The sequence below is a fragment of the Podarcis liolepis genome (assembly GCF_965112155.1).
Source record: "Podarcis liolepis genome assembly, chromosome: 11".
In the NCBI taxonomy this organism is placed as follows: domain Eukaryota; kingdom Metazoa; phylum Chordata; class Lepidosauria; order Squamata; family Lacertidae; genus Podarcis; species Podarcis liolepis.
Window position 1 is genome coordinate 3,275,062 of NC_139565.1, and position 288,358 is coordinate 3,563,419.

General features: G+C 41.9%; 3 protein-coding genes and 1 long non-coding RNA gene across 9 annotated transcripts in view; 2 read left to right on the forward strand and 2 right to left on the reverse strand.

The window, feature by feature from the left end:
- Positions 1–42,830: 42,830 nt before the first annotated feature.
- On the reverse strand, positions 42,831–49,781 carry LOC310688519. Its single transcript, XR_014517000.1, has 3 exons — positions 49,700–49,781; positions 43,302–44,057; positions 42,831–43,136 (listed from the first exon to the last, which is right to left on the reverse strand). It is a non-coding gene; the product is annotated as an uncharacterized lncRNA (long non-coding RNA).
- A 6,651-nt stretch (positions 49,782–56,432) lies between these two features.
- Positions 56,433–219,890, forward strand: PCSK5 (proprotein convertase subtilisin/kexin type 5). 6 transcript variants are annotated; one of them, XM_083464824.1, is made up of 21 exons: positions 56,433–57,440; positions 77,906–78,010; positions 100,837–100,950; positions 114,713–114,856; positions 116,522–116,598; positions 146,312–146,400; positions 152,591–152,763; positions 167,283–167,495; positions 176,608–176,708; positions 191,494–191,597; positions 199,091–199,208; positions 201,264–201,473; positions 207,739–207,875; positions 208,943–209,086; positions 209,427–209,529; positions 211,475–211,668; positions 213,102–213,186; positions 213,919–214,016; positions 214,319–214,448; positions 215,251–215,366; positions 219,503–219,890. In XM_083464824.1, exons 1-21 carry the CDS (start codon positions 57,240–57,242, stop codon positions 219,616–219,618), a joined length of 2,772 nt encoding a protein of 923 aa, XP_083320950.1. In that variant the 5' UTR covers positions 56,433–57,239; the 3' UTR covers positions 219,619–219,890. The 6 variants fall into 6 exon arrangements, with proteins under 6 accessions (XP_083320950.1, XP_083320954.1, XP_083320951.1 ...); XM_083464828.1 differs by having other exon boundaries at positions 56,712–57,440; positions 77,906–77,958; XM_083464825.1 differs by lacking the exon at positions 56,433–57,440 and adding an exon at positions 57,836–57,953.
- An 8,185-nt stretch (positions 219,891–228,075) lies between these two features.
- LOC310688211 (proprotein convertase subtilisin/kexin type 5-like) lies at positions 228,076–279,479 on the forward strand (the record flags this gene model as incomplete). The annotated part of the gene is made up of 19 exons (XM_083464336.1): positions 228,076–228,109; positions 231,474–231,570; positions 236,364–236,500; positions 242,142–242,345; positions 246,669–246,737; positions 256,767–256,809; positions 257,648–257,790; positions 259,857–260,057; positions 261,286–261,519; positions 268,737–268,820; positions 269,118–269,262; positions 270,269–270,486; positions 271,095–271,328; positions 271,876–272,106; positions 272,599–272,776; positions 273,301–273,518; positions 275,081–275,181; positions 276,542–276,728; positions 277,381–279,479. 19 exons carry the CDS (start codon positions 228,076–228,078, stop codon positions 277,791–277,793), a joined length of 3,171 nt encoding a protein of 1,056 aa, XP_083320462.1. The 3' UTR covers positions 277,794–279,479.
- A 5,613-nt stretch (positions 279,480–285,092) lies between these two features.
- Positions 285,093–288,358, reverse strand: part of RFK (riboflavin kinase) — a 7,347-nt gene continuing 4,081 nt past the window's right edge. The window contains exon 4 of the mRNA XM_083465093.1: positions 285,093–287,721. Within this exon, the coding sequence (XP_083321219.1) occupies positions 287,588–287,721 (134 nt within the window). The 3' untranslated portion in view covers positions 285,093–287,587. The remainder of the gene's footprint in view (positions 287,722–288,358) is intronic.

Below are 288,358 nucleotides of genomic sequence, written 5' to 3' on the forward strand. Positions count from 1 at the left end.
GAGGAGGGGCTTCCTGGAGAAAATCAGAACCATAGGCCATTGAGCAGGGGCGGAGGAAGGGGGGTGCAGTGCCTGTGGTCCACCCCGGGTGTCTTCACTGAGGGGGGGTGACATTTGGCGCGCCACCCACCCACAACTCCCAAGCCTACCCCGAGCCGTCGGGGGAAGAGGGGAGCTGTGCCGCTTTGCCGGAGGCATTCCCCCTTCCCTCTTTGTTTTGACAGCTGGGGGAGGCTTGGGAGTCATGGGCGAGTGGCACGCCGAATGTCTGCCATGGGCGACTCACTCCACCCTGGCTGCAGGGTATGAGCACTGCTCCATGCACCTGAGCGGCTATCCTGCGCCTGGGAGGGCACCCTCCGCTCCTTGTCCCCCTTGGGAGTGTGCCCGTCCTGGGCAGCGTGGGCATATGCTCTGCCACTGCCATTGAGGAAACATGCTCCTGCCTTCTGCATAAGGAGACTGTCAAATGTCAGCCCTCGACAGAGGCAGAACTGCTCACTGAGCCAACAGTCCTGAGTCAACAGCCGGCTTCAACAACCGGTTCAGGTAATGCGTGTACCCCAGGGATACACTGCAACATTTTGTTGAAGGGCTTTACTTGTTAAGAGTATTTCCTTTGAAGTTAGACTTCGCGTAAGATTCACTTAAGATTCTTCAGCTGTGGTTCCTTATAAGATTAAAGAGTCTAGACTTGCAGAGTTTCTCACTTCAAAGGTACCAATAGACTATTTATATAAAGGAAAGATAATGTCTTAGTCAGGTATGCTCATTTTGCAATTGACTAGTATCTCAAACAACTTTTCAAATGACATTTGGCATTAACTTTGAAATACATATTATTTCTTCTGTCTGGATTTTTTATTGTCTTAGTTGCTCATCATAGCCTCCGTAGACTGGAGGTCTGAATTTATATAGAAAGAGACAGACAGACAGACAGACAGACAGACAGGGGCTTTTCTGGCACAGGATCTCTCTGCAATTAACCCAGTTTTATTGGACTAGGCATTGCAATTCCTGCTGGTGCAGCAACATTTTAAGATAGAAATGCTTTTTCACTAACTTTTAAGACAAAGGAATTCTCAGGCATTACTTTGGTTAGAAGGTTAAAGAGGCCAATGGCCAGCATGAAAGGTTTATCAGCACAGACAAGCACATATTTGACTCTCCTGAGAATGTTGTGACATTTACTTTTGGAAAGATTGTGTGTGTGTGTAAGTTTCTTCCTCAGGATAGAAAGAATGTGTAGGTCATTGTTCCAGGACAAGTATATTCACCAAGAAACTGTCAGGTAGATAGCGTGTTGCATTGCAATGCGTGTAATTGCTCCAAATAAAACAATGTGCTGAACAACCATAAAGCTATGGTGCATCTCTCTGTCATAAACCCCCCACTAGAAACTGACAGACCAAAATGCTAGAGCTTCACACAAAAATTTTATCAGACATACTGAAAGTTCTTTGGAAATGAAAATATTCAGACAGTGTGAGGCATTAATTATTGCATGAGTACAGCCTAAAGATTATCAAAAGTAACAACCAGTAATAGTAAACTGGTTTGTAGTCCCTGGAATGTTCAGATGAACACTGTTAAGATGAGTCAGTAAGTATGCTGAATGTTTTCAATTAGCTTGTTGAAGAAGCCTCTTCTGAAAATGTTCTGTTACGGCATTATGAATATTTTGTGCAGGTGATGGAGGGAAATGGCACTTTGCTCTAGGGGTAGGCAGGCAGATCTGGCACCAGGTTGATACAGAATGAAAATACTTTGTAGGTCTTTTCTAATAAAGCTGTCTAGTGAGATTTTACTTTTTGGCTGTGACCAAACAAACCCCAAATTTGTATGTTAGAGGGATTGTTCTGGTCCGAGAAAGCTAAATGAGGCTGCAGGTGTTCACTTACCATACTGAGCGCTGCAGTTAAATGTTGATCTGCGTGGAAATCCACAAACCCACAGGTAAAGTGTCTGCATACACATTTTCAATTTTACTTTGCAGTAAGTCTACTGAAGGAAAAATACCTACTTTGAGTGCACAAGGCTGCAACTTTCAATAAATACTGTATATAAATAGATTTGTTTGCTTTATGATGCTCCACATGAAATCATGGGCTTGTGGATCCACTTGTTTCTCTTATGTGGGGGGAACCCCATTAATTTCAGCAGGGGCAGACCTTGGTAATACAGCACCTGGTGAAGGCTAAAGCTAGGTAAGAGAGGTGCAGGGCTTTGTGAAGGAGGCACAAGGGTTCTGGCAGGTTCCTAGAGCCCTCCCATCTCCTTCCCAAAGTTGGGCAAGTGCTTACTTTGTATGCTGTATAGGCCATGCTGTTCCTTTAAGTATATCGTTATTGGAAACACCTGTGGCTTACCTCATATGTCCTATTCAATTGTGTTGCAAGTATCAGCAGCTGCACTATCTAGTGAGCACTAATCCTTAGCAGGAATCTTACTTACATATTCTGTTGAAAAATATCAGGTATGTGCTGTGGGTTAAACAACTGTGCCGCTTGGGCTTGCCAATCGAAAGGTTGGCGGTTCTAATCCCCGTGACGGGGTGAGCTCCCGTTGTTTGGTCCCAGCTCCTGCCAACCTAGCAGTTTAAAAGCACACAGTGCAAGTAGATGAATAGGTACTACTCCAGCGGGGAGGTAAACGGCGTTTCCGTGTGTTGCTTTGGTTTTACCAGAGGTGGCTTAGTTATGCTGGCCACATGACCTGGAAAAACGGTCTGCAGAAGCGGAAAATGCCGGCTCCCTCAGCCTGTAAAGCGAGATGAGTGCCGCAACCCCAGAGTTGTTCGTGACTGGACTTAATTGTCAGGAATCGCTTTACCTTTACCCTTTTTTATAAATTCTGTTTTGTATATTCTGCTTTATTATACAATGTGTATGCAGGTAGCTCAGTTTCGTTATCATTCATCAGTTGTATACCTTGTATCGTATTTCCAGCTGATGAAGACTATTACAAAACAGTAGTATCATTCCAGAGACACTGTCCTTTTGAGGCTTTTGAGATGTCTTCCGTTGAAACTTTTGAAAGACTATTGGGAGACTGTCCTTAGATATCTGTTTTGAACACACGGCTTGATGGTCCTCGCTACCACTCTGTTATATTGTACATATGAACTTTGATTGGCTTAATCCTACAATGTAAATAATATCATTATTCTATTATATATTCTCTACTAACTATTAGCCTTCCGAAAGCAAGCACTTACTAGGCTTTGGGAAGGTGCCTCCTTGTCTCGGCACCCTGTGGGGGGGGGGGGAACCAGTCACCCCACCCTAAACCTGCCTCCTCAGTGCATGAATGATTCAGCTTGTTTCCTCAGAATGACTATGGAAACATCTGTGAATGCATAAGTTCCGAGTGCACTTTGGCGTTCCCTATCTGGATCATACAGAACCGCATCAAAGTGAAAGTCAATCTAGTTTTGCTTCGTCAGCGTATAGGGGCTTAAATCTTCCCTTTATAATACAAAATCTTAATTTCTGATGAGACCTAGGAAATTTAGGCTTAAATTTAGGCTATAAAAGCACTTCACACAGCAGACTTTGTGAAAAAAAGGGGGGACTTGTAGTTTAACTATTCTTTTTTAAAAACACCCTTCTCACTACACATGCTTTGCAGTGTCAGCATAGATAGCATCCACAGAGCACTGGCTCTTTTCAAGAAGCCTCTTTGAAATGGGGAAGTGCCTGTATGAGGCCAAATGCAGTGCTTGAAAGATCATGCACTCATTTCATTCACTCTTGAGGCTGGAAAAAACTAATTGGACCAGACAAAATCATAAAACTGGTTTTCATCTCTTAAAAATTGAGGAGCAAAATGCTTGCACTCTCTCTGTCCTCTACAGCAACTATCAACCACAACACACCTGGCCTTCTTTGCACTTAAGCTGTTGCTTTTAGAAAGCAACAAATATTGTATTATTTTGCTGTTATTGGCAGTGCTTTTTTTCTAAAAAAAATGTTTAGGGGTACTCTCATTTTGACTCAAGAAAATCACCATTTTATAGTTCAAATCAGGAAAAATAAATACAGTAAATGGACAAAAGTACAAAGATTCACAAAATGTTTAGGGGTATGCGTCCCCCTGCATCCACCCAGAAAAAAACACTGGTTATTGGTATTGTTTTATGGATAACAAATAAGTCATACTCAGAGCAGATGCACTGGAATCAAGATTATTTAAGTTTGCTTACCTCCTTTGTTTTAAATGGGTATGTCAAACATTGGCTACCTACCTAAGTGTTCAGCCTGCTGTACATATCTTGTCTACAACTTCTTTACCCATTGCTGTGACAAATAATATGATATTAATAGTGGGATGAGCTCAACAGCAAAATAAGAGTATTCGTTATTTGAAGAAGCCATCACATCCAGAAATCTTCCCCATAATACCATATAATACTATAAAATAAAACTACTAAATAAATAATACTGTGAAAAGTTAAAGTCCATGTCACTGACTGAAAAATGGGGGGAAATGTCTGCAATCAATTTGAAATTTATTACATACACACACAGGGAGAGAGAGAGAGAAAGAGAGAGAGAAGTTCAACATTGAATAAAACTCCCGTAAATCTCTGACTCATAATTAGCATTCTATCAAAAGCAGCAGTTATTTATATTATCAAGCAAGCTATTTTGTCAGGCATACTCAACATGTTTAGTCTTAGTCTAGTGTGTTGTAAAAAGGAAACCAGCCCTGCAAAACAAACAGACCAGGTTCGTTACATGGAAAGAATATGGAGAACACCAGTGGAGCGGGATTAAAAGTGATCTGAGAGATGTAGACAGAATGGACCAATTCTGTGGTGTTGAGATATTATATGAAGTAGAACGAGAGGATTCATGTCACGAATCAGGTTGGCAAATGCAATCAAGTTCTTGCTGAATGAGTTCGATATTATGAATTGAACTGACTTGAAATAAATCTAAAATATTTTGTAGGAGTTACTGCTGCTAACAATTGGCCTAGGGGAGTAAAATCTTTGGATAACTGCTAGCTAGAATACATTGGAATGTAGATGAATATGGGCTCAATGAGAGCCACAGAATGTTATTTTGCCTGTATGTACCTGCCCTGTTCCTAGACACAGCTTGCATTGGCAGAGCCAAAAGTTTTACGTATGCAGTAAGCAACTCTGTCATTCAGTCTGTGCCAAGTGATAAAGCTGGTTCTTCCATTCTGTTGGCTCTAATCATTTGCATGGCAGCTGTCAGAGGGGTGCTGGTCCCATTATTTAGTAACTAGTCACTCCATTAACTAGTGTTTTAAAGAAAGAACAGTTCAGGAAAGGCACAAGAGGGCTTGTGGATTTCATAAAGGTTCCCTCTACTTTTTCTCATATAATTCAAGCATTGCCACTTATGTCTTGTTGGAATGTACATATGAACTGTTATGTTCCTTGACCCGGGACCAATTCATGCCAGAAGGTTTCTGCATCCATATACATGTGAATCAGTGTAGAATGTGAGTGTCAGCATCTGAACTCTTTTCAGGGGCTGGAGGGTTATTTTCAATAACCGTTAATATTTATACAGATGTAGAACACATTTCCATTCCAAAATGACTTGCAAGTGACCAATTTAGAGATGGTGGGTTTGTCGGGTTGTCCAAGACATCTTGTACAATAGTTATATTTTAATACCGCCAGGCTTATCTTTTACCCCTGTCCATTATATTCATAAATTGTGTCCTCCTCCCAGAGAGCATGGTGTTGCGGTGAGATCCTCAAGAGTGACCTCACTGCTGTTGTGGGTGGGAGCGATTGGATAGCCACAACAACCCGATTGGTAGTCCCTCAGTTTCTGGGGTAATTCTGGCCAATGGGATCGTTTCATGCATTAAGCGAGGGACCTATATGTACCACTGTACGTTGCGTTAAGCTTCCTCTTTTTGCCCCGTGCATCGGATCACCCGCCCACCCTCCCTATATTTAGGATTCATTATGACCTTGCTATGCCGGCGTGGGTCGTCTGTTTTTGGGACAGGGGTCCGGTAGGAATTTTCCCGTTTGGCTGATTGGCTGGTGCCACTTGGGTTTCACCTGCAGCTTAGCAAATCGTCACAACTTTGTAAGGTTTGGCGGTTAGTCATTGGTTCAATGTGGAGGGGAGGGGAGGTTGTCACACCTGCCTCTACAATGCGCGAAAGGGTATTCCATTAAAGGAATCTGGGGGTTAGGGCCACGCCAGAGCCCCTGGGAGCATTTGGGGTGAGCTTGAGTCTGAGCCTTGTCCAACGCTCCCCCAGGATGTTTTCCCTTACTGACCTCTGCCGGAGTCCAGTCATCAGTTCTGCCCTGCTAAGGTCAGGTGAAGCTAGTCGGGAACCAATACCTAAGCAAACCACTCACGATCTGTAATCAATAAATTTGTGGCCAAAATTATGCCAATAACCTTAAACTAAATTCCTTGTCAATTGTGTCTTTATTTATCGGAGGAGGTCTTGGGATCTTAACACGCAATTCCAATTGCTGTATTCACTATACTTCCTTGATGTTGACAGCAGATTATTACACCTTTGAGAGTGTCAGGCAGTCATTTCTTAATATCTACATTACTATGCAATCCGATAAACTACATGGATTACTGATTATGCATGGTCCATGCATGGTTCTCTGAACTGGTCCTGTCTGATAACATCAGCGTCAATCAGTGGGTGTTTGGTGTCAAATGGGCAAAAGAATATCAATTTATTTTCAACAGTACTAAACCCCCAAAATGTATCTCTAGTCTGCTATCAGAAATTAATTCTGATTTGATTTTCAACATAAAACTTTGTTTTTCACTGTCCCAGAGATAAGCTATCCATTTCTAAGGCCCTAGAGATAAATGAGAAATGATCCTCCTTAAAAATATTATTTAAAATTTTAGATAGATGATAGATGATAGATGATATAGATAGATAGATAGATAGATAGATAGATAGATAGATAGATAGATAGATGCATTAAGCACACAGTTAGTGGCAACTATTAAGTACGTCCGCCTTCTGGAACATCCATCACAATATTTTTGTTTTTTGTCCATCACAATATTTTTGTTTTTTGTAATTATGACATAAAACCTAAACACAGTCAAACTTCAAAGTAAGCTAGCTGCATTGTACAAATAATATGGAACAGGAAACAGCTAAGGTGACAGACTGTTCATAAGAGCATAGATAGTTCAGATTTCATGGGCTCTGTCCATAATACATAAGCCAGACATTGTGGTTAAAAACCTGTCCATATTTTCTGGGAATATGGAATCATTTCTCTGAACAAACGTCAATGAATACTACCTTCTGTTTCCAAACCCTGATGTCCTTGAGGCAGAAGGGGAAAACATGCGGAAGGAAGGAAGGAAGGAAGGAAGGAAGGAAGGAAGGAAGGAAGGAAGGAAGGAAGGAAGGAAAGAAAGAAAGAAAGAAAGAAAGAAAGAAAGAAAGAAAGAAAGAAAGAAAATAAATGCACAGTGCTTTGTTTTTTGTTTTGACATCATTATCCTGAAAACTGAACTTTGTTGTGTGGGATAATTAACCTTATTGCTTGTCATGTTAGCAGATTCAATGAGCAATGGATAGACTACTAGACAGGGATGCTATACCGCTGGTATCTAACACCATCAAAATTGGCAAAAATGTACAGAACCAGGTCAAGCATTTGTTGAAGATTTAGAGAGGCAGAGAGTACGATGATGTGGTGGAACTGTAGGAAAATAAAGGAATTTTGGTACTTAATATATAATGAGCTCAAAAAGATGTTTAAAATCTCTTTGGGGAAAAACCTGAAGCCTTTCTACTGGGTATAACAGGTACTGATATTCCCCAAAATATGAGGAAGATCATCCTACATGCAACAGAGATTCTAACCCGACCAAAGTGGACTGGCAGACAAAATTATTAGAATTTACAGAATTAGTAAAGTAAACAGGAAGAATTAGAGATAATACAGATAACACAGAGAGTGGGATATTGACAGAAAATATCTTAAAGAGCATTGTAAAAATGTTAAATCTCTGGCAGGCTTAGAAGGACCCCTGTAGAAACATAGAAAACCTTATAAAATTAATGATATGGGATAAGATTGGAGTGATAACAAAAAGTGTATTATATAAAAGTAACCCAGGACCCTCGGTGGTGTGACTGGAAGTCATAATAGAAGTTGTGTTGTAAGAAATCTACTTACTTTCTGTAATTTGTATTATCTTTTGGTTTTTCGTTTGTGGGCTGTTTTATCTTTTTAAAAAACCAATAAAGCAATAAAAAAGGATCAACCAGCGGTCAGTGATTGCTGGTTCTATATAGCCAAAACATCTCTCCTATTCTCCAAAACATATTTTCTCAACATCTGCAAAGTATTAAAACATTTAGTTGCTATGAAGACCAACTTGGGGCATTGCACCCAAAACTAAGCTCTTACCTCACTTCATTGTGTTTACTAAAGATGGAGTAAAAATCCTCTGTCTAATTCTTGTTTGAGGGGCACAAAAGGCTTTGGGTTAGACCATGCTAACTCAGCTGAGAGATTCAGATTTTCTTCTGAGAAGGGAATACTGTTCTAGTCAAAACAAGGTAGTACGTCTGGCCCGTCTGGCCTAGTTTACAGACAGATGCTTCTGGCAACCACAAGGCTTAATGTTTTACTATGTTTTTATATATCCTGGAAGCCACCCAGAGTGGCTGGGGTGGCCCATTCAGATGGGTGGGGTACAAATAATAAAATATTATTATTATATAGTGGTTGCAGTGCACATCTGGAGCAGGCAGAGGTTCAAGACACAAATTCCCAGTCAATTGTGTTAATAGGTTTGTAGTCTAGTAATTAGCTGAAGAATCTGTGATCTTGTTCTCCGCTTGACACATCTCCCCAGTGGAGGACTGGATAGTAAGCCAGATAGGCAGTTTAAAAGCCCTTCCCTCTGACCCACTGATGAGACATCAGGAGCTTACAGAGGCTTGTCTCCCAAAAGGGCAGGCCATGAATCTCAACAGTATGCTAGCTATTTCCAGGCCTTGCAAAGCAATGCTAGAAGGGGGAGGGCTTGAGTACAGAATGAACCATTCATGGAATGTGACTTGGACAACTTAATGGACTCTGGCCTTTCACCTCTGGCCAGGCATTTGTTTATTTGTATTGCAGGTACAAGGCAAACAGCTGTGAAAATCTTCATAAAACACATTTACTAAATCAAGTGGTGTGTGAGATTCTTTCTTTCTTTTGTTTAGCATCGTTTAAACAAAGACAGAGACTTCTGTGAAATGTAACTCAATTATTCCAGAAAGTGGAAACACAAAGTAATATGAACTCCCTTGTACAAAAAATATTCCTCTCATGATGGTAACATAGGGAAATAAATGGGCAGGAAAATAGACCCCTAAGGCAGGACAAACTCCTTTTAGAATATTTTTCTTCTGCTGCTCCCTGGCGAGAAAGGGCATCGTATATACTTCTGGAGTACTGTGGTAGTAAACATTGTTCAGTAGTAAATACTACTAAGCAGCTTTAGGTGTATGACTTTGTCTATATGCAATTACTTAAAAGTAATGGCAGGAAGTTTCGGTCATTCAGTCATGATGCAGCGTCCATAAATATCTGCTTCCTACAAGTTACACTGAAGTGCTTCCTTTTATTCCTGCTTGGCCTAATTGATCGTAGTGGGACTGCAGTTCTCCCCTATAGCAGAGCCTTATGTATCATAGGGTTGCCATTTCCTGGACCTTACCGGAATTTGGCCATTGGAAATAGTACAGTGTCCGGGTGGAAATCTGACGTATGGCAACCCATGTCAGAAGTGGGTCAAAGCTCAACAACTTTGACCAAAAAGGCTCACACTTTTCACAAGCACATCCTTCCCACATTGTTCCAGATTTCGGAAGTCTCCTGTGTTTACCGAACAAAGAATACCAAGGATCACCCAGACCTACACCCGTAGTCCTGAATGCCAGAGCAGAGGTACAATTAAGAGAATAAAGAACTGTCAACAGTAAAACATTATACAAAAATACACATTTTTTATGATGGCCTTACAAATCTTCAGTTTATGTAAGTGCTGTACAACACCCATTCTGAGCCTTTAACCACATCCCTAGTAACAATGTAGTCTCAAATTGAAATGTGTGCATTATCAAGCAGCCAGCATTGTATTATTGGCAACTTACTGTATTTGTGCACATTGCCATCTCCAGGGCACGGCCTGTGATATGTGTGAGAAGTGCATACCTCTCCACCTCTTTCATTACATGTGCTCATGTGATTGGCCATATACACATTGCTAAACAGGAAGAAGAAGAGTTTGGATTTGATATCCGCTTTATCACTACTCGAAGGAGTCTCAAAGCGGCTAACATTCTCCTTTCGCTTCCTCCCACACAACAAACGCTTTGTGAGGTGAGTGGGGCTGAGAGACTTCAGAGAAGTGTGACTGGCCCAAGGTCACCCAGCAGCTGCATGGGGAGGAGCGGAGAATCAAACCCGGTTCCCCAGATTGCAAGACTACCGCTCTTAACCACTACACCACACTGGCTCTTGGTGCGCTCAGTACTCATGGCAGTGTACACTAAAGGCTTGAAGTACATTTTCAAAATGCTAGAACCTCTAACTATGAGCTGCAGGAAGATACTGAAAAACTTTCAGGACATTAATATTAATTTCAAGTTTTGACTACCTATATTATTGTTGCTAATTAATATTACAGTGAGACTCGCTGTTCTTTTAAAGTACTTTGGGAATTGGAAAGCAAGATAACTGACATAGCTTGGTTTTCATAATGCATTATGGGTAGGATAAAGTCAAACCCTAGCAGTAGAACAAAAACTTTTAGAACAGTTGAAGACTATAGAGGAAAATATTTCTTGCTGACAGACATACACAGATTAGGTGCATTAAAAAAGAATAATACATATCTCAATCCACAGGATATTGAATTGAGGTTTATTTTAGTGATGTAAAACATCAGCAAATGAGTTTGCTGTTGCTGAGCTCTTTATTTTCTTGAGGTGTTGGAGAACAATAAAAGTATGGTAATAAATGTGATGAATGTGTATTCTGAATTAGTTTCCTGTTGTGGTGCAGCTCACCTCAGGTCATTATTGCAGGATGCCTTTAAGTTTATTTTTTATAATATTCAACATCTCACCACAAAGCCGATTGACAAGATAGCACTTCCAATAATGTTGTGTCCCTCTAAGCAATGTCCAGTTGGTGTAAATAACTGGAGCTGAGGTTATGTACAACAACAATTTATGGCAAGACTAGAAAGTTACTCACACCTATTTAGAATAGTCAGGAGATCACCCCCCTGGCTTAGGGTACTTTTAGATTGTCAGAAGCGATTAGAAGAAGTCAAGTGGACTCTCCATAGCTATTCATCTACCTACTCATTGGTCTTTTCTAGGAATAGGATTATGAATTAAACTTGTTTCCCAATCCTTGGCCAAGCAGTGATGGTCTGGTAGTGGGAGGGGGGGGCGATAAACTGAGGCTGAATCCTGATCAAGGTGGAGATGCTGTGAGTAGGCAGTCCCCATGTCTGAGAATTGGGTGGAAAAGCTATTCTGGGAAACATGGCTCTCCCTCTGAAGGAACAGATTCATAGTCTGGAAGTGTGCCTGGCTTTTAACCTGTTGCTTTAGTCTCACATGGCCATAATTGTACCCTCCAGAAGTTCTGGACTCCAACTCTTGTTATCTCTGACCATTGGCCATGTTAGCTGTGGCTGATGAACGTTGTAACCTAAAACATCTGGAGAACTCCGTAGTAGCTCCACACTTGTGGGTTTGTGGGTGCCCTGACCCCCTCTAGATTCCTGGGTGCCAGGGTTTGATCAGTGCTTTGAGAATCAAGATGAACTGATAAACATTGAATTCAGTAGTGTAAAAATGCCAGGGTATCGGTGAGAGATAAGCTGTCAAGAGGAATGAAGGCTGATGGGGGCCTTTCATCAACATATTGGGAAAGTCATCAGTAGGGCTAAGCTTGTGAGAAGCAGGGAGCAGTGGGGCTTCTCCTCCAGCTGTGTGTGTTAGTGGGCATCGAAGAAAAGGGCTTAGGGTTTCAGCTTAGATAACATAGGCTGAAGGAAAATTGTGGTGTTTTGCAAGAAGTTTGAAAAGTGGGAGAGAAGCTGGCAGCTGAACTCTTGATAGGCTCTTGGAGAAGGCTGTACTAAAGGGACAGGCAGCATGGCTGGTTCCTCCGTAGACCTAAAGAGAGGAGAGGAGGAAATAACCATCTTGAGATGTGACTGCTCTGAATCCTCTCTCCATTGTAGGCTCAGGATGCAAATAAGTGTAAATAAACCGTATAATAAAGACACTGCAGTCTTCACTGTGCCTAATTTCCAAAGGAAACACAAAGGAATCTGTGCCTAATTTCCAAAGGAAACACCCCTGGAATCCTGGGGTGGCTTGTAACAATAATGTTACAATCTTAAAAGATTCATACTCAAGCGCAGGAATTTAGAGCAGAAAGGAAGTGTGCTAGGATAAAATGCTTCATGACCTGACCAGAGAGCCAGTGTAGTGGTTAGAGTATCAGACTAGGACCTGGAAGACCCTGGTTCACCTCCCCACTCAGCCATGAAGCTCACTGGGCGACCTTGAGCCACTCACTGCCTCTCAGCCTAAACTACCCCACAGAACTGCTGTGGGAATTAACTGAGAAGGGGAGAATGCCATCTTGAGCTCCTTGGAGAAAAAAGTGGGATAAAAATGCTGCAAACAAATGTTTAGCTATGGGGTGGGGGATCAAGTGTTATCTGAAAACAAAAGAGACAGAGACGTTCAAGAGAATTTCTCCATCCTTTGGTGATGGTCTTGCATTTCTCCTAGTTCTCTCTGTCCTCTCAAATAAAAGCCTTTTTTTCACCCTGAGAAAGCCATTTTTCTTCAATGTCCATTTAAGCCTATTTCACTCTAGGTATGTTTTTTCATAGTAGTATTATTTGCAATAGCATAATACAGAATGTACAAATCTGTAGCATAAGAACAGCAGGGCTGAATAGTGTACATAGAATGACTGAATGCAACTTCCCTTTACCACACACACACACACACACACACACACACACTGTTTTTTCAGCCTGACACCTTTCACAGCATGTTTGCCTTCAGGGATGTGAGACATGTGCCTAAAATGCCAACTAAAACAACCTATTTCTGTGTCAGTTGTTTAAGAGCAGTTCCTGGAAGTAAAGCATGAAAACAACAACATTCTTTTCTTACCAAGAAAATGACTAGCTTTGCAATTATTAGCACTCCACATAGAACAAGATACTTGCAAACAACTGCACTGCACTTGTGCATAATTTTGTAAGAAATGTCTAAAACAGGATGTTGTGCAAGTCATCATCCAGCTCTTTTCAAACCAAGTATGTAAAAGGAACATCTTAGTCTTCCTTAAAAGTGCTTACTATCCTGTGCAAATGGCATTTTGTTAAATTAGGACTCTAATTTAAAGAATCTAAAGAAACGGGAGTGCCTGATCACCTCATCTGTCTCCTGAGAAATCTCTATGTGGGACAAGAAGCTATAGTTAGAACTGGATATGGAACAACTGATTGGTTCAAAATTCGGAAAGGAGTATGACAAGGCTGTATATTGTCTCCCTGCTTATTTAACTTATATGCAGAATTCATCATGCGAAAGGCTGGGCTGGATGAATCCCTAGCCAGAATTAAGATTGCCGGAAGAAATATCAACAACCTCAGATATGCAGATGACACAACCTTGATGGCAGAAAGTGAGGAGGAATTAAAGAACCTTTTAATGAGGGTGAAAGAGGAGAGCGCAAAATATGGCCTGAAGCTCAACATCAAAAAAACTAAGATCATGGCCACTGGTCCCATCACCTCCTGGCAAATAGAAGGGGAAGAAATGGAGGCAGTGAGAGATTTTACTTTCTTGGGCTCCATGATCACTGCAGATGGTGACAGCAGCCACGAAATTAAAAGATGCCTGCTTCTTGGGAGAAAAGCAATAACAAACCTAGACAGCATCTTAAAAAGCAGAGACATCACCTTGCCAACAAAGGTCCGTATAGTTTAAGCCATGGTTTTCCCAGTAGTGATGTATGGAAGTGAGAGTTGGACCATAAAGAAGGCTGTTTGCCGAAGAATTGATGCTTTTGCATTATGGTGCTGGAGGACACTCTTGAGAGTCCCATGGACTGCAAGAAGATCAAACCTCTCCATTCTTAAGGAAATCAGCCCGGAGTGCGCACTGGAAGGACAGATCGTGAAGCTGAGGCTCCAATACTTTGGCCACCTCATGAGAAGAGAAGACTCCCTGGAAAAGACCCTGATGTTGGGAAAGATTGAGGGCACAAGGAGAAGGGGATGACAGAGGATGAGATGGTTGGACAGTGTTCTCGAAGCTACCAGCATGAGTCTGACCAAACTGCGGGAGGCAGTGGAAGACAGGAGCGCCTGGCGTGCTCTGGGGTCACGAAGAGTTGGACACGACTAAATGACTAAACAACAACAACAAATGCACAGTCTCGTGTTTGACCCCTTCACAGGTCAAAGAAATAAATAAATTATCTGATACATAGTGAACTCATTGGCCAAGATATTTTGCCAGTTCTCAATAAATGTTTTGAATACCTGTATTTGCAGTTGTAATTTAGAGGTTTGATTTCATTAGTGGTAAATGAGATCTCAAGCACCTCAATGTGAGGAGGAACACTGGTCACCCTCCAGCATTTCTTCATTGCCCTACCTAGCTCTGTAATTTTGTGCCTTCCAGTTTGTCTTGGGTGCCACTCCTCACTTTTCACTAAGTTCACAATCCATCAGGAAACATTTCTGTGCACATCCAGCTAAAAAGAATGGGGGTTTCTTTTATACAATCTCCATCTCTTTCAATAGGAAATGGGAATTTCTTCTGGAATAGGGAATAGAGAGAAGCTGGTGCATTGGTGGTGTGTCTGCTAGTACTTGTTTGAACACAAAGGGCAGGTGTGTTAGAGAGACAGAGAAAGAAAGCAATCATTACCATCGATCAAGGAATATTGGCCTCTATTCCCTATCTGTAAATTGTGTAGATGTTCTAGGCATACTTAATTCTTTACAACTAACTTCAAGCATATAGATTACACAATCTGTTCTTTGGCTCAATTCCTCAAGTTATCTGTTCTGAGATCTCTGTCTGCTCACTTGGCGCAGAGCCTATGACAACCATTTCTAGCTTGCTACCCTTCACAAGCAGCACAAACAGGTGGGAGGGAGCAATCTGGCTCCTTGGTTGGTTGGTGCTGCCACCACACTAGTCTCTGCCCAGACCTGGGAGCCAATCAAAGGCCTCAGTTGGCTCCCAAGGGCAGTGTCTGGGTGCTGCCATTTAGGAGACTTGCTCCTTCTGGTCCACACTTCTGGTCTGTAAATTCTGTCCAGTCCATGGCTTTGGCATTGACATTGCCAGCCTCCCACCCACTCTCCCTCAGTGTGTCAATAGATGCTTTCCATATTTTTCCAAATGGATCCTTTATCTTTTGTCCCCGGTTGTCTTGGTTTCAGTGAAATGTGTATAATGCTTATGTACCTTGGGTCTAAAATATTTGTTATTTCTCCCATCTCTGTTATTTAGAAGGCCTGCTTATTTAATATTTCTCCTGATCTGTTTGCACTGAGATTAAATGATGTTGACTGTTTAATGAGCATTCATTCTGATTTGTTGCAGGGGTACACGATGTGGCCTCAAATCAAGTGTTATCCCACACTTTCCGGTTCATTTTCCTTTCACTGTCCTTATTGCGATCATTCCAGTCTTCCGGGGAAGTAGATGTGTTGCACAAGACCACCCAGTCAACTATAACTCTGCAACCTGAATTTCCCAGCATGTCACTGAAACTTACCCCAAAATATTGACAGGCTGGAAGTGCCCATAACAGGTAAAGAATTTGGACCCTCATGAGTTGTGTAGTTATAATTCTTCCCTGTCCTTTCTTTTCCCCACCCCACCCCTTTAAATAAATCAATATGACTCAATTCTGAGTAAATACACTTTAGAATTGATGTGTAAGAAAAAAATAGTTTTGAAAAATGATGAAGTTTTTCCCCTGCTACTACTGTTGTAATGAAATATAACTGCACTTCGGGAAAGGGGAAAAGTGGACAGAGCCATGTAGGTTTGTCACCTGTGTAACCCTGGAGGTCCATCTCTTGGGAAAGAGTGCTTGAGTAAGACTGCTTGAGCCCAGGGTTTTCTCTCAGGCCATCGCTCATCACGAGGCGTCTGTTAAACTCATTGACTCCATCCTGGCTGTCATTAGTGCCTGTGCTGACAAAACATTGGAAAAGATCACAATGCTTTGAACCTCCTAATAGAACAGGAGAGAGAAGACGCTAAATGCATAACCCCTTGTGGTCTTTCTCCAGGGTCTGTGCTGTCAAACAATGGCACCCAGGGCCCCGTGGACAAAAATGTTTCAATGTCTGAACTGCACACTTTGTTTTTGTCCTTGTTTCACAATGCATGTCAAAAATATGTAGTGATGCTTTGCAAAAAAAAAAAAAAATGCAACAAGCTCAAGTTTAATAACAAGTTGGTTATTAAATTATTTAATTCCAGGTGTTGCCACTTCTGTCAATTTCAGCAAGTGTCTACAAGTGATCTGTTCTAGAAGAGCCAGAGATCATACTTTGCATGTATGCAACCACCCCCCCGAGTGCAAAATTCTTAAGAGGTATTTGTGGGCTAATGAATCACATTTTACACGTGATCAATGCTTTTAATTTTTGTAGACTGACACGAAAGTTGGGGTAGAAATGGATTATATAGGCTCAGACAGTAAGGCGATTCAGAAATTCAGTTTATTTCAGTGGGAATAAGTTATATCTACATTTAGGGCACAACCCAGCAAAAGTTAGCCTCCACCAACTCCTATTGAAGTCAAAAGGTAGTCAAAACATTCTGCTTTGGGTAGAGCTTATGCTTTGCTCATAAGTTTAATTATTCGGAAATAAATCCCATTGATATTAATTGGAATTTTAAAATTATTTTACTCTGTTCCTCAGCCAGAAATACTCCCATAGCAGCTTAAATATTACAAAGAAGGCAAAATATGGAAATATGAAAGAAGAGGGAAGGGAGGGGAACACAAACTTTGGCACCAGCATTTATTACTCACATTTTTGCCCTTGATACTTCATGGTAGTATGTTCACATTTTTATTTTTAACAGATTTGTATTCAAGCTTCTCTACCCAATATGTCATGCTATTTAGAATGGGTACTTTTTAATTGATCTACTTGGCACAATCACAATTATTTGGAAAATGTCTTGGTAATTAAAACTTTGCTCCTCAAAGTTTGCTAACAGGAGCCCAATGAGAAAACTGAAGGGGAAATATAGATTCCAAGAGACTTGTGGGAAATGAATTGATGTATCTCATGTGCTTATATTTGAGGTTGTACCACTAGAGGGGGCTAATATTTAAATCAGACCCAAGTCATCATAACATTAAACCTCCCAATAGGAAGGAAGTCAGGAAGAGAGACACAAATTATTATTTTCTGGTATGTGATAAATCAAGGTGGAAAATATGTTGCTGCTCTTTCAATTCCACATATAGAATTGAAAAGTTTGTTTAAAAGGAATAATCCTTGTCATCTAAAATGACATTTCTGCTCAATGTACTCAAGACTTGACTGATATTCTGCCACCACAGGAAGACGGTGAATTCATCCCAAGAGGAAAAACTGAAAAAGGAGAGTTTGCTACATGAAGGAGTGTTGATTCAAAAGTTATTTTAAGTTGCTGCAGGAAATATGATTGATACAGACAATAACTGGTAAATTAAGCTAGGCTGAGACCAATGTCTGAGAGCCTTTTAAAAATACCTCTAGGATAACACTCCACTTTTGCCAATTGCATTGGTATGAGCTGATTGTATCAAGGGGTAGAGCAGTGGTGGCGAACCTATGGCAAACGTGCCAGAGAGGGCACTCAGAGCCCTCACTATGGGCACATGCGCCTTCGCCCCAGCAGGGCCATAGCTTCCGTGCTGGGGGGGGGGGCTAGCCTGCGCCGTCCAAAGCCTGGTGAACGAGTGAGGGGCTGAGCAGGCATTGACTGTTGATGCGCCAGGGCCTCCCGTCAGTCTCTTTTTCCTACTCGGGAGTAAGCCGCCTTGAGTTCAGCAGGGCTTAACTCCCAGGTCAGTAAGCATATAAAGATGCCAACTTAAGAAGGGGCTGCTAGGTTCACATGTTCGCTGAGCTTTCCCGCAGAAGCCAATAGAGAAATTCATTCTGTGGAGGCTGCAATCAAACAGCAGCCAAAGAAACAGCAAAATACAACAACAACAACAACAACAACAACAACAACAACAACAACAACAACAACAACTTATTATTATTATTATTATTATTATTATTATTATTATTATTATTACCCCATCCATCTGGCTGGGTTTATTTATTTATTTATATTTATATGTATGTGTGCACACAATCGTTATTATCTCATATTAAAAACTGGGAGAGGGTGACTCTTAGTACAGCTCTATAGTGTACACTAGTGGCCAGAATTGTGGAACTTTCTGGAAAAAAAATGTATTTCTGAGGTTTGATGACTCATAACACCACTTTGTTTTGGAGTAATACCAGTGCTTTTTTCTGTGGGGATGCAGACCCTTAAACATTTTGTGAATTTAACGGGAGAAGAAATTCACTGTATTTATTTTTCCCAATTTGAACTGTATTTATTTTCTCCCGGTGGTGATTTTCTTGAGTCAAAATGGGAGTACCTCTAAACATTTTTTAAGGAAAAAAAAGCACTGAGTTATACCATAAAAATATATATCAATGGAAAGATGATTTAATGAAAAATGTAATGCAATAACTTTTATGAAGCTTAATTGAAGGCGGGAGGTTCTGGCTAGGCTGCTACCTCCGTCGCCATTTTTCCTTCAAACAATTTCAACAAGCAAAAGAGCCACAGATCAGTCCCTGGACCCAGATGCTAGAATCCACATACCACCCAAAAAGAACTCACGCAAAAGAAAACCGGAACCCAAGACGAAGAAAACTAAAAACAAAAAATTTAAGCCGTGTAGGAAAACTCAACACATCAGTAAAAAACAGTGGCAGAAACTCTTCAACTTATTATCATCACCTCCTATATCCAAATAAAAAATAAAAAAATAAAAATCAAAGTTCAAGGCACCAAAGAGATCGACCAGGGAGACTCGCCAAAGACCAAACCCCTTCCCATATGTGAAAATAATTCACCAAGTACATTCAAAGAAATAAGCCCCCCCACGGCTGTTCTCCCCCTGTGTTCGCCCAGCCTGACAAAAGCAACCAAACTACAGCTGGATGCTCCTGTCTTGAATCCACCTTGGACCCCTGTAGCAACCGCAAACAGAAGTAAGTCGGGGATCTCCAATATAGACAGGAACCCGCGGGAACTCCAAGCCCCCAGTAGAAAGAGAGAATGGATCCTGGTCCTAAGCCCGGAAAAGGTGGTATTCACGAACTATCCAAAACCACTGGGTCCTCGCACAGGGACAGACCGCGTGAGGCACCTGCTGACTATTATAAACAACATTCTACCTGGGGCAGTTAAAGCAACCGACATAGACAGTATAGACTACCTATATCAAGATGGACAGTCAGTCCGAGCCCTGATCACTTTCACAGATCATAATCTGGTCAACTTCATCTTTAGAACAAGAAATCTATTTTTAAAGAAAGGAATAGCTTTATTAAGAATCTTTGAAAACAGAGCCCCGCTAACCTCCCTACTGGCGGCCAAGGGGGAAGGGAGACCAGGAACAGAGGTACAAAACGATAGAGTGCACATGCAACAAAACCAGCAAAACCAGAGCCTAGTGCACCAGCAGGAAAACATAGCTCCTACTGAGACTCAACTTCATTTGAACGACAGAGAGGACTCTTTCTCCATAGAAGAACATGCCCTAATAAATCGGTTCTGGTCACTGCAGATGCCAGCCCAAAAGGAAATCTTGGTTAGACTGGACACCCTGAGAAGCAGATTGACCAAAAAGGAGGCCCATGTTGAGACTACGGAAGGCTCACACACACAGCCTATATCCCCCAAGTGCCTAGTGGACAAGAGGACGGTGGGAGGCACCTTTAAATGTGTAGATTCGGAAGACCAATCGCAGCCCCCACTGGTGTATGGTAAGGCAAAACTAAAACAGACTGTCACATCTCCGAGTACCTGGTTCAACTATCTAAAACTCTCCCCAAATGAAATAGCTACTCCCCCAAATCCAAACCACCCCCTTAAGTCCCCAAGAGCTATGGATAATCATTCCCTTATGCAGCAGATGCCTATTGACAAACTTAATGGGAGTGTTTTTTTAGATGTAAAGGGGTCACTGGACACCGTGGACCCAACAAATCTACACCATGGAGGGACAGAGAATTAAAGCTGCTGTCCTGGAACATTGCAGGATGGCGCGCTAAGAAAAACAACCAACAACTTGCAATGTTTCTTAAGCGATTCGATATCATCCTCCTGCAGGAGACCTGGCACAGCGACCCCATTCTGTTCAATGGGTATTCTTGTCACTCCCTATTTGCTACTCCATCTGTGAGGGGAGGTAGGCCTAGTGGAGGTTTAGCTAGCCTTATCTCCACAGAGCTTGAACATTCCTTAAAAGCCCTCCCAAACTGCAATTCACTAGCCACGGCAGTCCTACTCAAATTTAAGAGAGATGCACTGGTAGTGGTCAATGTCTATCTGCCCCCCTGCCAAAAGAAAATCTATAGTGAAAGCTAACTGGGCAGAGTTAGAGGCATTTCTAGAGTCCATAGAATCTTCCCACCCTTCTACACCGATAATAATCGGGGGGGATTTCAACACCCGTATGGGAATTGATGATAACAATCTTTACAGCCAGTATAATCAGATTCAGGACCCTGAAAGTCCATCCGAAGCAGGCGTTCCACGACTTTCTAAAGATAATAAATGCAACTTCTCGGGGCTATGCCTAGCCCAGGTCGCAAAAAGAAGGGAGCTGATGATATTAAACAGTAGAAAGGAAGAGGATCGCCCAGGGGAATATACCCATTTTTCAAAGATGGGAGGAAGTGTGATAGACTATATTCTGATATCAAGATTCGCCTATAACTCTGTGTCGGAGTTTCAAGTGGGACATAACACTGAAAGCGACCACCTCCCACTAATTTTAGTGCTCAATGGCCCATCGTTTAATAATCCCACGGCTAACCTTTACTACACCCCCATCGTTAATCTGGGATCACTGGCCCCCAGAAGAATTAAATGGACCCCCATGCTCCATACAGAGCTAACTCATCTCCTCCATTCGGAAGACGTGAAGACCATCTATTCAGCCATTGTATCAGCTAATACCGGGGAAAAGGCCATGGACTCGTTCAATGAGTTATTAGCAAGACTAAAGACCTTCCTAACACCTGAGATACTTAATTCTGTTACAAAGTGGGCAAAGGATCAAGAGAGATGGTTTGATTCGGAGTGTAGACAAGCAAGGAAACGTCTGAGATCAACCTATTGGAATTACAGAAACACCGGAGCACCCTCACTATTTATGGCTTACATCTATTTAAGGCGAAACTACAAACAGCTATTAAAGGTAAAAAAACAAAAAGCTGAGAGATTGGCCTGGTGTAATTTAGTGAAGGCCTCGAATGAGAAAGACTCAACCTCCTTCTGGCGTCCCATTATGGGCCTCCTGGGCCAGGAGCGGATTGGTCCCACATGTACTGTAGAACCCCAGGAGTGGATGAAATATTTCCAAACCCTCTTCTTCGACGACAAAGCTCAGCACAATGATCCAAGTGCCTACTCCGAGAACTTACCATATTGGCCTCCTGTCTCCATAGAGGAGGTGGGGAAACTAATTGCCCAACTGAAAAACAACAAAGCCCCGGGCATAGACCACATTCCAGCAGAGCTCATGAAGAACAATATCAGTTGGTGGGCTCTTTTAATGGCGTCAATATTTACATACATCGATTCAACAGGCATAATCCCTGGTTGCTGGACAGAGGCAGTAATCATCCCCATCTATAAAAAGGGTCCTATGGCAGATCCAGCGAGCTATAGACCCATTAGCCTCCTTACTATCCCCAGCAAATTGTATGCCAAACACCTCCACATCAAACTAATTGACTGGATGGAAACGGAGGCAGTTCTGGCAGAGGAGCAAGCCAGCTTCAGACAGGGCAGAACAACAATAGACCATTGCTTCGTATTAGCACACCTCATTGACAAATACGTCAATAAAACACGTGGGATTCTATACGCAGCATTTATTGACCTGAAGGCGGCCTTTGACTAGATCTCACGAGTCAAACTTTGGGATAAACTCAATGATACCAACATTGACAAAAGATTACTATTCTTGATAAAAAGCCTATATAAAGACTCCAAGTTATATGTAAGAACCTCAGTAAATGGGCAACTAATTGGCCCTGTACCAGCCACCAAAGGAGTCAAGCAGGGCTGTATTTTAGCCCCGGCCTTATTCAACTTTTATGAAGGATTATTGATTACAGCAATCATAAAGAAGAAAGGTGAAACACAGAGAAAAAATGAGATATACAGGTTAAATTGCCGTGTTGGCACTTTGTGATAAATAAGTGGGTTTTGGGTTGCAGTTTGGGCACTCGGTCTCTAAAAGGTTCACCCTCACTGTGTTAGAGAGTAACGGCGTTGGCCAAAGAAACACTGAAGTTGACCATTAGCTCCACAGTACACATGTATAAAGTATGATTGACACTCAGATACATAGGGCTGGGAGCACCGATTATGCTCAGATGAGGGGGGAAATGTATTTTTAAGGATATGTCATTATGTACCTGTGTGGGCAAAAAATGTATTTTTCAGGATGTGTGATTCTTATCTTTTGCATGTCTGTTGCAGGAAGGACTAGTTTTATACTAGCGAATTTGTAGGAAAAAAATGTAAGTGACACATAAAACCTGGAGCTGCTCGAAGTCTGAAAACAGGGTGACCAGGCAAATTAATGTTTAGAACCAAATACATGACTGTTGCTTGGGGGCAGCAATACAAGCAGTGGTGGTGGTTAGATCAGCATTTTGAGCTTGACATGGTCAAGAATTTCACCAGCAGAGTGGGTCAGAACTATTTCACCTGAATCATTGAAAAAAAGTATAATAGAAGCTGTGTATAAGATGGTTAGACAAAATGGAGGAATTAAACATAGGGCTAAGGAGATTCTTTCATCTGCACAAGCATCTTTGCTTGCCTGATGGAATCACCTCCCTTCTCCTCCCATTCCCAACCTGCACTGATGGGGGGGGGCAGGGGCAAAGCAAGGCGGGTGCGGTGGGTGCAGTCCACCCCGGGTGTCACCTCCGAGGGGCGTGACAGAATGCTGTGCGGCACTCAACATCTGTGAGCTTTTGCATGCGCAGGCTTCCTGCTGCCAAAATGGTCTGCCTGCTGGCTCCCACTTAGCCCTGTAGGGCGGCAAGCTGACTCCTCATCGCAAGGCACACAATTTCTGCAAAAACAGCTCATCTGGGTCCCCCCCAAAATATGGAATAAAGTCAAACCATTTTTGCCGGCAAAAAATAAAATAAAAATATTTCAACGTGTCGGGCTGACAAGAAATTTCCCGCCCTGGGTACCACCTGACCTTGCTACACCACTGGGGGGGGGGGTCACATATGCTTGTGCATTCACAAACTGTGTGGAGGAGGAGGGGTAGAAAGTCCCACTGTATTAGCAGAGGTCACTGAGCAGGCATCTGCTAGCTGGCTGGTGAGTTTAATCTGGCCCCATTTGTGTGTAATAAAGCTGATAAAACTGGCAATGATTTACTTACATAGCAACCCCTCTAAAAGAACAAAACACCTTTCTAGCCAACTACAGTGGTACCTCTGGTTACGTACTTAATTCGTTCCGGAGGTCTGTTCTTAACCTGAAACTGTTCTTAACTTGAAGCACCACTTTGCTATTGCGTTGTAATATTTTCCCTGTTTTCCCAGTTTTGAGGATGGAATGAGTCTGGTAATCATTTACATATGAGTACCTCAAAACCCCTTTTGGTTTCGTCCGCATCCCTGAAATATTATAATAAGCAGTTTCAATGGCATGACAACTGAGGCTCCTTCAGAGGGGGGGAGATATCTAAAAGTGGCAACAGTGATTTTCTCTAGTGGTTTACTAGAGCTAACGAGTCCCACATCCCCATATAGAAGGGGCAAAGCTAATGAAAAGCTTGTGCATTCACAAACTGTATGCAGTGGGGCACCATATCTGAATAAAACAACAATAATCACCTGAAATACGCTTTCAAGGGTTATGGTAATCTAAGATGGCAGAGTGAATTGTGGTCCTTCACACAGGTGCCACAGGCCACAGGTCCCACAATGCTCATATAGCTACTTTCACCACAATGCATCATAGAATCTTAGAGTTGGAAGGGACCCCCTGGGTCATCTAGTCCAACCCCCTGCAATGTGGGAATCTCAGCTAAAGCATCCATGACAGATGGCCATCCAACCTCTGCTTAAAAACCTCCAAGGAAGGGAGCCCATTCCATTGTCGAACAGCTCATACTGTCAGAAAATTCTTCCTGACGTTTAGTCAGAATCTCCTTTCTTGTAACTTGAATCCATTGGTTAAGGGCCTAGGCTCCAGAGCAGGAGAAAACAAGCTTGCTCCATCTTCCATGTGACGGCCCTTGAGATACTGGAAAATAGCTACTGTATCATATTGCCGCTCAGTCTCCTCTTTTCAAAGAGTTGGAAGGGACCCCAAGGGTCATCTAGTCCAACCCCCTGCAATGCAGTTTTCTCAACACTCCGTCTCCCATCCAGTGTGAAACCACATCCTGCTTAGTTTTGCAAATGTGCTAGCAGTTTTATTGCTGCACCACTAGGAGGTCACTAGTGGCTATGGCTGGATCAGTTGCTGTGATTTGCTGGTTTTGCTGTTGGTCATCTATCTCAGCAATGCCTCCTAATGTGAACAAATACTATCTCCATGTTTCTGCCATGCACCCATTGTAACTGAAGTATTCAGAGAGTTCTGGTAGGCAGCATACTGCCCTAATCGTATGGGCCTGTAACTGTGTCACTGCAGTCTCTGCATCATTTCAGCTAAGAATATCGAGATAAGGCAGCATGTTTAAATAAAATTATATTACACTGACTTTAAAAAAAAATGTTTGCAGGTAAAAGTATTCATCATTATCCATCATTTAAATGGCTGCACGTTTTTGCCTGATATACAGAACTAACCATGTTAATTGGAATATATTACCTCAATTTTACTACAGTGGTGCCTCGCAAGACGAAAATAATTCGTTCCGCGAGTCTTTTCGTCTTGCGATGTTTTTCGTCTTGCAAAGCACGGTCCGTCGGAACTGCGCCTCTTCAAGCAGCTTTTTAAAAAAAGCGCAAGACGTTTTCGTCTTGTGAAGCAAGCCCATAGGGAAATTTGTCTAGTGAAGCAACGCAAAACCGAAAAACCCTTTCGTCTAGCAAGTTTTTCGTCTTGCGAGGCATTCGTCTTGCGGGGCACCACTGTATAGAGTATCAATTATTGTACAAAGTTGGTACAAAGCTATCCAGAAAATGACAAAACTGCTGCTTGCATTAATAAGCTTGCCTCCAGCCAGATCCATTAGACGCTTTTAAAAAAGCCTGCCAACCACCTAAGCCTGTGCGAAGGGGGGATCCACATTCGAAAGATCACAAGATAAATTACTAGGGAGATAGATGCCTTTCAACTCAGAACCTTGAAAGAGTGATCTCTTGCTGGCATTCTAGAAAGTGACCATGTGATCATGCTGAGAAACAATTCGGCACTCGGGGCTAATGCTGGCACTGAAGGATGAAGGCGGTTTGCAGGCAGGAAGATGTTGAAAGACTGACATCAATCAGTATTAACTGTGGTGTCTTTGCTGCTCCTGCGTCCCCTTGGGGGCTGCCAAAACATCTCCACAGCAAAGGATGACGAGGCTGTGATAATGGCTGGTGTCACAAAGCCCTGCAGCTTTTGGGTAGCTGGAAGATTCCTTGGATTTGTTTCAGCCTCCTCCCTTCCCCCTCTGCTGAGAAGATAACAAAACTATTAGAAAGTGCAGATACATTTAAAGAGTACACTCAACATTTAAAAGAAGTGTGTGATTGACTGGGAAGGTGAAAAAAATATTCCATAGTGACCAATTTGCCCAGATTATCAGAATAAATGACACTTGCCCTTATTCAATATAAGTCTTCCTCCAAAATGGAAGGAAGTGAGCCCCGTACTCTAGGCCAGGGAAGGGAAACCTTTGGCCCGTGAGGCGTCAGCATCCAGTCTGTTGCCCCCTCTTACAATGCTGCCATTTGTCTTGGAGAAAAATACTCTAATTCGAACAATTCAAGCAGCACAGGGGCAGCGGCATAGCTAGCCGCTCAGGAGCCAAGTTTGGGTCACGCGTCCTGCTGCCCATGGGGCTGGAGTGCGCTGCATCCGCCGCCTCCTCCTCAGCTGTAGGGCGGCTGAGGGAGAGGCAGTGGGCAGACGCAAGCCCCACGCTGCCGTTTCAGGGAGCGCGGAGCCTGCAGGTCCCCAAGCCACCATGTCACTCCCAGGAGAGACACGTGCCTCAGGCACGCTGCAGGCCCCACGTAAGTGCCAGCCCCCACAGTGTGGTGCCCAGTGCCAGCCGTGTTTTGTTTGTTGACTGAATAAAAAGTTTCATGAGCCCAATTTTTAATTTAAAAAAAAACCTCTTATTTTTGTCATTTTGTCTCGTCCCCCCAGTGATGACACCTGGGGCAGCCTGCACCCCCTTCCTCTGTCACTGCACAGGGGGCATTTTGGGGGGATAACCATCCCTGCCTGCTGCTACTTGGGGTGGGGGGTGAGAGTTGTGGGTGTGAGTGATAGGGGTATGGGGTGAAACAATGTGAGGTGGCCCTGCCCTCTACCAGCGCTCACCATTCCAATTTTGGCCACCCCCATTCTCATTTGGGGCCACCCACCACTGGTATGTAGTCCCACGGAAAGTTGGCCACCTGTCATGAATGCTTTAGTTGAGATTCCTTCAGTGAAGGGGGTTGGTCTAGATGACCCTCAGGGTCCCTGCCAAGTCTGCAATTCTGTGGATTGTATGATTCTATGAAGTCATGAAATGTTCACATAATAAATGCAAGTGTGCGACAAAAACGTGGTGCAAATCCATCATAAAGAGCATTTGGGAACTGCCTTTCACCTGTTAATTCTGTTCTTGCTGTTACATCTCACAACTGGGCTTAAGTGCCGTACAGCTGTCCTGCTAAGCTACCTGTCAGCTGCAGCCTATGATAAAATAAAACAACCAAATATTTGTACCAATAGGCCTTTAGGCATGTGTCAGTAGAGGTGACACCATAACTTCATTTATTTAAAGCATTTATAGACTGCTTCATATTTCAAAAATCAAATAAACCTCTAAGCTGCATGCAGCATAAAAAATGAACAATATTATTAAAACAAAATACAATATAAAACCAGGAAAACAGTACAATACTATTATAGTATATAAAAACTGGAATTCAGGGAAATGCCTGGGAAATTCTGGGCAAAAAGGTATGACTTTACAAGAGATCTGAAGCAGCTGGTAGTTGCTCCTTCTCTTGTGGGCTGGGGAAGGGCACTCCATGCAGAGGTAACAGCAGAAAATGCCCGTTAGGGGGTCACCACCCTGTGATATTTTATAGGGTGTGGTACCACAAACGGAAACTACAACAGAGTGCTGCAGAGTGTGAAGTGCTGCTGTTCGGGATTCTAGATGGTCCATTCCATCCCGCCGCCCCCCCATCACCACAGCCATCCTGCATCCAATAGTCTGTTAGAATTTCATAACCAATGAGAACATTCCACCCTCACTGGAATGTTTTGGGATCCCCCGTCCCTTAGGGGTCCTTCTGCTTTCATGAAAGGAAGGGCAGAGCAAGATGATGATGATAATAATAAATGATATAAATTGTGCGTACTTCTGCAAACTTTGAACTTCCCCCAAGCCTGCTGAGAAATCCTTATACGGCTGATGCTACTTTGGCTACATTAGCAATGGCACTCACAGAACTGAAATCACTAATACTCAATATGATGAGCTTATGCCCCATCCTGAGTGCTGTGAATGTGATAGTGCAGGCCCTAAATTGGGGATCAGCCATTTGCTCGTGTTCAAAACATTTGCTTGCTGTAGCAATGTCTCCTAGGAACTTAGGAAGCTGCCTTATACTAAAGCCAGTGTTGTCCACTCTGACCAGCAGCCGATTTTCAGGTGTCTTTCCCAGTCCTAGCTGGAGGCTTGAACCCAAGACCTTCAGCATGTCCAGTAAGGCTCTACCACTGAGCCATCGTCCTTTCCGCGTTGGGTTGTCTGAACAGGCTGCAGTGTGGTTGACAGAAGAAAGTTTGCTTGCTTTGCATTTCTTGCATTTCTCAGGGCTTTAATTGACTGCATGTAGAAAGAAGTTATTAGGAGAGCAGTTAGAATAATCCCTCATTAGTTTCTCTCGAGGCACCTCTTCAGAGCTCTATAATGGATATTTGTGCTGTAATTATCCTTCTTCTATTCCTACACAGAAAGTCTTGCATTGGCAACAGCATATCTGAACTACACTATTCAGCGAGAGCCCATCGTTCCTTAGCTCTTCAGTACAGGAGACTAAACTCCATGGCAACGCTAAATAAAAAGTGGATTTTATTAAATAATGCAATCAGCTATAGTTTACCCTTTGCTACTTAATCTAATGGTAAGCCCACTTGGCTCTTTAAGCTTCTTTCAGTGCACTACAGAATTTGATATTAGAACTGCATAACTGTATTATAGAATTTGGATTATAGAATTTGTTGCGGAATGTCCTGCAGGTGGCGGACGGGAGGGAGGGGAGGAGGGAAATGGAAAGAGCTCTTGAAAGGTTGGCACAGCTCTAGATTGAAAGTTGACTGGCAACTAATGGATAGAGATAAGATTGAATGGCACAGACATTTCACCAGATAAAATGGGGATGAAAGAAGCAATCCAGCAAGAAATAGACTCAAATGGAGAAAGCATCAAGAGTCTGAAATGCAGGCTGTCCCTTTGCTCATGCACCAGGGGAGGACAATTATTTATTTACTGAAAAATATATATATATATATATATATATATATATATATATATATATATATACACTGACTCAGCAACTGGAACAAGGGAGACAGAGATAACTGCAATGCTATTGTGGCAAGATGTCATTCATATGTCTTACAAGGACAGCCCAGGTCCTTTACATGGTGAGTGTGCAAGTACTGGGGCTGGAGAGGTCTTGTCACAAGCAAGAGGTTTTGCTACATATTCCTCTAACGAAATATAGCTAACTGGTCAATTGATCTGGACTTGTTAGGAGCTGATATACTGTATATGCTCCCAGGCAACTTGAGCTTCCTTCATATAATGAAACCTCAAATATGTGTAATAACAATCTTGGCATAATAGACTCGGCATAACAGAGACAGAAGACTCGTCTACTCTTACCTTTTGCCCTGTCATTACTAGGCACAGGTCCACACTTTTGCAGTCCGCAGTCAAGTGATGTTTTTGGTTTTGTTTTGTTTTTTGCCACTTTCCCCAGGAAAACCTGCTCTTCAACACTGAATTGCTGTTTGCTCCACTTTAGCCGCCAAGAATGGGTTTTCACAGGGGAAGTGCCAGGGCAAAAAGAAGAGTGTTCAGACATGGACCTGAAAAGCCCAGACCTATGCTTAGAAATGTGGAACAAAGTTAAGTGTGGTTGGCCCTGAAATTTTCTTTCTGTGGAAATTTCTATGTGACCTCTGTCTCATGTCTAAACAAACAGCAGAGGGAATCTTTAGCAGAATTGACACGTTGGAAGTTTCTGGTTTGAATGCCATAATTGATGCACTGGCTGGGTTAGTGGAGACAGGAATTCTGACTGTAGCGCTGCAGGTGAGAACTACCCACAAAGAAACTAAAGCTAGTGATGGTTTGAAGGTACATCAAGATGGAGATAGGTCTAGGTTAGCCAAGTACCCATCAAATTCAATAACCAAACAATTAGGTAAAAGGTAAAGGACCCCTGGAGGGTTAAGTCCAGGAAAATTTGATTTTGGTGTGCGATGCTCATCTCCGCTTTCAGGCCGAGGGAGCCAGCGTTTGTCCACAGTCAGCTTTCCGGGTCATGTGGCCAGCATAACTAAACTGCTTCTTGCACAACAGAACACCATGATGGAAACCAGAGTGCACAGAAACACCATTTACCTTCCCACCGCAGCAGTATCTATTTATCTACTTGTGCTGGTGTGCTTTTGAAGTGCTAGGTTGGCAGAAATTGGGACAGAGCAACAGGAGCTCACCCTGTTGCATGGATTCAAACTGCCGACCTTATGATTGGTAAGCCCAAGAGGCTCGGTGGTTTAGATCACAGTGCCACCCGTGTCCCACCAAACGTTTAAAGGCCATCTATCAAGATTGGAACTTGAACTCAGAAACCTGCTTTTACACCAATATGAATGCTCAAGTGATGGACCTGGAGGAATCATTTTCCATTCTTAACTTAACCACTTCATATCCAAGGCTACTGGATAGTGGAGGAGGATGCTGATAGCCCGTGATCTCAGCCTATCACCTAACTGGATTTGTTCAAGCCCCGAACTAGTGTCTCTTGATGGAACTTTGGGGGCTTCAGGTTGGCCCTCCCTGTTTCCTGCCCTACAGTGCAGATGGGAGGGAAATGTAGTGAATGGTGAATTAAAATAAACATACTTTGAAAGACAGGGAATGAGAGGGGAAATCCAAATTCAAATCTAGAAAGATCTCTCCAGATGTTCCACAGGTGGTCATTCATAACTGGCTAGTGAAGAAATCCAATGGAAAAATGAAAATAGAATCTGAACTGCAAGCAGGAATTCAATGTAAACCATTTCCTAAATCCAGGGAAGCCCCTACAATGGCTTGAATTCCTGCATCGTATGCAAATTACAGTATCTTTAGCTCTCCTTTAAGTTATGTAACTGACTAGAAAACATCCAGAAAAGTCTTAACATTCTTTCCTGGAACCTGGTGGGTTGGGCTATTTGATATAATATATTTGCAAGAGACTTGGCTTCACGAACTTAAACCTCCCCCACACTGACAGAGTTATAACTCTTTTAGCCAGCCAGCTGTTAAAAGCTGTTTACATCACTTGATTTGGCAGGAGAAGTTTGGATAGCAGATTTTTGAATTCAAAATAATTATCTTTTGCTGGTACAAATTGAAACTGAAGTAGGAACCTTTCTTTTCTGTATGAACATCTACCTTCCCCCTACTAATAGTCTGTCACTGACCACCAAGCTATAGTCAGATCTAACATCCCAACTGGAGCACCTCAGTCATAAATTTCCTGCAGCATTTATACTTCTTTTTGGGAATTTTAATGCCCAAATTGGAGCAACTGCAAAGGGTCTCTTGCTACCTTTAGGCTTAGGCTTGGAAGATATTTTCACAGAACTTGAGCCCTATTTGATAGCTTCTACAATTAATAACTACACACAATCAACACACCTTGACTGGTTGACAGCCAATGCAAAGCGGCTAATAAAGTTATGACTAAGGCAATTAGGAGTTAACGTAAGAATCCATTAGAGGAATCCATGGAAAATTTGATCAAACATAGATTGGAATACAGCAGTCTGATCAAAAACAATAAAGCTGATTATATCAAAACCCAGCGGCAGGAATTGGAACTAGCAGGAATGGAGCAGAAGGAAGACAAATTCTGGGAACTGATGTCTTGGGGTTTAAATGAAGTGATATCATCACAGGAAGCCTCGGTTCCTGTCTCTTGATTGGGTTAAATATTTCTCCAACATATTTGGTGGTCATTCTGGGCAATCACATGTACCAGCACTGTAAAAGTATTTCACAAAGCTACCTGAATGGCAACCAGTCTCCTGTAATGAGATAAAGGCTTTTATTTCCTGCCTGAAATCAAATAAAGCTGCTGGAGAATATATGCTTCCACCTGAGCTCTATTTACCACCATAAACAACACGGGCCAAATGCCCTCTGGGTGGAGAGTGAGTATTGGAAGGATCTACAAAACTACTGGCTAGAGATCTTCTCAAAGCTGTACACACAGTATCTTCTTCAAAAATTACATACTGGTTGCAAAATAACAACATTATTCATGAAGAATAAGTGGGATTCAGAGTACTATTCAGAGTACTAAGAACATATACTAAGAACATTAAGAACAATCTTCATTTATCTTTCTGCTGTATTTGACTGTATAAACAGACTCTGGGGAAAATTTCAAATTCCTAGCGTTGACTGCAGACTTGTGCTAGTGAAGAACTATACAGCAATATGGAAATGAAAGTCAGAGTAGGTTTAAATAGTGGGATGACTGATACTTTTAAAATGTCACAAGAAGTGAAGCAAGGTTCCATTCTGGTTCCCACTCTTTTTAATGTTTATATCAATGATTTGGTACCATATTTAGCCAATGCAAACTATCTCTCTTCTGAGGAATACCCCTCCCCACCCTCTCACTATATATAAGGGATTGGTGACTTCTGTTTCAGTGTATCTGAAGAAGTGTGCATGCACATGAAAGCTCATAGCAATAACAAACTTAGTTGGTCTCTAAGGTGCTACTGGGAGGAATTTTTGTGTGTGTCCCTTTCTGCAGTAATTAGGAACAGAAAGATTTCAGTCTTGATGTATGCAGGTGATTTAGTGCTCCTATCTCATTCACAATTGGGCCTCAAAAATCTCTTGGAATTGTTCATCACAACTGTAAATAGGGAAGCCTATCTATAAATTACTCTAAAACCAAGATTATGATTTTCAGGAAACCCAATCCTAGGTATAAATGGTGCTTAGATCAGTAAGCTATAGTGCAAACTTACTCGTTTATATACTCGGGGTATACCCTTTAGTGAAACTCTCTCTTGGAAGTGTCATACAGAGACAGTGAAAGTCAAAGCACAGAAAGCCATAGGGGCATTGATGAAGCACTGATGAAGTTCTGTTACAATAAGGGAAAGCTGCTGATTGAAACTGCCATCAAGATATTTGGTAGCAAAGTGCTTACTCAAATGTTCTGTGGTGTTGAAATCTGGGACTCGGATTTGAACATTAAAGTTTCGGAAACTGTGCAGAATATATCCCCCCCTCCCAGAAGCCATACTCTTAACCATCAGAAATATCAGCAGCTCTTCTTCATACAGAATCTGTGTGGCTAACAGGACAAGAGTGAACTGTGTTCAGTTAAAGTATATTTTAAAAATTGCTACTATGCCTATTGATAATTTTTCTGCACTGTGCTATGCAGAATTGGGTGATAACCAACTCTGGAAAGCAGCTTGTCAAGATGGTTTAGACCATTATTATTTCCCAGAACTAAGCTCTACTTTGTGCTTGAATAAGTGTCAGCTAAGGGATTGGCTCTTCTGGACAGAACCCAGAAAGAACCTGCAACTAATCAGAATCACCAAATTTTCATCTTGGCATCCACTATTGAGAACAGAGCGTTTTAGAGCTGACCAAACTCTCACCAGTTTCCTTAAGAAATTACTTTATTGAGCTGCATTTCCGACTGGTGCCCAATGCAGTCTTGTATGGCAACGACAAGGTCCATACACAGGCACTTTGTATTTGTGGTCAACTTCAGGTGGAAGACATCACTCACTATTTGTTAGCCTGCCCCCAAGAGATTGGTTTCTGAAACCTTTGTTCACACAAGCAAGCAAGCAGGTATACCTTGGCAGAAATGGTCTGGTTTCTTTTGAGTGACAATAATAGCTTCATAACTCACACAGTGGCCCTCTATGCACTGGCTGCAAAAGAAATGAAAAGAAAAACAGGAAAAAGCTGTTAGATAAATCTGCTATAAATTGTTGTGGTGATTCCGAGGTATAATTTGAAATCAAACCGGATTTGACTTTCTTGGTGTCTCTGGCAACTTATTATCTTACATCATGAATGGTGGCTTATATTATGGATGAATGCTCTGCATTAGTTTATTAATACTATTGCTACAAGTTTGTCATGACCTTTGGCTAAAACAACAAACTTATGAAATGTTGTGAAATAAGAAGTGTTGGCATCCTTAGAGAAAAGTGCCACAATGGGACTGGGAGAAGGGGCACAAAAAAGGAGAACATAGGGGAAGATTTGTTCTCCGGATTTTCTCATTCTATTAGAAATTTCACAAAAATGAATGAACCTGGAGGCAGAGCTGAAGAGAATACCAAGTTTGAAAACCCCTCTTACAAATGCTACCCTGACATTTATATTACCTTGCACTCTGTGCACAGTTGTTATCCAAAGGGTATTATCCCTATTCTGACTTCCAAGACTGGCACTACTCTTATGCTATTATCAAAGTTAAAATCCTTCAGTTTCCCTCTTGAGCCAAGAGCTTATACTAGTTATCCCCTCCCCACCTTTTTTTAATGGAAAGAAGAAGGAATTCTTATTTTAGTTAAAAAAGCTTTCCTGGGTGCAATAAAAGTAGTCAGAAGCTCTCAGGTTTGTCTCCCAGATGTGTATGTATTGTTTACCAGTAGAAATATTTTCGACTCCTTATCAGCCCGAATCTGAGCAAGGAAATAATCTGTTCTTGACACATCCACAGAGTCCACATGCTTGGAGAGGACTGCCCATTGTCAAATTTCAGCATCAATCTAATTTAAAACAAAAATGCATGAAAATATGCACTTTTCCAGTTTTTACAATACAAAAATACATGTATTTAATGCACAATCTGTATGCTTCTTTGAGAACTGTATTGTAAAATTTGGAAATGTGTGAAAACTGAAGGATAAATGCATTCTGAGCTGCTTATTGGTCCAGGAACTGCAAATTAGATCAGTTCACTGAAAAATGCAGACTGAATAAAATTGCCAAGCATCTTTAGTTTTGCATCTTGGTAGAAAGCTCCCATCACTGCCAAATCTCAAATCCCAGAAACAAAGTTCCCAACCTATAATAAGGACACTGGGCACTCACCCCATTGATGAGTGGACCAATTATTATTGTATATGCCCACTCTTGTGAAAAGCCAATCCAGGTTGAGTAAGACATAAATGAGTTTCTTCTCAAGAACAGGATTAACAGTTCCAGGAGAACAGGTGTGTGATCTAGTGGACAGATTGTTTAAAAACACAAAAGCTCCTCCTGGCAGAGCCTAGTGGGGTAAAAGGTTTGGCACTCAAGCTGCTGTATGAGGCAGCCAGGAATGCACAAAGATACAACACATCATTTCAAGTGATTACAACCAGCTGCTTCAGCAGCTTTGGACTATCTCAAATTTGGAATTTGGGCTTGTGGGGGGAGGAGAAGGTGGCCTGGTTAAGTTTGTCAAACAGTAGAAAGCAGGCCCAAACGGGCCGTATTAATCAAACTTAGGGAATTTGTGTAGAATTACTTGGGGCACGTGTGTGTGTGCCAAGAGTAGACCTTTGAAATTATTTGAGCTAAATTAGTCTTGTTCATTAAGTTCTATAGATCTACTCTGAGTAGGACTCGGATTGGCTACAACCCAGTGGGTTTATATTTTTGATTTAAAAAGTATGTTGTGGAATCATCAACATATTAAATACAAACAGAGGTTTTGCACTGGGGGAGCAGGTTCCCTTTTTTTCACGCTCATGCCATCAAGCTTTGAGGCTCATAATTCCAAATCATGTCTCCCCCTCCTCAGTTTAAACTATTTAAGTTGTGTCATACTTTGGTAGAATGTTAATGGCACATTTTTCTTCTCAGTAAGCAAATTGGCAAGAGACTTTTCTTTAGACTTCTTAAAAATGAAACAAAACAAAACAGCCCACCAGATGATCCAGAGGCCCACGGAAAGATTTTATCAACTAACTCATTCTTAGGCATTTAGCTCTGTCATATTTTCAAACATAGTCAAACGTATTTTCAGACATATTTAGGTGGATGAATAAAAGGCTGTGCATAAAGTCTACAGACCACAACTCCATCACTGCCTGAATATAAAATATGGAGGTCAAATGGGGGGGGGGGGTTTGCCTTTGGATCAGAGGTCCAGTACGAGCTGCACCACTGCTCCAGACAGACGCTGTCAATCAGGTGGAAAGTATTACCCATGAGAAGGGCAGAGAGTGTGTTATTGAAATGCAGAACAAACAAGAGCTCATGAACTCAGACCTTGCAATGTCTAACCTCAGATCATAGTTGCCCAGAATGCTGAAATTCCCCTGCTGTTGTTTGGCTACACATTCTCATCCTATAAAATCATGAAGAATATTAAGTTCATTTTGCTATTTCACATTCTCGTCATTTATTTGAAACATTTCTTTTATATTCCTCAATAGCTAAAGTACATAGAGAGAAAATGAGTGGGTGAGAATGAAAGTCCTAGTATAAACCAAACTCAGATTAAAGGCGTGAATGAGAGCAGGACCTCATTTGGGATTGGGCTTTGTTTATGTCTTTCAAGAAAATTTATGGATGAGATGAAGCAGTTGTTTATATTGATTGTAAAATGAAATGCTTCTTTCCTTTCAGGCATCGCTAGTAGCAACAAACCGCAGAGGCATTGGTTGAAGTCTACATGGCATTTCTCCGCATTGTTTGTGAACTGGGCTGTATATGTGGAGTACACATAACCTTAAAAGGAAGAGGACGGCAGTGGAAAGTGGCTCAGTAAGGGTTTGGGAGACATAGCTTAAGTGGGAGCATGGAAGCAAATGTTAGAACTAACATTTTCAAGGCAAAGCTTCTGGCTGCAAAGGGGTATTTAGAAGCTATTGTTGCTTTCCATGCATCTTTGAAAACTGAACTAGACAGTTAATTAGGAAACCAATGAGATATCAAATACAGTGGTACATCAGGTTACATATGCTTCAGGTTACAGACTCCGCTAACCCAGAAACAGTGCTTCAGGTTAAGAACTTTGCTTCAGGATGAGAACACAAATCGTGCTCCAGCGGCACGGTGGCAGCAGGAGGCCCCATTAGCTAAAGTGGTGCTTCAGGTTAAGAACAGTTTCAGGTTAAGTACGGACCTCCAGAACGAATTAAGTACTTAACCTGAGGTACCACTGTACCATCCATTAATAAGAACATATAATGAGCTGCAACAATGATGGCAAACATGAATAAATACAGCATTAACCAGCTGTTCAGACTCCGTTTTTGTTAAGTGTGTTCCTAATGGCCAAAGATGATTAAATATTAATAAGTGGTTATCTTGTTAGACATAAAATTTGGTCTACAGAGCTGTAGTTTTATGGAGTGGCGTTTAGAAATTGAAGTCCCAAGTATAGCTTGGCAAATGCATTTCAGCTGCTCCTAAAGACAAAGCCCAGGGAAGGAACAGGAAACGTGCCTTTGAGAACCTCACTTATTGGTAAGGGGATTGAACAGTGGAGTGGAAGTATTGCCAGAAATCAAGGATTTAGCATTCAAGCACCCATTAGAATCTCAGCTGTTCAAAGAGATTTCTAGGCCTTATACTTCTGGAGATTGACTGTTGAGAAATATAAGCTAAGGGATCTGAAGCTACAGGGATAAGAAAGGAGAGTTTGTTTCACTTTTCACAGATTCCTGTCCCCACAGCTGGTCATACCATTAGGCAGAGTGAGGCAACTGCCTCAGGCGGCAGATGCAGGAAAGTCATGGTGCTCCTCAGCTCTTGCTGCTGAGCTTCCTGACTATACCCTTTGGTTGGAGGCTAGCAGTGTGTCCCAGGCAGCTGGCCCTCCACCGCTATCTGTCTACCTACTGATCTCTCTCAGGGGCAAGGCTGTGTCCCATTGCTAGTACTGAAGTAGGATTCACTACTATAGGTGGATTGGGTGCATGTGGGTGCCATTTTGTCCTTTGCCTCAGGCAGCAAAATGTCTTGGGCGGCCCTTATTATATGCTCTGCCCTCTTCCTAACAGTCTGGGAGCAGCTTCTATGTGACGCAGTTTCACACTGCAAGGGTTCCCATATGAATAATGCAACAACATGGGGTGATCATGGAAGTCTTTTCCAGGAAGAACTGGTTAGCACTCCTGGTGGAATGCGAGAAAGACCACAAATATCCCAGCCCAAAGGGTTGTGTTAGTCATACATATAGCTCTGTGGTACAGGAAACAATGTCTTAAATGACTGTGAGAACACATGGAAGTGGCCATTTCGGCCATCTCTCTTGATTTGTATCTCACATCAAATTGCTCTTGATTGACACATCTCACGGAATAATAATTGACATTTGCAAAATGTGTGGATTTTGCATAATATTTTTTGGGGGAAGTTTGTAGAACAAGACATTCCATTTTTACAAAATGCTAGGTTCTTAAAAATCTGAATTAATGGTCCTGCTTATAAGACAAGCAAATGTACACATTCTGAACCAATTAAGGGTTGGTGTTGCACCAGATTAGTGACATTTTGCTTGTGTATCAATATGGGCCAGGAACTTGGATGCTCTACCTGGAGTTAATAAACCATCTTATATCCCTACTTAGCTATGAAGCTCATTGGGTGGGCTTGGGCAATTTGCTCTCTCTTAGCCTATGAGAGGATGTTTGTGAAAGCTGGGTTTTTGCGGAGCTGCCATGACACTCAGCAACAGCTTGCTGGGTGCTGTGGAGTGCTTCTGCCAGGAAGAGACTCAGAACCTTCTTTCAGCCAGTTAAGCACATAAGCACACATTTGCTTGGCTTTCCCTCTACCTCTGCCCAGTTCTGTGCTGGATAACCACTTTGTGTGATGCCAATCTTGTGAAGGTGACTGTTCCATATTTGAGGACATTGGCTTTGTTGTTTTGATCCAGTGTGTGCTAGATTTGTTTGGAACATTGGCACACAATGGATAAAGCTGCAGTCATCAAATCACTTTTTTAAAAATGAAAGTGTCTCTAAAACAGTATCCTCCAAGCAGTGCTATATAACCCAGTGGGAGAGCATCTGCTTTGCATGCAGAAGGTTCTAGGTTCGATCCCTGGCAACTCCAGGTACAGCTGGGAGAGACTCCTGCCTGAAATCCACAGCTGTATCACGGTACGTTGCATGTCCTGCACAAGGTGATAACATGAGGTTCTTCAGCCATCCTTTTGCATAGCTTGGCATCTTCTGTGCACTCTGGGAGTGGTGGCAGCAAGCAAATAATTGGTGAGGAGAAGCAGAATGTCTCATGGGTTGCAATCTGTGTTCCCATGTTAGTTTTTACATCTGGTGTGCCTCTGCTGTTTTGAATAGAACCATGTGGCTACATTCCTGGCAACCTTAGCTGTGATTATATCTAATTATTTTCAAATGTTTTAAAAACAATTTTGTATTGTTCTGCTGTTCTGCTATTCAAATTAGTATGTCTTTTTCCTTATTAGCTTACCATGGAAGAAAACGAATTTTCAAGACACCTTGTGTATTAAAAGCCAAGGTGATGGCAATTGGTAACCATAAAACAAGGCAAAATTTTAAGCATATTAATAGATACTAGCTCCATGAGATCAGAGAGGATCAAAAGTGAGCATATTCCTAAACTAAAGATATGAAGATATCCCTGTTATTTGCACTCACTTTCCCCCCCTTGGGATACAGTTGTTAAAAATATAATAATAATAATAATAATAATAATAATAATAATAATAATAATAATATCTTTATTGTCATTGCCCCCTCTCGGGGACAACGAAATCTGTCCAGATTCAGAGACAGCTTCTGAAACAGCCTCACAATACAAATCATTTCACAAATTAACAGATTCACTGCAACTCCCCACCCCTCACTAAAAACCAGAAGCTGAATCAGGTTTGAGATGCTTCTCATGAGGAGATGAGGATCTTCAACTGGGTGTCAAGGGAAAAAGAAGGTTAACAATAGTTCAGAGACACTCGGCCAGGTTATGTTATGTTTTCTATACTAGGAATGTCAGGGTGAAATTCGGGATTGGATTTTGCTCCATATTCTTCTCACTGTCATTTAAGGGTTATGACACACCATCAGCATAGTGTCAACAATGGAAGAAATCTTCTCCAGCCACTCAGTCATGGCTTTGTTGTGATAGCAGCATCACAAAAACAGAGCTTAGCAAATAAATGTCCATGACCCACAAAGCGTTATATTATTCCCCTCTGCTAAAAAAAAAAAAGAACTTAGCTTTGAAAAGGCACTGGAGAAGAAACCAGCCCACAGTCAGTATTCTTGTTTTCTTATATAAAACAGCCCATAGTTTCTAACAGAGAGCAACGTATATAGGGAGGGACGTAAAAATATGTGTATACTCTTTACCCTTATGTATAAGAAAGAAGTTCACACACCAGTGAAATACAGAAAGTTTGGTTTATTTCCCGGAAATAAATGAGACAGAATATATTGATGCTGTGTCAGACATCAAGGTTACACATTTGTAGGCAGGAAATCAAACAGTGCATACACACCTTAATTATAAGAGAGAGTCCCTAACTTCCCAAACCTGAAGAGTAAACATGAAAATCTGTCACAGTACCCACACTAAAAAGAGAAGAAAATAAGGAAGGTTAGAGGTATACCTGTTTTAAAAGCAAGTGGAGCACAAAGGGAACTCTGCCACCCATGAGAATTAAGCACTCCTGTTCAGAATCCTATGCCAGCAAGGCAATGGCATCTCTCACCTGTTTCTTGGTCCGTGGCCCAGCAAAGTCCAGGTGTGATCCTTGAGATTGCAAAGGGGGCTTGTTAGAGGTGTGAGCTACCTGGCTGTTGAACGTCTGGGGTTTGAACACAATTTTGAGCCAACTAAACTCTATGGAGATCGGAGGAGGGCTTCTTGAGTGACTGAATAAGGTGGCATCTGAAGCCTTTGAAGCATTGTTTATTTCCTACAAGTTTACCATTTCGCTTACTAAGATACGTTTGAAGCTGCGGGAACTTGACCTTAGTTTGGAGTAACCAAATGGTTCTTCATCATCATCAATTTCTTGTATCCTACACATCTGACTGGGTTGTGCCAGCCACTCTGGGCCGATTCCAACAAAAATACAGGGAGGGAAAACCACCAACATTAAATATTAAAAACTTCCCAAAACAGAGCTGCCTTCAGATGTTTACAAAAAATTTCTAGTTGCTTAATTGTTTGACATCTGCTAAGAGGGCATTCCATTGAGTGGGTGCAACTACTGAAAAAGCCTTCTGCCTCTTTCCCTGTAATTTTATTTCTCACAGCGAGGGAACTGCCAGAAGGCCCTCGGAGCTGGACTTCAGTGTTCAGGCTGAGTGGTAGGGGTGGAGACGCTCCTTCAGGTATACAGGGCCGAGGTTGTTTAGGGCTTTAAGGGTTCGCAACAACACTGAACTGTCTTCAGAATGTACTGGGAGCCAATGCAGAGCTTTTAGGACCAGCGTTACGTGGTTATGCCACTCCCAGTCACCAGTCTGGCAGCCACATTCTGGATTAATTGCAGTTGCCTAGTAGTCCCACAGAGTGCCTGGTGTGCTCTGGTCCATGGGGTCACAAAGAGTCAGACACAACTAAACGACTAAACAACAAAAGTAGCCCCACATAGAGCACATTGCAGTAATCCAAGTGGGAAATGACCAGAGCATGTACCACTCCGGCAAAGAAGGTAGGGTCTCAGCCAGTGTACCAGATGGACCCGCACCTCCCTGGAGAGCTGTGAGTCTATAATGACCTCCAGTCTATCCACCTGGTAATATGTAGCAAAGTTACCCCATTCAGGACCAGGGAATCCCCACACCTTCCTGTCCCCCAGGGATTCTGTCTTGTTCGGATTCAACCTTGATCCATTAACCACCCTCCAACCACTTCCAGACACTCACACAGGACATTCACTGTCATCACTGGTTCCAATTTAAATGAGAGGTAGAGGTGAGTGCCATTCGCATACTGATGAACACTCAGCCCAAACCCCATGAAAGGGGCGGGTCTACTATGAAACTAATGAAGCTTCACCTTCAGGGCCCTTAATCCTGGAGGGCTCCAGAAGTGATTTTAGTCCACATGGCTTCACAATCTTTGGTCTAGTGGACCCAATTTGCATTGCACAACTCCAATTGATTATTTTTGTTGCTGTATATAGCTCAACAATTCACAAGTTTGAGAGTCAGTAGCACAACATTTGAAGGTCAGTGGAATATCACGGTAACTTGAAAACTATGAATTTGACATGTGAAATATTCCAGTGCAGTAATTTTAATCAAAATCTGAGATGTGGTAGTTTTTTTGTTTTTTTTACTGATCTGCCATGGAACAACCCCACAGAAGACAATAACAGTGGTTACCCAGACCTCATTGCTGGTTGTGAAGGTGCCCCCAGATCTGTTCAAGCTTCAGGGTCTCAAAAACGTAGGTCCGCCACTGCCTGAGGATCTCTCCCAGCACCTTCATATAGATGTTAAAAAGCATGTGGGAGAGGGCAAAGCCCTGAGGCTCCCTGCAAGTGATTCATCCCCCAACACCACTTTCTGGACATGGCCCAGGAGGAAGGAGCTGTATAGCAGTGCGTATAGCGTGGGGGGTGCAGGGGGGGGCGGCCGCACCGGGCGCAACATCTGGGGGGGGGCGCTCGCTCGCACTTGAGTGCTAAAATCCACGGGTTAGGGGGTGCAAATTACTTGCCTTGCCCCGGGTGCTGACAACCCACGCTACGCCACTGCCCCCAGCTCCAAACTCCTGTAGACGGTCCAGAAGGATGCCGTGGTCAATGGTATCAAAAGCCGCTGAGAGATCCAGCAGAACCAGTAAACAGTTTTCACCTCTGTCCCTAGCCCACCAGAGATCATCGAACAGTGTGACCAAGGCAGTTTTGGTCCTATGATGGGGCCTGAATCCTGATTGGAAGGGGTCCAAATGGTCCACATCCTCCAGGTATGCCTGTATTTGTTCAGCGACCACCCACACAATCACTTACATTTCCCGGATAATAAAGTTACTTTTGAAAGAAGATTTAATTGTGAAGTCTAAGCATAACATAGCTTGAGAGACTGCCTTCTCCCTATCCCTCATGTTATCATACACACAGTAATGGTCACATTGTTCTGCAGGAAACCTTTCTCCACATCAGAAGCCCACTCCACAGTAAGTCTAAGCAGCATATGATAGAGTTATGACAGGCACCCTCTAGCTGCACTTTCCAGAAACAACAGAAGATATTTCTTTTTTTAACAAGCACTTCCAGCTGCATGAAAATGTGTTCATTTTGTGGTGATGATGATGATGGTAATTTCACAAGTCTCTGTTAGGATAACAATAAAAAGTAGTGTCAGAATAGTTGCAAACTTTTGCTTGGTACCCTCAGAATTCTTCACTCCCTCCTGCCCAACCAGGCTCTCACAATCACATTCAAACCATCCTTTCCCTTCCCTTCCCTTCCCTCCCTCCCTCCATTCCATCTACTTACCTGGCTGCAGACATCAGTGGCAGAAGTGGGAGTTCTCTCCTGGCTTTGTGTCCAGCACACGTCTGTGTAACTGCCAGGCACAAGCAGACCTGAGAAATTAAGTTTTCCAAAGAGCCAGTGCAGCCAAGGGCTAAGAGACCTCTCACTGCTCCCACGGCTGTTGGAGCTGGCAGCTAAATGGAGGTTGGCTGGAAGACTCAACTAAGGGCTTACCTGCACTTGGAGGAAGGGTCGCACTAATGACATAATCAGGGGCATGATGGGGTCCAGTTTGGCCGAAAATTGGTGTCAGAATAAACAGAGAATGTGACAAGTTTGGGGGAAACTGTTCTGTTTTCTAAAATTGCCCAAGTCATTGAAGCTAGATCAGCCCTGGGCTAATCTAGAAACACATTATTCCCATTCAGTGAACCAATGCCCAGAGTTAGTCCTCTAGATTTTTGCCTGTACCTGTCTAGGTGTGTTTTAAGGGCTGTCCCATAACATTTATGTTTAGGATTTTTACAACATGGACAAATGTAATGCTGCATTTGAGGAATGATGTTCTTTAGTTGGACAATTACTCAGTTCTTCAGAGAGAAAGTATATCAATCAGTAGAGAACTAGAACTACCTTGCTTCATCTCACTTTTGCTTAACAATGCCTAGGGAGCGTCAGGAAGTAGATGGATCACAAAGGAGATGGTTGGGTCCCTCTTTTGTCATTCTTCTTTTCTTGGCTATATGAGTCTTTTCCCCTTGCTGGTAGTCAGTGAACCTAAGGATCAAAAAGTGCTTGCTTTTTAGTGTTCCTCAGATTATCAACAAAAGCTATCAAAGCAAAGCATAAGATCTCAGGCTCCCAGAGACTTCTGAAGGTGAAAAACAGCATCTAAAATGAAAATAATGTCCTTGAAGATTTATTTTAATCAAACATTTTCAGCTCTGACTGGGAGGTTTAGAGGCTGATCCTGCCGATTGCCTAGTGCTCTTATCTCTTAGAGAATGAGAATCTGTCAGAGCTCAGGGACTTCTAGAATTGAGTCTTTTACCCTCCATTGATTTATACACATATACATGCATGTACACACACATGCACACACACAGTTTTCAGATACATTGGAAACAGGCTAAATTTGTCCACAGCTTTTATTCACCTTTTTGTATAGCATTGTCATCTACTTTATTTAAGATAATCAGTTTGTAAAGCAGTTTAGGAGAACACTTCCTTCGTAATGAACTCCAGCAAATGAATCAATGAAATTGCTAATATCATAATGCTGTTTTACAAATATATGGTGCAATTGCATTTGGAATTCTGTCTGGTCTGGCCACTGCATCTAACAAAAGGATATTTTAGTGCCGCAAACTGTGTAGAAAAGCACAGCCAAAATGATCAGAAGGCTGGAACAACTCTCATGTGAGGAAAAAGATGAGTAAGGAAAGACAAAGATACATAAAATTATTCACAGTGTGAAGAAAGATGATGGAGAGAGTTTCTTTTCCCTCTCTCATCAGACTAGAACCTCAGGTCATCCAATGAAGCTGAACGGTGGGAATTTTGAGACAAACAAAACTAAGTACTTGTCCACAAAGTGCATGGAATTTGTTGCCACATGATGTAATGATAACCACCAACGTGAATAGTTTTAAAAGGGAATTACACAAATTTATGAAGAATGTGACTGTCAATGGCTGCTACTTATGATGGCTCTATATTACCTCCAGCATCAGAGCCTGGTTTCTAAAGAACATGAATGGGAGAGTGTGATTGTGCTCATATGCTGCTTGTGGGGTTCCAAGAGGCTAGCTACTGCGGCAACAGGGTGCTGGATTACATTTAGACAGGCCTTTGGACTGATCCAGCAGGTCTCTTCTTGGATTCTTATGACTCCCTTGTTTCAAAGCAGAAGTGTCAGCTTTGCAGATATGAAGCTGCAAAAGAGAAAAATGGAGGAAAACTCATGTTGAATCCAGATGTGCAGCCACCTTCTTATATTTAGGGTCTGTGTATGACTGGGGTACCAAGTTGCATGGGTGGCCCAACTGCACAGACACATGGCTCACTGGCAGAATTCTTCTGCAGACAGCAATGCACAGCAATAGTGGTGGAGGGACTTAAAGCATGGTTCCACTCCACTGTCAACATGGATATGTCCTACATGTGAATAATGAGTGGAAAAGACCAATATTAAAGCAGATATGAACTCCACACATAAAGAGGGACTACTGCTCAAGGTTTGCATGTAGAAAATTCTGGGTTCAATCCCTAGCATCAACAGCTTTAAAAAATTGTAGGGCTAAAAAGAAACCTTGTTTCAGGCTCTAGAATACTTCTGCCAGTTGTGGTGGGCAATAGTGGACTAAATGGACAAATGGTTTAACTACATATAAGACAACTATATCAATTCAGTTCTTTGGCTAGGAGCACCAGAATTCAGAGAAAAATCTGTCTCCTAGTTCAAATTCTGATTTGTACTGATTGCAGATCACTTCATTCAGTATTCAGATCGCTTCATTCAATACTATCAAATGTTCACTTGCATATATTTGCATATCTGTATTTTATTTCAGTTGCATAACATCATGGCATTTGTAGTCTGAGGGCTGTTAGTCTTATGCATGGATGTTTTGCAAAACTGCCATCTCTAAAAGGTTAAAGCTATTGTGTGGAAATAATGATAGTAATGGATAGATAGCAAAGAGGTCTTAATAGTGAAAATACAGATGATTTGGCAAGGAAAAGTTGAAGCAGGTTTGTTGAAATCATGATGGATTTCAGAATGGTTGCCAGATTTGGGGGAGCCAATACCAGGTATTCCTGCTCCCCAACTTGGTTTTACCAAATCATTTTACAGATACAGCAGCACATTTACTGGGGAAGAAACCCCACTGAACTGACTGGTGCTTTCTTCCAATTAGACATGCATAGGATTGCATTCCTCCACATGAAAACTTTGCCATGGTTGTCTCTTAAACCTTTGGGTTTAAGAATTAAGCATCTTTGGCTTATTTATTTTGCTATTTCTCAAAATAACTGACAAATCAAAACAACCCATTTCAATATGAAATTTCTTCAGAATCATTGTTTTTATCTAGCCAGCCCTAGTCCGAGAATATGCAACCTCCTGGTGTAGAAAGTGTCAGGGGACTGCCATCGGAAGAGGGGAGAGAGGCAGGGGAATACAGAGAGCCTATGAGGCTTCTGAGGAGCAGCTCCTCCTCCAGCGGTGGGGAAAGCCACACCTCCAGTGGAGCAGAGAGGGAAGGGGCCAGCCAAGCGAGGAGAGGGCTCGAAGATGCTGCTGAGAGCCCAAGCGCCTCACCCAGCCCAGCTGGCCAGGAGGCACAGACGCCACTTCCATCACTCAGCCTGCACAGAGGGGTGAAACGCAAGGAGGGGAGGAGGAGATTTGGGGTGTCTAAGTTCTTATGTTGGGGGAGAAGCCGGAAGGGGCCACTCCCAGATTCTATCAGTGACTAAGACGGACAGGAACTTTGGAGATCTGCCCTGTAAATAGTTTGCACAATAAAACCTGTAAAAGACAGGTTTGGAGTCCTGCCTGGTTACTCGTGAGCAACCACCAGCAGCACCTGACAGAAAGGTTTTACTCAGCGGCTTAATAGTTATAGGCTCCTCTTTTGCATATGAGTTGGGAAATAGGCCAAAATGCCTTGTTCTAAAACATGACAGGGCCACAGACAAGATTCTGTGAAAAATAAAACAAAGTGTGAAGTCATTAATTTTTCAAATAAGTGAACCGATATCTCAGGCTAATTCAATGACATTAATGTGGTAGCTCTAAGATTTATTCATTAGTCATATTGCTCATAATGTGACAGCCTTCTGAGTGAATTAAGAGAGCAGAATTATTATTGGATATAGGTATTGGTGTGTGTGTGTGTGTGTGTGTGTGTGTGTTGGGGTGGGGAGAAATAATTATTCTAACACAGCCACACAGTTATAACCTACACATGGCAGCTCCACCCCATTAGTTTGTAAGCTAAGCACATGCACCAGAAGCTGAACCTGTGGTTCCGCACGTACTGAGTTTGGGATTATGAATGAAGCCTCTAGATCAGATTCCCCACCCCTAAAATGTAAACATACATGTTCTCGCAATAGCAGTCCTTGCTCAGTATGAAAGGAATCACATTTGCTGTATGTGTTGCAGTTAAACTGAGTTTAGCATATGCTTAGGTGGTAGAACTTGGCTTTTCTTACTGTTCTATTGCTCATTCCTGTCTTTATGCCTGTAATTTATCCAGGCCATTGATTTTTTTCAATTGAAACTGCTATAACTGCCTATGGAAACAGATGTGCATGTGTGCGCGCACACTCTCAACACATGTAAATCAATACTCTGGTGCCATGGTGCAAAGCTCCCCGTTTCCCAGAGTTGTCAACTTTTTTTTCGGGAGGACGGTGCTGCCGGCGGGGCTAGAGGAGGTGGGCAGCGTCCAGCCTCCGTCTCTTCCCTGATGCCCCCCAGAACTTGGCGCCCTGGCGCCCTGCACCGCTAGCCTCTATGGGTAAGATGCCCCTGTATAAGATAATATTCTAAGCTGAACTAAAAAGTGTTTGCAGTTTCAGGCAAGCAGAGGGGAGGTAACATAATGTATAAGTTCCAGGCCTAGTGCCAGTACCTGGCACCTTCATGAAGTTCTCTGATATAACAACTGTCAATCTGAGCCTTTAAAATATGCTAACTACCAAGATATGTATATAGAGGTTCCGGCTTCCATTCTTCTGAAGTAGTGGGTGAATAACTTAATTTGTCTTCATAATTTAAATTCATTTAAAATACTCTCCATGAAGAGATGGTTTCTTCCCCCTCCCATGCTCAGTAACAGATTTTCATATTTTTTAAAGAAGAAAATACAATAATAATGATTGGGATCATAAGAGGTTTCCTCCCTTTTATGTTATACTAAAAAGGCTGTGATATTGCCCCAAAGTTGTTGGTCTGTTTGACAGCAGAACTATTCTGGGTACAGCTGCCTGCAATTAAAACAATTATGCAGATCCCATGTCTTTCTAGTTAAATTCGTGCTGGGCTTGTTTTTTCCAGGAGGGCCTCTGTTAGTCTGGGCAGATAATGAAAGGAATTAAGAAGCGCAGGAGATATATGGAACCCCTCCTGAACAGGTCCTACCCATAGCAGAAAGGTAGGTGAAGATCTGTAGCTCAGTGGTAAAACCCATGTTTTGCATGCAGAAGGTCCTCAAGTAACACTAGGGAAGACATCGGCCTGAACTCCTGGAGTACCACTGCCAGTCAGTGTAAGAAATACAGAGCTTGATGGACGAATGATCTGATTCCATCTAAGGCAACCTCCTATGTTCCTAGCATCACTGTAGTGTTCCTACGACCTTCTTCACAGTTCCCATGGCCTTTTTCACTTCAGCATATCCTCTAACATTTCCCCGATGAAAATAGGAATTTCACATTCCATAATGATAATTTTACTATTTATACCCCACACATGTTACTGGGTTGCCCCAGCCACTCTGGGTAACTTCCAACATATATAAAAATATAATAAAACATTAAACATTTTTTTAAAAAAACCTTTCCTATACAAGGCTACCTTCAGACTGCTTGGGGATCAGATAACTCCATACCCTCCAACATTTCTCCAATGAAAATAGGGACATCCTAAGGAAAAGTGGGACATTCTGGGATAAATCAGAAACCGGGATGGCTTCCCTAAATTGGGGACATCCCTGGAAAATAGGGACATTTGGAGGGTAATCACTTTATAGCTAGGCAACAAGCTCCTTGGGTCTCAGCCTGCTCCCTGGGGACTATCTGAGATACTGGAGCAAAGTGCTTATACCGTTGGACTAGGACTGAACCAAACATACTCACTGTTGTTGTTTCATATTAAAATTGCATTCTCTAAATCAACGTGTTTATTAGTTATTAGCCATGAAACACTGGCTGTCTTTTTAAAAGATGTTTTCTCTTTCATTTACTTAGTACTAGAATCATAGAGTTGGAAGAGACCACAAGGGCCATCGAGTCCAACCCCCTGCCAAGCATTTAATTTAATTTAATTTAATTAATTTCATTTAATATGCACCCCACCTTTCAGTTTATACCAGATCCAAAAGGTGTGTTAGACCTACAGTGGAGAGGCAAAGATTCACATGCTGGGTCAGCCATGAAATGTAATGTATCTTTGCCACTGTCCCCCAACTTAACTTCACTTACTGGACAGCTGCTGATAAGGCAAAAGTGAGAAGAACTGCCCTGCACTTTGTATAATGGAAAAACTAGGACACATTCAGGCAAAGTTAAGCACTTGTGACATCTTAGGATAGTACCTCCTCAGACACACACCAGGGTTCCTGTCATTCCATGAGCTACTGGTCTCTTGTCAACAATCGTATTTGCCATAGGCCCATTTTCTTTGCCTTGCTAGCCAGGTGCAGGAGCACTTGTGCCTCAGATCCTGACCGCAAGCAACCAGCTGGACTTGTCGTTTCCTCTTGCTCTTGCTTGTTTGGCCCTCTCATTGCCTCCCTCACGCTCTCTGTCCTTTCTTCATCCACTGCTGTTCCTGAGCAGCAGAAACTGTGCATCAGGGAAACACATGGAAGGGAAATTATTTTCTGTCTGCTTCTGCCACAGACATTTAGCCTTATGACAGACAGCTCTAGCAGAAAAGCCAGCGTGGCTGGGCATCGAACAGGACTATAGAGTTGGAAAGGGGGGGCCCTAATCTAGCTCCTTCTGTGAGACAGGGCACTTCATTCCCTTCTACTTTCCCTCAGCCTTATCAGATCACCCAACTGAAGGGCCACTTTTCCTAACACCAAATCCTTTTTGCTTTACAGCCGTTGTGATAGGTTACGATTATATTAAGCTATAGATATTACTTCATTTATTTCTCAAGATGAGAGGAGTTAGGTTTTCATTGGGCAATGTTTAAGGTTTCATTTGGCAATGTTTAAGGGAGGCGGGTGGCGCTGTGGGTTAAACCACAGAGCCTAGGGCTTGCCGATCAGAAGGTTGGCGGTTTGAACCCCCGCGACGGGGTGAGCTCCTGTTGCTCGGTCCCTGCTCCTGCCAACCTAGAAGTTCGAAAGCATGTCAAAGTGCAAATAGATAAATAGGTACTGCTACGGTGGGAAGGTAAACAGCGTTTCCATGCGTTGCTCTGGTTCGCCAGAAGCAGCTTAGTCATTAGGTCCAGTCGTGGCCGACTCTGGGGTTGCGGTGCTCATCTTGCTTTATTGGCCGAGGGAGCCGGCGTACAGCTTCCATGTCATGTGGCCAGCATGACTAAGCTGCTTCTGGTGAACCAGAGCAGCACACGGAAACGCCGTTTACCTTCCCGCTGGAGTGGTACCTATTTATCTACTTGAACTTTGACATGCTTTGGAACTGCTAGGTTGGCAGGAGCAGGGACCGAGCAACGGGAGCTCACCCCGTCGTGGGGATTCGAACCGCCAACCTTCTGATCGGCAAGTCCTTGGCTCTGTGGTTTAACCCACAGCGCCACCCTTGTCCCAAAGCAGAGACATCCTAAGAACATCCTAAAAACAATTCCAACACAGATGCAGACTATGTGACAGGAACAACAGGAAGTAGTGGAAGAAAACGTAAAGCAAAGTGTGTGTGGGGGTGTGTGATTTGCACCTTGCCTACTTCAGGGTTTATAGATTTCAGTGAAGGTTTACTTAAGTTTAAATAGTTTCAGGATTGCGTCCTTGGTTTTCTCCCAGAATAACTGAAACATTTTTGTGATTAATCTGATTTCCACATGAACTGTAGCAGTTTAATTTCCCAGCAGTGGAATAGGTGGCGGCCTCAATATAAAGAAATATAGGGAAAAATGCACCTTCACTTCAAAAACTAGTTAACGTTCCTCCAAGACTTTATACATGAAATCTCATCTCATACAAACCAAACACACTTAAAATAAATACACAATAAAATGCTTGGGACCAAAACGGACGTGACACAATCAAGATTGTTCTTTCCCCCAGAAGCTGCTATTAATCCCACTGGAAAAACAAGAGCAGCAGAATACAACACAATGCTTGCCTTTTCCACCTCTCTCTCCAGCAGGGCTAGAGGGAGGGCTGCTTCAGGGGCAATTTCAGTCTGGAAAAAAGGAAGGGGGGAAGCTAAAGAATAACTCCCCCCAAAACCACTTCTCCAGTCAGCAATGGATTCCATTTACCCACCCTGTGGCTTTTTGAAAGGATGCTGGTGTAACCTTGAAAAACAGTGGCTACAGAGGTCACACTATTAATCGGCTGTTCCTTTTGGAAGAGTGGAGTTGCTTCCAGTCAATGACAGCACCCTTGCCCTTACAGCTCTAATGAATATCTCTTGAACAGCCTTGACGAATGATGATGTTGCTTCAAAAGGTCTAAAGGCACATCAAATACTCAAACATAGTGTGCTTTATCATAATTTATGAAGTAAATAACTTGTAACTCCAGCATTTATAAACATAGCTCTGTTATTACAGATATAGTGACCTGAAAAATTTACAGGATCTTCCATACCCACTTCAAAGAGGGTGCATTGCATACAGAAAATCCCATTAAAGAGGAATACCCAAGATAACAGAAGTCAACAGCAAACCTGTATCTGCCTCCTTTCCTTCCCTATCAGCATGGTGTGGCTTTTCTAGTTGAGATTGGAGAACTTCGATTCATTTACTTAGTTCCCTAGACCTGCAATCAAAATGGGAACAGTCTCAGTCAAAAAGCCACAAGCTGTCTTCATTCTATAGACTTCTTGCTAATGAGTGAGGATTTGCCCCCTGGAAGGGAATGAGATGAAAGGCAGCTTCAGCAACACACACGACCTCCTTACTCCCTAGTAAAGGTAAAGGTACCCCTGCCCGTACGGGCCAGTCGTGTCCGACTCTAGGGTTGTGCGCTCATCTCACTTAAGAGGCCAGGGGCCAGCGCTGTCCGAAGACACTTCCGGGTCACGTGGCCAGTGTGACAAAGCTGCTCTGGCGAGCCGGCACCAGCGCAGCGCACGGAAACGCCGTTTACTCCCTAGTACAGACTAACAAAATTCATCACCCACAACTGTTAAAGAAACACTAACAGTAATTTTGAAAACCCCAACATTGCCAACATTTTAAGGTTTATAATAAAATATAAGCCCCTTGTTTCTTGCTGACAGACTTTGCCCCTCCAAATGTTGCACCCATGCTTATGAGGTAAGGTAAAAGGTAAGGACCCCTGGACGGTTAAGTCCAGCCAAAGGGAACTTTGAGATGGACTTATGAGATGGGGCGCCTTCAATGACTGACTCGAACATAGTTTTGGTGGTAGTGTGGTGATATTAGAAATGGGAAAGCACCCACCCATTTTTTTTAGTCACTCAAGCATGTGTGTGAAATAGAATCAGGGCTAAGCTAACAGGATCAAGATGACACTTGCACATTCTGAGGTGCCCTCAATACTTAGGGAGACTGGAGGCCCCTTCCCTTGTACAGGAGTGGATGGCGAGAGCGTGCGAATGAGATGCCAGGCTCAAAGCAGTTCCCTTTCCCTGTTGTAAATACACATCATACATATAAAGTACATTTAAAGCGGATGACTCCCCTCTTGCCAAAGAATAATTGGAATTGTAGTTAGAGGTGCTGTGAAGGGAAAACTACAGTTCCTGGGATTATTGGGGGGTGGGGAGTCATGTGTTTTAAATAATGCACTTTAAATATATGGCAAATATTGTAAGATTGTGGAAATAAATAAATAAGGAAACTGTGTGCAAACCAAAAGCCAGCAAGGTTATCACAATTTTATGTGAGGCAAAATATACCTACGTACGTATATACCCAGCTTTAAAACACAAGAAATTTATTCTCAGCTTCTGCTTTAAGTCTTGGTGTCTTGAGATAGATATATATATATATATAGCTCAAAAGTCACTCAAATGTACTTCCATTTCTCAACTCAAGTAGAATATATTTCCAATAAGAAGTAAAAAGAAATATAGAGTCACAATATTTTTTATGAACTGATGTTTCACATAGCCATACAAGCAATGAAAATAGCTGATGCGAAGTTGGAAGTTATAGTCCTGTCAATGGGGAAACTCATAATGGCATGGAGTGCACTCTGTAGAATTCTTAGACCCAATAAATCAATAATATGTCAAAGCCAGCATTTATGAATGAACTCATTTGAAAATTCATCTTTATTTTATCTCTTCTTCTGATGGGAATACAGAACAGAAACAAAAGATTTTTTCACAGAAGTCATTATCCTTAATTTGCTTATGCCAGCTCAAACCTACTGACCTGGACAGGACTCCCTGAGAGAGGGGGAGCTGTAAATTGAAGGGGATGGCTATGTAAAATAACTTCCCCTCATTCTTAAGCACAGCCAGAGGAAGTAAACTGCATACATATTCACATTCTTGACACAAGTTCCAGTTCTCCAAGCTGAAGGGGGGAAATCAAGGATAATTCATGATTTTGTTTATAAGGAATAAATTGGAAAATATATTAATATCTAGTGATTAATTAGGATTAATCACATTAATCCCAATTAATTAGGATTATGTCACATTGACTGCTCAAATATTGCCGTTCAAATGTACCTTTCCCTCCTGACACTCATCTCCTTTAACAACATGCCCTTCCATCATAGAGCCATAGAACAATATCCAGTTACCTCAGGAGCAGCCAATGTACGGTCAATGATGATGGGAGTTGTAGTCCCACAACATCTGAGGGGGGGGCACCACATGGCTGCCCCCAGTAACCTGGTCCTCAGCGTTCTTTGCTTAGGTCTCTCTGTATGCTGGCCAGTTGCTGCGCATATCAAAAACAGCTGCAGTTGCAGTTCAAAACAAAACAACTGGAGGGCAACACATTGGTGAATGCTGCTTTTTTAAGCTTCATACTGTGGTCGAAATCATCCTGTTATTAACCCATCAGTGAACACTTCTCTATATGAGGTTAATTCTACTACATACCATAGTTACATTAGAGACAAATAAAACCTAGGAGTACCAAGAAGGGAGGAAGTGGATATGGGAGAGAAAGTCACTGTCTTGATAATGCTGTTGTATATTTGAAGTAGAACATGAAGAGTCGTAACTGTTTTCTCAAGAGAGTGCTTTCGTCAAACTCTCAGAAAGTCTTTCTTAGAACCCGTGCACATCTTGATTACTTGAAATATATCTGCACTGGAGTACTGGAAGAACATTACAAGCAGACAGTTAATACCCAAAAGGAATTGGGGTGGGTGGGTGCTTGTGTTGGAGGTCATGGAACAAACTTCTTAGTTGGTGATAAGACTAAAACTGCCCAGATGGTTTACAATAATAGTTCTAAATATATATCAGTCGCATCAGGGCTTCATGAGCAGATCTATACATAACAGCATAAACTTATGGCACAACTTTTTGACATACCTGTACATATAAGATAGTAACTCATGTTATGACGGGATTCAGTTTTCTGCATAAAATGACCAACTTGAGTCTTATCAAAATGTTGCACTTGCACAAATCATGGGCTGCATCTTCAAGGCCCTTCATTGCCAGTGTTGAAGTACAGTTGGATCAGCTTCTGTGCATGGAATGGAGGACACCAGGCTCTCTCCATCGGGCAGCAAAATATCTTGGACCTGTCCTGCCCTCAAAAAAGGAATGAGATGCTTCCTTGTTGTGTGGGAGGCTGGGTGAGAAGGAAGGACGACCCAAGTGCTGGGGTACGGATATGTATATATGAAGCAGAAGGGGCAGGTGTGCAGCCCTGGACACTCCATTTCCTCTCCCTCAGTTTGTTCACCCCTTTCACTTCTCCATTCATCTGCACTCACATTCCCAGGGCCATTCTGGATTTCCATTATCCATTTCCTTTCTTCTCTTCTTCCTCCAGTTTTCTATGCCACAGCTTCATGCTCAAGTGGCCTCAACCCTGTCGAAGCACTGCATATGTAGAGAGCTGTTGCTGGCAGTAGCCCATCCAAAAGGCTAAGGTGTGGCTGGGGCAGGGGTGCAGTATTGAAGCCCACCTGACCTACAACCTGAGAAACGCTGGTTTCAAGCAACCAGGAATGAAGAGGAGGGGAGAGTGCAAGAGCCTGAGGGTCTTACCAGCTTGTCCTCATAACAACTAATCATGGTCCTTTCCTTTTGAACTGCATTGCTTTTGGATTGCTTCTGATCTGGTGACACTGTTGATGAACCTTGGGTATGATGAAACTGGTGTACAAAAACCAAAGATGTTAATGATTCTGTCTAATCATTAACTTTCTTAACTAACTAAAACCTTTGGTGATTGCTTTGAAGTAACCTTAAATCTTCTGCCATGCCATTTCCCATGTTTGCTCAGCTGAAACACAGAAGTTTATAAAGCTTCTATAAAATTCACAATTCAACACAAATTCATGTTTTAAAACTATCATTAATGTGCCAATCTAATCACCAAATTAACAAATAACTGGTTTTACCTCTACTATTATGCACTGGTATTCAGTGGCTTGTGTACTCCAGTTAGTGCTAGAAACAGATCCAACAAACGGCTGGCTTTTATATTTCCAAGGGCCTTCCCCTATCACAAGAGCTCTGTAGTGGGCCACGGGCATAGCCAAGGGGGAGGCAGCTGCCCCCCAAATCAACGCAAATGAGGTTCTCCCCCCCCCAACAAAAACCCTGGCTATGCCCATATAGTGGGCATAAGAAACTCCCAGATGGGCGCTTCACTGTAATTGGGTCATTGAGATATAGCAAATGGATATCTGGCAATAATTTAGTGTGTTGCTTTTAAACTTGTTTGTATGAGGAACACCAGTCCCACAATAAACATGTGTTTGGAAGCACTACTCAGCCTGACGGTGCAAAAAGCTTCCGGAAAGAAACATCATCATTTGAAGACTATGCCTTACTGCAGACTCAGCTCTTCACCCTGCCTAGGAACATTTTGCTTTTGTTTTAACTACATTTCTCCCCCTCCCCACCTGTTGTTTTTTTAAACCAGGCTCCAGGAAGAGTACTGTGAAACTGAAGCACACGCTCCCTGCTTGGGACTTTCAGGGGGTCTTTCCGTGAGTTCTGTTGCTGCTCCGTGGATTCTCGCTCTCGCTCGGCCCAGCGCAGCTGCCCGCATTTTAAAATACTAGTAAACTGTATTTCTTGTACGTTCCTCTCTGTCTGTCCAAAAACGCACCCCGGGCTGTACTCTTTTTTAAAAAGCGACTCCCCTCCCTCCCCGCCTGGCTCACGTCTTCCCAGTCGAGTCAGAATCGGGCAGCGCTAGGACCAGGCGGGCGCCCGGAGGAGAGCGAGGGAGACGGAGAGACGGCGGGCATCGGACGGGAGGGGAATCGAGCAGCTCTTCTATGCGGAGAAGGCGGCTGCTGCCATTTCCACTCGCTCTCCGCGTTCCCCTTCCAGAACCGGGAGGGCGGCGAGGAGGAGGAGGAGGAGGAGGAGGAAAGAGGGAGGCGACCGAGCCTGACTGAGCTGGGGCGCTGGGCTGCCAAGACTCACACACTGCCGCCGCCTGCTGCTGCGGCTTCGACTCTGCACAAGTGAGGAGGAGACGGGGAAGGGAAGCGAGACGCACCGAGCGCGGAGAGGAAAGCCCCCGAGAAAGAGGCAGCCCCCTCCCGCCCGCCCTCCCTCTCTTCTCCCCCGAGACTCTCGTGGCGCAAGGAAAAGGACGCGAGCGGCAGAAAGTGGGGCGGGAGGCTCGGGGTTTTCTGGAGAAACAAACAAACTTTCGGCGCCTCGAGGAGCATTGGGCAACGTGGAGGCGCTGGGCCACTGAAGCCCCTCGGAGCGCCCATGCGCTGAGTCCAAGTTCTGGCCGGCTTCCTTCGCGAGGTCCCTCTCGGTTCCCGCGGCGGGCGAAGGTGAGCGGGGAAGCCTGCCAAGAGCCGAGGAAGGAGCGGAGCGAAGTTTCTTTCGGAAGAGCAACGCGCCCCCGGGGAGGTCTTCTCGCGCGCCCGCGTCGCCGCCGAGATGGGCTGGAAGAGCGGCTGGGGCTGGTGCGGAGTCCGGAGCGGGGCGGACCTGCTGTGCCTGCTGACCCTCTGGCTGGGCTTCTTGCTCCCCGCCTGCAGGACTCGCCTCTACACCAACCACTGGGCGGTGCGGATAACCGGCGGGAGCCAAGAAGCCAACAGGATAGCTAGCAAGTACGGCTACATCAATATAGGACAGGTAACGCTCCGGCCGAAGGGCCCCCGCGCTCGCCCCACGGCTTCGCGTCCCGCCGGGCGGGGAGGGGGAGGCGGCGGCCAGGCAGGCGCACATCTGCCGGCGGGGAGAGGGCAGGAAGCGGACGCCCCTCCGCGCTCATCTCCGGCGGGCGGGCGGGCGGCGCAAAGGGCAGGTAGAGGTCTGGCCAGGTCTTCCCTCCTCCTCGTGCGCGCGCCCCAGAGCTCTGGAGGAGCAACTCGCCGTCTCTGAGGGAACTGTTTCGGTGGCTGCGGAGTTGAGACCGGGGGGAAGCAGGGCAGGCCGGTTGGGGAAGGGGAGAGGCGGGCTGGAGGGGGGGGAGCGGGGCGGCTGCGGAGGGAGGGAGGGAGGGAGGGCGGCGGGGCCAAAGCTCCCTCCGACGGGGGCATCTTCCTTCGCCCCGGGGCTGCAATGGGGCGCTGCTCGGCAGCTTCTGAAAACGGGGAAAGAGCAAAGCCGCCGAGCAGCCGTTCCCAAACTTCCTGTGTTGAAGAGGTAAAGGGGGGGGGCAACGACTCTCCCTCTCTTCTCTTCTCCGCTGCCGCCGAGGCTCGCGCCCTGCCCTGAAGACAAGCCCGTGGATTTGCTCACTCTTGGGCTTCGGCTCCAGAGTTAAGCCGCTCCAGAACTCATAGCTCCGCCGCCCGGAACACGCAGCTCGCGGGTCGGAGCTTCGCCAGGCTCTGCCTGTGTTTGAACGCCTCACACCTTTCCGGTGGGGCTTTGCCTCCAAAGACATGCTAATAGGGCTGGGCGTTAATCGGAAGGAATGGCTCCCGGCTTTAAATCTCCGAGGAGGGGGAAGTGGAGGGCTGAGGAAAGGAGGAGGAGGCGGCGGCGGCGGCGGCGGCGGCGGCGGCGCCGGTTTGGTTGGTGTCCCTTCGTCGATCGTAAAAAGGCGACAATCGCGCCGAAAGCTGGGACGAAAACCAAGGGAGCCGCGCGCTGCGCTGCCGACCAGGTGGACTTCTCGGTTCCCCTGGAATCCTCCCCGCGCCCCGAAGGGCTGGAGCTGGTGGGGCTCCGGCGCCTGAGTCAGAAAGCAGGAATTTGATGCATCTGCCCGGATGCTTGCTCGGCTTCTCTCCGGGTTTTCATTCTGCTGCTGCTGGGGGGGCAGCTCTCTCTCCCCCCCCCCTCAGCAGCTAGTAGTCGGAGCTCTCGCAGTTTACAGCCTGGCCCTTCCCCGTGTCCTGAGCTCTCCCTTGCTCTTTCTGCAGTGGACTTTGAGCACAGCAAATGGAAATCAACATTTTAACAAGCAGATGGTGTGTGTCCCTCCTCATAGAGGGGCCAAGACTTCGCCTCGGCTTCAGCCAGCATAACAGAGAAGGCGGCGGGAGACAGGATCACATTTGTACCATTAGGCATCAGCCCTGGAACTTTTCACTACTATGGATCCCCCACACCCGCATTTGGGAAGTATAATTAGGAATACCTTTGAACACAGATGGAGTAAGCGAACCCTACTCCATCAAGTCCACTCTCCAATTAGGACACAGGCTTCCGAATCTGATGCTGAAACTTCAATTGTGCTAGAACCTCAAGCCCCCCCCCTTAATTAAACAAATTTCTGGTAGTGGGTAAAGACTTAATCATGTTGATTTTTTTTTTAAGCTGAATGATGGGGAAAGTTACAGAGGCTTTGCTACTGCATGATGCCTTGTGCTGACCACTGACCTTTGTTGAGGGGACATAGGAAAATGAATGACAAGAATACACACTGAAAACAGTGGAGGCTGTCTGAAGGCCCACTGAGGGAGTCGCCATGGTTGCACATATCCCTACAAAAAGCTTTCCCTGGTCCCTCCCTCCACTTGAAATTAGGCTTGAAATTAAAATTCTGTTGTATCCAATATAATATGTTGCGATGTGTGCTTGGTTGTGTTTCTGCTGCTCGCAGCAAGTTTCTCTGGTTTGCATATGTGTCCATGAGCCCAAAAAGGTTGGTGACCCCATGACCATTGGAAATAATGGGAACAATGAATGCCAATTGACATGACATGCTCAACTAATTGACTGTCAGGAGCATCTAGAGAGTGGCTAAAAATTCAGCTGTCCTGCTAAAATCCAGGGAGTGTTGAAACCATTATACAAGAGGAGGTGTAGGTGTTCAGCTTTGTAGAAGAAATGTTCAAGTCTTCAAGAAACGTTTTGAGGAATACTATGTAACTTTCAAAGTGCTTTAGAAAAGTACTTAAGCTTCAGTGGTATTTCTACTGACTTTTCATTCCATATATGCGGTTGGCAGGTTCTTTAATGCAGATGTTTGGGAGATGTCTAATGTTTGAATTAAAGGGGGCTTGCACTTATCTGACTTGATTTAAATTTACTCGTATAGGAAACACCTGGAATTTGCAGAATCCACAGATGTTTGGTTAACAAACACCTGGAACTAGCTACATCCCCCTGCCAAAAAAGAAAAAGGCAATGAGAAAATACTTGGACCCAGACAAATGCAGTCACTCAGTAAGGAAACACCTGCTGCATGCAGTAACACTTAGAAAATACCCTGCTGCTAAACTGTCATACTAGACAAGATGGAAAAATAGATTCTCATTACTGACAAAGTCTCTGTGATAACACATCACACATTTTATGGCACTTAGCCAGCTAAGGTGTGAAGCATGCAACCCAGAGCATAAGCCATGGATGGCATGGTTATAATAACACACAATAGAGTTTTGCACTTATTCTTTATGACCCCAGTACGGGATAGTGTTTCCTTCTGGTTAACATATTTATTACACAAATGCAGAAGTCTAGGGCACCAGTTTTAACCTATACAATACAGATCTTTATTTTATGCTGCAAGAACCCATAAAATTGACCTGAGCTATCATACTATCAACCTCTCCCCTACCAACTAGCTCAGATCAAAGGACAGTAACACTTGTTCACTTTTGTTGTGTCATAAAATCAGTTCACACATACTGTATGATTACAGTGAAAGTTTCAAAAAGTAGTTTTTTATGGCCCTTAATTTGAAGAGCTTTCTCTCATCTTCTATGAAAATAAAGTGTTACTGCACAGGCAGTGTAGAAATCTTTGCATAATAAAAGTTGATGTCAGCTGCTGAAGTTGTATACACTAAAATACAGTCAAAAGGGACTGATCTACAGTCTATCTGTTTGTGCTCAGTCAGATAATGTTAGATCAATGAGCACAATAATGCAAATACTGAAGTGTCATTCTATGCTGATCTTGACTAGAAGCAGCATTTTGTGTAATAACATCGACAATTCTAAACTCTTCCTGTATTTTGGTATTGGTTATTCTTACTTCTGTTTCTATAGTTGAATCATAGCAATATGATAGATAGATAGATAGATAGATAGATAGATAACAGAATACCCCTTTGATTAGATTTTTTTTAAATCCCAGATTATTATTTTCTCATGTTCCATGGCTCAATAAGACTTATATAGGCATGAATTATATATTACATGTACATATAGTACTATTGTTAGGTTACTCAAGCAATACAGTGAATAGGTGTCATGAGATTGCTTATATGTAATAATGCCACACACCGGTAGTATTAATAAAATACTAGTTAAGCTTCAACTTGGGGAGGATAAATATTGGACAAGTCTACAAGAAGAACAGATTCCTCAGATTCAGAAAGAGATAGTCTCCACTACTGGAGAGTTCCAGAGCTCTGTCTAGTCAGGTTATGTGAGATCAATTTCAACCTTTTATTTCCGAGGTTGTGGACAGGCTGCTTCGACGAGTGAAAGCAACCGTCTGTCTCCTTGATCCTTACCAATCATGACTCATAAAAGGGAGCCAGGCGGGTTGGGCAATGGGGTGGTGAATGTTTCCCTCTGTGAGGGTATCTTCCCTGAGCACCTTAAAGAGCCACTTAAAAAAACAAAACACCAACCAATGTGACCAATTATTGCCTGGTCTCAAATCTTCCATTCCTGGGCAATGGATAGGGAGAAGGCCGTCTCTCAAGCTACGTTATGCTTAGTCAAACCATTTCCCCATCTCTAATTGGTAGAAGCTCTCTGAGGTCTCTGACAGAGAGTGTTTCTTTCCTAGCTATGTTACTTGTGAATTTTTCAAGTGGAGATGAACCTTGGCTCTCCTGCATGCAAAACATATTCCCAACCATTACAGTATTGGAATGATGTGCTAGTGTGGATTTTTACATTGTTGATTAGTACAGATCATGGCATTGGCCCAGCTAGCATTGCTTTACTATAAGATATACCCATCAATATGTGACCCTCGCAGGTACAAACAAACATTCTGACCTTTTTGTTTTAATTATCACCTTTCTATAAGAAAGAAATAGACTTCCCAACTTCTTTCAAAAGTAACTTTATTATCTGGGAAATATAAGTGATTGTGTGGGTGGTCGCTGAACAAATCCAGGCATACCTGGAGGATGTGGACCATTTGGACCCCTTCCAATCAGGATTCAGGCCCCATCATAGGACCAAAACTGCCTTGGTCACACTGTTCGATGATCTCTGGCGGGCTAGGGACAGAGGTGAAAACAGTTTCCTGGTTCTGCTGGATCTCTCAGCGGCTTTTGATACCAATGACCATGACATCCTTCTGGACCGTCTACAGGAGTTTGGAGCTGGGGGCACTGCTGTACAGCTTCTTCCTCCTGGGCCGTGTCCAGAAAGTGGTGTTGGGGATGAGTGTTCAGACCCCTGGGCAATCACTTGTAGGGAGCCTCAGGGCTCTGCCTTCTCCCACATGCTTTTTAACATCTATGTGAAGGTGCTGGGAGAGATCCTCAGGCAGTGGCGGACCTACATTTTTGGGACCTTGAAGCTTGAACAGATCTGGGGGCCACTTCGCAACCAGCAATGAGGTCTGGGTAACCACTGTTATTTTCTCCTGTGGGGTTGTTCCATGGCAGATCACTTAAAACAAAACGAAAAACGAAAAAAACCCAACCCTCCTACATCTCAGATTTTGATTAATATTGCTGTACTGAATTATCTCTAATGTCAAAGTCTTTTATATGACAAGCTGCCATTCAATTATGCAAGCAATTTAATTTGGAACACTTCATTAGACAGAATGGTCATATACTAGTATAATAAACAAAATTGGTATTAAAATGGTATTAATATTATTAACTTGACAGAGGTGAAAGATGACTAAGTACTGCTCTAATCTATAGTTCAATGGATGCAGGGTTACATATATCTGCCATTACCTAAGAATCCAAGGTCTCTGTTTTTTTGCTGTCCTTTGTATTCCAAAAAATGGCAAATACTCCCAGGGAGATTGTTTAATTGGTTTACTTTTAGGACAATAATTAAGAGGTCAGAAAGGCAGTGATTATATTGTCAGCAATTCTTAACAGGTATCAAACTAGTTTACCTTAGCAGGTTTACTTTTAGGACATGAGGTAAGAGGTCAGAAAGGCAGCAGTAGCCCTGTCAGGAATTCTTAAGAGGTAACAAACTATTCTTGTTCATATTCACTTTTCTATGTGAATTTGTAAAAGAAATTGTGTATAATTTTATTCATATATTCATCTTATTCCGTTTACCACATTTTCTGACTAGTTCTTTGATCCCCCCCCCCAAGCAGACACCTTACAACAGGGGTCCTCAAACTATGGCTCACGGGCCACATCCAGCCCCCGGGGTCCTAAATCCAGCCTGCCTGGCCATTTCAGAACCCGCTGCAAAGTCCGAGGTTGAAAGGCCACACCGGGTTTGCCTCAGCCTCAGGCTCTGCCTCAAGCTCATTCCCCAACTCCCTCATTCAGTCCCTTTGTCGCCTCTGCCCGGTCGTGCGCTGCCTCGCCGCCGCCTCTCGGCACACACGGATTTCACACGGCGCACGTGTCCCGCTTGAAGTCACTGGCAAACCCCTCTCTCGCTTTCCATGGGGTGGCGCGAGGGGGCCACAAGTCAGGCCCGCCTTTTTGTTTTTTTCCCCACCCAAGAAACTGACCAGCCAAGGTGGGGGCTGCAGTTTGTTTCTTTTTGGTTGCTCTCCTCTCAGTTCCCACCCGGGAGGCAGAAAGGCTCCATCGCCCAGGCCTTGTCTCGTTTCCCAAGAGATCTCTGATATCGGGATTTTTAAAAAGAGGCTTCCCCTTGATGAAGGGCGGCTCCTTGGTTAGGGAACTGCCGTAGTACAAACAGGTCCAAGTTGCAACCCACAATTCCCCAGCCTCTTGAGCTGCTCCTTCTCTTTTGAATAGGGTTACTCGTGAGAAAACGGCTCCTGTCTCTGGAATGGAAGAGGGCATGCTCAGGGCTTCAGAACTGGGTCCTTAGCTGTGTGCCTTTGGGAGTAAATTCAACCCAGAAGGAATGGGCTGCGCGGTTCCCAGTCTCTGCATTAACTTCACACTTCTTCCCTAAGCTCATTTAGGGAGACGTTCTTTGAGTGAAATTCTTAGTAAATTTTAAAAGGGTGGAGTGGGGCAGAACCAGGGTGGCATCAAAATCTAAAGCCTATTTATTATTGTGGATTTTTAATAATGTTGCAGTATATATATATGTTTGAGCACTGACCATTCATATTTTTTTCATATTTTTTGTCCCTCAGTGTCTGAGGGACAGTGAACCGACCCCCTGTTTAAAAAGTTTGAGGACCCTGCCTTACAACCATCATATTTGAAGGGGGCAGGAAATAAATCCGGAACAATTTTTTTCTGTCTCTAAATTTTCTTGCAGTTCTGCCTAATTAAGGTTACTGTTTAACTTGAAAGTTTTCATACTTCTACAGTTATTCAATGGGGCTTACTCTTAGATAAGTGTGCATAGAATTGGGGCCTCATTTGAGGATTAGCAAAGGCAAACATTAACCTTGAACTTTTGAAAGTCAATGGAAAGCTTAAAATGTTGTTTTTAATATGATGAAGTTTTGGGCCAAAAGGCCCAAAGGAATAGAAAACTTTAGACTTCAGTGAATGAGGAAATTCTTCAGAACTTATGAGTAACAGGAAATATTTTTAAAAAGAGAAGACAAGGGTCAGATCTTACAAACCAGTTCTTAAGAAAACTGTTAATATTGATACTAAATTAATTTTGAGAGAAGTAGTAGTTGACTATTTCACTAATCGAAAATATTTAGTCAGTTAACCTGTCAAATACTGTTAAAATATGGTCAAATGTTGAAAAATACTACTCCAACATTTAAGGTTATGCTTAACTGAAATAGGCACACTGCAGAAACTTTTTTCCTCTCCCTGAAAACTACCTCACTCTTCAGCAAATTTCAGGACTGTAAAACATTTTCAGATATGAAACTGTTTGCTTCCTGGCCCTTCTTCAGAGCGAAGGCAGTGCTTTCTGCCTTCACTCTGAATTGCCTCCATTGACATGACATAGCCAAATCTACTGAGCTACATAGCACTATGTTGTTGTTTAGTGGTGCCCGCCTCTTCGTGACCCCCTGGACCAGAGCACGCCAGGCACTCCTGTCTTCCACTGCCTCCTGCAGCTTGGGCAGACTCATGTTTGTAGCTTCGAGAACACTGTCCCACCATCTCGTCCTCTGCCGTCCCCTTCTCCTTGTGCCCTCCATCTTTCCCAACATCAGGGTCTTTTCCAGGGAGTCTTCTCTTCTCATGAGGTGGCCAAAGTAATGGAGCCTCAGCTCCACATAGCACTATAAACAGTGTTTTTTTCTGGGGGTACGCATATGCCTAAACATTTTGTGAATCTTTGTACTTTTGTCCATTTACTGTATTTATTTTTTCCAATTTGAACTATAAAATGGTGATTTTATTGAGTCAAAATGAGAGTACCCCTAAATATATATATATTTTAAAAGAAAAAAAGCACTGACTATATATATCCGTATATATCACATTTACTATAAGACCCCAGTTTGACTGGAGTCCCAGGACAAGAAGAGGAAGTTTGTGAGAGGGAATTGTGCAGGAGCAACAAACAAGACACACTGTGAATACCAGTGAACAGTCACAAAAAAATAAAATAAAAAACCAAGTAGTGGATGTTCAGGAATACTGTGGCCCCCTCACTTCACATCAAAAAATCTTGTGAACTGCCCAGAGACCTGTGGGTATAGGGCGGTATACAAATTTAATTAATTAATTAATAATATCCCCTAGTTACAATCAGTGCAGCAGTAATTAAAAGCATTAATTTAGTGGAACTCTCAGAAGTAGACTTCTGCTAATAATATTAGAAAACCCAAGTTAACTTTTTGTGAAACAATGCATTCTGATAAATTGAAACAATCATTTTTACAAATCAGAAAGTTATGCAAATATAAACTATATAAGTGTATGAAAGAGACTTAACAGTTCTTGCTGGTTTTTATCTTGGAATTGCAAAGTCCAGGCATAATTAAAAGAGTAAACAAAAAAACCACTACCTACTTTTTTGAAGAGGGGGCAGTGATGGAGGTATAGCAATAAGATTGAGAGCATGCTCTCTTTTTTTTAAAAAAATAATTTTTATTAACAGGCCAATCACATCACATTAATTCCAAATCACATTAGTTCCAAATTACACAGCCAAATTTTTAAATTTTTATTGGGGGTACCCATACTTCGTGCTCCGAAAGGGATCCAAACATCTCTCTTGCTGCTGCTTTAATGTACCTTCTCTTTATTGTTTTCCTCATCTTCTTGTTGTTATAATATATTCCTTTCTTTGTGATCTATGATAGTCTCCACAAGCGGGTTGAAAACAAACGTTGTTATATCCTGTGTGGATTTTACACTCCTCCAAGAGCCATGTAAAAAAAAAACACAAAAACGCCATTTTCGCACCTCCGTACAAAACATTCCCACAGTCTGTCCGTTGATTTCCCCAGGCCTGCCAGGCTCTCATCAAATTTCTCAGGGGGCCCTGCCAGGTCCAACTCACATTCCGATATAGTAACAAGCCATGGTCCTCCTCCCCTTCATCCTCCTGTAGGCAGGCCTGCCGTAACAAATCTCTTTTTTTTGCTGCGTCACACAGAACTTTCATTCCTTCCTGATCTTCCCACCAGCCATGTCTTTGATTAGTAATTTATTTCCACACATTTCTTAATCCTCCTGCTTGTGATCAGTAATTGCAACGATTCTTTTCTTGGGGGGGGGGTTATTAGGTACTCACATAAGACAAAAAAAGAAAAGTTTCCCTGCCTCCCCTTTTCAGTTCTGCTACATACCAATCCTTTGATGACTCTTCTTGATTGATGACTCTTCTTGATTTATTGTTAAATTCAGCCCGTCACTTCACAGAGATCCCTTTAATTAGCAGTCTTTACTCCCAATCTTCACTTGAAGTATGTGCATTTGCTTCTCTCTCTAATTGTTTATTTTGAGCTGATGCAGCTAGTGCGCGATCAGAGACAGCGTCCGGGAGAGCCGGACCCACACAAGGGCTTTGTGCCTAGTGCCCTCACCCCCTTCTTTCGAATCCGGGGGTGATTCATGGCCACAGCAGGCAAGGTAGCGTTCCCCATTTCCTTGGGGCAACAAGGGAGGCTGCATACTCCCATATCAGCCTCTTAATTACCTCGTGTGAGCCGGAGAGATGGTATTGTCGGCCATCTTCCAATGCACTCCTAGTGGCCCCCCGATGGAGAGCATGCTCTCATTAGGGTTAATGGCCAGGCATCTTACGCAATGTGTAAGCTACTTATGGCTTGCCAAGACTTGGTGCAGATCAAATTTATTTGGTTCTTTTTACAATTTGTGGTATTTGGAGAGTTGTGACCAGCCATAACAAAAGAGCTCATATAGAAAACACAGTGAGACGTAAATTTAGGCATGTATAGGACAGTAACACCCAGTGAACTTCATGGCTGAGTGGGGATTTGAATTGTGGTCTCCCAGGTCCTAGTCCTACAGACAGCAGAGAACCTCCCTAACCCCCCCAAAAAATAAAAAAATTAGCAAAGTCACAGATACGTGGAGCTGCCAGTGAGAGATATTTTTTCATTCTGTACATTCATGTCAACATAACATGATTATTTTCAAAGTTCTAATGTTTTTATTTCTGTAAAGAAAAGCACTTACCTGAAAACGATTCAGGAACTCTCATGCAAACCTTTACAAAAGTAGGGTGATGATCCACCATTTCTAAAAGAAATCCCAGCATTATGCTATCCTTTAAGAGACGTGGTGACCAGAATTACTCACAGTATTCCAAGCGCAGCTGCACCATTGTCTTGTATAAGGCCATGATGGTATTTCCAGTTTCTGTTTTCAATCGTTTTCCTAATGGTCACTACACTATAATTCACCAATTTTACTGCTGCCACAACCTGGCACACAACATCTTAACCACAACATCCTAACTGAGCTTTCCGCTATGACCCTAAGATCTTGGTTCTTGGCCAGCCACCGCCAGCTCAGACCTCAACAGCGTATATGCAATCTAACATTTTGTCCCAGCATATATCACTTTACACTTGTTAACACTGAATCAGATTTATCATTTTAAGGCTCATTTACCCAGTTTGGAGAGAGCTTTTTGGAGCGCTTTGCAGTCTCTTTTTGATAAAAACTACCCTGAACAACTTGGTGTCATCAGCAGACTTTGCTAACTCATCTCCAGGAAGGGCTAGAAAGACTCTGTCTCATGCTGCAGATTTGGGTTCAAAAAGCAGGCAACACATAACCAGTAAATCTCACCCACTGTCACAAATGCACAGGACCATAACCAAGAACTACAGCAGAATGGTTTTCTTATATATTTTAAGATATAAGAATATTTATTCTACTTACACTCCTCCCTCCATACCAAAGACACCATCAGATACACAAAATCAAATGGGCAGGGACACAGGAAGGGGGACACCCCTCCCAAAAATATCCTCCTTTCTCTCATAATTTATGGTCTGCTCTCCCCATCCTCATGCTCAACCTGTATTCCTAGAAAAAAAGATGCAGCAGAATTCAAATAAAGGGGGAAAACCTTTACTCTTCATGCTTGGGCATGGAGCTTAGTTATTCAATTATTTTATGTTACACACACACACACACACACACACACACACATATATATATATATATATATATATATATATATATATATATATATATCTGTCCTGCCCTCTTAATGCCCATGCGCCATTCCCCGCTGTCCCAGATTTGACAAGATTAATGTTAAATTGTGTCACTGTTGCAGATTATTGTGGGAAATTTACAATGTTCTGCAAAATATAAATGTGCTTATTTAGATGTGTGCTCTTGTATTATGCATGAAGAGCTGTCAGATGTTACTTCTGACAACATTGGTTGAAAGGGATGGAAATACTTTCCCTTTAACTAATAATACAATTGTGTTCTGTTCAGGTATCCTTCAAAGTCTCTCAGTTAGGATTATTAGTATTTTTGTCTCTAGGATCCGCCATGGCCAGCAGCTGAGGCATTTAACTACGCAGATGTAGTGGAGGGTAAAATAGGAGTGTGGAAAAGCTTGCAGCAGTGACTTTTAAAGTTAAAAATGTTGTTGAAAAGCTGAGCCCAGCTCCTGCCACCATTTCCTTACGATGATATCTGGATAGTTAGGAAAAGAAGCTATCATGTCGTGTTGGCACTCAGTTGGTACAGTAGGTAGATACTCAGTCACAGGGTCCTGAGTTCCAAGTCCCGTGTTGAGCAAAAAGATTCCTGCATTGCAGGAGGTTGAACTAGATAATCCTTGTGGTCCCTTCCAACTCTACAATTTTGTGACCCATCTCACTCAACATTGTCTGCATTGGCTGGCAATGATTCTCCAAAGTTTCAGGCAGGGTCAACCCTCTCTGGAGATGCCAGGCTTTGACCTGCAAACTTCCACAGCTGGTTCTTTCCACCATGGAACAATGACCTTCCCCTTTCTTTGCTTACAACCCTAATGTCTTCTCACTCAGGACTACAGGTAACTGCAGGGGTTGGTGTGGGACTGAAGCTCTAGCTCCTGCTTCTCTTGTATGAAATGCTCTCTCTACCAGAGGTATGTACTTGTTTAGACTTGACACTAGACAGCATTCCTAAAGATGTGATCTGAACATAGTTTGTTAATGCATTTCTCACTAGCTATCTTCTTTGACTTTTTTTGAATTTGAACTATAAAATGGTGATTTTCTTGAGTCAAAATGAGAGTACCCCTAAACATATATTTTTTAAGAAAAAAAGCACTGGGAGGAAGTATATCCTAAAAATGCAATCTCCTGAAGAGAGTTCAAATAAATGCTGCAACAGCAACAATACCATGGTACTGTTTGTGGGGGGAGGGGGAAGCAAGAGATTTGAATGCAGCCATGAAAATTACAGTATAATGATGTATCATCTTAAGTCCTGTGGCTTCCCCCATTTCCTGTAAACACAGCTTTGTGCCAGAAATACATTTGTGCTTTTATACTAAAACATTCCTGATAAGTTGCATACGGGAGAACAGCTTTGTCAAGGACCACAGCCCTGATGCCCACTGTGGCCCTGAACAAATCAGAGTTGATCAGGATTCAGCACATTTGCTTCTTCCAAAGTCAGATTATCTCCAAGGCTAATGTTTAAAATGTAGAACAGTACAGTGTTTATGTCCATTTTTAGGCATGCATTTTCATAGGGGCTAACCAGTTTGTATGTTTCTGTTAACAGTTTAACACAGGGAACAGAGTACCATTAAGTGCTTGCGGAGGCCCCTACTCTCACCAACACTCCCATCTGCTTCACAGCAGTACTGGCTGCAGAATTTGAAGGCCTTCGTGCAGTGAACCCTTAGTGGGCCGAATCAGCCTATGATAGTTTAGCTGTGTGCCAGTCACGCTTCTCCAGTCCTCCCTCTCTCCCCAGCAACTTGCACACTCCTCCACTTTCTCAAGTCCACAGCATGAAACTAAAAGGGGAAGGGTGCTCTTATTTTGTTACCCCCTCCAACACAGCAAGACCCAGAGAACTTGAGGGAGAGGCAGAATGTAGGTCTTTTCTTTCACTTCCCTGCAGGCTTTGGAGAAAAACAATGGAACTAATGGAACTTACTCCCTAGTAAGTATGTTTAGGATTACAGCCAAACTATTTTTGAGTGACGGTAGACTCAGCTATACAACTGCAAATAAAAGGTTTTAAATGTGTTGTAAAGTGCAATACACAAATGTGACACTAGATGGCAAAAGAGAGCTATGCCCAATTCAATGTGGTATTTTAAAAAAAATTAAAAAAGCATTTTTAGTGTTTTTTTATATGTGTGTAGATTCCACCAGTGTTGTAAACAATATTTAAATAAAATTCACTTGATATTAGTTCCTGGATGAGACTATAGGCCTCCCTAAACAATTTCTGCAGAATTGATGGTTGAAGAAACAAGGCTGGATATTTCATTCCCTCAGTGGTTGGCATCCGACTGTCTCAAGAGACAATGGAGGGCACCTCTGGGAGTGAAGTCAAATGCTGCGTTAGCAGCGCTAAAGTGCCCGCCCTGAGGAGCATGCCTGGCCAGTGCGTATGGAGGTCCTGCGCTGCTCAGGCGACAGGACCCCGCTCTCGGCCTTGTTGACACTGACGTACTTCTGGAAGCTGGCATCAGAAGTGTGCTTCCAGAAGTACACAGCCAGATTCTGGAGGTGCGGCTGCCGTGACGGCCTGCCAGGCCTCGCTGCAGTGGCAGGAGGCGGCGACAGAAGCAGCAGCGGCCTGCCAGGTCTTGTGGGAGGCGACAGAAAAAGTGGCAGTGGCCTTGCAGGCCTCGAAGGCCTCTTGGCAGCCTTGGATAGGCGGGGGAGGCAGAGAGAGAGAGAGAGAGCCAGCAAAGGTCAGGCAGAGGGATTGGGGCAGAAAATGTTGGCTTGCCTGCCTTTGGCACCAGGCTGGGTTCAGGAGTTGCTGGAAGGAGGCTTGCAAGGCTCCATCCAACTCTCTTAGGGACTCCACTCAGGATTTATTGCTCCGCCTTTTCTTCTCCCTTTATAAATGGTTCTTGGATTGTTGAAATAAATGCCACGTATATTGTTACTGATATATCAAACTGTAGAATGGTGTTTACCATTTCCCATGCTTTGTTAAACTTTTTTTTACAGAGAGGCACATGGGGCAGACTTTGATTCAGTAGAAAGTCTAACAAGGCTGTTAAAGTTTTACTGCTGTGACAGTTGATGCTGATAGAATAAATGGAGGAGATGGTGTGATGGATATTTACTACCTCAACAGATCACTTAGTGAATGAAACTCACCCCCAATAATACCCAGGGGTTGGAGCGTTATTATTTCACAGTAAACTGTACTGGAGTTGATGATAGGGAATTACTTAATCAACCTTGATGCTGCAGTCAGTAAAATGAAAACATTGCAATTATCCTGACCAGTCATTTCTGCCTTTTGATTTGTAAGGCGAAGTACAATGTTAAAAGGCTTATTGGTTGTTGTGTTATTAAGTGTACTATGGAAACAATATAACAACAACAACGACAACGACAACAACAACAACAACAATTTATTTATACCCCGCCCATCTGGCTGGGCCTCCCCAGCCACTCTGGGCGGCTTCCAAAAGAATATTAAAATACTATAATACATCAAACATTAAAAGCTTCCCGAAACAGGGCTGCCTTCAGATGTCTTCTAAAAGCCTGGTAGTTGTTCTCTTTGACATCTGGTGGGAGGGTGTTCCACAGGGAGGGCGCCACCACCGAGAAGGCCCTCTGCCTGGTTCCCTGTAACTTGGCTTCTCGCAGTGAGGGAACCGCCAGAAGGCCCTCGGAGCTGGACCTCAGTGTCCGGGTAGAACGATGGGGGTGGAGACGCTGTTGTAAGTACTGTATGAATTGCTTTGAACACTGTACTGTATGCTCTTTTGACATAAATGCAAATCTGTAGTTTACACTAAACAGACACACCTTCTTCCAAAACTCATCAATATCTCAAATTATTTATTTTCTCTAAGGCTGATTCCTTTGCATTGACTTTACATCTGGTTCACATGAGATTAGATCAGAGTAGATACAGCAATTGCTTAACTGATAAACTAATAACCAGTGTGAAGAAGACTGAGCAATTTACATAGCTTACTCTGAATAGGGAATCAATTTTGTATTATTTGGTAGCTCAAGGAGGTTAGGGTGAACAAAAATAAGGGAAGCCAAAAAGTGCAAGTAGATTAATAGGTACCATCCAGCGGGAAGGCAAACAGCATTTCCGTGTGCTGCTCTGGTTTTGGTGTTCCGTTGTGTCAGAAGCGGCTTAGTCATGCTGGACACATGACCTGGAAAAACTGTCTGCGGACTAACGCCCGCTCCCTCGGCCAGTAAAACGACGTGAGCGCTGCAACCCCAGAGTCCTCTGCGACTGGACTTAACTGTCAGGCAGTGGCGGAGCTTCATGCTCCGGCAAGGGGGGGGTGTGGCGGAGAGCAGACGGGGGTGGGGCTGGCACGCGTTCTGCGGGTGTGGCATGCCACTTGCAGGGGCATGGTGCCCAGCGTGGGCCGGGGGGCAGCTGTGATGACACCCTACCAGGATCGCACTGCTGGGGGTGGTGCGCTCCCCCCGCACTCCTCTTCCTCCGCCAGTGCTGTCAGGGGTCGTTTACCTTTTTAAAGGAAGTTCTGGGAAGGCAAACCAGTATCTGGTCCAAATGCAGTATGATGGCAGCTTTTCCATGTACTTAAATGTGTAGAAAATGGGGGATCTAGTCTAGTTGTGACATGTCATCTTATGATGAGTTAGAGGAGGACTTTGTAGACAAACGTCCCTTGCAGATATGATGGGCTGATCTGGTGTTAGTGTTCTACCAGCTAGTAAATACTTACCTGTTCACATAGGCATAACTAGGCACTGATCCTTAGTACTGATTCTACAGAATTCTGGATTCCAGTTTGCATATTTTATTGTATATGCTTTATTTTGTAAACTACCTTGTTGTTGTTATTATTTTTTTTGTAATGAAAGGTTGGTATGTAAATAATTCTCAGTAAATAATAAAATAAACTAGCAGAAAAGCACCTGGAGGAGAGAGAACTGGGGAGATCTAAGCTGTAGATAAGGGACACGGGTGGCGCTGTGGTCTAAACCACTGAGCCTCTTGGGCTTGCTGATCAGAAGGTCAGCGGTTCGAATCCCCACGACAGGGTGAGCTCCCGTTGCTCGGTCCCAGCTCCTGCCAACCTAGCAGTTCAAAAGCACATCAAAGTGCAAGTAGATAAATAGGTACCGCTCCAGCAGGAAGGTAAATGGTGTTTCCGTGCGCTGCTCTGGTTCGCCAGAAGCGGCTTAGTCATGCTGGCCACATGACCTGGAAGCTGTACACAGCTCCCTTGGCCAATAAAGTGAGATGAGCGCCGCAACCCCAGAGTTGTCCACGACTGGACCTAACGTTCAGGAGTCACTTTACCTTTTAAACTGTAGATAAGGAAATATTTTATTCCCCTCGCCCTTGGCTTTTAAAATTTGATACAAACTCCTTTTCTACCCAAATGGTGCAAGTCTATGTTTATATATACAGAATGGTCAGTCCATCTAGGTCAGTCCTTAGCTTCCTCTATGAAAAATTATAATCCTTAATTATATGAATCCAACTCCTTATTATTATATGTATCCAACTCCTTCTTCAAGGGCACAGTGGCATACAAAGGAGTATTATCCACATAACTGCTCTGTGTGGTAAATTAAGGCCGAGAGAATGTGAGTGACCCAAAGACATCCGATATGACCAGGGATTTAAAATGGATTTCTTCATCCATTCCAATATTTCTCCACCTCACCATGCTGGATCTCCATTGTCCTTGGAATCTCAAGACTGAAAGCCGATGAGAGGCTAATCTGACTTTTTATTTATAAAGAACACATTTTTTTTTAGTGTGCTGTTAATATTGGTTGACTTCCAGCACCTGAGTTGTTCTGAGCTGTTGCTCAGCAAAAGCTTGAACCTTCTGAGGTGCACAAAGGCTTTTGCAGAGGGTTGAACAAATCATTTTTCCATTAAATGAAGGAAGAGGTTTATGTATGAGTTACTCCTGAAAATCTACAGAATAATTGCCCCTTCACTTTTTATTAACTCACAATGCAAATAAAATATTTTATATTGACATATCAATAGATGAAATATAAAGGCTATTCAGAAATTGTAAATAATTTCTCACTATATTTGCACAGTGTATTGATAAATAACATTGCATAAAGATTGCCAACTTTAAAAGAAAAAAAGAGAAAGAAATAACAGTGGACATGTCTTGTAGTTACTAAATGTATATATCAACAGATCTCTTCTTGCCATTTCAAAATGTACCAGGGAGAAGGCTGGAATCATTATTGAAGCATATGAATTCTAGGCATGACAGTTATGCCAGATTGCTCTCTGGCAATTTTTAATCTGCTCTTTGAAGGAGTGTCATTTCTCAGTGACATTGCATTTGATGTTTAACTTTATGTGCAGATTCAGCATCTTCAAAGAGGAAATGGAAGGGGGCAAAAGATACTGATGTAGCCAACTGAAAATCATATTTAGAAGCTTACTAAGCAGTATGTCCTTGTTTTAGACCAATTGCTTTGATTCAAAGAGATAGTGTTTCAAACACAGAGCTCCACTGCAGGACATGAAGAAATCCTAGAATTTGCCATATGTTCATTAAGATGAGAGGTGAATATTTATTTCATAGTTGCTTGAAATAATCTTATTTTATGCATCTGCAGTAGAAAGGAGTAATGTAAACGTTGCAGTGAAATTGTGTGAGCTCACAGATGTAGAAAGGCACAAACTCATCATTGGAGGAATTGTAAACAAATGGTCTAATTTTTACCATACCTCCTTTGTATTTAAGAAGGACTAAGATTACAGAACTATCAATATTTTATCTTGGTAAATATTATGTTCTGTTTTTCCTCACATACATTCTAAATATAGCAATCCAAAACAAGGGCAGTACCCAGAGAGAGAGAGAGAGAAAGAGAGAGAGAAATTGGAATAATCAGATGATCAGAAGCACAGAGGAAGTTTTTAGAGATGACGTTAAAGTGAGAATAATCCATTCTTAAAAACGTCTCTATAGAAATATCATCAAATTGTATGTTGCCCAAGGAAAACAGGTTTTTAAAAAACCTGTTTAACTGTAAGCACCACTTTCAGTCACTCAGAGGTTTAGTCAGCTTCTGAGTATATTTTCCTAGTCGTATATGCAGTGTGTTTTGGTTGTTGAGCTTCTCAGGGTAACTAAGGTTTTTTAAAATATAAAAATTCAGTAAGGTAGATAAAGCTGTCAGTGTTGTTATATTTAAAATCGATACTGTACTTGACTAAGGGAGGTGGCTGGCTGATCTGCGATAAAGTCACAGCAGAATGGAGTAGGTAGAAGAATCTCTAACTGTCTCTGACTGAGCTGCTGCTCAGAGTTTAGATGAGAGATAGGTAAGGCAGACTAAGAGATAATACAGTGTATGTGAAACTGCCTTTGAAGACTTCTTAGAAACTTATGTTCATACCGAACACTGCTGCTAGGTTACTACCTGGAGCTGACCAAAGGGAAAACAACCCCATCAGTTCCATGCAACTAAATTGGTTGCCAGTTCTTCCCTGAGCACAATTCAAAGTGCTGGTCCTTACCTTTAAAGTTTTGGGATTCAGATATCAAAAACAGCACTTGAGGTTGCTGCCAGAGGCGCTTCTCTGAATTCCCCTGCCTTCTGAAGTGAGGTGAGGGTGGTGGTGACAAGAGAAGGCCCTTGCAGCTGTGATGCTCTCTGTATGGAATGCCCCCAGGTGTATTTTCAGTGTGGCTTTAATGTGAAAAGGTCGGGGGGGGGCCTGCTGCCTTTTATTCCTTGCTTGGGGTTTATTGTTCTACTGTGTTAATCCATATGCTTTTATTTTATTTTATTTCTATGACTTGTGCCCTGCCCTGCCCTGTCCTGAGAGTTTTGTTAAATTTAAGGAGAGAATTAAAAAAATCAATACACAGGAAGAAGAGAAGTGAAAAAAGGAAGAGGTTCACAAGAGAGAGAGAGAGAGAGAGAGATCAGCAAGGAGGACTTGGACCAGGGCCTGAGGTTGTGTACATGGCCAGCTTAAAATGCAGCTAAGTTGCTCTTTTTCTCAATTCAGATCAAAGTTGGCTTGAGGGAAAATGCAGTATTTTGTATATTTAAAAATGACAAGAGAGATACAAAATAGATATGGATTGTGACTTCCCAAACCATCCGTGGAAGTGCACTTGATGGAAGTGTGTACATAGCTTTAGGAAAGCATGGGGTCCATAGTAATAAGAAGGTAAAGAGCTGGAGAAGAGAGAAGGACAGAGAAGAGAGGTGTGCATGGCCAAGAGCAGCCAAGCTGCAGAATGCTGAAATTCTTCTAATATTTGGATGCAGGCTTCAAGTACCCAAGTAGTAGTTTGCAAATTGAGTTTAAACAGTTACAACGGTCTATCAACATAATCATTAATTAGCTACGCAAATATTCAGACAAAGATAAGAGATGCAGGGAACATATGGCCCATCTAGCCTTTTGAGCAAATTACTCAAGGAATATGTAGCAGTTAAGGCTGCAATCATAAATTTAAGTTCAATATTACCATTCTTTTTGTTAAGAATATTGCACCCAGCAGCAGCCAGTAAAGGGGCATGAGTGGGGCACCCTTGCTCTCCTGGCCTCCAAACACAGTGGGTCTCTGATGTTTACCAAGAGGAAAATGGGAGGGGTAAGGGGGCAGGTAAGGGGTGGGGAACTTAGCCTGGTACAGCGCAAAGAGACAGAGTCACCCTGCCTCTGCCCCTGCCACATGCTGCACATGCTTATTTTTTAAATTATATCTAAAGTGAATCTATAATTTAAAAAAAGGTCATTTAAAAAGATAGTTGTGTGCTGGTTTTCTAATTTTTAATAAAAGGAATAATCTAAAGTTCTAATAGAATTTATTCCTTGTGATACTTCAGATGGATTTTGTTTTGTGAACTAATGATATAAAAAGCTGAATATAGTACCTTTTACAATAAATTTCCTTGAGCGCACTGGATAGCAATACGGCATAATGATTGGAGTGTTGTACTATGACCTGGGAGACTGGGGCTTGATCCCTACTCAGCCATGCAGCTCATTGGGTGACCCTGCTAAGAGATTTCTTACCACCTCCCCATTTCTTAGCCTAGCCCATCTCCCAGGGTTGTTGTGAAGATGAACTGGGGAGGAGGAGAATCATGCACACCACCTTGAGCTTCTTGGAAGAGAAGAGTGTGTGTGAGAGAGAGACTGATTATTTTTATGCTTTTTTGTGAAAATAGTTGGGTGGTAATTTGGACAAAATTACTTAAAATGCTGCATATAAATTAGACATTAAAAAAGATAGAGACAGACAGAATAAGCAGCTCAGTTATAATATATGGTTATGCAGCTATGCCTTGAGGACAGTCCATCCATTTCATATCATATGTCCTTTTGAAAGATGAGCGCTGAGGATCAAGTAAAACAGCAGGAAATTGCATAATTTATAGTGCTGGTTTTCTTAAAACAAAAAACCCAGACAAACTGTTTCTAATAAGTTAAATCTCCCTCTTTTCTCCCTCTCCACTTTTCCCCTTCTCTACAGATTGGAGCACTGAAGGATTACTACCACTTCTACCATAGTAAAACGATTAAAAGGTCAGTTCTCTCAAGTAGAGGTACTCACAGCTTCATTTCAATGGAACCAAAGGTAAGATAACACAGCTAGCCAGTCATATAAGATGCAAGCACTTACATTTTTAATTTGAAATTTTACACTAGGCGACATTTACCTGGATGGCATCTAAGATTTCAAGAGCTGACATATTATCTGTTCATTGAGCTTCTGCTTCACATTAGGATATAATGAAGACAATATTGTATTATTAACAGATGTGCTGTCCTAAGATGTACAACCTAGTTCATAAGGGACTGGCGTATGTATCTGGTGATCTGTAGATCAACCTTCACTAATTTAAGCAGCCCCAAATTAGTATAATAGTTTCTTGGTATTCTCTTTGCAAGTAGTAGCCCCGTCTTAGAATGAAGAAATATACCTTGTGACAGTAGATGATACTGCTATGCAATCTCAGGAAACTGCATGTTGTACAGCAGTTGTTCTGGCTGGGTTGCAGCCTTTGGCACAGTGTAGCAGATGTAGGTGCATTGCACCTGTGTTCACTCAGAGGCTGCAGTCCTGAAACCATTTCCTTACTTTGGAGTAGTCCAGCTGTTTGGTGAAGCGCTTTGAAATGTAAATGACTTGAGGGGTATTGCATACCAGCCACAAGTAGTTTGTGGGTAAGGTTGCTAGATGTCTTCTGTTTTTTCCTAACAAGAGCCTTCTTTAACTGCTTCACAACAGGCAGAAATGCAACACACCAACTTTTCCTAGAATGCAGAAGATGGAAAAGTTGTGCCTCTTTAATTTCTTACTGTTATGCAACTTTACAATGTATGGATCTTCCATGGGGAAAAGAAAGATGGTACTTATTTGACAAGTTTTTTTTAATGTATCAGGAACAATTTCAATTTTTACACTTCTGTTTTTTAATAGCATATTCTGACTTCTGTTGAATTTGTAGATATCTTTTTCCTTTGTAACAGACTTCTTATGATACTTTTCCATTATTATAGCTATGCCAAACTTTGGCCCTCAGTTTTTCTTTTTCTTTTAGGCGGAAATGATAGACTTTCATGTGTGGGGGGAGGGAAGGTGTGGTAAACCTCTTCCAAGCATGCCATTTCCCTAAGGTTGTTCATGGCTGGTAACATCCACTGCGTTTCCCCTCTCAGCTACCGGTTGGCTGCCATTTCCATCACAGCCAATTAAGGAACTTGTACATTTCAGTATGTGTCTTGATTCTAAGACTTGATATGCCAGTTGCTTGATGTCTTGAAGTACAACATATACAGATAGCTAACACATCACAAGGGTTATGCTCCTGGGCATAATCACTTAAAGCAATTGGGGGCGGGGGTTGATTGCTGGGCTTTGGGAAGTAGGCAGGAGAACTCTGACAGGGTCCCAAAGTCCTCCCACTCGCTTCTCAGAGCCCAGCAAGCAGCCCTCCTGCTTTGGAAAGGTACATGCTACCTGCCAGATAGCTTGCAGTAGTAATGTGGCATCGTCTTTGTCACAAGTACAAATCCTAGAGTATATGCATGTTAGTAGACCATGGAAGTGGAGGAAACCCACACCAAGAACTGTTATAAGACAGTCTCATTTCTTTGGCAAGAGTTAAGCAATTGTTGGTCATTTGTTGCATGTGATCTAGTTTATTTGCATTTCACAGAATATCTTAATGTTTAACCACATGGCTAATTTGGTAGCAATGTATGGAAAATTAGCACATTGTAAACTCTTCTTTCTATTATTATTTTTTGTTTGTATTTCTATTAATTGTTATGTTTTCATTCTGTTCATTAAACAAGCTAGAATTTCATATTAGAATTGCCATTTGAAAAACTTGGTTTTACTAACAACATAGGATTACTGATGGAAATGAACATAAATGTTCACTGGCGAACTGAGATCTTAACTTGTTATAAAAGCCATGTTTGACTTCTTGCATTTATGGCTCGCCTTCTTCATAATTATCCTGACTGTCAGCAGATGGCTCAAAAGGCTCAGCCTTCATATTCTTAATTGTGCATGCATTTGTTTAAATGGCATATCAGAAAATTTTCTCTCCCTCGCTCTTTCCTAAGCCCTTTGTGAGGTTCCATTAGTCTGACAATCTCATTGTAGATTGCTGAACAAGAAAGATTCATCTAAAACTTTACAATGATTCACTTCTTAATCAGTGTAACAAATAGATTAGGATGTGAAATGTAGTCAATAAGATTGCACTCATTCCTTTCCTTTTACTTAAACTGCTCATTAGACTGGCTGTAAGGATGGACTATCACTTTGAGATTGCGTAGATACACTGTGCTGAAGCAAGTTGTGGAAAAAAGTAGTAATATCCATTGTCCACTTTATCCTGTTATCAGAAACCTAAGCTCCAAAAAACAGGCAGGTGTCATGTTCCAACAAGTTGCAGTGTTGATAGCACTTGTCTTGAAGGCAGATTAAGGTCTTTGGATTTTTACGTTGAAGGAAAGCTGGTTATTGTTCCATTAACTTGCAACCTGATGAAATCTAAACATTTAATAGCATTGATCTTGCAGAGGACATAGGGGTGTGTGTGTGTGTGTGTGTATGAGGTTTATTGTGATATATTTGGTTCCACTATGCCTTATTAACTAGAGTCCTTAACTAAGTCCTTAACTAGAAGTATTCCATGTATCCCACATGACTCAGCCCATGCATATGCTGCAAACCAGCAAAACTGCTGATTGAGTCATGCATACAGGGCAGCATACAGGCTATCAGCCTTTATATTCTATGCCAGACATATGGATCACCAATATGAAGAACTGCATTTTTGTTAAACATGGCCTCAGCCTGTCTCAGGTCCTCCCAGGGGAGGCTGGGGTGAAGCCAGGGCACATGTAATTAGAAGAGAGAGATGTTGCATCTCAAAGAGCAAGGATGGGACAAGACAAGTCTGATGGTCCAGTCAAGTTCTGGTGGTAAGTCATATCCAGAGGGCAGAGACTTGAAGTGCTTTCTGTGGCCTCCGAATCTGCCTCTGAACCTCATGAAGCATCAGGGCCAGAGAACGTGACACTACCATAATTTCAAGTGGGAAAATGATGCATATAAAGGCAGATATTTTGAAGCTAAACTAGCACTGTCACTCCATATCATCCTGAAGATAATATTGAATCCCAGCTGACCTCAAGCTGCAGACAGGGGCGTATAAGGGGGGACGGGGGGGGGGGCGGTCCACCCTGGGTGCCATCATGAGGTGGGGTGACATGCTGGCTGAATCCAAACCCCCTTTTGCACAAATAAACGCTGGTGCGACCCATAGAATCCCATTTGCCCTTTTAAGTGTTGCCGTTTTAAGGAGGCTCTGCCCCCAGAGGCCTCTCCGAGGAGCGATGTGAACCATTCCCAAGCCTCACCTTGCCAACTCCCAAGCAGCGGCTTTGGAGGGCAGCGATTCCTCCATCCAGCCTTGTGCACCTGTGCACCAAAGCAAGTGAGCTGCTGCTGCGTTCCTTTGCCTCCCCTGTTCATTGGTGCTTGGTGCTTTACTTTATATTCACTTGCTAAGTACAGTGGTACCTCGGGTTACATACGCTTCAGGTTACAGACTCTGCTAACCCAGAAATAGTACCTCAGGTTAAGAACTTTGCTTCAGGATGAGAACAGAAATCATGCAGCGGCGGCGGGAGGCCCCATTAGCTAAAGTGGTGCTTCAGGTTAAGAACAGTTTCAGGTCTCCAGATCGAATTAAGTTCTTAACCCGAGGTACCACTATACTGAAGATCAATGAAGACAAGGTGCAGCTGCTGTATAGGGTGACATTAACTAGCACAAGGTGGTTCTATCATTAGGCGAGGCATAGGCAAATTTGGCCGTCCAGACGTTTTGGGACTACAGTTCCCACCATCCCTGACCGCTGGTCCTGTTAGCTAGGGATTATGGGAGTTGTAGTTCCAAAACATCTGGAGGGCTGAGTTTGCCTATGCCTGCATTAGGCAGATAGGCTTGAAGCTGCTCTATCTCCTTGCAGAGGAAGCAGTCCTAGGTTAGAAGTGAGTAGTTGCAAAGTAGCTTTCTGACATTTTTGAGTAAGACCTGTTTGTATAACTCCTGCTATTTCCATAGATGATATTTTCATTAGAGGCTTATGTGAATTGCTGAAACAGGTACATAGCCTAAAAGGTAAATACAAATATATGTATATATTGCCATTTTAGGGCAATTTCCTGTTTGCTTTGAGCCTTAATTCAAATCTCTGAATAGTTATTCTAAAATTCAGTTTACACTGCTAGGCAGCATGTGAGAGGAGTTTTTCAAAACAAAAATTAATCAAGAGTTATCTTAGGTCCACTATGAGTCAAGCTCGGCTCTCTGGCTTGGCCATCTTTTCAATTGAAAACAAAGTAGCGAAAGGAATTGATTTTGATGATGTGATTTCAAAATTTGCAGAGAACAAAGTTAGGAAAAAAATGTTTTAAGTGCTTATGCTCACAATGTTAAGTAAATAAACCAGAAAATAACACTTGCAACTGTAAGTACACTATCTTATTTTTCCTTCTTTTAATAATTTCAATGTGTGTGGGGGGGTGACAAGAAATTTCCTGCTCTGGGTATCACCTGACCTTGCTACACCACTGGCTGCAGATAATTCTGTAAAGGGCTGACAAGAGGGAGGGAGCCTCAGCAAAACCTACACAGGAGAGTGTAACTGCTCCCTAAAGCAACCATTCTTTCACTTAGAGAAAGTAAAGAGATTGCAGATTACTATTCTGAATTAGAAGACCCTGACATGAGCAGTTAATGAAATGAAGAAGGGACAGAGTGAAATGATAACAAGAGAGAAGAAAAGGAAACAAGTTGTGCCTGCCCATCTTAGCAACTCTTCTTTTCATTAAAGCAAGGAAATCAATTCTCCTGTCATTGCCCTTCTCTTACCATGTATAACACTGCTTCTCTTGAATTTCACATATTGGTAAAAATGCTGGATTATATTGAGTAGGCCCTAGAGGGGAAGGTGGGGTGAAAGACTCATCTGAATGAGTCATGGGATAATGCAGCAGGACTCTAGAGAAGCACAGACACAGCCATAGTTTCATAAACCCATTTATGCTGTATCGTGTAGCCCTTTGTAATTAATTTATATGCATTCAACTGCTTCCTTTGGTCAAACACTGCTGTTTCCTTTTTTGCCCAGAATGTTTGGTGTGAAGCAAATAGCAGGTGTTCATGATGTGCATTCGCAATTGTACATAATCTGTATGTGAGCAGCTAGAAGAATCCCAGACAGGAAATGGAAAAGTGGATAAAGGGGGGCACACAAGCTCACGATGGGGACAATTTAAAGTCATCTTAAAATCAGAGCATTTGAGATGAGAGTTATGCATTTCAGTATAAAACATTTACTTATAAATGTAAAGTGCATGGAAATTATTTTATTATTTTTCATCTTTTCTTGGTATATATGTAGAATAATGTGGTGAAATTATTTGAAAAACAGCAGTTGAAGGCTTTCATATTTCACATTTCAATATGAGACAGAATATTACAGAGACTCAGAATTACTCAAGGCATATTTAGAGAGTTCAACAGGACCAGGTCCTAATTGCTGTCAGCTGCACTCTGGGAGATGTTAGGAGACTTTATTCAGTTTATGTTGCCAGCAAAGGAAAGACGGCAAGTGGCTAATCTGGCTGACAGGCTGGTGTGTTTCAGGTTGATCTAGAAAAGGAATAAATGGAGAAATAGTTGATTTGTATCATAAGGGGCAATAATTTGGGGGAAAAGAAAAGCTAATTTACAGAGCTGGCTGCCATAGGATCCTATAGCAGAGGTGAGAGAGCAAGGGAACATGTTGGAAAGAAATTATGCAGAATGCACTAGGAGTGTGAAAAGAGCAAAGGGCTAGTTTTATAGGGGTCCAATAAAATATTAATACATTTTTGAATACAAAAGCTCAAAATCTTGCTATTTCAGAATCTGAACCCCCAAAGTAATTGAAAAGGGCAGATTATTAATACTACACCTCCGAAATACCTTTGATTCTTCATCAGATACTTTGTATTTCTAAAATGATGTTTGCTTGATAACATATATTAGATAAAATTATGGGGCTTTGCTTTAGTTTAATAAAAAGTTAATATGAACTTTACAGTGCAATGGGAGGTTCATGGATCAAACATCAAATGTGCAATTAATCAAATGATGTGATCATAAAACAGGAAAATAATGGAATATTTTCAGATTCCCCCTCATTCCTTTTTAATTCTTTAGCAATGCAGAGCTTTTCACTGGAACTAGGGGAACGCCATGGCTTTGCAGATAAGGAAGAGGCAGGCTGTGCTGGACAACTAAGCAAAATCAGCTTTACTCCATCCCACAGTCAGCCACCTCTCTGGATCTCTGGTCATCCATATTCCTCTTAGAGAACTACTGAGAGAGGGGGGCAGTGTAAAAAGAGACCCAGTGCCATTTTTGAGGCCCTTATTAGGGCCATGTTAAGTATCGTGATTTAGTTTACTGAAATTGAGAGTCCTTAAATGCATTACTGCACAGCTTTCCAAACTTGTGTGGCGACACGTTAGTGTGTCAATGCTGTGTGTAGGTGTGTCACACGAACGCTCCCTGCACTCCTCCCAGGACTGGAAAGGGATTTGTTTAACCTCTGAATTGCTAGTAAAACTGAATTACTGTGTGACAAAATGATGCATGTCTGAAAAGCATGTCACCATCATGAAAAGTTTGGAAAGCTATGCATTACTGTGTTTAATTCTGGAATGTTCCCCAGTAATTCTTGTGTGATTGGTTAACTCTGGTCATATGGGAGGTTTCTTATTACAGTGTCCATTTTGTTGTGTGAGTTGTTGTTGTTTAGTTGTGTCCGACTCTTTGTGACCCCATGGACCAGAGCACACCAGGCACTCCTGTCTTCCACTGCCTCCTGGAGTTTCATCAAATTCATGTTGGTCACTTCTATAACACGGTCCAACCATCTCATCCTCTGTCATCCCCTTCTCCTTGTGCCCTCAATCTTTCCCAACACCAGAGGGGTTTTTTTCCAGAGAGTCTTCTCTTCTCATGAGATGGCCAAAGTATTTGAGCCTCAGCTTCAGGATCCGTCCTTCCAGTGAGCACTCGGGGTTGATTTCCTTCAGAATGGATAGGTTTGATCTTTTTGCAGTCCATGAGACTCTCAAGAGTCTCTTCCAGCAGCACTTGTGTGAGTACTTGACTGTAATGGCTGCATTTCAAAGAACACTGAAGAAGAGACAGTGTTAGATAACTCTGTCTCTAAACACAATGCAGGAGGAGTGTTAATGTTTCTGTGTGAATGCATGTGACAGAAAGAAGTATAGAAGATGTTCTCCCAAAGAAGCAGTAAGGAGAAGTCTGCTGGAAGGAGAAAGTGGAAACCTCTCAGAAGCAGCTGCATGGCCAAGCTGGGTCATGTCCAGAAGGTTGAGAGCAAGTACTGGAAAGAGAGAAAGACACATTTAGTTTGAATGTTAAGGAAGAACCTGTAATCTTCAACTAAGAAAAAACTGAGCCCATGCTTGGATAAGCATATGAATATAAATACTTTGCATATATTCTGACCTAGCTATATGTTCTGCAAGTAAAATCTTTTGAATATTTTAGCAAGTGTTTGGACATAGTTTTAATTTCAAGAAAAGAGTCAGTATTGCACGTGGTTTGGCTTCCTGGCTGCAGTTTAGCTACTCTGCCAACAGGCCAGCCAACCCACAAGGCCAGGTGAGGTGGCTGCTTCAGGCAGCAGAATTCACAGGGGTAGCAGATCCTGATGTAGATCTTTATCCCACCCCCTTGTTCCTGATGTAGATCTTCACTCACCCTTTCTTCTCTGGCTGGGGGAGACACCATTTTGTGGTTCACCCCAAGTGTTAATATGTCTTGGGCCAGCCCCGGGTTCTCTCACACACAAAATACAGAACTTGATAAATGTGCTTCTTCCTTTGCTGCATGCTGCCCAACAAGGCAGTTAAACCTTTCCCCTATAGCAACTCTTGCTGCTTTGCTTATGACAAGGTGAACTATGCTGACTACTTGCCAATTTACTATCACCAGGTGACAGTCTTCCTGTGGAATACCCTGAGGTATGTCAGAACTTTATGAATTGACAGTTCTTAGTTCAGCTGTCTGGCAGCAGAGCTTTTGAACAAATTCCTGTTGGCCAAACCATTGATTTAAGACTAAACAAAGACACACAGATATCAAAGTTCAGCCGAAGTACAGCAATATCCAGCCTAAAATTGGATGCTGTGAAGAGATACTACATCACAGGACAACACAGGAGTGGTTTCCATAGTCAAATAAGAAAAATAGGGCAGAATAATTTATCAGATCTAACCTATGCCCTTCTTCTTCTTCATGAAATCTACAAGATTATTAGCAATAACTTCAGCTGGTTTTTCTCTTTTTGAGCCGTTCTCCAGAGTGAAGCGGCGGAGATACTTGGCTCACAGTATTCTGCACACAGAATACTGCTGTTCTGTGATGATACTGGGGAACTGCTGAACTGAGTTGTCTGCTTTCAGCCACAGTCAATTTCACCCTTCTGACAAAGATAATCCAATTCCTGGTCCAGGGATTTCATAAATTTTTCTTGAGCCCTCTTGACTTTATTGTGATCAACTACCAGTCTCTTCTTCAGTGATCAAGTCAGCATCCATAAAGGTGGCAGTGGTGATGGCAGCTGTGGCAAGCAGGCCAACACCCTATCTGATGCTCTGCGTAGCAACTTTATCTACTTCTACTGTATTGTACTCTATTTTTCTTAGAAGTGGAAGGCTCACTTGGTTTTCCTAATGTCAGTTCATAACTTCCATCTTGGTCATCAGCTATTTGTGGGGGTTTTTTTATCATCAGCAGAGAAAACAATTGCATTTGATGCAACCTGCTTACTTCTCTGCTTATATTCAGCAAGCCTTCTCCTCTTGCCACTTCCGCGTTTTGGCTTATTTGTTATGCTCAATAACAAATATAATTACAATATAACTAAAAGTACTTGACAATAATTTTTAATGATTTTTCTGCAATTTTACACACATTTTTTCACACTTTTTAAAAATAAGACAAGTTTAAAATTATTGAGAATTCCACAAAAATGCAAAATAGCCAATATTTTTATGTGGTTATTTACCAAGTAACACTAAATTACATTAAGTCATGTTACAACTTTTTAACACCCCTAATTTTTGAAATTTGAAAAATCCAACACACCCTAATCCCTTAATGTTGCTACCGTGAAGGGGGGGACTCTTAATGCTTTTTTCTACAAATTTTCCCTTTCATTTTGTTTTCCCCCCCATCTTTCCTTCAATATAAGCACAGCTGTCATCCCTTTTTTCTTCGCAGGATTACTATGTTTGCACACAGAGTGTTTATCTTTTAATGCTCCTTCCTCATGTTAAGTTTCCTTTTCTAACTTGAAACAATTCTGGTCTTTGAATTTCTCTAAGCAGAGAAACCTTATCCATAGTTTTCTAACTGTCTGTGTATCATTTCCTTATTTATTTAGTGCTTTAATCTTTATACATTTTACAAATTTGTTCATCATTCTTCTCCTTCCGTCTCTCTCTCTCTCTCTCTCTCTCCTTTGCAGGTTTCTGTTCTTCATTATATTTCCTACCATATTTACTCTGCTATACAGTGGTGCCTCGCAAGACGAAATTAATCCGTTCTGAGAGTCTCTTCGTCTTGTGGTTTTTTCGTCTTGCGAAGCACGGCGCTTAGCAGCTATTAACGGCTTAGCGGCTATTAACGGCTTAGCGGCTTTAAGAAAAAGGAAACAAACTCGCAAGAACTCGCAAGACGTTTCGTCTTGTGAAGCAAGCCCATAGGGAAATTCGTCTTGCGGAACGACTCAAAAAACGGAACACTCTTTCGTCTTGCGCGTTTTTCGTCTTGCGAGGCATTCGTCTTGCGAGGTACCACTGTAATTTCTCCCTCAGTCTGTGGCTCAGTCTGTAACTCCACATAAGAACATGAGGAGAGCCTGCAGGATCTGTCCAATGGCCCGTTCTGTTCAGCATCCTGTTCTCACAGTGACCAACTAGATGACTTTTCAAAGCCCTCTCCCTCCTGTGGTTTCCAGCCACTGGTATTCAGAAACTTTATTGCCTCTAGCTGTAAAGGCACTGAGCTTAGCATCAAGGCTAGCAGCTATGATAACCTTAGCCTCCATGAATTTGTCTAAGCCTCTTTTAAAGCCAATATTGTACAGAATCTACATTGCTTAGGGACAATTACCTGCAGTTGTTCACACTATTTTTTTCAGTAGTCAGTGACTGTCTCCAATTAACACTCTCCTCACTCGTCTCTCTGCCCATGAAATACCTTAAGGATGAGTAGAATTCTCACTTCTTTTGCATTAAATTCTGTTTTTCTCTTTTCCCCAACCTGTTTTTTTTAATTAATCTCTTCTTTGATTGATTGATTTCTTCTTTAATTGCTTTCTTTCTTCTTTGCTTATTTTATCAACACACAGATCTTTCTTCTTCAGACATTCACAGTTTTGCTTCCTACTTCCAAGGTATTCAACAGGTATTTATTTTTGTCTTATATTTGGCCTCCCCACACAGTAAACACTTTACTAGCTGGTGGAATAATGTTTTGGAAAAATATACTTGAACATGTGTATTCTGGATTTTTGTTTGTTTGTGTTTAGTGCTTTTCTTTTTGTCCCTGGATTTTGCTAGCCATACATAATTGCCTTAAACAATGGAAGCATTCCATAGAAAACAGAAGGAACCCCCCCCAAAAATGCTATCAACATGTATACATCAAGTCATAGTGGGGACGGATCCTTGCCTAGAATAGGTGATTCCAAACACTCCCAACTGCCTGGCTATAAACAAAATAGTGTGGGGTTTCTTTGGGTTAAATCTCATTGCCAGAGGTCACTTCCAGATCTTATTTGTGTATGTGGTCATCAGGTGCACCAGGTTCTGCCCAACATGGGGGTGCAGTGTGCATGTGATGTCACACAGTGGGAGGAGGCCCAGTGGGGCCTAGTGGCAGCCTGGGAGGTGCTTGACGAGACCCACCTAGCTGCAGAATATTGAGGGGGCCTCGTCCTCCATGGCCCTGCATAGGTGGCACACCTAGTGGTCATTAGATGATGCTATGCCAAGTAGGGCTGGATTTCATGGAACTTTGAAGTGTCAGGCATAGCCCTACTGGCTTTAGCCCAAACGTAGCAGAGTTTTCCTGCACAGCGAAGAAGCTAGTTGCGGCAGTAATGACTAGTCAGCTAGACTCAGAATAACTATTTACAGGATTTATTAAAAGGAAAAATAAAACCAGCAGAGTTTCTGCATACAAATAAAAGCAAAATAAATCCTCTCTTTCTCTCTCAAAACCATACACAGCACTTCTAACTCCTAACACACCTAACATCAAACTGTGCTAGCAATCCTAGATAACAGAGTTGAGTGCTGGTCGTTAACCAATCAGAGTGAGTAGTTTCTAGGTCAAGCAGACCTGGGCTTTCTGCCAAGAGTAAATTGACACCAGCTTGAGTTAATTGGTGAAGCTAGAATCTGCAAGTTTCCCACGAGAACCAATTAACAGAAACTGAACACCCCCTCACAGATTCTGCTGAACAATTAACTCCAAATACACCTATGTAGGAGATTATTTTTCCAGCAAACCTAAACCCTTGCACATTCGCTTGTTCTTTATCTTTGCCAATGGTTTAGTTAACACATCTGCTACATTTTCTTCACTTGATACATAAGTACAGGTGATTACATTGTCTTGTACACAGCAACGTACATTTTGGTATTTTACAGAGATATGTTTGGAACGCGATTTGAAACCCTCTGTTTTACTTAAGGTTATACAAGCTTGATTATCAATGTAAACTTGTACTGGTTCTCCACAATTTACATTTAAATCTGCCAACAAATGCTTGAAATAAATCACCTCGTTGCACAATTCACTCAATGCGGCATACTCTGATTCCGTTGATGACACACTTACAACGTCTTGCTTGCGTGACCGCCAGCCGATTAAAGCTCCACCGACCATTATAACTAGTCCTGTGACAGATTTTCTATCTGGCAAATTTCCCCAGTCACTATCACAGTAGCAACTCAACATTTCGTCCTCTGAAGAATTTAATTGTAACATATAGCCAATTGTCTGTTTAAGGTATCTTAGAACTTGTTTTACCCCTTTCCAGGCATTTAGTGTGGGTTTTGAGACCAATCTACTTAATATGCCTACTGCGTAGCTAATATCAGGTCTGGACCACTGTGCTAGATACAATAAACTTCCAATTACAGAGTGATATACATCAGGATGTTCAAATTCAGGACTCTCATCTATGTGAAGTGTTTTTATGAAACCTGGATCCATAGGCACCGCTGCCCCTTTGCAATCCTGCATCCTGTATGTAGTCAGTAGTTGTTTAACTTTGTTCTGCTGACTAATTAGGCAGCTGCCATCTTGGGCCCAGCACACTTCCAACCCTAGATATGTCCTAACCGGGCCTAAGTCTTTCACTTTGAACTTACTGGACAATTGCTTGGCAAACCTTTTAGTTTGTTTATCTGTTTTACAGGCATACAATACATCATCTACACAAATCAGACAAAACTCTTGATCACTGCCTGTACCACGTACATAAACACAATTGTCAGCTGTACTCTGCTTAAAACCAAATGACACTAAAGCCTCATGGAAACATTTGTTCCAAGATCTTGCAGCCTGTTTGAGACCATATAGAGCTTTGTTTAATTTCAACACTCTATTGGAACCTGTCTCATAACCAGGCGGTTCGGCTAGATACAGGTCTTCTGATATTGATGCATGTAAATATGCAGTCTGAATATCAAAATGGTTCAACAGGAGTTTTCTCTTTGCTCCAAGCGTTAAAATCAGCCTTACACTGTCCCCCTTAGCAGTTGGGGAAAAAGTCTCGTCATAATCTTTTCCAGGCCTCTGAGAATATCCTTGAGCCACTAAACGAGCTTTGTATTTGTACTCTCCTGTCACCAGAGGTTTAAGTTTGTACACCCACCTGCAGCCTACAATCTTTGCCCCCTCAGGCGCTGCTACTGGTGTAAAGACCTTGTGCTCATTCAGAGAGGACATCTCTTCCTCCATTGCCTGTTTCCAGAGCTCTGCCTCCTCTTTTGGTAACTTTAACACCTCCTGAAAACTCTTGGGCTCTGCAATTACACTAAACACATTTGCAGTATCAGGAGAAAAACGCACCGGAGGCACTCCTTTGTTTTGTCTTTTAGATCTTCTGGGAGAAAATTTTTTTTCTGACCCACTTTCCTCCTCAGAACTACGACCTCTCTTTTGTTGCATAGCAACTGGTCTCTGGCTAACTCCACTTTCTTGAGAACTCTTATCTGAACTTTCCTCCCCCTCAGACTCTGATTCTCTATGTCTACCTTCAGAGTCATGGAGCTCCTGGGAAGGTTCAAACCAAACCTCAGTATTGGCATGTAGTCTCTCCCAGCCACTATGTTCACAAAAACTGGCATTCCTGGAGATCACAATGCCATTTGTCCCTTCAGCAAAACGGAAACCTTTTCCCAGCTCCTGGTAACCCACAAACACTAACTGTTTGGTCTTAGGATCTCCCTTCTTTCTCATTTGTTTCGGAATTAATACCCAGGCTTTTGATCCAAACACATGCAAATGGTCAATTTTAGGTTTTTTCTGAAACAATTTAAAGTATGGGGTTGTACCTATTGTTTGATGAAAGAGCCTATTTTGGAGATAACATGCGGTGAGCATGCTCTCCCCCCAATAAGACACGGGCAAATCAGCATCATCAAGCATGGCAAACATCATATTTTGTAAAGATCTGTTTTTTCGTTCTGCAATGCCATTCTCCTCTGGGGAAAAAACGTTCGTTTTTCTATGCCCAATGCCACGCTTTTGTAACCAATCTTTAAAGGCATTTGACATAAATTCGCCACCTCTGTCCGTCTGAATCCTTTTGAGTTTAATGGACAGAAATCTTTCCACAGATGCCACCCAGCCTTTAAACTTAGTGAACACGTCACCCTTATTTTTCATGGGAAAAACCCAAGAATAACGCGTGGCGTCATCCACAATTGTTAGTGAAAAGCGCGATCCACCCCTGCTTACAGCAAATGGACCAATTACGTCCATGTGAACCAGCTGTAGCAGTGACTCACTAACTCTGTCACTTCTGGGGTAAGAGACTCTGTGGGTTTTAACCTTTTTACAAACATTACAATCAAGGTACTTGTTACAACTCTTTAAATTACCCCCATCAGCCAATTCAGACATTTTTAGTACACTTTTCCAGCAAGCATGCCCCATTTTCCTATGCAATAAGTGCACATAGTTGTCATGTATAGCTTTGTTATTCACTGCAGGCTGAGATTTACTGACTACTGCTGCAACTTGAGATCCTGCTTTAAGCCAAAACAAGCCTCCCTCTGACTTAGCAGTGCCTAAAATCTCACCAGCCTTCTTAATAATGCAACTGTCTCCTTCAAAATACACTTTAAACCCAGCTTTTAGCAAACAATCTACAGACATCAGATTGCTCCTTAATGACGGCACACAAAGTACATTTTGCAGGCATTCACGAAGACAAGGAACAAAAACTGCACCCCCCGAAATCACTTCGGAAGTACTTCCGTCTGCTAGAGCCACCTGGCTGCGCTGTGCTGAGTTCTTGGAAACAAACAATTCATCTGAATTTACGATGTGGCGAGATGCTCCCGAATCGACCACCCAGACCGCTTGTTTCTCATCAGCAATCTTGACCTCGGCGGTCACCAGCTGAGCCGACTGTTTCTGTTTGAAGAATTTCTTTTTACGCTGCTGCTGCTGCTGCTGACGTCTCTGCTCCTGCACCGGCAACTGAGACTTGACCAACTCCGGACATTGTCGTTTTAGATGCGCTGAAGACCCACATCGGAAACAACGCCTAACAGCAAACGCTGACTCCTCAACAGTACGCTGCTTTTGCTTCACCTCTGGCACGGCATGAGAACTCTTTCCAAACCGCCCACCTGTAGAAGCCTCTGCAGCCACCGACCTTTCTTGTCTCTTCTGCCATTCTTCAATCAAACGCCCAGTAACGTAACTGACTGATAAATCATGCTCCTGTATGCCTTCTAGAGACAAAACTAAATTATCCCAGCTTTCCGGGAGAGAACTCAAAATAATAGCCACCTTCTCCTGCTGGTCTAACGCACAGTCTCTTTCCTGTAGCGCAGCAAACTTTAACTGTAAACTGTGTAGGTGTTCCTGCATTGTAACCCCAGGCTGTAACATTGCCTTGTACAATGCCTTGCGAATGAACAGCTTGGAAACCGCTGTCTCACGCACATGGAGTTCTTTAAGTGCTTGCCACACACCTCTAGCTGTCTTGATTCCCCTCACATATGGCAACTGGGAATCTTCCAGCCCCAAGACAATTGTGGCACTTGCTCTTTGGTCATTATCGAGGTCTTCATCATCAGGCTTCATAGGAAACTTACTCACCACTTGCCAGAGACGATCCCTCTGCAGCACTGCCTGCATGCGTTCCGACCACAGCAAGTAATTGGAGTCATTCAGACGCTCAAAAGCCATCTGAACTGGTTGTGAGGCCATCTTGAGAGCGATGTCCCTGGAACCCGGAACCAGCTACTCACGACCACCGAGAGAGAAAACAGGAACCACAGCACCCAGCACTCACACGCTGCAGCTGTTGTCCTTGTGTCCACTGTGTCACCAGCTCACCACAGTCAGGAACCAGCCAGTGTCCATCTGCTGCACCAACAGGAACAACAACTTCTGGAACTACTGGAACCAACGCCGTTGATGCTGACACCACCACAACTCAGGCTGGCAGCACAATGCCCATAACCTCATGGAACTTTGAAGTGTCAGGCATAGCCCTACTGGCTTTAGCCCAAACGTAGCAGAGTTTTCCTGCACAGCGAAGAAGCTAGTTGCGGCAGTAATGACTAGTCAGCTAGACTCAGAATAACTATTTACAGGATTTATTAAAAGGAAAAATAAAACCAGCAGAGTTTCTGCATACAAATAAAAGCAAAATAAATCCTCTCTTTCTCTCTCAAAACCATACACAGCACTTCTAACTCCTAACACACCTAACATCAAACTGTGCTAGCAATCCTAGATAACAGAGTTGAGTGCTGGTCGTTAACCAATCAGAGTGAGTAGTTTCTAGGTCAAGCAGACCTGGGCTTTCTGCCAAGAGTAAATTGACACCAGCTTGAGTTAATTGGTGAAGCTAGAATCTGCAAGTTTCCCACGAGAACCAATTAACAGAAACTGAACATATATTGGAATATATGTTCCATTGGATATATTGGAAAATTGTCTGAAACCAGTATGGCGTTCAGATCGCAATACCTATTTCAGACATTTTGTATTCCTAGCTCAAATTGCTTGCAGACAGGTGCAAAGGTGCAGGCAGGCAGACGGAGCCCGAGAAGGTGCTTGGCTGGAACCTTTTGAGGCTCCACCTGCTTGCCTGCCTCCACCTGAGCGGTCAGGGAAGGAAAAGGGAGCCCACCCAGGTGGAAGCAGGCAGGTGTACAGAGCCTGAGAAGGTTCCTGCCGTGCACCTTCTTGGGCTCCGTCTGCCTGCCTGCCTGCACTTTTGAGGAAGCTCCTGTGCCCCTCTGACTTATGTGAGCCGGAGCAGTATGGGGGGCTTGCTTCCCACTCCCCAGCTGAGCAGTTTAAGGAAGCCCCACCTCTCCCTCTTGTGTGAGCTGGAGCCGTATGGAGGCTTGCTCAGTTGTAGGTCTGAGTAATGTTTTGAAGGGGGAAGGAATGGGTTTCTGTGCAGTCAGTCTGAAACAGGACCCAAAATCCTCATTTTTCGGATTTTTTTAGTTTCTCAGCTGCTTTTTCGTCCTCTAAGGTGGGGAGAAAGAAGCAGCTGAGATACATTCCAGACATTGTGGTATATTAGGATATTGTGATATTTAGCTGCTAATATATCACAATGTTGAAAACCAGATATCGCCCACTTTCCAATGCATTCATTCACTTCACTTATTTACTAAAATAAATAAGTAACTCCAAGCTTTTGGGGAAGCAGGTTTGTTGTGTGAGAGTTCCAAATCAACTTAAATATGTGGCCTGAACTTGCCAATATGTAATTTAATATGACTTCAAAATAGCAAAAGAGAGCACGTGTTGCGGTGGGGGATACAAGCCACCCCAGTGTTGCTGGGCGGATTTGCGGAGTGACCCAGGCAGTGAATTGGTTAATTGGGTCGCTGGGGAGAATTGCTTGTTGCCAATTTTGAAGGAGGGGTCAGAGGTTTTAAATATTGGTTGCCCAACTTTGGGCGTCCTCTTGGCTGCTTGCACCGGATCACCCACCCTCCCTGTATTGGGGGGGGGGGGTTGTTCACTTGACCTTGCTATGCCTGTCATGGGGTTGTCTGCTTTGAGGCAGGGGCCTGGTAGGAATTTTGTCCATTTGGCTGATTGGCTGGTGCCATTTGGTTTTGCCTACTGCGTAGCAAATCGTCACAACTTGTAAGGTTGGCAGTTAGGCATTGGTTCAAATTGGTTGGTGGAGGGGTAAGTGCCTACCCCTCCAATGGTGGTGCGGAAAGGGAATTCCATTAAAGGAATCCAGGGGCTTGCCATTCTTTTCGTCCTTGTCCCTGGCATTGGACTTGGGCCGTGCAAGCCACCAGGAGCATGAGGGTGAGAAGTGAGGGACTGAGGCCCAGCTTCATTTTCTCCCCAAAATTGTTTCCCTCACTGGCTTCCGCTGGAATCTGGAAGTCAGTTCTGTCCCTGGGCAAGGACAGATAGTCGGAACCAATGCCTAAGCAACCACTCACTTGTGTGTATTTAAATAAAGTTGTGGCCAAAATCGTGCCAAAAACCCAAACCAAAATTGATGTGTTGAAGGAGGTGAGGAACAGTGTGATGTGTGAATAATTGGGTGGCTTGGGGACCTCGACACGCAACAGCCTGAAAGTGATGTGTTTCTCTTGTAGGACTTAAAAGGCCACCTCACTGTGGTTTTCAAAGCAGCAACCACGTCAGTGGTTGGTGAGTTGAGGCAAGAATGCTACATTGCTACACTACATTGCTAGTGCAACAAAGAGATCAGGATTTGGTCCATTGCTGAATCATGTGATGGCAGCAGTGCTGGTTCAGGATCAAACAGATCCTTTGCCAGGCAAACACTGAGATGCTGTGGCGGAGGCTGGCAGAACAAGGCTTGTTAGATGGACACCTTTGCCTCAACCGAACCTTTCCACTCTGGTGGATTGGGGTTTTGGATTGCAGCCTTGGCATATTGTAAGCCTTTATTTCCTAAGAGCAAGTTGATGACTCAAGGGGACTGCTTTGCTTTAGGAAAGATTGCATCTTATTCTGTTTCTCTTTCTTTTTTATTTTAATGTCCCTTTTAATGTTAACTTGGGACAATTCTTATCCACTAGAAGAGCGTTTATAAAATACTGCATTGAATACAAAAGCGATCTCTGAGATGACAAGACTGGAAATAATGTATTTTAAACAATTATTTAGATTTCAGTCTGGCTTGGCTTTGATTTCTAGACATTCAGGAAATAGAAATATAGAACTTTTGGAATTGAACTGAATGAGAAAATGTGCACAATTACTCCTACAGCTAAGTGTGACATTATGAAATGTTTAAATGTGAAGAAGCCTTGTTTTTGCAGCCTCTCATTTTCTCCAGAAATGAAAATCTGTATAATCAATTACTCCATATATTTTCTTCTTCTTCAGGGCGTATGAGCGTCAAACTATTGATATTTCAAAAATGAAAACACTTTAATAAAACCACTTAAAAATATCGGCTATTAGAGAAATGTGTCCATACATCCATACAATATTCATAGGAAACTACTGACATTTCTAGAAAATAGCTGCTAAGACTAAAACCCACAGACACTTATTATATTCAACTTAGTTACTCTGTGGACTCAGTGCAAATTAAGACACATTTTATAAATTGAAGACAGTGATTCTCTGCTTTAGCTCCATCTATATAATCAGTGCAATTACAAAAAAGAATTTTAAAACTATGGTAACCCAGCACACAGGGAAACTCACTTAAAAATCCAAAAGAAGCAGTTCCCCAACACTAATCCCATATGACTTTGAACACATACAGTTGGCTAAATTTTTTGCAACTTTCTTTACTAATTTATACCCAGCTGGGAATAAATTTATTTTGATTATCAGCATTGCTCCAAATATTAGGAATTGTAGAAAATAAGACAAGATAACATACAGGCCAACAAATGCCAAAACAGACTGGTTTTGGCTACCTTTAAGTACTGTGGAGCAGTATGTAGGTTTTAAATTTTTGGCTAGTATGTTATTACCCGGGGCTGCACCATTGCCCACTTTGCTCCCCATGCCCCCATTATTCCCCCTACATTTACCCCCTAGAGCAGGGCGGTCTAACATCTCAGACCAAGTGGGCCATAAAAGTACTTCGATACAAAACCTGTGAGCTGTGCACTGAATTAAACTGAATTAATGTAAATTAAAGAGTTCACAATATAGTTGATATTATTTAAAACACACAATTAATATATTTAATTGAAAATATAATTAAACTAATTATATTTAAAATATTTATTTAAAAAAATAATACACAAACATATGTATGCACTTTTGTTAACAACATAGACATTGAATCCCTGTCAGGATAAAAAGGAGGGGTTTTAAGAATTGTAATAGTGACATCATTATTATCATCATTATTATTTTAGAAGGCTTCTAGTAAAAATGATTCGCGCCTCCTGTGAAGCCAGTAAATAAATGCAGCCCAAGAAGAAGAGTGCACAGAGGGAAGGAGAGTGGCTCCCGCAGCCCACGCCTGGCCTTAGCAGGTGGCAGAAGGTCCCAGTGGACTGAGAGCTCGTAGGGCAAAGTGATGGGCTGGTTCAGCAGGGAGAGGCGGCTAGCTGCGTTGGGGTGGGAAGAGAGGAGGAGGAGGAGGAGGCACTACCCTAGCAGCAGCAGCAGTGAAGGAGGAGGAGGAGGGCAGACTACATGGCTGCTGAGGCAGGTGGTGCTCAGCTCCACTCTGCCAGGTGAGCAAGTGAGCTGCTGTTGTGAGTGGCACACGGGAGGCAGCTCCAGAGCAGCCGTACCTCCACTGCCACCACTGGGGGATCAAAGCAGTGCAGCACGGACTCCCTTCCTTGGAGTCGGCCATGGAGGATCTCCACAAGGACACTGCAGGACAGCACAGCCTGCAGGCCCCCCTTCCCTTGTGCACCAGGGGCTGCCAAAAAGGGCCTCCCCACCCCACGCAACTTCTAAACTCACTTTTCACTTTCCCAACCACATTTCTGAAGCCACTTTTCTTTTCTGCATCCTTGCTTTGTGACCCTGTTTTCACCTTCAGCCCCATGTCTATAGCTGACCCCCTCATTTTGTGCAACCTCCCTTGCACATAGACCACACCCATTGTAACCTCCCGCATCTCCCACACCCACCAAGCGTTCTTTCCATCTTCCACCCGACTTTGAAGCCATCATCCCCTCCTAGTCTTCAGATCATTTCACCCTCCTGCTTTCATCTTTAACCCCATTCCCAAGCATGCTATTCCCTTCTCTTTTTGCAACCCCCTTTGCTCTCCCATTTTCACCTTTATTTCCTTTCCCCGCCTCCTTACTTTTCACAACTCTTCATTGCACACAGACCACACACCCCGTTCCCACCTCTCTCCTCTTCTGCAGCCTTCTTTGCACTCACAACTGATGCTAATATATATGATACTGTATCTTTAAGATGAATAGGATTTTAAGAGCAAGGCTGTTAGTTTATTAAGTTAGAGAATGTTAGTTTAAGTTGATGGATGTTGTACACATATGGGTGTTTGCTTGTTAATAAAATATCTTTTCTAAGTTACTGCACTGAATTTGGAACTTCATGCTGAAGATAACGCATGGTGCCAGGAGTGAAATTCAGGATTATGGGAAGGTGCTATAGAATATTTGAGGGCTCTTTATCTCTCTCACATAAGGAAGCTAAGGAATGGAAGAGTTTCCCACTTCTCCCTCTACTCAAACAATGGTAGAAGTTTGAGAAAAGCAAGGGTGGAGGGACACAGATGAAAAAAAAAATGTTTCTTAAAAAATGGCACACAGTTGAGTGAAGCAGGGATGGAGGAATACTGAGGACTTGTTCAAACTGGTTTGTTTTTTTTAAAAAAAACACAAGTAGAAATAGCAGAGATGGGTATAACACAGAAGCGAACACCAAAAAGCTCAACGCAACAGCCTTTCCTAATTCAGTTCTTGCAATCGTCAGTCTACTCAAATCTCTATGGCACGAGGGAGAATTTATGGGAGCTGAAGGGACGTGTGCATGTAGGAGCCACTTCCAGTTGTGCACGGTGGCCTCTGTATTCTAAGTGATGCTGCAGGCAGTTGACATACTTGACAGAACGCCACTCATGTTCAGATTACACAGGACACATAAGGAATCAGTAGTGTTTATTATTTTGTAGGAAACACTGGAAAAATCAAATGTGCATTTGTCCTTTGCTGCTGTGTGTTGGTTTTCTCAACCCTGGATGAACTCTGCTTGCAGCTTCTATTGCTGACCTTAAAAAGTCACCCTGCACAAGGGTTGCAAAATCCTGGAAATCCAAACTGGGATATTTACAGGAAAGGTCAATAGGTTTGCAGAATAAAGTGCAGTAAATTTCCTGTAAATATACCGTATGTCAGCTACTCTGTAAGCTTCAGAACTTCCTTTGACAGAAGTTTAAAAACCCCCACCATGAAACATTTGTATTGCAATGTGATTCAGAGATGCATTTCTTAGATATAATGTGAAAAGAACAGGTTAGCAACTGTTCTGTGCTACACTTTATAGAAAATAATCTATAGTGGTTTTGATGTGCTGTATGTGGGTGGTGATTATATTTCTTTTTTAAAATGAGAGACTATTGTTATTTTGATTATATGTTCTGTTTTGTTTTCTCTGCTCTCATCAATATCTAATCTTGTAACATAGACCAAAAAGGTTTCATTGTGGCTATGGTAATATTCCATTCGAAAGAGAACAAAAAATAGGTAGCAATTCACTTCAGAAGTGATTGTTTATCAAACTTCATGCACAGCTGAATGTTCAGAAGCATTTTAAAAATAAAACATTTTCCAGGAAAGTAAAGAGCTGAACAATGAGCAGCAGGTTAAATTACAACAGGTAACTTAAAAGGGATGCCAAACAGAAGATGATCAAGGTTCCAGGTCATGTTTTCAAACTAAGTTACTTATTGTCAGAAACTTATTGAAGATTCTGAATTCCACAGAAAGGACTTGCAGATCTGAATAGGCTATGTATAATTGGGCTACAATAAATACATAGAATATTTCACAAAATCATTATTTTTAAACAGACATTTATGTATCATTTGCTATGTAGTTGACTCTCAACTTAAATGGGATTTACGTTCTGGGGATAGCATGTAAAACCAAAACTGCATATAGTCAAAACACTCACTCTCTGCACCGCTGAATGCTCTTCCAAGGTGAGTGTACTGGTGGCTGGGATTGTCTATGGTTCCCCACCCCCACTGGAAGCCTGCCCCCTTTGATTGATTGATTGATTGATAAGCAAATTAAGTACATAAGTTGCGAGTAGACTGCATTCATTCCTTCTCTGTCATGATCTTCTGCGTGTAATAATAGAAAAACCACCCTGCGTTCTTAACAACTGTATAGCTTGAAAGCCTGTTTTAAGAGTATATAAGGCACTGTGCTCTCTCTCTCCCCCCACACACTTACTTTTAAGAAAAGTAGTACATCAACCTGAATTTTGCACCAAGAAATGTATTCAGCTCCTTTTTTGGAACAAACAACTGCAGGTTTTATATATTTATTTAGGATAACCATGGTGTTGTTTTGGTATTTACCACATGTTTTCCTTATTGACAGGTGGAATGGATAGAACAGCAGGTTGTAAAAATAAGGACAAAGAGGGATTACAAACCTGGTGCCATCCAGCCCGTGTATTTTAATGATCCCAAATGGCAAAGTATGTGGTACATGGTAAGTTCATAGAGGCTATTTCTTGACTAAAGTATTTCATGGTAAACAAAATAGAATGCCATAACTTTGTTTTATGTGAAGCAATAAAGGTTATGAAACTTGATCATATGAGCTGTTACCAATTCAGGATCTGTGTTTAGAATTCCAATACGTTAGGTTTTATCATGGTAGAGGGAGAAGGGAACCTGTGTTAGCAGAGAGAAATTCTTTTCTTGAAGGATGCTGCATTTATCTTTAATTAAAGCTATAATTTCTTGAGAAGAAGCATAGATCCCAGAGTGATGATATGGTGCTTTTGTGGGTTTCTGACCAACATTAGTGCAAGCTTCTTCCTTTCTCCCCAAATTGGATTACTGCATGCAGTTTATATGGAGCAAACAAAGTCTGAAAATTTCTGTAGGTGCAAAAAGCAGCCCACAAGGGTTTGGTCTGGAGTCAGCAGGTCACATAACATTATGCCAATCCTTGGTCAATATGACTAGTTGTGAGGGTTTTCTGTGCTCATTTCAGGGTTCTGGTTTTTACTCTTAAAATCCTAAAGGTCAAAGTATTTCAGGAATCACTCCCTTGGTTATAAACTTGCCCAAGAAGATGATTCTGCTTTTAAGGCTGTTTTCTCTGTCCCCACCCAATCAGAAGTTCCACAAAGGTGGAATTTGATACCAAGACATGGAATGCTGGCCTCCCAAAGGATATATTATCTTTCTCCATCAATGCTCACTTTAAGAAGGACACAAAGAACAGTGTAGTTTTATTAGGGATTCTTAAGGTAACACTTCTGAATGAGCCTTATCAAAGCTCTTTTTACTGTTGCTATAACCTTTCTCATTTTTCAAAAATTTTAATTTGCTGTTTTATTTGTTTAAAATATTTTTTTCCATATAAAATTCTCTGCTATCTTTTGTTATACTTATTCTCAAGGCTCCCAAGCCCTATTCAGGCATTATTAAAGTCAAAGTGTGTTGGATATTCTGGGGGCTGTGCGTGCCAACCCTGCCCCTTTCACCTATTAAATCAGTTGGCTTGCTTTCAAGGCTCGCTGTGATCAGGAATGCTGGTCATGCAGGGTGACTTGTAAGCTTTTCAAGCAAACATTCAGACCTTGCTGTTTAACATGGCAAGATCAAGGGGGAGGGGGCAATGCCGAGCCCAGCCCAGCCCATCCAACATATTTTTATTTCGAGGAACTCATTGTGACTGGATTGAGGAGGCACTTTGCTGGTAAAACAGTTGGTCTGATATTTCAACAAGTAGCTTCAGGTGATAAGTTTAAAAGAATCCTTCCAGATATTGTGTTGTTGTTTTATGAATGTAAATATCATTGCAGATGAAATTATTTTCCATTTTTTTGAGCAAATGGTGCAGAAACAAACAACTTAGAAAGTTTTATTAATAACTAGTGTTTGCATTGGTGGCTATAACAGCATTATGTTTAAAATAGTAATATACCACTATGCAATTGTTCAGATCTTGATTAACAAATAGCCTAGCAATGAGAAGAGCTGACCTAAGTTTATTGTTCCAACTTCTTCATCAAAGACCTTTCATTCATATTTCTCAAATGATCTTTATTATAATTCTGTTGACTCCTACTATCTAAGAGACATAGCTCAGCATGCTTTGCATGCTGCTATCTTATATGCTACTCATAAACATAGTTACTTGGAATAAAACTATTAGTCTAAATTAATTTAGGGTCACATCTGAAAAGAATTTCATCTTTAGAACTGATTCTGAGTAGAATTGCTATAGGGAAAGCAGAGTTTGGAGTGTAAGACTCTGGAGATGCTGCATTCAAATGTACTTAGTATTTTGGAGTTTTGGCATACATAGCATCATCTTTAGGGACGTGGGTGGTGCTGTGGGTTAAACCACAGAGCCTAGGACTTGCTGATCAGAAGGTTGGTGGTTCGAATCCCCGCGACGAGTTGACCTCCCGTTGCTCGGTCCCTGCTCCTGCTAACCTAGCAGTTCGAAAGCACATCAAAGTGCAAGTAGATAAATAGGTACCGCTCAGGCGGGAAGGTAAACAGCGTTTCCGTGTGCTGCTCTGGTTTGCCAGAAGCGGCTTAGTCATGCTGGCCACATGACCCGGAAGCTGTATGCCAATGAAGCGAGATGAGCGCCGCAACCCCAGAGTCAGCCACGACTGGACCTAATGGTCAGGGATCCCTTTACCTTTACAGCATCATCTTTATGCAGTGAAGTGGGGTGGGAGCTGGCACTCAAGCCTAAATTAGATTCAAATACAGGTTCTGGTGTACACAAATCTGACATTCAGATGTGTGGGTGGGATGGGATGGAAAGACCAGATAGATCTTATGAAGACTCTCTAACCATGCTTTGGTAAGTCTACCTAAGAGAAGAACTAAACAAACAACAGATTAAGTGGCAGATCAGAGTATTCACATCAACTTTCTTCATCTCAAACACCATTTTAAATTGAGGCCACACGTTTATCTTTAAATAATGGGAATGATGTGTATACATTTGTACTTTTTAATGAGCAGCAGTAAATAATTTTCTAGTAAAGTGTCCCTAGAACCAATATTCATTAAACTAGCATTTTTCACAAAAAATTGTAGAAATACGACATTTAATCTTGACTAGGGATGAATGAGCCCATTACAGTGATAATTTGTTCCAGTTTTACATGGGGACAAAACCAGTGCTATTTTTTTAGAAAAGACCAATGCTATTTTTCTAGAGGTGTGAGAACTCACCACGAACTCACTTTTGTTCTTTTATAATAGCAATGGTGCCCACCTGAAAGGTGCTGGAACTGAGTTCATGCTGAAAATAAGCTTTGGACGGAACTAAGTCTGTGCTGTCCTGTTTCTGTGTGGGTTTTAAAGAGAAAACCCGTTGAAACCTGCAACGAAATATACATTTAAAATGTGGGGGAAATTACTTAAATGGTGGTCCAGTGGTAACATTAAGCTTAGTACCTATCAGGTGATATTTTTCTCCTTGCTGAAAATGAGATGGTTTCACTTTAAATTTTTTATTGGTCTATAGTGTGTCAGACACCGGAGGAAACAATCCCCAGGAGCGGACAAGACAAGGAAAAGTCCTTGCCATCTGCTTTTTATTCAATATTTACAGAGAAAGGCTTGGAACACAGCCTCTTGGAATAATGACGTTGTCCCGAGTGACTCTCCACTCCCCTTTTCTCCCACTTCCTCCTTCGTCATTGTCATCATCTCCCCTACAGGTGGCGCTGAGGGCCCTTTGCTTCTGAGCTCTCTGCTCTACTACAGTCATACCTCATGTTGAATGTGCTTCAGGATGAGCATGTTCGAGTTGCGCTCTGCAGCAACCCGGAAGTAACAGAGTGCATTACTTCCGGGTTTCGCCGCTTGCACAGACGCTCAAAATGACGTCACACGCATGCGCAGAAGCAGTGAAAAGCAACGGGCGCATGCACAGACGTGCCATCGCTGGTTACGTTTGCTTCTAGATGCAAACGGGGCTCTGAAACAGATCCCGTTCGCATCTAGATTTACCATTGTACAGTAGTGCCTCGCAAGACGAAAATAATCCGTTCCGCTTGTCTCTTCGTCTAGCGGTTTTTTCGTCTTGCGAAGCAACCCTATTAGCGGATTAGCGCTATTAGCGGTTTAGCGGCTATTAAAGGCTTAGCGGCTTAGAAAAAGGGGGGGAGCGAAAAAAATCGCAAGACTCGCAAGACGTTTTCGTCTTGCGAAGCAAGCCCATAGGGAAATTTGTCTTGCGAAGCGCATCGAAAAACAGAAAACTCTTTCGTCTAGCGGGTTTTTCGTCTTGCGAGGCATTCGTCTTGCGGGGCACCACTGTACTTTAAAGGCTCGCCAGGTTCTGGGAATGGGGTCTGCAATGCTTTCTAAAAACCCTCTGTTGCCCTCCTGGTGCTTCCTCTTCCTCCTCCTCCTCCCATTATTTCCCAGCTTTCCCCCTCATCTGCCTCTGAGCTGTGATCTCCCTCAAACCCCTGTTGTAATTCTGAACTGTCTTCTTCTTCTCTGGAGGGGTTAGGCTGGGAGGCAGTCTCCACCATTCCTGCTCTGTCCAGTCCCTGACATGGTGTGGACTTTCAGTAATTGTTGGACACTTCACTTATGACTATTGATTTTACTTTCAGAGAAAATAATCCAACCCACTGCCCACAAATGTTTGGCAGCCCCTGACTTAGCATGTTGTATGAGTCAGGTCAATGTGTGCAAAGCGTGTGTAGCAACGTAACATGTTTACACACGCTAGCTCTTGTGTCCTGGCATTGCAGATTAAAGCATGTTCTTGGTAAACTTTGGTGAGCCCTAGCTCTGGCTGAAATAAAACTTTATCGTCCCAGCTATTGGTTCACTTAGAAAAAGCAGCTTACGAGAGGTCTCCCAAGCTCAATTTGTTTTATGATGAACATTTTCACATGTATTTCAGGAGTATGAACGGACACGTTTCTTAAAAGAATTCTTCTTGTTGTTTTTTTTAAAAAATGCATGTGAACTGAATTCCTGGAGGGAGCTGCCAAAAGTTCTATTTACTGGCTTCTGAACCTGCTGAATAAAATGCCACAAGCATCTTAAACTCTGCAAGGGAGAAAGAAATGTCAAGGGTGATGGATCTTTAGCTTATCGTAGCATCAGTTTACACTGTTGATATGCCTGTGAATTCTACTGGCACTGTGTATGGCTTTTAAATGAAAAATACTGGTCCAGATTCACAGAGCTTTTTAGGCTTTCAGAAGAGAGGTGTCACAAGTTGCTTCTGAAACTCCCCTCTGTTTGCTGTGAAGTATTGTTGGGGAGCTACTGTTTGAGAAAAATAACTCTAAAGCTCCCATTGGCCCATAGAACTAGTTTTACAGTTCTTTGACCCTTGGCCAGTATATTCCTTTTTCATGTTTGCTTGAGGCATTGCAAATCATGATGGCAGAGTGTGTAATAAACTGAGCTCATAGACTTATTTGCTGACTTTATTGATGTTTAGCTCCTGATCAGTATGCATTCTCAGTAACCACATCTTAAGAGTTGTTAGTATGAATATCATAAGTATTTCAAAGTACAGCAGCTCATTATATACTCATTGCTGCTGCAGCAGAGAAAAATTAATAGAGTGGTACATGAGTATTTAACCAATACACCTTAATGGCTCCAAAGTCCTAATAAACAGAAATTGTTGATAAATACAGACATAATTTATGTGAGGCTCTTAATTATTTCATTCCCATAAATTGCATGTATCCTTTTTCTAGAATGACAATACCATTTTGTTCATTATCGTTCAAATGACGTATCTATTATAGGCAGCATTTCTGTGAGGTTTAACTATTCAAACAGATCATGAGAAAGTGACAAAGTATTCTTTATACACACAGCTACTTTACTCCATATTTCACTAACACAATCAAACAAACTTTTTGTATTTAGCCAGTTTTAAAAATAAGAGAGTATTTTTTTAACCAGTCTTATTTTAGAGACATATCACTGTTTCCAGTGGCAACATATTTCTTCGGGGCCACATGAGTGATTGCCTGCTTACCTGAGCCACAGTATGTGGCCCAAACAAATAATTATTTCAAAGTACATGAGAAGCTGCGTGGTTTTGCACAAGGTACAATTTGTGGAGGGAATTTCACCCAACTGATAAAAGTAGGTTCTATTCCATGGGATACAATATGTATTTGTCAATTAATTACATCCTCATCTCTAACTCACTGAGATACAAAATACATATATAGGTACCGTGCTCATTTTGGATCATGCAGCCATTACTGTAGAGGCCAAGTGGGGAAACATATTGTCTTACAATCCAGTTTGGCAATTGGATGCTTCAGTATTGTCAAAGCAAGAAAAATTGTCAACCAAGTTAAAGGAATGCCTTTATTTGAATAGTACTCTGGATGTTAACCTTGTATGGGATGTGGGATATGGGATGCCATGAAATCAGTTATTAGGGAAGTATATTTAAGATAAACATAACATTTTTGGAGGCACAGAGAGGCAGATAAAGATTATTTGCTTATGGGGATAGCAAAGTTAAAAGTCAAATGCAGACACACTGGGAGTTCTAAAATTTACAAGAAATTACTAGTGAAAGGTGTGCTCTAAACATTTATATGATACAATCATACACAGTATGTGGTCCATGAAGAGATTATAATAGTTATTGATTGCTGCTTGACTGGAGATCGTGCACTTTTGAAAATCCAAGAAAGGCTTTTCACTCAGTAGACGATATACCAACCCATGAAATATGGCACATAGCACTAACTGAGAAAATAACATCAGTGCAGTTTAGCCCAAGGTGAAATCCAGCAGGATAAGTCAGATGAGATCGGAGTCCCTTTTTTCACATAGGAAAATTGTCACATGAGAGATTTGCAGCCCTCATTTTCTCAACACTCATTCTGGAAAGCTACACTTATGCAGTGCAAGGTATTACAAGCTGTGAATGCATTGTTACGGTTTTTTGGATGCTGGCGATCCTTCTTTGTAATAATTTCAGACTCAAAACTTACTTTTGCTATGATTATTACAACATTTAATTAAAATTTTCAATAAAATAAAAATAAAAAGATTTAAGTCCAGGCTTGCCTCCGCTCTGGTCGGTTCGATGACTAAGTGTTCCAGAGCACAATGATTTAGGATACTGAGAAGTTTTTTTCCAGATGAGACAGCTTCCAGCCTAAGCCAGCAACAAACAATTGCCTCTGCTGGGATGTTGTTGCCGGAAGACTGGAACAGCTAAAGAGCTCAGGGGAATAGCTGAGGTGCTTGAGAAAGAACCTCATTCTGCTTGATGAAATCAGGTAGAGCATCTGTTCTCAGTAGGGTTGTTCTTCCCCTGAAAGAGCAGGTACATTGTCTGGAGGTACTCTTTGATCCAGAATGGTCACTAGAGATACAGATGGCCTTCATGTCTTGGAGTGCCTTTTTCAAACTTCAGCTCTTCCAGAATAGAGATTACTGACCACGGTTGGCCATACTCTAGTGTTGTCATGTTTGTAGTATTGCAATGTGTTCTACATGGAGCTTTGTCCTTAAATCACCTGGAAGTTATAATTGGTACGGAATACAGTTGTCAGAGTACTGCCATATGACACCAATCCTGAAAGAGGTTCTTTGGATACATATACAGTCGTACCTTGGAAGTCGAATGGAATCCGTTCTGGAAGTCTGTACGACCTCCAAAACATTCAAAAACCAAATCACGGCTTCTGATTGACTGCAGGAAGCTGTGGAAGCCCTGTCGGACAGTCGGGTTCCAAAAGAACATTCGAAAACCGGAACACTCACTTCCTGGTTTGCGGCGTTCGGGAGCTAAAACGTTGGGAGTTCCAGGACGTTCAGAATCCAGGGTACGACCGTACACTTCTTGCTAGAATTTAAGATGCTGATGTTGACCCATGAAGACCTAAATGACTTGGGACCCAAATATCAAAGGAAGTGCATCTGCCTGTATTACCCTGCCATGTCTCTTTGATCTGAGAGAAAGACACTTCTCATGGTCCCACAGCAGGAGATGATATGAGAGAGGGTCTTCTCTGTGGTCCTCTAGTTATAGAATGCTGTGCCTGGTGCAAACTTTGCTGACATTTCAGTACCAGATTAAGACCTCACTGTTTGCCTTTTGCTTCAATGTTTTTATTACTTATCTTCAGTTGTTTCTAGGTAGGTATTATCAGCTCTTTTAGGTTGTTTGTATTTGAATTGATTTGTAATCTGTTCTGAGATCAAAAGACAAAGGGCACACTAAATCAATAAAATAACGGCAAGGTGTCTACACGCAGCATACAGCAACGCAGCAGCATGCCTAACATGGAAGGGGAATTCTTATAATGCATTTTGTGAGAATCCCCACTACACACTAAGTCTCATGGGCAAAAGAACCTAGATCAGGCCTAGCATTTTTAGTGCCACAAGATTCACAAGCCCCTTAATTTACATCAGTAGAGATAAATTCTCTGGTTTTCTGTAGCTTGATTTCATTGCTCTGTGGCCGAGAGAAACTTTGTAAGTTAAAATGAACAACTCTTTAATATTGATTCCTTGCTTCCCTGTTCAGCTGAATTGTTATATTATTATTTGTATACCTCAGTTGGCATATAAAGCATGTTCAACTCATTTGCCTTAATAATAAGTAATAATTAAAGGTTACATTAATTCCATGTATGCCACATGAACTGCAACAGTTTTGACCTTGGGAAAGTTTGAGATATATATTTCAGTGTTTATTTTTTAAATATTTCACTAGACAATGGAAGTATATGGTAGGTTTTTTTGCTTTTGTTTTTTTAATAAATCACATAATCTCGTTAATTTAAAGATTTTGCTCATGGTGTTTTTAAAATTTACCTGATAGTTCAGATTCGGTCCTGCCTAATGGCAAAGGCAGTTGCACTAGGTGTTGCTCCGCAGGGACGCCAAAACAGTGCTGTGGAATGGAGTGCAAGAGGTGGGGCTGTGCGCTGAATTTTAGCGTCACACAGGGCGCTGCTGGAATTTGAGAGCCCCAAGTCCAGCACTGATTATGGTTACCTGTCATACACCATACCATCATCGAAGAGTGTCTAGAGCCACACTAAGCCATACTGACGCAAATTGTGGACAATATATCCAAAAGTTTGAGCTATTTTTGAGGCAAAGATCAGCTGTTTCCCAGACCTATAGGTTTTTCCAATTCAGTTATTCTCTTCCTTGTTTATCTAAGGCCATTCCTGGTCCTCCAGCTCCTCCTTCTCCTCCTCCTCAGGGAGGCCATGTGACAGCCGGGCTGTGTGTGCATCACCTTTGACCGGGAACGTGCCTTCGGTTTGGGCTCAGGCAGCAGCGGCAGCGCTGCATGTGTGGGTACACACAGTTCTACCTTCTCCCTCCCTGCCATCTCCTTTCTCTCACGGAGGGATATTTGGGTGCCTCGTTCTGCTTTGCTCCTGCGCTACCTCCTCCCCGCCAGGTGTGTATTGTCCCTCCCTCCTCTTTTCTCTCCCCCGTCTCACTCTCTTGCTCCCTCCTCCTAATCCTGCACTCTCCAGTCCCCTCTCCCTGCTCGTGTTCTCTCCCTTGCTCAATCCGCTGCTCCCTGTTGTCTTTGTCCTCCCCTCCTGCACGGTTATTTCTTCTCCGCCCCCCTGCTCCCTTTCTTTATCCGCCCCCATCAGTGGCTGGCTGAGTCTGACCTGATGGCATCTGCCCACTCCTGCCTGCCTCTTGCTCCGATCGAGAAGCCCACCACCATGATCTGAAACTGATCACTGCAGAAGGGCTTGCAGGGCACATGGAGGTCGGGGGTAAGGATGCGGGCAGCGAGAGAGGTAGGCAGGCGCAGGCGGAAGGGTGGCAGTTCTGGCAACTTTTTTCTAAGAAAAACATGCTTCCCAAGTTCATACAACCTTTCCCACAAGACAATTTAAAGAGGCTGAGAGCACCCTGCCATTTATATACAGCATATATATGTCATTGCATGTGATCTTTGGCAATCACTCGTAGCCTCAACTTCGTTGGACTGGTCATGTTGTGTGGATGCCTGATTATCGTCTACCAAAGCAACTGCTCTATTCCGAACTTAAAAATGGAAAGCGTAATGCTGGTGGTCGACAAAAGAGGTTTAAAGACTGTCTCAAGGCAAATCTAAAAAAAATGTAGTATAAACACTGACAACTGGGAAACACTGGCCTGCGAGCACTCCAGTTGGAGAACAGCCTTTACCAAAGGTGTCATGGGCTTTGAAGACACTCAAACTCAGGATGCAAGGGAGAAACGTGAAAGAGGATGGCATGCTTGGCAAATCCACACCGTTATCAACTCCCGCCCAGAAACCAATGTCCCCACTGTGGAAGGACGTGTGGATCCAGAATTGGCCTCCATAGTCACTTACGAACTCATTGTTAAAACCATGTTTATGGAAGACAATCTTACTCGGCTACGAGTGATTGCCAAAGAACAAGAAGATATAAGGAAGGCATACCAGTGATGGTAAAGATTTTGCTCTTGTTGGAGAAGAGAAAGTTCAGGCAAGGACAGTCTGCTGACATCACTAAAGGAGAAAGAAGCTGTCTTGTGGCAGGTTTCCAAACCTTTTCAAAGGAATAGGGTTTATAATCTCACACCCTTTTCTACAGCCCAAGGTACATGGCTTGTCTGAGCCAAATAACAGAACTTATGAGTCATTTCCCTCAGTGAGCTGCCTATGGGCTAATTTCTTAGTGTTAATAGAAATGGAAGAAAGCTGCCAGATCAATTGGATATTTTGGATGAAGAAGAATAAAAGGGACTCGTCATTTATTTTATTGTAAGATAAGAGATGAAAAACCTATGAGTGGGTTGGACATTGGTCAGTGCATTCTTTTCTTTAGTTTTGACAGCAATAGATACAAAGGCCAGATAGGTTTCTTGGGTTAACATAAAGCCTATTATTATTATTATTATTATTATTATTATTATTATTATTATTATTATATTTATACCTTGCCCATCTGGCTGGGTTTCCCCAGCCACTCTGGGCGGCTTACAGCATATCTAATAACATAATAAGAACATTGGTCTTTAAAAATTTCCCTAAACAGGGCTGCCTTCAGATGTCTTCTAAAAGTCAGATACTTGTTTATTTCCTTGACATCTGATGAGAGGGCGTTCTACAGGGTGGGTGCCACTACCAAGAAGGCCCTCTTCCTAGTTCCCTGTAACTTGGCTTCTTGCAGTGAGGAATCCGCCAAGAGAAGGCCCTCGGTGCTGGACCTCAGTGTCCGGGCTGAGCAATAGGGGTGGAGACGTTCCTTCAGGTATACTGGGCCAAAGCCGTGTAGGGTTGTAAAGGTCAGCAGCAACACTGAATTTTGCTCGGGAAACATACTGGGAGCTAGTGAAGATCCTTTACGACTGGTGTTATATGGTCCCGGAGGCCACTCCCAGCCACCAGTCTAGCTGCTGCATTCTGGATTAGTCACCTTCCAAGTCCCCTTCAAAGGTAGCCCCACATATGCAGCAACTCTCACAGTTTCCATAGACACCAACCCTGATGAGTTTTAGGGATCTTTTTATTTGCCAAACTAACTGGTTAGTTGACTGGAGATGTTTTGTTGACCTCATGGTGCTCTGATACAATCTTAATTTATTACTGTAGTAGTTTGATTTTTTAAAAGATTTTTTTATTTGATTATGTATTATATTTTATGTTGTACCCTGCCATGGGATTAATTTTAGTGAAGGACAGGTTAAAAATAAATGATAAAAAGTATATTTTGAGTGCATGGCAGTTGGGGGGGGGGGGAGAATAACCAGCTATGTTTACGAGAAACTATGACTGACAGGGTCAAAATACCTTGAAAATGAATCTTGAAATAGAATTGAAATCTTTATGCTATAAACTGTGCAATGCCTTGGACAGACTGTCATTTAAGTAGCCCAGCCTTGTTTGTTTACAAATCAGAAACATGTTCAGGGAAGTTTTTAACGTGTGATATTTTACTGTATTTTTGGTTTTTATGGAAGCCGCCCAGAGTGGCTGGGGAGGCCCAGCCAGATGGGCGGGGTATAAATAATAAATTATTATTATTATTATTATTATTATTATTATTATTATTATTATTATTATTATTATTATTATAAAACTTGCTCTTCAGCATATTGCATTGGGATTTCGAAAGTAATTAAAAAATGAGAAAAAGCGGGGTTTTAAAAATACATTGAGGCAAAATGGTTGTACACACAAAAAAGAGAAAGAAAGGAAACTACTAGCAAAAAGAGTTATCAAAATTTACCTGGCAGGGGAAAAAACCAAGGATTAAATTTAAAATTTTAACAGCTGTAAAAAAAAGAGGTGGATTCTCATTGCCAGACTTAAAACTACAGTGGTACCTCAGGTTAAGTACTCAATTTGTTCCAGAGGTCCGTTGTTAACGTGAAACTGTTCTTAACCTGAAGCACCACTTTTGCTAATGGGGCCTCCTGCTGCTGCCGCGCCGCCAGAGCACGATTTCTGTTCTCAACCTGAAGCAAAGTTCTTAACCTGAAGCACTATTTCTGGGTTAGCGGAGTCTGTAACCTGAAGCTTCAGGTTAAGAACAGCTTCAGGTTAAGAATGGACCTCTGGAACGAATTAAGTACTTAACCTGAGGTACCACTGTACTATGAAGCAGCTTGTATGATCTGGGTAAAGGAGTTAAAGAATACAGGATTGTTAGACCTGGAATGTTATGGGAAACATTATGCATAGCATGCTTATTTGTGGTATGATAAGGTAAAAATACACAAAGAATTTTAAAATCATTGCAGAAGAAGGAGTATATATGGAATATAGACTAGATACTAAGCTTTATTGGAAAAGAAAACACCTTTATGGTTATCACCTATAGAAGCCAGTCAGTACTCAAAAGAAAATAAATATGATGGAGAAGTGGGGTAAATATAGAGATATATTTTTCTGGAAATGTATGTAAATTGAAAAAGTTTGAAGAAATCTGAGAATGGATATCAGATTGGTTTCAATATTATCACACCAATGAGTATTTTAAAAAGGATCTATTAAAAGGTTTTATTATGAGTTCTGATTTTGGGGAAAAAATGCTTGAAGGAATAGAGAAATTGAATTCAAAATGTATAAATTATTATTAGAATGGGAGGCGAAAGATGAAATAGTGAAATTGGTAATGATGAAAAGATTTAGGACACAATATAGAAATAAGCAATATAGAAATAAGGCCAATACATGGCACTTTAAAAAAAAACAACCTACTTGCCACCTTTACAAATTCCAAAGCACTAATAGATTGCATGGAGTAGAAGGGAACTGATTTGGGCGGGGGGGGGGGGGAATGAATGAACTTTTGAGAACTCTTGTGGCTAATATGTGTTGCTATGATACTTGTTCTAAGAATTTATTCCCCCCTTTCCTGCTTGTTCTCATGGAGCCCAGGGAAGCTGGAGCAAAGCACCACTCCCGAGGAAGGCCTGAATAGGACACTCATTAAAAGGATTCACACTCTCCGTGGTTCCCAAATGTCAGCCTCATTTCTTTATAAACTCACCTCCTCCATACAAATCAAAGAAAAGATGAGAGAGAACAGTTCATTTTTCATTTAACATAAACTGGTGTACAAAAGCTCTGTCATAGCTGCTCTTCAATAAGCACCTAAAGTAGCAATTATTTGGGGGGGGAATTGTTTTGGCTACAGGTTCTTAGCTGCTGTTCCCCTCCTGCTGGTGCTGCACTAAACATGCCAGGAACTCTTTTTTTGTAGATATAAAGGAATCTGGATAAGTTTCCAGACAGCTATTTCAGGGATTATACAGTCCATAAGACAGCCTCTCCCTTCCCACCCACCCCAACCTGCCCACCCACCCTAAGCATTTTTTGTGTTTCCATGGCTATTCTGTGCAGGCGTTTTGTCTACTTTTATCCACATGCAGTTGTGTTGGAAAATTCAAATCCTCTTTCGCCCCCCCAGCAATCAAATGTACTGTACTATGGAATGCTTAGAAAAGAGCTGTGGGGTTTCCAAAGGCCCATAATAACAATTAAGTGGTCTAATAACTATACCCTGATATGATGAGCAATCTCAAAAGAAATAACTAGCTCTATTTTCATTTCATTTAGCGTCCCTTTCAAATTATCTTGCTGTTTGTTAATTAGGGCATTGATTTTCTGTCTCTCCAGTTTAAATCAATATGCTCATTTGTGGATAATTAAATTGGTTATACTAATGAATAGGCTAATATTTCCTTGCATTGCACTGGCAACTAATTTCCTGCTTTTTTTTGCTTGTTGTTTGTTTTTCTTCCTATAGCACTGCAGCGATAATATAAACCTCTGTCAGTCAGATATGAATATTGTAGGTGCTTGGAGGAGAGGCTACACTGGAAAGAATATTGTGATCACCATCTTGGATGATGGCATTGAAAGAAACCACCCAGACTTGATGCAGAATTATGTGAGTCTCCACAGTGCTTTGGATAGCTGTTTTATTCTTTTATGCTTATTTGTTTATTTCAACAATTTGTATACTTCTTAATTGCAGTATCCTCTTGGAAAGGTGTACAGGAGACTCAGTAGAATGAAACTTACAATTTTCATTTTGCAAGCCATGTATCTGAGACATGGGCACCACTAACTGCTGAAATTTTACCTATCAGTAAACCGAATCTGGTCTTGCCCTACACAAACAAGCTCAAATGTAATGGATTTGCTGTGTTGTTTCAATAATTAATCTCGTCTTGGTCTTTTGCTATGTGGCCATATTTGGTGTACTTTTCAGGTGAGCAATATTCTGAATCACTGCATCAGTCACACGCAATCCATGCCCTCTAACCCAGAGGGCTCTTACGCCAGGCCACAGCCTACTACCGCAATGTTGGCAGCCCTGTTTCAGACAGAGTTGCTGATGAACAGGATTCTGAATTGGTGCACAATTCACACATAATCTATGTTCAGGGCCATGATCCCTGTTTTGATTGCTGCGAGTCCAGCTACCATACCAACAAAGCACCAATAATATCTCTAAACTCCAGTATTCAAAAGTATCTGGTGGTATTTTCTGCTACACTTCCTGTTCGGCACTATCCTTAGCTTGCTGCTAGAATATATTATTAGGACATGGTTAGAATCTCAATAGTTAACACATTTCTAGATTCTCACTGAGCATAAATTAATCAGGGATTACTAACTCCACCCCATTCAAGTCCTTCATGAATTTAACAGATCAACTTAATTCTCCACGTCGTTTGCTACCTATTACCTAAGCTAAAAAATTCACATAAGAGAAAATGACATTAATGTTTAATTGTATTACATATGTGAATGAATATATTTTGGCAATGTTATACAGAATCACTTGAAGCCAATAGACTAATTAGTTTTGAACGAAGGTGAAATAAAGATTAATCTGCCTCATCATTCTACCACATCAAATAACAAGAGTTGCAAAGATACACAGATGTTTACATTGTTTTCTACAGGCAAATGTGGAGAAGACAAAACCACATTTCACATCCATTAAAAGTTGCATATGCTCCCTGAAGATACAAAAAAATATGTCATCTAGTAGCTACTGTTAATAAAGATACACTTTCCCCAAACGGCTTTATTTTTCAAGTTGTATGTTTAAATTCTTTATTGACGCATGGAAATGTTTCCTTCAGGCAAAAAATGTTCTCTTAGAATTATTTAAATTGCTTGCCCTTTAAACAAGAATAATGTAATTCAAGTTTGTGAACAAACTATTTATTACTGTGATAAAGAGGATTTTGATAAAGAAAAGAAATTTGAAATATAGTAAATAACTAAAACTACACAACTAAGTACTACTTAGATTAAAACAGTAGTTTTCATAAATTATAAAAAAATAATAATTAATGCAACTTCAATTTTCCAGAAGTAATTTAAATAATATATAAATCCTGCAGGTTTAGAACATGTATTGCTTTCCTAAACCATGCAGCAACCACAAAACCACAGGAATGTTAGTTAACCTAATTACACTCCTGTAGAAACCTGCTGAGGAATGTATGAGCCAGATGAGTCAATGGCTAATTAATGAGGATCTGCAGTTCATTCTTTTTCCATCTCTCTTTCCATTTCCCTTCTCTGTTGACTACAGGACCCAGATGCCAGTTTTGATGTCAATGGTAATGATATTGACCCCATGCCTCGTTATGATGCCAGCAATGAAAACAAGTAAGGCCGCTCCTCTGTGGAATGCAAGGCATTGCGAATTCAATTGTATCATGCACTCTCTCTTTTTTCTACAGCACTAATTGCGCAGGTTGAAACATTCTATTTTTGTTAGAATTTTTAACTTTTATCTAGTAAAGGTAATGCAGGGTATGAATTGTGTCTTTTGCATCTCACATATGCATGACATATGGTGAAGAAGCTGTTTGAGCATATAAAATATGCTAGATATATATATATATATATATATATCAACTATGTATATGGTTAGATCTTTGAATAAAGTTGAGTTACAAATATTTGAACTGCATTTATTTTCAGAATGGTATTGGTGATACTTTCTCAGGTAGCTTTTGATACTTGCTTGTAATTCTGGTGTCTAGGTGCTGCTTTGAGTAATCCGAAACTGGTTGCTGTGTCTATACCAAACAGGAATCAAATACGTAGAGTTGTTGTTCACTAGGTTCATAAAATGCCTTTTTTTTCTTCTGTCTGTCTGTGACTGGAACATAGTTGAACATAGTTCACTGTATTGTGGTCTGGCAAGCATCATTTTTTCAGTCTCAGGGTAGTCATAAAACCAAGAGGCTTACTGAGTTCCTATTTGCTCACCATACATGACAGGTACAGTGGTGCCTCGCAAGATGAAAATAATCCGTTCCGCGAGTCTCTTCGTCTAGCGGTTTTTTCGTCTTGCGAAGCAACCCTATTAGCGGATTAGTGCTATTAGCGGTTTAGCTGCTATTAAAGGCTTAGCGGCTTAGCGGCTAAAAGGCTATTAGCGGCTTAGCGGCTTAGAAAAAGGGGGAAAGGGGAAAAAATCACAAGACTCGCAAGACGTTTTCGTCTTGCGAAGCAAGCCCATAGGGAAATTTGTCTTGCGAAGCGCATCGAAAAACGGAAAACCCTTTCGTCTAGCGGGTTTTTCGTCTTGCGAGGCATTCGTCTTGCGGGGCACCACTGTAGACTAAAACGGCTCAGTGACTGTCAAGTTGTGTAGACAAGGTATGGGGCTAGTCTGCCTATTATTACCTGAATATAGAAAGGTGGAGAAAAAACCTATGTGGAAGCTCCACAAACTCCATAATTCTTAAAAGCACAAATTCCCTTTTGTGAGTCTTAATATGCTTCTCCCCTGTTTAGGAAAGAAAACACATTTATGGTGGGAATAGTATGGTCAGGGCCTAAGAGCAGATGCGCCACTTCCTTTCTGAATGACTAAGCTGAGCAGTTTTATTGACTTGACTTCTCTGTTGTAGCCATCTGAGAACTGGCTGACCAGCAGCCCTTCCGATATCTTTGTTGCAGGCTTTTTAGGACTTTAAAACAGCACTTTGAATTGCATCTGAAGATACACTGGAAGGCACTGCAGAACTTTAAGCATCTGCAATATATGTTCGATATGAGGGTCCAAGTTAACAACATCACAATTACAGTGGTACCTCGGGTTAAGTACTTAATTCGTTCCGGAGGTCGGTTCTTAACCTGAAACTATTCTTAACCTGAAGCACCACTTTAGCTAATGGGGCCTCCAGCTGCCGCCTCACCGCCAGAGCATGATTTCTGTTCTCATCCTGAAACAAAGTTCTTAACCCGAGGTACTATTTGTGGGTTAGCAGAGTCTGTAACCTGAAGCGTATGTAACCTGAGGTACCACTGTATGTCCTGAATTAGCTGAAGTATTTAAATGCTCTTCAAAGGCATTCCGACATACGCTGCATTGCAGTAATCAAAAGTGGTTGTTACAAAACAATAGATAACTGCACAAAGGCCATTCATTTTACAAAGGAATGCTCAGAGTTTCTAACTCATTATGCCTGGATTGCTATGTAAAATGAATCAATCCAAATGCTTTGATTCCAAATAGTGTCATCATCCTGGTGCATCTGAAATGAAGATGCAATGCCATGATTTAGAATTTTGTGCTGGCATAGATGTTGGAATAATCCAATTCTGGCAGCCATTATCATTAAATGCCACCAAAGTCACAAGTAAAAAAAAAAAGTTTAAAACGAGGACATAAAAACAGAACTCCAGGTAAGACATATTTATTATATCATGGAATTATCTAGTCCAACCCCCTCTAATGCCGGAATCTCAACTAGATCATCCATGGCAGATGGCCATCCACCCTCTGCTTAAAAATCCAAGGAAGATGAGTCCACTACCTCTCATGGGAGTCTGTTCCACTGTCGAACAGCTCTTACTGTCAGAAAGTTCTTCTGGTATTTAGTCAGAATTTCCTTTCTTGTAACTTGAATCCATAGGTTCAGGTCCTAGCCTCCAAAGCAAGAAAAAATAAGCTTGCTCATCCTCCATATGACAGTCCTTTAGATATTTGAAGATGGCTATCATATCTCCTCTCAGTCTTCTATTTACCAGGCTCCTTCAACCTTTCCTCATAAGGCTTGGTTTCCAGACCCTTGGTCATCTTGGTGGCCATCCTCTGCACACATTCCAGCTTGTCAATATTCTTCTTAAATTGTAGTGTCCAGAATTGGACACAGTATTCCAGGTGTGGTCTGACCAAGGCAGAATAGAGTGGTACTATTACTTCTCTTTGGGACATGGGTGGTGCTGTGGGCCACAGAGCCTTGGACTTGCCGATCAGAAGGTCGGCGATTCGAATCCCCGTGACGGGGTGAGCTCCCATTCTTTGGTCCCTGCTCCTGCCAACCTAGCAGTTTGAAGCACGTCAAAGTGCAAGTAGATAAATAGGTACCGCTCTGGCGGGAAGGTAAACGGCGTTCTGTGCGCTGCTCTGGTTTGCCAGAAGCGGCTTAGTCATGCTGGCCACATGACCCGGAAGCTGTACGCCGGCTCCTTCGGCCAATAAAGTGAGATGAGCACCACAACCCCAGAGTCGGCCACGACTGGACCTAATGGTCAGGGGTCCCTTTACCTTTACCTTTACCTTTATTACTTCCCTTGATCTGGACACTAGACTTCTGTTGATGCAGCCTAGAATAGTGTTAGCTTTTTTGCTGCTGCATCACACAGTTGACTCATGTTAAGCTTGTGGGTCCACGAAGATCCTTCTCACAAGTACTGCATGCAATACAGTGATCTCTGCCATGCATTCTATACAACCCTTGTACCTGATGGCCTCCAGTCAACTCATTGATGTTAGGTTTGTTAATAATAGACAGCTCAGACTTCAAGCTTCCACTGCACTCAAGAGGCCACACTTTTTCTCAAGCAAATCAACAACTAAAGGCATAGTTGAGTAAGTACAATGAGGCGAATGACAAAAACAGACTCTGTACAGTATTCCGAGGATAAGGAAACAAGAAGTTCCGAGGATAAGGAAAAAGTTCCGAGGATAAGGAAACAAGATTCTTTTTAAAAAGTGTCATTTTTTCATATTAGCCCAATTGATACTTTTTTTGAAAACCTATTTCTCTCTCGCCTTGTTGTTATCATAGCAATTACAATGGTCCCTTTGTTGTTTTCTTTCTGCAAGCATACTTAGTTTCATTGCAAATGATGGAGCTGTATTTTTTGTTTTGGTTGCCAAGTAGTGATGGACATTCCTGCTTGATTTTTCTTTGCTAGGTTCCACTTAACTAAGTGCCTAACAGAGAAATCTAGCATCTAGGATTTTATCCTCTGGATAGGAGGGAAGGGAACTACCTAAAACTCCAACATTATTTACCCCAGCAAGTTTTCCCATTCCTGCAAAGAAAGGTCTGCAGATAAGGGTCTTGGCTCCACCCACAGGTCGAAGGCAGGCAGCAACATTTTGGGATGTAGGGCTCCCAGGATTCAGTTTGCTCCCACCTTCAAGGAGTGCAACTAGATCTCCATTTGCTCCTATTCTTTTGCTGTCTCCTTGGGTCTTTAAATATATTTACCTCACTGGCTTGCTCTCCATCAGTTCTGCTGGTCCCCAAGCCCCTTCTCTGGTGTTTTTAACTCACTTCCTTCTCTCTTTGTCTTTTCCTGCCAAAATACAAGAAGGGAGTTAGCTCTAAATTTTAACCCCCTCTTACTCCTTCCAAGGCAGCAGTAGTGCAAGCTGAACCTAAAACTTCTAACTAGTTTTCCAGTTATGGCCCCACTAAAGAATGTGTCCAAATCTGAATGGGAATCCCCACCAAGGTTTTGTGGTGTAATAGATAGTGCATTGGACTTCTAGCATAGTGCAGTGATTCAAAGGTTGTGGGTTTAAGTCCCACCAGAGTCACCAAGTTAAGAAGCTAGTGTCCATTGATATCAAATTCTACACTCCTGGTACTGAGTTATGGACTTATTAAAGATTCCAAATGTAGACTGTCCAGTTTCCACTTTAGTTTCTAGGATTTTACTTTCTTCAGGATGGAAAGAATGCCACTTGGACTTTGTCATTCACAGTGCCCTTGAAGTGCCTCCTTATTTATCTGTTCTTCATGCACAGCAACCTTATTGCTAGAGCATCTCTAGTCTGGACTGATGACCTCCTCTGCCACCCAGATCAGGATCCAAGCCGTACTTGACAAATGCTGCTTATGATCTACTGGTCAGCTGCCTTTATTGCAGATGCCACATTGGATTCCACCTAGTTTGCTTCCCACTCTCTGGTAGCAGACATTGTGGCTAAGCATACTCTATAGCTTGAGCACTGGGATGCTGACACCCCCATCTAGGATTAAATAGCTCCCTACATGGGTACTACACTGCTTGAAGAGAATATCTTAAAGGATAGCTTGCTTGAAGCAAAAGATGCTACTTATCCATAAGAGGGATGACAAGAGATTTAATAGACGTTAACTCACCATACTCTCCCAACCAGTCCTTTTGTAATTTTCATCTGCAAGGAAGAAACAGAGTATGAACCTAACAAACCATAAGAGGGATGACAAGAGATTTAATAGACGTTAATTCACCATACTCTCCCAACCAGTCCTTTTGTAATTTTCATCTGCAAGGAAGAAACAGAGTATGAACCTAACAGACCAAGGAGCAAGCCAAGCAACAATCCTAACCAAACCCAGCCCAATCACCTCCACCACTTTTGCTGCTGCTGCCTCTGTTGCTGCCGCCTTAATTTGTCTCTCTCTGGAACAAGTGAAAAAGATCGGCTCAGAGGTTTGGACCCTCATCAAATCCAAGAAAGTGGACCTCATGTTTATGGCACGAGTTCTAGGTCTGTGCATCTCAGCAGCACATACCATTCTGGGGGGGAAAGCACCACACCATTCCTTCTCTAATGGGCTCTGCTTCCCTACCAGAAAGTCATCACATTGAGCAGACACCTGCATGTCAAACTCCCTCACCACATCCACCAAGTCTTGAGATAGTGGACAGTGTGATCCAACCTGCAGAAGGGCTCTCTTTTTGGCAATCTCCTGAGAATAGCAATCGCCTCAGATGGGTTAGGGAGCTCACTGTAGAGATCTAAACATCCAAGGCCTATGGTCTTCTGCAGAAGCATCAATGAACATTAGTCGGCTAGAGCTTTGAGCAGCTTGACTAGCCCTACAGCACTTTGCTCCTCATCTCCACCTCAGCAATGTCCTAATCTGCATGAATTCCACTACAGCAAAATCCAGCATCAGTAGACAAGGAGCACCCAGTCTTGGGAGCTTCAGGCAGAAGCATCCCTCCTTCTCAGCTGGGCAGAACACAATGTCCTGTCAGTCACAGCCAAGCACATCTCCAGTCTCCTGAACGCAAAAGCAGACAGGCTGAGCCACAGGAATATAGACCAAGCAGAATGGCAACTGTATTTGGCAGTTTTTCAACAGCTTCTGTCTTAAGTTCAATCAGTGCCATGTGGACCTCTTTGCCTTAGCAGAAATCATCCACTTCCATGGTTCTTTACTAGATTCCAGTCACCATCAGTGGAGGCATGGGATCCCCTGCTCTCCCCATGGCTACCAGGACTTTTCTATGCCTTCATTCCACTTCCTATCATTCTGAGGGTCCTTCAGAAGATCACAGAAGTGAAAGTGAGAGTCCACCTCATTGCACCATTTGGCCTCGTTGCTCTTTGTTCCCTCAAATACTCCACCTCACAGGACAAATCTTCTCTCTCAAGGTCCGATTCTTGATCCAGATTCCGAGTGGTTCCAGCTGATTGCATGCAGTTTGAATGGTGACACCTAACTAAGCTGGACTTACCTGCAGACATCACTGATAAACTCCACTCCAGGAGGCCCTCTACTTATACCAATCCACCCAGAAAACCTTTTGGTTCTGGTGTACGACCACAAGATGTTCCTACAAGAAACTGGAATTTTCTACTATCTTTTCCTGTTTCCAGGATGGCCTCGGTAGAGGCCTTTGCCCAAATACTATCAAGAAGTGGTGGCTCTCTCCTCCATCCTGTCATGACCATTCACTTTCTCCCTCTCCTCCCATCCACTCTTGAAATGATTCCTTAGAGGGACAACCCTTAAAATGTTCCCTGACCAGCCACAGAAGCCTCCCTTCAAAGCACTGTGGAAGGTCTCCTTCAAACTATTATACTTCAAGGTCACATTTTTAGTTTTACTTCAGCACACAATTTTGGAACTTGGCACTGTATCCACATCCAAGCACCTCTGAACTTTCACAAAGATAGCCTTCTTTTCTAAAGACGCTTCTAGCTTCCACTTGCAGCAAGAACTTGTTCTTCCCTCCTGTCTAGTGCATCCAAGAGAAAAGGCTTGGCATTCTCTGGACATGTACAGAGCCTTAAAAATATACATTGCTCAAACCAAAGAGCTCAGGTGAACAGAATCTCTCTTCGTGTCCTTCCATCTCTTCTCCTTGGGGAAGAAGGTAACCTCTGCCACCTTAGCCAGATGGATAAAAGCCTGCATTGCTCTTTCCTGTAAGGCTTCCCATGCCTTCTCACATCACTGCTCACTCTACACATTCTGCAGCCACCTCTGCTGCATTCTCTACTAATGCTTCCATTGCAGAGCGAACATCTGGGCCTCCTCCAGCGCCTTACAAGACACTATTGCCTTTACTTCAGTGGAAGCTGCCTTTGGTCGGAGGCTCCTACAAAAGGTCCTCTTTCCTGTCTCCTGCCTGAGATTGGGATAGCTCTGGTATGTCCCAATCTGCTGACCTCTCATTACTGAAATGGGAAAAAGTATGATTGTTCCTTCCTTAATTGTAGTTTGCTATTCCCAATGAAAGGGGCAGCATCTGCCCTTAAGACAGACTGCAGTACCTATCATTTTCGCTCTCCTTTCTCCTTTCTCTGTATGTCTCAGGCGTAGAATTTGATTTTCCTTCTATAACTCCTGTCCTTTCTCAAGCTTTGTGAGTTCACAAACTGAATCCTGGGAGTCTTGCATCCCAAAAGGTTGTTGCCTGCCTGCAACCTGTGGGTGGAACCAAGACCCAATCTGCTGACCTTTCATTGGGAATTAAAAACTTACAATTCAGGTAGGTACAATCGTACTTTCTGAATGCCCACTCAAGATTCATAGATTACCCCCTGAAGGACATTTGGTACTGATTAAGATTATTTATTTATTTATTTATTTATTTATTTGATTAATAAAACATGTATACTACTTACTAGAACAAAAGACCTCTAAGCTAGTTGACCATTTAAAAATTAATAATCATCCACCTCAACTCAAAACAATTAGAACAATATCTCCCCTAACATATGCAATAGATTATTCCAGCCGTCATTCTTTGTATCAGTTGCCTTTTCTCCTTGTTGGCTTTGGCTGGTGAAAACAGCATAGTCAAACTTCCTTGTTAATTTGGCATGTATAAAAAATAATTAAACAGAATATGGGGCTATAATACAGCAGAAATAGAAGGTTTCAAGATTAGAAAGCTTGGCCCAAAACATGAAAGCCAAAATCTTCAAAGAATGAGAGTGGGAAAACGTGGGGGCATTGACTTCTAGCTGCTGAGTTCGTTGGTGGGGTGTAATGAGGAATCTCTTCTTTCTTAAGAATTTCAGAGATTGGAAATACCTACTACAGATATTTGTGCTATCCTGAGCATATTATTATTATTATTATTATTATTATTATTATTATTATTATTATTATTATTTTGCTGGTGTCACAAGTATCAAGTATTGAGCTGTGAAACAGCTACAATTTTCAGGTTGCCCAATATTGTTTATGTAATATCCTCATTTTTTAAAAAAGTACTGTGTGTTACCTCAGTTTAAGTAATTTAATACTCATAGTAATTTATGTGCCTTAAATTGTAGAGACACTTTTACATGTCCTGTCTGACTCTTCCTAATATTAAGAAATCCAAAACAAGACCACTTCTTCGTATTTATTGCAGGAGCTGCCAGGGCTAAAGTAGTTAGTTCCCTGTTCATGTGTAATGAACCCCCACAACCAAAGCTTTTTTCTAGCTCCAAAGGTGTCAGAACTCACCTCCCCGAGAAGACCCATCCAAAGCCCAGAGACAATATCTTCTGGCTGGGGGGGGGTGTCTCCTTGTGAGCCAGAGGCAGCCTCTGTCACCCTCCATTTGCGGAGGTCCCTCAGTCACCTTCACACGTCTGGAGGGATTGTGCAGGTGGGGATGGTGGAGATTGGGAAAAGAGGCAGCCTGCCCCACTTGCTCAGCAGTACCCCTCTCTGAGAGGTGCTGGAATGCCGTTCCGGGGCATTCCAGCTGGGAAAAAAGCCCTGCCCACAACCTTAGTCTGGAATATCTCTCTAGTAATGAAGGATGTGAAGGTATTATATCTGCTCCTCACACCCTGCTCAGGCTACAACATTGCTTGGGCCATGGTGCTCTCCGCTGGCTCATTTTGGCTTACTTCCTGTGTTGGCTCCCACTCAGTGGCCAACTAAAGTTCAGCTTTGGCAATTTATACTTTGGCAACTAGCTCTTTATCACTGCCCACTACTTTATTGCTTTTTAATAGGTGTCACATTATTTGATGGTATTTGATTTTACTGTTTACTATTATATTCTAATGGATTATTGAATATTTCTTTATTTGATATACAGTTGGTTGTTTATTTTAAAGTTATGTTTTTATTATGAATGTTTTTGTATTGGATCATATGTGATCTTTGCTGTCTGTTTTGTTTCTTCAGCTTGTAAACCGCCTTGTGCATAGTAATATAGAAAGGCGGCATGCAAATTAAAAGTGAAATGAAAATGAAATGAAACATACAGCGGATATATCAAAAGATTAGAGAATGTAATTATTTTGGCCAGTTGGACAGTCCGTTAGGGATTCCATTATAAGACTTTCATTATATTATATTGCATTTGCTGACAGGCTATACATACTAACTAAATGACACTTTCAGTTTTTAAAACCAAGTTTTCAGAAGTGTGGATTCTGCCGAGAAGAAGCCTACAAACATTCATCACTTGAGCCCTGTGATAATTTTTAGGAAGCAATTATGGTTTCTTTAACTACTATGGTATGCAGGAGTCCTGCCAGATAATTAGTTTGGTTTGAACAAATTGGCAGAGACTCATGAAGTCGTCGGAGTCACAGGCCCACACTAGACTTTCATGTTTGCTTCATTAAAGACAAGAGTCAGCTGTGTCTGAAATCACTTCTGCTATGCAAAGTGTCTTGTTTTGTTTTTATGCTGAAACTCCTGTGCTGACCTCTATCATGTTCAGGTTTTACCTGTAAATATACTTAAAAGCAAAGGTGGGCTGACTTTAGTCTTGGATTGCTTTAAAAGAAAAGATTCTCATGGACTTTGTATGTTTTTCATTTACAAAGCAATAATCCATATTCTAAGCATCTTACTATTTAAACCTCATCCATATTAAGTGATCATTCTATGAATTCTTGCTTTAGAAAATAAGAAGTACCTTGTTATATCAAAACAAAGTCTATTTAATTTAGTATTATTCATCATAACCCTAATCATTAGCAGGCATTAAGCAATCGGCCAGAAATTAGTAGACTTCATGCATTAAAAACCAGGAGCGATGTGTAATCGGCCTAAAAAGGTAGAGAATTTTAATGTGTGTTCAAAGCTTAGCTGTATAACATGGTCTTATTATCATTTCTGAACCTTAAAAGAGGGGAGCAACCACACCTGTGCAGATAGGGAGTCCCATTACCAGCATGCCACAGTGGAAGAAGCTGTCCCAGGTCCTCACAAATTGTGCTTCTTAAAGTGGTGGGATGCATAACAGATTTCCTGATGTTGAGCGCAATGAGTGGATAGGACTGTTGAGGGGGGGGTCCTTCCACTATACGGTCACAAGCCAGTTATATGCAAGAACCAGCACTATTAATTTTGCCTGGAGACTGCCTGGAAGCCAGTGCAGATGAAACAAAACTGGGGTGATAATGATCAGCAAAGCAGGATCTAGAAATTAATCTGGTCACAGCATCATCAAATATAAATGTATTGTGAAAGAGTACATTTGTTAAGAACACAAAACAAGATTCAGGTTTAGAGTGCAAATGCAGGTTGTATATCTTTAATCTCTTCTGGAAAATAATCATTGTAATGATAATTCTGTTAGGTTGCAAGACTGGCTTGCATGTTTGAAGTTATTATTCACAGTGCAGCCCTGTGGACATCACTGCATAAAACTTTCACAAATACAGTTTTATGGTGGTAATTTGCATGGGTGATGTGGCTGAAGAAAAGCCTGCCATGTCCATGCATGTTTTTAAAAAGACGTTCTTAGGTGATTTGTCCTGTACAGGCAGCCTACTAGTGTGCATGGACCATAGCAGAATGTAACCCAGAATGTTACACTTCCTGAAGTCTGCAAGGTCAGTTGCAATTCAGTATTATACCTTACATCAAAATGACTAGCAGGGGTCACCAATCTGAAATGAGTGGGGACCAATTTTAAAAGATTTTTTAAAGAACAACAAAAAAAAAAAGGTCAGGCACTTTGTTCACTCGCAGAGGGGCTCTTCTGGGTGTGTGTGAGAGTGTGCTTAAGTATGCTCTATGCATTAGTGTGACAGAAAGAGAGGGAGATTTGCATATGGAGCCTGTGTCAGAAAGAGAGAGGGGAGATGTGTGGTCTGTTTGTGAGTGTGGTCTGTTGGAGAGTGAGAGATCCACTTGAGCAGAGAGATGATGTGTGTGTGTGGTTATAGATATGCAAAGCGCAGAATCCCAAGGGGTGGCATCCCTGTAGGCACTCTGCTCACATCTTCTGCCACTGGAGAAGCAGCTTCAGGTGAGATCTCCTGGATCTCTCATGAGATATTGCCAAAAGCCAGCAGTCGCAGCCATAAGCAATGAAACGGGATGGGCATGAATGTCTATGAAAAACAAATGCATGTGTGTTTGTGGTCTGTATGTGTGTGGTGAGCGTTTGTAAGTGAGAGGTGTGAGGTCACCTTGTATTTTTTCCTCCTGGTACTGTGGAATGTTCCCTATTATTAGACCACAACAGCATAGTTGTGTGTGGAAACAATATTGTGTGATCTCCAATCAGCACCAGCAGGGCATACATGACTTCTCACTGCAAGCATGAGATTGTCCAGGGATGGGGTGAGGGAGCCGCAATGACTATACAGTGGTGCCCCGCAAGACGAATGCCTCACAAGACGGAAAACCCGCTAGACGAAAGGGTTTTCCATTTTTGAGCTGCTTCACAAGACGAATTTCCCTATGGGCTTGCTTTGCAAGACGAAAACGTCTTGCGAGTGTTCCGATTTTTTCCCGCTTTCCCCCCTTTTTCTAAGCCGCTAATAGCCTTTTAGCCGCTAAACCTTTAATAGCCGCTAATCTGCTAAACCGCTTGTTATGTAGTGTAGTTTCACCCTGGGCCAGCAGGGGGATACTGTATATAGTTTTCACTCAGGTCTGTAGATAGTTTTCACTCAGGTCCGCGGCAGTTATTTTAGGCGGGAACTCTGGGGTTGTGGTTACAATGTTGACAGCCGGCTGCCTATAAATACAGGCCGGCTGAGCTGTTCGCAGTCAGTTCTATTTCAGCTTACCAGAATAAAAGAGCTACTTGAAGAAATCGCTGTGCCGGCTGCTATGTCAACCCACGACTTAACACTGGCGACGAAGGTGGGATGGATGGACATCAGAGCACAGCCAGATGCGGCCAGCCTCTGAACTGAGCTGAATCACAGAGCGAAATCACTGAGCGAAATCACTGGGCAGAACCAATTCAGAGCTGACTCTTCTGGCTGGAGCACTGTGTTCCATCCATCGCCCTTCACGCCGGCATCGGAATCATGGCTTCACTTGTGCCTCTACCGCCGTTTGCGCCAGCCTCTGAATCATGGGACTCCTACCTCGCTCGGTTCGACTGCTACCTCCAAGCCAACGAGCTGACAGCAGTATCAACGGATCGGAAGCGGGGCCTATTCCTCAGCCTCTGTGGGCCTGAGGTGTTTGAGACAGCCCGAGCATTGGTTGCGCCTGAAGCAGTCCAGGCAACACCATGGGACACGATCCAAGAGAAGCTCCGCAACCACTACGCACCGAAGCCGTCCAAGATTGCTGCCCGCCATGCGTTCTACCACCGGAACCAGGCAGAGGGGGAGTCAATCAACAACTACACCACCGCCCTGCGACAGGCCGCAATGCACTGTGAGTTCCGAGACTTAGACGATGCCCTGATGGATCGAATCGTCTGCGGGGTCCGGGACATCCATCTGCAACGGCGTCTCCTAGCCAAGCCAGACCTCACGCTACAGAAAGCCATTGAGGAGGCTGTGGCCTCAGAAGCTGCTGAACGCTCCGCCCAGGAGATCCGCAAGTCCAGCAGCCCGCGTCTTGCTAGGGAGCCAGTTCCGGTGCATCATGAAGAGGCCAGCAGTGAGGAGGCATCCTCCAGTGAAGACGATGACGTGCACCAGACAAAGCGGGAGCGCAGGAAGTTCCAACAGAAGTCCAAGGGCCAACCGGAATGTGCTGGCTGCGGAGGCAACCATTCCCGTGCCAAGTGTCGATTCAGAGACGCCATCTGTAGGAAGTGTTCCAGAAGGGGCCACATCGCTAAGGTCTGCCGATCGGCTCCGTCTGACACCCCCCCTTCATCGACTCGCAAGTCCAAGTCTTCACTCCAGTCTGCCAAGGAAAGTTGTTTCGCTCTCACCAACTGCCGCTGCCCGTCTGGAACCACGATTGGCCAAACCAACTCGCCTACGCGACGCAAGCTGAACGTCACGGTGCTCATTGAAGGAGCTCCATGTGACATGGAGATCGACACCGGGTCTGCCCTGTCCATCGTGTCATGGAGCACCATCAAAAGACTGGTACCCAGAGTGTCCAAAAGGCAACTCGACTCTCACCGCGTACACCTGAGAGACTACCAGGGAAACGACGTTCCCGTGGTAGGCGTTGGCCGGTTCCGGATCGCCTTCAAGGATTTTTCGGGCCTGCTCCGGTTGGTGGTGGTCGAAGGTCAGCGGCCAAGCCTCCTAGGGCTAGACTGGTTTGATGCCCTCGGCCTGGAAGTCACCGGCATCAACTGCATCTCTAACGCAGAGACTGAGGGTCTGGTCAAAGACTTTGCCGAGGTTTTTGACGGCACCTTGGGACAATATACAGGTACGCCCATCTCCTTTAGCCTTGATCCACAAGTCGCCCCCATCAAGCTAAAGCCACGCCGGGTTCCCTTTGCGCTCAAGGCTAAGGTGGACGAACAACTGGACAAACTGATCGCCCAAGGAGTTTTGGAGCCGGTTGACCACGCAAAGTGGGAAACCCCCATCGTCACGCCTGTCAAGCCAGATGGGTCGGTGAGAATCTGCGCTGACTACAAGTGCACGATCAACAAGGCACTTCCGCAGCACGCTTATCCGGTTCCTGTTGTCCAACACCTGCTGCATTCCCTGGGTGAGGGTAAGGTCTTCGCTAAGCTGGACCTTGCCCAAGCCTATCAACAACTGCCAGTCGATGATGCCACTGCTGAAGCCCAGACGATCGTCACCCACCGGGGGGCATTCCGTTGCCGCCGGTTGCAGTTCGGGGTGAGTGTGGCTCCTGGCATCTTCCAAAGCCTTATGGAGCGTCTCCTGCAAGGGCTTCCTGGCGTGGTACCATATTTTGATGACGTCTTGGTGTCTGCTGACTCACACCAGCAGCTGTTCGAGCGCCTCCGTGCCGTGCTGACCAGGTTCCAGGAGGCCGGGCTCAAGGTAAAGAGGGAGAAGTGCCAGATTGCCGTTCCACAGGTAGAGTTCCTGGGCTATCTTATCGATGCCTCCGGCCTTCATCCAACCACATCCAAGATCCGCGCTATCCAGCAGGCCCCCACCCCAAAGAACAAAACGGAGTTGCAGGCATTCCTGGGGCTGCTGAACTTTTATAACATGTTCCTGCCCCACAAAGCCACAGTGGCTGAGCCTCTTCACCGACTCCTTAGCACTAAGACGCCTTGGGCCTGGGGTCATCGAGAGACGGCGGCCTTCAACGCGGTCAAGGCCCTCCTTTCTTCAGACAGTGTGCTGGTACAGTACAGTGAATCCAGGCCGCTGGTCCTTGCCTGCGACGCCTCACCTTTTGGCATCGGTGCTGTCCTTAGTCACCGTTTTCCAGATGGAAGAGAAGCACCGCTCGCCTACTTTTCCAGGACACTATCTCCGACGGAACGGAATTACAGCCAGCTCGACAAGGAGGCATTGGCACTTGTGGCTGGAGTGAAGAGGTTCCATGAATACCTCTATGGCAGGACCTTTGACCTCATCACTGACCACAAGCCACTCCTGGGCCTCCTCGCCGGTGATCGTCCAACTCCACCGGTCCTCTCACCACGCATGCTGCGATGGACTGTTTTCCTGGCTGCCTACCACTACCGGCTCATCCATCGCCCGGGGAAATCGATGGGCCATGCCGACGCCCTCAGCCGTTGCCCTCTTCCAGCATTTGTGGAAGACCCGGCTCCAGCTTCATCGCTCCTTCTGATTGAGGATCTTCCGGCAGCGCCTGTATCGGCTGCCACTGTGGCCTCCGCGTCTGCCCAGGATCGCACCATCAGCCGGGTGCTCAACTGGGTGTGGAGGGGGTGGCCACAAGGGCCTTTTGCATCGGAGTTCCAGCCCTTCGCAACCAGACAACATGAACTCTCAGCTCATCGCGGCTGCCTGCTGTGGGGAGACCGCGTCGTGATTCCCCAGGGACTCCGTCAGCGCGTCCTGGAGGCTCTGCACGTTGGCCACCCGGGAATTGTCAAAATGAAGGCGTTGGCTCGGTGTTACGTCTGGTGGCCTAATATGGACGATGCCATCACTGCCTGGGTGTCTGCCTGTCAAGCTTGCCAAGAGTCGAGGCCTGCACCACCGGCAGCTAAGGGACACACCTGGGAGATGCCAAAGACACCCTGGTCGAGGGTGCACATCGATCTGGCTGGCCCCTTTCACGGCCGGACCTTTATGGTAGTGGTGGACGCCTATTCCAAATGGTTGGAGGTCGCCCTGATGCCCTCCACCACTACCGAAGCTGTCATCCGGGTGCTGCGAGGCCTGTTTGCAACGCATGGGTGTCCTGATGTCCTTGTCTCTGACAATGGACCACAGTTCACGTCAGGCACGTTTGAGCGGTATCTTTTGGGACTGGGCATCCGCCATGCCCTAACGGCACCTTTTCATCCATCCAGCAACGGGCAAGCGGAAAGAATGGTGCGCTCGACAAAAGAGGCACTGGCGCGCCTGGACCGGGGAGACTGGCATGAGCGGGTCGCCGAATACTTGTTCGTGCAACACATCACCCCTCATGCGGCCACAGGGAGGAGTCCTGCTGAACTGCTTATGGGCCGCCGCCTCAGGTCACCGCTCGACCGGCTACACCCAGACTTTGCCGTGGCTGAACCCCCAGGCTGTGCCAACGCACCACGGTCATTTGTCCCAGGAAACCAGGTCTTTGCCTGGAACTATGTGGGGGACATCCCTTGGGTGCCAGCCACAGTAGTGGGAGTCACTGGACCTCGCTCGTACCAGGTGGCACTCGAAGACGGACGTTTGTGGCGACGGCACATAGACCAGCTGAGGCGCAGGGTTGGCGACTTGGACACTACTGAGGTGCCCCCAACTGCGCTTGCGGCTCCAGAAGAGACACGTACAGATGGCGAGGCCCCACCTACACCTCCCTCGCAAACTGCCAGCGTGGAGCCGAACCAAGCCGTCTCAGAACAGACTCAGACCACTCCACTTGCGGAGGCTCCACCCACAGCAGCGGATCCAGGGGAGTTGGTTCCAACGCCACCTAGGGTCGCACCACAGCCTCAGCGAGAACTGTGTGGCCCTCCGGACTTGGCTACCAGTCCCCGGCGGTCTGGCAGAGTTTCCAAGCGCCCAACTTATTTAAAGGACTATGTTGTTGGACAGGTATCACTGTTGGTCTAAGTATGGGAAATGTAACCGATATGCTTTTGTGCCTAATTGAACCATTACGCGTAGTGCTGTATATAAGGAAACCATTACGATTGTAACTAACGCCTTATCTCGGTGGGGAGGGGTGTTATGTAGTGTAGTTTCACCCTGGGCCAGCAGGGGGATACTGTATATAGTTTTCACTCAGGTCTGTAGATAGTTTTCACTCAGGTCCGCGGCAGTTATTTTAGGCGGGAACTCTGGGGTTGTGGTTACAATGTTGACAGCCGGCTGCCTATAAATACAGGCCGGCTGAGCTGTTCGCAGTCAGTTCTATTTCAGCTTACCAGAATAAAAGAGCTACTTGAAGAAATCGCTGTGCCGGCTGCTATGTCAACCCACGACTTAACACCGCTAATAGCGCTAAGCCGCTAAGCCGCTAATAGCCGTGCTTCACAAGACGAAAAAACCGCTAGACGAAGAGACTCGCGGAACGGATTATTTTCGTCTTGCGAGGCACCACTGTACTCTCTTTAATTTTGTGTTATGTTATGACCCCAATGGCAGCCATTTTGTGTTATGCCACACCCCCATGGCAGATATTTTGTGACAGGTGCCCGCAGCACTTTCTCAAAACTGGAAATGTGCCTTTTGGTCCAAAAAGGTTGTCCCTGCACAGAGTAAACAATCAGGAAGCATTCCCAGAATCAAGCATAAATCCATACAACCATATTTTCAGTGGAATATGCTTTAGAATTACTTTTCAGTAGGGATCTGTATGGATCTTTGTTTTGTGAATGATTCATATAAAATCTAATTGGAGGCCACAAAGGTTTAGCAGACCTGACTTTATAGGCTTGTTGAACTCATGTCAGCTCATAGCTAGACCTCATTTTCAGTCATTCAGAAAGCCAGGATCTCTATGAGACTACAGCTTGAGGTTACAAGAGGTGAAAAGGCTATGTACACTCACCCTACATTGCAGCAGATTCTCAGAGACTGCAGTTCCTCAAAGGGGTTATAAAGATGTCAGAAACAGAAATCATGTTATAATTTGGGCTACAAGCTGTTCAGTGCAATCCTCTGCATGTTTACTCAGAGGTAGGTTTCATTGTGCTTGAAGTGACCTACTCCTTAGTCAGTTTAATTAATACATCCGTCAACTAAAGTTTTAGCTGGTTAAAGTGTTCCAATTTTTTATTAGTGAGGATGAAATTTAATAGCTGGGCAATAAGGCAAGGGCATATTAACTTTTAGACTACTTTCATTACTGTGAGACAGAAAAAAAATGATTAAAGATTACATTTAATGGTGTGAGATACAAGGGTTTAGTGAATAACTTTTTCCTTAATTTTTGAAGAAAAAATACAATATCAAAACACCATGTTTTAGGGTTGCCACATTTCAAAAAGTAAAAACCAGAACACCCCCAAAATTTTCAACTGACTTGCCTAAGATCTAGGACAAAGCGCTAGCTTTCGGAAATCCCCCCCCCATCGTCAATTCCAGGACGCTACATGCTTTTAACACATAAAATAGCATCTTTTTAAAAAGTATAGAGAAAAAAATAGAGGCAGTAAAAGGTAGTAGTTAAGGGCATACAATGGTACCTTGGGTTACATACGCTTCAGGTTACACACTCCGCTAACCCAGAAATAGTGCTTCAGGTTAAGAACTTTGCTGCAGGATAAGAACAGAAATCGGGCTCTGGCGGTGCTGGGGCAGCAGGAGGCCCCATTAGCTAAAGTGGTGCTTGAGGTTAAGAACAGTTTCAGGTTAAGAACGGACCTCAGGTTAAGTATTTAACCCGAGGTACCACTGTATTATACAGTTCCTAAAAATTAAATAGTAGACCAGTATATATTGGATTAAAATATGATGTGAAATACAGTTGTTCAGTGTTCTTTCCCTAATGTCACAGAAAAGCACTTACACTGAGGCCAAGATAATATTAAAATGTATCTTTAAAGCATACATTGTTTAAATCACCTGTGTCGGGTTCAGGAGCAGAGGCGAGGGCAAGGGAGGAAACAGAGAGCGAGGGGGAGGAGTCCGAAGAAAAGATGAGTGATGATGACGACCTGAGATCTCCGAGTCTTTCCAGTGAATCAGAAGATTCACAGAAAGGAGCGCCAGTGGCCAGAGCAAGGGGGGAGCCTAGGGGGACACCCCAGGAAGAAGGGTCCAGAGGGGGTTCAGAGGGCAGCAGTTGGAAATCGGGGCCAGCGTCCCCAACAGAGCGCAGTGGAGACGAAGGGCGCCAGGTATCGAGCTCTGGCAGCTCGCAGCAGGGGGGAGGACATGAGTCAGGAGTGGCCACACCTCCATCGGGGAGCGAGGAAACGGTCAAGCGGAAAGTGGAAGGTTGGGCGCGCGCGCCAAGTTCAAATGCACAGGAAGGCGGCGCAGTAAGCAGCCCGGAAAGGGAGCCAGGTCCTAAAGCCCGACGCAAGGAGACAGAAGGGTCCGTGGGGTCAGCGTCAGAAGAGTCCAGGAAGGAAGAGACCACGGGGGGCAGAGGGACCCAGAGAAGAACAGTCAGGCGGAAAAGGTGGAGTAAGGCTAGGGTATTAAGTTGGTGTACAGGGGGCGGAGACTCAGACGGAGCTTCGCCGGTCTAGCTTATAAGACGTAGAGCTGCACGCGGCAACTTGGAAATGGAAACTGTAACTCAATAAAGACTTTTATAAAGTGAACGCTGGCTAGCGTGATCCTCTGTGAGCTAGGATCTGGGAGCAGCTCTGACAACCTGTTTTTTCATCGGTTAACATTTATGTTCACATCTGCAGTCATAATTATAGTGTTACTTTACGAAATTTAAAGTGCAATACTATACCCACTTAGCTATGTATAAGCCCCACTGAACTCAATGAGACTTACTTCTAGGTAGGCATATGCATGGGATCATGTTGTTAGTGTTGAATCTAAGAAAGCAGGTTAGTCTACACTAGTATAGAACAAAGGATGCTACCTTTTTTAGCTGCATGGGGAGAATTGAAAACAGCGAAACAATGATTTAAACAATTTTGAATCAAAATACTTTATTTTTACTGATTTATGAATTATATATGCCGTTAAACAGGATTTTGCAAGGCAATATCTGGATCTCTCATCTCACCAAAAATCACATATATTTTAAGATTGACATTTTAACAACAAAGCAACTAACTCTTGAGTTACCAGAGCAGTAGGAAGCTGGATATTTAATCTGTTGGCTAGACTGTAAGACTAGCCCTTCTTATCATTAATGTAACCATATCCCTGCAATGTTAGTTAAGTGTTGAAATTAGAATCTAGGCTAGGTTCCAGGGAAATTTTTACATCACGCTTAACTAATTACCCCTTGCAATTTTATTTAGACCTTCCACTTAAACATCTATGCAGAATTGGATGCTTATAAAACATTTAGTTGTCTGATTTCTGTTCTTAATAGAATGTTGTTTCTTAGGAAGCATGATTGATTGATTGACATAATTTCTGTACATAGAATGGAAATCTTTAGAAGGAATACTCTGTACAAAGCATGAGCAACTTCTGTTAATTTTGTTGGTCAAGAGAAACAAACAATGAATCTAAGCAATGAATATTTTCTCCTAAGAAGTGAAAGGTGAACATAGTGTGTGACTGAATATATGCCGTATTTTTCGCTCTATAGGACACACTTTTCCCCCTCCAAAAATTAAGGGGAAATGTGTGTGCGTCCTATAGAGCGAATGCAGGCTGCGCGGCTAAGCCCAAAGCCAGAACACGGAGATGGAGCACTGTGCAGTGCTCCATCTCGCTGTTCTAGCTTGGGGTTAGCTGCGCAAAGCCTCCGAAGGGCAGCAGGGTGCCTTCACCCCGCTGTCCTGCAGAGGCTAGCAAGGCTGTTCCCAAGCCAGAACAGCGGGACGGAGAACTCTGTCTCGCTCTTCTAGCTTGGGGATTGCTGCGCGCAAAGCCTCTGCAGGGCAGCGAGGTGCCTTCACCCCGCTGCCCTGCGGAGGCTACAAAGGCTGTCCCCGAAGCCACAACAGCGAGACGGTCTCGCTGTTCTAGCTTGGGGATGGTAGCCGCCTGAAGCCTCCAGAGTGCAGTGGGGATTCCCGCTGTGCTCCGGAGGCTTTGGGTGAATGCACCTTGAACGCACCTTGCTTTAGAGGGGGAGAACAAGAAAAAAATATTCCCCCCCTGCTCTCCCCCTCCTATGGGCCGGTGCATCCTATATAGTGAAAAATATGGTATATAACATTCAGAGTCCACTTCAATTGGTTTTTGTTAGGAGCCTGACCTGGACACTGGGGATATACTTTGTCTAAGAAAGAGACTTGGGGCCCATCATGGCCTCAGCCCACAAAGCCCTACACCACACCACAGATCATACTCTGCCACTTTCTCCATGGAGTTCTGATGAAGGTGGAGCCATTGGGATGTTAAAAATCAGTGGATAAGCTCTTGTGTGTCTGCAAGATTTCAAAAATAAAATATATAGTCAGAAGGAGGGGTTACTCAGGTTGAGTAGGCACCTACAGCACCTTGTAGCTCAACTGATGACCAGGAAGGGAAATTTGGTTGCACTAGCCTAAAGCTGCTCAGTCTCTGCTGGACTTTTCCTGATATTGCAGTTCCCAATAGTCCATCTTGGGCCCTTCTACTTCCATTGCTTGTTTTCCTGCAGTTTAAGCATCAGCCCCCTTGCCCTGCCTTGGTCTTAGACTGCTTGGGCCTTGGTATGAAGAACTGACCTGGTACAATTCTAAAGCTGACCAAAGGCCATTTTAGGAGCTGTTGGCAGTGGCATATCTAGTCTACTGAGCATTTGTTCATCGTTCATTTATCTCACACTTTCCAACGCATTCTCCCAGCACTTCCCCAGTCCCTTTGTTTTGCTTTTAAAAAGAGTAAATTTGTTGCTTTAGGACGACCAAGAGCTTTAATCCAATTTAGTTTTGCAAACCTAAAGTTCTGCTATGTGATTGAATCACAAATATGACAGCCTGGAGGCCAGCGATGTTCCAGGAATGTGGGGCTCAAATTGGGGTATGTTGGGGATGGCTGAAGATTTGCAGAGCCTTAAACTGCCACATTCCCCTGACAGATTCCCCAAAGGAGCCCTCAGCTGTACCACTCCTGGCACAATTAATTCCTTCCTGTTGATCGTGGGGCTGGAAATCAAAATCAAAAAAGAGGTTTAATGAAAGCAAAAGAAGGGCTGGAAGAGTTCACTGCCACCCACTGTCCTAGTAACAGTGAGCCATAGCTCTGCTATGGGGTTCTCTCAAACACATAGGATTGCTCCATTCATTTAGCTTTAAGAAATGGGATTAATAGCCCCTGGCCTCAAAGAAAACAACTTTTCATTCATTTGCAGAATTGGGGGCGGGGGGGGGGCAGAAACATCAGTATTTATTTAGCCTGCGGCCCTTGGCCTAATTTCATGCAGATGGCAAGGAAAGGAAGGAGCTAAATGGCTGTTAATATTTTGTAAACTCACAGGTTCTTGTCAGACAGTTTGGGAGTATTTTAAATTATTATTTTCATTTCATTCACACACAGATACATCCTTCTTGATTCCTAGGAGTTCCTCTGAGAATGCAGAAGCTGCTAGAGGGACTTGCGTTGGTAATGGGCACCCACCCGAATGCAGAAACGCAAAGAGAGGAACAATTTTTTGAATAATCTAAGACATACTTATGCCCAAGTGGACATCCTACTGATATGTTAGGGAATAATATGTTTTCGTTTAGTTGATTCATACTTGTAAAAATCTATCATGTCCTCTGAAGAAGAATGGAAATCCTAAAACACACAACCAATCAATCTGAGCCATTTGAGCTCATCTCTCAAGACTTTGTGCAACTTCATTTCACATGCACCTTTGTGCAACTTTCCCTCCACATTTTTTTCTTAAGGAAAAACAACAGATGCAGGCTGCAATCATGAGTGGAGCACCAGAGGGGGAGGGGAGCGACTGCAATCCTTTCCTCTTCTGCCATTTCCCCCATACAAATCTGCCGGCCAAGCTGCTTTTTCCTTTGCAGAGCTATATAGTTCTGCTTCTCTGGGGAGGAAAGCAGCTTTAGGTGGGCAGCGAATGGGGAAGTGGCCCAGGGGGAAATAGTTAAGCAGTCCCCTGTACTGCTTTAGTCTAGAAAAAGACAGTGAAAGGAATGCAGCCCCAAAAAGACTATTTTTCCTTAATTAAAAAAGGGGGGTATAATATCTAGTTTGGCCCTTAGTTTTGGTTTTTCCTTGCTGCAAAATATTCCAGTGTGAACTTGCTGAAAACCTGTCTGCATTAATCCTACCAGTAAGATAAATTGAAAAGGATCACGTGTAGTTGACAAAAGTCATAGTTTAAATGATTTTCTGTCAACATAACTCCAAGGGTGCTCTCTCTCTCTCTCTCTCAACACTTCCACCTGTACCCAAACATACACATACCTTTTATCCTTCTTTTATTGCTTTCTTGGGAAATCAAAAGGAAAACAAATTTCCCTTTCCAGATGTCTAATATTACAGCCTGGTACAAAACAGCAGAATCTACACTAGAGCATAATATTTAGCACAAAGACACAGAGTGAATTCCCTTAAGATTTTGCTATTTTATCTCTTTTAAACAACAACAGCAATCTACTACAGTTTGCTGTAGAACATGTTCACTGTGTACTGAGTCAATTGCCAGGGCCGCTAGGGACTAATCTATACTAGTGAGTGATAACATTATAAACGCGTTATAAAAATGTGACACCAGGGGGCACTGTACAGAAGTCAATGGAAAATTGCATTGACAGCTATGTAATATTTTTTTCTTAGCGCTTTTGTAGATCAGTGTAGATCCAGCCTAGAATTCTGTAGTAAAACATTGTGAATTGTGCAATCACAAAACACAAATTCTGCAATGGGAATATATTAAAGTGTAGAAGTTTTGCAATACAAAAAGTGTTTAATTTGCATGCCTCACAAAATATGCAGAATTGCACAATTGGGTGTTTCTGGCTATGTGACCTGAATTTGTTATGAGGATTTTGGGGGGAATATCTGGAAAAGAATACAACCGTGAAGGGCTACAGTTCTTTTAAGGCAGTAGGATGTTCTGGCAGCAGTGGAGGGAGGTGAAAATAGCTGTGCTTCAGGAAAGAAGTTCCAACAACCACGCACTGTAATAGTTACAGGTAGGTCTGCCGTAGTCGAAAGAAAATAAATTAAATTAAATTAAATTTTAAAAATTCCTTCCAGTAGCACCTTAGAGATCAGTAGCACCTTAGAGACCAAGACTAACTTAGTTGGTCTCTAAGGTGCTACTGGAAGGATTTATTATTATTATTTATTTATATTTAATTTTTTTATTTTGTTTCTCAATGTTCTCTTTTTCCTTTCCTTTTCTTTTTCGTATAGCTTCAGCAAAAAATGGCAGGACATTGACATGTTTTTCTCAGCAATCCTGAGGGTTAGGAACATGCTTTTTAAATGACAAATTTTCCAAGTGAATTGTGGCTACCACCTTTTTTGTGTGTACTACTTATATACCCAATGTTAAAAACAAACAGAAACCTATATTATTACTGTCTGATATCTGAACCATGATGCCATCCTTTCCCATTTTCTTCCCATAATTCACATACTGCCATTCACATAAAGAAATATGTTTTGTTTTCTTTGTCTCAAATTCTCCTTAAAGAATTAAGGTCATCTGAGCGAATTTCGTAAGAGGATTTACATTTACATTTCTAGTTACTCATTCAAATTTCATCAAAACTGTATTTTTCTGTATTGATATAAAGGTGTCCGAAAGCACAAACACTATACAGTCATACCTCGAGTTGAATGTGCATCGGGTTGAGCACGTTCGAGTTGCGCTCTGTGGTAACCCGGAAGTAACGGAGCGCATTACTTCCGGGTTTCGCCGCTTGCGCATGCGCAGATGCTCAAAATGACATCACGTGCACGCACTGTTGCACCTTGCGTTCTGTTCGGGATGCAAACTGATGTAATGGCTTGTGAAGCGTGCATTTTAACTCTTAATTTTTATTGTACTATTTATATTTGTAGTTTTAGATTATACGCCCTTCAGCATAGAATTCTTATTCTGTTAGTGTAAAGGGCCATGTACAGTGATGGTGCTCTATAAATAAAAGTCAAAAGAGTACTAATAATTCATAATCTGCACTTTTATTAAATAATATTTCAAGAACATTTCATCCATACAGTGGGTGAAAGATACTGTTTGTTTCCCCTTTCCTCCAAACTTTATTTCTGAAGCGGCTACTTTAATTAATCATCAAAATAATTAATCATTTCCCAAATTATTATTATTATTATTATTATTATTATTATTATTATTATTATTAGCTCCCTCTTTCTTGTGGAAATTAAATTAATTAACCCTCCCCTGCCCTTCTCCCAACATTCTTGATGCAGAGACTTTAATTGATCATTCCTGTAATTATATTATATTTTGGGACTTGAGATTTTATTTTAAATTGTTAACTAAAAATCTTTTATCTGTTGGCATGCCTGCCAGATGTTTATCCTCCATCAGGTGCTGAATATATGTTTATTGTCAACTATGATAGCACCCTTTTCATAAAAAATGAACAAGGCTGTGTTCTGTGATGCTGTGTTTGCCAATACTGCTTCTAAGGAAGTTATCAGCCAAGGCAGCAGGTGGATGCCGTGGTGAACAGAGAGGGCAGAAGAAAATAACATATAATCCCTTGAATTTTTTCCAAGACAGCTGCACAAACACTGCTGACGTACTTGGGGCAGACAGCTAATAACATGAATATTTGTGACTTGCTTTTTGCCAGAATTCTTTTGTATGCAAATTCATTTCCACAGCATACACCAGGGAACGGGAATAAAAAAAACCCTATAAATTTAAAGTATTATTTGCAAATGCCTTCATTGCTGCAAAAACTCCTAAAATAAGTAAATCAACAGTTAGACTGATATAACTTCATAAGGGGTTTGACTTTTGTTACTGAATTGTTGCTGTTTATCTGTTTCATATTGCCAAAAAAAATCACTCAAGTGGTTGGTCAGACTAATAAGATTGTTTTTTTCTTTTAATGTCAGTCTTTCACCTTCATGCCCTTTATAATTATTAATTAAGGCTTATTTATTTATTTATTATTTCTATTTTAAAACTCACTTTGAATTTGTGGGTACAGAAAGGTCTGAACTCCTTTTCCAATCATATTCCATGGTTGGTGATGGTGGGGAATTAGGGCAAAATACTACTGAAGCTTTTCCCAATGCCTTCCAGCTGGTGGCTCTCATTCTCTTCTTTCGCACGGTTCCTAGAATGACGCTGTGTGATGTAGCATTGTCCTGATGAGGGATTTGGAGCTCCCCTAGAATCCCTCTTCAGAGTAGCATGGGGCCATCTTGCAGTGTTGCTCCTGGAGGCTTGGGCGACTGGCAGCTGCAGGAAGGTAGTGAATTTAGCTCCAGTCCCCACCTGCCTCTCTCCAAAGTGGTGCAAATGCACACATGTTTCAGCTTCTATATTTTGGGAGAAATTGTTTTGTTTTCAAAGGCAGCCACATCAAGTTTGGCACCATAGCAGAGGCTTAAGGCTCCCCTGTTCCCACACCATAAGCTCCTAGTCTGCATCAACCTCCTCTCATCATGTTGGCAATTTGGGGGGGGGGGGACATGTGTTGAGGGCAGAACTGCAATAGTTAAGGTCATGTCTAAGTCTGGCTCTCCTTTACATCTGGTGGGTATCAAAGATTATCTTAAAAGAGTGAAGAATGGTCAGCATATATGTGGGACTGAAAAGCAGTTCTGCTTATTAAATTCTATATTGGATTAGATTTTTTTATATTAAAAATCTGGTAGAAGTGTGCTCTATAAACAGGCTAACTGTGTACAGTATAATGAAAGGATGAATGTTAAGGTCAGGTAGTTGAGACAGCAAAAATTACACCTTGACTTTCTGCCTAGACTAAAATCTTACACAAACTCAAAATGGATCAGGTTTCTTTTTTTCTTTTTAATTAAACATTTTGAGAGCAACCTGGCAATACGTTCTGAAACAAGTGATGTAGTTATTATGCATAATACATGAATGTGTCACCTAGTTATTCTATGAGATTTCCCAAGTCCTGAGTGTCTTCATCTCAGAATAACTCTGCTGATCTGTTGCATTAGCCTACATTCTGACATAAACAGACCAAAGGAAGCGAAGAGGTTGGGTTGCTTTTACCATCAGTGCATAGTGAGAACTAACCTAAGGTTACCAGACGTCCCTGTTTCCCAGGGACAGTCCCTGGATTTACAAATCAGTCCCCATACAAAATCCATTGAAGTTGAAAAGCGTCCCTGGATTCATTGGAAAAAATCTGGTAACCTTAAACTAACCTATGAAGGAAAAAGCTGTGATGTGTAGAGTTCAGAGGACAAAAATAGCATCAGTAGTTCTTTAAACAATATATTTCTGAGATAACTGTTGAAAAAGTATTGGTGCTAAGAACATATCAAGAAAATGGCTTTAAAACACCTTATGGCATTCTGCCTGTAAAACTACGCAGACCCAGCCCTGACCTGCACCTAGCCAATCTATAGCACATTGATTATGGAATTCATTGCTATGAGATGTGATGGCCATTCCCTTAGATAGCTTTAAAATGGGACAATGACTGGATAGTACCTCTAAATTCAGAAGCAGCCTGCCTGTGAATACCAGTGGCCAGGGAACACAAGCATCTGGTTGGCATTAGGAAACAGGATGGTGGACAAAATAAACCCTGGATGTGTTCTAGCAGGGCTCTCCTTTTGTTCATAGCTGAGAGATCATTTGAGGATGCTATGATACTGCTCTGAGCAACTCGAAGGACGCATTGCACAAATAAGTTCATACTTATCTTTTTAATGCTTTTAGAAATGTGAGGTTTTGTACTGTTGGGTAGTAACATATCTTGGTTACATGATGCTAATATGTTACTCATGTGTGACAATTTATCATCCTCTCAGAATTGTTTTCCTACTGCTAAAATCCCCCCCCCCATTTTAGTATTCATTTTCAGAATACTTCAATGGGCTTGTTAGCATTAAGCAACATTGAAAAATAAAGATAATTGCAAACAACAGAGATTAATCAAACAGAAAATTTTATAAACATGGATTTCAGAATTGAACATAATAAAAGGCTTAAAATGCCAGTAAAATTATAATATTTATTACTTTGGAAAGCACCAAAATCTCAATTATAAAAACAAATATAAAGTGATTATATGCAATTCATTTTCATACATAAAATATTTAACTAAACAATTTGCAATTTTGTTAAATGGGGAGGTGTTATGCTTTTATAGATTCATGAATGCGTTGCTCATGTTCTAAAACAATACTAACTAGACATAACTAGTTCTATGATGTGACAAATATGAAGGGCTCTTATATTCTCTGCTTTCCAAAATGTCTTCCTTCTCACAAGTTTTGGTGCAGTATCACTGTAGTCCAGTAAGTTTCTGTTGTTTCTTATACTGATTCATTGCAGAGGGACTGATTGTTAAACTCCTCTCAAAATTGTAGCTCTGAGAGAGGAATAGAGATCGCCTAACAACTCTTAGCCCCCTTAATAAGCTGCTGCTCCCAGTATTCTTAGGGGGAAGCCATGTCAGTTTAAAGGGGTATCATAGCACTTTAAATATATGGTGTGAATGTGGTCTGCATGTGAAAACTGTATACCAGGTCAAGAAGACACAAGGGCTTCTTTAGTATATCGTGTTCCACAGTTTGAATGCTTAAAATAGGATATGGAGTTGTTTCATATGTACGATAAATCATGATTTCCAAAACTCCAGTGTTAACAAACATCTAAGTTGGTGCAAAAACCACCACCAAGGTCACTTAGACAGCTGGTTATATGATTGTCTGCTATCCATAATTAATTAATTACGTTTATATACCACCCATCATCCAAAGATCACAGGGCAGTTCACAGCATAAAAATCCAAAATGAGAACACAAAATACATAGGAAAACAAAAACAAACCAATATTCTCCCCCCCCCCGACAAATTTAAAAGGCCATAGAATGTTAATCAGCACATTTCAGAGACTTTTTTTCACCTGGCACCTAAAGACAGATAATGAAAGCGCAAGTGAGTCTCCCTGGAGAAAGCGTTCCACCAATGGGGAGCCACCACAGAAAAGGCTTGCTCTTGTGTTCCCAATGTCAGGGCCTTTTGTGGAGGAAACACATGAAGAAGGGCCTCCATTGATGATTGCAGGGTTTGAGTAGGTTCATATGAAGAAGGGGGTCCTTGAGGTATTCAGTCCTGAGCCGTTTAAGGCTTTATAGACCAAAACCGGTGCTTCAGATTGGGCCCAGAAACCAATTGGCAGCCAGTGCCATTGAGCCACGATCAGTGTAATATGTCCAGCACACCCACTGCTACATCTGCTGATGTAAAGGAAAAGTAGAGCTGTGTGCCATCATATTGCTGACAATGTACTCCAAAATTCTGGATAACCCGACTCAGCAGTTCCATGTAAATGTTAAGCATTGTATGTGATAAAACTGAACCCCAAGGAAACTCATATTGAAGAGCACTCCCCAAGCACCGGCCTTTGGAAATGGCCATCCAAATAGGACCAGAACCACTGCAAAGCTGTGCCACCCATCCTTAACTCGGGCAGCTGCTCCAGAAGGATACCATGGCTGATGGCATTGAAAGCCACAGAGATCGAGTAGAATGAACATATTTCCCCTGTCTCTCTCTTGACAGAGGCTATCATGCAGGGTGATCAAAGCAGTTTCTGGGCTAAAATCGGACCTAAACCTCAGTTGCAATGGATCCAGAAAACAGTTTCCTCCAAGTGCGCCTAGATCTGGTCTTTGATCATTCACTTAAGAACCTTGTCCAAGAAGGGGAGACTGACAATTCAGCAGTAGTTATTTTGAAGGGTTGTCGAAACACATGTTCCTGTTCAGGGCCACAGGTGCACTTTGATGCACACAGGAAGAAGTACTTTTACATAGTCTCTGTTGAAATGAAAGGGTGACTTTGTAGGTTTGGAACTCCCATCTGCACAGTGGTACTTCCCTGCCCATAAGAAGCCAGGGGGTTGAAAAGGAGGAGGCTGCAAGTAAGACCATGGGGCACAGAAGTGTTCCTAGCCGTATTTATTATAGATTGAAGTGCTTTTTAAAATTTATAATGTGGTGTCCTAAAAGCATCTGCTTAAGATGTATGATATTTTTTAAAGTTTGATATCAATTCCATATGTTCTTATAACATGCTGTGTTCATGCTGCACTTGTCTAAACATGTTGATTAAAAGCAAAATCATAGTTTTGGTTATTGGGTTTGACATCATTGGAAAGATAAGGATTATGACTAAGCAGCAGTGCCTGAAGCAAGAGTTTAAATGAATTCTAAACATACATGGTGGTGTGTATATATATTTAAAGTGCATGTTTCAGACTGGGGCATCTTACACATAGCAGCTGAAGATGAACACAATCAAAGGTATTAAATACAGACAATCTCTCTCTTAGTGGTTAATAGTACTTCTATTAAAATATCTGTCTGTTCCTATAGGCATGGAACCCGTTGTGCTGGAGAAGTAGCAGCTAGTGCAAACAACTCACACTGTATAGTTGGAATTGCATATAATGCCAGAATTGGAGGTAAGTGTAACTGTTGTCTATGATTAATGTAAAAACCTAAGAGCAGAATCATAAGCATGCTTGCTCAGAAATAAGCCAGACGAGGGAGAGAAAACACTCTAAATCTAGACACAGTGCAGCCAGTCGATGGGATAAGGCTGCTGCCTCAGGCAGTGGAAGCCCTCAAGGCGGCACCCCACCTGCCCCACCAATTTTGGGTGAGATTTAGCGGTGTGTGAGTAAACTCACCTGAAATCAGTGCCGATGCTGTCAGTGAAGTTGGTGGAGAGGGCGGTGCCGGCAGCAGTGGCAGGGCAGCACTTCCTGTTTCATCTCAAGTGGTGAAATGGGACATGACGTCCCTGGCTAGACATGAGATTTGTTCAAGGTGTATTTTGGATGGGGGGAAACACATCCTCAGGGGCCATGAGACAGGGTCAAGCACCCACCTCAGGCAGCGGAAGTGGGAGAGGTGGCACGGTGCTTGCTCCACTGCTTCTACTGTCAGTGCGGGGTGTGTGGCGTTGCTGCTCATTTCCCTGCCCCCAGATGGAGAAGCCAAGCGGCAAAGCTTTGAGGAGTGCCCCAGATCCTGCCAAGCTCAGCAGGAGCCAAGGCATTCCTTTGCCCCATGTTGCCACTTCACTCTCCCCCTGAGCAGGGGGTGGGGAGAGAAACTGAGCGGCAAAGTTTTGAGGAGCCCTCCGGCTCCCACCACGTTCGATGAGAGGTGGGGTGCAGTGGCAGTGGTGGCCATGGTGGGGGCACAGGTGGCCAAACGGGATGGGCTACGCTTGGTCAGGGGCATTGTTTCTAGAAGCACATCTCAAATGCAAAACCTATGATAATGTTGTTATATCATTATATGCTACCAACTAGTGTTGGAAATTACTTCTTTGGCTAGATGGCTTGTTGACATGTCCCAGTGAGGCAGTTTCCGCTAGTAGTATATGGGTTCAATCCACACATACTAAACCCACCTATCTATGGCTTAGCACGAATGAGCGTATGTCCAGTTTCCCTGAATGAAGGATGGAGCTACTCCGCCTTTGATCTTGCTGCTGCCATACCATCCACTCATGGCTAAGTAATGGTTTGGCTTAGCATTACGTACATGAGAACTGGGTCAATGTTTGTCTGTGTTGTTTTTTACAGCCCTAGTCCATCCAAATATTTTAACAGCTAGATTGTTGCTTTGTTGCTGTTTCTGAAGTTACAGTGGAATTTAAATTATTTGTTATTTGCTAGCTGAATCTCAGTTAGAGGACAATTCCTGAGTTATGGTGAACAAATTTAGATAGTCTATCCAGATAGTTACAATAATTTCTGTTTCTTAAGTGGGCCTAAAAGTCAGTGTTATGGGACATGCCTGGCTGCCATTAAAAATAGTGATCCTGTTTCTCCTCCTATAATTCCCAAGGATACAACATTGTGTTGCAAGTTGTTATCACACCCTGGGCTTCCTCAGTTTCATAAGCAACAGGCAATGAAGTGAAACAGGAGCATGGAATCGCATCTTCATGAGTTTTTTATGTTACAGGGGAATAGGATATACAGACTTGTTCTTTTTTTGTAGTAGCTGCACATCCTCTGTAATTTATAGTACCAGCCTACCGTTCTTGGCTTAAAGTCAGTAATTTTAAGTGAAATTCTTTATTTCAACATTTTCAGGTGTTCCCCCCCCCCTTTCATTATTCGGCTCAATAATGCCACTTTAATCTTAGTATTTCAGCTAATACTGAAGGAAGAAAATAGCATTGTTGTTACCTAGCTAAGTTCTATATTGAGTAGACCCATTGAAATTAATGGACCTACGTTACTCAAATCTATAAATTTCAGTAGGTATGACAAATGTTGAATACAACCCATTTTATGAATAACAATAATCTGTTAAAACCTGTGAACAAACTTGTGCTTGATGTTGCCAGAACCAGATTTCACTGTCTCAAGCTTAACTGGCTGATAGACAATTAAGATTTTCCTGTCACCAGAAACGCAGAATGTTTTGAAGAATGGTCTGTTATTGGAAAAACAAACAGTATGTTGGAGATTGTCCGTCAGGGTATAACTATTTGAAATATTCAATGAAGAATATTTTAACACCTTAAAAAATAGCAATTAATAAAATATTATCAGAGGCTACAGTTATTTTATTTACTCTGTTTATATAACAGCCCATAACTGGAGATCTCCAGGAATCTCACAAAGGAGAGAGAGAAAATGTACAGCACAATAACACTATAACATATTAATTCAAAACACAATTTAAAACTTAACATAAGAGGCTTATGTGTTATTTAAAAGGCCCAAGTGAACAGAAAAATCTTCACCTTGTGCTGAAAAGACCAACAAGATTGTGCCAGGCAATCCAGTTGAATAACGTCAAACTGTAGGCAAACAATAGCAACTACTTCTCCAAAGTGCACATGATTTGCCAGCATTGTTTTCCTGCATCTCCACTTAAAGCTTTTCTAGGCTGAATGCTTGGCAGGAACTTTTCTTGGGTCCTGGGCCTGCCGCTGCCAGACCAGACAGCGCAGACCAATGGTGTGACTCAGCAGCAGGCAGCTTCCTATATTCATAACTTGCTTGCTCTGATTATTTACATCCTTAAGATAAAAGTAAAAGGGTTGCGACCTGAATTAATGTTTGTTCTTTTTCATAAAGTAAATTTCACAGTGAGATCAGTATTTGGACAAGTGTGACCTCGCAAAGCATGAGCAGTTTTGTTTCGAATCAATTAGAAAAGGGGGGGGGGCTTTTTCAATAGAACAGCCAGGCTTGGGTTAAGAACTGAATAAACACTCAAGCTAATTCATAGCAAAGATGGGAACAAAGCTGTTACGTTTTATAATTAAAAGATGCTAATTTGGTTTATAAATAGAAACATTTATAACTTGCAGGTTGTCAAGACATGGTATGCTGTCTGGTTTAAGTTGAATCTCTGCTCTGGCAGAATAATAGAAACTGCATTTTAGAAAATAATATTGAGAGTCCTCAGCTCATATTACAGTGGTGCCTCGCAAGACGAAATTAATTCGTTCTGCGAGTTTTTTCGTCTAGCGAATTTTTCGTCTTGCGAAGCACGGTGTCAGAAAAGTTTTGGAAAAGCTTCAAAAATCACCAAAAACCTCAAAAAAGGCTCCTCGAAGTCAAGTCGCAACTGTATTAACAGTGTTAAGAAAAAGGAAACAAACTTGCAAAAAACGCAAGACGTTTTCGTCTTGCGAAGCAAGCCCATGGGGAAATTCGTCTTGCGAAGCAGCTCAAAAACCGCAAAACCCTTTTGTCTAGCGAGTTTTTTGTCTTGCGAGGCATTCGTCTTGCGGGGCACCACTGTAGATCCAAATATGATGCCACTCTTTGAATGAAGGCATGTTTTATATAAGCAATGAATTGGATTCATGTATGGTTCTCCAAGCCTCCCCATCTGCTTCTCTATGTAAATAATCTCCTGGCAGTGTGCAGTATCTCCAGTGTCAAATGCCATCCTCCACCTGCCTGCTAAGTTCCTAGGCTAGGGTTTTGCTCTGTGTCCCATCCCTGTCCAAAGTCCAGAGGAAAAGGCCCTTTTGGAAGTGACACCTACACAGTCTTTCGACTGTGTTGCTCCAGAAGGCATCCCTAGCTCCTTCCCTGCCTGCTTTTAGGTCAGGGCTGTTTAAGCAAGCATATGAGCCAGATAATGGCTGGATGGTCTGGCACTTCTATTCTTCTGCTGATGCTTTAGCTTACGCCTTTGATATAGTGATTACTCTTATGTGATTTATTGTATTGTATTTTAAGTATTGTGAGCAGTCTTACATCCCCTTTATAGATAAAAAGGCAAGGGATATATTTAGTAAATAAATAAATGCCTCAAAGATAAAGAAAATGGAATTCTGTGGGTATATATAAATGTGGAGGAGGTGCCCATTTCTGAAGTGAATGCTAAATTGCAGCAATACAGAGAGGTCTGTTCTTGAATTATTGATTGCTGTTACTTTATCCTTGGTTACTGATTAGTTTTGCTATGGAGTGAAGACATTACACAGAGTGTAATGAAGAGGCTGCGAAGAGCCATGTGTTTGTTAATAAACATGGAATGCCTCTCCTGATGTGAATCTGCAACTGAGACTCTTCTCCACATCCCTTTTTGGAGGGAGGCATAGAAGAAGAAATAGGTGGTTAAATATGTGGTTAGTTGGTTGGAAACCTTTTGTGTAGCAAGTGACTAACAAGTTTAATAAATAGTTGTAGCAATAATAAATAAGGTCAAGAAACCATATGGTAAAAAACCTTCCCATATAGTAAATATATATATCTAACACTATTCTAAACTGGCAATTCCAGGGTGGTGTACAATAATGACAACACAATGTAATACAATACAAGCAAAACATACCACACCATAGGCCACTTCTTTTCCGAACACACTTCATCAGGGGACATCACTCAAATAAGGGCCTCAGTGGAATTCACCTTATATCTATCTATGCTTCAAGAATGAATCAAGCTCAGTTAGGCATAGTTAGGCTTGAACATAGCGGGACTTACTTCTGAGTAAACATGGATAGGGTCTGTGAACAATAGACACAGGTACATGAAAGGAAACAGCAAACAGAACAAACATCCTCACACTTGCATCCTCACAAGGTTGGTGTCAGGAGTTGTCCTTGTGGGGCAGCCCCCTAGCCTTGGGCTGCTTGGAAGGATTGGTGCCACCCTTCCTGCCTTCTTTCCCCTGTGCTGGCCATGCCACCAACAGTGTTGCCTATACTACAGCCAGCAGCTGGTGATATTAACTAGCCTGCCCAAGCAGGCAAGTGAACAGTAATGTCTGTCCATAGATGGAGGGTGAGGAAGCAAGTGGTAGCTGCTGCTCCAGTCCTAGTGAGCGGCAATGGCAGCTAAGTGCTGTTCACTTGCTTTCTCCCTTCCTCTGGGTGGCAGCTGCTGTGATGGCTCCTAGCATCTGTCATCATCACCCACCTGCCTAGGGTGTGGAGGGTGAGTGGCAGTAGCAAACAATGGTGTCGTGGGCACTGCTTGCCCTCTCTCCGATGGAGGAAGAGGGGGAAACACCAGCACCACCTTGGTGACAGTGAGGCAGGCCATGGGGAGACATTGCAGAGGGACCTCCCCCCCCCAAAAAATTGTAAATTTTTATTGTTATAGAATTTTTCATATTTTGATACTAATCACATTTGCTTTAGAATGTTGTTAATTGCTTTGGGCTTCATTTTGCAAGGAAAAGCAGGGCACCAATATGAAATGAAAGAGAGAGGAGAGAGAAATAGAAAATCTGGACCTAGCCCTATGTACACATACATAAGATGCATGTACATAAGAGGACACAAAACCTCACACCGTGAGGTGGAACTCAACGGGCCTGCTTCTCACTGCCACTACTATCCCTGCTTCTTTCACCACCAATGGTCTTTGTGCCAAGGCCTGAGGGTGCCCTCTGAGATTGAGAATATACCATTTCTGTCACCATCAAGAGAGCTTTTCCAGGTTCTGCCACAGAGAAATAATTCCATACTAACTGGTTTAGCTCTCCAAGTGGGATTTGAATGGCAGTGGGGTGAAATGGTGGCGGTAACAGTAGTTACCTAGAAGGAAGTGCTGTAGACAATGCCAGCAACAGGAGATCACCTTCCATATCAGCAGGGAGATTTCAGCAGAAGGCATTCTAGTGATCCAGGACTCAGGTAAACAGCAGCTCCCCCCCCCCCGCCCTTGAACAGTCTCTTTAGCAAGCAGCTCAAAGGAACTTAGGGGCACCGGGTGCTGGCTTCCCCACCCCACTTATCCTTCCTTTCAGATGGATGATTGGCATGTTCATCGTGAACTGAGGCCAATTAAAAATGTATTATAATTTGTTTCCACACCATTACTTTCTGGGAAAACCCTTTTTTATTTTTTAAAAAATGTGTTTTGTTTTAAAATGGCCATTTAAAAAACATTAAATAGACTGGATCCTGTGAAAACAAGTAATCCAAAGACTTCATTTGAGCATAAAAATGCTCAAATGCTATTTATCTTTGGTTTATTTTGTTTATTAATAAAATAAAAAAACACACTGTCAAGCAGAACATGAAATACGAACAATAACAAAGCTTTTTGGCCTAAAGTATGTTTGAGTCAGTTAAAAACACCAACCATTTCCCCCCCACCAATGTGCTTCAATATGTCCATTGTCATACAATTTGCCATTTTTGTTTTTAAGGAGTACGGATGCTAGATGGTGATGTTACAGACATGGTAGAAGCAAAATCACTTAGCCTCAATCCCCAGCACATACACATCTACAGTGCTAGCTGGGGTCCCGATGATGATGGGAAGACAGTTGATGGACCTGCTTCTTTAACGCGCCAGGCCTTTGAGAATGGCGTCAGAACGGTATGTTTGTACACACACATCCTCTATTTGTGCATTTGGAAAAGAAGAAAAATAAAGTAATATAGTAAGATAATGAAAAATAGATAATGTGGTACATTTTATGGTACCAGGTTTTGCTGAAACCAGGGGTAGGAGGAATCCATTGGTTCTGTTCCATAATTTTCCTGAAATAATTACTGAAAAATCCAGACATTATGAATTACAAATGAATTGCACACTGATTACATAGTCAGTATTCCAGAAACTAGAGGCCTCTGAGCATGCCCAGGCAGCTTGGCATCATAGGAAATGAGAGTGACCTTGTTCAAAATAATCCAGTGTTGGGAGAAGTTCCTGCAATTAAAAATATTTGGCAGCCTGCTTGTCAGAGATTGGGTCCTCCATGTTGCTCTGGCAGAATCATTTTGAAGGAAAGAAGGCCTGATGTCTCTTGTTCAAGCCACACTGCAGGCCTGAGTGTATCTCAGCACATTTCCTTTCATTCTGAAAGACGCAGCATGGACGGTAGCATGCTAGCCAAACAGCAGGCTCTCACTCTGTGGCCTCCTCTGTCCCACCTGCTAAGGACTACAGTCTCCATAGATTTCTAGAGAAACACTTAATTTCTAACCATAGTTTTCAGAATCTTCCATAGCTACCTTCACAAATAGTATTCATTAAGGGGTTCTCTTACTGTGACTGGCTGCATGGTTGTCCATGTCCTAGCGTTAGGCATGTGTCCCGAACATCCAAACATTGGCATGAACATGTGAAGGGAAGCTTTACATGAGTAGCTGCTTGTATAAAGGCTTCCTCATGACTGGGACTCTGTAATCAAATTCTGATAGTGTTGAAGGCTACACGCAAGCAGTCACTCACACATAGGCCCCCTTCCCATAGACATCTGTGCCAATATGTGGCTATCCCTGGGGCAGAGCAGGGGCATACTTGATGCCAGGGTCAGTGGCACAGCCCTGCTCCTCAGTAATTTTATGACGACCTTCATGTGCGTAGTACTTGAAAGGGCTTACATGTGGGGCATGAAGGATAGAAGTAAAAACAAATGGATATAAAATCTCAGATAAAACCGGAAGAGCTGGGGGCTCCCTTTCATTGTAGTGTTTCAAAACAATAATGCTCTCTATTCATACATTTGCAAACTCAAATGAATGGAGTAGCCAAGATTGGAAGTGATTACCTTGCTGAATTTCAACATCATGTTTATATTTTAAAGGCACAGAGATTGCAAGCTCCCTTTGTTGCAGCAATCTGAAATCATTGTATCTTCTGTTCAAAAGAGCAGAAAGCAAGTTAAGTTAGCTAAGTTTTTAAATTTTGAGAATCCTGTGTTTTGGGGGGGACCAATCCTATGCTTTTTGAAATCTGCATTTCAGGCAAAGATTCAACAGGTACCATTTTCCTTCATGACTCTACAGCAAATGGAATTGTTACTGTGGAAGTTCATTACTTAAGCCAGTGGTGGGGAACTTTATATATATTGTATTTATAAATTTTTATTGGATTTTACAATTTAACATTCAACACATTTATCATATAAAAGAAATGTGGTGGGAACTTTTGGCCCTCAAGATGTTAGAAGACTCCAACTCCAGTCAACCACAGCTAACATTGCCAATATACAGGGATGTTAGAATATTTAGTCCAACAACATCTGGAGGTTCCCAGTTCCACATAACTCACCCAGCCAAACATAATCTATAATGCTAAAGTACATATCCCAGCACATATTTATTGAGGCCTTTGCTATTCCTGTTGAAACCAACGGGCTAATGCACAACTAACTCTGCATGGTCTTGGAATGCAAGTCTCTTAAAGTTCTTTTCAATTCATTTTCTGGCCAAGTAAGCACTTCTCTTTTTGTTCCTTCTAGCATAAACTGACTAATTCAACTCCCTTTTCACTGTATCTTTGGAAAAACATACAATATGAATTGGGCTTCATGTTCCTTTAAATTCTGCCAGTTGGATTATAGTACTTGGATTTTAAAAGGAGCCAGGAGCAGTGTTTTCTAAAAATATTATTTTTTATAATTTATTTGTATATTTTACTCATACAGTAAAGGTAAAGGGTCCCCTAACCATTAGGTCCAGTTGTGACCGACTCTGGGGTTGCGGTGCTCATCTTGCTTTATTGGCCGAGGGAGCCGGCATACAGCTTCTGGGTCATGTGGCCAGCATGACTAAGCCTCTTCCGGCGAAAACCAGAGCAGCGCACAGAAACACCGTTTACCTTCCTGCCGGAGCGGTACCTATTTATTTACTTGCACTTTGATGTGCTTTCAAACTGCTAGGTTGGCAGGAGCAGGGACCGAGCAACGGGAGCTCACCCCGTCGTGGGGATTCGAACCACCAACCTGCTGATCAGCAAGTCCTAGGCTCTGTGGTTTAACCCACAGCGCCACCCGGGTCAAAAAAACTTGTACAGTATTGACACACTATTACACATGAATACTCCGAAGCAAGCCAAACTGAGTTCAGTAGCTCCCAGGTAAATGTGTATAAGTGGGTTTGCGGTTTAGACTGCAATTCTGGGCACATTTACCCCTTACGCAGGACTGCACTATAAATTCAGATTTTAAACTTATCTCCATTTCCATACTCATCAATTGATCAACTGCTTTTCCCCCTCTTAATCTTATTTAAAACAAAGATAGAAAAACTACATACAAACAGAGAATCATCTCTGAATACTTCATAGAGCTTTGTCAAAGTGTGTATGCTAAAATCATCACAAATCTTAACAAACACCAAATGATACATAATAAGCTCCATCACTTGAACTATTGTCCACAACTAAAAAGATATGCATTGTATTTATTTCATAGATGTATATTCCACCTACCTGCCATTATGAATTGTATCGTCCATTAGGTCCTTAGGGAGTCTCCCTTTCAGGCACTGACTCAGACACAGACCTTCTCAGCTTCAGCCCTTTTACTGCTCATTCCATCCTGAACTTTAGAAATCTTTCCAGAAATGATGCAATTTGGATGAAGCATTAATGCATGGATATATTAATGCATCCATTGTTTTAGTATTCATTCATTGTTACTTCATTACTCATTCTTTATGTATAGCAGATCTGAGAAGGAACCACCACATTTCCTTCCAGATCTTGCACTTGGGCTGGTGCAAGACCTGGTGCTGCCACCTCCACCATTCATGGCTAGAAATTTCTCACCACCACTATTAGGAGGCAGGAGAGCCCTTGATTCGCAGCACATTGCTGTCTAATCCCAGTGTCCTCACTGGGTGTCCAGCAAGACCTTCCCTGGTGCTCTTGAGAGGAGCTGAGCCCACGGAAACAAAAATTGTGTGCCTTGAGGCTTTTTCTGCTGTCTAATTCTGGATCTGTGATTTTTACAGGTCAGTCCATGGAGACTGATGTATTCTTTGATATGATGGTGTTTTGGGAGAGATCCCAAGGGAAATTGTGGAATTTTTTTTAAACTTTTATGCTCTTCCTTTTCCATGTCCCGTGGCTACCAATTTGTGCCTAATAGCCACAATGTTTTTTGTGTGAGAGTACTCTCTAGTGTGGAGTGCCATCACTTCTTCTGTTGTTGCTTCACATGCCAGCCAGTTTGCGCTGGCGCCCACAATGCTTTTATCAAGATATAAGTACTGGTCTAAACATTTACACCTATTTTTTTTTAATCTCCATTGGACATCGTCATATGTACTAATTGAACTATTGCCAGCCGCAGAGCTAAGTCAATGTTTTCTGCAACAGAAGCCTTGCAAGAAAATTCTGCTGTTTGTATCATCTGTACGTTTAAACAGGACCCAATAAATTATGATGACAGCTCAAGTCAGTAGATTTTCTCTGCCCAAGGGACATGGTTCTTGTCTTTCAAAGGAGCTCTATTTCCTTTTATTTACATTTTCCTTGCCTTGAGGTTTTCATAAAGAAAAGTAGGAAGTAAACTTTAATTAGCTGTTTGCATTCGCAGAAGCGGTAGCATACCTTATAAAGAGAAAATAGCCAGGAAACTGCAATGCCGGGGAGTTTGAACATGGAAGACTCCATGTTTTTACTCTGTGAGCAAAAAGTACTTTGTTGTCAAAGGTAAAGTTGTAAAGCATCCAGGAAAACCCCCCAGTTCTGGTTGGTTCTGTGAAGAAACATATTTGATAATTGGAGTCTCCTTCTTTGGAGGTCTTTAAGCAGAGGCTTGACAACCATATGTCAGGAGTGCTCTGATGGCGTTTCCTGCTTGGCAGGGGTTTGGACTCGATGGCCCTTGTGGTCTCTTCCAACTCTATGATTCTATATATTAAAAGCTCCTATGCAACTGTGGCTATAGAATACTATCCAACTTTTTCAGGTCAATAACTGGGCTGCGCATCTTCCATGCTGCATTCCTGGGCGAGTCACGTGACCCATGCCATGATCTCACCCTGAGAAAGCACTTTTTGTGATATTGCAGCACTCACAATGGCCACCATGAATTTTTAAAAAAATTCATACATGGCTAGCTTGTTACTTTCCTCCTTCCTTCCTATTCCCTTTTCGTGCCCAGGCGGAGACCCCCCGACCCCAGGGGACACCCAGGTGGAATAATGGCTCGTGACAACGTGTTATGGGATAAAAATTGGCCACAACTTTATTAAACTTTCAGATGTAGGATGACCTTGGCTTAGGCATTGGGCATTTATCCCTCCTGGACTCCAGCTGGGGAATCTGGGGCACATCAGGGTTAACCAATCTGTCTGGGGATTGGGCTGGCTCTGGAAGACGTATGTTGAAGCAGAGCCCCCCCTCCCCCCAATTTCACCACAACACAAGGGAGTGCACTGACAACCTTTCAGTATATGGCCAGTGACTCCCCTCAACACAATCCGTTTAACATGGAACCCTGGGATCGCCGCTGCATTTAGGGAAAGTAGACTAAAGGATTCCACCCAAAGCCTATAACCGCCAAAGTTATGATGTTTTGCTATGAGGAAGGCGAAACCTGCCAATGAAGGGAAATTCCTTCCCGGTCCTTCAACAGCAACCATCATAAGACCATAGCAGGGCCTGCATACCTGTAAAGAAGAAGTTCACCTGCAATAAAAGGCCTAAACGAAGGGAGGTAGGAGACTGAGAGCTCCCATGTAGGTCCACCCCCTTTTGTGCTTAAAGAGCGGACCCAGCCCTTACTTGGCCCGCTTCCCTGGCTATGCCTCCCCAGTCGCAATTGGTTCTTTGAACTGAGGTTTGGCAGGAACCTCAAGGTTTGCGACTTGGGGAAGCAGTCCAGGAGTCATGTAGGATGGGGGGTGCTGCGCGCAGGCACACAAAGGGCGCCCTCTGTTTGTTGTGGAGAGCGGTCATTTCCTTTTATGCCATCTACTGTTTCTCATTTATCTGTAAAACTGCTCTGGAAGCTCAGGCCTGGGGCCAAATGTGGTCAACCCTCTCGGGATTCTCCGGAAGCTCTGTATCTTCTCCAGGGCCCACCCCACAAAGGCCCTGCTCCACACCCTCCACAAGTCCTTTGCCTGGCCAGAATGTTTCCTTGCACTGGGATAACTTCTCTTGCTTCCCTGGAGGAAGTGTGCATGAGCGCATAGCCATGCAAAGCATTGGTGGGGAACCTGTGGGCCTCTAAATGTCACAGGACTGCATCTCCCATCAGCCTTGACCCTTGGCCTGGCTGGGGCTGACAGAAGCTGAAGCTGCAGTATAGCTCAGTCAGTACAGTAGGAGACTCTGTGATCTCAGGGTTGTGGGTTCAAGCCCTACCTTGGGTGAAAGATTCCTGTGTTGTCAAGGGGTTGGACTAGATGACCCTTGGGATCCCTTCCAACTCTACAGTTCTATGATTCTATGAATCCAGTATTGAGGATATAAGTAAGATCCAGAATAAACAAAAATAGTTATGATAAAAATTATTACGAGTTAGGGGGGACCACCAGCTTGTCCCTTTATACCCTACTGCTGTGATATTCTAAAGAAAAATAACTTTCTTTAGTTTGCTGAGACTTAAACTTCATGCTCTGTGATTTTTAGAAAAATTAGGATTTCACTTCTGCATTTTAATGCATCATATTTGTGAAGTACTTCCACACAAAGTGTGCTGATTGTCCATGACTGATGCTCATTGTGAGGACATTCTGATATCATAAAGTCAAATGTATAAATACCATGTATAAAATACCATGAACCAGATGCCTAGTGGGTTGAGCTACAACTATATGACCTAATTTTGGCCACCCAAAGACCAGAACATATCCAGTGTAAAAGAGAGCTGATACTTCTCAAAATGTCCAGTGTGCAGCGTCTAAGAAAGGTCAGAGTAAACAAATGGAACTCTTTCAGGACCCAAGACAGTTCACAGCATAAATTAAACGGATACCATTGAAAACATGCAATAAATATAAATATTGAAAACCAGTTTAATAAGTAACCTATTAAAAACAGCATTAAAGACCTTAAAACCATTTACATGGATAGCTCAGTTGATTAGAGCCTGGTGCTGATAACACAAAGGTTGCATGTTCAAGCCCCACGTGGGACAGCTGCAGATTCCTGCACTGAAATGCTTTTGATTCACTGGCTGCATTTGAAGTACTTGTGTGAGTGTTAATTCTTCCCAGCAAACTTGGGAGTAACTATTATCTTAACTGCTTTTGTTGTGCTGCATTGTTAATAGGGCTCTGAGCTATTTATAATGTTCATAGTGGATAAACTTCTGTATGCTTTATGTATTTGTGGAAAATATTCCCCAATATACATGTTTTTTAAAACCATTGCTATGGAAAAAATTCACAGAGGACTGAGGTTCCTTTTGCAAATGCTGACAGTGATGCGTGATATCACAACGGCAGAGCTCTGAATCACATATCCTTGTTTAGGGGTGCCCCCCTAGACATGGTGGGAACAAACAGATTTCTTTTCATATGTCTGCACTGTCTGCATATAAAGAAGGGAGCAGAATTGAAGGTGCATGTAGAAGGGGGACACTGAATCTCCCCTCTTCCTCACCTTATTCCCCCCCCCCCCCGCACCTGCTGCTCTGGCCTCCTTAATCTGTTGTTTCTTCATTGCACTTATATACCACCTTTCCTGCAAGGGAAATATTGACACAAAATATTATCTGATGGAGCCTGGGCTTCCCTATTTTTCCTACCCTTGGTGGGTGTGAGGCTGTTCCAATGCCTCTCTCAGGCTGTTGGTGTTCCATAAAAGAGCTGATGGTTCTGTGCTCCTTAGCCTGGGCTCACTGACTTCTCTGATTTCACCTACATTTCTCTTCTCCAGTAACACAGGCAGAGCTAGGAGACAGGGAAGCAGAAACTCCCCTCTCACCGACCTTCCCTTCTGCTCTAGGAATTGGCAGCTGTATTGCAGCTGTTAACACTTGCAGAACCTCCAAGGAACCTCCAAGCAGAGAGCAAGGAGAGGCACTTGGCTTGTGGGCTATGCATCAAGCGGGGCAAGGAGATGGCACTTACTGCACACAGCTGTTGCTTTTCCTCTTCAGGTTGCGTGCAAATTAGCAATTCTGTTTTCAGACCTATGGTCTGGTGGGCAATCAGTCCTAACCCTATCACAATTACTCAGGTGGGTTTGTTGATTTTCAATGGGACCATGGCCTGCAGAGTGTGGCTTTCGCTGAAATTATCTCAGAGTTGGAAATCAGTTCAAAGAGTCAAAGTACATCTTACAGTGGACCACTATTAATTCATGGATATGATTTTACCTAGCATCGTTTTAGAAATATTATGTTATTTTGACATTGTATTTACAGAAACTATAGCCAAAGCCAAAACGTCAGGTTTTTAGAAAATTAAAGCTATTTTTGTGGAATAGGTTTTTAAATTATTTAGCTAGCCAAATGATAATGCTGTACAAGCTGCATACTTAGCAGGGCTAGCTAGATCTGCATACTCATGAAGTACTGCACAGCTCTAGCATAGCATATCACTCTTAATGTAATGGAGAATGGGAGGACAGGCTCTGAAACTTAAATCAGACACCTTGGCTTTTTGCCTGGGTCGGCACAGTGGCCTCCTTCTTGTTCCCAATACACCATTCTCTTACGTGAGCTGGACGAGAGCCAAAATGTTTGATGGACATTAATGATCAGATGTTGTGCTGCTGAGTCTCTTGTGAGAACTCTGCTTGGTGCCTCCCCTCTCATCATCACTGCCCCCTTTCATCTCTCTCGCTTCACCAACCTTGGCATTGGAGTGTGTGTTCAAAGTGTTGATAGGAACAGAAGGCGCTCTTACAACCACAAAACAACTGTCAATCTTCTGAAGGCAGAGGAAGGATTTTTAATTATTCAGAAATAAGTTGGTTTTTTTTAATAGAAACAAGAGTCCAAAGCATCAGTCTAAAGGGTAACAATTGTAGTTTATGAATTCTAACTGCTCAGTAGGCTGTGGTCCTAAGTACTGGATGTTATGGACATTTTCCAACTAAGCGTACTTAGTCCTGCTTCCAAAGTAAATTGTATGTTGTTGTTTTTAGTGTTGGCATTGGTTGCCTTCCGTGAAATAAGCTTCCTTTATTTCCCCATGAAACCTATAGGCATGGGATTTGCAAGAAAAATATTGTGCGTTTTTCTAAACCCTTTCATTGGGCCGTCTTGAGGATGACCAAAGAATGTTCAGTGAAATATTACAATACTGCGTTTCCCTCTATATTGTTTTCTATACAGAAGTAATAATACCCACCCACCTTATTTTTGTCAGTTCACATATACTGCACAGCTGAATTGTTGTTGTTTCTTTTGTCCCCCTTCCATTTTCTGTACCTTCTACAGTCTCAAAATCACTGTGTGATATCACAGGAGGCAGCTTTTTAATTACTTCAATTGCCTGCTCATCTTGCCATTGGCATATTATGGAGAGACACAGACAGTGGAGAAAAAGTAGATGAATCAGCCACTCTGTCCATTTCTATACTGCTCTCAGGTCCAATTACTCCATGTTCAAGATACAGGTTCTCAAGTTTAAATGTAAAATTTCAGTTCACTGTCTTAGAAGCTTTTGATAAATGATGTTAAATGAGTTAACATAAAACTGAAGCAAGTGTGCTCTGGAATCCCCGCTTACATGAGGGGTCTGTTCCTGGCTGCCACAGGTGTCAGCCCCTTCCATTCCACCCCGTTCTGCCCTGCCTCCTTTTGGTGCTGAAAAAGTGCACATGTGCACAGTTGAGCACAATTTGAACACACACAAATTGGGAGTTGTGTGGATACAAGCACATTCTTGAAGAGATAAATATGGTTTTTATATATAGGTATGCACACATTTGAGCATTTATGCATTTATTATTATTTATTTATTGCTTTTCTCTAAAAAGCTCAGGATGGCGTACCATGGTTTCCCCCCTTACACAACAACCCTGTGAGGTGGGTTTGCCAAAGAGGCAGTCACTGGCTCAGTATCACCCAGTGATCTTCATGGCCAAATGGGGATTTTAACCCTGGTTTCCTAGGTCCTAGTCTGACATTCTAAATACTGCAGCACAGTGGCTTCTGGCTGGGGCATGTATCAGTTGATTCCATCACAGAAGAATTCATGGAATGTACTGTAGTGTTCAAAATGATTAAGGCAAAGTGGTACCTCGGTTAAAGAACAGTCCAGTTTAAGAACGATTTGGTTTACAAACTCCGCAAAACCGGAAATAGTGTCCCATTTTGAGAACTTTGCCTTGGTATAAGAACGGATTCCGAATGGTGGAAGTGCACTGGTGGCCTCATTAGGGAAAGCGTGCCTCGGTTTAAGAACGGTTTTGGTTTAAGAATGGACTTCCGGAACGGATTGAATTCGTAAACCGAGGTACCACTGTAATGCTATCATTTGCACAGTTCTTGTGTGGTTTATTGTGTATTTATGATACATTCGATTCATGCAGAAGTGCTTGTTGTATACTGAAAGATTTTAGGCCACAGACTTACAGTGTGACCTTGAGTAAGTCACTTTCCATTAACTTCAGTTTCCGTAAATTAGGTATTTATTGACCATGCTTTAAGATTGCATGAGCACCATCATGAATGGGAAGCCAAGCCTAACCTCAGGCAGAGGGGGGTGACCATTTTGGGCACCAGAGGCTTGGGGGTAAACCCAGACCACTGCCCTCTGGAGAACAACAAAGCTGTACATGCTTCACAGCCCGTCCTGGTCACTGGACTATCATGTTGCTACTCCATTGCCAGTGTTGGAGTAAGATTGAACTGGCAGTCCAGTTAACTTCTGTACATGAAATGGAGGGGAGCACCCTTATGTCCTTTGCCTCGGGAAGCAACATATCATGGGCTGGCACTGAAGCCATGAAGTTTTTAAAGTTGTCTTGAAAAGAGATTTGATACTGGTTTGAAATCCTTTATTAACTATGAATCCTAGCTAATAATGAGCACAGGCAATAAGAGTACCGATGTAAGCCCAAACTTTGGTTAAGGCCAGTGGGGGGGGGGGATTTGCACGCAAAACAGAAAAGGTTTGTGGAGGGGCTGCATGGTCATAGCATGCTGTCTTTATCCCTTAACCCTGGCATCTGCACAATAGACAGATATATTGAGTTTAGTATTAGTGCTGTTACTTGTACATAACTATTCTGATTTTTGAATGAAGGGTGGTCTATAAATGAAATTATTAATAATAAATGCATAGTATTGTTGTTAAAGCATAAAGCAGCATGTCACATATTCCAAAATTAAAAGTCACACATACCTAGTCATAGTCCCAAATTGTTTTTCCCCTTTCTATAATAGATTTTGTATCTGTCTCTTTTCCCCCTGGATAGAAAGGCAGCTATGTGCAGGAGGTAAAGCAGCCAGTGAGAAAGGAGTTAAGCAGCTTGCCACCATTATTCCACTTAAATATGCTGCCTTCACAGTTGCTTTTGGTTTTAAAAATGTCAGGAGCGGGGGGGGGGGAGGCGGAGATGTGTGCAATTGCAGTCATGTCTAATTTAACCCTAAAAATTCAAAACTTGTGCCATTAAATATCATCTATAAGTACAGTAGTAAGTTAAAATTCTGATTTTGAGATACAGTAATTAATTTTGAGATAATTAATTAAAGGGGTCAGGTACCATTTCATAAAATTAATTTTCTACTTGCCCAAACTCGCATAGAGCAGAATGGGATTCTGATTCAGGGTGTTTGAGTTTGTTGGACTTTGGAAATAAATAAGTGTATTGCCTCTCTGACATTTGGAGACATTATTGGGCGTTATCCAACTAAGTCACAGAGTAGACCCACTGAAATTATTCAGTGGGTCTGCTCTGTGACTTAAGCAAATTATCACCCTTAAAAAAATCTTTATCACAATCTACGTTGAAGATATTTAATACAACCAAATGTGAATATAAGGTTGTTTTCAAGATCTCAGAGCATCTATCTAGTGACAAAAATGTTCAGAAATACTTCTCTCTTGAGGAGGAAAGCTAGGCTACTACTACTACTAACAGCTTGAACTGTTAGCCAGAGTGAAAATACACAATATGTGGTTATGTTGCTGACTTTATTGTGTTTGGGAAAGTAAAATGTCTTGCATTCCACAGGTTCCGATTTCAGATTCCAGCCAGCAGCAGCTTTTGTTTTCTTATGTTTGCACTGTTAAATACTAATTATAGCTCTTTGGGGAATAGCTTGAAGCTGTTCTGGCTGTTATTCTAAAGAAAAGCAAAATTCTGAGTTACTACATAGCCTGTTATGATACTTCAGCATATTCATGCCAATTTATGCATTTAAAATCCGCCCTCTGCAACAGTCTAGAATAAAAATGCTCCTTAAAATCCTGGACAATATTTTTGCTTTTTAACTTGGCACCTTTCTCATTTTCCCCTCTATTAAAAGCAAAATAATAGCAACCTGATTCAGATACATTCATACCATTTCTTTTAAATAAAATTTATGAAGCTTGCAAAAGCTTGTCTTCTGTGACTATAGATACCAGCCAATAAATAGCTGTGGCAACACAATTTACTATGAACCAGAAACCATTAAGCTGACTTTGTGCAGGAATAGAGACTGGGGAGACAGGGAAAAACCTAATGTACATTCTGGGCTCTATACAACATATGAGTGTCTTAAGATCCTCTTTCCCTTCAGTTTCCCCAATAGGTTCTTGATGGTTGTATCAGGGTTCTTAGCATTTGAAAATTGTGACGGAAACAGGATATAAACTGCTTAACTAGCAAAACTCATTACCAGCATTTCTGGAAGGAACCAAAAAGTGGTATAAGCCCTAGCCAATTAGGCCAGAAGAAAAATTATCTCTGAACTCTGTAGAGCTGAATAATACCAAATACAATAAGAAACACTCTATATCCAAGAGATTATATTTTGGGATTTGACATGGAAATATGTGCTTCCAGATTTGCCTGTAGATAACAGTTCATTCCCTCCAAACTTACATTCAAGGCCAGTGAGAAATTAGCACCAGTCAATCATGGAAAATGTCTCACTGTGTTAATAGCCTGTTGATGGAAGAAAAATGTAGCTTAGAGTTATACAGTGTTGACTTTAAGTATTTGGTTTTCATCACATCACCTAAAATAAAATTAATAAACTCTTGCCTAAATCAGCACCATCACATTTCTCTGACTGACAGGTATGCTGAATGTGAACTGAAGTTAGTTAATGAGTCTTTCTTTACTTTCCCCCCCTTCCCTTCTTTCTTTAGTCAGTTCAACAGTGACCAAATTGGCTGGGAGAAAGAAAACTAAATCTTAAGTGGTAGGAAATATACAGGAAGACAGAATCAGTGACCTGGAGAGATTAGAACAGGAGAAGCTGTGGGCAACAGCAGGCAATTTGGTACTAATAATTTTGTAATCCAAAGAGAGGAAATTAACCACACAGATAGCAAAGACAATAGAATCCAAACCTTTGGTTTTTTAAAAGGTTATTTTTCATGTCTTTAATTTTTAAACGATACATTTGTGAAGAGAAATTATAGGTGGTAATTAGTATGAGATCAGAATGTAAGAAGTGGTCTTTCTTTAGAAATAGCAAAGATTTTTAATTGTTCCTTGAAAGAGATCAGTGAGTTGAAAAACAGATCATAGCAGAGAGCTGTGAATTAAAATAATTCCACATTCACATGGCAGATACAAATGCTCAGATTTGAATGATGAATTAGGAATAGTATGTGTTTTCTATAGTGCTAATTGAATTGCAATGCTTAATTGTGTACTGTACCTCATACACAGAAACCTCAGTCCAGCTAAAGTTAGTTGAAACTAGCTTATTCCATTGGTTTCCATGGGACTTAAATGGAAGAAATTGTATACAGTCAAAGTAGCCAAAGCATATCAAAATACTTCCTTCCTTCACTAAACCTTTATTAGGTATTGCAAATATAAGCCATCATAAAACATCCATATATAAAATTTTAAGATATATACAAATAAACAGCCATGAAAAATATGTAATAACAAGGGTTTTCATAGGAGTTTCTTCCTGCTAAATAGTGCCATTTACTTAAATTACTTACCTGGATGAAAAATCTAAACTTACCAGGGAAAAGAACAAATAGGTTTTTCCAAAGGCTGCTCTATCTTAGACCATTGTCTCATACTTAAACATTTGGTTGAAAAATATAGACTTCAAAACAAGTCTAAGATTTATTCAGTTGTCACAGATTTTCATGGTGCCTTTGAATCAGTTGATCATGTGATATTGTGGAAGAAGCTTGTAGAGTTAGGAAGCAATCAACACTTGCTGATCTTAATACAGAATTTATATCCCTTTAACATCTGCCAGATCAAACACAATGCCAAAGGTCACCTCAATTCCAACATTCCTAATACGAAAGATGTAAAACAAGGGTGTATTCTTGCCCCCTTTCTTTTTAATTTATTTTTATCAGATCTTCCAGAGCACGTTCAAAAAATAGAATCACATGCCCCCAAAATCAATCAAATCCCGGTCCCACTGTTACTGTATGCAAATGATATGGCCTTATTATCACTGACGACAATAGCTCGGAAATGTCTTCTATTCTCCCTGGTTTCCTATTGTGAAACCAATAAACTCTCAATAAATTATGAGAAGACAAAAATTCTGGCCTTCTCTAATTCTTGGAAATTTGAGAAATGGAAAATAAGAGGACAAGAAATCCAGCAAGTAAAGATGCACAGATATCTTGGAATTTTATGCTCTCAGAGATAATAAAAGGTACACTGCAAATCCTATATGAATGATCAATGGCAATTAAGATGTAAATTAGATTTTAAACCAGAAATATTTGTTCCATTGTGTCTGGGCCAGTTCAGGTACTTAAAAGTAGGCAGTTTCCCACCATTTGCTCAGCTCACCTCAGCCAGTTATTCTGGTGGAAAGAGAGTGGGCTGCAGTGGTAATCAAGCTATATATTGGTTTCAGGGAATATTCTATCCTGACCCCACATATGTGGGAGGAACTCATTTAACTCAGTGGGACTTGTTTATGGGGAGAAAGGTATGGGATTGTGCTGTAAATAGCACCCCCCCCAAAAAAAGAGAACAAATAAGGTATACTTACATGCTTACTAAATTGCATTAACTACCCTTTCCCTACTTATTTCAAATAGGGCCGAAACAGCTTGGGTTCCATTTATGTTTGGGCTTCTGGAAATGGTGGAAGGAGTAAGGACCATTGTTCCTGTGATGGCTACACCAATAGCATCTACACGATCTCCATCAGCAGCACAGCTGAAAGTGGACGGAAACCTTGGTATCTGGAAGAATGCGCATCTACACTTGCCACAACTTACAGCAGCGGAGAATCCTATGACAGGAAAATAGTATGTAATATTTTCAACACTATCAAAGCATGTCTTTAACTCATCTTGTGGGAAAGGAAAGTATATCAACTAAGGCTTTATGCAGATGAATATATTTTTTGAGCTAGAAAATTTTGCTCAGAACACCAGGCACATTCAAAGGAGTAGAAAATCCGTACTTATATTTCTCAACCACTTTGTGCAAGCAAAAATTGGTTTGCACAAACAAGCAAAAACTGGTTTGCACAAAAGTCAAATAAACAAAACGAAACAAAAACTCCTGATCATCATCCTATTGAAGGAAAAAATCCTGTTCAGTTCTTTTACTATTTTTCCATCATCCTTAAAAATTTGTCCCAACATTTTCTCCTTTTCAGTCTCTTGCTACTTACTAATAAGGAGTTAAGATCAGCTGTTTTTCAAAATATTGTCTATCATTTCTTCTAGTAATCTGGGATATTAACCATCTCTCCTGGAAATTTTGCTGTTTTCAAATGATTAATTTAAAGACAAATTCTGAGGTAATTCATCATTCCAGTAATATTTCTATTCATATCTACTTTTTTAATGTATCTGTGTGTGGCTTACTTCCTTCGTCTCATTGATTAATAATAATAATAATAATAGGAAAACAGATTATTCAGTTCCCCAGTAAATCATATTCCTCTGATGAAATTTCTCATCATCTTGTTGTGGGTCCTTTGGTTCATGGTAAGATCTTTTATATCTTCCTCCTCTTGTGCAATACTGATGTTTTCCACTTCCTGTTTCTTTGGAAACATGATTTAATTTAGAGCACATTGCTTCCTGAGAATAGGTAAGTTAGTAGGCGAGGCTTTCTGATACATACCATGTGAATCTCTAACACACCATACTTAGAGTAATTTGTGCATTTAAAATTATTTAATAATAAATAGTACAGCTAAAAGTGCTGAGAGTCCCATGCGGGGTGCAATGCATAGTCAGGCTTTCTCATAGCAAGTGCTTCCATAATAGCTGTTGTAATATATTGTTGTACCCCATCCTAACCTCCCAGTGGTGTGAGATTCATGTTTCCTTCAGAATGAGGCGCAGGAAAGACTCTGGTGTCTTTGTGATATATGGTTTATTTACACATATGTGCAAGTTGGTCCTACGATGGAGGGGCTCAAAGTGGAAATCCAGCCTGCAGCTTTTGTTTCTGTCTTCTTAGCTAACATAACTCAGTTCTCAGCTTTGGCCTTTTGTCTTTCTAACTCAGTGTTTCCCAACCACTGTTCCGCGGCACACTAGTGTGCCGCGAGATGTTGCCTGGTGTGCCGCGGGAAAAATTAAAAAATTCGAAAGATTTTTTTTTTCTTTTTAAAGTCAAATTTTCGATTGGGGCGCCGTCACTAGATGACCCCTGGGGTTCCCTCCCTCCCTCCCGCTCTGCGCCTCCCTCCTCCTCCTCCTCCGGGGAGGCCCTTCCTGGCTCTCGGCCAAGGCTTGGCGGCTGCCACTCACTCACTCGCTCGCCCACCCGTCCCTCCATCCCTGCACCCGGCCTCTCCCCCTCCGTCCCTGGCGCGGGGGCTGCCGGGATCCGTAGTCCCCTCGCCCTTGGGCTCCGCGCCCACGCGGGGTGCGCAAACTACGTTTCCCAGCGTGGCCTGTCGGGCCGGGCGTTTTGTTTGAAGCGCTCTTCTCCTGGCCATGGAATGAGCGCAGCGGCCGGGCGGGCAGGGGCTCTTCCGCACAGACCCCGCGCAGCCTGCCTGCGCCCCTGCGGAGATCGGGCGGCAGGATGGAGCCCGGGGATCCCCGCGGAGGCGGAGGCTGCCCCCCCAGGTAGGGCTGCGTCGGGGTTTTTTTTATTTTTGCAATGCTGCATCCGCGCCGGAGGGGACGCATCAGACCGCGGGGAGACCCCTTGGCGGGCGTGCAAGGCAATGCATGCGTGCAGGCGTTGCATGGAGTGCAGTGCAATTCAATGGCAACGCGGCGCCCTGCATGCATGCATGCAACTTCCACCGGCGCTCCGGACTTGGCAGGTGAGGGGGGTCCCCAGTGGGCGGCAGAGAGAGCCGGGAGGGCGAAGGGGAGCCGGGGGGAGCAGCGCTGCTCCCTGAGCCGAGCCCGGGGGGAAACTTCGGCGTCGTTGCGCCGGGTGTTGAAGCGGAGGCTGGCGGGGGCCCCTCACCTGCAAAACCTGGTCGCCTCTCATATATTTCGTGCATTGCATTCATCGCCCGCTTTCTCCTCCAAGGAGCTCCCGGGGGCGCGCGTGGTTCTCCCCGTGTTATCCTCGCAACAACAGCCCTGCGAGGTGGGTCAGGCGAGTGGCCCAAGGGAGCACCCAGGGATTGTCCTGGCCAGGTGGGGTGATTTGAACCCTGCTCTCTGCCCGGTCTTCGTCCTCATTTAGCCCCCACATGTGTATGACTGTGCATGACTGAGGTTTTCCCCCCTCGTCTTGGCTATGGTGTGAGTCTGTGCTGTTAATTAATGGGGTTCTGCCTTCGGAGAAGATGAGCCAGCCCTCAAGGAGGTGATTATGTAATTTGCTAGCAATTCATGTCCCTCCCGGCATGACGCTGCGCGCTGACGTCACGGGGCTGTAATGGTGGTGTGCCTCGAGATTTTTTTCATGAAACAAGTGTGCCTTTGCCCAAAAAAGGTTGGGAAACACTGTTCTAACTAACAGACAGCCGGGGGGGGAGCTGCCCATTTATCCTCTGACACAGAACCACTTCCTGTGTTACCTTAATGACACATATATAGTGGGCCATTACTAGGCTGCCTGGCTATTCCAGTAATTGAATCCATGCTGGATCCAGTAATGAGAAGCAGGGCTCAGGTATACAGCCTAGCCACCACAAACTCATAACAGTATCTTCTTTGCTACCCTCAGTTTTGTGTTTTTATTTTATTTACAAAATTATTATTGCTACTACATGCTGAGTCCATATCTCAGGATGGAACTGAATGCATTTTGACAGGGTGACACTTGGGTTAAGACAATGTCATGGGGAAAACTTCTCATCAGAAAGACTGAATGTTAGAATTAATGAATTATGTTTAATATATCTGACTATACAGATATATACATACAGACATATTGGAATTGGAATGAAAACAACATTAAAACATGGTGGAAATTGCATAATCAGTGTACAAAAGGAAATATTTGTGGGGAGGGGACTTGTGTGTGGAATTATTGGAATATTTCAGTAAAAACGAAGAAATAAATTGACAACATTCAGCAGTAGTTACACAACTCCTGTCCTAGGAGTTGCCTTAAATTTTTTTTGTCTCTTTGTGTTTCTTTTATATCTTTCTAACAATCCAGCTCAACATTTCATAAGCTAAATGCTTCCCATACATGAGCCTGATAATACATGTTTAAATATACCAATTATACTTACTGTACGTATTAGTGAGGTATATGTATAGATTTCCCACATTCACATTAGAGTTGGTTCACACAAGGATGCTCACTTGATGGGATGATTCCTGCAACAGCAAGTTCTCACATGAGGAGATGAGTCTTTCACAGGCCAAGTGCTGCAGTTCAGTGCATCTCACATCACCTCAAAAACAAAACTTTTAAACTTCAGCTAAGAGTCTTCAAGTACTGAGTAATACATGCATAAGAAATCAAGTGATGTGCATTTACACATAAGCTGGTCCAAATTTCAGAGTTTTACACAGTGGAAAGCCCTGCACCAAGGAAACTTTGGTGGAGTGGAATTTGTGCTGGCCTGTTCTATGAAACTAAAATTTTGAATCGTGTATTCACTAATAACATAGATTGTAAGGCCTAATTGTAAGGCATAATAGGATGTATCCGGATAGGTAGGATGTATTATAAAATGTAATCAGTGGTTTTCCATTTCCTGTGTGGTAGGTGGAATTACAAGAGAGACCGGATTCTCTTTGGGTGGTTCAAGAGGTGATTTGACAAAAAGTTTCTAAATCCTTGGTTTATTCAGCTTGTACTGATCTAGTGTAAAGCTTGTTGCTGTTGTTGGTATTCAACTAAGTACAGTGGTACCTCTGGTTAAGTACTTAATTTGTTCCAGAGGTCCGTACTTAACCTGAAAATGTTCTTAACCTGAAGCACCACTTTAGCTAATGGGGCCTCCTGCTGCCGCCGCACCGCCGGAGCACGATTTCTGTTCTCATCCTGAAGCAAAGTTCTTAACCTGAAGCACTATTTCTGGGTTAGTGGAGTCTGTAACCTGAAGGGTCTGTAACCCGAGGTACCACTGTATTGCGTATTCAGATTCCGTTAACAAAACAAAAAAATCAGTTTAGCATGTTGTTTGCCCTTCTATCATAAAGTGCCACAATAGGAAAGAAATGATTCCTTCAAGATTCCATTAGGGTTGTATTTTCACTTTGAGGAACAACCAACTCGAAACCTTTAACAGGTTAATAATGTTACAAACATTACAGGCTCAAGAAAGAAACATGAAATCTATTGTAATAGGTTTAAGATCAAAAGAGTGATAATGTGATCAGCAAGGGAACTATGTTTGACCTGAATAATTGACCTTTCCCAATAGCATGCCTTCATAATAGCTGCATAGAAATGCAGTTTCTCCCTAATATCAGAGCAAGTCACTTGAAGAAACGTGTTGCAACTTAGTCATCTAGATAGGTGTAGGTAAGCACAAAACTCCTCATCCTGAAAATTCATAATGAGGCCCTTAAAGAGTGCAACTGAACATCAAAAGCTGGGGGGGGGGGCAACAGAATTAGCTGAGGATCATACTGCCGGATAGACTACAGCAATCTTCCTCTCCAGAACCCCTTAGAGATTCATACATCCTAAATTGGATGTAACATCCCTTGCCTGGCAGCAAGGCTAGAATGGGGTGGCTAGACATATTTGAAGTCATGTATCAATTCTTGATGGTGCTGACCTTTAAAGCCCTAAACGGCATCGGTCCAGTATACCTGAAGGAGCGTCTCCACCCCCATCGTTCTGCCTGGACACTGAGGTCCAGCACCGAGGGCCTTCTGGCGGTTCCCTCACTACGAGAAGCCAAGTTACAGGGAACCAGGCAGAGGGCCTTCTTGGTAGTGGCGCCCTCCCTGTGGAACGCCCTCCCACCAGATTTCAAAGAGAACAACAACTACCAGACTTTTAGAAGACATCTGAAGGCAGCCCTGTTTAGAGAAGCCTTTAATGTTTGATGTATCATAGTATTTTAATATTCTTTTGGAAGCCACCCAGAGTGGCTGGGGAAGCCCAGCCAGATGGGCAGGGTATAAATAATAAATTATTATTATCATTATTATTATTATTATTGATGGCACCCCATCCCAGTCCCGCTCCTTGGGAACAAAGATATGTGAAGGCATAGATTGTGCTTGCTGATTGCCAGTGTTATCCATGCCTGCAAAGCCCTTTGAAAGGCAGCCGGCCCCAGCTAACAGATGGCCCTGGGGATGGATGGGCTGTCAGCTGTGGCGTGTAAGCCACAGCCAGGCCTCCTTTAGAAGGGCAAAATCCCAGTTCTGCTCACAAAGCAAACAAATAATACTATTTAGAGGTTCTAAAATCATTAACCACACAACCATTGTAGTATTGCAGGAATGTTGCAATAGGAATGGCATGTCAGGCTTCTTTTTCCACGTTTATTAGAAAGGTTACACTTGTTCTGAAATCTGTGAAACTATGCTGTTTTGGTCATGTAAATTTATATAGTGCCAGTCGTATGAAATGGTTATTTGAGTTCAGTTGAAGTCGTTTTACCTGGCACATTAAAATAATTGCCAAGCTCAAACATGAGATAGCAGTTGGGATAGCATACGGAGCAGGCGGGTTTAATCAGCTGTGGTTAAAAGATGGAGAATTAGTGCAGTCCCTGCCCTCTTGAATGGACTGGCATCTTTCACACACTCATCCTCTTTTTATGTCAAATTTATACCCCTGCCAAACTTCACATTTCTACATTGTGATTAATGAGGTTGTTCTTCAGTGGTCCTGGAATCTCAAACATCATTTTTCTTCTTGAAGGTTGCTTGCTTCTTGGTGGTCCCACTCTTCGTTTTTGAAGATGGATACAAGCTGTCCCTGACAAGGCAATCTTAGCAGCAACCATTCAACCGGGGGGGGGGGGGGAATCGTGTTAAGCCTTAAGACTTTCATCTAAATATCTTAACTGCTGTTGACCTAAAATGGGACATCTCAATGAGTTTTCTTCAGCATACTTGCCAAGGAAATGGCTCTTTAATTAGCTGAAACTCAAAATTGTGATTGATTGTATGTAGGATTGTTGCCCACAGTTTTAGTTCTACTGTAGATCATGTATGAAATCTACTAAAACAAACAACTGGGGAGGAAATCAGCTTGGATCCAGGACATGGAAGCTGCTCACAAAACAGGCTTTTCCATCTCACGGCTGCAATCCAAAAACAGCCAACACCTGTCCTGGGAATTGAGGAACTGAGGAAAACCTTGGAAGAGTCTAACCAAGCAAAAACAGCTTGCACAGCTCCCATTCACACTGATCCTGCATGAAAGCCTGTTTTTTTACAGAAGTTAAAGTAAGAGGTTGGCATCTAGCATGGGATGAAGAAAACTGCTAGAGCTGAACATCCCAAACCAGTTGCATGTTTCTCTCTTTGGTCATGAGGCTAGGCCTGCTCTCCCTTTCTCTGCTAATTTCTGAAACTGACCCAACAGAGTTTTCATGTGCTATAAGCGCTGAAAGGCAACAGTGTGTTTCTCTTTTTTGAATGGCTTCTGTTTCTTAGGTGTTCCTTGTTTGAGGGCTTAAACAACACCACAAGTGCATGTGATTCTGTTCTCTAGATGTTTACTGCAAGAATTAAGCAGCACTGCTTTCCAGTCTCTCTGAATAGTGAATTCAAAGGCATGACTGATAACTGTCAAACACCTAACATTTATTTTCAGCCTTTATAATTTGAATAGAAGGAAACGTAATCAGCAGACAAATATGAGTACTTCTATTAAGGTTTTGTTGTTTTGCATTGACTTACAATGACTCCCCTCAGGGTTGAGCCTGCCATGGAGTAAGAAAAAGCAACCTGTTTCAGGCAGCACCATGAGGATGGGTGGCATCTGGATGATGCAGCAATACTTCTTAAAGTGTTATTGCTAGTAGGAGAGTCACCATATGAATTCTTCTTAACGCAGAACCACATCTTGGGCTAGTAAGGTAAAGGGAAAGGGACCCCTGACCATTAGGTCCAGTCGTGGCCGACTCTGGGGTTGTGGCGCTCATCTCGCTTTATTGGCTGAGGGAGCCGGCATACAGCTTCCGGGTCATGTGGCCAGCAAGACTAAGCCACTTCTGGCGAACCAGAGCAGCACACAGAAACACTGTTTACCTTCCCGCCGGGGCGGTACCTATTTATCTACTTGCACTTTGACGTGCTTTCGAACTGCTAGGTTGGCAGGAACAGGGACCGAGCAACGGGAGCTCACCCCGTCGTGGGGATTCGAACCGCCAACCTTCTGATCGGCAAGTCCTCGGCTCTGTGGTTAAACTCACAGCGCCACCCGACCCCTTATCTTTACCCTTATCTCCCACCACTACAACAGCTACCAGAGGGTGGTGTCATGGAAGGGGACTTTTTCAGTTGTGGCCTCCCAGCTATGGAATGCTCTCTCAGCTAAGCCTGCCTGGCACAAACTTTTAACAACTTTCCAACACCAGGTTAAGTAGATTGTTGCAGGTTGTATGGTCCATATACTTCTGATTGTTTCACTGTTGCTGCTGTTGATATGATTCATGGGATTGTTTTTGTTAGTATATGATGAATCAAGTTTTTTTTTTTAAAAAAAGTAAGTTTGTAAACAACTAATAATATTTTCTTTTATGGGGTGTCTATTTAATCAAATAATAATAACAGCAACAACAATAATATTTCTTGCTATGGTCCTGATTAGAGTCAAACTAGTATGCCATTATTTATGAAGGATAGCTGCGACAAAGTTTTAGAACTCAGGGATATGTCAAGCCCATGATATATAGATAGAAGTAGTGTTCTTATACAGTGGTACCTCGGGTTAATTCGTTCCGAAGGTTCGTTCTTAATCTGAAACTGTTCTTAACCTGAGGTACCACTTTAGCTAATGGGGCCTCCTGCTGCTGCCGCGCCGCCGGGGCACAATTTCTGTTCTCATCCTGAAGCAAAGTTCTTAACCCGAGGTACTATTTCTGGGTTAGCGGAGTCTGTAACCTGAAGCGTATGTAATCTGAAGCATATGTAACCCGAGGTACCACTGTATTGCCATTATTTCTTGAGTGCACCTGAATGCAGTAGTATTAGACTTGGCGTGGGGTATTTGTTTTATTCCTGACAACTGTTGAGAAAGTAAGAATTTTATTTTCACATAATTTTCTTCCCTGCATATTGTTATTCTGACTTCCAAGCTTTTTTTAGCACATACATAATTCAGTTCCTATTGTATGTCACCTTCTTGGCTCCCTGTTAACTTTTCTACTGGCAATTGCATTTATCTTTTCAATCGGCATTCCACATTATTGTTTTAGCAGCTTTGTACATTGTTCCCTCAGGCTATTATATTCCTGAGGATCATTATGTCCACTTGAGTAGCCAAGGCACAGTACCCAACCTTTCTCCAAGCAGCTTATATCCACACCTAGTGTGGACTGCTTTACTCCCCACACCCTATGTTTTGGTAACTTTCTTTTCTGTAGCAACTGATGGTGCAGGTAATAATGATCTTCACTTCATTTTTTGACAAATACAAAACTTAAGCAGGGTGGAGTTTAATTTTTCATGCAATGTTAGCATAGAATATTGAAAATTAATGAACTGATAGAACTCAGTAATAAAACCCATTATTTTAATGACTTTCAATTTCACCTGTTGCTTGAAATTTCAAGACAGCTAGTTTATCCTCTTGCTTTAAAGAATTCAAACCAAAGACTGTTTTTTAAAAAAAATTAAACAAAATTCTTCCCAATCAGTAATTAAATATATTTCACATGCTCATAAGTCATTTGAAACGTGTTTTTGAAACTTTTGAAACTGAAACATGTTTTTGATTCCTACAATCTTGTGAACCGCCCTGAGATCTTTTGACGAAGGGCAGTATATAAAACTAAGGAATAAAAAAATAAATGAATAAACCATGCCATCAATTACATACTCTCCTTTTCCCCAGATCACCACAGACTTGAGGCAGCGTTGCACAGACAGCCACACGGGAACATCAGCATCGGCACCTATGGCTGCAGGAATCATTGCATTGGCTCTGGAAGCAAAGTAAGATTTGAGTGATATGAACAGTCATTAAGACATTAGCCTTTGCACATTTTTGGCTTTTTTGCTGCGTTTACATCGAGATATTTGGAGAAAAATTAAGACATGTGGGCATATGCCTCCACATCAAGATGGACTTGGACTGTAGTTATATTCTAGTAGATTCTCACTTGCTTAAAGTTAGTTTATATTTAGCCACTGCTTAGTGGTTTATCATAGATCAGTGTTTCTGGCTTGTGAACTAAAAATATGCAAGTGGCACATACAATCAGCTTTTATAGTTACTATCTTCGGTTTCTTACAAAATAAAGCCAGATGTAGGACCATATTTGTGTGCATGAATGAGAATTATACCTAGTTTCTGAGAATATTGGTTTGTATCCAGACTTAAGTAGAGTAGTCTCACTGAAATCAATTGGACAGATTAGGTGTGACGTCCATTGAGTCTATTCTGGGAATGACTTAGATACCATTCAATGTCTCTACTACTATGGCTGCAACATATCACTTATAACCAATTGTACTTAGCCAAGACCAGGTTGAAGGGCAGGCCTCTTCTCCCAGCATACTGTGGAAAACAAACGTTGAGATGGGGCTGTAGGGTTGAGGCTGAGAAAGGGAGAAGAGGAGGAGGAAACAGCTGTAGGGAAAGCCCCATAACATTTGGTACTTACCTCAGGAGCACAGTAAGGCATGAATAGGCAACAAAGAGGTTAGCTCCCTCCCTCTGCCAAAACAGAGGTCCAAAATGCTGACAGGATAACCAGGTGAGTGGCAACCTCAATTCCTAAGTGCTAAAGGAAAGGCTGTGGGGTCGATATAGGAGGATATTACAGTGGTACCTCGGGTTACAGACGCTTCAGGTTACAGACTCTGCTAACCCAGAAATATTATCTGGGGTTAAGAACTTTGCTTCAGGTTGAGAACAGAAATCGTACAGCGGCGGCAGCAGGAATCCCCATTAGCTAAAGTGGTACCTCGGGTTAAGAACAGTTTCAGGTTAAGAACGGCCTTCCAGAACGAATTAAGTTCTTAACTCAAGGTACCACTGTACTGAGGTAAGGAATGCTAGCAATATCTGTCTTACTTGTGCACAGGGCTGAGCCTAGGAGAAGCGTAATAAATGTAAACACAGGAAGACAGAATAAGTCCATAGGCTCAGCCCTGTGCACAATTAACACAGAAATTACTAATGATTAAAAGATTACAAAATGGGTCCCCAAATGCATATTTGTGTTGGGGTTAAATGTGGAAGATACCTGCCTTAGATGAAGAAAACTGCATCTCTTCTGTCAACAAGGCAGAACCTGTAAATAATAAATCATATTTATCTAACTTGGAAATATAGCCTGAACTTGATCAAAATTAAACCTTGTTCTGGGATTATTTAGATGCTTACACCTGAACCGTAGCTATGGGAGGTTTTTTGTCCCGGATGAAGCCTCCAGGGGGCACCATTGAGGCTTCCAGCCTCTTTCTGTGTGTCTGTGTGGTGGGGAGTGCCAAACTGAGTCTTTAACCCAGATGAAATACGGCCTATTTTCACCCGTTTACAATAATTACCCACTTGTTATAAATCCAGAAAAATGCCAGTTGTATTTCACACAATACTTTGTCTGGCATCATGCTGTTTTTCCACCACAAAAATATTTGGTTGACTGGGTGGTATTCAATAAAGTTTTACTCAGAGTAGACCCACTGAGATAAATGAACATGACAGGTTCATTAATTTCATTGACACTACTGTGAATAAAACTTTGTTGAATACCACAGCCTGAAAGTCTCTTGTTAGGAAGCTGATATATAGACCTCATCCACATGTCTTTGTTCCTGATAGTCACCCCAGATTCTAGGTCCAAGTACATGTCCTAAAGATCTGCAAAGTCTGGCTGAGTCCTGGCAGTGGTGTAATATGATTTTGTTTTTTAAGTTTAAGAGTGTGTTTTTTCATATTAACTGATGACAAAAGCTGTAGCGCTGAGGGATGAATCAAGGTCTTTCCACACAATCCAGTCTGGATTCAATTCTTTGAATGTTTTCTTCCTAATGTGGGAGAGAGTTCACTGTCTAGACTACTATTCAGCAAACAACCAAAGGAAAAATTCATCAGTAGAAAGCTCCCCCCCCCCCGAAAAGCCTTACAACTTTTTTTTTTTTACAACCGTTGTTTGATCACACTTTGATATGGGAATTTTTATATACACTAAGAGCTTTCCCACTGTCAGTAACTATAACTTGCATTATATTTCTAGAACTCGATTTAGTAATAACTGAGCTTCGTCATGTAAACATTCCGGATGGGAATTCATAATACTGATGGATATAATCCAGTATAATTCATAATACTGATGGATGAATCCCAGCAGTGTTGCAACTAATGTTAAACATGATCTCATATATTTTCGACTATTATTTGAGAAAATAAATAGGAGTAGAGGCAGCCAAATGCTCCATAAATGTTTTGAAAATTCACACCAGGGCTATTTAAGTATTATCTGCAGGGAATTTCTCAAGAAATCAAAGTATGTTTCCTTGTTTGACTTCTTCTAAGTAGGTATAGGTCAAGCATGGCCTGTTTATAGCGTTTTGTAAGCAGACTGTGAATATCTCCCAATAGATCCACACCCTGAGTACCCACTGAGTTCTTCCCTTGCCCTCGCAAGTGCTCATCTGGAACAGGAGAAAGGAGAGGCTATGAAGCAGATGCTCCAGCTCCACACAGGAGGGTCCTTCCCTCTTTGTCAGTGGAAACTGGTGGGGCTTGTAGTTCCAGTCCCTTCCTCAGTGGGACGTAATGCTTTGCTGTGGAACTGGAGTGCTTGCTGCTACCTCTGCTCCTTCCCCTTCTCCAGCCCCAGATAAGTGGGCCTTGGGGAGGCAAGAGGAGGGAGAGGTTGGTGCTGAAGGCCGTGGCTGATGCTTTGTGTACCTTCATTCATTTTGGACATGCTCATTTGGAGCAAACACCAAAGATCAAATTGAGTGGCACTTTTCACTTTCCCCCCTTTAAATTGTATTCAAGAATATGTACAAAACAGAGCTAAGATAGCCAGTGGGGAAACTACTTGGTTTTGGCAACTTCAGGGCAAAAACAAGGCACACACCAATATTTATCCCTTCCTCAGCCTTCATATCTGATAAGATGCAATGCTGATACCTGAATATACAACCAGGACTTACATAATTAGCAGCAGGTGTGTGCATCACCAAACATGAACAAACAACTCACATGCAAACCAAAGAAGAACAGGGTGTTACATAGCCCAGTAAATTAGAACATTACATTGGAACAATTTTTGCATCCAATTCTGTTACTCTATTGTACAGCCCTGATGTAGTTCAAATGTTGTCACCATACCTAATCCAATGTGACTGATTTTCTCAGACAGAATGTTATGGTATATATAAAGGGTGGTGAACCTTTTCCACCCTGAGGGCCACATCCCCTTCTATGCAGCCTTCCAGAGGCCAGATAGCAGTGGTGGGTGGAGGCAGAAGCGGAAGTGGGCACAGCAACAAGTGCAGATGCTGCCTTTCTCCTCCATGAAGACAACCCAAAAACACCAGAGCTCAATGGCACATTCCAGCCAGGCAAAAACAAGAGGGTGGAAAGTCAGCAGGGTCATGGAGTGGGGAGCAGCCTGGAGGGGGGCATATTTGGCTTCCCACTCCTAGTATACATGCTGAAGTATAATGTCTGGGGATAATGGAAAAATGTGGGAAATTGTTGCTTATCTGTACTATCAATGAACTATGGCTTAAGGACAAGGTTCTTTGAAGTCTTAAGAAATTGGAAGGCACACAGATGTATTAATTCTCCATAGAGTATGAAGAATTTGTTGCTCTCTCAGCTGTAAATTATATTCTTCATGTTCTTTAAATTAGAATGTGAATTTTGGATGAATCAGTGGATTTGGATTTATCTTAAGCTGCACAAAATACTGGAAGTTGTTTGGGTGAGTGATGGGTAATTTGTGGAACAGCCAGGCAGCTGTGTTATGTTCTGCTTATGACCTTTTGGGGTGGAGTTTTGTGGAAACTGTAGAGGAGGGAAATGTCTTGGAATACAAGTGTTTTTTTAATTTCTTTTTTTCTTAGTGGTCTACTGGCAAATTAATTAATTGGACAACAGAGGGGTTGCAACATAGAAGGGTTCAAAGATGTGAATAAAATTAGCTTTGGCAAAAATGTAAAATTCTATTGTTATATAATACTTGGAAAGTCTCTTACCTCACTATCAGATGCATGTTTACTCAGAAGAACTCCCACTGTGTTCACTGAGCTTACTGCCAGGTTAATGTGCATTGGATTGATGTCTAAGGCAGTAATCCTATACAAACTCCCCTCGGAACAAGTCTCATTAAACTCACTTCTAAACAGGCAGGTATGGGATTGTTCTGTTACTTCAGTATAACATACTTTAGAAGAAACCCTCTTGTTGATTTTATTCCACCTGCTTCGCTGCAAACCACGAGGTAACAGCCCAGTATACTTTCTTTTATTTTGAGCAGGAATAACAGAGTAGAAAGCATGGTGGGGCACCTCCACTCACCTGACCCCTTGTTGCTCAAATAGCTGCTGCTTAACCGGAGGTAGAGGTGGAGGAATGCCAGACTGACTCCACAGGTATAATGCGCCAGCCTTGCCACTACCTCATGCCTCTACTTTTTTGTAAGCAGCAGCAACCAACTAGAGGTCAGCTGTGCAACAGTGCCCCGCCATGCCATCTGCTGCTGGAAGCAGACAATGAGCATTCCATTCAAAAATGTTGTTCTTGATTCATCTATATTTTTTGTTAAGTTGTAGGTGAACATATCAGACGACACAGCGATTCTTCAAACAGCTCTTGTTTATTCAGAGGCCAGAACAGAACTGAATTGAGGGATTCAGTCAGCCTGCTTATATAGAGCTCCAGTACCATGTAACTGTAACAATTTTCTAAAACTATCAAATCACTGAACGTCACTTTCGATCCCTTATTTGCATAACTATGTACAGTATCCCCCTGCTGGCCCAGGGTGAGAACTTCAGTACATAACATTTTCAATGGAGTAAGCTCCATTGAATACAATAGGACTTGCTTCTGAGTCTACTTTTTGGAACTGGGTGTTTCTTATGGGCACTGATGCAAAAGCAATTGTACTCAGTCTGCTCAGCTCCCCTTGCATTCTACATCTTCTGCCAAATGCTTCACACTTCATTTTAGGTAGGTGAGGGGATATAATTAACTATATTTTATTCCCCTACAGACTCACAGACAAAAGGATCCACTTACCACTTGTGGTTAAAAGTGTGGAGCCGAGCAGAGTTTAAATCCCATCTTAGGCAGTTTAATTAGAAGCATAAGAATTAGCTGTTAGGCTGATCTCCCCTTTATTACCCCATTTATCAAAGAAACATGCTGCAGACTGAAATGTAAGTTTAAAACATATCGTTTACTCACAGTTGAGTATTTGTATTTAGCAGTAACTGCATTCAAAGTAACTGAAGGTAAAATATTTGTGTTTGCCGCAAAAACAGCTTCAGGCATGTGCCTGATGCTAGAGCAATTGGGGGCACACCCTCCTTCTTGGCTGGCTGGAGAGAGAGTGTGGGGGGAGGAAGGAACGGGAAATACTTCTTTGCTGCTTCTTTCCTCCCGGAAGAGGAGGGGGAATATTATCACATAGAGCCTTTTCTACCATTTATGTTTCTGTGGTCTGAGTCAGCCTATTAGCAATAGAACTCTATGGTCTTAACCGCTTCACATGCTAACTAGCAAAAAACATTCATTGTTAGATTTGACTGAATAGCTCCCACACTTTTAATATTCTGCTTTGTTGTTTTTTCATGGTGGCATTTGGAAATAGTCTGCTTATCCCAGCCCTCTTGAAATCATGTGTACCTTCATATTCTGCTGCTGACATGCTTGTACAAAAACATCTCTCCTTAGGACAGATGACACCAGCAGCCTAAGGATTCATTTTTGAACCTGCCCATTTAATACACTGTCTCTAGTCTGAATGTGTGACCCTCTAAACAAGATGAACTGGTTGTTGCTGCTATTCCCAAGTAATTGAGCCCTTTGGTCAAGTAACTGAGCCTATTAAGTTTGCACAAATAGGGACCTATGAATAATTCAGAGGATAGGGTGAAAGCAAAGAACTCTTTATTCTTCTGCCCCCTTCTTTTCCTTTGAAAAAAATTACCCATTCCTCCCCCCCCCCCCAGTTCTTTCAAACGAGAACAAAAAATTCTCTCCCCCACTCCATTTCACCATGCAAAAGAATCCTTTGAAGGTGAAAATTGAGATCTGAGGATATTCTCTGTTGGGTATACATCCTGAGACCTCAGTTTACGAACCCTTTTTTGGTCCAAGGCATCATTTTGCAGTTGCAAGTGTTAGACACAATTCCTTAACTGGGGGGGGGGGGAGGCAATTGGAGCACCTTTTACAGGTTTAGATTGATACGCTAGCTGTCTAGAGACAGGTGATTTGGCCTCAGTTCGTCATGGACTAGTGCGTCTAGACTAGACTACTGCAATGTGCTCCATGTGGAGTTTGGAAATTTCAACTGGCACAGAATACAGCTCCCTGGTTATTGGTGCAAATAATGACCATATGACACCATTACTGAAACAGTTGCACTACTTACCAATGAGGTCTGGGGCTCAATTTCAAGTTCTGGTTTTAGCTTTTAAATCCCTATATTGTTTTGGACCAGATTACTTGAAGGACTTCGTCGTCTATATTTTTCCATTTTATGATAAACTCAAACACAATCTGGTTTACACATAAAAATATGAAATTACAAAATTAAAATACTTAATAAAAAAGCATGAAAATTTTATGTAAAGTAGCACAGCAGACGTATGCCACATTATGCAAATGTAAAGGCAATCAGCCATGTTCTCCAGTAAGGTGGGAACTGTGCACACTTTCTCCAGACATTGTTTGGAACAGAAGTGAGCTAATTATATATATATTCCACTCCTACTTTTTCAAATTTACTATCTTTATAAATCCTTCGGGGACATCCTGAAGAGTGAGGGCAACTCCTTGTGAGCATCACATGAGGAAGATTTGCCATTTGTTTTTTGGCTGATGGGTCCCTATTTCACACACACACACCCAACACCCCTTGCTCATTTTTATTAATGCTAAACATTCTGGAGTGCACAATCCAAAAGCAGTAAGCAAATGCTGATGAGACATTTGGGGATTCTTTTCTGGTAAAAAGATAGTTTGGTTTTTGAAATGTGGCCAGTAATCTATCGGTATTGGTTATTAGTCTTGCTAATACATTTTTTTTTCAGCTTTCAAGAGGCTTAACAAGAGGTTAACAACTATCTCTAGGGAGGTTAATTGAGTGCTGAATCAATTAAGATTAATGAGTTTTTTCCCTGAGTCAGTTATTTGCCTAGGAAAGGATGCAACTTTGATATATTTTGTATCTTTCTAGAAAAAGTGCTATTTTTCTAGAAAAAAAGGTGCCAGAACTGAACAAAAACTTTATTCTACATACCTTTAAGGGGGGGGGGGCTATCCCTGCACATACCACATAATTCTGAGTCAGAAAAAGCAACATGTGAAGCAACTCTGAAAATCATGTGAGTCGTGGTGGTGTTAAAGGGCCAGTAGTCCTGAGACTCACACATAGAAGGGAAACAGCATTGGCAAACAACACTGTACATCTGTGTTTGAAATTAACAGATCCCTTTTCTTCTAAGGCAGCTACCATGCTCTGTGAAAATGTAACCCAGGGCCAGGAGTAGCCTCGGTACTTTGGATTTGCCCCATGCTCCATATATGCTGAGCAATGACTTCTGTGGAGAGTTACGTTCTGAGAGTCCATATATTCAGCCTGCAAATTTAATCAAACTGAAGTTCATTAATTCCTTTTTTCTGGATCAGAGAAATGCTGTGGATGTAGTGTATATTGATTTCAGTAAAGCTTTTATCAAAGTCCCCCATGATATTCTTGTGGAGAAACTGGTAAAATGTGGGTTGAACGAGGTAACTGTTAGGTGGATTTGTAGCTGGTTGACCGACCGAACCCAAGGAGTTCCCTGTCAACTTGGGGGGGGGGGGAGTGACAAGTAGGGAGCCACAGGGCTCTGTCCTGGGCCTGTTGTTCAACATCTTTATAAGTGACTTGCATGAAGGAATTGAGGGGATGCTCACAAATTTGCAGGTGACACCAAACTCGGAGAGGTAGCTAATGCCATAGAAGGCAGAATCAGAATTCAATATGTCCGTAACAGATTGGAGAACTGGACACAAGCTAACAAAATGAATTTCAGTAGGGACAAATGTGAGGTTCTGCACTTAGACAGGAAGAACCAGATGCACAAATATAGGATGGGGGGCACCTGGCATGCTAGCCAGTACATGTGAAAATGATCTAGGGGTCTTGGTAGACCCTAAGCTTAACATGAGACAACAGTGTGATGCAGCAGCAAAAAAAAAGGCTAATGCTATTCTAGGCTGCATCAACAGAAGTCCAGATCAAAGGGAAGCAATACAGTGGTGCCTTGGTTTGCAACCATTTTGGATTACAACCACGTCAAACCTGGAAGTGTGTGTCCCTTTTTTTGGATTACAATGCATTTTTATTTTTGGATTACAACTCCTTTTTGGGGGGAGGAGGCCCCACTTGTGAAAGCGTGCCTTGGGTTACAACCTGTTTTGGTTTACAACCAAACCTCCAGAACAGATTATGGTTGTACACCAAGGTACCTCTGTAGTACTACTCTATTCTGCCTTGGTCAGACCACACCTGGAATACTGTGTCCAATTTTGGGCACCACAATTTAAGAAGCATATTGACAAGCTGGAACATGTGCAGAGGAGGACAACTAAGATGATCAAGGGTCTGGAAACCAAGCCGTATGAGGAATGGTTGAGGGAGGTGGGTATGTTTAGCCTGGAAAAGAGGAGACTGAGAGAAGATATGAAAGTCATCTTTAAGTGGTAGGTCCATTGTGTGGAGACGATGGCTATTTGGTGACAAAGAGAAGGTGGAACTACTCAACACCTCCTTTGCCTCTGGTCTTCACCCAAAAGGAAAGTGATGCCCAACCTGGTGATAACAGGATAAATGATGTAAAGAGGAACCTGCAGCCCAAGATAGGAAGAGAGGAGGTAAGCAAACACCTGCCTACTTTAAACAGGAGGAGATATGAAAGCCATCTTCCAATATCTCAAGGGCTATCACATGGAAGAGGCAGCAAATCTGTTTTCTCCTGCTCTGGATGGTAGGTCTTGAACCAATGGCTTCAAGTGACAAGAAAAGAGATTCCGACTAAACATTCAGAAAATCTTTCTGACAGTCAGAGCTGTTCGACAGTGGAATGGTCTCCCTCAGGAGGTGGTGGACTCTCCTTCCTTGGAGGTTAAGCAGAGGTTGGGTGGCCATCTGTCATTTATGATCTAGTTGAGATTCCTGCATTACGGGGGGTTGGACTAGATGACCCTTGGGATTGCTTCCAAGTCTATGATTCTTATTCCCTACACCCAGTGCTCCAGTGCAAGAGGTGTTTCAAATAATTAGAGTCCTCCTTTACATCAGAATGCAGGATAATGATCCTGGTTGTTAACAAACAATAGTTTCGACTGACCACAGTTTTCCCAGTTTGGGTGTAACTTGGGAGTAATCCCAAATTTGAAAGTAGAAGCCTCTTTCTCCATTCTCCGCCTTGTGACTGTGCTAAATGAGACAGGGGGAGTACATGAGCCCGAGGCTCATTCCTATGATGCTAGAAACTCTGATTTAGTTCTGCATTTGAAACAGCCCCATATATTACAAACTAAATGAATACAAGAACCTTGAACCTGTTCTGACAACATAGGGATAGCCAGTAGGATTTTTTTTAGCACTGGTGTTACATTCTGGTGGTTGTCTGTCCCCGCCAACTGTTTAGCTGCAGCATTTTGCACAAGCTGGAGCTTCCCGACCAGGCGCAAGGGGGGCCCCACATGGAGCACATTGCAATAATCAGCTCTTGAAGTTACAAATGCATGAATCTCCATGGCCAAGAATGGGCATAGTAGCTCTAGCTGGTGAGAAGGAGTGATCCAGGAGACTCTCAAAACAACAGCAGCAAAAAGTACGGTAAATGCTTGAATTTGCAAACCTGCCAGAACCCAATTTTATTTTTTGAGAAAATCGGTCTCAGCACAGCTAGGCCCTCAGTTCATATGCTGCTCATGCCTACTTCAAATGTCGGGTGAAATATAGTTATTTAAATTAATAAAATTTAAGTTGCATATCTAGTAATTTAAACAGTAAGTAAGTAGTTAACATTGGAGAAATTAATCAAAATATATTTGTTAATTAATATTAGTTACAGTAATTTAAAACATGACTGTTGAGCATGCCGGAGATTAGTAGGCACCACAGTGTCCTCTAGTGACAGCAAGACTTAACGACAACTCAGGTACACACAGTGACAAGGGGGACCCTGGAGAAGCTAGAGGAGCCTGGCTGTTCTTAAATAAGGACCAAAACAGAATGGCCACCACAGTGGAAATTATTGAAAAATAGGACTCTCTCTTGTACTTTCACCAAAAGGAAAAGTTATATGTCTCTGTTCTGTGCTTTGTACTGCCAAATGCAATCTATGTTGCATTAGTGAGATTTGTTTCAGGGTGGTCTTGCTCAGAGTTTTTTAATCCATGCCCTTTTGCAGCTATGGTAATTGGAACACTGTATTTTAAAATGTTTGTGAATTTGCACATATTATGTTTGTTCAGATTTATTGCCACATATACAAATAAGAAGTTACGTTATGCAATCAAGAGTGTTGATTTGCTTTTCATTTCTTGATTTTTTGGGTCAAAGGGAAAGGGGAGGGGAAACCTTTGATCACAAACCAGCTCATTCCCATAAGTGTTTTTTCTCCCCTTGTGTTGAGCACATTGCAGGTATATTTAATAAGAGCATTCACTAGGGAAATTATGTTAAATAGTGGGTAGACATAGCAGACGATGCAGTGATTTCTCCAAAGCAGCTCTTTATTTGTAAGCTGTCACAGAACTGAACAGCCAACAGCTCAGCAGGCCTGCTTTTATAGGCAGCCGGCTGTCAACATTGTAGCAACAACAACTCAGGGTTTCCCGCCTAAAATAACTGACGTGGACCTGAGTGAAAACTATATACATGATACTCCTGGTGGGCAGGGTGAGAACTTCAATACATAAGACCCCTCCCCACCGAGATAAGGCATTAGTTACAATCATAGTGGTTCCATTACATACAGCAATACCCTTACTGGTTTCAGTAAGGCACATAAGCATATTAATTGACTTTATTCACCATACAGCTTTACATGTGCAGTTTGTCCAGTGAACATAGTCTTTTAAATATGGGCTACTGGCCTTGCGGATTTCCTGGGCAGAGAGTTCAGCAGCTTCTGAGGCCACAGCCTCCTGCCATGGCTTTCTGCAGCATGAGGTCTGGCTTGGCGAAGAGGTGTCATTGCAGACGGATGTCCCAGACCCCGCAGATGATTCAGGGCATCGTCTAAGTCTCGGAAGTTGCAGTGCATTGCAGCCTGTCAGAGGGCGGTGGTGTAGTTGTTAAGTGACTCCCCCTCTGCCTGGTTCCGGTGGTAGAACACATGGCGGGCAGATATCTTGGATGGCTTTGGCGCGTAGTGGTTGCGGAGCTTCTCTTGAATCGTGTCCCATGGCTCTGCCTGGACAGCTAGAGGCGCAACTAATGCTTGGGCCGTTGCAAACACTTCAGGGCCACAAAGGCTGAGGAAGAGGCCCCGCTTCTGCTCTACAGACCCTCTTGTAAGCTCATTTGCTTGGAGGTAGCAGTCGAACCGAGCAAGGTAGGAGTCCCATGATTCAGAGGCTGGGGCAAACGGCGGTAGAGGCACAAGTGAAGCCATGGTTCTGATGCCGATGTGGAGGGCGATGGACGGAACACAGTGCTCTAGCCAGACAATCAGCTCTGAATTGGTTCTGCTCCGTGATTTCGCTCAGTGTTTCAGCTCCGTGATTCAGCTCATCTCAGAGGGTGGCTGCGTCTGGCTGTGCTCTGATGTCCATCGATCCCATCCTTGTAACCAGTGTTAAGTTGTGGGTGAACATATCAGACGACCCAGTGATTTCTCCAAAGCAGCTCTTTATTTGTAAGCTGTCACAGAACTGAACAGCCAACAGCTCAGCAGGCCTGCTTTTATAGGCAGCCGGCTGTCAACATTGTAGCAACAACAACTCAGGGTTTCCCGCCTAAAGTAACTGACGTGGACCTGAGTGAAAACTATATACACGATACTCCTGGTGGCCAGGGTGAGAACTTCAATATATAACAAATTATTGTTTGGATTGGGTTTAATACCACATAGGGAAGAGAAAATATTTTATTAAAATCTTGCATTTGAACACATAAACATTGTTGGTCAAAGTGAGGCTTATGCTTTAATTTTTGGCATTTGTGTTGCTAGTTTGTAGCAACAAAGGATAATTTTATATATTTAAAGCAATAAGTGATATCTCCTATGTACAGTGGTACCTCGAGTTACAGACGCTTCAGGTTACAGACTCCGCTAACCCAGAAATAGTACCTTGGGTTAAGAACTTTGCTTCAGAATGAGAACAGAAATCGCACACCGGCGGCGCAGCGGCAGCAGGAGGCCCATTAGCTAAAGTGGTCTTCAAGTTAAGAACAGTTTCAGGTTAAGAACAGACCTCCGGAACGAATTAAGTACTTAACCCGAGGTACCACTGTATTTTATTGCAACATTTCCCCTGGAAATTATTAACATCGTAAACTTAGTATGCATATTCATGGCCTCATTCTGTTTCCAGTCTGAACCTGGCAGAGAAGCCAGGAGCCCCCATCAATGAGTGCAGAAAAACTGGTAGAATCAATGTCCTTTTGTTGCCTAGGGGAATCCTAGTTTTACACAAAGGCTTTAATGTTTGCATTAATTTTTGCATGTGCATTGATTCCTCATACTTTCATTTCTAGTTCCCTGAATCTGAAGTTTATCATCTTGATTGTATGCATAGAGCTAAAAGCGAAGTGGCACACTCTCCTCAGCAGTAACACAAAGCACTTATTTCTCCTGACCAAGCTGAATTTTGAAAATCTCACAGATTTAATCTACAGCAGAAAATAACGAATGGCAATGCTTGCTTTTGTATAACATATCTACACATGCAATGTTTCAAAAAGCTAAACTCTTTGTCAGACCATGTTGTCTGGAATATATTAAAATGGATTAGGAAAATTACAAATTCAGCACTGTAGTTTGAATAGCAGGCGCATAAAGTTATACTTCTTTTGTGTCTTCCCAGAATATTCACAGTTCACCTTTTTGAAAGTTTGATGATTTGGGGAATGTTTCCAACCCACTTTTATTTGTATTAGTGGGAACATGAGAGCATTTATACACCAACAAAGAGGCAAGCAGTTATAGATAGAAATTTGGCAGGCAATGATGAGTACTTGAGCTTTCATTTCCTACTTTTATTTTGTTTAATTTCCATATTTGTGAAATCAAGCATTATTTGAATCTTCTATGGTACATTTTATTGTTTAGTTGTAGGATTGGAATGCATATAATATTACCATTATTATTAAAAAATATTTGAGGAATTGCATGTGAAGTATAGTAGAAAATCTTTATGTGTTTTATTTTAAAGTGTCCAACAGCTGCATTTGTCCCAGTGCTATAGGTTAATTCTGTTGTAGGAAGAATATGGGTTCCGTTAAAAATTGAGCTGGACAAAAAAACCTTTTGAATTATCTGTGGGAATTGGATGGTTATTTTGCCTGACAACTTAATCTCATCCATATTACTATTTCAATTCTTTTTACTGCTCAGATGCTTCTAGACACTGGATTTTTTTCCCCCAATCCTTGTGGGGGTTTTTGTGGGTGATCGACACATTGATGTACTAACATGAAAGTCAAGGATAACCTGGACATGAACTATACTGATTGCTGCTAATTCAAATGTATTAGCAGACTCAGCAAAGGAAAAGGGCAGCAAGACTAGCAGTAGTTGCTCACAATTCCATTGCTAACAGAAACCACAGTTAGACCTGAAAGCAACCATAAGTTGCCTATTATTTCAGTGCTCTTGGACAGATAAGTAGTCTTACCATTTAGACACTACAGAGTTAAGCATTCTATAAATTGTTTAAATAAATAAAAGAAACAATTATTTTCTTCTGTTAGTTTTTCTAGAGATTAAACCAGCAGGGTTTAATGAAGCCACAAGCCTCTGGAGCCATGCTATTCACTTTAGGTGGGAGCAAAAGTCAGGGTGCAGGCAAATCTCGTACCAGTCTGGAACACTGTAATGTGGTGCCACTGAGGCCGGCATGGCCCCTACTGCTCTCTGTCCCCAGAATGCCCCATTATGGGATTTTCTGCAGACTCCACATCAGCAGTGTGACACTGGCATCGCTCTCTGGTCAGGGTCAGGGGAGATCATTAAGTTGTCCTCCAAGACATCAGCAAGTGGTTGATGGGGAAAGTAGTTTAGGAACCACTGGTAGATGATATAGCTAGCTAGCTAGCTAGCTAGATAGATAGATAGATAGATAGATGATAGGCAGATGTTCTTCCTGTAACTATGAACCACTTCATGCTTGTAAAAACTTTTCTGCCCTGAAAATTATGAAGATTGAAATTTATTGCAGTCTTTTAACGCTGTATATTGGCTTGAATACTTTGAGAAAGGTTTCTGTTCTCTGCTTTGAGACACTCTCCCCCCCTCCCTCTCCTCCTTGGGCTTTTCTTATTTTTTTGTTGTAAAATGACTGTTCACTGTCTTTCCCTAGTCGACTACTGACATGGAGAGATATACAGCATATCATTGTAAGGACTTCACGGGCAGGGCATCTGATTGCTAATGACTGGAAAACCAATGGGGCTGGTTACAAGGGTGAGTATTCCCTTCCTATTCATCATTGCAAACCCTTTTTTCCACCTTCCAAAAGAGAAAAATCTCATACGCTTTGCCTGCCAGTTAGAGCTATTCTATTTTGATTAATAAGATAAACAAGACCATGAGGTTAAACGTTTGGGAAGTCTGCCTCCATGTGGCTTTACCAGCCACTTGTATCATGTAGCTATGCCATATGCAAGTTAGAGGAAACCTGATTGGAACAGTTAATATAGGTTGATTTTGGAGGCAAAAATGCTCTTCAGCTAACTCTTAGGCTGGGAAGCCTAAATGTGATTTTTAAGCCTGATGTTTAGCATAGTATTTACAACATTATGATTTTTTGAAAGTAGTGATCAAAACAACCCTTACCTAGAAGTAAGTTCCTTGAAATCAGTTAGACATATTTCTATATTATAAATTTAGGATCGTGGTATAAAACAGGGCTAGGGAACCTGTGGCTGCCCAGATGGTGGACTCCAGCTGCCCTCAGCCCTGGCCACCACGGGCAATGGACAGGAATGATGGGAGTTGGAGTCTAGCAACTGCTGGAGAGCCACACGTTCTCCATCTCTAGTACAAAGGAAGCTAACCAGCACATAGTTCCAAGTTCAAGTGCACCAACAAACTTCAAGATGTAAACTATTAGCTGTATGCCACCATTGTGCCAAAATAATCAATGACATCATTTATCACATTTGCAGAAAGTTGTTTTGGTTTTTTTAATGGTAGTCCTGGGGAAAATATTTGCCAATACAATATTACTAAGCTTATATGATATTTCCTTTATGCAATTTGTATGGATATTTAATTTCTGAATAACAAAAAGGCATATGCAGTAATTTAAGAAGGAAATATGACCCTTTCACCTTTGGTTCCTGAAAACAATAAAACTAAAATGGGCTGCATGCAAGTGGTGGGTGAAGTCAGGCAAAAAAGTGGGTGGAGCAATAGACGGGACTCTTACCTTTGCCTGGTGGACTACAGTCCAGCCATGCAAACGTCCTCTATCCAGGCAAGCAGCAGGCATTTCAGGACACATTCCAGCCTGCAAAAAACAGGCCAGGAAGGTGCAAAGCATGGCCAATTGGGGGAATGGCCTAGGGAAGAGACATGGCCGAGGGAATGTCCTGGGAGCTGGGTAGAGAGGCCACGAGGGCCACATTTGCTCCCCAGGGCTGAGGTTCCCCACCCCAGATGTATGTCATCAGGCAAGACTTGCCAGCTACTTTTCTCTGGGCATATTTTTTCATCTGTGCCCTATCTTGGCTCGGTATCATAAGCACAAAAATATATAAAATGGCAGGGCTGGAGGAAAGTACACTGTGCCATATTATGTGGGATATTGAGGCACTATTTTCATGTGGGATTCATTCACATGCTGGCAGATTCAGATTGCACAAAGTTGATTTAGAGTTCTTGGAACAACAACCCCCCCCCCCAAAAAAGGACCCAATCAGACCTTTTGCAATAGGGGAATTGACTGGAAAATGCACTGTAAAGAGTGAAGTAACAATTGCTTAGCACAGCATCATATAACCCTGCAAAGAAATCAGAATGAATGTTCAAAAAAAGCCGATGTTGTCTAACCAAGCAAACTTTGTGCAAACATATCAGGATGAATAAATAGGTTGTCAGGAATCAACCAAATTCTTTGCATCACATTTTGTTTTCTGTATGTGCTCATACATGCTAATATCTAGAATACTATTTTTGTCATGTTTTCTGCCATAGTGGCAGTAATTTATGAAATCTATTGTATTTTACAGTATTTGTCAATATGTATATATGTGAAACATTGCAATATTCATATGCACTTGCAGTAATTCTGTGTCTTTTATTTTAAGCTGCTTTTGGGAGCCATCTGGTATATGTCAACCATATTTTAGGGTGGGGTTCACACACACACACACACACCCCACTGCCTGATTAATGCCATAGATGAAGGGATACCAAGAACAGAATGTGACCTAACAAAATTGTTCTATAACCTCATGTTGGATTTGGAAAAGGGGAAAAACTAAATGGCCCCCATCACTGTGGAATTGAGGAATCAACTTTAACCCAAATAAAAAGAATAGTTTTAAGTAAATTAGTTTGGCAATGAAAGCTGAGCAATGGTTCCAATAAAACTGTAGCTCTCTCTAAACCTCTTGTTAGTTTTGGATCAAGGAAAAGCAAATGATTTAGATTAAATAACAATATCCAACTTTGAATTTGATGTGAGAGGGGGGAGAATTGCACACTGCTGTTGGCAAGAATGGATCGGTACTTTACTATTGCACATGGCAATATTTCGTGTAATATTTCACTATTGTCCTCAACTACCGCCAAGAATAACAATTAAATGCCTGTTTTTCATAGAATGAATTACTCTGATCAGACTGAGTTTCTTGTAGAAATGTACCATCATTCTCTTGATGGCTGAAACATATTTCTTCCATGACATGTTCTTACTAAGGCTTATTTGAAAAATTAAGGAAGCAAGCTTCTAAAACTGATTTAAGCTGCAATCCTAGCCCCACCTGCCTTGGAGTAAACACCATTGAATTCAGTAGGACTAACTTTGAGTAGACATGATTACTCTTGGTTACACCTTCCTAGGGATTCTATAGGACACTGTGGGACACTTCTGGGAAAACACGTTTAGGATTTCACTGTAACACAGGATGCGGGAGAACTGCCTTTTTCTGTGAAAAAATGAATAAGAAGCAAGTAGGGAAAAGGAAAGAATGCCTTTCTTTTGAAAAGGGAAATCAGAGGAGTAAAACAGCAAAAACCTGAAGGAGTCTCAAACTCAACAAAGAGTCCATGAGCGCTGGCACCTGAAAGTGGGTCAGCATGCCTTTTCAGTGGGCTGATTAACTTGCTTGCATGGCAACGCTGGGCCTCAGAGCCGTTGCTCCTGCCGATTTCAAGCCAGAAAACAGATGGAAAGGGCTAGAAATCCACCCATTGCTCCCCACAGGAATGGAAGATAAATGCGTGTGTGTGTGTGTGTGTGTGTGTGTGTGTGTGTGTGTGTCTTTGTATCTGCTCCAGCTATGCATGTTGGAGAATGGGCTGCTAGTATTCACTATGACTATTTAGCAAACAGTGTTTTTAAATTCCCATCAGCCAAATGAATTCTAAGTATTCATTTTTTCAGCTCAGAAAACTACATTTTTATTTTCTAACTGCTTATTTATAGTGTGCTTTAATAGAAACAGAAAGCTTAATCGACTGGAGTGTGTCCTGCAAGGCTCCTTTTCAACCTGCTACTTCACCTCCTACAACTTTTTCATTAATTAATAAAAGCTCACTCTTGCAAAAGCAAGGGAACATCCCTTTTCTGTCCTTTCTTTGTAGGCCTCAGAACTATTGATCTCTATCTGCTATAGCTTACGACCCTAGGCGCTAGGTCCCAGGGGCCCGGCTTGCTGTGGTTCACACAACATTTTAAATGTGGGGGCCAGGCACCCACAAGCGCAGCACAGCTGGGCATGCACGCCATGGGGCATACTCACACAGCATCACCAGGCCCCTCTATGTGCACACGCTATGTCACCATACTCTGCTGCATGCGCGAGGGATGTCAGCACGCCAGGGGTGTGATGACATGGCACACATGCCCCACATGCCCTGTGGTGTGCACACACACACCGTTGACATCACACAGCCCCAGGTACCTGCAGTCTTTTCTACATCAGGCAAAGACCTGTTTGTTTAGAGGTCATAGACTTTTCAACATAACTTTAGCTGATGTTAACTGCTGATTGGTTGAGTTTTTATTATCTATCCAGGATGACAGTTTTGTGTTTAGCTGCTTTATGTGTAATTTTAATATTGTGTGCCACTCTGGCAACCCTTTTGCTGAAGAAAAGTTATACAAATAAATAAATTAGCAGTAATGGTATTCATAGTATTACAGCTGTTATCCCATGGGGATTCAGTGAATCCCTTGTGTAGGAATAACCCAAGCAAGACTAGGGTCCCTTCTTGGATTAAAGACTATCTAGATAGTCAAAACCACTGGAGTTACACCTCCCAGCACATCTTCAAAGTTTCCTAAAGATCCTGTAACCCTCCAGGACTCTACTGAGAAGCAATGCTAGCACATATACTAATTAATGGTTTGTTGGGTCAAGGACATAGTTTATGGGGGGAGGGAGCAAGAAGCTGATCTGCTTTTTCCCCAAATCAAACATCTCCATATCCCTGTGGCAGGTTTGTGGTCTGCAAAGCACCAGTATTTCAGGCAGGGAGATATGGGTATCCATTCTTCTTGTGCCATACTTGATATCCGGTGGTATGGAGAACAGATTGGGGACTTCTTTTTCATAGCAGGAACACTGACATATGCAGGAGCACCAAAAAGATGGAGGGACGTTCCTTGCTCTGGCAACTAAGTGAGGTATAAGTGAGGCTTTCAGGGTTTACAATTGTTTATGGCAGAGGAACATAGCAAAAGTCAAAGAATGAGAGAAATAATCAAGCAGATGCCATATAGCTTTTTCCTTTTCTACTTCATGCTAGCAATCTGGCAATACAGTGGTGCCTCGCAAGACGAAATTAATTCGTTCCGCGAATTTTTTTGTCTAGCGAATTTTTTGTCTTGCGAAGCACGGTTTCCCATAGGAATGCATTGAAAATCAATTAATGCGTTCCTATGGTCAAAAAAAGTCCAAACAAAGCCAAATTTGGTACAACAAGAGTTTATTAAGTGCTATTAAGTCACACATACTGTAAAGAGCATTTCAAAATTCAAACCCAGAATTTATTTTAAAAAACAGCATTGCCCAATAGTCACAGAAAATCATAAAAATGCAGGGGGGGGAACAAGCTTCTAGATTCTTGCAAACCCCTCCCCAACTGTTCCCCCAGCCACCCAGCACACAGAAATTCAAATCCAGAATTTTTTTTAAAAAAAACAGCAGAGTGGCCCAATGGTCACAGAAAATCATTAAAATGCAGGAAAAAAACCATACAAGCTTCCAGATTCTTGCAAACCCCTCCCCAACACCAAGTCCTTGAATTCCAAACACCCCAACCCAAAATCCAAAACCCCCCAAAAAAGTTTTAAAAGCTTAAATTACCAAATGGCTGCAAAAGAAGTTTTGGAAAAGCTTCAAAAATCACCAAAGTCTTTAAAAACCTCAAAAAAGGCTACTACGTACACTGCGTTCTATGAGTTGCTCCTCGAAGTCAAGTCGCAACTGTATTAATGGTGTTAAGAAAAAGGAAACAAACTTGCAAGACGTTTTCGTCTTGCGAAGCAAGCCCATAGGGAAATTTGTCTTGCGAAGCAGCTCAAAAAACGGAAAACCCTTTCGTCTAGCGAGTTTTCTGTCTTGCGAGGCATTCGTCTTGCGGGGGACCACTGTACTTCATTGCACAATTGTATAATGGAGGTGAGGTGAAGCTGTGAATTCCCCTTGGGGTGGTCTGAGTCCAGGTGGGGCTGCCATGATGAGCTCCTTCACTTCAAAATGTAGCACTCCATCACTGCCACAGGGGACCATTCTGTGTAGTCTAGAGAAAAACTAGGCTTCAGGACTGCACAGTTCCAATATTCTTTAAAGTAAGTGGATATTTCCCTCGTTTACAATACCTAAACAGTCTAAAAATTTACTTCTTTTGGAGAGTCAAGCTAGTTGAGAACTGGATCAGCAGGTCTCTGCCTTCCGCATGCTTCTAGCCTGCTTTTGTGAGTCACAGGTCACTTTGCTACTTGGCTCACAATGAGATCCCTTGCTACAATACTCACATTGATGTAAAAGTACACCTGAACATAATAAAGACATGTATTTAGAGCAGCAGAGAGGCTGCGGTGGCCTTTGGTAGCACAGAAATGACAGTCTTTCATCAGCCTTTTCAGGTAGAGTTTTGCAGTTCGTGATAAATAAAAGTATATATCCCACCCATTATCTTTCCAAGAAGTTGTTAATGCAATTGCATTTCTAACATGTTACCTGAAAGGAATCTTATAACACTGCCAGAGGCTCCTGAAACTGATAATGTCAGGTTCAGCAACAGTAGCAATTCTAATTTAAACATATAAAAATGGATAACGTTTTAATGGTGTGGTCACATGAGTAAGCACATCTTTTTTGTCAAGATGTTGGGGATTAGCTGTTTTATCAACTCTGTAATGATTTCCCAAATTGCTGTTATTTAGTCTGTGAAAATGATGGGCCTGTCTCAGTACCTGGAGCTGCTAGCCAAATCCATGTGATTGGGGCCTTTGAAGTGTGAGCATCGCAGACAGCCAAATATCAGCTGTCTGGAATGGCTGCACATGGACGTCCGTAATAGCACCACCGAGGCTGTTTTGATTTGGCGGGCAGGGGTCTAAATCTCTTGTGTGTATGCATTTTTGTTTAAAATGGCAGGGCACATGTTAATGCTACTCTTTGTTCATCACAAAAATAAAGTTCTGAAACATTAAGTGTACTGTCTATCAGCCATGGGAAGTTAATGTGGGTACTACAACGTTGGGCGGTAATCTTTTTCTCAGGAGTAAAAAGATAGACTTATTAAATAAAATACATTCAAAATCAAGTTGCCAATAGGAAAGTAGCTTTTTCTACCCATAGCTTGAAGAGTGTGATGGAATCAGGGTGCTAGCTCAACTACATATGCAACTCTAACATGGTTTAATAGATAATTTCCATCAACAAATGCTTAAAATTAACAGTAAGGATTACTGAATTGCCTTGAAAGTTATGAGTCCTAGAGCACATGATAACTGTGCATGATACATTATACAGCTAACATAAGCAAAACTCAGCTTCAATAAAGTGAAAAAGAGCTTACAGTATAAATCTATACTATAGTCTATGCTGTATCATATTCAGAATTCCACAGTAGCGAGCACCATGGTGTTTGTGGATTCTGATTATGGCTTTTACTCCTTATAACATTCCATCATTTCATTCTAAAAGCTTGGGAAAAGCACGAGCTAAGGTGGGGCAGTGCTGCCCAAAGAGACTCAAAGATAATCTGGGTCACACCCATGTGATCCACCAGGCATTTTTCTATTGCTTTCTGGTATTATAGAATCTCAGGTGTAGGTCTGGTTGATGCATCCAAGCAGAAACATTGCCGTTCTATAATTATCATTCTGCAAGCCACACTTTTCTTTAAACACCATCTCGGCATGCAGCCACATACAGAAATGTTAATGTGAACCAGGTGATATCCAAAGATTGCAGGCAGTCACTTCTGTGATCTTAGTTGCAATTTTTCCAGCTGCCACAAACTCTGTAATTACATTACAATCACATGGGGGAAATTGATTGCACATGTATCTGTGAATCAGACCCATATCTGACTTCGCCAGTTAACAATTGAACAATGAATTTAGATATGATTGGCAACTATATGCAGTATGGTTCTTGGCAATTAGGCGAGGGAGGAGAATTAAGAGGAATGTAGCAGTGATGTGTGTTGCGTTCTATGAAAGAGCATAGAATTACTTTGTAATTGTAAACAATTCTGTTTATGTTTTGCAGTTAGCCACCTATATGGATTTGGATTGATGGATGCTGAAGCCATGGTGATAGAAGCAGAAAAGTGGACAACAGTCCCTCCACAGCATGTGTGTGTTGAAAATACAGATCGGCAAATCAAGTAATGCTTGTTGAAGACGTTTGTTGACACATATTCATGCATATATATTTACTGTGGCTGTACATTGCAGCTTGTATTTGTTTGGTTTTCTGTAAGATAATCCTAAGGCAATGGTTCTCAAACATATTTTTTTTCCTACTGGGCATTTGAAGATTTCTGAGATTCTTGGCAGATCACTTAATTTTGTGCTTGTGTTTTACAAATCAAAGCACATATATAATAGCTCATATTTTTAATTATTATTTCAGTGCCAACATTGTCATTGAAAATATCGCCATATTATAAAAATCATGGTCCCTAGGCCAGGGCCTTGTTAGCCCGTGAGACTCACAACAAGCCAATATGATCAAGTGCCAAGTCAGCAATTAGCTTTTCCTCTGGGTGGTAGAGATGCAGAGAAAATACCTTCTCAGCTGCGGTTCCCCAACTGTGGAACATTCTCACCTGGGAGACGCACCTTTTTACATTTTAGGCACCATGCCGTGCCATTCCTTTTCTTCCATGTGTTTGATTGTTGACCCTAACCTCTTTTTTGTAGTTCTGGATCTATTGGTTAGCTTTGATATACTAGATAACAAATTATATCATTAATATAATATGCTTTGTGTTTAATAATAATATATAGACGTTTGAGAGGAAACCATCTAGTGACAGCACTCAGTACACTTCTACCTCACAAACATTTCTGGGTTTGGGTCCAAGATCTAAGCTCTCACTCCCAGTCCATGTCGGCTCTGGCTATATGATCAGGGAAGTCTGTGCATGTGCAGTCTGTACCATACATGTGCTTTGCTCAGACCTGCAGTTGAATTCATGGAAGTCAGGACTAGAGGCAAATAGGTGCAACATAAATCCCTGCCCCCTTCTGCACATGCATTCACTGAGCTCACACAGGGAAAGGGAGGACTGCAGCAGGTACGATACCAGGTGTTTTTTGAATAAAGAAATATATTAAGGATATTTGTGCTGCTGTTCTGTGAATGTCAGTTTATGAAGTTTCCATTCAGACTGATTTTTTTATTTTAATTAAATCCTTTGTTACTTTGATGAATACCGTATGGGTGCTGTGCCCATACACAGCGAGGTCCCTGTGGGGCTCAATAGACTGCTTCTTCACAGCATTGTGCTCCCTATGCATTCCATGCAGACACAGAGACAATGCCCCAGGATATTATGAGCAATGGCAATTTTGTACATAATTCTTCTGCAGTCCTCCCTTTCCATAATTCAAAAGTTATTTGTGGTCTGGATCTCAGGTTTCCTGTCTCAACTTTTCTGTCTAACGTGGTATTTATCAGGCCTAAATCTAATAATTCCAATCAAATTATAATGACAGCCTCATAGAGGCTTATAAAAGCCTGAGCCAAAAGTAAACTAGAACATATTTGGCAGAGAAACCAGTTTAATAATGTATAGAGCTTCTAACGCCTTGGGGTTGGTTGCTGTTTCTACCCTTCACCTCTCCAAGCCTCCCTTGTTTCTTTGTGGCCCTGGTTATAACTTTTGTTTTTGACAAGCTCACTTCCAAGGATAGTTACTGATTTACATGATATGGAATCTACCGTACATCATAGTGCATGTATCTTTAGTTGTTTCACAATATCAAGCTGTGTGTGAAAGTTATCATTTGGTTAACACAGTTGTATGAACCAGACTTCAGGGACACGTATGGTGGCTTGTGACTTAAATGTATCATCTCTCATTTGTGCTTTCAGAAGAGGCTACTCGTACAGCTCAAATAATTTTAATAGAAAAATATGAAAGACAATATAAATTGTTTTCTGGAATCTGGAACTTCTGTAAACTAATTGGCTTTCTTGTTAACTGTGGTGATGCTTATCTTTTAGCCTGTAGTACTATTTAAGTGAGGGTATAATTGATTTCATCTAATGAATAGAATGTTAAGCTTACCCAGGCATGTAAAAAAAAAGTCCTGCTTAAGCCTATTTCAGTATCACCAAAATTCAATACACAGTTCAAGGATAAAAGTGATTTATAACAAATTATTTGTAGTATTCACTGGAGACCATGACTATGTTGGTGTCTTTGAAACAGAACAATACGACCAGATAATATTCGTAATGGACCAGATAATGGTGTCCGTTCAATATACAAAGCGACAGGCTGCGCAGATAATGCCAATCACCATGTCATCTACCTGGAACATGTCGTTGTGCGCATCACTGTCACACATCCCCGGAGAGGTGACCTGGCAATTTATTTGACTTCTCCTTCTGGAACAAAATCTCAACTATTGGCTAACAGGTATAATAATCATATTCAACTTTTAGTCCAATCAGGTTTGACTGTCCAGGGTGTACCCAATTTAAATAAAGGCAACTGGAGAAACCGCTTAGATATGTCTTGGAGAGAATAAAAAATGAAGTGGAATTGGAGATCTGCTGCCACTGTTAATATCAGCAGTGGTTAGAGTAAGGCTGTAATCTTTAGAGTTGGGCACAATAGATTTTGACAAATCCTTGAAGGATGAGATCATTGCAGAATACAGAGGAAGTGAAACAAGATCAATATTGCAAGACGATGGTTGATGGAGGAATAGCTGCTAATGACGTGCTGTTAAAGTTGTCCTTCGAAAATAAGGATAGTGCCAGAGTGGATGTTCCAGCCTATCATGTCTGACCTGAGTGTTTCGCACATGATACTATGTTGATCTTGTCTGTCTTTCTTGAGCTCTGGTGCTGATCAAGAGCGTCTAACAGGATATTTTATGAACTCTGATTTTTATGAGATTGTTTCCTGGGGTAAGTGGACAAGTGGCCCAAGAATCCTTTAGCATAATCAGTTGGTTGGGTTTGAGTCAATGAAATGATGAAAAAGACTTGTCTATTAATTTTAATGGTCTGGCTAGGGCTATTGTCGCTTTAGAATTAATACTGCATAATGTGAGGACTTTTTCAGCTAAGTCTCCAGAGTTGTTAGCTAGTGCTCTCACATGACCAGGTCATGGGTGAACTTTTGTCCTTCAAACTTCAGTGGCACGCTGTGCAAGCCCAAAATTCTGCACCCCTGCCTCTCGCCTTCCATTCTGTTCAATTCACTACATCATAGTTGCAACACCCTTTGGCTTCCCCTAGACTCTGTGCCCAGTGAAGCACAACCCGCTGCACTGGCCTAAATCCACCTCTGAGCAGGTGACACTTCCACATGTGCAACTTGCCAAGTCTCCCAACTTGGTGCAAGTCTCCCAAGTTCTGACAATTCCTTCCTCTCTCTGTTGCATGTCCCATAATGATCTGGAGAGTCTCTCAACTGGAGAGCCAGTGTGGTGTAGTGGTTAAGAGCGGTAGTCTCATAATCTGGTGAACGGGGTTCACTTCCCTGCTCCTCCACATGCAGCTGCTGGGTGACCTTGGGCTAGTCACACTTCTTTGAAGTATCTCAGCCTCACTCACCTCACAGAGTGTTTGTTGGGGGGGAGGAATGGAAAGGAGAATGTTAGCTGCTCTGAGACTCCTTCGGGTAGTGATAAAGCGGGATATCAAATCCAAACTCTTCTTCAACTGTTAGGATCAGCTCTAAAGAGTGCACAGACGTGCATGGGGAGGGGGGGGGACAGGAAAGCCACATTATGCATGCAACATGCTGCATGAAAAGTTTTGGATTGGAGCCTCAGTTAGCATACTTGCTTACAGCACCATCATTTCACTACTAGCAGAATGTCAGATTTTATGATCTTGCTTTGGTATAGCTGTTACATTTGGCCTAATCCGCTGGCACTGCGAGCCTTAAACTACATTTTGTTTGGCTCTGTCCAAGTCTAGATAATACACAAAATAGAGAAATAAAAAGAAAGGTACATAAAGTTCAGCCTGCAACAAGTACATAAATTCAAATTGAAAACAATACATGGTTAAGTATTGGTGGAAACGAATTATGCTCATGACTTCTAAGTCAACTTTAGAAGTGTTAAACTTTGCCTGTAGCATACCCTATGTTTGTCAGGGGTAATTGGCAGGTTTTATTTTAAGGTTATCCTAAGTAATATTGGAAAGGTAGGTCATCAGTGTCTCCCCCACCCCCCATGCTTTCCTTTGAAGGACCCCTCTCCCCATATAAACTGACCCAGACCCTGTGATTATCATCTGAGGTTCTTCTTTGTGTCTCCATGCCATAAGAAGTTCAGAGAGTGGCCACAAGAATGGGCCTTTTCTGCAGTGGCTCCCCTTTGTGGAATGTTCTCCTCCGGGAGGTTCATCTGGCGCCTTCATTATACATCTTTAGGCACCAACGAAAACATTCCTCTTCAACCAGGCCTTGGGCTGATTAATATTAAACCAAAATGTGTTTGGGAGGATTTGTTTTGTTTTGTTTTTGTTCTAACTATTTATTTGTGCTTTTATCTTGTATTTTTATCTTGTTAACTGCTCTCAGATCTTTGGATGAAAGGCTGTATATAAATTTATTTTATATTGTTGTTGTTGTTGTTGTTGTTGTTGTTATTTCTGGTACGCTCTTTTAAAAATGTCTAAAAGGATGCAAAAATAATGTTTACAAGGTTATTTTCTTTCTAAGTAACTGAAAATAAATGTGGTGGTCTGTTGCTGCAGTTGAAAATGTGCATCACCATTGTTCTGTAGAAAAAAGCTTGTTTGAATACAGAAATGCAAGAAGGATAGGATAAGCAATGCTTGAAAACATTGTTGCATGTTGTTAGCCTCAAGAATGCCATGGCAGCAGATATCCCCGCTCCTTGGTCGGTGCGGTGTTGTTACTGACTCAGACACTTTTTTCAGACACAGTGAACCTTGGAGACACATGATTAATAGCAGCAATTCACATGTTTTTACTGAAGTCAGAAAAATCATTGATTCATCATTAATCTTGTGGGTTTGATTTGGAAACGATTATTGAGATTGCTTGAACTGCAAAGATCTATTTAACACTTGAACTCTTAAAACATAAACAAATCTTCATTGTGCATTTTATTAGACAGTTAAGCTATTATATCAGACAGTGTTAGGGTTTTGTCTATGAATACTTCAATTTTTAATGGTGGTTACTCATTTTAAAAAACACCTTAAGCTAGTGAGAATGATAGTGTTTGCTTTTAGGTCTTGGATGGATTCTGTTGTCATTTGCTGGAGTCTTTGCATTGTTTGTAAAAGTTATGACAGTTAACACCTCCCTTTTCACGTGGTTAGACTGGATATTCAAGGGACAGAACAGAAGAAAAGTAGAGGAAAACGCAAGCTTAGAAAGAGACAGGGATCACATACTTTCAGTGTGACTCATAGAATCATAAATTTGGAAGGGACCTTTAAGACCATCTGGTCCAACCCCCTGCTCAGTGGAGGAATTCCGGAGCAAGAACGTCTCCAACGCTTCTCCTTAAGGAGCTGTAGTGGAGGTGGCCCAACCCCATCCCTGGGCAATTGGTTCCATCGTCCACGTGTTCTTGTTACCAAGATGTCTCTCCTGATGTTAAACTAAAATCTACCCTCCTATAGCTTAACCTCAATAGATCTAGTGCTGCCCTAAACTATGGTTTATTTAGCGTACTATTGTGAGAAGATGACTTTCAGCAGCTAGCAGCCCCAGTCGCAAGAAATGGAACATGCCATCTTCAGAGGCGATATACTTCTGAGAATCCGATCCTGTGGGCAGACAGGAGGGTGGCAGGGCTCCCACACCCTGCCTCTGAGTTTCCTCAGAATATCTTGCCAGCCCCTGCTGGAGTCCATGGAACTGTAGATTGATCCAGCGTGGCAGATACCCTGACCATCCCCTGAATTACTGAAAGCTCTTGATCAAACTGCGAAAGCAAACAAGCAAAATGCACTGTTCTCCCCTTCAGCCTGTTGTTTTTTATGAGATGCTTGCTTTCCACTGCTCCATTCTATTTTTTTCAGTGAAAAATATAATTCTAGAAAGTATTCTACCCATTTTTAATGCTCTATAGCCTACGCCCCAACTTCTCTGTCTGAACTGGATGTTGATGAAACCTCCAAAAGGCCCTGAGTGTTTCTGTTGATATAATTGACAGAAACAAGTGCTGTTCCAATGTATTAGCATCATTCCAGGCAGGCAGGCAGTGAATAAAAAAATAAATAGATTCTATGGCTCTGGGGAAATAAGTATTGCTGAAGACTAGGAAACAACAGCACCAGTAAGTAGATGTGGGGAAAACATTTACTTTTGTTTCTTTCAAACTGCAAAACAGTATGAAAAAGACACATTTTTTAAAAAAGAATAGCTATTTTGCAATGTTCCAGGGCCCTATATTTTTATTGTATGTAAGGCAAAATGCAAAATACCGTTAATCAGGGGAATTGACACAGGTTTGTGGTGCAAATTTGCATAAAAATTGCATATGTAGTTTCTGAGCAAATTAAGATAGTGTGTGCTCAGGACTCACTAGTACTGTACAGTCGTACCTTGGTTGTCGAACGGAATCCATTCTGGAAGTCCATTCGACTTCCAAAAACATTTGACAACCAAGGCATGGCTTCTGATTGGCTGCAGGAGCTTCCTGCACTCAATCGGTAGCCACGGAAGCCATGTCAGACGTTTGGCTTCCAAATAATGTTTGCAAACCGGAACACTCACTTCCGGGTTTGCGGCATTCAGGAGCCAAAACGTTCGAGTCGCAAGGCGTTCAGGATCCAAGGTACGACTGTACTTCACAACATACCAATCAACCTTGCAAGAAATGTAACAAAAGCTGAAGGATTATAAAAAAAGAAGTCAATTGTCAGCAGCCCAAAGGTCTCAGGTTTCAGCAGTCCAAAGTTTTCAGTGTTACAAAATAAAGAGATTTGAGCAGTTTATATAATATTTCCCAAAAAAGTGGTGAAGGAAAATGTGACAGAGACACCCACACTGAAGATGGGTAACCTGACTGCTATTATAGGTGTGTTATTTGATAAATATTTTCCTGTATTCCCACAACAGAGGTTTTTTATTAACTGTGGCAGCGTTTACTGTATGTAGAGGGGAACTTGTGACCAATTAAATCTCAACCAGCGAATCTAAACAGGGATGAGGCACTTTTAGAACAAAACAAGAACTTTATTTCCTCTCAAATAAGTTATTGCCTAGTGGTTACTTTTGAAAGTCAGAATACTTTGTTTAAAACAAACGCTTGTTACAGAGATATTTTAGATAATAGAATTGAAAAGGACTCTGAGGGTCATCTAGTCCAGCCCCTATGTAATGTAGGAATCTCAACTAGATCCATGCATGACAGATGGCAGTTTTGGGAAAGGCAGGCTGGGGGTGCCATGTGGAGTGTGTCAGCTCAGCCCTGCAGAGCCGTGGCATTGCTTGGGTTCCCGTCAACACATGCACTCCCACTTACACGCACGCCAAAAACAGCCCCCAAAAGGGACAGGGTGGAATGGGGCAGGGGTGGAAGAGAGAAATCCCCACTTATGCATCTCCTGTAACAGAACCCCAGTATAAGTGGCTTCCACGGGGGAGCCCCAAAAAGAATGTGGTTTGTCAAGGGAGCCTTGGACTCAACAAGGTTGAAAGCAACTGTTCTATGCTATTTAATATTTATATGAAACTCTTGGGAGCTGGCATGTGAAAATTGGGAGCATGGTGTCATCAGTGTACTGATGACATGCAACGCTATCTCTCCATTCCATCAGAATCAGGAGAGGCTGAGAAGGTGTTGGACTCGATGGGAGGCCAAAAAATGAAGCTGAATCCTGTTGAGATGGAGGTGCTATTGGTGGGTAGTTCCCAGTCTGGAAATGAGGTGTACAACCTATTCTGGGAAGGGTTGCATCTGAATTTCAAGCTGCCACTGGAGTGCTCATGTCCTGCTTAAGCTGGATCACCAGCTATAGCTGTTCCTGGTCCAGGATAGGCTGGTCTCAGTTGTACACGCTCTGGCAGCCTCCCACTTTCATGTCATGTCTTTCTTCCCAGGCTCTTTTTGTAGCATCCTATAGAATCATAGAGTTGGAAGGGACACCAAGGGTTTTCTAGTCCAACCCCCTGCAATGAAGGAATAACCCTGCATGCATTTCTCCTGGAAGTTGGGGACAGGAACTCCAATGTACATTTTAACTGGATCCATTACTGTAATTGGATTTATGGGCTTGCCTGGTTTCTTTAATAATATTACTTTATATAATATAAAACATTTGTGCAAAAGTATGTTCCTATGTGTTCTTGTATTTGTATTTTTATGTTACTTTATATTATTATTTTTTATATATTTATATTATTATATTATATTATATTATATTATATTATATTATATTATATTATATTATATTATATTATATTATATTATATTATATTATGTGTGGTGTAGTGGTTAAGAGCGGTAGTCCCATAATCTGGTGAACAGGGTTCGATTCCCTGCTCTTCCTCTTGCAGCTGCTGGGTGACCTTGGGCCAGTCACACTTCTTTGAAGTCTCTCAGCCCCACTCACCTCACAGAGTGCTTGTTGTGGGGGAGGAAGGGAAAGGAGAATGTTAGCCGCTTTGAGACTCCTTCGGGGAGTGATAAAGCGGGATATCAAATCCAAACTCTTCTCTTCTTCTTCTTTAAAAGGTTATTTGACCATTCCATGGAAGGGTTTAAAAGCTGGGAGTTTATGACAACTCATTGCTGGGGTGAAAAAGCAGCTGGTGACTGGATTTTGGAAATTTATGATACCCCGTCACAGCTAAGAAACGTCAAGACTCCAGGTACAAATTTTATAATTTTGTTAGTGATGTGCATTTAGGTTCCAGTGATAGAAAAGTCTCGTAGTAGTAGTATATTTATCAGTCACTTAAAAAAAAAACGAACTCAAAGCTACTTACAAACACTAGAAAGAGATATAAAACTTTTTAAAATAATTGCACTTCCATGTTCCTGTTTCATTTGGGGTGACTTCAAAATCATTTTTCTGGTACATTTCATTTTAATGCATGTTTATAAGTTTTGGTAGCTGAGACACTGGGAGGATAGTAGGAGTAGTAGAATGAAAATAGTTGAATACAATAGATGTGTATCCTATGCGGGGGGTTTATGTTCTGCGGATCACGGCAAATCATGTATAGTCAAGACACACTGGGTTTAATGGTGGGCGAGATTACCAAAGTCTTTTTTCCCTTTCCACCCTCTTTTTATTTTGTGTGTGAGTAAATACAGATATATATAGATTCACCAAACATGTAAAGCTTGAATGTGACAAGTTAAATGTGTGTAAATTGTGGGCTTACTGTATTCTCACCTTGGAAAATAATGACAAATTTTCCCTGCCATTTCCTTCCTTCCTTGTATGCCACTCAGCCCTGCTAGAGGTTCAGCTATCCTCCCAATCCCCTGGAATTCCTTGGACTCTCTAAATCTTCTCCGGAGGGTTCTCCAGCCCTCTGGAGCAGGTTTAAGAGTGTGGGGTACTGCAGGAGGGGGGATAGTAGGAAATTGCTTGCATATGTGGCACTGGAAAACAACTGGGACGTACATGGAAGAAGACTAAATCAGAATCTCACTCAACATTGCTTAATGGACATTTTAAGGCCTATGTTATTGTGGTGCCAAGTAATTTCTTTCCTGCACTAATACTGATGCTGCCATTGTTGACAGGTTTTTTCAGGTGGGGAAAGGAGTGATTTTAATTTTTGTATTGGTGTTATTAGTATTAATTATAACTATTAAAATGTTTCTTACATTTTTTCTGTTTACAGCTCAGACTATGATACAAATATAGAAAATAAATTTAGAAAAAGTATTTTCCACATCTCATGTTTTCATATGCCTCACCTAGGTAAATTGAAAGAATGGTCCTTAGTACTTTATGGTACTTCTGTTCAGCCTTATTCCCCAAGAAATGATTTCCCAAAAGCCGAACGAGTACGCTCAAGTCCAATAGAAGACCCTACAGAAGATTATGGGGCAGATGACTATGCAGGTAATATGAAGCAGAATGTTTCAGATGTGTCTGCCTCAAATATGCCCACCAATATACTAGTGTAAAAGATTAGCAGTCCCTTTTTCTCTTGCTTTTACATAATGCTATTAACGTCATGTCCTGGTTCAAGAAAACTTGAATAGTGACTCTGGCTAAAGATCAGTCAGGGTCTGGTTCAGAAATCCAAAATTCCCCACAATACGTATTTCCAGTTTTGATTTATTTTATTTTTATTATTTACTTCCAAAGCAAATACATAAGACCAAATAGTTTCTAACAACTCCTTTGAAGTAAAGACAAATGGTGATTTGCTTTCTCCCTCCCGCTGCTTTCGCCAAAGGTCCGTGCAATGCAGAGTGCAGCAAAGTGGGATGTGGTGGCCCAGGACCAGATCACTGCAATGACTGCCTACACTACTACTACAAATCTAAGAACAACACGCGGTAAGACAGTATATTGCCCCACAAAATTATTAGATTATACTGAATATCTTTAACTTACTTGACAAACCATTTTCAATCTTAGCAAAATTCTTATTCAAGATACTTTTACATTTTCAGCATCAGTAGGCTTCAGAGACTAACTATATGTTACATGAATGTATGCACATTGAAGCACATATTAAAAGTGGTTCAGAGTATTTAAAAAAAACAAAACTTGCAGCTTTAGGATGTGAAATTTGGAGTAAAGAAGTAGGGGGAGGTAATATATTATTTCCTCACTTGCTATTACTTTTCTCCAAACAGATACAGCACATCACATGGCTGGGATGGGACTTAGGACCCTCATTTTATGGTAGTCCCAATCTTTCCTGGAGCAAAGTTTCCAAAGCATGTAGCTGGTAGACTTCCATTTGATGCCATGGCCATTGACCTACAGTGTCTCCTGGGGCTCTATTCTGCTTCCTTGGGTGAAGCCGTCCAAGTTTTGGGAGTCTGGGGTCATCAGTATGCTGATGGTGTCCTACTCCTATATCTCCTTTCTATCTCTGTACAAGGAAACAACTGAAGTTGTGGGTCGGTGTCTGGCATCCGTTACTGTCTGTGTGAGGGTGAACAAATTAAAGTTTAATCCAGACAAGACTGGAATGGCAGATCAGGGAATAAGGGTTCAACCATGCTAGGATTTGCTTACACTGCACTTGAAGGCTCAGGTTCATAGCTTGAGTTTTCTTCTGAATCTATTCATAAGTCTAGATCTCCATATTTGGCAGTGGTTTTTGCACAGTTCACACTGGTGTGCCTACTATACCCATTCCTATAGGTGTCAGATCTGGCCTTGGTTATATATACATGCCTTCGTTATATATAATTGGAATACTCTTTGAACAATGTTTGGAACTTTACCCAGTTTAGATTTCTGGAGCCAAACTGTTAACTGGGGGAAGTTATGTAGGGAGCATGTGATTCCTAAATCACTACTTCTGTTTCTGGGAACAATTCAAAGTGCTGGTTCCAACCTAAATGTACTGAGACCAGTTTATGACTTTCCTGCCGAGAGATCTCCAAGAGAGGCACTTCTCTCAATCCTGCCAATATCTGAGAATGAGGAGGGACATGAGAAAAGACCTTTCTCCATGGTAGTTCCTAAGCTGTGGAACTCCCTCCCTAGAGATGCCCACTAGGCGCCATGTCAGATGTCCTTCAGGTGACAACCTGTTCATTTTGACAAGCCTTTGGCTTTGTGTCTTTACTAGGTTTTATCTGCCCCCCATTTTATTTTAGTTAAGAATCCTGGTTGACTTACAAATGTTTTATTATATTTGTATTGATATTGATGATATTGATATTACTGTCATTGGTTCTATATGCAGAAAGAGAGGATACAAACTGAAATCCTTTTAAAAATGTTAAGGAAGGGGCTTGGCAATTAATGGGCAAAAGATAAAAGCGAGTGAGGAATCTTATCTAGACACAATATTCAGGAGTTTGAGCCTTCATGTGATTAGGGTTTGGTAAGGGGAGAATGGGGACACACCTGGTAGGCCCACCCTCTCTGGTGCATTGATGTCAGTCGGTCTCTGAAGATCTGCAGAAGGACGCCTGCTCTACATGCCGAGGGTCCCTCTGTCATTTTTAAACCTGATCATACAAGAGCCTACAGGCCTGCTCTAGGCCATTTGCCTTCTAACAAAGTGGAGGGTAGCAGGACCGGTAATTGGGGTGTGACAGTGGAAGCAGATTCAGTGAGCCTGCCTTCCCTTATCGTGTCAGGACTAGGACAGGGCTTTGGACACAAATGAGCCTGGCTTGGTTTGTGCCATCCCGGTTGTAGTCTCTGCTTCCATAAACAAGAGGAAAGCCACTCTTCTAATCAACGCCGTTGCTTTTTTCCTGCCAAATTCACTGATAATTCTGACTCAGTCTTTTATTATCTTGTACAATGAAGAATCTGTGTTCCCAACTGTCCTCCTGGTCACTACAGCGCCGACAAGAAACGCTGTAAAAAGTGCTCACCCAACTGTGAAACATGTTTTGGAAGCCACAGTGATCAATGTAATACCTGTAAACCTGGTTACTATATCAATGAAGAGTCCAGGAATTGTGTTACCAGCTGTCCAGATGGGTTTTACCTGGATAATAGTAAGTATTTAAAAACAAAACCCTGTTATAATATTGGAAGTAATTGGAAATCTTCAAGTTGCCATTAATGCATATTAAGGCTGATGATATTTATTAAACCATTACATACTGCCTTTCCATTTCAGTTTGAACTCTCAAGGCGCATATCAGAATTCTAAAAATACCACTGAATAAACACATAAAAATAAACACATAAAAACAGATAACAGCAATAAAAAAACAACAACAATCCTAAAATAAAGGAAATCTGGCATAATGCAGTCAGACATCAGGGACCACGAAGAAATTAATTTCAGTTCATATTTAAAGGTGAATTTCTAAAGCTTGCGCTTCCAGAAATAAAATGAGAAGCAAAACACAGTCATCTTTCAAAATTCGTACTAATCAAAATTCTCCAACCAAACGATGTCTACAAATATGCATTTATTGAGACGAAGTTTGTATAAAAATTAGCATATTAGTGGAAATAACATGCTGAACACAGTGAGACTGAGTTCTAGGTAAACATGCGTGGGATGTTCGTCTCCCTTTTTATGCCCAGGACATTTCGTTCTACAATGGCATTGCCATTTCTGGTTTTCCCCATTGTTTCTCTTCTTTTTCATATTGTTTTTGTAAAACATACTGATTTTAGTTCCTCAGTCAGGGTGGTTATCTTTATGTCTGCAGCACTGATGCCAACTATTCAGAAAATAGGAGCTTTTACACACACAAGGAAGTTCCCCGTGATAAGGAATGTCTACAATCTACACTTTAATTCTGTACAGCATCATGTACATATTTTTAATAATAATAAAAATTATTACATGGATATGTATACAAGAAGTTTATTTCTACAGGACCCAGTGGTTATGTGCTATGAAGAACAGCAAATAAAGTCTAATATTTTTTATTTTTTATAAATGTAGCTTGTTATCTTTTGGCATTACTGAAAAGGTTTACTACAACTCAATGAGGAAAAGTTTACAGAATTGACCCCATGTATTAAAATCATTTATATAATCAGATAATAGAAATAATTTGAATGTTAGTACTTCAGCAGCACAGAATATTACTGTATTGGCCTGAATATAAGCCTCACTTTTTCCCCAAATTCTGACCGTGAAAAGTAAAAGTGCAGCTTAAATTTGCAACCTTACAAAAACTGGCTTTTATGATATCGCTGCTGAAACAAACATACGGTAAAATGGAAGGGGTGTGAGTGCCTGCGGAATTTTAAGGGAACTGCCTATATTCGGGTATTGTCTTTTTTTTCTTTTTTCCCCTTGAATTTTAAAGGTGCTGCTTATATTCAGGTGTGGCCAATACAGTATATTTTATTCAGCTCCTATTTGTGGTATCACATTAGGAATAGCAATAAGCAAGGAGACAAAAATATATTATTGCATGTAATTGAACTGGGTTCTTTTCGTTGTGTTCCTTTTTCTTTTCAGATAAGATTGTATGCCGTAAATGCAGTGAAAACTGTAAGACATGCACTGAATTTCAAACCTGCACAGAATGCAGACATGGCCTAAGGTAAGGAAATGATAGATTGTATTGAACATGGTAGCAAGGAAAGTTAAATAATATTATTTAACCTTCACATTACAATCTGCTGAAGTGGAATATTCATTATATGTGTAATCATGGCCAACACTGAATAAAAAAAATGAAAAGCTGAGGAAGATGAAAGCTGTGGTCCGTTTAATATACAGTGCCTGCATTTGCATGTCAAAGTGGGCCATAAATCATGGCTTCCTGTGAATGAGCAGCATGTTAGCACATGCTCTTGACTTGATCCTGTTTCATTCTACCCTTCCTAACCAGCAGCCTTGATTCCCATAATGAGCAAACCAAAAGTTGTGGTTTGTTTCTCTCTAAACAAACTTCAGTGGTAAGCCAAAGTTTGTTCTTGTATTTCCAATCATGGCTTGTTTGGGTTTACACATCACGTTAATGCAAGGCCTGTAATTTGCTGCTGCTGGCGCCAGGACAAGCAGAACACAATTCAGCAGAGTGCACCAGCATGCTACTCATTCATGGTATAAGTGCGGGAGCGGAGAAAGACTTGCTTGCAGAAAGCCTTTGTAAGCAAGTCATTTCACCAGACTGACCCTGTACTCATGGCATTGTACTGAACACAAGTGTTCCTCAGAGTAGATGCATTTGTTTGAACAGTAACAATATGTTAACTGTTGCCAAAAAAATCCATACAGAAGTGCCACATGCTAATCAGCATTTTCTAATTCTGCTTGTGTATCTCTGTAGTTTACAAGGATCCAGGTGTGTCATCCGCTGCGAAACAGGAAAATACTACAATGGCAGGGACTGTGAGCCATGCCACCATTCCTGTGCTTCTTGTGCAGGTACCTCTGATATCTTTTCATCAAAGTTCAATCCCTTTTGCGATAAAAGGGGGGGGAGGACATTTTTTGTAGGCTATTAGCTACACTATAGCACTTCTTTGGGTGCTAGGACCTTTCTGTACCTATACTTGACTTCATTTTTTAAGTCTTTTTGAAATAACTTTTCATTAAGTACACAATCCTATTCAATGTATTTTCAGTAGTCATTCATACTTCTATGTGCATAGTATAATACACATCCATGGTCTCTATGCTCTGCTGCAAATTTGTCAATATGTTACCTTGCTCTGTTGACTTCTGAGGTCCAGGAGCAGACGCTTGCATAAACTGCACCGAAGAGTATCTTATGGAGAATGGAAGATGTGTGCTGGCTTGTAACAATGGCTACTACTTTGATCACTCACTAGAAAATGGATACAAAACTTGCAAAAGGTAAAAAGTATTCCTCAAAAACCAAATGCATATATTTAATATGTAAACCATAACTAATTGGAGAATATAGTTCTGGCATATGATACTATTATTTAGTGAAGTATGACAATCAAGCAAAACCTTCAGACAGACATAAATTTAATACTTGCTTTTCTTGTGAGTTCTTTGTGTAATTCTTGTATTTGTAAGATTTCATTATGTGCTAGAAGATAAGTTTTATGCATCACATTCATGTCCAGGGATAGAAAAAAAGAGCTGGCAGTGCTTTGGAAGAAATGGAGACTTTTTTTCTCCATAGCCAAATTAATGCTAGCTTTTCACCGAAGGAGACTTCAGCAGTCAGCACTATAGGGTGACTGTAGTAAATTACTAGACTTCAGGAAACTTACTCATCTGGCTCCAGCGCTCGGCAGTCTTATGCTATTCTCCTTTGGAGAAGAATTTCCCAACTATTTATCTATCTTCTACCCACTCACCATTTTCCGTCTTCTGTCTTTCACGATTGTTTCACAAGATAATGTATATAAAGTGTTTTGAACATCCACAAGAGCTATATAAATGCTTATTATTTTATTCCATCCATCCGTCTTGCAACGGGCCCATGAGACTCCTTTTCACTTTTAAAGTGCCTTGGGGTTCTTTCACCTATATACACATGCTATTTATTTGTCATCTTTGTGACATATTCCACTTTCTGTGCTTAGCTTCAGCACCTCTTGATATGAAATGAAGGAATCAAACAGTTTTTGATACTGAGACAATGTGATTAACCACATATTTAACTTACTGTCTTTTCATTAAGATGTGATGCCAGCTGTTTTGGGTGCAGTGGTCCCGGAGAGAAAAACTGTACAAGTTGTCCAAATGGCTATATCTTAGAAACAGGTCTCTGCACAGTTGGTCTAGTCTGTAAAGATGGTAAGTATTTTTACCTGTTTCTGTCTTTTTCCAGATTCTTCACATCTGTTTCATATTACATAGCCGTAGTAGACTCAATTAATTATGGTTTTCAATTCACAAGAATAGAATGCATGTGCTACTATTTATTTTTTTCCATTTGTAACATCCATAACTTTGGCAGCTGTTTGCAAATATTTAGCAATATTATCAACTAAAAGCAGTCTGGGTGGTAGGGATATTCTGCAGCAGAGGAACTGAGCCTTGCTGGGCTCACACCAGCCAGCAAAAAAAGTGAAACCACATCACACACACTTTGTTGTTGTTTGCCTTGCCCTTCCATTGAAACAACAATTCTACAGGGTGGAAGAGGGAGAATCTAAGGCAGAAGAATCACTAAAGCTCTCCATTGTTTCTTGGGTGCCTCCCTCATTTCCCCTTCCATTCATTCCAATGGGATCTACTCTTATTGTCCCTGGAACTACAGGATTGTATCCTACCTAAAGTAATAATCTATTTTTATTTATCTCTTTAAATGCCATGATTCACAAAACAAGAAGCAGAATCCATGAACAACATTCCATAAAATAGTAAATGTACATATGGGAGAGGCTGAATGTTATTTTTAATTTTTGGAGTCTTAAAGGGAGCTATATAAGGGGGTAACAAGTGGGAAATGGGGACTGCTGGGACTGATATATTTTCTGAGAAATGCACATTTGCTCTAATTAATAAACCACACTCTGGCCAAATACTATTGTACAAATATTTTGTACATTTTTCTATATATTCATCCATTAAATTATAGGTGCCCCGTGTCTATTTTTACTGCAATATAGTAGAAAAATAAGTTATGAAAATGTGACTACTGACATTTCTGAGTGTCATCATCTACATAGTGCCTACTATCCCTTTATTATCGATTTTAATTTAAGAATGTGTTTTTTACCCAAAGACTGTTTATGAGTAAACTATCATTCATTGAGTGAAATGTTTTTCCCCAAAATACAAATGTGCTTCTCAAAACACATTTGGAGATCTTAGCTGGGATAATGCTGGACAACTATATATGTTTGGTTGTGAGGGTCCATCCAAATTCCAGTATATATTTCTGCACTAGTCTAAAAATGGAAGGACAGATTTCAGAAGACAACAAGGGCTAGAGGATAGAATTTTGCATACTATTTAAAATATTACTTTTTGCTAAATGGGTATCCTTATTCCGTCAACTCCCTGTGCTACTTTCTTCAAGTCCTCAATCCCTTGTGCAAAGATAGTGTATAAGACAAAAACAAGCCATCTGAGAGAAGCAAGCAAATTGTGCCTCCTTTCACATATTTCACACTTTTTAGACTGTGCTGTGATGCACAACCCAGAAATCTTAATCAAATGTTTACTGAAGACTAAGCTTATAATAGTAGAAAAAGTACTGGTTCCTGTAAACTATGTCCATTCTAGTTGACTTTATCAGCATTCAAAGTAAAGTGTGTTGGAACAAAGTTGCACAATGGAGCAGCCCATTCCTGTGAATTCTGTTAAGTTCACCGCAGTTTTGCTATTCCTTTTGATTAGGGGAGAAAAGCTCCATGGGAACTCTAAAGCCGTTTGACAAACAGTGCCAGAGTACTAGATTTCCTAGATTACTAAGGAAGCCTCAGCTGATTGGCATGACAGAATAACATATTTTAATGGTGGCTCGTGTGTGGATTGCCCCTTGTCTTCAGATACCCAAGCCTTTCACCCACAATCACCTGCTTCTTGTTCCCCGTTTCTGTGAACCAGCTGCTTTTGTGTCTTACCAACATCCCCTTATCCTCTACTGTGGGACACTGCTGGCAACTTTCCCTTCTAGCTCTGATGACTCCACTCCCCTTCCCAAGTGTTTTCTCCCATTTCATGATTTGTATCCAGTGACAATTTCCTCCAAACTGAAAATTTCACCTTTCCAGATTCTACCTCACATTCTGCCTTCCCCTTCCCTAGATGCTCTTAGAGCCACTTCACACTTTACTCAAGAGTCATCCTTTTTCTCCAGTTCCTGTGATCAATGTTAAAACTATTGTTCAGCTAATTTTAATCTTTTTCGCTAGGATCAGAGTGAGGAACCTTACAATGCATCAATGCAGATACCCTCTATTTGGATATAATTAGTATATTTAGACAGTCTAAATGGGTCATTTGTGAATGATGTGAATAGCTCAAACATACACCACTCTAAAAATTACTGATAAACTGAGATTTGGTCAGTGCTGTTTTTCTAGAAAAGTAGGTGCCAGAACCCGCCATGAATGCTTCCCTTGTTCTCCAGTGATGACAGTGGTGCCCCCCTGAGTTGTTCCGGCTGGGGAAAAAGCCCTGCATTGGGCTATGATATATTTTTTATGATACTCTGTCAGAGTTGTGTTTGGTTTTAAAAAGCTCTTAGTCATGTTCATGAATTTCCATATTAATGTTTCCATATTTTTATAAGCTCTTCTGGAAGAGCAGAATATAAATACTAACTATGTAAATGAAACTAGGCTTTAGCTTGTGAAACTTTTTTGTGCAAAGTATTTTGACTTCAAGTTGTGCCAGCCACCTGCAATAGACAGCTTGCAACCTCCGTAACAACACATGGAAGCATTACTGAAAGTAGGTTTCTGTTCTACATACAGTAGTACCTCGGGTTACATACGCTTCAGGTTACAGACTCCGCTAACCCAGAAATAGTGCTTCAGGTTAAGAACTTTGCTTCAGGATGAGAACAGAAATTGCACGGCGGTGGCAGCGGGAGGCTCCATTAGCTAAAGTGGTGCTTCAGGTTAAGAACAGTTTCAGGTTAAGAACGGACCTCTGGAACGAATTAAGTACTTAACCCGAGGTACCACTGTACTTCATATTGATTGCCACAAATGCTGAGCTTTAAGAAAACAAAATTCCTGTGAAGACCTTTTATTTTTCAAGGATGGATTACTTTCAAGTATGATTTGCACTTTCTCACATTCTATAGCTCATTTTCTGATACTTTGTCACAAGAAATTCTAAACTCTTTTCCCCACTCATACACAAGGCATAAAACTGCTGAAACTAAGCAGCACTGATATACTGTAATGTTAATTTAACTGGGTGAGCATTAGAGAGATGCGCTTAATATTCTCCAATTCTGCCAAAGTTTGCAAGTGTGGAGCAAGCTTCATCGAGAGAACACCAGCTAACATTTGACAGATAGATGAGAGAATTGAGAACTTCAGCCATACTTTGATCTATGATTTACAATTTACAATAGAAATACTGTCATAGTTCCTGTTTGCTTCTTACTGTCCAGGGAGAAATCTCAACCCTATATGCACTGGAGAGAGATAATAAAAAGTGAACTAAGGTGCAACACATTTATTTTAATAACGAGATTTCCATTACAGCCTGAGTGAAAACATTCATTCTTTCCAGAGACATTATGGCCAGTACAATACAGTTCACTCATTACTTTTTACTCATATTGTGGAAGGCAGGTAAGAGGGGGCGGGGTTTGTAGACCACACCTAAGGCCCAGACCAGATTAAGATTTCTCCAGAAAGTAACAAGTGAACAGGCCCATAAAAGCTTTTGATTGTCACTGGTTGTTTCCTAACCATAAACACTTATTTTTGGAGTAGAAAGGTTTAGGAACAGGATTAATGGGTGATATTCAACTAAGCTTTACTCAGGGTAGGTCAGTTGAAATTAAAGAGCATGATTAAGTTAGGTCCAGTCTAAATTAAACTTAATGAACTAAATGAAACTTGGTTGAATACCACCCACTATTCAGTACAATTTTAAATTAAGTAAATATTCTTGGGATGTGGCTGTTTATTCAACAGTATTCATAATACTCAATAAATACCTTCCACTGTATTTTTCACTGTTTTCTAATATTTTTCTTTCTGGTCTCCCCCCCCCCCTCTTTCATGAATGGATACAAATCACTCCTTCCTGGGACACAATATTTCTTCCTGAAAACAAATGCTGTTGTGACTGAAACTCCCTTTGATGAAAACACAATTTCCTATTTGTTACCTGCTACCTGCTCCTGAATGGTCTCTTCCATCAAATTTGCCTGTCTGACAAATTAAATCTTCCTTCACTTGATACCATGCTGTTTAAAACTCCAACTTCTCTTCACTCTCTTTGACCTCTGGAAGCAACGGAAGAATCTTGGGCCGAAGGAGGCTTCTGTATGCTAGTGAAAAAGAACAATCTTTGTCAACGAAAAGTACTTCAGCAACTTTGCTGCAGAACATGTACACTAAAAGGCTGAATTGGCACCTCTCCAAGTTCTCTTGCTCCTGTAGACTTATAGATTAATCCATATTATTAAAAATGAAAAAAAAGCAAACCACCTTTCTCTCTCTCTTTCTCTATCTCCCCTTTGGGGAGAGAGTGAACTGTATGTTGGAACTTAAAATAGAAAACTACAACAAGCCTACCTTTCTTAACCGGGTGTTTAGAGCAAAGCACCCTGGATCACAGTGTCAGTATGGTATGACCAAAGCATTTGATGCCAAAATTAAAGATTTGATTTCCTATCAAGGATATTCCTGCATATTTTTTTCACATTCTCATTTCCTTTTTCCTGGTTGTTTCCCCTTCAAGATGTGTAGAGTGTTTCAAGAATACAACACAAGTTTACAAGGATTAAAACAGAACAAAAAACATGTTTGCATTAGTCTTTTTTGTGCTTATATACTCAGAATGTGGAAGAATGTTAGGCAATTAAGCAATCCTTAAGAGAATTAGAAACAACCTTCAAATCAGAGCTATGCTCAACATCCACTGCAATATTAGAAGACTCTAATGCGTCTGCCTATGGTTTCTAGTCGTATCCTATATTGTGTGTTGTTTGTTTTAATTATACTGCATTTGTTACATTTTGCCAAAAACATTTTAAGGTGTAGCCATGTTAACTGGTATATTTTGAAAGCTGACATTTTTGTCATAGTTTTATTATATTTTTAAAGGTGCAAAGTTCTTAAACATTCAGGGCTTTCTTCCTGCTGTGAATAAACTCTGAAAGGTGCAGAGTCCTGTTAAGGTTCTGATTTTTTTTAAAAAATGTAGTTTTCATACTTGAAACTGGAATGCACCAATAATCATGAATAATAATATGGATCCACTCTTTTAGACATGGGGCACTACTCAGATGACCGGCACACAAATCCAGAAACCCTTTGCATTTATGTGAGCTGTCATGTATACATGGATTTCTCCATTCCCTTGACTGGTTATAGAGCATCCCAACTCCTGCATCCTTTTATGCAGCTAGAACTGCCTTCTCCATGAAAGTGAAAGTTACCTCCCTACTATTACAATGTATGCATTGCCATGTGCCTGCCCTTCTGGAGGCACATATACAATGGCTTGTGCATGAGTTTTAATACATTCTAAACCTTATACATACACGGAAGGCTGTTTTCTGCCCACTGATTGCATTCTCTGGATTGTGGCAATGGTGTATAGGGATTGGTGTTGAGATCTATCTTGCAATGAAACTTCTACAAAATGTTTGCATGATTGGTGCCTATAACTGAAATACACTGAACCAAATTTAACTATTGATGTTCATACATCATCAATGGAACATGAAAGAGTGGACCAATATGGTACTTGTGCAATAATAGTTAACTTATATTTCTAGGCCTGGTGCTATTCATATTCTGCTATCATATAATAAGTAGAGAAAATCTCACCTGCAAAAACCCCCTTAAGACTATATATATTGTATTTTCTCGGCAATATAGAAATAGCATTTAAATACAGTTCATACATTCCTACATGGGAAAATAAACGTATGATAGATTATTTGAGATAAAAACATTATTACGATAGATTATTTGAGATAAAAGCAGGGACCCAAATTTCCTCCTTGAAAATAATTTGTTTCACTGTGTATATCAAATCTAAAATAGGTTTAGTTTATCATGAAATAAAACAGAACTTTCCAGATTTCTGAAAGCACCATTATAGCCCCTAAACATTACAAATGGTTGTGCCAGTTTGTAGTAACAACAAAGCCCTCTTTTAACAGAAAAGCTGAATTATTCAAAAGATAACTCCCTCTAGATCACCACCAAATATATTGTTCAAAAAACTCACTTTTAAGATTAAAATTGTACGATTTGTCACTTTAGGCCTCAGGGTTTGAATATATACTGTCATTATCAATTTATTATAAATTTAAACTCATTAATAGACATGCAGAATGGCAGTGGATTAAGTATGCATAAGTGCCCAAGATGGTGTCAATAGGCCAGTTAGTGTTAGTTCCTTTCATTTATGTTCTAGAGACAACTCTCTGAGTTAGGGAAAATTTTATTGTTATAATCATAATAATAATATAACCACTTACAGGTTTTATTACCATCAGGTGGTATATAGGTTTTGTTAAACAAACATGCAGGTAACATAGTGACAAATGACAAAGAGTCCAGCTCTTCTAAAAACTATCCGGGATCCGCACAATGGGGAAAAGAGTGTTTGTTGCAAGTGCCTTTTGCACACAGCAAGAAACTCACTGCATTCCACTCCCTGCTCTCAGGTCCCCCTCCTGTGGCATCTTGTCTGGCTGCAGTAAGGAGCAAAAGGAAAGTTACATATTTCCTAAAACTCATTCAGAAGATACCTAGAATAGAAAGAAATGCACAAGCAGATGATCTGTGACAAAGCACCTGAAAAGCAGTTTACTTTAAACTGGAAATGCTAACAGTATTTTTGGCTTTAAAGTGGTGAAAATGGGGAAACATCAGACTTCATGTCACTGATGCAGCTGAGTTATTTATGATTAAGTCCCACTGAAATCAATGGAGCTTAAGTCAATCACAGATAATTTGTCAAGCTTATTTCAACAGAAATTAAGTTTGACTTGAAGATGGTGGGCCTGGGCTGGTGACTGTGTCTTCTAGGAAACCACGGTCAGCTCCATATGTTTAGTTCCATTGGCATCTCTCTGCTTACTAAAAATTCTGAAACTATCACAACTCTGTTGGTACTAATTTAACTGCTAGTACTGTCTGGAATGCTTTGTTTTTCTACATAACATTATTAACAAGAAAATAATGCTTTCAAAGTTTAAGTTAATGGTATATATATTATATAAATAAATAAATATTATATATATATTCCTAATTGTGATATAATGTATTGAATTGTAAAGAATTTATTTGGATACTTACAAATGCTTCTAACACAACTATAGAAAAGAATTTAATTTTTTAAATACTGACACATTGTTAAATCCAGATACATTTTTACTGAGGAATACTGTACATGTGTAAAATGTCCAGTTGTTATTTGTAAAATAGGGTAGTACTGTTGTAATTGATATTGGCCAAAATCAATGTTATTCCATATTTTATTTTTTATTAAATTAACCTACGTTCCTGTTCCTTTGGTGTAGTAAAGCACATTTATGAACCATATGCATACCGTTCTATGCTTAGAAGGGGACGTAGTTTTTCTGGGCTTCTCTTCTTCCCCACCCCATTTTTTTCAAGAAGCAATTTGGTACTAAAAAAGAAATCACTGAAATAAAGTGAAATAATGTTTTAAATTAAATATATATTTGTCTATAAAAAGAAAAAATACTGGTGTTTGCAACAATCTGGTAGTGTTTTTGAATCCTGGTATCGATCAGCTTGGACATCTCTTCAGCTGATGCAGATTTTTCACACAATTCACTTTAGAGGACAGGAGGAGAAGTGAGGCTTAGCTGCACTTTATGCAAAGGGCCAAATGAGTGACACAGTTCACCCAGCAGAGGAAGGAGCAGCCCTTTTTGGCACTGAAGACCACATGCACAAGGAAGCTGCGTGTCTGTGGGCGGGGCCAGACCTGGTACCCCCCTCATTCTTCCACCACTCGAATAAAACACACACACACACATTTACATATACAGTCGTACCTCGGAATTCTAACAGAATCCATTCTGGAAGTCCGTTCGACTTCCAAAGTGTTCGGAAATCAAGGCACGGCTTCTGATTGGCTGCAGGAAGCTCCTGCAGCCAATCGGAAACCCCGTTGGACGTTCAGGTTCCAAAGAACGTTTGCAGACCGGAACACTCACTTCTGGGTTTGTGGCGTTCAGAAACCAAAATGGACAAGTACCAAGGTGTTTGACAACCAAGGTACGACTACATCCAAATTTACTCTCTCACACAGGTGCATGACTTCTCCACTCTCTCACACACGTGTGCCAAACATTCCCCCACTCTCTAATATGCAACCTTCTATTCTTTCCCCTCCCTTATGGTAATATGTGTATGTGTATCTTATCCCCAGCCATGGGATCACTGGAGAGTGGAGGCTTTAGTCTCCCCTCCCACCAGCAATTCCAAAGAAGCCAAAGTTGCAGCCCAGCAACATGGGAATAGCTGAGTTTTCTCTACTGCTTGGCTGCTGGTTGATAACCTGGGCAGGAGGGTGGGCCACATGGAGAACAGCTGAGGGTGACAGGTTGCCAACATGTGCTCTAGTGAATGCAGAAACAAAAAGCATGATCATCATGACCATGAGGCAATCACGCTTGGATTTTATTCCACACAGTGGCGTGTAAGCAATGGCTAACTTAAAGTAATGGTAGCCTATCAAGTAGTTTGAAGTGCTGGACATTTATTCCTATAGGCCAGGGGTGTCTGCGATCTACTCCCACTGTAAATAAACGGGCAGTGATCTACCCATTGGATTGACCAGAATTGTGGAGCTTTTTGAGGGGGGAGAGAAATATGTTGGTTCCTTAGAATACCGTATTTTGCGCCCCATAGGACGCTCCGGCCCATAGGACGCACCTAGTTTTTTTTTGGGGGGGGGAATAAAGAATTTTTTTTAATTTCCCGGGAAATTAAAATTTTTTTAATTTCCCGGGACTGCAGGCAGCTCTGCGCGGCCACCGGGAGCGGTGCGGGACTTCGCGCCCGGCTCCCGGTGGCCACGCAGAGCTGTGCTGATCCCGGGACTGCAGGCAGCTCTGCGCGGCCATCGGGAGGGGGGCGGGACTTAGTGCCCGGCTCCCGGTGGCCGCGCAGAGCTGCGCTGAGCCGGAGACTGCAGGCAGCTCTGCGCGGCCATCCGGAGCTGGACGGGACTTCGCGCCCCGCTCCCGATGGCCGCGCAGAGCTGCGCTGATCCCGGGACTGCAGGCAGCTCTGCGCGGCCATCGGGAACGGGGCAGGACTTCGCGCCCGGCTCCCAGTGGCCGCGCAGAGCTGCGCTGATCCCGGGACTGCGGGCAGCTCTGCGCGGCCATTGGGAAGGGGGCGGGACTTCGCGCCCAGCTCCTGGTGGCCATGCAGAGCTGCACTGATCCCGGGACTGCAGGCAGCTCTGCGCGGCCATCGGGAGTGGGGCGGGATTTCGCGCCCGGCTTCCGGTGGCCGCGCAGAGCTGCCTGCAGTCCCGGGAAATTAAAAAAAATTTAATTTCCCGGGAAATTAAAAAAATTTTTAATTTCCCGGGAAATTAAAAAAAATTCTTTATTCCCCCCCCCCAAAAAAAACTAGGTGCGTCCTATGGGCCGGAGCGTCCTATGGGACTGCAGGCAGCTCTGCGCAACCCTCGGAGCCGGTCTCCCGAGGGTTGCGCAGAGCTTCCTGAAGCCTGGAGAGCGAGAGGGGTTGGTGCGCACCGATGCCTCTCGCTCTCCAGGCTTCAGCGAAAGCCTGCATTCGCCCCATAGGACACACACACATTTCCCCTTCATTTTTGGAGGGGAAAAAGTGCGTCCTATAGGGCGAAAAATACGGTAATATCCAATGGACAGCAAAATCATACACAAATATGAAGCAAAGGTCACAGGGGCCTGGTTCACGTGTAACAGTAAGCCAAACTATGGCTGACCAGGACCACAGAAATGTGCAGTATCCTGGAGAATTTACATCTGGCCCGTCATCATGGAAAAGCCCAGTTTCTCATTTTTCCAGTGTTTTCTGATTTTTTTTAAAAATCAGGAAACTTCTTCAGCATTTTAGTTCAAATTTCTTCAAATGAACTCTTTTTTTTTTTACTAATGTACACATTTTTGCAAGTACTTTTTCGGGATAGAATGTATTTTGTACACTATTTTCACTAATCTATTTGTTTTTATTGACATTTTTCCCCATATATGCATTTTTATAGACACTGGTTAGTTGCACAGCTAAGCTGCATCCCAAAGTCTGGACAAGAGTAAATTTCAAAGGGTGCCTATGCTTCAGTTCTCATATTATTTCAGAAAGTGTGATTTTAATAGATTCTGCTTTGAATGTGAACTGAATCCAATTTCTTCCCCCTCCATACTGTTCTGACAGCATCAAACACATCCGCCACACCTTGAGCCTCATTTCTTCATTTTTCTTTTACCTGTGCTGCTGCACTTGGCCTTTTTGCCCCCTGTGATCTCTTTCCTCTGCCTCTGGACTCCTTGCCTTGAATTTCCTGCCTCCAGAAATGTCTTTCAACTCAAGTCCGCAGTCTGATCTGTACAGAGAACACTCTCTGTATCTAAGGATTACATGTTTTAATTCCAGCCAAACAACTCCTTCTTTGAGGGCGGCTGTAATGTGAGCATTCGCTTGCTTGCAGCTTTGTTTCCTGCACAGTTTGAATATGTATGCACGTTCCCCTGCTGCCACACATTTCTGCCATTAGTATTAGAGGATTCACAATACAATATAGATTTATGAATATAAGTATTGCACTTGGATAGACTAAAAATGTATCCAAAGTATCATAAACAACTTTCAACACATGTGTTTCTCTGAAGCAGTAACACATTTTAACAATCCTCCCCATATTATAATATTTACACGGAGAATGACTGATAGAAGTGCTCCTCCATCATCAACATGCAACATGGAAACTACCTTCAGCAGGTTACCAATTTCCATGCGGACAATTCAATAGCAGAGAAGCCACTGCTTAAGCCAACTAAAAGGCTAGGCACCTGACTCCTTTCCAAACACTAATATGTGCAAAGCTTTATGAGGATGCAAATTTCTAAACTAAAGCTGCATTCCTAAGCATGTATACTAGGAAGCAAAATCCATTGAATTTAAGCTGTACTTTGATCTTCATTGACCTCAAGCGACACATTAGAACAGCCTTCACCAACCTGCTTCCCTCTGGATGGACTACAAATCCCATCAGCCCTAGTCAGAAATAAGCCTGCATTAGAAAATGTTCCATAATTCTTCCCTTCATGAAAAATTAATTTCCATTGTATTTTATATTTTTAATCAGGTATGTGAACTGCCTCAGGAGGGCATTACAGTGAAAGGCAACCTTTCACTGCTGAGACTAAATTGATAAACAAAATGTCTAAAGTAGCCTGGTCAACTGCAAATCCAGTGAGGGATTTCCCAGCTCAATATCACTGCTCTAAGCTGTAAAGTTACCCATGTGAGGGCAGTGGATGCAGGAGAGATGGAGTTGCCATCCCTTTCCTGTATTCTTACCCCGTCAATATGGGGGGGGGGGGAGCCATTTTGAGCTTCACAGAAGAGAAAGAGGCGGCAACCTTGCCCACCAGGAGCTGCTCCTTGTGAGGGCGCCCTAAGCAAGAAAGTGCCCTTAGGGTGCCCTCTGGTGAAGGATATTTTCAAAGTGACTTGCTAAGAAGCCCAGAGTGGTGCAGGCAGTAATGATTCCTTTCCATTTCTGGCCATTCCTCTGTCTACTCACCCAGAGAAACACAGGTGGAGACTCAACCAAGCCCCCCCCCCCCCCGTGGTACTCCATGGGTGGGGAGGATGGCAGAAGCAGTGGTGGTGGCTGGAAGCATGGGCTCCCTGCACTATTCTGGACTCCTGGCTCACTTCTGCCATTGCTACACAGCTAGAGCAGAATACCTTCACCTTCAGGCCTTGCATGGCTAACACCACACCACCACCTCATTGTTTCTGCAACTGATCTCAGCACCCAGAAGCAGTGGAACAAAGACAGAGGAATGGTGTGGCAAAGCCAGTATTGATTTAATATGAAAAAATAAATGAGGCCAGAATCAGTCCCTATGGGCCACAGAATTTGTGCATGCATTTCAAACAGTGAAGTCTACCAATTACTGAAAGTACCAGCAATTCACCATGCCACTGCATTTTATTCATTATTGTCAGTTTTCAGTAGTTGGAAAAATAACTAGAAAAAATTATTCCCCCCTCCAGATGAATTTGTGAGAGTCTCTTCCCTCTGCTTCAAGATATTGTTAGCCAAAGGAAGGGAGGCCACAATTTTCAGAATGGTGAATGAAATCAACATGGCCCACCCACTTCCTGATTCTCACCAAATATTGACAAATCATACCCAAAATAGCCTTCTAAAAATAGTTTTACAAAAGGGCATTACAAAAGGTAGGGGCTGCCCCTGCTTCTGTTAGTCAAGCATTGAATGATCAGAGAGCCCATCAGGGAGAACGAAGTGGGCAAACCCATCTCTGCACATGACGTGGAGGTGGGAACGGTCCCATAATGTGTCCATTTGCAAACTGTTCTCTATCTAATCAGAGGTGTTTGGGGGAAGTTAAATTCTGGGCTAGGTCCCCAAAATGCATTTCCCCACAAAGATATGAAATAAGGAGATGAGTGAGCAGCTGCTTAATTATGATCTTTATATATTCCAGATTTCCACTTGGGGGCTTAGAACTTGAAAGGCAGAAGCAGGGTGTCAATTCTTGTGGAGAACATGACTTAAAGATTATGATTCCATTGATTTTTTTAACAGTATTTTAGAAATATGGGCATTGTCTATCATAATGCCAAATGCAGCCAATCTGATAGAGGCTGAAGGTGGGGGAACTTACACAGTACAGCAGACATTGTACAAAGAGAGCAGCAGGAATGGTCAAAGAATGATTTAAAACAAGGCTAATAGTATATCGACAGATTCTATAGCCCAGGGGAAATCATAAGATCAGAGTCCACAGGAACACCCACAGAACTTTTCAGTGAAACATTTCTTTCCACTGTATTGCCATCAGCTTTTATTGCTCTGTGGAAATCCTGTGTATTGAATTGTTGCATAATTACTCCCTTACAGCACCCAGTAGTGTACTAGGTGCTTCATTTTTTCTGTGGATCAGAGGCACAAAAACCAGGTCTACGTCTGGAGGAAATTTGTTATATCCTGTAATATATATGGTTTATACTGGAAAAAATGTCTATTTGTGTTTCATATTTCCCTGAAAGATAATTTGTGTTGATATAATTCTCTATATTGTTTTCCCATAAATATGGATCACATAAATATTAAACTGTATTTTGGGTAGTTACTTTGGGTAATGCAGGTTTTGGAGAGAAAACCACTATCAGAAAACCAGTCTTTCTTCCATTTCATGTCCTCATTTATTTGGGTTCTTTCACAGCAGCTGTAATCTTTATATTCACAGCTTATCAGCTCGGTGACTAGCCTCACGCTCCCCTCTCTTTCTTCTCTTGGCACACCCTGGTTTCATATCCTGGTTAGTCATCTGTGATTAAACCACAGTTTTCCAGTTTGGAGGAGGAAACTGGTTTCAATATCACTGCAAGGAGGGAATACACAAGGACACCGCTTGTTCGCAGGCAGATAAACCATAGTTATTGGCCTGGGACCATTACATCTCAGCCCCCGATGCTGTAAAGGAAAATCTGTCTCACTAATCTGCTGAAAGTCAGGACAGCGGTATGCATATAGTTAAACATAACCCATATTTGTATATGGAATTCAAGATACAATGAAAACCATTTAACAGCAGCAGCCAAATATTAAGCAAGCATAATACACTAAGAACATTCTGTCCAATATACTGAATTCATTCATTGTCAGGGAGGTCCCACCTGCCTTCCCTTCTTCCCTGAGAGATATCCTGGTCTTGGAAATGGAGAAATGCTACTTGCTGTGTCACAAGTGTTACTAAACCAGATATAAATCGGATAAAAATGTGGATTTCTTCATTAATACTTTTGTATTTGCTATGTGCACAGGACAAGTGAGTAAAATATAATTTTAAAAATATTTCTTGTAGACAAAAAAGTAAGGTGGAAAGGCTCAGCATTTTCACTCCCTGCCAGACACAAATGTGCTAATGATTCCTGGAAATCAGTGTATGTTTGCAAATCCCTTGGTGCAAAACAGTTCATTTGTTATAGAGAATTCCAAATGAGTTTAGAGCCAACTCTGCAGACTGAATTCCTCCAGAGATGTGTCATTTCTCTATCTCTCAGAGCTTTAGCTATCTACCATGCTTATTTATGCTGAGCAGAACAAATTATGTCCAAAATTTATTCTATTCCCTTTTTATCCCAACCAAAACCACATTTTGAAAGACCCCCATTTCCAAATTCTTCTATATACAGACTACCATATTTTTCGCCCCAGAGGGCGCACTGCCCCATAGGACGCACCTAGTTTTTTTTTTGGGGGGGGGATAAAGAAAAAAAATTATTTCTCCCCCAGGCGTGGGGCTGGCACGGGGGAAGCCTGAGCTTCCCCCAATCCCAGCCCCGAGAACAGCCTGCTATCCGCAAGCCTAGGGAGGCCAGCGGTAAGTCGCGCTGGTCTCCCCAGGCTTCGGAATGCAGGCAGCTCTGCGCAGCCATTGGGAGGCGGGCGCGACTTCGCACCCCGCTCCGGATGGCTGTGCAGAGCTGCGCTCGCCCCGGGACTGCAGGCAGCTCTGCGCAACCCTCGGGAGGCGGGCGCGAAGTGGCGCTGGTCTCCCGAGGGTTGTGCAGAGCTTCCTGAAGCCTGGAGATCAAGAGGGGTCGGTGCGCACCGACCCCTCACGCTCTCCAGGCTTCAGCGAAAGCCTGCATTCACCCCATAGGACGCACACACATTTGCCCTTCATTTTTGGAGGAGAAAAAGTGCGTCCTATAGGGCGCACTCAGCTTTTGAAACTTGTGTGCTTGGTGTTCTGTGCGCCATGTCCTGCTTTTACACAAAAGAAACACGTTTTCCTACTTCTTGTGTGCTATCTCTGTCCACCTGTGCTTCTCACCTTCGGTCCACTCACAAATCTTTAGATATTTTTTAAAAATTAAATGTATACCACTATTCATTTTTTTTAATCTAAGCAGTTTACAACAAACATACAAAAAAGGCATGTAAAATTTTAAATCAGAGATCAGATATTACAGATAGATATTTCTTTAATTGCCTGCAAAAGCTTGGGGCATAGAAAAGTTTTCAGAGACTTCTAAATATTAAAGCAGCAGGCACCTCCCAAATCCCTACTGGCAACCCAGTCCACAGGATGGGGCTCCCACACATTATTTCTGTGACTGAGCTGCAATATAAGAATTTAGGTGGCCCCTAAGGCACCCTGCACCTATGTTAATACAAGTACCTTTAAACTGGTGGTATTTCCCTCATTCTACTAGCTATTTTGTGGCTGCCACATCACATGATATTACCTATTTTGTTTTGTTTTTCAGCTCACATTCATAAGCATGTAAAGAGTTTCTCCAAACTGTAGGTCAGCCCTTTTTGAATTCTTATTTGCTTTTACAAAATCTATGATTGACCAGTCTTGGCTGTGCAATGCCCTACGTGTTAGCTTTTCTTTTTCCAATCCATGTTTTTAAAAAAGACAATTAAGCACTGTCCATTCCAAGATACCGAGTGCTTTCCAAAATGGTTGTTTATTGTGATATCAATGCTTCTTGTGTATTAAAGTTCTTTGCATCATCCACAAGATATTATTGGCATCAAAATGCCGGCCAAAATCCCCACACCACCTCTACAATTTAAATTGAATCTACCACTTCCAGGAAAAATCTGCTATTTTAAAAAAAGACACTGTTGCCAACATCCCCAGTGCAATATCTCAACAACTTGTTTGCAGGAATCACCACTAAGGGTGTTTTCACATGTTACCATCAGCTGGGAAGAATGAGTTACACAACCTCTTTCTGCCTTTCCAGAGTAGTATGTGAAAGGAGGAGTTAGATCGTCTCCTTCATAGGTAAATATAGGAGCTGTTCCTGTAACAAGCTTGGACTGTTCAAGGCTTGCTTTGTTCGAGGCTTGCAGCTTAGGAACAGGAGCTTGGACACCCACAAAATTGACAAGGTGCTTTCTTCATCTGGTATTATGATGCCTTCTTGTGCAAAAGGCTTTGTCTGAAACATATAACAGAAATTAAGTAATAAATAAGCTCTTATTTGTCAGGGGAAAATATCGACCCTCTTGGTCACTGTCAGGTCTGTGATGATTCCTGTTCTAAGTGCGCAGAACCAACGTCAGAGAACTGCACTGGCTGTACAAGGTACGTGATTATTCTTCATTAGTGGGGGGGGCGGGGTCTGTAGCTCCCTGAAACTTGCAGCATGGTCCATGTCTAGCGCATTACAGTCCAAGCTGCTCTGTAAGTTGAAGAAAAAGCCAATGAAACAATGACGAAACAATAACATGTTTTACGTATCCAAGTCTGGAATGATCCACACAGTCTAACAAAATACCTATTTCAGGAGTGAGGAGCCTTCAGAAGTTGCTAGACCACGACTCCCATCCTCCTTGACAATGCCCACAAAATCTGGGATGACCAGATGACCACTTCACCTGAGTTCTTACATCTCTCTCTCTCTCTCTCTCTCCTCCTACCAGGGTTTCCTTTATTTTTAACTTTTTAGATGTATCTAATGCACTCTAGGTGCTTTTAAGGTTATAGAAAATGCAATAAGAAATCATGAGAAGCAAAATAAAGTGAAACATAAATGATTGTACTGCATATAGGAATAAGTCACGAGGCTAAGAGAAGAAAAATGCTTTGAAGCATGCTATTTTTAATTTATTGGCAGCTGGCCCTCTCCACTCTCAGAATCTCCTGGGTCCTCTGGTGCTTTATGGCCTTTTAATAGCTTGGACCAAACCAAGTAATGAATGACACTTCAATAATGCCACCTGACACTCAGTGGAGATGAGTTCCTACCTTGAGGTTTTCTTTTGCTTCCACAAAGTATGAAACAAGTCTTGTGGGTCTTCCCAAACTGAAAAATCTTGTGAAAAAATTCCTTCAGGATAACATTACACAACTAGTGTCTTCTGTTGTTTGCATCGGCTGTCAGGATATTTCCCTATTTTTAAAAAAGAATGACTAAGCTCCTGCTTCTTGATGCATCATGAAAATTACCAGTTGCTCTGCTATCAAACCCATCCCCTTTTTTATATATTATTATTTTACTATTACTATTTGCATCAAGCCCTACCTGTTTCGGTTAAAAGATGAATAATCTATTCTGTAGTATAATTTATCAGAAAAGCTGTGAAGAATTCAGGATAAAGATCTGCACTGATAAAAAAAGATAATGAAGACATTTTTACATTTATAGTTTGTCCAAATTTGAGCATTGTTTGGCTGTTTATCTACTTCCCGCACCCTTCAAATTTGATCAGAGTAGTCTACACCACCATGTATTTGAATCTGTATATAAGGAGCAACTACAGTCTTTCCTGTTCATAACAGTAGGCATGCCCTGCGTTTGCCCCTGTCTTCTAATTTGTTGATTTTATTACGCTATTCATATGCCAACTGGGAATACATGCAGAGAGCTGCGCACCAACCCTCAATGCTTTTTTTCTTTTGTTTTTAAATTACCTGTCCTTGAAGTGGGCAGAAGCACATAGTCAGGCAATTGTAAGTTTGCTTGTGCACTTTTTAAGATTTGTGCAAATCTCTGGGGAGGGGGGAGGGGGAGAGAAATCATTCCATTCAGGAGCATACTGAAAATAGTTATGAGCACAGTCAGAAAAGAAATCATAGAATCATAGAATCATAGAGTTGGAAGAGACCACAAGGGCCATCGAGTCCAACCCCCTGCCAAGCAGGAAACACCCCCTAAATGAATGCACTGAGGAAATAGCAGACCCTCCAAGTGTCCCTGTTTTCCAGGGACAGTCCCAGATTCACAGAAGCCGTCCCAGTTTCTGTTCTGATCCCACAATGTCCCTCTCTTCCTTTGTTGTTGTTGTTTAGTCGTTTAGTCATGTCCAACTCTTCGTGACCCCCTGGACCAGAGCACGCCAGGCACTCCTGTCTTCCATTGCCTCCCGCAGTTTGGTCAAACTCATGCTGGTAGCTTTGAGAACACTGTCCAACCATCTCGTCCTCCGTCGTCCCCTTCTCCTTGTGCCCTCCATCTTTCCCAACATCAGGGTCTTTTCCAGGGAGTCTTCTCTTCTCATGAGGTGGCCAAAGTCTTGGAGCCTCAGCTTCACGATCTGTCCTTCTGTTCTTCCTTAGGATGCCCCTATTTTCATCAGAGAAATGTTGGAGGTTATGGGGCTATGTGACTCCCGATGCAAGGAGATAAGTAACTATACAACCTTTAGAAGATATCTGAAGGCAGCCCTATATAGAGAAGTTTTTAAATGTTTAATATTTTATTATGTTTATATATATTTTGGAAGTGGCTGGGGAAACCCAGTCAGATGGGTGGGGTATAAATGATAAAATTGTTCTTATTATGGAATTGGGCATTCCTGTTTTCACTGGAGAAATGTTGGCGAATATGACATAGTGGGCAATGAAAGGGGAGTAGCAGAAAGTGACCATTGATCCATCCACCTCAAAACATGGAAAACAAATCACCTGAGACCGAGTAGAGTGATGTGGAACCCGATTTCCCCCAATTTTTTTTTTTGATTGTCAATAAATCAAAAACACCTAAATTTACGAAGGGAAAGCATTAAGACTGGCGTTGTTTCAGGGTAACCTCATGAGAACCAATTAAAGGGAAATGCAGCAGCTGCAAACACACAGTACAGTACAGTGTGGTCAACACCCCCAGATTTTGTTGGCAAAAATCATTCTGAAGTGCCTCATGATATCTCAAAAACAGGTCATCATCAGTCTACCACTCACATCCCAAAACTTTCCTCTGAATCTTATGTTTAATGAATGGAGGCAATCTAGGCAATAATACAGCAACACTTTGGAATACTATTTCCTTCTTGATCTCCAGATCTCATTCAGATGACAAATTCAGCAGCCTACCGAGTCCACTAGTGGTGAATAAGCGTCTGTAACTACCCACAAGTTGAGGCTATGCTATCTGTTTCTAAAGCTATGTCAGCACTGCAGTCTATTTTTATTGTTTTATTTATTTGCAGCTAAGCCTCTACTGAGTGTCATTCAGAGCAAGGGGCTAATAATAAACTAGCATGTATCCTTGCAAATAGATTCGGGTCACTTCCACACCATCCATTGAAAGCACTCTTATACCACTTTAATAGTCATGGCTTCTCTCAAAGAAACCTACCGGTAATAGTTCACTTTGGGTACTGGGAACTGAAGCTCTGTGGGGGGAATAGGGATCCCCTAACAATTCTTGGCACTCTCAAGAAACTACAGTTCCCAGGGTTCTTTGAGGGAAGCAAAGTCGTATAAGAGGGCTTTGAATGGATAGTGTGGGTATGGCCAGTGGTTTTTTTTTAAAAAAGGGGGTACTCAAGGGTACGCAGTACCAGCACCTCTTTTGTTGTTGTTAGAAAGTGTCATTTTTGTAACAACTTCATGGTGAGTACCAGCACTTATTCTTCTAGAAAAAAAAGCACTGGTGTGACCCTACTCAGAATTAACAGCAACTGCAGACTAAGGTATCTCCTTATGAATCAAGGTTCTCACAAGTAAAAACTCATGTTTGCTAATTGAAATGGTTTTCTCTTCAGAAGCACACAAACAACAGTCAGGCACTTTAGCCTGCTATTTCAAATAAAGGGCAACTTTTCATCAGTATCACTTTACAGACATTGCAATGAACATTTGTGAAAAATCAATACCTCTTTAATAAGCTACTGATTTCCCATGATAAAACTTAAAAATATCACCCTAAGAACAGGTGTATTCTATGCCATCTGTTTCCAGCAAATATCCTAACACAATCAGGAATCTGACAACTGAATCCATGTTCAGAATCAGAATCTGGTTTCAACAAGGTCCTAAGAAGCAGCAATTGTTTAGGAATAATATCCAGAAATAAACACTAGATAAAAAACAAACAGTGTAAGGAGCCAGGAAAGAGCTGCCAAAGGCCGGATACCCTAAGGCAGGCATGTCCAACAGGTAGATCGTGATCTACAGGTACCTGGGGTGTCCCAGGTAGATCACGGAATGAAGTGTAGTGATTGCCTTTGGTCAACCCTCCCCTAAAAAAAGCTCTACAACTCCTGGCAATGACAATGGGTAGATCACAGCTGGTCTTTTTACACTGTGAGTAGATCACAGTCTCTTGGGAGTTGGACATGCCTGCTCTAAGGCCCTGGAGATACTACAGCTTTGGGCTGTAGTAAGTCCCCCTGAATAAAAGCTGTGGTACAACATTCTCCTCATTGCCTTTAGGTAACACACAAGATCAGGGTGCAGGAAGACTTCCACATTTCTGTCTCATGCACTGGTGAAACTGCATCATCTCACCCAGAATACAGCTTTCCCATATCAATGTTGAGTGAAATACAGTAATTAAAAACAAAGAGATCAATATGAGGCCCATATTTGAAGGACCTAGTCATTTGCATCCTTCAAGCAACTTAATCTATCCATCTGCCAAAACAAACACGTCCTTCATAAAAAGCATCAACTGTTGACTCTTTTTTTAAAAAAAAAACAACCCACAAAAAACCACACTAGGATTCCTGGAGGTCACGTCACAAACAAAATTGAGTAAAAATTACAGTAGATGAGCTAAAGCAGAGAGTGTGTGTGAACATGAAAAGTGATTGATTCTTCCCCCCAAAAATAAAAATTGGTAGGATCTTGGAATACTTCAGTGATGGAGATGTGGAGACAGAGGAACATGAGATCAATGAGGATGGTCTGTGAAAATCTGGCTCCAGGTGGCAAAATAAAGTCAAAGTTCACAGCTTAGTTGACCTCACTCTTTATCTTGCCACATGTCATAAATACGTTTCACGCTGATAGGAGAACAAAGTGCAAAGAATATAAGGAATATAACCGAACATGGAAGCAGTTCTCAGAATCTGTTTGAGCTTGTTTTTTAAAAGGAAAGTATTCTTCTATTCTTTGATTCTAGTATTGAACTTCCCCCTTTTCTTTTGTAACAGTTCTTTGAATGATGGGCGCTGTGTTCTTCAGTGCCCTAAAGGGAAATATGAACTGGAAAGTCAGTGTCATTCATGCCATCAGACCTGCGTGGAATGCAGTGGAGGCGAACCCAACCAGTGCTCGGCTTGCGGAAAAGGTAAGGATGTGCTCTTTGACCACTTCACTCCTTTGCCTTGATTTTAGTTCAAAATCCAAAGTGGATAGATAGTACAGTTGCTTATATGACATTGTTATTTAAAAAAAGCAGTATTTTATATATTTAATATGCCAGTATATTTTTGTACAACTGGGATTTTCTTGGTCCCACTCCATTCCAATCCCAGACCAAAACTGAATTCCAGATATTTATACTGGATACCCACCAAATATACCCATTTATTAACTAATGGGTTCCCAGTCTTCCATAATCCTGACCGTATCAAACATGGAAGTGAAGGATTTTTGCTGCCAGGACTCAAGGAGCTGCTGTTTCCCTCCTGTTGAGCAGTGGCAGCCTAGACAGAGGAATAGAGTGGCCGTGTGCCACACTTTACAGACGCCAGTCCTCTGTCTGAAGGCATCCTCTGTTTGAAGGGCTGCCTGGTCCAAAGCTCATTGAAGATAAATAACCATTTTAAGAAGGGACAGCAGAGGCCTTGGAACTTTCCATTTAGAGGTTCTTGACAGCAGACATAGGCTCCTCCCCACTCTGGTGCGTTGCATGTCTATTTAAATAATATACATTTGCATCTCTGTATATAAATTTAATATACGCTCCAACATTCCCTAGAAAATAGGGACATTCTATTTGCAAATGTGATTTTTTCATATATATTCTTTTTACATAAATTTACTGCCATATCAAAATACTATTTTTATATTAATATGTTCACAATTTATAAATGTTTATATTTATATAAGCAATTAATAAAAACTGCTGGGATCACTCAAAAGCTGCTACAGATTTTAACATGGTATAATTTTGTTTAAGATATGTTCTGAAGGCCTCCCATTTTGAAACAAATTCAATTCTCGATTTATTGTTTATTTTTTCAGATACACTATCTATTTCAGCATATTCAGTCAATTTTTGTATCCACTCTTGTTTAGAAGGAATTATGTCACTTTTCTCCTTGTAGCTATAAGAACTCTCGCTGCCACTGTTGCATATTAAAAAATATATATCTTTATTTTTTTTAGGAATATCTGAATCAGTAGTGCCTAACTGATATGCCTCTGGTTTCCTAATAAATGAGATTCTTAACATTTTTTCTAGTTCAAAGTGCATTTCCTCCCAAAATTTATTTATTTTGCTACATTGCCACCATAAATGGTACAGTAAGCCTTTTTGGTCTCCACATCTCCAACCATTACTTTTGGCTCCTTTGTACATTTTGGCTAATTTCCATTGAGTTAAATACCACCGGTGTTGCATTTTTAACAAGTTTTCCTGTATGGCATAGCACGTAGTAAATTTCCAACTATTCTTATACAGGTTTTCCCATTGGGACATTGCTATAGCATACCCAGTCTTGAGACCACTTTATCATGGCTGATGTAACTTCCTCCTCCTCGACTTCCCAGTCAAGGAGGAGGTGATAAGTTTTAGAAGGGTTTTACTTTTTGAATTTATTACTTTGGATTCAAATCTCAAAGTTTCCTTGGCGAACCCTTTTTGTTTATCTACTTTAAATCTTTCAAATATTTGATAATATTGAAACCAATCTGTAATGACATCTCTTAATTCCTCAAAGCTCTTAAGTTTCAATTGGTTCTCTTCTTCTTTTAAAAGTGTTTTCTAGGTAGGCCAAATTTCCAGCATGTTTTTTTTTTTCTTTACCACTGTGGCTTTTACTCCAACCGATCTTTATATTTCTCCCAAACTTTAAGAAGTGATCTCCTTATGATATAATTTGAGAAATCTCTATGTATTTTTGCCTTTCCATATATTAAATAAGCATGCCAACCCCAACGGTTATTATGTCCCTCCAAGTCCAACATATCCATATCTTTCAAATCGCACCATTCCTTCATCCACATGAGGCAGGCTGTCTCATAATACAATTTCAAATCGGGCAGGGCAAAACCACCTCTATCCTTTATATCTATTAAAATTTGATGTTTAATGCTGGGTCTCCTGCCCCTCCCATATAAATTTAGATATTTCCTGTTGCCATTTTTTGAGGCAGCCTACCTCACTCAGAATTGGGATCATCTGAAAAAAAAACACCTGTCTAGGGAGAACATTGATCTTTATGATTGAAATCCTACCAAGGATTGACAACTTCAATTTAGGCAAGGTTTCAATGGATTTTTTTTATTTCTTGTCAAGTTTTTATATAGTTATCCTGAAATAAATTTAGATTTTTGGGAGTAATCCAGATGCCCAAATATTTTGCTTTCCAGAAAATCTTCACTCCCATAGCTTCTTCTATGTCTTTCTTTTCAGTCGTAGGTACATTTTTAATTATTAACCTAGTCTTATTAGTGTTCAACTTAAAGCCTGCCACTTCTCCAAAGTTATTAAACATTCTATTACTCTTATCAAACTTTCTTTGGGATTTTCAGTCATGACAAGCACATCGTCTGCAAATGCTTTAATCTTATACGTGTTGTTGCCCAAGGTGATACCTTTAACACAATCATCTTCCCTAATTTGGTTATTTAATACTTCCATTACTAAGATGAAAATTAGGGGTGATAGGCGCATACTTGCCTAGTTCCTTTATTAATTTTGCATTCCTCTGAGATATTACCATTGATGATTAGTTTTGCCTTTTGATCAGAATAGATTGCCTTTATTCCTCTACTAAAATTTTCACCGAATCCCATTTCTTCTATCAATCCTTTCATAAACTTCCAAGAGACATTATCGAAAGCCTTCTCAGCATCAACAAACATGACGACCGCTGGTTTATCAATTTTAAGATCCAAGTATTCTAATACATTTATCAGTGTTCTTATATTGTATTGCATATATCTTCCCGGGAGAAAACCTGTTTGATCTTTGTGAATTGTCTCCTTCAACAATATCTTTAATTTGTTCTCGATGATATCAGCATAGATCTTATGGTCGTTGTTTAGTAGAGCAATAGGTCTATAGTTAGCGATATTTGATAGTTCTGTTCCTTGTTTATGGATGGCAGAGATAGCGCTCTCCTTCCAAGAGTCTGGTAGCTTCCTAGTTTTAAGGATGTTGTTCATTAAATCTTTTAGGGGTAGGGATAAAGCATCTAATTTTTTATAATAAACAGCTGGAAGACCATCAGGACCTGGTGTCTTCCCTGATTTTGATCTTTGAAAAGCATGCTGTACTTCCATCGCTGTAATGGGGGAATTCAAAGTTATTAATTTTTCCTTAGAAATTATTGGTAATTTACATGTCTTTAAGAATTCCTTAATTTTTTCATTCTTCTCCAGGCCTTCTTTATATAGTTTTGAATAGAAGTTGACAAAACTTTTCCTGATCTCTTTCGGGTTTTGAATCCAAACTTCCTCAACTTTAATTTTACTAATAATTCTGTCATCTTGCTTCTTTTTTATGTGGCAGGCCCATAATTTACCCGGTTTATTTGCATACTCAAAGTTTCTATGTCTCATCAACTTTATTTTCCATTCTATTTCCTCATTTATTATCATGGAAAATTGAGTCTGTAAAGTTTTTGTGGTTAGTTTAATCTGTTCATCATCTGGTTTTTGGAAGAGTTTTTTTTCATTTAACCAAATTTCCATTTTTTTTCTTTTGGATTGCATTATGCTTGATAAAGAATCCTCTTAACACCGCTTTGCTCGCATCCCATACCATTTTTTCATCTGTTCCTTGATTCTGGTTGAATTCAAAATATTCAAGTAAAATTCGCTTTGCCTTCTGGACTATATTATCATCTGTCATCAATCCTTCATTGAATGCCGTATTTCTGTTTTTTCTTCCTCTTCTTTGAACCTAATTATTACAGGATTATGAGCAGATAAGGTTCTAGGACCAATTTCCACGTGATTCACTTTACTTAATAATTCTTTTGTCGTCCATATTGTGTCGATTCGTCCTGCTGATTTATGTGGTTCAGAATAGTGCATGAATTGTTTCTCAAGAGGATATTTGAATCTCTAAGTATCATTTAGGTTCAAAAGTTCTATTAAATGAAAAAGTAGTTCAGAAGCTTATTTTGTCTTGTTTCTTTCTTTTTTAAATCTATTCTGTCCACTCCAGAGTACCAACTACTCCGTTAAAATTTCCCATTAGAATTAGCTTTCCCCCCAGGTATTCCAATGCTTTTTCTTCTAATAGATGGTAAAATTCTGATTTTCTTTCATTAGATGCATAAATTCTGATGACTATTATCCTTTCCAAATTAATTTTTATTTCAATTATCACTATTCTGCCTTCTTCATCAATGAAAAGTAGTTTAGGTTCCAGATGAGATTTAGCATATATTACTACCCCTCTTTCCTTTTCCTTACTAGATGCAATAAACTCTAGACCTAATCTTTTGTTAATTAAAACTCTTTTATGTTTTTCTGGGTCTCTTGCAAGCAGATTAATTCATATTTTTGTTTTACAAGAACGTGTTCAACCTTATTTTTCTTAAATTTATTTACATTCCATGTAATGCATTTAAAATCCATATTTTATTTCGATTTCACAATATACTCCTCTCTGCAGAAATTATTCAACATAAAAAGAAAAAAAGGAGAAAACGGGGGGGACGGGACCAAATTCAGTTAATATCAAACATTACTGTTATGGTTCCTCTGAATGTCCCCAAAGTGGCCTCTTTCCTCCTAATTCTTTCCAGTAGGTTCTTCTGGTGCAAATGTAAATTTTATGCCAGCCTGTGCCCTCTTTGGTCCTCTTTTTTTTCTTTTTCAACAAGCATTTCCTCTCTTTGGTGATGCATAACTGGCCACTCTACAGAACAGTCTCTTTCTCTCTCTCTCTCTCGTGTGTGTGTGTGTGTGTGTTGTGGCAGATAACCCATTTAGTCGTCCTGATATCAAGGATAGCAGCTCTTAAGACTGTATTCTCAGCTAGGGGAAAAACAAGGTGATTGAACACAGGTTGCCTTTTGGATTGACTTGGAAAACACTCAATCAAGTTGCATTAAGTCTGTGTCTTTAGGTTAAAAGGTTCATAATGAAAACAGTGAAACATCCTCCCACCACTGCGTGTGATTTTATCTAGCAGACAAGCATGCAGAGGTAGATGCAATTCTAAACATTTGTTGATACATCTAGGTATTTATTTTCAACAAAATTAACAGGCCAGTTCTCATTGTCATAAATCCAGCTAGTTTGACAAGAGGTTTGAACAAGCCAGACAGCTCATGGGAAACAAGCAATGCTTTACATGGCAGTAGGAATGCACCCCCAGAATACTTCCGAGTATCAATGGGGCTTGTATCCTGGGTTACTGTGTGAGCAACTTCAGGGAACCTTTCTTTTCCAGTCATTGCTTTTCCTGAAGATTTCCCTGCATTAATTTAATTAAGCACTTCAGGCTTTCAGAGAAAATAATGGGCTTCAGAATGAGTTTCTGAAAGAAAAAGGTTCAGTTATTGTTAATGGGAAACCTTTCCATTTCTAGGCAGACAGGTAAATGTAAGAGAAGGGGCAGCAGCAACTCCAAATCTCAATTAACTGTTCTGGTGGCTCAGCCACAAATGCTCCCACTAATCAGTTCCCCAGATCAAAATGATCTTTTAATACAAACAGGAAGGTTTGGGGTTGATTTGTTTGTTTTTGATGAACAATTCTCCTAGTGTTTTTTGTTCTGCTTTGTCTTGCTTTCTGCCTTACAGATAAGAAAGGCAAGACACGCTTCCTGTACCTGGGAGAATGCAGAGAAAGCTGCCCTCTGGGCCACTATTCTTCAGAGGAAGAGAACACATGCCTGCCATGCTTTGAGCACTGTGAAGTGTGCCCTGATCAAACCATGTGCGAAAGATGCTTTGATGGATACTACCTGGCTGATAATAGCTGCCAGAAGCACAAATGTAGAAAAGGTAAAACTTCTGACAACAGCACATTAACACACTTAAGGCGAAACACTCAGTATGTTCTCCTTGATTCCATAATTGCAGAGCTGGAAGGGACCTTCAGGGTCATCTAGTCCAACCCCCTACAATGCAGGAATCTCAGCTAAAGCATCCATGACCAATCTCTGCTCAGAAACCTCCAAGGAAGGAGAGTCCACAACCTCCCAAGGGAGACAGTTCCACATCAAGGCACACTGGCACCAGCCAAACAGCTGGTTGCCAATATCCTCCCACCTCCACACACACCAGTAATAGTAATTACAGCTTAATTTTTTTATAAGATTTATACACTGCTTGGTTGTTTTTTTAAAAAAAAACCTTCAAAGCGGTTTACAAAAATGATAAAACAATAAAATTATCACTAAGGAAAAATAACAATTTAAGACATTTTAAAAGTTAAAATAGCAGCAGACTAGAACAAATTAAGACTCACGTTAACTTTCTAAACATCTGAATAGGCTTGTCTAAACAAAAATGTTTTTAACAAGCACTGAAAAGAATACAGGGAAGAAAGAGAGAGCTGATCATCAGTAGAGTAACATACCCTGTGAAGGAAACCAAAACCAAAAGAAATAGTAATAAAAACATTAACAGCACCAAGAAGGATGAGAAATCCTTGGAACTCTCTGATCTGAAGAGGAGATTAGCAAACATTAAGCCTGTAACTCCAGATGCAAGGACACAGGAGTTGGAAACACACCCATTAAATACATCCAACTTCTCCTCACCACAAAGAAGGCTACATGTGCATCAGCCAGATATTCTCTCAAGCAACACCAAAGAAGAGGAGGAGCAGCTTGGCAACCCCGCTAACCCCAAAGCTAATAACCTTTAAGGAAACCAAGAAATATCATGCTGCTGACAGACAGCTGAAGCCACACCACAGTCCCCTGGCGACATACGGACCTCCAAGACTCAGGAACTTACTGAGGCACAAGCAGGAGGACCAGTTATTCCCATTACATCTCTGACAGAACAAAACAAATGATGTCCCTGCTTATGAAGCTGGCTCCTTGCTGGCCAATGACCCCCACATTGCAGCGCATGCCTCTTTAATACTTCCGAAGGCATGGGTGGAATTAACAGCCCCAGCCACCTCGTGAGGGAAAGAGGGATTGACAGCCAACAGGCCAGCAAAAGGTTACCCTCTTAACCAGAAATGTGGCTGGATGGGCTTCATCTACCAGGAACGCCTGTTTCACTGACTTTCTATCACAACATCACATCTTACTGGTACAGGAAACCTGGACCAGGGATGACATATCATTAAATGGGTACCTCTCCTTTACTTCAGGAGCTGAACCAGGGAAGAGGCATGGCAGAGCAAAAGGCTGGGGATCCTTATTTCTAGCCACATCGACTCCACACCAAGGCCCCTCCCTTCACTGAAGACCTACCTTAACGAGAAGGCGCTGTTAATTAGAAATGCCTACATGCTCCCAATGCATTAGAAATCGGAGATCAGAGCCCAATAGGGTGAGCTGGAAGGATATGCTGCAGACCTTACACTGCAAAATCCGAAGGCAATGGTTGTACTGGGAGGGGACCTAAATGCCAGACCGGGGCCAAATGACCAAACTTTATACATACAGTTTAGCCATGCCCGACCAGATCTGGAGGCTGAAGGCCCACTTACAACTCGAGCCTCAAAAGACCAAATGTCAAACTCTGTGGGTCTCTGCCTAGCACAAATGTCTTTCAAACTAAGCCTCTACATTCTAAATAGTACCCTTGCTAAGGACCAGCCAGCTGAGTTCACCTTCTTGTCTGGAATCAGGATGAGTGCTTTTGAGTACATCATTGTCTCTGAGGAGCTTCTCCTACACATAAAGAATATGGAGGCACGGGCAGAGAAAGAGGAGTGCAGGGGGAGCGCACCACCCCCAGCAGTGCAATCCCAGTGGGGTGCCATTGCGGCTGCCCTCTCGCCCACGCTGGGCACCACCCCTCCACAGGACGTGTGCCACATTCCTGCGGGTGGTGCACCACCCCAGGACATGCACCATCCCCGCCCCCGCCTGCGCTCCACCCCCCAGTGCCAGAGCATGAAGCTCCGCCACTGTATGGAGGTCATACCTAGATTTGAAAGTGATCATTTCTCAGTTTCACTCAACCTAATGGTGGAAGACATGCAGGACAATTCACAGGCTATCGTGTATAGGGAAGCTTTTTTAATGTTTAATGTTTTATTATGTTTTATATATGTTGGAAGCTGCCCAGAGTGGCTGGGGCAGCTCAGTAAGATATGTAGGGTATAAATAGTAAAATTATCATTATGAATTGGGATGTCCCTATTTTCATTGGAGGAATGTTGGAGGGGATGTAAGTATAGGCCATGTGGTGCCCATAAGCTGGTTCCTGATTGCCAGAGTTATTCTCCCAGAACTCCTGCCCTAAAGTAGCCACTGCGTGGTGGCAAGCATGGAGCATGCCAGTATTAGGTCCCCCTACAGTAGCACAAGCTGACCTCTTTGGGATGCTTTAACAACAATTTACAAAAATGATTGTGTTGCTCTGATGAAAATGTCTCTGACGAAGATGCAACGATGCAGAGTGAATTTCTTTATCCAATCTCCAGTTTTTCAAATACACAGATTTTCTGAAAGCATTTCAGCTCTCTGGTCTCTGTGGATATGTTTATTTAAAATCAATAGACAAAAAGCCAAAGAGGTCAATACATTAAACGCACAAAGTCTTAACCCTCTCTTCAGGGAGGGAAATAGTTGACCTTGTTGGGTGACCCTTCTAAGGCTGGCCTCAGACTTAGCTCCACTGCAGCCACAGACTGACTTCTGGAGAGACATGTAAATTGTTCATTGGGGTTGCAGTTAAATTGGGTCTGAATTTAAAATAGAGACTGACTTGACCCACAACAGCAAACTCATCAATGTTTATAAGCTATACGCATTTATGTTCAACATTGCCATGCTTGTACAAGACCTCTGACTGGAAGTCATCTCCCCAAAGCCTGGAGCTTGCCTGCATTTGCCCTTCACATCCACCATATATTGTTAAAACAATCTGACCTCTGGTGAAGAGCAAAACCATTACATTAGTGCCTTGCTCATTTCCCTAAACAGCAACAACGGCGGTTACTGTCGCTTGGTGCTGAAAATACAAATAAAACCCTTTTGGTTCGTGCAAAATGATAATCAAATTTACTCTAAATACTCTTGTATGCCATCATATGCTGAAGGACATGAGCAGAGTTTTGTTTTTATTTCAGGTTTGATGAACTTGAAATGTACATAAGCTTTTTTGCTATGAAAACCATTTTGTTCTGGGACTAGAAACTTGCCTGTCTAATAATATGCCCTCTGTCCAGACAGCTTGACATATCTGTGCTCTATACTGCATCTGGCACAATGATGAAATAAAATAAAATGTTAGTGGGGTAGTTGCAACAGTGCACTGTTAACGTGTAAAAGCTTTGTTTTCACAATAAAACTAAACAAGCTTCACCATTAGGACTCTAGCATAGGAGGCGTGCGCAAGGCCAAGCCGAGGGCAGGCAGCAACTGACTCCCCTAAATCAATATAAATACTTAACTAACCGAGGTTTTGCCCACCTAACAAAAAGCCTAGCTACGCCCATGATTGGAGGTAAAGCAGCTACACTTTACTTGAGTGTAAGACTCCAGAGTGACCCAGCCCTAGATTATACTGAAAGAGGTTGATGCAAAATTATTTCCCAGTGGTATCCCAGGTAAAGTTTGTTGGTGCTAATCAGCAGCAGTGCTAGAACAAAACAAGCAGCAGCATGAGCAGAAGGGCAAGCAGGGCCCAACCCTGATATTACACAACTCCCCTCTGCACACGCAGCCCAGAAGAGCTCTAACACTCAAAGCAGTGTGATGGAGGGGATGTCTCTTGTGCCTATGGAGCTCCTCCATGTGGAGAACTCTCCCACGTGTCGTTTAACGCATAAAGAGAAGTGTACCACCCTGTGAGGTGGGCCAGTGGTTCTCAATGTTTAAGCCATTATTGGCCACCAAAGGCCCCTGTCACAAGTTTAAAAAGTGGACATGAGAACATTTCCAGGCAATTTATACTGATAAATAGGTATATTTATGGTGCACAGGCATACATTTCTTGAGACCTTTGTGCCTGACGGTCACCATCTCCTTAATACTGATATTAGCAGACAATGGAATATTTGGGGGAGGGGGGGGGAGTGCTGCTGACAGACCAATGTTACAAGTTTCTGTTAGTCTCAGAGAAATGATGTTTGGACTCCCGTGAAGTGAAATCCGTGTATGTTGACTGTTTCATGGACTGCCCAATGTGCAGGTGAAGCAGAGGAACTTGGCTCGGAAGATTGCGTTCCTTGTGCAGATGGGTGCCTCTCCTGCAGCCTGGGTAGGTTTTAGTTTTTAATCTTTAAGTTTCTACTTCTGTACTTTCAGTTATTTCTTTAATATGTACTTATATATTTGTTTTTTGTTTTATTCTTATATGCCCCCCTTCAGGGCAGAGCCCTCCCTAGGCAGCTTACAAAAGCTAATTTGTTTCATGCACATACTAGGATAATTTAGCTTCATATAGAGAACAGGGCCTGGAGTTGAGCTGGATGCGGGCGCAATGGAAGCTACTATCCCTGTAACCAACTGCTCTCACCACAGCAGTCATCTTGCCCCATAACAGCTATGTTGTGTTATGCCGCACTCCCACAACAGACAATTAGTGACTGGCACTCACAGAACTTTCTCAAAATATTTCCACAGGCCAACAGTCTTAGCAACTCCTGCATACATTTTAAAAAATAATGGAGCATGGTCATGTTCTGTAGGAAAGTGATATATCTAACAATTTTTAATATCCAAAAGTAACAAACAATGCCAAACAAATAGTAAGACTATAACATATATTTGTTTGGTTAATAAAGTCCTCAGGGTCTTCTCAGTCAGTACAGTACAGTTTCCCAACCTTTTTCTGACTATGGCCTCCTTCTGACCTCGTTTTCTTCCTGTTGCCCCCCATGGACATAACCAAGGAGGGGCAGGGGGCAGCTCCCCCCCCCCCAACTAAATACAAATCAATACTATTCTGAGGTTCTGCCCCCCCCAACAAAACAAAAATCTTGGCTACGCCCATGCCCCTTTCCGTCCTAGCAGTAGAAAGGTAGCTATTTAAATGCTTTGTTTGTAAAAAGAACATGTTTTATTTATAATTTTTATAATTTATACAAAATACAATTACATAAAGTGATAGGAACATAATGGAATATTGTTGAAGCTGAAAAACACAGAATCATGGAGCTGGAAGGCACCCGAGGGCCATCTTCCTAGTGCAACCCCCTGCAATGTAGGAAACTCAGCTAAAGCATCCATGACAGACGGCCACCCAAGCTCTGCTTAGAAACCTCCAAGGAAGGAGAGTCCAGAACCTCCTGAGGGAGATCCATCTTCCATGTATTATAAAAAAGTAAACAACACTTATTTGACCCCAGTTATTTGACACAGAGTGGGAAACCTACACATATAGTCCAAAAGGCGCACAGGGAGTTCTGTTTATATGGGATAACTTTAAAAAGCAAGTGGTCTTCACTGACCTGGTGCAAAAAGATCTTGTCATTTGGAGGAGCCCTGGCTGCCTAGATAAAACACTATAGTCCCACACACCCTTACCTGGGAGTAAGGCCCACTGAACTCACTGCGGCTTTCTTCTGAGTAGACAGTTATTTACTAGGTGCAAGTCAGCAGCAGCAGCAGGCGACCCCACTCTGCTAGGTGCTGGGGTGGATTGCACCCTGTGCCTTGCAGAGTCAGACCCAGGCTGCCACCAGGTCCAGCACTGGCAACAAGCAGCTCTGGCTCACCCAGCCCTACCCACTGCCACCCCACCCCCACACTTACTGGACACTGGGGATCTGTATCACGGGCTTTACTGGTCAAAGCGGGAGCCTCAGCAATCACCCTCTCCTCCCCTAGAAACAAACCGGGACTGCTCCAATAAAATGTATGTGGCAGAAAGGAGCACTAGGCCCTGGTGGGATGCCCCCTTACCTGCTTGTGATTGACTAAGCAGATAGCTAGCCAATCAGGATTTTTAGAAAAATGATCTTTTCCCCCCTTCACTTCTCACTTCACTTTATAGCCTCCTGCTGTGCCCCCCCATTTATGTAGTTTTAACCTGTGGCCCCCTTGGAATAACCTGGGGCCCCTAGGGGGCCATATGGCCACTGGTTGGGAAACACAGCACAGCCTTGGCAAATAACAGCCTTGATAAACAAGATCTTCCCTTCCTCCTTAAGACAGTGTCATTTCTTTCCCCAGCTGATGTGTGAGTTGAAGGTCTGCGTGTGGCAGCCATCTTGATGGGGTGATGGAAGAGAGTCTCTGAGTTTCTGGGGTCTACTAGCTCTTTCATTTCTGACCAGTAATTTTGCACAAAATGTGTGGACAGCTATAGAATCATTTCCCAAAATGACCACTGTTTGCATTGGCCCCAAAACTGCTGTTTCATCACACAGTGAAGGCTGGTTCATACACACATGCCTTCTGCTCGATGACTGCAGTATCAACTGTTTCTGGGCAGTGATCACAAATCAGACCCCATAGACCTTTATTATCATTGAACATCACCTCATACACAGTGCTTTTAGTTGGGAGTCAGTTTATGCTAACAAATCAAAGAAGGTGACACAAAAATAAAAAGGTTTTTGTGCTTGTGTGAACTTGTCTAGAGTCTGATAGTTCAGGGAACTAACTCACCTTCCCCACTTCTGGAACATTCCTCCTTTGGATTTTAGGTCATAAATCGTTTGGTAGGATTATTGTCTATTAGGCAACTCTGTTCCTCTATGAGCTATGTTTAGTTCCCAATCTGGGTCAGGAGCCTATAGGAAATCCTTGAAATCTGAAACTGTGGTGGGCTGCTACAGGTGATGCTACTGATGCATAGCACAGTTTTCTCAAGGAGTGGACTGGGACCCTTCAGTGGGCCTTGGGCCGCCCTCAGGTGGCGTCTCAGTGCTCATTATTATTTACATCTTATTATATATAAACTGGGAAAAGAAAGAAAGGGTATAAGAGAGGAGGAACATGTTAATATAAAGGGATCAGGGAGAAGGGATGAAAGAAACTGATTTGCGGGGGGGCACACACGGATGAATGGGACGCGGGTGGCGCTGTGGGTTAAACCACAGAGCCTAGAACTTGCCGATCAGAAGGTCGGCGGTTCGAATCCCCGTGATGGAGTGAGCTCCTGTTGCTCGAACCCTGCTCCAGCCAACCTAGCAGTTCGAAAGCACGTCAAAGTGCAAGTAGATAAATAGGTACCACTCCATCAGGAAGGTCAATGGCATTTCCATGCACTGCTCTGGTTCGCCAGAAGCAGCTTAGTCATGCTGGCCACATGACCCAGAAGCTGTACGCCGGCTCCCTCGGCCAATAAAGCGAGATCCTATAGTCAGCCACAACTGGACCTAATGGTCAGGGGTCTCTACCTTTTTTTTTTTACACACGGATAAAGGGATTAGTTGAGTGTGCAACAGAATGTGAGTTGAAATTAGTAGAGATGGGTAAAAATACATTGAAGGGCATGGGGGCAGGTAGGAAAGGGAAAAATATAAAAGAAAAAACATTCTCTGCTTAAAGCCTGTGGTTCATCAAATTCTGACTTAACTGGTTAGGCTGAGTGATGATACTTCCAGAGCAAATGTATGCCCATAGCTTGATGAAAGCTGAGCTATGGAACTCCTTGCCACAGTGGCAATACTGTAGCAAAGAAATTAACAATTTCTAAAGATGGATTGGAGATCAGTAAAAAAAGATGTCAGTAGTTACTAGCTGCTATTATGCCAAACGCTGCCTCCCTCTGCCACCATTTTGTGACTGTTTTTTCTCCTGCACTATCTTTTTTTGTGAGTGGTAGGCCTCAGTAATTCTCAGTTGTCATTATGTGAGCCCTGGGGGGGGGGGTAAAAGGTTTTAGAACCTCTGATATATAGGATACCTCTGATTCCAGAGGCTTCTAAAGAGTGAAATGGGATTTTGTTATGGGTATGTTACAGTCTAATAAAAATTGCTCTTGGACTATAGTATGTCAACCTTCATATGGCAGCAGCAGGAGAAGTTATATGTTGTTGGGCTGTAATGGAGGAAACCTGTTTATGCCATCTCTTTATTCCTTTCCTTCCAACTGCTGGATGAAAATTAGAACAGGAATCTGAGCCTGCTTATATTTTTACTTAGGGCCAAGTTGTCATGACATGGGGAGGGAACCCCTAACCAAGTACCACAAGCTCAGTCCAAATCCCACCCCCCCCCCACCTCAGTGAAGCTGCTTTTAATCAAAGACATCAGGATATCTGATCACGGATATTCCATGTCATGTCTAATTTATCCTTTAGTTATTGTTTTTCCTATAACTTTGAAAACTCTGAAGTATATTATAATACTGTTGTTTTTTAAAAAAAAAACTTTAAAATTCCATTATAGGTCAAATTTTCCTGTGATGTTTAAGCTTATTAATGCCAAAAATAAACCATGAGTCAAGAGAAATGTTCATTTTATGCTTGGTGTTTTGTGCTGATATTGGCAGTCACCATCCAAATACCATCTGAAGAGATGGGGGGACTACATTGACAAACTCAGATGGAGAGTTGGAAAGATGTAGTTATACGGTACATAATTAGAACCCTAACCCTTCAACAACTTTGCCAAAATAAAAGCTCAACAACTCTTGCATTGGAACTACAAGTAAACACAACTTAAATAACTCTGAGTATTGCCATACTCCAAATCATTTGTCCATGATAGAAGATAGTAGATCTAGCTAGCTGAAAGGCAACACATGGAGACCTCCACTGATCATTGAAGTGCATCCCTAATTATTATTATTGCCTACAATTACATTCTTATATAATCTTAAAGAAGGGGTGTGACTGGGAGGAAGTATGGCTGTGGCTATCATGAAGGCACCCTGCAGTTCTAAATTTATATTCATACTACTAGTGGCATGGCAGAATTCCTAGGTGCACTCAATACTCCTTGCTTCAAACCATGTATCTGGATCACCTTGTTAGCATTCTCCCTCTCTAGTGCCTTACTGGGGTAAAAGAGCACCAACATTTTATAGCACTTGTTTTAGCATGTGGTGACTGATCTTCTCTCTGTGTCCTTTTTAACCTATCCTTGTCTTTAGATGGCATGCTGAATATCCAGTTGCGAAACTTCCCAATCTCTCCTCTCTGTCTTTCTGAGAAGCTCATGCAGGCGCAAATAAAACCTTTCCTTAAAACCAAATTTTAAATTTAAATTGTATTTAGTGCAGGCATATTTGCAAGCGAGATGTAATAACTTGAAAAGGGTTCTGCAGATTCCATTTCATATGCATCCTATACAGAGATAGGAAAGAAAGAGCAAGACAAGGATGACTTTGGAATATTGAAAGAAGCTAATAATGCATCTAAAGGACACAGCTGTCACATTTATGAGTTGATGGCTGGAACTATGGCAGTTACATTTATCACTAGGAGAAAGTATTTTGGTTTCTGTTGGAAAGAAAGCCCCCCCCCCCCACACACACACACTGTATCTCAAAATCATGCCTGATGATGAATAGCTACAATACCTAGCAAGACGGAGAGCTTGGCCTTATCTGTTGACCTAGCAGATAAAATTAAGGGTGTTGTCTCTTGTGTCATAACCAGTTTGTCACAAGATCATAAAGCCTAGACTCTTGAATTTCTCATCTGCATTCTATTCTACATCAGTAAGATGCACAGACATAAGAGTCTCAAAGTTACATTGAACCTCACATGTAAAAACTTCCAAAAAGATAGGAAAACTCATGTGTTATAGAACACCCCCCCCTTTAGCTGAAAACTATCCTTATTATAAGTCCTTCCCCAAACAGAGCCTAAGATTTGTATAGCTGCTTGCCTTTCTCTTGAGCAGCAAAATACTTCCTGTTCTACTTCATTTGAGAGCTTCATATGAGTTGGAATTCTAAAAACTTGACTGCTGATTCTCTCATGAGCAGCACTTTGCAAATACCATCGAAGATTTTGAAGTCAGCTGGACCAAGTCAAAGATCCATGTAATTCTGCACTGAGCATCCAAAGCTCTTTTAACCATACTTTCCTGATTTAAATGAAACCGGGAGCCATAACTTCCTGATTTGTTTGCCATGGGCCTGCACATCTTCAGCCAAGATATGAACAAAACTCTTTGCTTCTGACTAACAGCGGCCTGAGGCCCGCAGTCCCTTGTTGTCAGCTGAATTTAAGCATGAGGAACTGAGATTGACAGATTCATCCATCCCTACCCAAACCTAAACCAACCTTTTTCAAACTCAGGCCCCCATACATTGGATTACAGCTCTCAAGATCCCTCACCACTGACCCTGCTCATGAGGGATGATGGGAGTTGTAGTCCAACAAGATTGGGAAAGACGGCTCTAGATGACTTCGCCCTGCAGTTTTGTGTAGGTGTTGAACAGCATGGGGGACAGAATGGACGCCCGAAGCACCTTATAATCCAAATGAGCCCCTGTAGTACCGCCTTCCGAGACTGATTCTCTAAGAAGGACTGGAGTCAACATAATGACATGTTTCCTAAACCCAACTCAGCTGTTAACTGTTCAAAGCAGTAATCAATTTTGCACCTTTGAAGAAAATGCCACAACAGTATAAATGAAATTATATCGTCATTGTGCATAGTTATTTTGCTTATTTAATTAGAAGGGGGGGGGGAGGAGAAAAGCTTGTTGCTCTAGCAAGCAGATTACCCTCCATTTTTCTGATTTCAATGGAAATTTAAATTGATGCTGTATGTTATATTAATTGTTTTGCAAACTTCTGCAATCAAAACAGTATGTGATAGGTTGGGAGCTTCATTGCAGGTTGTCTTCTAGGTTGAAAAGGTATTGGGTATTTTTAGTACACCCCCCCTTTTCACACTATATTAAAGTATAGTTAAATGTCAATGCATAAGCCTTGTTATACGAAGTAAGGTCTCTTTCCTGCTGCATGCATAGGACTGGGATGCACAGATAGGGAGGTGAGTCTGAATTTGAGTGGAAGTATACTGTTGAACTGAAATTTGCCTGGTATGCCTAAAGCATCGCCTGTAGTCCTACAGTAGTTTGTTGTTTATAGATGCCCAACATTGAGTGCAGCACACTGACAGCTTCCTCAGGTAATTTCTTGTTTTCGTTTACAAACTTTAAAGCAGTCACAGTTCTAAACAATTGCTTTTGGCAAGAGAGCTGGTTTTCTCTCAAAAAAAGACATTCACTATACTTGGAAAGATGATACAGTAAAATAGATTCCTGACTGAATGCTGAATACAATAGGTTAGAATTATGGGAGATCCACAGGGACCATGTGAGTCCTGATTAGATAAGAGAAGGTGATGTCTTTCTGAGTTTGTTCTCCCCAAGAGTCATTGCTCTTTAATCATTTTAACTTTAAGAATAAATAATCATAATCATAATCATAATCATAATAAATTAATTATAACCCACCCATCTGACTGGGTTTCCCCAGCCACTCTGGGCAGCTTCCAACAGAATAAAACATAAAATATTAAAAACTTCCCTCAACAGGGCTGCCTTCAGATGTCTTCTAAATCTTCAACTGCCTGACCTTAAGGTAGTGAAATATCTAACACATCTGGCATAAGGTTTAGGGAATACAAGATGTACAGTGGTGCCTTGCAAGACGAAAAGAATCCGTTCTGTGATTCTCGTCGTCTAGCGGTTTTTTCGTCTTGCGAAACAAGCCCATTGATGGATTAGTGGATTAGCGCTATTAGCGGCTTTTAGCGGCTTATCGGATCAGCTGATAAGCGGTTTAGCGGCTTAGAAAAAGGGGGGAGGGGAAAAAACCCACAGGAACTCGCAAGACATTTTCGTCTTGCGAAGCAAGCCCATAGGAGATTCGTTTTGTGAAGCACCTCCAAAACGGAAAACTCTTTCGTCTAGCGAGTTTTCCGTCTTGCGAGGCATTCGTCTTGCGGGGCACCACTGTATTGTCACAGCAAATTCCAAGCAAATTATATGTAGTCCAGTACTGAACTCAGAGTGGTGCCTGACTTTGGCTGCAGTCTTAATGCCTATTTACCTGGGAGTAGATGTGCCAACTTGAATAAAATATGGGGGGGGCAAGTATTATGCCCTGCATAATTGACCACATGATGTGGTGCATGGACACCATTTGAACGGCAATGCCCATCAACTTGGGGGGGATGGCTCCCTCAAATATATATTTTTGGGGAGTGAAGCCCCTGGGGGTTGGCTCCTTTGCCTGGGAGTAAGCCCCAGTGAACTCAGCTGAGATTTATTTCTGAGCAGACATGCAGAAGATTGTTCTCTTTCACACATGCTCAAATTCCTGCACAGTCATCAACTCATTCAGTATAAGTTAAGTCCCAATCTACAAAACTGAACTATGGCATCCAATTCTTTTCCTTATTATGAGGCGGAATCATATAACAACTGAAACAAGGCCCATATTTAAGAGGGAGAGAAATAATTAGTCCTATTTTTTAAAAGGCCCTTTGATTTCCAATTCCAAAAATATTTCTATGAGTGCTTATTTTAAACTGGCCTTTGGTTAGCAATAACAATGAATTTTGTGTTGGGGATGGCACAATGTAAATACATGTGTTTTACTGTTGGTTATGTATAAATTTGGTGGCATAATTTATTTTATGTTGTACCCCATCCTTGTATCAGCACTGATGAAGAATGGGCTATAAATATTTCCTAAAAATAATAATAATAAATAGTTCATTAAAAGTGGGCTACAGTGTTGATGTCAGTAGCTGGATTTTTTAAAAAAAACAAACCAGGAATACTGAAAACCAGCAGTCTTTCTTGAGAGACTTGCTCTTCTAGAGGGACTACACTGCCATCACTTAGATGTGCCAGCGCTTTTTTATAGAAAAATGGTGTTGGTACTCACAATGATCCTGCTTCTCACAATCCCCCTTTTAGCTGCAGTTGCCTGCTTGCTCTCCAAACCCTCCATTTACCCTACTGGAAGATTGGGGGGGGGGTAGTGTTGGTACTGTGTATCGTTGAGTACCGTCAGAAAAATACCGTTGGATGTGACCTTCCAGATGCTTCTGGTCTCCATTTCCCATCAGTCCCAACCAACATGGTCAATCAGAAGTGTCTGGTGGGGCAGATGAAGTTGTTCTGTTCTCCTGGCTCCTGAGTGCTGCTTACGCTTCCTGGGAGGAAGAGAGGGAGGGGGGAGGTAGTGGGAGCTCAGCTGGTGTGGGCATGGCAACAGGAGTGTCAAATGGGCACCACACCTGTGGAGCTCCCCTTTGACTTCCAAGGTGTTTGGAAGCCCACCTGTGCTGGCCCTCTGTCTGCTACTGCGGCTAGTGGTATGGTTTGCTGTGAGCTGTATTCCAGCAACAGCTGGAGGACCCAAGGACATCTCTGACTTAGAGGGGGACTATCTTCTAGGTCAGGATGTATTATAGGATTGTAGCCTGAAACCAACTGTCAAGAAACGTTAACTATACAAGCAATCTCATTATGTGAAGATCACTCTGTGCAGTGGGAACTGCTTCAAAAGGAGAGGGCTGTCCTATCTGCCACCAGTGCAAGTGTTAGGCATTGTTTGGGGAGGGGAAAGTGGAAATAGGTATCTATTAGATGATGCCTGTGATATCAAAAGGGGGCACACCTAAAGTCTGTCCCCAACCTACCAATGTCATTTTGATAATCTTAGCAATTTAGAAATGTAGTTTTTCTGTTCTCTGGAAAAACTGTTTTTTACACCTTTCACCTGCATGAAAACAACTAGTGATTATTTAGCACTGTTCTGCTCAATGTTCCCATATGTCTTTGACTATTATGTGTTTCGGAACCAGAGTCTTCTTAAGAAATAGGCCTGAGTTTATATTAGTGTGGTGCAGTGACTGGAGTGTTAAACAAAGACTGGAGAGACTTAGGTTAAAATCCCCACTTGCTTATGAAACTCACTGGGTGAACATGATCATGAAACTCGCTATCTTGAAGCCTAACTTACTTCACAGGTTTACTGTGAGGATAAAATGGAATTGACGGTCCCTTGTATGCCACCTTAAGTTCCTCAAAAGAAAGGCAAGATATAAATGTAATGATATAAAGAAGGTAAGTTATACAGTTTGAGGCTAGTCCTTATGAAGTCTTTATGTATCCAGAATTCTAGTGACAGCAAATTTAAGCCAGGCAATAAAAACTTGCTATCAAAGAATAACTATATATCAGAGGAGACATTTTTCACCAAAGCTATTTAAATTAGAATGGTCATCATCATCAACAACAATGATGTTGATAGCATTCCCTATTTAAGCATTTCTTAATTTTCCACTGTTCATTTAGCCAATTGAAACTGGCACAGTATTTTGTTTCCAATGTGTTGTTTGCTTTTAATTCCAGATGACCCAAGAGCCTGCACATCATGCATTCATAATTATTACATGTAAGTTTATTACTCTTTTCCCCACTTTCCCTCTCTTTCTCTATTTTCTGAAACACAACAGTGTCTTAGATATTTCAGAGCTAAGCAGGGTGGAATATGCTGTTTGAATGGGGGGTGGCGATGGTTAATCTATAGCCCTATAGCTGAATTACAGCTCCCATCATCAGTGACCATTGGAAATGCTGGCTCAGGCTGATGGGAAGAGTAGCTCAGCAACCCCTGGAGAGCCAAAGGTTAGCATAACATAACCCAGTTGTCTTCAAGGGGGAAGGGGCAAACAGTGGGTGTGATGGACAGGCTCCATTGCTGCACCATCCTGAGCTCTCTGCTGCCCCCCTCCCCCTCCCCCTCCCCCTCCCCCTCCCCTCCCCTCCCCCTCTTGTAACTGGCAGTGATGTGTAGCATTGTGAAGGCAGATAGGCAACTTCATCCTGCCTGCACTGCTACAGATTTTAACTCTTGGAAGCCTCAGTGAGAAAATGAAACAGGAAGGGATTTCCAGGACAATTGCTTGAGTAATTTAATCCCCATGACTGCAGCTCAATGGAAATCACACATCATCTGCCATTACAGCTGTTTTCTCCACAGACCTGCTTGTTGTGCTTCGCAGAACCCGGGGACAGAGCATGGGACAGAGTCTGAGAAAGGCTCCTTTAACTATTAAGCTACCGTACTTAAAAACATTCCTGAGTATTGTCACCCCTCATTTTAGAGGAGACGCTTTCCACACATGAGTACATTTATGAGAGGATTATGCTTGTTCGTTGCAATTGTTTGATGCACCATTATCCATCCATAATGAAAATTATGATGATCAAAAATGCTTCCCTCCCCCCAGGTACAAACAGCAATGCTATCGAACTTGTCCTCAGAATACGTACAATGATGAAAAGTCTCTCCTTTGCATAGAGTGTCAGCCAAATTGCAGAAGCTGCGACAAATATGAGTGTTACTGGTGTAAAGAAGGGTTTTTTCTTCTAGGTAAGAAAGGTGACAAGTATTTTACATGGGGAAATGATTTCATGCCTTGCCCAAGAAGGCAAAATGTGCATTCAGTTGAGAGAGACTGGGAAGGGGCAGAAATACCATTTAGTTCCCATTTCAAGCCAAATCTGTCAAAATTGCTCTTTCTCAAACAATATGAGAACCAAAACATAACCATTCTTCAAAATTCCCACTTATGCAAATTATACAATGCAGTTCTCCAACCAAACAATGTTTGCAAAATTGTATGTATTAGGAGAAAATATGCATAAGAATGACTCAATATTTGTGAAAATAACATTAAATAATGCACTGTATTAGGAGAAATTGCTTGTAAAAATGTGTACATTAGTCAAAACTGCATATGAAATTATGTTTATTAAGAGAAATGTACATTAAAGATCCTGAAGAATTTTCATGAGACTTAAAAAATGTAGGCAACTGAATTGAAGATTAGAAACATGAGAAACTGAGACAACTAAAATTGGCAGATCGTTTCATCCCTAAGGGAGACTAACTACAATCTTAAATCTATGGGACTGTAGGTTCCCAACCACCTTTTAAAAAGAATGACCCCCAGACATCTGCTTCAATAAGCCTAAAGCATTCAAGGTTAAAATTTCATTCATTTTGTGCTTGTAAACTAAGTGCTTGTAAACTAAGGTTCAGGAAATAATGCCGCTAGAAGCACAAGAGCATCAAACAAAGGTATGTCTTCAAATCTGCACATTTAAACTTTAATCAACTTTGGATTTTAAATGGCAGCAATGAGATTCAGAGACAAACCCCTACTTTGGGGGTAAAGAGGAAATATATATTTATTAACGAAACTCCCAATGAGCCTTTCATTTTAAGCATGTTGATGCAAACTTAATTTGTTCAATATAAGAGATGAATGAATGACACAAAGTAACTTTAGCCTGAAAATGGTTTCATATCACTTCCATTCTTTGTAGGTGACTTTTTGCAGTCAACATGTAGAATGCCTCCTATTATGGTGTATGGTTATGAAACTGCAGGCAGGCAAGTATGCAGCCCACACTCCAGAAGTCAAGACTTGTATAGACCTGTGAAATGCACTTTGAACCTTTTATGAGGCTCAGATGTACAGACCTTGTCCCCTTATCATAAGTTATTTGGACCTTGTTATCTTATTCAAAGTGGATTCTCTGTGGTCAGAGGTTAAGAAAATCAGGCTTGGGGTATTATAAGGAGGTGGAGTTGTGGCTCTGCTTTACAGTTTTTCAACTTTCATATACTCCAAGCTGCAACAGAGAACCAGAGTGCTCCTGAAAGTTGGCCAGCAGTTGTAAGTAATAAGGTAGAAATTATGCTTAGAGTACTTACTTCTCTAGACTTTGTTTTGGAGGCTGTGTAGCAGAGCCAAAACACAAACCTGGGTATGAGTGTATAGATCTGTAAATTATAACAAATGTGGAAATAAAAACATACCACTTTAATCCCTCCACAGAATTCAAATCTAAAAGATATTTAAAATATTTGAACTGCCAGCATTTAAAACACACCAAAGTGCAATGATATCAAAATCTCCACTGTTATAACCAGCAAATGTGACGAAATCCAAATATAATCATATGCTAAACATGTTTTAACCTTATATATTTATATCTGGGTTTTACCAGATTTCCCAATTATAAATCTACACTATAGAGATTTCAATATAATTGCAAATTGGTATGTTTTAACTTTGGTACTTCAATAACGTTGGTACTTCAGACATTTTAAACATCTTGCAATTTGAAATTTGTGGAGAGATTAAAGTTGTGCATTTTCATTTACACACTTCATTCATTGATGAATACACGTTATATATTAATTTCACCGATCTATACACTATACACCCCATTTTATATTTTGGCTGTGTACTTGAGGTTGGGCTGGGCATCTGCATTCTCTAGTAGAGCTAAACTTTCCTAGGGTGCCCCAGTTTGCTTAGTGGCAATTGAAGCACACATTGCTCTCTACTTTCAATGCTCCAAATAACAGGACTTAGCTGGCATCAGTCACAATATGACATAAAGGCTTTTTTATTTTTCCTCCAGATGGGAAATGTGTGAGTGATTGTGGAGCTGGTTACTACAGCGATGAGGTCACAGAAGAATGTGAGCCATGCCACCGGACCTGTGCAACATGCAAAGGGTTCGACTCCAACGACTGTACTAGCTGCAAAGGAATTTTACAGTTACTCCATGGAAAGTGTGTGAACCTCAAAAGAAAGCAAGTAAATAGGAAATTCTGGAATGGTATGTTGCCATGCTTCCTCTGAATTTTTTTCACCATTTTTCTCTGCCCACAACCACTGGGGGGGAAACCTCTTCCTTTACCAAACTCTCAAAGAGATTTTATGTATAGAAATGTAAGTGATTGTATTTATATAGGACCAACATCAGCACTTGGCAACTTCTGGAAGTCCACTACCCCAGCAGGGCCCACGACTAACACCAGACCTGAACGCCATGCAAGGGGAAGGTGGATCTGCAGCAAACTCTTATATAAATTACCCTGAATGCCTCAAAATGAGTATCATTCTGTGTGTATATACAGAAACTGCATCTTCACTAATGCAAATAGAATATTTATATGCACCACAGAAAGAACAGACATACAGTAGTTTCTTATGAATGAAGGTGAACATTTTATATTAGTATAAAATGCAGTGGGGGGCCGGAACCTCTAACAGGTCAACCCCCCCCCCTTAACAGCAGCAACAGTCTCAGAGTGCTTCTTCCTGCACTGCCTCTGCAAGACAGAGGACCCCTCTGATCATCATTAGCTCTTCACTCACCACAGCGCTGTTGCATCTACTTTATACCACAGGAGTGACTCTCACTTGACTGAGTTCCATTCCCCTATCAACAGTACGTCAAGATTGTTTGATAGTTTAACGTTTTGATCACATCATAACCTGGTTAGGATTTATCCAGGAAAAATAAATGAGAACACATGCACTTGAAAACCACATTCCCTCCTCACCACCACACACATACAGTACACATTGAGATGAACACAGTTTTGAGCATAATGATAGTAGTAAAGTATTGAATTCAATTGAATTTAGAGTGTAATCTTAATAAAATAAAAATCTTAACAATAGCATTACATGAATAAGTAAATGATAAATCATTAATATTATTGTATGATTGATTAGTACCTAATAATTAAATACATAATAATTAATAAACCCTGACATATAGCACAGTTTTGAGCATAATGATAATTTTAGAAATCTAAGAAAAGTATTGTATTCAATTTAATTTAAGGTGTAATCTTAATAAAATAAAAATCTTAACAATAGCATTAAATGAATAAGTAAATGAGAAATCATTAATATTATTGTACGATTGATTAGTACCTAATAATTAAATACATAATAATTAATAAACCATGACATGTAGCACTTTTCTCTTACTTGCAGCTTTTATTCTGTTTCATAAATATGAATAATGATTATCAATCCTATTTTACTGATAGAGAGACTGAAACTGCACACCTCCAATGGCTTGGGCTCTGCAGACCTGAAAGACCTCTTCCCTTATGTCCCTTCACGATCCTTACGGTCAGCCGAGAACGATCTCTTGTTGGTACCATCCGTGCACCAAATCCAGGGGGAAAGGGCACTTAAAGAGGTGTTCTCGGTGGCTGCTCCACAGTTGTGGAAGTCCTTTCCCCTGGAGGTTCGCCAAAACCCAATTGTCTGGAAACGATGTAAGACTTTAAAAAATCTGTTTTTAAATATTACTATCTACTTTGGGCTTTAATGGAAAGGGTGGGCTGCCCAGTTCACTGAATAAGGTTCCCAAGGGCTGCTTTGCTCTAAAACTGCAATACTATAAACAGGAATTTAAGGGGAAAGTTATCTACCTGAAGATGTAACCAGCTGGGTATGGACTCTAAAAGACTACAAGCACAGATGGAATATGCCACCTGTGTTAATTTTGCCATTCTGACTGGAGTAGTAATGATCAGCAAGGAATCAACAGCATCCCTGTAGGACTTGCAAGTGTCAAGTGCACCTAACAGTAAAAAAGCTGCCTTGTCCTAATGCAGCTAGAAGGTATTTTTGTCTGCATCAGGAATCACATGCCCAAACAGCTTTTGCACATGTGCTTCCTTCCTCATTTAACAGGATACCAGCTTTGCTCACTGGAAAGGCGGTGGGGGGTTAATTAATATGCAGAGCATGGTTATTCTTACTTTATGACATATCTGGAGGAGATACATAATCACTACACAGAGAAACAGCTTGTGATACTGTGTACACAACTTACATTTAAAGCATATCCAAAGCACATGAGCTCCTGCAAAGAATCTTGGGTACTGTGGTTTGTTAAGGGTGCAAAGAACTAGAGCTTTGCGAGGAGCAAACTACAGTTCACAGTACTCTTTGGGGGAACCTATGTGCTTGAAATGTATGTAGCAAGAACTAATGTATGCTCAGCCCAGGAGAAGTGGGGGAAATACACAGGCAAAAAAATACAAAAATCATAAGGAGATAGCAGACACAGCCACAACCTGCGTGCATGAGCAAGAGAGATGAGGGAGCAATGCCACTTCAGTGCTTTGCCAGTGTTCTTGGCTCAGCCTCCCTGCCATGGGAGAGAAGGGGCAGAATGCAGTGGCTGTGCATATATTTCTGATGTTGAAACACTGTGTGTGATCCTGCAAAGCAAAAGGGTATTCACCTCCCTTGCTTTCCTGCACAGTGTGCTCTTTTCTAGTACCCCAAGTTGTTGAAGTGGACTTAAGTGAACAATGCCTTATGAGGAATGGCTAAGGGAGCTGGGCATGTTTAGCCTGGAGAAGAGGAGGTTAAGGGGTGATATGATAACCATGTTCAAATATATAAAAGGATGTCACATAGAGGAGGGAGAAAGGTTGTTTTCTGCTGCTCCAGAGAAGCGGACACGGAGCAATGGATCCAAACTACAAGAAAGAAGATTCCACCTAAACATTAGGAAGAACTTCCTGACAGTAAGAGCTGTTCGACAGTGGAATTTGCTGCCAAGGAGTGTGGTGGAGTCTCCTACTTTGGAGGTCTTTAAGCAGAGGCTTGACAACCATATGTCAGGAGTGCTCTGGTGGTGTTTCCTGCTTGGCAGGGGGTTGGACTCGATGGCCCTTGTGGTCTCTTCCAACTCTATGATTCTATGATTCTAAGTGTTGGAAGTTTGTGTCTGGAGTATCAAGGCTGAGGCCCCTTTCGAGTTCTAGACAGAGAAATGTTAGCAACAAATTCAAGTTTCTACACGTTTTGAAGCCAAGCAAAGTGCTTCATCTGTGATCAAAGGGCCCCTTTCCCATAGCTTCCCTGTGTTTCCTGTGATATTGAATGCTAAGTGTGTGCAACATAAGGGAACCACTTAGGGACAGAGGCCCATGCTGCACAGCTTATTATGGTCTCCTTGTGTGGGGTTTATATATCAATTATGTGTGACGTGATTGGTTACAGAACTACACATATAATACACTATGTTGTGACAACATGGGGCTGTTGTTGACATAGGGATGGCTTAAAAATGGTTTCCCCCTTTCCAGCGAAGTCAAGAAGTGTGAAATTTTAGGTTGGTATCAAAATATGCCCTTGACGGGAGGATGGCAATGAATTGAGAGGGTATTGTTTGGGTTTTGGAAGAAGTATTCCACTCCTGCCTGCTACCCCATGCCACCCATATCTCTGGCACCATGTGGCATATGTTCACTAGTGGAGTGACTCTGCAGGTGTCTCAAGGGAGTTGTTCTGGCATATCTGTCATGCTGACTGTGTATCTGGTATGGCATTACTGCAGTGAGTCTTCCAGTAAATCTTAAAGCCCATCATCCAACATAACTCAGTATTGCATCCTCAGTTCCACACTAGGGTAAACTGTGAATAAACTGTGATAGAAAGTAATGATGAGTCTGAATTTGACTGGTATTCAGACTTTTAAGTGTAAGCCAAGAAAAAAATTTGTCTGGGCCAGTATGCGTAGCACAAAGAACATCTGCATTTTATCTTGTGCGCCAGATGATGAAATTATTTTGGAAGCCATGAGACATAATAGTGAAGGGATTGTTGTGCTGTATGTTAACCCACAACATCTCGACTAGAATAGAGATTTCACAAACTGAAAGGGCTTTAGAGTGGCAGATTACTTACACGCTACATCACCAGTCTTTCATGTTCTTCAGTCAGGTCACTGAAGCAAAAGGGAAATAAATCCAGAAGAATATGTGTTCTGCAAAACGGCCTCCATATATTTTAAAATTTGAGCTTTTTCTTTAAAAAAATAAAATTTCAAGGAATATTATACATCAAATGGTCATAATAATGTATAGCTGAATAGATAAAATAGCTGCTACTGCTGCTGCAAATGTTATTTTTATTAATTTAAATCATTTTAATACTGTCTCTCCTCCCACCACACACTATTCTCAGGGTTCTCCTGCCCCCCCCCGGCCCATGGGGGGGGGCAAAGAGGGAGGAGACTGGAGAAAGCTTTGTTGTCCTGTGAGAGCCTTTGCACTGGCTTCTGCTAGAGGGACTTATCAGCTGAATCCTGCACTTCACAAATATGGTTTTAGTTTTAGTTGATATCTGAAACATGAAAATGTACATATACATTGAGCCCCTAAATGACATGGACAAGAGGCATTTTGGGGGACGAGTGTCATCAGGCCTTAGGGACACAGGACTCTGCCCTGCACGGAGACAGGTGGCTAGTATATCTAGCTCAGTATAAGCTACTCTACATAGACTGCTAGTAGCTCTCTAGGGTTTCAGACAGGAGTCATTTCTCAGTCCTACCTTGAGGTGCCAGGGAACAAACATAGCCCTTGAATGGTGGGGTTGCCTTATTTCAAAAAGTGAAAATCAAGTAAAAAAATTTGTTAGCAAAGTTGTTGAGCTTTTTTGAGGGACAAATCCTGGCTATTTCTGGGAAAAGTCAGGCTGGATGAAAACTCGCATTCCCAGTCCAGGTTATTTTGGCAGAGCCAAAACCAAAATGCCTTGGTGGTCAGGTCCAGAATCCAGCATGCCCCATCTTGGAGTCAGGAACAGCCCAAAGTTTGTTGTGCATTTCTAGAGATACCCAGTGTAGTATCAGATGACTGACAATCAGACCTGCACCACATTGAAGGCCTTCCCTAACATTCATAGGGCTGCTATATGTCCGTGATTTGCCACAAATGTACATTCAAGTATTAGAAGCCAGCTAATCTTACGTTAGTGTAAATCACCATGCCTCCCTTTCCACTGATTTTGTAATCTGTTTACAAAATGAAAACTGTGTCAAAAAGGATTTGGCATCAAGAGAAAATGGTGGTAAATCTTTGAAACAAAATCCTTATAAAATCCCTATAAAATGTAGAATTGTAGGAGTCTAGCAACATATACACACATTCTACTCCCCACCCACTGGAGTTTCATGCATTTATTTTAGACATTAATTTGTTAGATTAATGTTGTAGTTCAGTGGCTGTCAGTATGATAACTAGACTGAGAAATAATGTATATTGGGGTTATTATTTCATTCTCAGCAGGTCTATAAGACCCTCAGATTTATAAATACTTATATGTTCAGAGACTGGATAGGTCCTAGGATTTTATTATATGTATATATTGTTTCTGTTACACCTTATTCCATAATTAGAATTATCTCTTAGAAGTATGTTACCTATTCTGTGCATTTGTATTCATATCTGTATCAGTTTTTGCAAAGCCATAAACTGAATATGATCTAATAAATAAACAGTTCCCCCTCTGGCTGTAAAGGCAGCACATTCCGGTCGCATCCATGCTACTTGCTATTCTAACCCAACAGGTTACTTTTTTCAGTCATGTGTGCATTGCTGCAGTGTTGCAACTGCAAGGTGGTAAACTTTCTCTACTATTCTTCATCTGATGAACAGATTTGCTTCTGACTGAGCGTACATTTTTCAGAGATAGTCAGAGCAGAATACATTTATTTGAGACCATTCCATTTATTTTCAATTTAAAAGCATGAGAACCACACTATCTGGTATGAATGAAAAGTTACTTTAGAACATTGGATAGTATCCAATGATTTTTTCCTGTTAGCACAAAGACTTCTGCCTGCACAAGTTCTCCACTCCACCCCCAAATCTGTTATGGGGGATCCCCCAGCCTCCCAGATGAGAACGGTGGGCATTGGAGGCGCACAGGGAGAAGAGAGAAAAAAGGTCCCATTTGCAGGCAGAAGGGTTGCATGCAATCCACTGAGATTATACATTGTGATATTATGCATTTTATGGCCTATGAGGCAGAAGAGGAAATGTTTCCAGGCACTGAAAATAATAGTAAATGTACTGAGTGAAGAGATTACAACAATCTACTCTGTACAAGTAATCACAGGAATTTCTCGGGTGTGGAATGAAGGACTTTGTACAGAGAGTACCTTGCCTGGTTTATCGGTCTGTTGAGCTATGCTTCATCTAAAGTTACTGTTTTACGTTGCAACCCTTGCATTCAGTAAGCCCCATTGAATGCAGTAGGATTTGTTTCTGAATAGACATGACTGGGATTTCCTTGTTAGTTGAAGACAGGAAAAGTGTCTAGGAAAAGTGGTTATTCATTAATAAGAATATCAATCTAGCTGCCTTGAATAGACATAATATCAGAAGAACTCTTGCCCAGATAATATTGAGACATGTATACATCTGTGGCTTAATGCCACAGTTCACTGACCTACAAGAAATCAAATATGCATCCAGTTGCCCACCAGTGGTTCATCACATGCCCTAGTGCTTTCAAATTGTAGAATTCCTAATCCCCATGGACCTATAGGTGTAATTATGTTGTTGGCTTTGCCACTTATTACTTTGACTACTGACAAAATATGGTCACGGGTGGCGCTGTGGGATAAACCACAGAGCCTAGGACTTGCCAATCAGAAGGTCGGCGGTTCAAATCCCCGCGACGGGGTGAGCTCCCGTTGCTCAGTCCCTGCTCCTGCCAACCTAGCAGTTCAAAAGCACATCAGCACATCAAAGTGCAAGTAGATTAATAGGTACCGCTCCGGCAGGAAGGTAAATGGCATTTCTGTGCGCTGCTCTGGTTCGCCAAAAGTGGCTTATTCATGCTGGCCACATGACCAGGAAGCTGTATGCTGGCTCCCTTTGCCAATAAAGCGAGATGAGCTCCGCAACCCCAGAGTCGGCCACGACTGGACCTAATGCTCAGGGGTCCCCTTTACTCTTTACCTTTACTGACAAAATGCATTCAGGGAGACCAGGTGGATACAGTAGAAGATATTGCAGTATTACTAGACTAAATGAAGCGAAAGCATATTTGGTTACAAGACCTTTGCATCATATCAACATGTGCAGCTTTTTAAGTAGCACATCTGATTCTGTATCCCTGTGAAGAAGCACATTCATGGAAATCCTGGAAGTTTTCAGATCTTCCCTGGGACAGAGATGCATTTGCAGCCCCTTTTAAATTATATCTGAATGTAGTTTAAGAGATGGGTAATGTCAAAAGCAGCTGTGAACGCAAGTATTTATAAGCATTTCCATCTGACTGGAAGATAGAATTGTTGACTGGTCAGCATTTCATGTCTCATGTGCTTTGTAAGGCCACAATGCCTAGTACATAGTCCCCTCTGGTGGAGACTCGGAAATATTACAGCACTAATAATATTGCAGCTGGAAAAAGCATTATGCAAACCTTGAATATTACCATTTTAGTTTGAGAACAGAGGGTAAGATCAGCTGTGCTAGCTAATGATAAATAAGGATATCATAGACATAGGAACAGAATGAGGAAGCTGCCTCAGCCAGTAGATGTGGGGGCTGTCAGCAGCCGTACTCCTTCTGTTTCTCCTGAGCTCCCTAGTTCAGTGGTTTTCAACCAGTGTGCTGCAGCACCCTGGGGTGCCTTGAATGATGGTCAGGGGTGCTGCGGGCAACACTGGCCCCTGGCCCTCTTTCCTTCCTCCTCTGACTGCCCTAGTCATTCCCCTCTGTTGTACAAAAGAGCTCTGCTTACCCCATGGCCTGCCCTGAGCCTTTAACCAGCTTGCTGCCTCAGGTGTAATGAAGAATGCTATTGTACTGCCAGAGTTTTAAAGAAGATCAAGCTGCCAGTCCAGCTGGTTTTTGCATGTAGAATGGGAAGGAGGTATAATACTGCCTTTCACTTCAGGTAACAAAAAGCCACTGCCACAGGCTAGTCCTTTGTAGGGACACATGATTAGGCAATGCTTCATGTACAATAGACACCATGATGGTACATCGCTACTCTCTGATGTTCCCTTCAGCAAAGTGAGGACAATTATCAGCTGCACTGAACCTGATTTGCAGGGCTGGCTCACCCATGAGGCAAGGTGAGCCGACCGCCTCAGGCAGCAGAATCCCCATGGGCAGCAGATCCAGCCTCCAAGGCGTCCATTTGCCTGCTCCTGCTGCCACAGTGGCAGCAACTGTTTTATTGTGCTTTTTATATGTTGGCAGGAGCCCAGAGTGGCTGGGCAACCCAGGCAAATGGGTGGGATATAAATATTGTTGTTATAGGACGTCCTTATTTTCATCAGAGAAATGTTGGAGGGCATGAAAACTGTTATCATAGGATTGCAATAGGTAGAAGGCCACTGTGGCTTGTATATTTCTGCACATTTTAAAATCAGGATTTCAGTTGCAAAAAGTGAATTAAGTAATTAACAGAAATCTAGATGGATGCTGCCTTGTTGATGATTAGTAGACATTGTTCCCACCCCTTATTTCATTCATATTCTGTGTTACTATGGGCAATATCTCCAGTCAAGGTGAAAGTCTCATCATCTCAGCAAGATTTGCATTTATTTCCCTTTATTATCTAAATGATACTAAATAATCATATCTGGAACCATGTATTCTGGGCACGCATGCCCACAAATATATAAAGTGACATTATTAACTCATTTCCTCCTTATCTCCTAATACAGCAACAACTACTCAGTTTGAGCCATGTGATTCTTCATGCCAAACCTGTGAGAAAACTGCCAGCACATGCACTTCATGTCCCCAAGGTAACAGCATTTATCTTCTTTGTTGCTACACATTGCCTAAAAAAATGTTTAAAGATAGGCTTTATGCATGAGTGGAGAACATACAGTTAAGAATTCATTAAAACATAACAGTATTTACTTACTTACTTACTTACTTACTTACTTACTTACTTACTTACAAAAAAGCATCCTAATTCTCATTCCACCTTTTTCTGCATTGTAATGGAAACTCTCCATTAATTCCTGAATTAGTTGGAATTTCCAAAATGTCATGCAAATGTCTTTCAAAACATACTTTGCCTGTTTCATTATTTTCAGAGAGATTTCTTTTTGGCAAGTCTTGTATCCGCACTTGCCCACGAGGAACTTTGGGAAATGTGAAGACAAGACGTTGCGAGTGTCACTCCGATGCAGACATGCCACGCTATTTGCACAAAGGCAAATGCTTGCAGGAGTGTCCCAAGTACGTTTCTATTTATATTGATCTGTGCAGACATGCAGCTTTCCTTCACATACTTCTATGTTCTCACCTCCGTATTTTCTGTGACACAAAATGGATCTAATCCTTCTGGCTGTAGAAAGCTGCATAAAGACCCGAATGCTTTAGAACAATTGCCAATTTGCAAATGAGGGTGCTGAGAAATGCACTGCGGTTTTACTCACAGTGACCCCTCCCCAGGAAGCAAGGCCTAGTCCATAGGTGCCGGCTCTGCAGGGCTGACACACGGCAGGGTCAAGCGTGGGATTCAGGTTCCATCGCAAGACACAGGTCTACACAGATGCCCCTTCCACCTAGACCCCTCTAAGGAGGTACCCCTGTGACCGCGTGGTTCCGAGGTGGGGGTGAGGCACCACTTCACCCCCCATGAAATGTTAGACTAAGGATTCCACCCAATGCCTTATCCACCAAAGTTGTGACTACTGCTATAGGGAAGGCAAAACCTGCAAATGGGACCAATCTGTTTTCACCGAATATGGCAACCACAGCAAATCCAGTAATCACATAACCTTAGAGGGAAGAAATGTTAATATACAACAAGCCCCAAAGTGTACTTATGAAGGTGGGGTGGGAGGATGTGCTCTTGGCCGACTGTGGTCCCAAGGATAGGGGGGACATACTGCCTTTTTATAGCCAGGGGGTGGGTCAGAGTGAATTTTATAATGTGAGTGGAGTCCTCTATTTCCTTTTTTTATCTGTGCCATTCAACTGCAAATGAGTCCTTGTGCTTCAGGCCTTGTGTGGATAGGATTGCAGCCATAGAGTCCTATAGGCTGCATAATACTCTATATTAGTGGAGAAAATATGACCTGACACCTCAAGATCTAAGGCCATATGGTGCACAAAGCCATGTCTACTGTGAACGCTTTCTTAAAGCCCTCAGCTCACCCAAACAGCCTATTCTAATTCTCTGAAAATTTACAGCATGTTCTGTTGCTTGATCTTTTTTTATTCTTTGCTTCTACTTTAGGGGCTTTTTCACTAAAGACGGGGCCTGCAGAGAGTGCGACAGCCCTTGTAAAACGTGTGAAGGAAATGCCTCCAGATGTCTGTCCTGTGAAAGTCCTTTTCTCCTAGAACAAACAGAATGTAAACTTGCCTGCTCAGAGAACCACTTTGCTGATGATGGCATTTGTAGAGATTGCCCTGAGATGTGTCAGGAATGCATTATCAAGAGCTCATGTAAAGGTACTACAGAGAATCAGCAGTATGGCTCTGACCCAGGTCGTTAAATGAATGCCTATTTAGAAATGCAGGGGGGCGTGCTTAATACTCTTCCATTTTGGTGTTTTGAGACAAAACCGAAAGCATGGGAAGAATGTGCTGGGAGAAATAGATTGGTGCTTACTGAGGTCTGACATATTTCTGCCCTGTGGACTTTGCAGTAATTCTGATCTAGAATCTCCCTGAACAGCTATTCCTAGCTAGCATATCTGTGTGGGGTCCACCCAAGAGCCAAGCGGCTTGTGTAAATTTGGTGCCTCACATCAATACTGCAAAGACTTTTACAAAAACATGCAGATATGACTAGAGTTTTGGATCATGCCACTCTAATATAGTCTGAAAGAAAATCGCTGTATTCTGATTAGGGAGGGGTGAGAGCCTGTCGACTTAAGCGGCAGATAGCAAGAAGAGAAGAGCTCTTGTTGAGACATGGCTGTGGCAATGGTTTTTAGTTTTGTTGCAGCCAGCAAAACGTAGGACAGAGGAAGGGGAGAGTTCAAAGCATTCAAGAGCACACTGTGCTATTTTGTATTCTTTTGCATATCCTGATATATTCTCCTCTTTCTCAAAAGTGTGCATTCCACCATTTCACCTGCACAACGGGAATTGTTTACGTTATTGCCCACCTGACTTCTTTGCTGACTCCAACCGCTGTTTCCCCTGCCATAAAGACTGCAAAAAATGTGATGGACCAGATTCCAATGACTGCACTGATTGTTCAGAGGAAATGTATCTATACAATGGTGAATGTTTTTCAAATTGTCCAGATGGCACTTATTATGAAGAAGAGACTGACATCTGTAAAGGTATGTTTTTCAATTCAGAGGCAGAGGTCAGAAGTCATTTTGATCAGTAATTCCCTGCCAGAAGACATCGATGTTCCACTGGTATGGATGCAACAAATTAACTAATTAAAGGCTTATTTGTCGTCATCGTCCCCCCCCCCCCCCACATGCACACACACTTCTTATAGGCAAGTTTACCCCAGAGGTGGGGATTGCTTGACTTATGAGCCAATCATGGACCCCCAGTGGTGTCCAATTTGGTCCCTAAAGCAATTTCCCCCCAAACCACAACCACCTATCAATCAGTTGGTGTTAATTCTGTGTTGGCTGTGGATGCCTGTTCTTAGTACAGTGCCCACCCAATGCAGTGGTAATAAATGTAACATGATCCCTGGTACAGCATGCATTCTGTGAAAAAGACAGATATGGATGCAGAAACAGTTGCAATAGAGACATAGGTAAAGCTAGAGATTGACAGCTAACTGTATAAATAGACTAAAAGGAGCCAGGTAGCCATCTGGGACTTGTAAGAGCCTTGAACAAATAGTTGTGATTCTTCACATTTCAGACTGTGACAGGACATGTCAGACCTGTTCTTCTTCCACTGACTGCCTTACCTGTGCAGAAGGTCTGTTGATGACTACTTCAGGTCTGTGTGAGGTGCCCCAAGGCTGTTCCAGCACTGAGTTCTATGATGGATACACCAAAGCATGCAGCCCTTGTCACAGGAAGTGTTTGGAATGTACAGGCCCTGCCGAAGATCAGTGTTTCAGCTGTCCCCAAGATATGCTTCTTCTCAGTAAGCATTGCCCCTTTCCCAAGGTTGTATCCTTCTTTGTCATCTTCTGTTTCTTTGTCTTCTGTATTTAAGTTATTCTGTGAATGACTCAAATCACGTAAACACAAAAGTAAGCAACTTGCACAGAGCTGTCTAATCAATTCAAGGAGATTGGGAAACATGCAAAGTGGGCAGGTGCTCTGGATCAGATCATGAGAGTCTCAAACCTTCTGCTAATGGGAATCTTCCAGTAGAGTTTATCTAGGGAACTGACTTTTCCAAACCAGTTACCCCTTGCACCTTAACACCAGCTTGCCACTGACATTCATGTGATAGTGCCTGGCAACTCCGCCATAGGATTTCCATAACCTTTTTCTGAGTTACAAGTGAAAATGAGAAAGAATTGGTTTTTGTAAGACTCAGTATCCCCAAGCACAGTTGAGTTGATGTTTCTTATTGCAGTGCAAAAAGGGAATGCTGCCTGTCTGTAATTTGGTGCTGTTCTCTCTGCAGATGGAACCTGTGTTGAAGTCTGTCCAGATGGATATTATATGGACAGGGATGAAGGCCAATGCCACACTTGCCACAGGACTTGTGAGACTTGCAATGGGAAGCACAGCAGACAGTGCCTGTCCTGCCCACCAGGCTGGTACAAGCAAGAAAAGGGATGTGTATCAATTTGTACAACTGGGTAAGACATTAGGTCTCAAGTTAAAAAGCTCTATTGGATAGGAGCTATGCTAAACTGTAACATAATTCCCTTAGAATTGAGGAGTGTAGCCTGAGGATGTTCTGGCATACTGAATCTAAATGATCGTTAATGTTCCTATCAACTAACACCCAAGAGGAAAGGGGAAGATATTTTTACCAATATTTACTAATATTGCAACTCCCCGAAAAGAAGGTTTAGTTTATAAGTTGGAACTCTTTCAGAACTGTTGGCTGTAGCATAACAGTGAATGCCAAGATAGTGAGACTAAATTTATGAGCGATCCTTGCCAAAATGATCAAGGTGCATAGCAATAATACCAAACACACCCTCCCTTTTTCTTTTGCGAGATTCCCCTTTCACTCATTTTCATGTTAGAACTTCATGGCTATTACAAAGCACAAACACCCAGCATCTGTTAACAATTCAGATTTTCAAAATGCAAAGAGAATCAAGAGACATTACCCTTCTCTAGAATCCTTGTGTGCTTTGTTTGTCTGTTTCAGGTACTATGCAGACAATTCTACTGGCTCTTGTGAGAGGTGTCACAAAAGTTGCAAGAAGTGTATGGGACCAGAATCTACAGACTGTCTGTCCTGTGATAAAGATTTATTCCTGCTTCACTCCAAAAATGAATGTCACATTTTCTGTCCTGAAAATTACTATGCTGATCGTGATGCAGGCAGCTGTGAGCGGTGCCATCCAACCTGCCGTACTTGCAGTGGTAAGATACCACACTATATGCTTCTGCATTCACAAAGTCTTTTTCTTCTTTGCTGCCTTCACTGCCACTTGGTAGGCTCAATGATGAGCCCTCACCAGTGTTCTATTGCATTTAACTGGAGTTTTCTTTCACTTGCATTTGATATGTCTCTCAGCTTGTTTCCTCGCCCTAAGCTCTGAAGTACACCAAACAGGCTCCACGAAGCAGGAGGGGGGGGGGCTCAGGAATGATAGTGTCATCCATCAGAGGTCAGATGGGGCTTCACCAGAAAATTCCCCAGAGCCATCTGGAAACCCACTGGATCCATCAGCTTCCAAGGCTGAACCATCCTAGTAGGTCCCTAGTAGGTCCCCTGCCTCTGTAGAGGGGGAAAGGTGCAGAAAGTGATCTGACCACCACAAGGGACTGATGTCAAGTTCCTCCACTTTCAGATCACCCTCTTCCTGCCTAATTAAGAAAACAAGGGCAGAGTGTGGCCTGTCACATGGGCTGATGACATGTTGGGGCAGCCCGATGGTCACTGCGGCAACCATTAAGTCCTCAGCCACCCCAGGACCAGTTGCCTTGGCAATGTCGGCATGGAAGTTGAAGCACCCCAAAACTATCAGTCTGAGGGTCCTCAGCACTGCCTCTGAGACCAGCTCTGTCAGCAGCAGAATCGCTAATGTATCCTGATTGCCCAAAGCCAGGAACACACACACTAGATTCCCCTGCAAGTGGACAGAGAGCCTGGAGGGGGGGCGGATTTCTACGGAGCACAGCAACTCCCCCTCCCTGGCCCTCAGGTCTGCCCTGATAATAATACCCAGATAGGTACAGATAGGTACAGCTGGGTGAGACCAACTCCACCCTGCTCACACATCCAGGTTTCAGTGATACAGGTCAGACTGGCCTCTTCACCCACAATCAGACCATGGATGAGGGAAGTCTTTCTCAGAGCTAACCTAGCATTCAGCAGCTGCAGACCCGAGGGCTGGCTGATAAGACAACCACAATTCCCCAGGTGTAATTATGGAGGGGAAGGGTGTGTGTCTGAAACTGATATTGTAATAGTTGAATTATTTAACTGGAGCCTAGACAAGATACCTCTAGAATGGTTTTTGTTTCAAAATCAGCTTAAGCTTTTAGGGATCAAATACTGCAACCTGCTTATTTTACTCTATTTACTTCGTTAATTAAATGAAAAACCACTGGTCTTCAACTGGTGAGTCGGGACACGCTACTGTGTTGCTGCCAGTGGCGTAGCGTGGGGGGTGCAGGGGGGGGCCGGCCGCACCGGGCGCAACATCTGGGATTAGGGTTAGGGGGCGCAAATCCACGGGTTAGGGGGCGCAAATTACTTGCCTTGCCCCGGGTGCTGACAACCCACGCTACGCCACTGGTTGCTGCCTGATCTAAGGTGCAGCACCAAGAGCAGACCAGCTTACAAAATAATAAGATGAAATGAGCTCCCAATTATCTGTTTGGCCTAAAGGACTGCAAAGACTGAAGACTACTGAACTACAAGTTGGGTGGTTTTCTATTACTTACCTTTTTTAAGTGATTTTATTTGTTGTTTTAAGGGAAAGGACCACTCTTCTGCACATCCTGCGTATGGAGCTACCATTTCGCTGCTGGAATCTGCAACTCAGAATGCTTGCTAGGAGAATACAAAACCTCAGAGGTACTTCATACACCAACCGACAAAGAAAAACAGACACAGACCCCTTCACCGGCATTGTTACATTAAACTAGTGATTGTGAAACATTTCACCAAGCGATCCATACATTAACTTCCCGTTCTCTCCTTGTTACAAATTATTACCAGCACCCATTGCGCTGTCATATTTTTTCCTACTCGCTTATTCTCATATATGAAGCAACTAATGGAGGAGCAAGATTAGATTTAAGAACAGAGTACAATCCTGTAATACAGATAAAAGGACTTGCTGCATCAATGGTCCTTCTAGAAAATATCCAAGTGTGACTTAGTTGGCTATTGTGAGAAGACCATGATTAAGGTAGACAGAAGCACAGCAAAGAGATCTTTGTGTCACTAACAAGCAGAACTTGCTGGCCAAATCTTTGCATGCTGAAACAAAATATCAGTTGGTAGAGCATGGGACTCTTAATCTCAGGGTTAAGGGATCGAGCCCCATGTTGGGCAAAAAGATTCCTGCATTGCAGGGTTCCTTCCAGCTCTGTGATAACAAATAAGAACAGTTATCTCTAGCCTGATCCCATGGTCCAGCTTCCCAAGGTTATCAGGGGCCCTGATCCAGCTACATGCAACACATGCATGTAAATAAGCTTCTGCACAGGTACATACATACATACATACATACATAAATACATACATAATTTTATTTGTATGCTGCCTTGTCACAGTTCAAACCATGCTCAAAGCAGCTTACAGCATGAAAAACACACATAACTACAATGTAACAAAAGTAGTAATAAACAATAAACAAAACATTAAAAAATACACAACCAAACTGAACAATTTCCACATAAATCACAAGTTCGAAAATAAAGATACAAAAAACAGCAACAACAACCCCTACCCCAAAAAAGAACCCAAAACAACACCGCAGCCCAAGTGCCTGTTCAGCAGCTTCACCTTTGTAGCTGGAGTCAGTCAGGGCTCTGCTCTTCCAAGCCAAATGGAAAAAGGCAGGAGCAGGTCTTGCAGGACTCGCAGTCAAGATGGCATTGCAAGGAATAAGGAACTGGATAAAGAACTGGACAAATAGGTACAGTGTGCATGATTCCCTAGCCCATGCAACAGGCAGAACTACACACATGCAGATTTTTTAAAGGTGAAATATTTCTGATTGGCTATTCAATAGCTGCATTTAGTCCTCCCTGCTCCTTCTTCCTAGCTTTATCAGCAGGATTCTGGCTTTTTTAAAAGGGCTATAGGAAAGCCACCTGGCCTGGTGCATGTACACTGTTTGTTTGGGACCAGACAGTTTCATATTGTATGGTAGGTTTCACCTTATAGAGTCCAAGTCCAAGTTTCTTCCTGTGTTTCTGACTTTAAGGAGCACCCAGCAAGATGTGAAAAATGTCATGACACTTGCATGCAGTGTAAGGGGCCTGGTCCCTTCAACTGTACAGAATGCCATCTTAACATGGAGATCTACCTGGATGAAAATCGTTGTGTGCCATGCTGTAAGAGTTCTGAACTTGTGCAAACTCAGGAGTGCTGTGACTGCAGTAAAACGCAAGGTAATAATGAGCAGAAAGGGTTGGTGGGAGATGTTTAATGGTCTTGTACACAGTAGCTTCTCCTTCTTCTCTTCCTTCCCGCTCCCCCTCCTGTATCCAAGTCCTGTGAAGAATTGCAGTGTGAAATTAAATCAGCAGACTGCAGTGGTAAAATCCAGATTTACCACCTTAGAGGTGCATCTATTACATGCATTGGTCGTAACACAATACTCCTGTGCCCTACTGGTTCTCTTTGTTAATGGACAAAGCTTTGTGTCACAGAGGATTAGCAGCAGACACTACAAATACACCTCAAAATTTCTTCAGGTGTTTTATCAATGGGAATTCATCTGGAGATTCTCTAGTGCAATCCTAACTATGCCGACGCAAAATTAAGTCCTATTGAGTTAGGAATTACTCCCAAGCAAACAGGGTTACGATTGTAACCAAAACTAGTATTGGCAGTGGTTGCCTTGTGTGAGTGTGAAGAGAGAAATTCATGTTTATCTCTTTGTGTGCATGAACAAATCAGTTGTTAGTGATGAATTCAAAACTGGATGGAAAAGGTTCTTCATCCTTATCCTAAAATTTATTTCCGCTTTTAAAAACGTGTGTGCATGCATGTGTGCTTGTGTGTATATATGTGTGTATATATGAAGGCTTTGTTTTTCAGATGAATGTATATTACGCATCGCTAACTTGCCAGAGGGACTGAGAGGCAAAGCTGCAGCTTTGGTTGTTGCCCTACTCATTTTCTTGCTCCTCGCCATCGGAGCTCCTGTTTTCATATGGAGAAGATCACGGGCCAAGCCCAAGCCAGTAAAGCAAGGTGGATATGAAAAGCTGGGAGATAATGCAAAGGCCCTTGCCTCTCTCAAAAGTAACCACTACCAGGGCACCAGTTATTATGAAGATCAAGTGATTGAATACAAGGACCGGGATGAAGATGATGATGACGATGATGACGATGATATTGTTTATATGGGCCAAGATGGCACAGTCTATCGCAAATTTAAATATGGACTTCTAGAAGATGATGAAGTAGATGAACTGGAGTATGATGATGAAAGTTACTCCTTTAGATAACCTTTAGTTAAATTATGTGTCACTTTGTCTTTCCTGCACACTCAGAATCTCACCTGAATGGTACAGACAGCCATTTACAATAGATATATTTGCAACCATTGTATGTGAGTGTGGGTGGGTGTGGAATACCTACTGCTTTGAAGGAGGAGATGGCATTCAGCTTATCAAGTAATTATGTGTATACTACCCTAAATTAGCACCTTGGTAAATGGCTGTCTATATCCACACAGAATTTTTTCAAATATAGTTTGAATATAATTGCTTCCTCCTGTTCTCTTATTATTATATTATATTGTCCCTAAGGCTCATGATACATTTCTAGTACACGAAACACCTGAGCTGAATGTCCAACTTATAGTCCTCTTTAATGAAGAAGACCACCACTCTAAGCATGGAACAAAATGACTTGGTGTCTTCTTAATTTGACATATCTTTATTCACTTCACTGTTAGTCTACTTATTTTGTGTGACACAATGCTAAAAAGAGTTGGAATGGGTTACAATGGTTCAGAGCTCCATATGCAACTGGCAGACTGGCAACCCCATTCACACACAATGGGATTTCACATAAAGAACCGTGGCAGCAGAATCCCTGGTCAAAGGCTTCCATGTGCTCAACAAGGCTTCCTTCCCTTCTCTGCCTATGTGCCCCATTGTCCCCTGAAATTCCCTGTCGTGCTCTGGAGAATACCAGATACCAGAACTGTGGGGAAGGAGGAATCATTCCATCTGGCAAGCTGATGTGCTTCTGCAGATGGGACATTCAACATAGCACAACATTGAATTCCATCCAATAAATATGCATGCTTCGATGCAATATAAGGTTCAGCTTCCCCACCCATAGCCTGTGTTCTTTGTTTTCACTGTTTCGTTGGGAATATTGGAGTTTAGATTCGATAATGCGTTGCTCTTATGCAGCCCCTACATAACCGTGGCCATGACTTGATATGGCACCAACAGACATGACAGGAACACCCATTCCTCTCCTTCCTGCTGCTTCCTGGGCCCTCCAATCTGCTCCAGGAGCCCCCCCCCCGCAGCCCTCCGGGACAGTCTGGAGGAGGGGAGGGAAGCCTTACATGTGAGTGTCATTCTATGGCTCTATCTTTTGGGTTATTCCACATGAGGCAAAAGTCATCCCATTCATCCCGCTATGATACAAATGTAAAAGAAACAGGTCAGGCAAAAGTTCCAATTCATACATGCATGTTCCTAATTTGATGGCTGGTGTCACTAATCTGCAGCACAGACAAAGCTTTCAGGTCACTTCCTGCTATTTCACTTTTAATTGAGATGAAGTAGAATACATTCACCTGGGAGTCATCAAGCAATTACACACAAGTATGTTAATCATGCCATTAGCCCCAAATATCTTGCCAATCTGTTAAATTATGTACTGTTATTAAGAGAGATGTATTTATATTTAAATAGTTAACCATACTGGAATGAGCTTTCATGATATTACTTGCTGCGGTGGATTATAGTTTGCACTGAAATTCATTTTGTGATGGATTTTTCTCTCACTAGTCTCCATTTTCAGGGTATATTGCCACCAAATTTATTAGGTCTCTCGGCTTTTTAATGTTTCCTAGTATGCATTAAAGTGCATTTCTCATGGAAGTTGCTGCAAATACCATTCTGTGTAAATGTTCATTTTTATTTATTAAATTTGTATAATGTCCTTCATCTGTAGATCTCTGGGTGGTTCACAACATAAAAATACAAGATAAAAACACAAAATAGATAAAAAATACAAGAACAAAATAAAAACACAAACCACAAACACGTTTAAAAGGGGATCAGCATACCCTCCAACATTTCTCTGATGAAAATAGGGACATCCCATTCCATAAAGATAATCTTACCATTTATACCCCACACATCTTACTGGGTTGCCCCAGCCACTCTGGGCAGCTTCCAACATATATAACAGGATTGCCTTCAAACGGCTCGGCGTCAGATAACTCCATACCCTCCAATATTTCTCCAATGAAAACAGAGACATCATAAGGAAAAGTGGGACATTCTGGGATCAAATGAGAAATCGGATGGCTTCTTTAAATCAGGGACACCCCTGGAAAGTAGGGACTCTTAGAGAGTCTGCATCAGGTGTCAATCAGCCAAAGGCCTGGCTGAAGAGGAACATTTTCGCCTGGCACCTGAAGGTATAAGAGTTTGGATTTGATATCCCGCTTTATCACTACCCTGAGGATTCTCAAAGCAGCTAACATTCTCCTTTCCCTTCCTCCCCCACAACAAACACTCTGTGAGGTGAGTGAGGCTGAGAGACTTCAGAGAAGTGTGACTGGCCCAAGGTCACCCAGCAGCTGCAGGTGGAGGAGCGGGGAAGCGAACCCAGTTCACCAGATTACCAGTCTACCGCTCTTAACCACTACACCACACGGGTACATAATGTAGGCACCAGCCAAATCTCCCTGGGGAGAGCATTCCACAAATGGGAGCCACTGCAGAAAAGGCCTGTTCTTGTGTTGCTCCCCTCTGGGCCTCTTGTGGAGGAGGCACACAAAGAAGTGCCTCTGTTGATGATTGCAGGGTCCAGGTAGGTTCATATGGGAAGAGGCAGTCTTTGAGGTAGTGTGGTCCTGAGCCATTTAAGTCTTTATAAGTCAAAACCAGCACTTGGAATTGGGCCCGGGAACTAATTGGTAGCCAGTGCAGTTAGGACAGAATTGGCATTATATGCTCAACCCATCTTGCCCCTGTGATCTACCTGGCTGCCAAATTCTGCACCAGTTGAAGTTTCCAAAGCATCTTCAAAGGCAGCCCTACATATAATGGGTTGAAATAACCTAACCTGGAAGTTTCTGCCCATGTCTGCCACAAATAGAACAAAGCTAACATAACAATAAATCTAATTTTTTTTGCATAACTCTTGAAACACTCTGATATTGGAAATTGTGTATTTGATTGTTTCCCAGGCTGCAGACTGGCACACTTCATCTGGGGAAAAGATGAAATTGGACAGAAATTACTGCCTTTTGGTTCCTTAAAAGATTGTGCAGAACTGGTTGTTTTTTAATGGCACTTAAATGCAAGGAAATTACTCGTTCCACTTCTCTTATTAATTGTATGGCTCATGATGATAGGAAGAGGAGTGCCTAATATTGCACCAAAACATAAATTAAATGAATGGAATGCAAAAATGAAACAGTATCATTAAGGAATGCAAGATTTGTTCACTTGTAATTCAAGCACTAAACCTGTCATGCCTATGACAGCAGATTAAAAAAATATTTATATAGAAGCATGCTGATTAGATTGTATTGTAAGCATTGCACAGTTCAACTAAAAACATTTGTGTATTATACTAAACTGGGGGGAAGAAAAAGAACCCATATTTACAATTTATTTTGCACTGAAAGAATGCAGAAGGATGCAGTCTTGCAGGACAGAGAGATTACTTGAGTCCCTCACTCTGTATCAGAATTGTCTTTTTATTTCTTAATCAAAACAATGCTTATTATGAGACATTTTGATATCAATACAAGATGCCTAGAGTACAGAATACATATATGACTATGGGGTTGGATCCAGACATTGTATTCAGAAAAAATCCTCAATTGCCTTGCTGACAATTTCATTTTCCAGAAGGTGGAAGAAACAAGAGGATCATCTAACTTAGACCTGGTCCTCATCAACACGGAGGAACTGACTGTCAAAGTGGAAGTGTTGGGAACCTTCTGCATTTCATGATACAGAGGAAAGGGAAAGCCGAGTGCAGTCAGACAGGCACTCTGAAAGGCCAACTTCTAAAAGATTAAAAAGCTACTGGTGGAGATTCCCATGGCCAGAAATACTCTGGGAGAAGGGAGTCCAAGATGGATGGGAGTCTCTTAAAGGTGAAATATTGAAGACCCAAATACCAACAAGAAAAGAGGGGGGCATCTAAGGAAGCTGGTGTAGTTGCATATGGAGCTTACAGATGAGCTAAGATTTAAGAAGGGCGTGTGTAAGAAATGGAAGGAAGGGGAAATCACAAAGGAGTACAGTATACACAAGTAGCCAACAGTTGTAGGGTGAAAGTCAGGCAGGCTAAAGTTCAGAATGAGCTCAGGCTTACAAGACAGGTTAAAAATAGTTTTAAAAGGTTTATTCAGCTATGCTCAAAGCAAGAGGAAGAGCAAACAAGTGGTAGGTCCATTGTGTGGAGACGATGGCTATTTGGTGACAAAGAGAAGGTGGAACTACTCAACACCTCCTTTGCCTCTGGTCTTCACCCAAAAGGAAAGTGATGCCCAACCTGGTGATAACAGGATAGATGATGTAAAGAGGAACCTGCAGCCCAAGATAGGAAGAGAGGAGGTAAGCAAACACCTGCCTGCTTTAAACAGGAGGAGATATGAAAGCCATCTTCCAATAACTCAAGGGCTGTCACATGGAAGAGGCAGCAAGTCTGTTTTCTCCTGCTCTGGAAGGTAGGACTTGAACCAATGGCTTCAAATGACAAGAAAGGAGATTCCAACTAAACATCAGAAAGACCTTTCTGATGGTAAGAGCTGTTTGACAGTGGAATGGACTCCCTTGGAAGGTGGTGGATTTTCCTTCATTAGAGGATTTTAAGCAGAGGTCGGGCGGCCATCTGTCCTGGGTGCTTCAGTTGAGATTCCTGCACTGCAGGGGGTTGGGCTAGGTTACTTTTGGGGTTCCTTTCTGCAACACCCTCCTTGTAAATAGCTTTAAGTAATTATTACTATTTCTAAGCAGACAATGAAAATAAATGGCTTGTTTAAACAAATAGTTTACTGCAGAATATAATTGATAATTTAAAAAAATAATGACTTTAAACTATGCCGCCCTTACTAGCCCTACTCTTTCCTAAGAATGGCTATTGGGGAAAGTTTCTTTTTTTGGCTTGCTGTAAAAGTTGCTGAATGGCAGATACAGGAAGATGACCAGTACTAGGGAAGAGTAAAATTAACCCGTGCAATTATCAAATCACTTGAGTTTTCTTAAACTCTAAATGAATTATAGGCTATGAATTGCACCAGGTATGTACAGGCACACCTTAATGTTGCAAGAAAAATGAGGCTGTGGCTTCAGCATTTTACTCATGTTTGGAGACACGGTCAGAGTACAGCAGTGCCATCTAGGCTGGCTCTGTTTTGCGTGTGTGACAGGAGTAGCAGCAGCACTGCCAGCAGCAATGGAGAGCTTGTTCTCCAGGTGTGCAGTGTGTGGAAAGTCATGAAGTGTAAGTAGTGGCTGGGGGGGGGGGGGAGAGAATAGGTGTGGGCTTGTGGGCACGCTTGTGTCTCCACCTCTTCTTTTTATCCCCCCCCCCACCTTTGTGTGTGCATGCATCTTAGTCTGTGATCTTCTGCCTTGTGCTCACTCTGACATTATTGGGCTTCATAGTCAGAATTGTGTTTCAATTCCCAAAGTGCCTACCCTAATGAAATGTGCTGCATATGCCTATGAAAGGAGTCTTTTAAAAAAATGAATGCCTCAAATATTAAATGTCAGTTTCCAATAGCAGATACTGCAGTTCCAGCATATTTCACAAGTAAGGAAATATTAGTAAAAACAGGCATATACTTCCTTTGACAGATGGAATTGTTTAAAAAGATGGCATGAGGACCAAGCATACAAAGGACTTATATAATACTAGCAAAAAGAAAACCTTTGGAGAACAAGAGACTTATGCCAATTATTCCCAACATACTTTTTGGGTACTGAGAAAACCGTCGTTTTATTAACAAAGTTCTTGAGTAATCCAATTGAAGTCTCTGCAAACGTGTATGACTAGTTGGCAACATTTTTATAGGTTGCTGCGCTTATTCATGACAGAATACCTCGTTTGAACTTTTAGCTAGTAGTTGTATCTTTAAGATAAATTGAACCTTTAAAGAATTCCAACAGTTCAGACTGCTGTAAACAGTAAATTAATCTAATGGCATTGAAATATTTGATATTGGATTGCCTCATTACACACACAGCTCTGCCAGAAAGCTGCCACTGGAATTATTTTTCTATGAAAGCTTGCAAATGTCCATGTTTTATGTCATCCAGAAAGTTGGACAAGATACTCTGATACCTTTAATGTGTTACTTTCACATTTATTTTGTAGATAATGCAAGCATAAAAACTGCTGCCTATTTTTGTTTAATATTGGGAAGGTAGTGACCAATAAAAGTTACTCGGTGAATCTCCTTGGTGGGGGAGGGAATGACCTAATTTATTGCCCACATTTTTCCCTGAAGAGTTCACAGAATACTCTGAAGTTTGGGTAAGAATGGAAGTTCTTCTTAAATCGTTAAGCATTAGTTACTAAATGCATGAAGGAGTTGGTGGGACTGCATGGGGCCAGCTCCAATCCCTTGACAATGGGCACACTGGCAGCATCTTCTAGCTGCAATGCATGTTGGCTTTCTTCATGGTACCAGAGGCCCAGGCCACCAGAATTCCTGTTCCCATGAAGGAAGCATTTCATGCTCCTCCTTGCAAGGTTGGGTCTGGCTCTCCATGGTCTCACTGCTCCTGGCTCCCCACAAATGTACTTGGCACCCAAAGGTAGCCTCTGCATAGATGTGATAGGTCTATACTTCAATATGCAGCTATGAGAGAAAGCGTAAACATTCTTGCATACTTACCCAGGCATAGGCTTTGCATTTTTCTTTCTTTTTAAAAGGGCAATTATTAGTCTCCACGATTAAAGGCAACAAGTAAAGAGTTGGAGAAAAGCTTTAGTGCCGTTTTAGCTAATAGGTATTTCTGTTCGTATCACATGTTTTTAAATAAATAGTTAACATTTGGACCACAGCCTTGTTGCTTACTATACTTTGTACTTGTTAGTGAAGGATGAAGTGGAGCATACTTTTTAATCAGTTTTGTAAATATTTGACAGAATCTGTAGTCCCAAAGCAAATAATCTCTCATTGATCAATTAAAGCAGATCAGGAGCAGTACACATTTCACACATAACAGCATAAAATATTCACAATAAACATTGCCATAAATTGTGCAGTAAACAATACCATATTTTCCGTGTATGAGACACCCCGATGTATAAGACAACCCTTTTTTTGAACCCAAAATCGGGCCAGAGCCTGAGCCAAGACTGCCCAGAGCCTGGACCCCTGTGCATTCACCAACTGTGTATAAGGCAACCCCCAATTTCTGACCAAAAATATTTAGCAAAAAACATGGTCTTATACATGGAAAAATATGGCAGTTAGTGCAAACTGCTACCCCAGTGTAATGCATGTGAAGTGCCAGGTGTGGACAAACTAGGCATGTTATTCTGTATTCTTTGTACATCAAGTATGACAAACTGAATAGTTACATATACACATTTTCCATACTTTTATTTGTTGAAATGAGTAGAAAAATAAAACCCTTAATAAAATTACAGTGGTAAATTTAAAATGAATCATCTTAAATACAGGTATATAAAAAGATAGAATTCAATAAATGATTTCATACACTCATGTATTTTTATCTGGACTGAACAATGAACATTTTTCTTGTTCATACTTTATAGTGCAGTTTTTCACAAAATTAAAGTACTCTGTGACTACATTCTCTTCATTCAAATTCAAATGCTCAAGATTCATGAACCCTTCCAGAAGGCACTCATTTCTAAAGACAACACAAATGGTAAACAATCATAGGTAGCAACATTATCAAGACCTCAGACCGTTAAGCTTATGTTATCACCTCCGTCAGACAGTATGCTTACTTCCAACTGCTAACATTTAAATTATTGTGGGGTAAGCTTCCACAAACCTATTTTCCAGAAGCAATACCTCAGCTTGGCATGGCATCTCCTTTCCCTCTCCTGAGCCAGAGAGGGGACTTTCCCATGTGGCACTGCAGAACTTTGTAGTAGGAAGAAGCGCTTTTTCTGGCTCTAAGTCCACCTAATTTTGTGCTGCTCAACCCTGAAGCTGGAAGAAGCAGAAGCATGCTGCTACCGGCCTGCTAACTGCATGCTAGAACATACACATTACCTGGCACACAGAGAACTTGCAAGTCAGTGGAAACCCAAATCATAAATATCTAAGATATTAAAAATGAGGAAAGCCTAATTGTTTGGACATGGGCGGGGGGAGAGAATAGTGGACACGTTACCAAAAACTAACTTAGTATTCAACTAACTTTTACTCAGGATAGATGGACTGCAACTTAATGGACCCAAGTTAGTTATAGCCATTCATTTCAATGGGTGTACTATGTGTAAAAGTTAGTTGAATAAAACCAGAATATTTAAACTTAACTACATCATTCAGATATGGATATAGGAACATTTCAACAATGACAAAGGGAGACTAGAGGTTTCTTTGCAAATCAACACAATGGGAAAATTCTGAAATATACAAGCACTTTTCCCACAAAAAAGATACAATAAACACATAGGAGGCAAACAAGATCACAATGACAAGCCCTGCATTTATTTCCAACCTGTGTGCATGTGAACTCTGGAAAAAGTATGATCTTCAAATGCACATTCAGTTTGCATACTCATTTGTAGGTCTTCAACACAGATTCATAGCAGGACTTCCCACTGCAATTTCACTGCCCACAATGTTTTAACCATGTGAAAACTGCTGTGTATTTAGCTCCCTACAATTATATCACATTATTCTTAAAATTAGGCTCTTTCTGCCCAAAAGTTTACATTCCAACACATTTTTTCTAAGCAGTCTAACATTTCATTGTAGGACTTTGGTCATGTTTAACATAAAAGGCTTCAAAAATTTAGAAGTATACTATGTGTACTTCTAAAAGGTTTAACATAGAATCAGAATTAGACACAATTCTGGTATCAATTAGGTTTCTACAAAAGCTGAAAGTTGCTTAGGCCAATCCCTCTTGCTTTCCACCCTATGTATATCACTAACGTTGTAGGCAAGTCATATATTATGCAAGTCATAAATCAAAGCTATACCATATTTAATCCACAACCAGGCAGTGTAGCTAATGAGGGCTTATGCACAGACATTTCACCAAGAGGCAACTGCTAAATTTATATAGCAGCAAAGCAAGCCCCATACATCTTCTAAGTAAGCTAAATTCATCACTGAAATCTCCATTTATTTTAGAATCCATTTTGTAAAAGTTATGTTGTGCGTAGATATGGTGGGACAAAGACTGAAATGTGTTTTTAATCATTCTACAATAAAGAAAAGAATATTTGCTATTTAAAAGTTTCTGATTTATCTGGTTTCAAATGCTTCTCTGGAAACCAGGGTCTTTGCACCCTATTTGAGAATCAAGTACAGTACACAAACTCTATTGTAAGTATATAAAAATGCTGTTTTGAAGTCTCATTAAAATCAATGGCACAACATAAATCCTGAAATGTGACTAGTTTTCCTCTGGATGCCACCCATTTTTAATTATGTACCAAATAAAAACCAAGTATCCAAAAGAGAAGTCCACTTTACCATTGTATTTCCCTCACAACAAGAGCGTCTGGCATGATTGCTCTGACCTTTAAAATCAGAAAAGGATGCTCATTTAAAGATTAGCTAACCATCATTAGAAACATTTACAAATTACCAGTCAACATTAAGAAAACTGTTTCTGAGCCTTGGATGACCTAGTAATAGTAACAGTGTGTACACATTGCCCTGGATATGGTGAAACCTTTTTCCTAACTTGCCATATAATATATAGACTAATAAAAGTTACTTTTGCCTAACTATTTTAATTCAATATCAATACAAGCAGAAATCTTAAACCACAGGAATACTGGTTACAGATTTTTTCTCTCTAAAGGACAGCCACTAAAATTAGTGCAATATACAGTGAAAATTAAGGAGTGGCATCACTCAATGACCATTAACTATGTTGGTAACAGTAGTAGTGTGGAAGAAGTTGTCTTCTTTTAATTTCTGGTGTTCTGGCAAGTCTAGTTTTTTCTTAGCTTCTTCAATGTCATCTTGAATAGCTGCTATTAGTGCATCTGTGTAAAATGAAAAGAAGTTGATACCATTTCACAGACTAATTCTGAATAAGAGATTCAGAAAACATTCTTAAAAGCCTTCTTCAAAAGTATCAAAGGTTCTTTATCACAGATAAGGGGCAGACTCAATATTGGTTCAGACACAGCAAGCAAACCAGTTTGGCATTACAGTGGTACCTCTGGATGCGAACGGGATCCGTTCTGGAGCCCCGTTTGCATCATGAGCAGAACGCAACCCGCGTCTGTGCGTCGCAATTCGCCGCATCTGTGTGTGAAGTCATTCTGAGCGTCTGTGCATGCGGCGAAACCCGGAAGTAACCTGTTCTGTTACTTCCGGCTCGCCGCGGGACACAACCTGAAAAGATTCAACCTAAAGCAAACGTAATAAGAGGTATGACTGTACATGGACAAGCATCAGACTTGTCACAGTGTTCCTCTTGCACAGCAAACCAGCTGCCATTGCATCCATATTGGGCGAGCTAGTGTCTCAAGGCACATGATGCAGCCACCTTGCTAAGCTATACAGAACTGGTCTTTGCCTTGATGACGACCATCCAAGAACCTTAGTACATCTCCTAAGTTTGACTGAATTCAGACAAAATATAAAGAAAAAAACCCCAAACTGGAAACTACAACT

Coding starts and splice junctions, on each gene's coding strand:
- PCSK5 (XM_083464824.1), top strand. CDS start 57,240: ATGGGCTGGAAGAGCGGCTGGGGCTGGTGCGGAGTCCGGAGCGGGGCG. Junction 114,857..116,521: donor CAGACTTGATGCAGAATTAT/GTGAGTCTCCAC, acceptor TGTTGACTACAG/GACCCAGATGCCAGTTTTGA. Junction 201,474..207,738: donor TCTCAACTATTGGCTAACAG/GTATAATAATCA, acceptor CTTCTTTAAAAG/GTTATTTGACCATTCCATGG.